Source organism: Uloborus diversus, chromosome 4 (assembly GCF_026930045.1).
Source record: "Uloborus diversus isolate 005 chromosome 4, Udiv.v.3.1, whole genome shotgun sequence".
Taxonomy (NCBI): Eukaryota; Metazoa; Arthropoda; class Arachnida; order Araneae; family Uloboridae; genus Uloborus; species Uloborus diversus.
The window spans coordinates 82,118,506-82,386,319 of record NC_072734.1 but is presented as its reverse complement, the minus strand read 5'-3'; the positions used below and the strand labels follow the sequence as shown (position 1 = coordinate 82,386,319).

The following is a 267,814-nucleotide window of genomic DNA, read 5'->3' as shown; positions in this document are numbered from 1 at the left end:
ATGACCTTGTTTAATTGTCGGGTGAATTGAGCGTTCAAACGTTAGATTAAATGATCATCGGGAGGGGGGGGGGGATTTACAAATCACATAATTGAATGGATTCATTTACGTATTGCCGTTACTTGCAGGGGCACACCGTACTCAAACTTTTGGGAGAACGGAAAATTCTACATTTGCCGAATAGAACTCCAAATTTTGCCGAATGGAACTCCGAATTTCGCCACATGATGATAATTTTGCCAAATCGTCAGACAAAATTTGCCGAATGAGGACATTTTTCGAAACTTGCTGGGAGGTCTCCCTTACCCTCTTATCGGGGATCCCCTGGTCACATACTTTACATCACTGGAATCACGTGTGATAATGTCCACCTCTCTTAATTTTACACTTGCTATTAATATTTCATCTATAAAAGTCATTCCTTAGGGCAGGAGTCTCCAATTTTTTTTTAATTAAACGGCCACATAGTAAAATTCGGGGTGATGAAACGGACCAAAAATCCAACAATATTTCAGGTTATATGGTCAAGTTGGCGTCAGCTTCACCTCTCTCATACAACCATGATTTTTTATACATTTTTAAATCTGCACTAAGTGGTGGTTTTTGAGAGATTTCCGCGACCCGAACAAAATTTGTTCGCGCTTCAGAAGCTTCCCTCGGGCCGTAGCCTGGAGAACCTTGCTTAAGGAATTGAAAGAAATATCTTATTTAGGTCCCCCCCTCCTAGATCTATACTTTGCATCCTTTCATAATTTTACACAGTGGATTTATAAGTTAAAAAATAACCAGCTGTTATCCTCAAAAACTTCATCATATATTATCAACAAAAACTTCGAAATGAAACCAAATAAAAGTGAATGTAATAAATTCCTTTTTTCCCCCCTTATTCCTACGAGTATTATTCATTAACTTTCTAAAATATTTAAGTCGCATTATTATTTTTTTTTTTTCATGAAACATGTTTACCCAGCATAATGTTAACTGCGTGAAAACTTCATTATTTAACAGCCTATTACGGTCACAGTTAATTTTTCGATTTTTCTAAAACTTGCATTACATTCCTGTATTTATACCAAGTAAGCACGAATTCATTTATTTTGCCTTTTCTTATTTCAAAGTAGGGGAACATGGGACAAAGTGAAATGGTGAAATATTTACTCTACTTTTAGATCTACTTTTTAGAAATACTGCCGAAGATTAAAGCATTTGGTAACACAGGCAACTTTAAAAAAATGATACACATATTGTAATACTTTGTTGTCAGTCAAAAATTATTTTTGTTCCTATAAAATGATAAAGTTCATGCTATTAACATTTCAAATACTAATTGATACTTCTTAATATTCAACGCAGTATTAATTTATTTAAAATTAAGATTATTTGTATTTTTAAAAATTTGTTCAATTATTCAAGTAAAGTGAAATAGTTTATTTGATTTACTTACTCAATCACTTAATATAAATCACTTACGTTTTCATTTATTAATTAATTCATTTACATTCCTTCTTTTAGTAATTCACTTATTTTCTTATTCATTCTTTCTTTTACTCGCTCATTTATTTTTCTTCATATATTAATTGATTTATTGACTTAATTATTCGTTTATTGTAGCATTATCTTTTTTCATTCAGCGTTTTATTTACTGATTCTTTTGATCAAAAATATGTTTTATAATCGAATAGAAAATTTTTCATTATAAAAATATTTTATTTTTTACTTTGTCCCATGAAAAAAGAAAAGAAAAATGTCCACTTTTTTTTTTTTTTTTTTTTGAAGACTCAAATTTACTGCCAAAAATAAAAAATACTGTTTCAACTTAAGTTTTACTATAAAATACAATGTTCTTTTTTTATGTACTGTAATTTTCAAAACGCATTTCCGATTCGTTAATTTTGAAAAAACTTAGTCATCTTAACCATTTTACTTTGTTCCACATTCCTCTATATGTCAAATACTGAAAATTAAGAACGTCAACTGCTGTAGTTGGGGCAAACCTAACTCGACAGTGTTGTAATGCTGTGATTAGAATTTGCGTAGCCTTTAAAATGCTACCAGGTTAGGTTTGCCGCAACTAGAGTCATTCACGTTTTTGCTAGTTTTCAACTACAAAGCCAAAGTATTTTTTTAAATAAATTTATTTATCACTTTCATTCTTGAAACTTTATGATATTGGAATAATTCGTGCAGCTTTAACTAGTTGTTTCTACTGTCAGTTAACTCCAAACTATGTTAACAAGCAGGGAAATGAACTCTTAAAGTATAAACTACTACTAAAGTGGTTGTTTTACCTTAAGTCATTGAAAAATTAAAAAAAAAATGACTGGTAATGTGTTTTGTTGAATACATTCAAAAATTTTCAATACAGAATTGCAATACACTAGCCTACATCATTTGATTTAACTTCTGATCCTTTCATAGTCTTACCCTGAAATGTTTACGATCTATTCACAAAATATATTAAAAGTCACATACTTTTCCCGAAATTTAAAAGTACACTATCTCAAAAATGCTCTAATTTTCAAATTTTGTGAAAAATATTTTTTTCAACGAGAAATATTTATATTTTGAATCACATTAAAGTGCATGAAATTGTCTGTAAACTGATACAGCTCTGTAGCTCCAATAGAACTTGAGTTTAAGAACTGCCGTTAAGTAAAAAAAGTGCTTTCCTACGAATTTCAAAAATTAGTTACTCAGCATTATATATATATATATATATATATATATATATATATATATATATATATATATATATATATATATATATATATATATATATATATATATATATATATATATATATATATATATATATATATATATATAATCTGGACAAGTCAACCAAAATGAACTTCACTACTCAGTTCAATAAAAGTATAGAGGACCTAAAAAATAGTTTTATTATAACTACAGTTGATAATGCGGCAAATAATTTTGCCATCATGTGCAAATTTTTTTATTAACTTGTGCTTCAGAAGGAATATACAAATATTAATAAATACAAAAAAGTCACAGAAGCTGAGTCCAGTTTAAAGAAAAGAATCCTAGCCTTCGACAAAATTCTAAACACACGACATTTCAATTTTCCTTTCCTTTTTATAACGGTTAAGTTTCATAAAAATCCAATAAACTTCAGATTCGTTACAAGTGGAACATACTTCCTACAATAATCAAGCAAGTTACATTTTTTTTCGAAAAACTTAAAAATATCTTGGCCAAAATTGCAGAAGAAAAAAGTTTTATAATTCTGAATAACCAGAAAGTTCTGGGTTTCATAAACAGTGGTAAATACCATATTCATAGTATTAATACTTTTGACTTTGAAAATCTTTTCACTAACATTCCCCACAAACTCATAATCGATGTTTCAAATAGAATTTTCGACAGATATGAAAAACACATCAATTTAGAAAAGCACTCTTGGATTAACCTTGTTAAATTTTGTATTTTTGAGAATTACTTATACAATGGTTCCAATTTCTACAGACAGAGCAATGGAATACCGATGGACACATATTTTTTGCTAGTGCATTTGCAAACCTATTTTTGCATTTTTATGAATCTATTTTTTTAAATGAAGAACAGTCTAGAAGTATTTAGATATATTGATGACATTATTATTTTTAATAAGGTCAGTTGGGGTAAGTGCGGTCTTGGGGCAAGTGCGGCTTAAGTTAATAATCAGAAACCGGGAATATCTGCAAGGCTGCTTGCCATCTGGGTAGCTTAGTAAACGTTATTACTTTGCACTGCGTGCGTTAGATCGCGCTACTTGAATGGTAACTCTACTCCCTCCCTCGTTTCCCAAATTTTCTCATTCCCACTACAGTGCCATGTTGTTATGGTTCGAGAAATCATCGTTTCTTCTGTTGTTGTTCTCACTTTTTTGTGCTTCCTAAGTATAACTATTTCATGTCTACTTTTCGTATTTTTAAAGCTGAGATTCATTATTTTTTACTTTAAAATCAATTAATTTTAGGGCTGCACTTGCCCCAGAAAATTATACGACTGGGAAAGTGCGGCCCGAAAAAAAAGGAGCAAGTGCAGCCTCGCATTTCTTGGGACTGCACTTTCCCATTAATCTGGCAATGTTCTTTTATGACAGATATAATTTGCTTGCAACGATTTAATGAAGCAATGTAATTAATTTTTAATCTCTGCATCTTTGTCTAACTAACAATAAGTGTCACTAGTCTATATTGCTCCAATATAACTGCTTATATATACTGCTCCATAATATAAATTGAATTGTTAATTACTATATTAAGTGTACTTATACAAAAAAATATGTTCAAGTTCGTCAAAGACATGTTACCTTTTGTCAGTTGTATTGTTACCTTTTGTATTATTAAGTTAATATTATATAAGTTCGTTGATATTCAAGTTTTAAAGATTATTCCTTCATATGCATCTTTTGGTTTTGTTTTTTATAACCACATTAGCATAATAAAACTTATCTTTCATGTTCTTTATTTAATTTAAAGTAAAAACTTCATAATTTTGTTTAATAATCCATTGTTACTTGAACGTTCTTCATTTTACATTGACAGGTTTAGTTAGGAAAAATGTAATAACTTCCCAATGAATAGGTGAAAATAAAAATAAAAAAATCGTTTTTAATCAGGAAAAAATACTCCATTGATTGCATTTGCCCCTTATTTTCTCAAACAGTTTTTAAAAAAAATTCAGATAGGTGATGCTCTTGCCCCACTTTTATTGAGAAAGTGGGCCCTAGAGCACAATAGTTTAAAACAATTTTTTTCATTTTTTTTACCTGCAATGATTTTAACAGGCTCATGTCTTGGGAAACAACACTAAAACAGGTAACATACGAAATAAAAATTAATTTTTTTTTATCAAGTCTTGTAATGTCTAGACCTTAATAAAGACGAACTATACAATATAAGGGCTGCACTTCCCCCAACTCACCTTAACAATGATTTTCACAATTTACATAAAGAAATTTACCCAAATGAACTACTGCTGAAACAAACAAATAAGGATGAATATACATGAAATACACCACCAACTCAGTCTTTTCCAGCCGAGGACTGCAATTTCGTGCTTATTAGCATTCAACTGTCCAGTCCTCGGCTGGAAATGACTGAGCTGGCGGTGTGTTTCGTGTATTTCTGATTTAGCCCCTGCTATTGGGCGGTAATTTACTGAATAAATAAGGACGAGTCAGTTAATTTCCTTGATCTCAATATTCAACTGAATAATAAAGTTCCCAGTATAGCTTAGTATGATAAACGTAAGGATTTTGATTTTAAAGTGCATTCTTTAATTCATTTTCACTGTTGTGTCAGTAGAAAAGTGTTCAAAAATATAATAATTTCACAAATTATTAGATATAAAAAAATATGCAATAATAAAACAAATCTGAAAACAGCGATTCGAGTTTTAACTGCAACCCTAACTGAAAACCAATATCCATATATATATATATATATATATATATATATATATATATATATATATATATATTAGGGTGGTCCTTATTTATGTGGGGAAAAAAAATTTCGGAATTCAACAAGTGACGCCCCCTTGTTTTGTGACACTATAATAAAAAGTAACGTGTGCAAAATTTGAATTCGATCGGTCAATAATAACACGTGCCCCTAGGCCGTTGAACTTTAACACTTTTGATAATTTTCCCACAAATCTTCGAGTTTTTACTTCAGACCCAGTACATAGTTTCTCCTAGGTTAGCAAAATATTTTTACAGTGGGGTAGTACTAAAATATTAATCTTTTTAATTACTTTATACCATCTAAAGATTTTACGTTGAATAAGAATGAAATAATGCTTTAGAAACGTTCCTTAATCGTACGCTTTTCTCAATATCTCGATAGTGTGTATTTTTTCCGATAGTCTCGGATGGTCTGGAAAATCAATAGTTTTTGTGACTCATATTTGTTAAATTAGTTGTGAAATTCTTCGATTAATATTGTGCTCCTCTTTCAATTGTATCTTTCACAATTTTCAGTAATTTAACAATCTCTCTTCCCTTTAGATAGTTTCCTTCATTTTGCCGTGAATCAGGATCAAATAGGAAAAAATCTTTTAATATTTTTAACTTATCAAACAGTTTTATTGACTCGTAATTGATTCTATAAAGAGGAAGATCTTTCCTGAAAAAGTATTCCAAATCATCTACTGTTATCTGAAATATGTTAAACAGTAATCAGACTCGTCTTCCTTATCACAAGAATTTTTTGGACTAGTCATTTCCTATCTTCAAAGTTAATTCCTTCATCTATTACCGACTAAGCTACTAGTTTTTCCCCTAAATACCATAAGTGATTTATGAATTTTTCAATCACTGCTTCTGCTGCATGTTTGTCATCGTTTTGTACGCTGTTAGTTTTTCAGACATATTATATTATTCAAAGGATCCTCGATTGGGTTGCTGCGAAAAACCAGATCTTCATACAGCATTTAATTGTAAAACAGCACTGGAGGGCTTTCTTTTCATGTAAGGTCAATTTAAATTGTTTCCTAAATATAAAAAGTTTCAAACCAAAATTCCTTTTGCCACCCATGTGGCTCAGGGATAAGCTCCAGGTTGCCGAAAACATATCCCTGTAGGAGAAAATTCACCAGGAAATATTATTACAAGTTACGAGAATTCTCTGTAATCTTTCTCAATTCCGCTTTTTACGAACAATAATATGTCGTCTTTTAGAATTTAAGTGGCATGTGTACTTGATTGAAATAAGTTCTGAATGATGGAGATCCTTCCACAAAGTTTTGAAGCGCTTAAATAATTGAACATCTGATCTAGAACTAAGAAAGGCAAGAACTTCTTTAAGGACACACTCTGCAGTACGATTTCAAGTGCATGATGATGGCAATCCAAATGTAATATACCACCGTTCAGATTTTGCTCTAAAAACTGCATGCACAATTTATACGTTTGGTATTGCAAGTCGTTGTATTAAACACTACAGCTAGAACAGTTAGCAATAAAGAGATATCATCTAAGATATCATATACAACTGAAGAAATATCTAAGGAATTTCGAGTATCTGTTCAATATTAGGACCTGAAGCTATCACGGTAATCCTGTCGGCGTTCTTTTTCCAGTTACATCTGGATGTAGCTTTGTATCCCAGTGAATAACTACAAAATCTAAATTTAAATTCATTAAATTTAATTTTACTTCTCGAAGATTTTATCTTGCTATCTTATGGAATGTACGATTGATCACTAGGTCATTTGGATTTAAATTTACTGCATCTACATAGGCTGTAAATAAATGAACAACATCTTTATCCCTAATATGGCATTTGTCTAACAATGATGAAACGCGAGATGATATCAATAGTTGGCAAGCTTTTTTGCAATGTGCAGTAGACCAGCTGTAGAAAACAAATTTTCAACAGGTTTGAATAGATATCCATTTCGGTTTCTAAATTTTGTGAATCGCAAGAATTTGATGATAATAAAGGACTATGTACTGAAATAGAAGAAAATTAATTTATAGATTTCTACATTGTTCCAATCTGTATTATATATATATTTTTTAATTTATATCTTAGCTATGTAAAATACAGTATATTTTTATGTTAGGAGTAATCGGGGATTTTTTGAAATTTATATTTTAAAAATTAAAAATTGCATAAAAATTTAGGTATGTTATAACTAAAGAACAGCGAATTAAAATATAATTGCAATTTCTTATATTTATAGCATTGAAACCTTGCGACTCTATTTGCCACCCTATTACATATACAGGGAATTCTGTAAATCAACACCCCCAAAGCCTGGAGGATGCAATTTGTTGTTGTCAAAAATCATTCATTAATGGCCTATAGAAACCCTTGTGTCCATCTTGGTGGGACGAAACGTTCCCCTGCCGCTTCGTTGGAACAAGCGCAGAAAAGCAGTACGCTTGACCCAAGGCCATTGGTGTACATGTACCCTCTGTAACATGTTAAATTTTACAGAATGAAAGTGAGAGAATGGTTAGTCTGGAAGTAGCAGCACCTATTGAGGTTAAAATATACTTTAAATATAAAACGTTAGAATATTTTTATATAAAAGTGAGAAAATCCGCAATTTTTTCTTCGAATCTCAAAGAAGGGGACCCTAGGGGCACGTGTTAATGTTCATGGATTGACTTAAAATTTTGCAAGGATCATTTATTTGTATAATGGAACAAAATGAGGGGGCGTCGCGTAAAATATCTGCAACTTCAAAAATAAGGACCACCCTAATATATATATATATATATATATATATATATGATAGCAATATAAGGATTGAACAAGAAAGAAAAAAATTTCAGCAAAATATAAAATGGTCAGGTTGATAACACTGCTCTTTTTTTTTAAGTTGACATGGGGTGACCCGGCTTGGAACACCACTGTTATTCCTGTTTGCATTTTGTGTCCATTAGCTTACGTTAAAATGCGCAAGCACATTTTTAAAATAGTGAACACATATATTAAAAAGCGTTTTACTCAGAGGGATCCGAAAAGAAGTACGCGGAATAATCTTTTATTTAATGTCTTTTTCAGGTGCATACTTCATTCGATGTAGATATAACGTCTGCATGAAAAATGACTCCAGTGAGTTGTTTAAACACATGCTTGTATCTCACGCTTTCCATACATACTGTCATGAATGTATCAATCCTCTTGTTCCATTTTCATTCTTCAAATAGAATTCTACCAGCGAATAATTAATTCAATCTGGTCAGAAAATTATTATATCTCATATTCTTTTTTTGTTTGAGCAACACGCAACCCAAGTCCCAGGCGAATTTCTTTTTTGAATATTCTGCTCTGATTCTACAAGCTGTGTGATATATTCTGCCCTCTTTGCGTCGTTGTTGATAATGTGCCAAATTTCCGAAATTTTTCTACTTATTCACGACATTTGGCCTTCTGTGTCAATAACCTTGGAAACGTCTCATCCATATATCACTAGTATTAGGTTTTCATTGAATTCTTAAAATTAAAGTAAATGAACGATTTTGGGTAATTTGCATACAGATTCGTTAAAAGCCATTTTCGAAAAAACACACGCAGAGTTCGATCAAGAAATCCATCCTACCTCAAGTTCAACTTCTTATATTCTGCTCAATACTTTTACGAATTTTTCAGAAAAAAAAATTTTGATTTTCATATTCCATTGTCAAATAATAAATTCAGAGAAAAAATATTTTAACATTAGGATGTTTTAAAACATGCTAATTTGTACTCTAAACAATTCATGTCTAAACTTTTATTTGTTTACTTTTCTGAGCAATTTTTTTTCCTGGTGGATCTTGTTCTGCTTGATTTACATTGTTTTAATTGAAAGAAATGAAATAATAATAGTTTAAAAAAACAAAATCGTTCGATACATATTTTCAACGAAAGAATATTATAACGACAAAGCATTGTTGAGGGAAAATTTACTGTTTTTTTTTTTATTTATTTATTTTTTTTTTTAATTTCTTTTTAAGGAAGACAACAGTAAAAGTTTAGTAACAAAATTGGAACAATAATATTTCATTAATCTGAACTGAATTTAATCGGTTAGTGCCAAGGGACCTTTGTGGTTATAAGGTTCTGTTTCGAAGATGCAAATTAAAAAGAATATTCAGTTCATAGAAAGTGAAAGCAGGGGAAGAATCATGGCCAACTAGACTTGTTGGCAATGGAAGAATCTACCATCACATCTCCCGCGCTGTTTGGCAACCCTGAGGCTTTATGCTTAAATACAGAAAAATGCTGTAAAGAGACCGTTGTGGCCTGATCGGTAAGGCATTGGACTTGGGGCCAGAGGGTCTCGGGTTCGATTTCGCTGGTCGAAGATCCACCGTCGTCATTAATGGAGACTGGGCGACGTTAAATATGCTCGTGGTCACTATATCCTCCATGTGAAACGATACCTTTGGGGGTGCCAGATCTGAAAGTTATTCGTTCCTGGCCTGGCTCTAAATTCTCGAACTGTCCATAGATGGCACCACCATATATTGTGTCTTCTTCTGAAGACAAGGCGCCTGGCACGCAGTCCTTCATTGTTTGATGGCCAGAGGTCCCGTTGATAGTTAAATGTTGTAAAACCGTTCCTAAAGTCCCGCGATCTTTCAGTCAAACACCACGAGCTCGATCTCCGACATAGAAAAAACCTGCCACTTTTCTCATACTGAGTGGCTTCATACCAAAAGGTAGGGAAATGTTGTAAAAGCGTTCCTAGAAATTTCCGCTATATATCAGTCAGACACTCCGGCATGGTAAAAACCTACCACTGCTCTCGTACTGTGTGGCAATTCTAATCAATCAACTAGTCAACCTAGTTGGAAGAAAGACAAACAGAAAGAAAAATAAAATAGAAAGAGAAAAACGATTCTTTAAGATAACTCTGCAGTTTCTGCACCTATATTGTTTGTGTAGCAATGTAGTGTTACGTGCGTAATATCAATAGATAGGGTAGACCGGGGCACGTTTACGTAGCGCCTTTTTTACTTTCTTCTATATCTAATATATAGAAGAAAGTATTGGATTCGTGCAAATTTTCAAATTTCGAACTTTGACGGATTCGAACGTTTTGAGGTATGCTGAGTCCATTTCGAACATTTTTGGAAAATGTGTGTGTGTCTGTGTCTGTGTGTGTGTTTCACGTATGTGTGTGACCAGCTTTTTGTGGCCGCTTTACGGCAAAACCTACTGCATGAAATCGAACGAAATTTGGTACACATATGGGCTCCTATGTGAACTTGTACCCATTGGTTTTTGGCGAGAATTCCTTCAAGAAGGGTGGAGCAATGGGATGTTTCTTGAGTTATGCGTGCCTGCTATTCCCCAGGAAGTAACTGGCGAAATCAAACAAAATTTGCTCCGTATGTCGCCCCTAACAGGCACAGGTGCTGATTTGATTTTGGTGTCAATAGCTCAAACGTGGGTTGAGCTATAGAATGCTTTTTTTGTCGTCGATTGTGACTACTGTATCTCAAGAAATAATGAGCGGAATCAAACAAAAATGCATTAACAAGTAGCACTTAGAGGGCAAAAGAGCTGATTCTGTTTTAGCGTCAGCAGCTGAAAAGGGGGTGGCGCAATCGAGCGTTCTTTTTTTTTTTTTTTCATTTTGAGTGCCATATCTCAAGAAGTAATGCTTCGTTATGGATGAAATTTTGAATAAATGTGAATCCATATGTAAACAGGTGTTGGTTAATTTTGGCGCTAATCGCTCCATGGGGGTTGATTTTTTTTTTGTGAATAAAAATAGCTTGATAATTGCAACAATAAGATGCTACTCCTTAGTAAATATACTCACAAGTTTTTGAGCATTAGTCGAGCTTCGGTCTAGCACGCAGAAAGAATAATCTGTTTTCTACCAAGTCGAGTAAATTTTGTGTTGAACGTTTTGAAGCTTATTGTGAATAAATAATACTTAGTTAAGAAAATATATATATATGTACATATATATAAATTAGCAGAATTTTATCCTTTTTTGAGAATTGTATTTGTATGAACTGAAATGTTATTAAACTTATATGCACGTTAAAAATAAATCCAAACTTGGCAACGGGGCAAGTTTACGCGTTGAACGTCGGAGCACCTTTACGATCGTTTTTACTGTGTCTTACTTAAACGTGCCCCTCACACTTTTTTTTTAGCTCCAAGCTGTCCAAACATTTTTAGTATTTTTCGGCTATTTAGTTTTGAAAATGACCATTTAATTTTTAATTAAGTTACATATTCGTATTTTATAGCTTACAATCATATAGTGCCGTCTTCATGCCACCTCAGCTTCAACTTTATACTCTCTTATGCCCTCTAAGTGCTACTTGTCGATAAATTTTTGTTTGATTCCGCTCATTATTTCTTGAGATACAGCAGTCGACAAAAAAAAAACGTCCTATAGCTCAACCCACGTTTGTATATTTTAGCGATGGTAAGACAGTGGTATGCTCAGAACCCTAACATAACCACGTTAGGGGTCAAAATAAATATGCGTAAACGTGCCCCCTGTCCGGAGCAAGTTTATGCAACCGACTTGGACTAAAAAAAAAATTTTTTAACGGTTAAAACACAAGCTGAGCAATAACTGAATACACCAATTTTGACTCCATTAACTGTTTTATACAGACGTAAAGTGCAAAATTTCCTAAGTTGAAACATAAAAATCAGAAAAAACATTGAAAATAAACCGCGTAAACGTACCCCGGTCTATCCTAATGAATAATTAAGAATATTTTTTTACGCCTAAGCACTTCACTTAAATCGGAAAAATAGATTTTTAAAACTTAATGCTCTTTATTTCGTACAATTGGCAAAATCATCAAAGTATCAAAAATAAGTAACTAAGAATGAGAGCATTGAAAAAAAAAAAAAAAAATACTATTTCAGGTCATCTTTCCATTGATCTGCTAATTCTGTTCCAGCTGTCTTCGCCCTAAACTTTCTCTCCAGCCTTTCATTTTGCTCAGGGGATAAGTAATTTCGCCAGTCCCCCACAATGCCTGTAATATGAGAAAACAATTGTCACCAAAATCAATGCTATTCAAAAAAAAAGAAGTTTGTCCAGCACATAAGTGAAACTACTTTACTTTATAAAAACATAGATTTTTCAACAGTAATATAGCTGGATTTCAAATCAAAACTTTTAAATAATTCTTTACTACTTCCTTCTGAAGAAAGATGAGAGGCGGTCACGTACCCTGTACTAGGGAAACTCCGCTTTACCCTATGGAATTGGTACGGTGGGTGTGGTCGTCACGTTGTGTATGAATGTGTTTTTATAGCTAAAAGACTCGTCCTTCATTTATACGAATGCAGAGTGACGCGAAGAACTGAGACTTTTATTAGCTAGCGGTTTAAAGTTCGTTTTGTCACGATGTTCTCAAAACAGGAACAAAAAACATGGATAAAGATTGAATTTACCAGATATTGTACAGTACGGCAATGTCTTTAAGGTTTGCAACAGCAGGCATGTGAAGACTCTGCATTGCCTTACCGAACAAAGGCAAGGTGAAGAAGGTCCTCAACGAAGAACGCCAAAATGTGGCAGACATGCTTCGGCCTGCTCATTCCCCACTGTCAAAAGGTTATATCTGTGCACATTTTCGGAACACTATCTCACAGCAGCTTTGAGAACATTACCACTGACCACACTTATAATTTTGCATGTCAATGCTCGGTCGTATGCTGCGCGAGCTATGGCTGATTTACTCTGCCGATAGAGCTGGAAAGGGCTGCCACATCCACCATAATTCCCAGACAAAAGCCCTCGCTGCTTTGACTTAATTCCTAACATGGAGGAACCACTAGTGCTATTTGCTTCAGAACTGCTCCAGATATTGCCGAGACTGTAGACCACCCCATTCGAACTATTAACAGAACAGACGCTGTTGCAGATGTCTTGGGACTGCTACATCGTTGAAAGCTTGTTGTACATAATGCTTGCGACTGTATGGAAGGACTGTAAAAATTGGTGGCATGTATCATTTTTGTATTAGATGTAAATAACTTGTTGCTACTATTAAAGTTCACCCCTTATATTGTTTCAGATCGAACCTTTTTAAAAGAGAAAACGATAAGTTAGTTCAAAAACAAAATGAAATTCATTCTCTCAAACTCTATGGCGCTAGGACTTTTGCAGTTAAAAAAATGTTTATCAAGGAAATAATGTGATATTCAAGCAGAGTACTTCAAAAAGCAAGCGCATAAACGTAGAGAAAGTGAAGTACATAAATTAATTACAATAAATGCTCCCCAATTAAAAAGTCTGTGAATCTTCCTGACCTTTTCTGATGAAGTGCACACTCTGTTTGCGTTTGTCTTCATCAATTTCTTCTCTGCTCCAAATATCTGTCTCAGGTGCGAGGGAATGTCGGGGTTGTTGAGGATGACATCCCTCGGAAGGCTGCAGAGCTCTGCCAAGTGTCTGTTGAAGTGTTCTTTCATAAAACCAAAACTGCTGTAGTAGATGACATCCTGGAGAAGCTTAGGGTCTTTTTCGAAGGCCTCCTTAAAGAGAAATAAAATTTTTTAGCGAAATTCCTGAACGGAAAACTTTTTTTAAAATGAAAGGTTTGTCTACTGTGGTACTGGAAATACTAAACATGTAATTGACAGGAAATACTGAAATTATTCTGAATTTTGTATTGAAATATTGATATAAATAATTTGAAAGGAATGCATATGTGAATTGTTTGGTTTATATTTGGAAAAGGTGAAATCATATTCTGTAGACTTTAGAATAGTGGTTCTCAATCTTTTCACTACTGAAGACCACTTGTACCTTTTCGTTTCCTAAGCGAAACACATACGATAGAAATAGTATTTTCACCACAATTATGTTAGGTGAAATGGGATTAATACAAAAGTTCTTCAATAAATTTAATTATGGCAGTAAAAATGATGTAGATAAATTTTCATTTAGATGTAGATAAATTTGATTCAGGTTGAATTTTAAAGCAAAATTGCTCATGGATAGATTTTGTAGTTTAGGTTGACCAAATTAAAATTATATTAGCAATTACTTTAATCAAGGATCTGAAAAATTCAGTGTCATTGTAATTTATGCATGCAGTTCTTGTTTTCCATTTTCTTAATACGAATAAAACAAAACATTGACTGGACTGACAAGCTGTAAGGTATGATGAGGGCTCTTAAGTATAAAATGAACTGCCAATTAAAGCTTGCATCAGTTTGTAGCTCTTAAAAAACTAATAATATAAGCCGTCGAATGCAAAAGTGGTGTAAGTATTTTTTTTCTTTTATGATTTGTATTTTCACCATCAGAAATTAGTTTTAACGTTATTCTACTTCATGTAAAAGTGGTGTTAGTTTAGGTTCAACCATTTGCCGGTAAACAGTGATCAGAAAATGAAACAGCGGTAGTGTTTTGTGCAAAAGTGGCTACTAAAGCATTCAATTACTCAAAATCTTGTTCGATTCGACTTAACCACTTCTACTCTCGACGGCTCGTATGATGGTTGAACTAAAAGTTCATAGATTAATTTTATACTCATTTGCTCATTTTGCCATGAAAATGAGGAGTGTACTTTTTTAATTTGGCCTTTTTTTGTGACATTATACTGGAAATTATCTAATGTTATGCTATAAATAATCTTCTCCACCTCACCCCACTCTCAACCGAAAACCTTAGGCTGTGCCATGCGAAGGGTCCGGGAATTGCACTTAAAATGTTGACCAGCAGGCACCCCGAATCAACGCAATTATAGTGGTAATAAAGAAGTACCCACAGTAAAAAAGTACTGTCCTGCGAGGTCCTGCGTCGACACATTATTACTGACTCGTTGCAGTTATAAAACAGTTAGTTTCAATTTGGTAGTAATTTCGACTTCTTTAGAGCAGGGCTTCCTAAGCTGTGGTCCGCAAACCGCTAGAATTTTCGCAAGGCAAAACACGCTATAAAAGAAATGGCTTACGTTTCCGGGAATAACCTATCAACCCCCCCCCCCCCCCCATTTTTTGCATGAGCTGTATAGAATTAAGGATGTTCGTTTTTCTCATTCCCACTCAGCAGTTCTTTCATTCTAGAGTCATCTCATATGCAGACTTTTTACGTTAAGACCTCTTTCACACGAGTCGGTTAGTTGATTCAACTTTTCGCATTAGTTGACTCGCAACAAGTTGACTGGTGTGAACATCAAAATGCTTCGTAAAATCGTTTTTAAATTCAGTGGCTCATGTACCTGACTGAATGCACCGGTCACGTTGACTGTTCGTGAAAGGGTTTGTGATTAATTTTTCTCGAGCTAACTGGCATCCCTCCCTGACAATTGCCCGTTCAACAAGTGTCTTCAACTAACTACCTCGTATGAAAGAGGCGTAAGTGTTTTAATCGTTAACATTTTTCTGCAAACAAGACAAGAATAATTTTTTTTACAAACCTTAGGATTCCTGGCCACAAAGATATATTTTGCTTCAGCGGACATCGGCGTCATATGATAAGCCAAATGAAATTTGATGGCCTCCGGACTCTTCATCGTCTCCGCGGCTTCTGCTCCGGTCATTTCGAGGAATGGCGTCTGAGTAAAGAATTCCAGAGCTGACTGAAAGGGTTTCCCATCTCTGTAGATGCAGGCCACAATGTTCTGGACCCAGGTGGTTCCGCATTTTGGAAAAGTCACGATGAAAAGGTCATCGGGCCGAGGCGTGTAAGCTAAGGCAGATCGGAAGGCTTCAGCAGGAAACATACCTGGTAAGCGGAATCCGTCAGCAATGACATAAGTTGGCAATTTTTTTTTGTTCACTCTTTCCTACAGGACGCGACATTTTGTTTTTATCCTGAAATAATGCAAATAGTGAATTTTTCTTGGAAAAAAAGATACAGCTTTTTATCCTCATTCAGGAATACCTTGGAGTTTTTAAAAGCTCCTAAAAATACCGCTCGGATTGCTTACACAATTTAATACGCAGAAAAAATACAATAATAAAGATCACCGACTCAAATTTAAACGTTTCAACAGTGATAAATCCAAAAATTGAACAGGAAGCCAAACAAATCCTAAACGCTAAACAAGATACATTTTGCTATAAAAAATTAAACGTTTCCATTATTTCCATGAAAATTTCTAGACACGAAAAATACATACATTTAAAAAAAAGTCGCTAAACTTCAATTTTTATTTTTAATCTTCTGGTGGTTATCGATCGCGCGAAAGAAGTAAATCGTCCACTCCCCACATTTGAAAAAAGAAAGTAAATAAATTAATTAGTTATGTGAGTTTCCAACTGAGCAAATTATTTTTCAAAACGCAGGAAGAAAGCAATGAGCGATAATTTTCGCAACCGTATAGTATCCACTCTGTGCTCAAAACAGTTTGTGACGGAAACAATCACTAATTCTGTTCAGCCTAACTTTTGAAAGAAGTTAAAATTTACAATCGTTTCATGTGCATTATTATTACTACTTACCTTAAATCACAAATTTTAATACAACTTCACTTTAATAGAGTTACAACGAGAATTCAATTCACAGCGCACAAACTAAAAATCCTTTTCAAATATTAAAGAGAAAAAATAAATCACGAAAACAGTTCTCCGTGATGAAAAGGAGTTCCTGATCGCGTGTGCTGCAAGACATCATTCTCTTCCAAGAGCAATAAATTTTGTTCCTTAAAATAAAAATAATATAATAAAAACTCATTCAAGCTTCGCCGATAAAGTTAATCAGTTGTTTTTCTTTCGAAAAATTAAGTTAGTACCCAAAGCGAACTTTTAACTTAATCACAGAAAACAATGACATTTGAAGTCGTACATAATTTAAGGCCAAGTCTTTCTTTGTCACACAACATAAGCTGAGCTTGCCAAATCGAAAAATGTTGCAATTGGAAACAAATCGTTCAAAAACAGAATTCAAATTACCTTTACAATATTGTCTTTTGGATTGTAGGTTTTTCATGTCCACTATTTTTTTGTTAGTTAAGATCTTCAGGAATTAATGTTTTCAAAATATGAATAAATAAATAAATAAATAAATAAAATTAGAATTTGTTTCAATTACGCTTTCTAGTTTTGTTTGAATTATCTACGAATGCATCTTGTGTAAGGAGACGATCTTCACTAAATCTCAAAAAAATTTATATGCACTTAAATATTTTGTACCTTCCTTTGAAGGAGGAAAGTATGGAAATTCCACACACTTGAGGGAAAACATGAATAGCTAGTCAAATTTGTACAAAAAATCAATATCTTTAAACGAAATGCAACTGCGAAACCTTAAGAACAGTTACTATCAACTAATTTTCATTCAAGTTTCAGAATTATTTTTCAATCGTTTATTTAATTACAGCACTGATTAAGCCGTATTGCCCGACATGGTATTTTAGTTGTGTTCAAGGTTTCGATACCCACATTAAGCACTACAAAAGTCGCGTGTGAAGTTGTGTGGGTTGTTTACACCCCTACATATGTGTTTTACCAATACATATAATTAAATGCATGTTAAGTGCTTTCGCAGCAAACGTGCGACCACTTTCTTCATATTGTAACCAGTGCTGTAGAGTCGGAGTCGGACTGATTTTGTGGTAAAAGGGTCGGAGTTGGGAGTTGAAGGTTTAAAATTTCAAGAGTCGGAGTCTTTCATTTCCTACCCCCTAGTCCGTAACTCTGCCAGTGCTTACGGAGTCGGAGTCATCATCTAGATCAACATCATCATCATCAGACAGCTGAGACTCATCAGACGCCATGTTGGAATTGAATGCATTATAATTGCCATATGAAAGCACCGCAAATATAAATAACAGCATGGACGTACAGCTAAATGTATATGTTTAGTAACCGTAATGAATATTAAAGTTTGAAAATAAGAGTATGCACTTACTGACAAGTTAGACATGACTTTTTTCATTGGGAAATAAGATCAAAACAAATGTCTAAAAAAGCCCTATTTGTTTCAAACAAAGCTATTACAATTTGTTATTCACCATGTTACCACCTTAGTGTGCTGTTTTTTCAATATTTATCCAAAGACTTTATTTTTTATTTTATTTCAATACAAACTTTGAAATTAAAAATTCTCTGTCTTGTTTATTCATTTATTTTCAAAGCCAACTTTCAACATCAATGTATCGAAATTGCTGAAATGTACCACCTAACACTTAGTGAGAATAAAGTTGACTTCCTTATCTTAGCAGCTGTCTTTTTAACTGACTTCAAAAAAGGAGGTTATGATTTCGTGTGCAGCTTTTTATGTATGTTTCTCCAAGAATTCTCGACCGATTTGAAAAATTATTATTATTATTATTTTTTTTTTTTTTTTTGTTTGGAAGGGTATACTTTCCAGGTGGTCCTTGGTAATTTGGTCTGGATCTGATGAGAGGTCTCGGAGAAATCTAAGATAATTTAAATTCCATACTTTGTGGTTACATGGACCAGCTTTCGTCAGCTGCGCGATACGTCACAGGTCATGTAGTGTTGGCGTGAACGGTGCATTTTTTCAACGGAGGAATCTTGTCTTGAAAAATATTTAATTCACACACATAATGATGTTTTATTTTTACTGCACCGCCTGTTAATTTTAATTATAGTCTTACCGATGTATTTATAACTCACGTAGCAAATCAGTAAACTAAATGTACTTTGATACGAAAATAGTTGAGTTAATTAATTTAATATAATTTTTTTTTGTTAATAAATAACTTCATTTTGCCATTAAAGTTTTTTTTAATATTTCAGTTTTGAAATATATTTAAAGAGTTTAATATATTCAAAGGGAATTGAAAACAAAAAACATTCCCTCCGACGATTAAATTTATATTCCATAATAAATATATCGTAACTGGTGTCCGATTTCTGGTGTTTGACAAGTATTCTAGATTTAATATTTCTTGACGCCGTCAGTTTAATTTACAGTTATGGCAATACTAATTAACAGACTTCGTTGGAATCTTTTTATATACTATGCTCTCCGATTACTAGAAGACGCCTGGACCGATTAAGCAAACTCTTTTTTTTGTTTGAAACGGTATACTTCTCCCGGACGTTAAACGTTCTTCAAGTCCGGGTATAAGGGATCCTGGAGAAATTGAGGGAACTCTTCAAATTTCATCCTCGCGCTTTGTCGTTTGTAAATTCATAGCGTCTCACTTAGTGAAATGATTTTTATGGTTTTATTGTTTAATGGATAGGAGTGATCTGACTTAGGTCCCAAACCTTTGCTTCACCATATTTGTTCTTTAGAAAAAAAAATATGGGCAAAAAAAACAATAAACTCCATTGAATTTCAATATTAAACGGTAAAATATAAAATCCAGTGTTAAAGAAAGTGCCATAAAACAAAGGTACTTTCTTTACTCATGTTAAAGAAAGTACCATAAAACATTAATATTAATCAGGGGTGCCCCCTTACGGTTGGGGGGGGGTGTTTTGAGGGGTTATTTTTCTCTCTTAGCGGGGCTCTTGCTTTGAGTACTCCCCAAAATGTTTCCCCTGTAACAATCATTAGTAGTCATATTGCAAATTTTGAATAAAGACTCCTCTGAAGAAAACAGGAAATTCATTTAGTATCATTACTATAGCAGGCCGAGGAGCCAGTCACCTTTCTCACCTTTAGTCACCTTTTGAAAATTTGGTTACTTTTAGTCACCTTTTGCAACTTTTGTCACCTTTCTCACCTTTTTTGAAATGCGTCTTAGGAATTTTTTTTTAAATAATTAAACCTTTGAAAAGCATCTGAATGGTAGCTTTAACAGTGAAATTAATTTAAAAAATAGCCTTTAATATGCCCCCCCCCCACCTTGTTGTTGTTTAAGAAAAATAGCTATGCTATCGGGAAATTGAGGAATTTTTTTATCGCTTGCAACTGCACCCTATGAGCAGAACCAGTCTTTCTATCCCTTCTACAGATGGATTTGCTCCTTATTTTCGGGAATGTATGTTAAAAGAAGCATGTTTATCCTATTATACTTTGAGCTTTGATGAAACTACCAATGTCAAAGACAAAAAAGAACTGCAACGAACAACAAAATATGGGTCTGAAAGCCAATGTCGCATCATAACAAGGCATCTCAAAACTTTCTTCTTGGGCAAGGCAGTTGGTGAAATTTCGATTGAGAAGCTATGTGAAGCACTTACCGAGAGTAATTATCCATGAATAAATGTCTCATGCTTCCCTTTGGATGGTCCTTATGTTAATAAAAAGGTTTTTAGGTTGTTTGACACTATTATCCTTGAGACACGAGAAAAAAGCCTGATAAATATTGGTACTTGCAGTATTCATACAATGCATAATGCGTGTTTCAAAGCATTGCAGTATTTAGGTGAAGAAGCATCTGAACTTCTTCTTAGTACTTATAGCTATTTTGATGGTTGGCCTTCCCATTAGGAGGACTTCGAAGAAGTGCAAGCTCAACTAAATACACCTCATCACAAGTTCCTGAAACACACAACTTCCCATTGGTTTACTCTTGAACCTGCAGCAAACAGACTACTGGAACAGTGGGATGCTCTTCAGTATTATTTTTTTAAACATGTGCCTTTGAAAAAGAATTCAGCTATGTAATGCAGGTCATATAAAGCTGTTGCAAATGTTTTAAAAAGACCTTCTATAAAAGCTGAGCTGCATTTTATCTTTTCATCTCCTCATTTCTTTATACAGTTCACGAAACGCTTTCAATGCCAAGCGCCTATGATACACAAATTGTACCAAGAAATAGAGACCATTGTTCAAACTTTTATGGCTCGAGTTATAAAAGCCTCTGTCATAAAGAAAGTTGATTTTTCAAACGTAGACACGGATAAACTGTTTGCAGTTGGTAACAGACTACCTCTTGAAGATCTTGTTGTTAGTGGATAGTTGACATATGAACTGTCAAAACTGAAAGAAAATGAAAAGGTTATGTTTTTAAGAGGTGTTAAAAAGCATTGTGTCACTGCATGCAAGTATGTAATAGAAAAAAGTTGCATATTAAACGGGTTACTGAAAAGTTTCAAATTTTTGGATCCAAAAGAGAGAAGTAAATCTAGAAGCTGTAAGGATTTGATAAAGATTACCAAAATCATGCCTTTTAATGTTCCGTTCGATAGGTTGCAAGATGAATGGAAACTTTTGCAGCTGGACAAAGATGATGAAGCATCCAAAAACAAAACCATTGATATCTACTGACTTTTTTTTTTTTTTTCATTTTTTACAGACTTCAAAAAAGACGTTCTCAAATCGTCGGAATCTTTTAATGTATGTCCACTGTAAACTCAAAAACCTATAGACCAATTTGGAAAGTTCTTTTTTTTCTCGTTTGAAAAGGTACATACTTCCCAGATGATCCCATAGTCATCAGGTCAGTTTCTGAGAATGGAATACTTGAAAAATCAAGAAAACTCTTCAAATTCTATGGGCAAAGTTAAAGCGATTTCTGTCGTTTTTTAGTGACTGGTGAATTTTTTTCGGAAAGCATACTTTGAAAAGTCAAATTGATTAATGGAGACAATTTTATTTGTAAATAATTGCGCATTCGAAAAAAATCTTTCTTCAGTCTTCGGAAGTCTCCGAGATGCTGTACTCTATTTCTTTCTCTATTTTGCTCATCTTAGCTGTTTTCAGACTCCTGTACTCGACGCTTTCTCACTCGAGATATACGTAAGAAGTGTACCACATACTCTACCCTACGTATTTATTTCATATTTACACCATTAAAAAGCAAAAAATAAATTATTTTCAAATGAAAAAAGAACCGACTTCAAAAAACAAAGAGGAACTAAAAAGTAAAAAAATAATTGGTCATACCTACATACGATTTCCTACCCGAACGTATAAATCAAATTTATTTTACAATTCCAGTACAAAAATCAACTAAACTAAACACCCTATTATAAAATGAACACTGATTTTAATTGCTATACGATGAATTATTTTAGTACCTAACTAATTTTATACGGTCTCTTAATTTTTAATAAACATTTGAAGTCGGGGCCTCCTATAAAATACTACCTAATGTAATTGACAACCCATTAAATCCTGAGTTAAACACTAATTTCACAAAACGCGAAAGTCTTCAAAACTAAACCTACTCAGTTACGTTAGGGACCTACTATAAACTACTACCTAACGTAACTGAGACAGTGTTGCCATCAAGTTACAGTTGAGACTATAGGACTTTGAAATTGCATATCACTTTCATATTGCTTATGACCGAGAATTTTCATTGTAGGTAAATCGAAAATAACTTGTAGCAGAAATTTTTTTATAATGTGATTGATTGTAATCTAAATTAATTTTAGATTGATAAAATTTCCAAGTTTTGAAAGCAATCCGGGGAAAGTAAAGAGTTAAAATAAACTTGAAAGAAAAATTATCATTTATTTATTACATTGAGTGTATTGCCTTCTCAATTCACAGTCAACTTCAACATAAATTTAATCGTTCTGTATTTGGTCTTCCTCAATGTAACACCACTAAGCATAATTTACTCATACTTTTTTTTTCTTTAAGAGTAGACGTTTCTCAATTATTTAACCAATTTGTTTGTTTGAAAACAAGTAATTAAATCACTTAATGATTCCAGCTAAATCATATGGTGATATTTTCGAAGTCTTTACAAATTAGTTCCAGCTGCATTGTCCTTGAACTTTTAGCTTCTGTGTTTTGGTTTTACTACAATGAAAGAGTTGCTTGATTAGCCGCTAGAGGTGAGGGGAGGCACAGTTGGACCTTTTTCACTTGTTTTATAATTTTTTCTTCCATTTCGGTTTAAAAAACAACTTATAAATAACACAAGCAATGGGGTAGTTTCCGAAATTTTAAAAGTATTTTTTTTTCTGAAAGAGCATGCTTAAAAACATAGGATTTGACCATTTTTTTAAAAAGTTGACAAAGTTTACAATTTTTAAAAAAATATTTAAATCGTTGCGCAGACTCAATTTTATTTTTTACGCTTCTGCGCATGACATCACAAATGATGAACTGTCATTCACTGTTGCCATTAACGTAGAGCGCAGTAATTAATTCGCTTCTGAATTACCATAACCTAGAAACGTGGCAGACATCCAAGCGTAAACATTCAGCGCGCCAGTGGACTAGCGCCAAAATACATCATTTGTGACGTCATAAAAACCACGCCTTGTTTGAAAAATCGGACATTTAAAAAAAAGTAATTAAAAAATAAATGTTGGGAAAATAAAAGAATTTTCTGGATCCATGTTTTTTTTTTTTTTTTCTTTTGCTCATTCTATCAACATCAGTGCCTAAAAGCAGTACTTTTCACTGAAGGAAACAATCCCATTTGTAAGCCCTTTTCTTCGTGCAGGATTAAGATTATACATTTGTTTCATAAGAGAAAAAAAACTTTCTGATTTTATGAAATATTTTGGTGAAAATAATCGCACATTTTGCTTGATGGTCCACATCAGTTTTTGCAGTGCGTGGTCACGCCACCATACTCGCCTTCGTACTTTAATTGAAGCTACGCTACGGTCAATGGCGTAGCTACACTTTCTGCCGCCCGGGGTGGTTCCTCAATTTGCAGCTTTTATTTATGGGAAATAGTTGAAACATTAAAGACTCAAAAGTATTTTAATAAGATTTTAAAAAACAAAAAAAGAAACTTATTTTTTCCCCCTTTTTTTTTTTTTTTTTTTGCAGAAGGAAAAAAAAAGGAATTCAGAGCACCACCGAAAAATTCCAAAAGTTAAGTCAAAATTTAGAATTTTAAGCAAGATTTTTTTTTAATTAAAAATAGTTTTATTCATTCTTTGGTGACATTAGGAGGTCGGGTCTTCTCAAGTAAATTTTCCGAAACTGAAGTGTTAAAAAAGCAATTTTAGGCTATCTTGGGACACGTAAAGAAGTTGGGGAAGGTTCGGGGGCGCTGTCCGGCCGGAAAGCTTTTCAACAAAACTGAAAAAAAAGTAAATGCAGGCTATATCTTAGTGGTGTAAGGGTCTCCCCTAATTCCAACAAAGACTGGATTTTACTCCCGAAATATTTTCAAACTTGAAATCAATTTTAGTGTATCTTTGATGACGTCAAAGAGAATAGGGAACGTTCAGGAGCTCTCTGGAAATTTTTCGATGCCGAAGTTTCAAAAACGCAATTGTAAGCTATCTTTGACGGCATAAGTTTCCAAATGTTTCCAAAAATGTTGGGAAGTAAGATAGTTTTTCCAAGACTGTGGAGTCGGAGTCGGGCTGATTTTAGGGTAAAGGAGTCGGAGTCGCTGTTGCCCGAAAACAGGCCGACTCCGGGCTTCTTTTTTTCATTAATATTCATTCACTCTCCTTGCATTGAAAAAAAAAATGGCTACCAATGGGTTCGATTACATGTATAAAGGCCTGCTATTCAGAAAATAACTGTCATTGGCAACCCAGCTGGCTTGATTGTTTATCAAACTTTCTGTAATTGCTACTTAAGCCTTAAGTCTAACTAAACGCGACTTCTGCCGTTGTTTGACGGACAACGTTATTAGAGAGAGTTTGGGAGGGGGGTGGAAATCTTTTTCGAAACTGTTGCTCATTTTAAACTCTTCACCACCGAAAAAAAAAATGTTTTTGCGGACTTCCCTCAGAAATTTCTAAAACCGAAATTTGGAGCCAACTGTGATCACGTCAGGTGATTTTGTGCACATCTGGGGTCCCTACCTCAGAGTTTTTCTGAAGTTTAAGTTTCAAAAACCCAACTTTAAGCTATTTTTGGAGACATTGGGATGATTTTTGACATAGGGATTTCAATGTTCGAAGTTGATATCCAAAACTTCTTTAGACTATCTTTAAACATTATACGGGAAGGGTCAGGGCTTGGCCGCCCATAGGAAATTGTTGGTATTGTAGTTATAAAAACTCAATAATTCATATTAGGCTAAAAGACGAGATGTGAAGGGATGGGGTGGGCGTTATCCCTTGGAAATGTGTCGAGACTCAAGGCCTAAAACTGCACTTTCGGAATTTATGGTGAAGTTAAGGGATCGTAAGATTCGGTTGCTCTTTCCGAAAAATATGACATTTATTGAGGGTTTTAACAACTCAATTTTAAGCTGTCTTCGGTGGATCAAAATTCTTCGACTTCAAAACACATTTTAAAGCTATCTTTGGCACACTTTAGACAGCGAAAAGAGGGGGGGGAGTAAAATAGAGCCCTCCAAAACGCTGTTTTAGGCTATGTTTGGTCAAAAAGAGAAGAAGGGATGGTAAGTGGCTCTCCCCTCCGGAAATGTTTCAAAATTAGAGGTCGAAATGCGAAAAGCTTTGCCTAGAGATCATTTTACTAATTAAAAACCTTTCCTTAAAATGAATGACTAAATATGAAACTCATTGTATAAAGAAATTAGTTGATATAATACTGTAGTACAAGCAATTATTATTTCAGTTGTGAGCATTTTTTTTATGAAATGAACATAAAATTCATTCTGTCTTAGTGAAAATTTTGTAGTCAATGAACAATCAAAGCAATTGTTGAAAAGTATAATACTATCCTGAAAATGAGCAAGAAATCGCCCACCATTTGAGATCTCTCCCCCTTTACTCTTGTTGTCACTTTCCTTTAATTATTATTATTTTTTTTTTTAATACGGTGGTTTCCCAGGAAAATCAAGTGGTGCATTCATCATATAACGAAAGGTTATGAAATTTATTGTTTCCTCCGTAATAGTTAACCTTAACAAGTAAAAGAAAGACTTCTTACCTTTTTTGCCTCCTGTAATAGATCAATTGCATGATTTCCTCATTGGGAAAACGCGGTAAATTTTTTCGCATCAAAAGTGTGAAATTGCTGCCCCCCAAATAGTGCCGTCCGGGGCGGGACCGCCCCTCCGCCCCTCCCTAGCTACGCCACTGCCTACGGTAATTACCGAGCTACAAATGGATGAGCTTACACATTCATTATCTGCATCTGGCAAATGTTTAAAGGAAATTTAAAACAATTTGAGAAACTCTTTCAACGGATCCTACATACCCGTGTCGTTTGAGGCACTAACTAGGATGAGATGAAATATATATGATAAAAACATACAACATGATTTTCAAATGTACTTTATTTGTTTACAAAATGCTTTCTTCGTAAAAATCCGCTAAAACTACAAAGCTAAAAAATATATATATCACTTCAAAATGTTGCTAATCGTATTCACATAATATCCTTCCATAAGTCAGCTATATCTGTTCCAGCTGTTCTTTCTCTAAATTTTTTCTCCAATCTTTCATTTTGTTCTTTCGAAAAATAATTACGCCAGTCTCCCACGACGCCTATAACGAAAGAAAACAAAAGATAATATCAAACTAGAAATTGTAAAAATTCCCGACTCAAATGAATCGTAGCTAAGAACACTCTAGCTCAAGCCACTGTTCAGGAAAAGAAAACTAAATCGAAATATATATTCATCCGCCCATTTTAGAAACTTACCCTTTCTCACAAAACTCACTGCTGCTGAATCGGGGTGAAACACTTTCTTTTCTCCACCAAAAAGCTCTCTCAGATCCGCCGGTAAGTCGGGATTGTTGAGGATCATATCCTTGGGAAGGCTACTTATTTCAGCCAAGTGTCTGTTGAAATGCTCCTTCATGAATGAGAAACTGCTGTGGTAGATGACATCTTCAAGAAGTTTTTCATCTTTCTCCAGAGCTTCCTTAAAAAATCAATTCATATGTATTCTGTTATATATAGAAGCATATGTATTCTGTTTATCCTTTTACTAAAGGCATTCTCATCATTTGCATGACGTGAATGAAACGATTTACACACATATGATTTGCAGATGATTAAAAAAAATAATTTCAATAGCAGCTAAAACAACCTTCAAAACAACTACTTAACCGATACTGTTATATAAAATCAATCTTTAACAATAATCGTTTTCCTTTCGTCTACCCTAATGTCATGTACTATGACATAATCAAAAATCATTTCATGACAATCTTTTCTTTTCATGAGTTATGGTCATATAGAATTTAGAGACAAAATATTTAAATAAAGTTTTGAATATCTTTACAAGCATTCAAATCATGCTTCTAGTTTTGAAAACACGTTTAGTGTTCAGCTGAAACATATTTCTCTATTTATATGTGAAGCGCATTACTTTTCAAGTGTTTAAACGAAAGAAAACCTTGTTTTAGGTACCGTCACCAAGGAGAATAAAAATAATTTTGCCGTTTTTACTAAAATTAAGTTTATACTTAACTTTGCATCAAGATTAACTATTATAAAAAAGGATGAATAAAATTTTGTTTTTATTCTTATTTATTTATTTTCAAAAACATTCTTGCTTACATGAAATACACCGTCAGCTCAGTCATTTCCAGCCGAAGACTGCAGTTTCGTGCTTATTAGCACTCATCAGTCCGGCGTAGGAAAGTGACTGAGCTGGAGATGGAAAAACCTCTAAAGGAAGTCAAGAGTGCAAAACAAACTGGTTGCTAATATAGAATTAGCACAGACCCAGACGAGTGACCGAAGCAATGGTTCGGTTCAACTCGAAGATTGAAGGCAAGGCATGGTATATTCATGGAATATACCATGCTTCGGCCACTCGTCTGGTCTGTGCTAATTCTATATTTGCTACCAATTTGTTTGGCACTCTTGGCTTCCTTAAGAGGTTTTTTTATCTCCAGCTCAGTCACTTTCCTATGCCGGGCTGTGAGTGCTAATAAGCACGAAACTGCAGTCCTCGGCTGTTAATGACTGAGCTGGCGATGTATTTCTGCTTTAGCCCTGGCTAATGGACGGTAATTTACTGAATATAAACATTCTTGCTTGTTTAATATTTCTATGTAGATATAAACTAGAACAACAGTAATTAATAGAAACAAATTATGATTATGGAATTACTTTAAAATCTGAACGTAGCATTTGTATTGTTAGCAGGACCTGGTTAAGATATCGGGAGGCAAAAAGTTCGTCGGAGTCCCCCTGTCGACAAACCTTACAAGTTTTGTCTCAGATGCTGTATCTAATGCCTTTTTGGCGGAAGAATGCGCAATGAACGATAAAAATACACTAGAACGCAATTAGCAAGTTCCTCTTAGCTAAAACATTTAAAATGTGTACTGCATGATTAACCTTTTTTGCAAGTATTTTGTGGAAATGAACATTTTTAGAGAACATACTTTGTATTGGGGATCCATGAACTCGGCGATTCTGAATACATTGGTTTTTGTATCCTTCTTCAATTCTTCATAAGTAATGAATAGCACATTGGGGTCATTTCTGTGCTCATACCAAGACAGCAAGTAATCAAAGTAGTCTCCAAAATCAGTTTTCCCTTCAACGAACAGCTCGAAAAATACATCAAATTCGCCTTCTTGGAATTCATATCCTATGACATTTTCTGTAAAGTGGTAAAAAGAGACGCAGCAATCCTATAAAAAATATTTTCTTTTAAAATTAAAAATACTTTTATAATCAACAGGATCAGTTTTTATGATTTTCGTGACTATAAATTATCGCTTCTTCTTTTGACAGTGCGTCGTTTAAAATTTTAAATTTTTACAAACGGCCTCCAACGTTTAACTTTATGTTAACAAGCAAGTTTTCAAAAAGCTTTATTGAGAATCTGACAGTGCAACTTTAGCAATGCTGTACTAAAGAATAAATTGGAAATCAAGAAAAAAGTTAGAAAGTGGGGGGGGGATTAGTATTTTTTCACTTATGTATGAAACTAGATTTCACGTTGATGTCAAATCATTAAGAATAATATTTGTCATATATACCAAAGGAAATGGATTTCCTTTTATTCTTGATTTCCCGGTATACTTCAAAACTTCCTTAACACGTTGCAGAACTTAAAATATAAAACATCTCATACATCATACTCTGTCAAAGAATTGAAAAGTGACAAGTTACAAAAAAAAGTAATAAAAATTAAGCTGCATTAAGCTGATTCAGTCTATCTCAGAGTGTATTGTAGTTAGCCATCTCTGAAAAACACTGAAATGAAGTTGTCTACAGTCATTCATTCAGTTACATATCATGACTGTTTAATGTTTATGTGTACTCCAATTTGTTCAATGTTAAGAGACTTTAGGACAACTATAGAAGTGGAGTCTGAAACTGAAGGAAGGGCTCAAGGGGGGCAAGGGGGCTCAAGCCCCCCCTCCCCCAGAAATGAGAACTTCCTTGCTTTTAATGCTTTTTTCTTTGCAAAAATGTATAAAAATTTCTTTTTCAGCCATTCATTAATAAGTTATTAAAAATGTCAAATTTTAATTTCTCTAAAATGTACTGAAATCAGTTTCCGTGGGGAAAATATTCTGTAAACCATGGGGAAATTTTTTGAGCCTCTTTCTTTCCTTAACATTTTGCTAATGGGCGCCCTTGGAAGGGCTGAAACTTATAGAGAACAGTTAACATGATATTCTGAAGCATGTCGGACAACGTAACAATAATAAATAACGTATATCAAGAGCAAATAAAGAAATTAGATTAATAGAAGAATAGCAGACACGTGCTTCGGGGTTTCTACGAACCCTTTCTTTAATGCAATGAACAGTGAGCTTTCACACTTCTTTGCGTTGAAAAAAGGGTTTCTTGAGCAAGTGACTGCAATCAGTTTCTTTATTTGTGCTTGATATTGCGTTGTTTCCTATTGTTTCTTTTGAATTGTGCTTAATATTACGTTATTTCGCACGTCATTCTTTCTCTCACTACAAAGGCTTGCACGTCAGATCAAGAAAAACCCTTTTCATATTAGAAACACTGCAAAGGTTTCATATTAGAAACACTGCAGAAGATAAAAACATCTCCATTGCTGTCACATACTAAACACAGGTCTAAACTAAATCATTTTCCGAGTTATTAACCAGAAGAAGAAAGAAAAAAAAACTATACGGTCAGAAACTGATAATTAAATAAGGATCTCGAACCTTAAAAAAGTTTTTAAAACAGGAGAGCACAACAAAAAATATCTCAGAAGATAGATTTTTGCAACCATCTCTGCTATGATTGTAAAAGTAAAAATACATCTATCGTTTCTAGAATTTTAGAAATGAAGTTGATTTATAAAAATAACAAATGTGATTTCTTACTTTAGGATTTCTTGCTATGAATATATACTTAGCTTCGGAAGACATCGGCATCATATGGTAGGGCAAATGATACTTGATTGCACCAGGCCTCTTCATCTTCTCTACAGCTTCGACTCCGACTATTTGCGGGCAAGGTGTTAGAGTGAAGAACTCCTGTGCGGACTGAAAAGGTTGCCCATCTCTGTGGATACAGGCTATTATATTCTGGAGCCAGGTGGTTCCGCATTTCGGATACGAGACAACAAAAAGGTCATCAGGCCTGGGTCTGTAAGCCAGGGCAGATCGGTGCGATTCGGCGGAGAATATACCAGGTAAGCGAAATCCGTCAACATCTTGGTAAAAGGGTAGTTTTTTACCCTTGAACTTTTCTGGGACTTCTTCTGCCAGTTTTTTTTTTTTTTATTATTATTATTATTATTTCCTGCATCAAAATAAATAAATAAATAAATAAATAAATAAATAAAATAAAATTAAATTAAAAACGTATATTTATGCAAAACTGCTTTAAAATAGCGGTAAGAAATGAATTTAAATTTATAACACCAGGTTTGAATGTTCAATTTTCCTTTTAGAAGTTGACATGTTTGCGTACAATCATAGACGGCTGGTGCACCAAAAAAGAGGGGAGTCAAAAGAAATGTGTAGTGTTAGGGGGCGCGGCCCAGAACCTTTCTCCCTCTCTCTCTCTTTTTGGTAGAATTGGGTTATATTAAAGGCTTTTAACATTTATGATTCAATGGTTCCCCAAAAGTGTTTACTAAGGCCTCAAAAAGTGCGGAATATGGCCTCAAAAATCGGGACGGATGACCACCTCGGACTCTCCGTCCGAAAATCGTTTTTCAATCGATTATCCATTTTTAACTCTGAAAGGTGAGGGGGCAAGACACTTTTACTTTTGAAAGTAAGAGGCAGTTGCCCCCTTGCCCCCTCCCCCCGTGAGAGCCGTCTATGTTGGTTCTGCCTCGCAATGTTTTTATTATTATTATTTTTTTTTTTTTTTCAAACCGAGAAACAACCATGCTCGATAGCAGGATCAGCGCGACGTCAGTTGCAGATTCTTGCGAAAGTTTGAAGGTTATTTCTTAGTTGGGGGAGAGAAGAACAATACAATTTAAAAAAAAAATAATATTCCATCAAGTGAAAAATTGTATCGCATTTTCAAGGAAATAATCCGCTGGTAACAAGTACTTATTTTAGCATCTCATTTTTAAACCTTTCTAAGTGCCGATTTAAATTTCACCATTAATCTAATGTTGGCTAATCTTTCAGACCACTTTTGATTTTTAATCAGCTTCGCAGACTACTTGAAACATATCTGCTACCGATCTGCTAAGTAGTTTGGAAAATGTAAAACCTATGCTTTGCTTAGGTCATTACCACTTGCTCGACTAATGATTACTATGATGCCCAGCTTCCGTACAGCAGTTTAAACTTTATGTCGTTTATGTTGACTTGAACTGAAACTTGTATGTTGGACAAGGAGTCCATGAGTTCTTGAAGACAGATCCTGCCATTACAATGTTCATGAACATAACAAAATTAAGTTTGTCCTACAACCTTATAATGATATAGCCTTATGCAGATGTTTACAAATTAAAAGATAAAAACTATAACAAGAAAATTTGCTAAAGTATAACTTTGTTCTCAAAATCTTAGAAGAGCATACAGTGTTCAGAGTTCAGTCGTATTTAATAGTAAAACATAGCTCGCAAAATGGCAAAAACATCGAAACCAAAAAGGAAACAACGAGTAACAGCTAGTGGTTAGTTTGTTGTTTAGAATCATAAGTAAATTACAATTCAGATGTGAATTTTAAAGTAGTTTAGTTGAAGTAGACGAGCGCGAACCAAAAGGTTCTTAAATCGGCCTGGCCAAAAAATAAGCCCCTATTTGACTACTGTTGTTGTAAATAGCGATGTTTACAATGGACAAGTCCAAAATCTGTCACCAAAATTGCATATTTTTTAATAGACGAGGGTCATTCCATAGTGACTAACGTAACATTCGCAGCTGATTTTCAAACTCTTTTTACTTACACCGGGTGTAAAAATAAATGTGTTTTGGTTTAATATGCAGATTTAAAATGTACAAGGTGACTATTTTTCATTTCTACCAAGAATTTGAAGCAAAATAAGCGCTGGCAGGTGTTTTTTCTCCAAAAAAGGCATCGTGACTAACGTAACATTTTTGCAACCCTGAGAAACAATGCTTATGTTACGAGGCAAATTTTTCTGAAATTTACGCAGGCATTTAAAATTGGCCGATATATTTGTAAGAGGTAAACAATCTATTTTTAAAAATGTACTACAGATTTGTTACATATGAATCTTTTTTTGCCCTAAATGGTACTTTTCTGAAAAACTGTGTGTGACTAACGTAACGTGACTAACGTAACCATCGAATAACAAGCAATGAATGCATATAAAATTTTTTTTATAATTAATTTCTTGCTCTTATATTACTTTTACACTTTTTAGGAACCTTCTTTGTGTTGTATTATGGTTCATTCTTTACTTTTTTTCTATATAAGTGTAAGAAATTGAATGGAAGGATTCAGTTCAATTAACTCAATTTGAATGTGCGAAAAAAAAAAAAAACTGCTTTTACAAACTGAATAACATCATTCTTGGGCTAATTAAATCCTAAATATCTCTCTTGTAAAAATTAACTTTATGCACGTTGATAGTTTCACCGAAATCTAGTATTCTGCTGATATACTAGTTATCGTTACAGGAAACTCCGTAGTACTTTTCAATGGCATATTATTTTTTAAGGTTTACTGATTCATCGAACGAATAGTGTTGTGCATCCTTTTGAATTAAAATGTAAGATTGAAAAAAAAAATATATTCGGACGTTTTTGCAGAATGCATTTTAATTCCAGATATCACCGCAAATGTTTGAATTTCTAAATGATCATTCTTGCATTTTCTGAAATGTATGGCAGCAGCGCTTATTGTCACTGTATCATGTAACATCTTCAAATGTTTTCCAACGAGCAGCCATTACTTCATTTTAATAATAGGTGGAGATGTATTTTCTAAAAAATAGAGACGTTCTCCTTTGTTAAGATTGTATTTCTATTATCTTAATTCTTAAGCTTGGATTCTTGTGTTGAATGCACATTCAGCAGAGTACTCACTTTGCTTGACTCATCTTTTTTTTTTTAAATAATTCTTTAAATTAGAAGTATCTTTATAAAGACCTTTAAAAAAGGATTTTTCTAAGTAAACAGAAGGTCTACAATGTAATATTACTGGTATTTTTTACCCTTTATATTTTCAGTCAATATAGAATGCCTACATATTCAAAATTGTTCATGAAAATGTACATTGAATTAAATAAGTTTTAAATATATGCAGTCATTTTTAAAATGTTACATTAGTCACATGCAAACTGTTACGTTAGTCACACCTCAAATGTTACGTTAGTCACACTAATTATTTTATATCTACTGATACTAAAATAAATATTTTGCACTTTTTAAGTAGATATGACACAGATGTAAGAAAATAAAAAGTGCTGTTTGGTGCAATCATCTGGTTTAGGTTTTAAGCAGAAAATAGTACATTTTCGTGACTAACGTAACGCAAATATTTTCAGTGAAATAACCAAACTAATTAAAATACTTATCTTACAATGTATGCAAAAAGAACAGTCAATTTTGTCGGGCCAACATCTAATCATTAAGAATAAACATAGTTCTCTTAAAATTTTGCAAAAAATTTTACATTACACAAAAAAACGTAGACGCATGTTTTTTGCACATGCTAAGCCTTTTCTACAACCTCGCACGTTTAGAGCCAGAAGAAAAACACCGAATGAAATTTTTGCAAACTATTACTGGATTTATGTACTAGAAAGTATGCTTAATGAAATGATAGGTCACAATTAAGGCTTTGTGGAAAAAAATTTTCTGAGGTTGAGGTTGACATTTCTATGGAATGACCCACGAGTATTTTAAAATATTTTATTATGACCACATAATCCATTCGGATAGTTTCTAGGTATACGTTTCGTTTGACTCTAATTCATGCTTCAAAACACGTATGAATTCAAAGGAGAAGTCAAGTCATGAAGTTATATGCGGTTCCTGAACTTAATTCTCATAAAATATGGCACAAATCTCAGGTTAGATGGCGTTGCTTCTGAATGGTTTAACCTGTTTTTGAAAGACACTTGATAAGTGTTATCTGAAGCACTGATATCCATAGTATAAAGCTCTAAGCTAGGAATTTTTTAACGTAGTCACTGGCTACCGAAGTTACAAAAAATGGTAGCCACTTTTGCACTCTTGGTAGCCATTTTTAAAAAAAGTGTGTGAGTAGCGCAAAAAATAAGTAACAACTTTTTCGCTATTAGCAATATTAACAACAAAAAGATTATGATATTCTATCAAAACAAAAAACAAAATTTCACTGGATATATTTTTAATATAAAAATACAAGCATAACTATGGTCGTTTTTGTTGGTAATACAATAACCACAACTAGTATCAATATTAGAACAAAAGAACATGAGGAGACGCTGTCACCTGAAACATTTTTAGAAGTTAACAAACGCTAAGCATTCTGCTATCTTATCGACAAACCATGAGTACAGAAAGACATGCTTAGAAAAAAAATTAAATTGCTATGTGAAGTTTGTTATGCACTTGTTTGAAGAAGAAATAGAAAATGTCAATTTCTATTCATTTTTACCTAAGAAAATAATACTCGTATTGTGATTGCGAAACAAAACGCTAATTCTATAACAAAACATCCAACAATCACCTAAAGAAGTAACTTTATTGCTCACCTTATTTAGAATGAAAAGATGCAAAATAGTCTTAATCCATTGAACTTTTGTGCCGAAGAACACATTTTATTAAAAAGGTGAGGGAAAGAAAGCTCCTTATCTTTGTTTTTAAAAGTTGGCATTGCAGATTCTGATTGTTTATAAGCTCTTTTTAAATTGAGATAACAGTACAGTTGCATAAAGGTATTCTTATCTCTTAATAAAAACTTTATCTTATCCATTTCCCTTACCTAGTTCATACCTTGAGAGTAGTTTCATTCCGGAACCATCTACATTCGTTTAATACAATGCTGGCCACACAAAATGTAACACCAAGAATCACAGCTACATTTATATTTGGCAGATAACATGTTGTTCAAACAACAAACGATTAAAATTGCAGCCTCTTGTGACGTGTTGATTTGATTTAATTTGATAATACAAATTGAGGTGGACAATACCAATGAAAGATTTACAATACATGAGAGAATGAAAGAATACCCAGGACTACAGACGGGAATCGAACCCGCGTCTCTCTTCTTACAAAGTGGTTGGCGAAACTACACGGCCACTGAGGCCCCGACGTCCCGACGTGTTGATGATAACAAAAATCAGTAGTTAGTGTAGCCGCCATTGTTGGCTATAACCGCTGCCACATGCCTCGACATAGAATCGAAGAGGCTTTGGATCTATCCTTATGCGACTTCCACATATTTCCAAAGGTAATTTTGTGTAGCAGCAGATGATGTATCACGGGACAGTCATATTGCAAGCATGAACTACATGTTTTGTATTGGCGATCGATTGGGAGAACGAGGAAGCAATTCAATCTGATGGGTAAAGAAGAACTCTTGAACATTGCGTGCCACGTGAGGTATTGCATTATTCTGTTACAATATGGCTGATGGTAAGCGCTGAGTGTATAGAAGGACCACAGCCTCCAGCAACTTAGAGTAGTAGCGCTGACAGTTCAATGTACCGGCAATGTATACTGAAAGGGTGCAGCAGTGAAATCCAGCCTCACCCCAAACCATGATGTACGGGACAGGATTAATGTGGCGATGCATTACGCAACAGTTCAGAAAACTCTCACTGCGGTGTCTCTAAACTCGAATATGATCATCGTAATGTTGCAGGCAGAAGCGGGACTCGTCATTAAACACAATGTCGTGGCGTTCTGTTGTCCATGCCCGCCGTTCATCGCATAGGCGGATTTAAGCCGAAATATTTGGGGGTGCAACAATAACAGGGATCTGAGGAGGGGGGGGTCTATTTCCGGAATAACAAGGCAGTGGCGAAATCAGAAAATAATTTTATGGCGGGCCACACTTTTAAGTCTAAAAAACGCGATGTAAACCATATTTAGTAAGATTAGGGGATGGGCAATTCTTAACATTTCAAACTGCAGAAAAAGTCTTAAACGAAAGTCGATATTAGAAGCAATGGGTGAATCTAGCTACTGGTTTGGAATGGGATTCACGCCCCAGAAAAAATTTGAAATAGTTGTTTTGAAAATGCAGTTTTACAGTTCTTGGTGATATTTTAGAGGCAAGAAAGGTACGTGTGGCTCCAAGGCTATTTTTAGAAATTTTAGTCTTATAAATGTGGTTATAGTCCATATTTATAGTTTGGGTTATGAATGAGACTCGTAGACTGCCTCCAATCGATTTTTTGAAAAGCAGATAGAAATACGTAACCCCCTCCCCCACGCTACCTCTTTAACTTTTCATAATTGAAGTTCCAAAAATACTACGGAGGACAATTTTTGATGCTGTTACCGGACGGGGTGTTCTGGAGCTCTCCCCTGGAAAATTTTCGAAATTGAAGTCTTAAAAATGAAGTTCTTCTGCAATAATCCATGGTATTAAAAAAAAGGATTCTCCCACTTAAATGTTTCGAAATAGTAGTTTTCAAAACCAAAATATTAACATTCTTTGATGATAATAGAGAAAGGGGGGTCAGAGGCCCTTGTTCGAATATTTTCCAAAATTAAAGTCTTAAACACATGAGTGTAAGAACATATTTGGTAACGTTAGGGACACTGCAGTTTTTCAAAACTGAAGCTCCAAAAACGAAATTTTAAACGATTTTCGATGTATTTAGGTGCTTAGAAGATCTTCCTTGGAAATTTTACGAAAGTGAAGCCCAAGATTTGGAGAAGAAACATTTTGAGGACCAATAGATAAAATGAAAACGAAATAGAAAAAAATAAAAAAAAAAGGGAGGGGGAGATATGAAAGAAAGAGGATTGTGCGAGAAGGCACACAATTCGCCGCCAATAATCTAAAGCTGTTGAAAAATTTATATGTCAATATTTCTTTTTGAAAGAGAAATTAAGATTTTTTCCCAACGTTCTTTTTTTTCCGTAAAATAACTGCGTTTTCCCAAAATGAGATCTTTTCTTCTCTTCAATAATACAGAACATTTTTGTAAAAACTTCTACTCAGCATTTTGTGGGGAGGGTAACCAGTTTTGTGTCCCTTCCCCCCTGGATGCACAACTGCAGTAAATTGTCCGGTAGTTCTCCTTCAAAAAATTTTGATATTTTACCTTAAAATTTTTGATTTTCGGTTGACTTCGGTGTAGATTTTATTGATCAAGTTTTTGCAATAGCCATGTTTTTTTTTTTTTTTTTTTTTTGGACTATTTATTTTGGACCCAATTACAGAACATGCAATTATTCTACACAATAACATGGCACTGAACAATAAATTCTTTCAGAAGTTTCCTTATTTGCATGAAATTATTTATTCGGTTTTTTTTCCTCCAAATGAATAAATTTACTTTAATTCTTAATATGAGCACAGTTATGTTTTTCTTTCACTAGCGACGTGTGATGATACACTGGATTTAAGTAAATTTACTAGTATAGCAGCTATGAATTTTTTCCCCCAACTGCGTTTGTGAGTGATATACTAAACAAATTTTTTTCAAAACCCAACCAAAAATTTTGGGGGTGCGGCGCACCCCCTGGCACCCCCGTAAATCCGCCTATGGTTCATCGCATCATTGGTGGTGCAAGCGTCTGTGGTTTCCAGTCTAGGGTAAACGAAGCAATGGATGACGTGTAAACATTCCACTCTGCTGCAAACTGCGTTGAATAACGTTGCGTTGAGGGGACGTTAATAAGCAAGAATCATACAAGAACATATGGTCGCAAGCTCAATGCTGACACGCTACATGCACACTAAGCCAGAAGCTGATGGATACAAAACAGATCACAAATTTACTACACAAAGGCAATTTTAAACAACATTTCAGTTTTTAAGAGATGTTTATCGCAGTCGTTCCAAGTTACGGCCTGTAGTAGCTCTAATACACGTGACGCGACAAAGGTGCAGTGATCGATGAAAGTTTGTCAAAATGGCTAGTTAGTGCGGCAGTGAGTGCTTTGTCGTTGCGACGTATGTACTAGTATTACAGCTGAAGGTCGCAAATTTAAACAACCACTTTAAATATTTTATTAAAAACTAAAATGCTGTTTAAGATCGTCTTTTTGTAATGAACTTGTGACCTGTTTTGCATCCATCCGTTTCTGACTTTCTGTGCATGTAGTACGTCAGCTTTTACGGCCATATGGTCCTCTATGATTCTTGCTTCTTATCGTCCATTCGAACAGCCCTTAAAGTTTTGCCCAAAAGTTTAGACTCACCCTGTATGGCACTTGCAGAGGTCCTACGGTCACCCATGTGCGTCTGGACTGCAATACTGATGAATTACGCATTTCATGGTTTTCTATGATGTATTTTTCACATGGTTTGTTTACTTCCTTCAGGAAGTTGCGTTTTGTGTGGCCAACAGAGTAGTTTACAATAATTTAACTGTCTTTAACCTAGAAATTGAAGAACAGCATCACTTAATTTTGAAATCGTGCTGTAGGGCATATTTGTAGTTTAAGCACTGTTGATGAAAATATGATTTAACCCTGTACTGCTCACCGTGACTCTGGGGTCACATTGAATTCCATCATTATACGTTCCCTATAAAAGCATTAAATCCTTGATAGTCAGTGTGAGTTCAGTGGGACAATATGGCTGTTTCATATTTAGGCAGCTGGTTACTGACACAAGTCAATATTTCAGCCACATCCTATTTTTAAACACACTACTTAATTTTTTCAATATAAAATAAATCAAAATAAAAAACCACCTTTTTGTGCCAAGCACATTATTCTTTAACATTTGCTAGATACGCATATTTTTTTCAACTATAAATAATAATCTGCGGTTACTGTACAGTAAGTACAGTGTTAAGTCATTATTTTTACTGCATGACTGTTGTTCAGATTTTGAAAGTTAAATGCAGCTGCATTTTTTGGAAGTTAGATGTAATGTACAAAAAAATATGTATATGATGCTGTCAGTGCTTAGTGTTAATATGCTAAGCAAAATCATATGCATTTAATTTTAGAAAAGGATCCTCTTTATGCTGAAATAAATGCTCTCTTTTTAGCATGAAGTACAAAATTTTTTCTCTCTCTCTCTTTTTATTTTGTTAAATTTGAAAAACGGTATTTAAAATATTTTCTTACATGTTATAATTATTCTTAGTTGTAAAATTTTCCATTTCTCTATTTGAAGAAGATGATTAACAATTAAACACTCGAATATGTTGTTGAAACTTACTAATTGCGATAGGTTTTGTGAGTAGAAAAAAATATCAATGACCAAATATAAGCATTATTGGTCAAATTGCTCCATCAAAACATATTCTGGTATAAATGACAACAGAAACAAGTTGTCCTAAATCACTCACATGTGGTCAGAATTACCCTTCATTTTCAACTTTTTGATATTTTTCTTGACGTAATAATAACCACCTCCTTAAAAATCAAATTACTTAGAAGATCAATTCCTTTCTTCTGCTATCTTAAAGAGTCAAAAAATCACCTTAGATCATTAAAATATATATAACTTTATATTTTTAAGGTGAAATAAAACAGTTAAATCATTTTCATAGTCCAATGAATTAATACATAATCTTACTAAAGATCGATATTAATGTTTTCCCAAACTGTATCGTTACCAGGGGTGTGCACATGGGGGGGGGGAGAAGGGACACCTGCTGGCTCGGGCCCGAGACTGAAGGGGGGCTCAAAATTTTTAAAACTATGGGTAAAATATAGGGCTAAACAATATGGAGGGGACACGGAAAAGTCACTTGTGACGAACCCCAAAATTTCTGTGCACTCCCCTGATCGTTAGAGTAAAGCTAGTGCTATAAAAAAAAACTGCTTTGTACTAAGATTACGCTAAATGAAACCAACAGTATTACATACAAAAATAATTTATTCATAAAACTCATGCATAATTTTTATATTTTTCTGACGGATTCACATAACATCCTTCCATAAGTCCGGCAAGTCTGTTCCAGCTGTTCTTTCTTTAAACTTCTTCTCCATTCTTTCATTTTGTTCTTTGGAAAAATAATTATGCCAATCACCAACAATACCTATAACGAAAGGAAGGCATTTACATAGGAATATGGAAACAGGGACAAATTAAAACTAAGTTCATAAGCGAACCCTCCCCCCCCCCCTTTTATAGAACACTTAAAACTACTTCTTCTTCACTCTTAAAATTACTTCTGAAAGTAATGTCTCGTTTGTGAATCTCAGATTAAACAATATCAAATTAAATCTCAGATAATTGCATTTTAGTCTCATCATTTTATAATTATGCAATTCCAAATCAAAAACCAAAGCAAACCCGAAATCAACTCAATTCATTCAAAAACTCGGGAAAGCTTAGTTCTTTTAATTTTGCTATAATTTGACTCGCAATTGTAATTATTCCACAGGTGATCATTTCCAACTGATACTTTTTAAACAAAACAGTATGTATTTTGATATGTTCAAATCAAAATATACATTATACAAAAAATATTTACTCCTAAATTATTGCATTTTTTAAGCTTTGTTTAATGGTATAATTGCATTCTTTTGGATGGTTTTTAAAAAAATGCTAAAAGCATGATAACTAACCGACATGCTACTTTTTAAAATGTCAGCCAGTTACCATGTTTTTAACTTTTTAAGAAAAAAATCATCCAAACTAGATTTCGGGAATTCAGATATACTATTAAGTTCAGCTCAAAAAATAAATAAATAAATAAATAAATAATATAGGGGAAAAGATTGTTTGCACAAAAGTATATTTTGCGTTAAATGTTACAGAATACTTCCTATTTTGCTTAATAATGTCAGTCAGTAACCCGTGAAATTGCCCTACTAATATCCCTCTAAATGTACCGTCAAAGAATTTGTGTGTATGTATGTGCTTGTGCGCGCAATGTCCGGACGAATTTATAGCACGTAGATCGAAATAATTTGACATTTGGTACAAAATTATTTGAGCCCTGGGTGACTGCACCCTCAAAGAGCTTTATTTTTCTTAACATTACTATTTTCTCAACTTTAATTGTTTATTTACTTATTTTAATAACAAATTGTTTGCTTGTTTGTTTCTTGTAATTATTTTTTATGCTAAATTTTCGCAAAAATTTTTTATGAAGGCCAAAATTCTTGCATACCTTAACATTGTGTATGATTTTTAAGAACCTTTTTGAACAAAATGAAGTTTATTTCAAGTTACTAAGATAGGTGGAAAAGGATGCATGAGCGTTTCTAATTTAGCGAACATCCTAGGAAAAACTCAGTTAACATTTGCATTTCTTAACGCTAATTAGCTTAGCAAACGATTTTTTTCTTTACTAACCAAATAAAGTTGCGTAGCTATCTTCTACGATTGTCGAACGTAAGCGAGCAGGTAGAAAAGCCCTCTAAATTTTAAAAAGATGAAAATAATAGAATCAAAATGAAAAATTCCCCTTCTTTCCTTCTAGAATTTTAAGATCTTTTCTTTGTAGTCAAAAAACCCTGTAAGTAAAAATAAAACAAAAGCGGAATCCTGTGGAATCCTTGCCGCTCTCCCTCCGCTCCCTCTCATTAATTTACATTTAAATGAAAATAGCAATTACGATGTTAATCTTGTTGTTATTGTTCTCTTGTATGGCAAAGTGCAAGGAGAAAAAAGAAAGGAATAAAAATTGCCGAAGGCGTGAATCACAGCCTTGGCAATGCCAATGGCTCTATCTGAGTACAAAGTGTAGTGCCTGCCTAGACACAGTCTAGTAGACAGTGCTTGCAACCCTCATATGTCCTGGAATCATTGGGAAAGATCTTCATGACCTTAAAATGTCTTAAGTCTTGTTATTGTTGTTGTAATTTCTCGACAGTAATTTAATTCTGGCAGCAAGATTTTTTTTTTTTTTTTTTTTTTTTTTCGGGTTTGGGCAGAGCTTTTGTTTTTCAACTGCGTTGACATCAAAAACCGTAGTAGATGAAGTGACAGACTCGAGTGTTCTGGCTTCATTGGCAATAAGTTAATAGGCCAACTCATTCCCTTCGATGTTGACATGGGCCAGGATCCACTGAAGGGTACATGATTTGCCCATTGTAGCAATGGAGAACAGAAGAGAATTGATTTCCAGAGTGAGCCTAATTTTTACTTCTTTGATGGTTTCGAGAGCAGATCTGATATCTGAGAACACAACAATGCTGTGATGTTAATCGACGCGAATTTTAATCTTAATCAACGTGAAAGAAAATGCTTTCTTTTGCTCTTTCTTAGTAATACAAAACAAGAAATATTCTTAATTTGTACTGAAATTGTTACTTAAAAACCTATAATTGGATTCCTTTTCGAGCAGAGATCAAACAAAATTTTAATAATCATTGTATCACTAAAAAGTGCTGGCATTTCTGTTGGCAGTACTTTTTTCCTCAAAAACCCTTTTTACGGTTTAAAAAAACGAGAATGTTGTAGCTGAACTGAATAAAAAGAACGAGGTACAGCTACTGAGCTTCAAACCGATGTAAGTCACGTGGCATACTAACTGCCACTGTAATAATTTACTTTTTACGAAAAAATGTTCTTTCTACTGCAAGCAGTCCACTTTACCGTACTGTATTTACCTTAAAATTTTCATGAGCTTCTAAGTGTAGTAAAATGATGTATGTGTTGCCTAAAAGAACGTACCTTTTCTCACAAAAGTGACTGATGTTTGATCAGAATTGAACAACTTCTTATCGCCGCCAAAGAGTTTCCTTAGATTCTCGGGTACATCGGGGTTGTTGATGATCATTTCTTTGGGGAGGGTGCACATTTCTGCTAAGTGTCTGTTCAAGTGCTCTTTCATGAAAGCGAAACTACTGTGGTGGATGACGTCCGCAAGAAGTTTCTCATCCTTCTCCAGAGCTTCCTTAGAAAAATAAAAAAACAGAATACCGTCAAGGTTTTGAATTTACGCTCTCTAAAAGAAACCTTTGTATTTTTTTCTGCAATTAAAAGAGTTCAAGCTTTGATTAAGCTATCTAAGCACCATTTCTCTCAATTTTGGGTTCAAATGCCCCTTTGTATGACTTAAAAATTTAATAAATGAGAGAGAATGTCTGAAAATATTGTAATCATAATTCAACATAACGAGGATCTGACAATATAACAAAAAAAAGGAACTATTTGGAAACTTTCTTGTCTATCTTTAAAAGTTCATCTCCATTTGCTTCTTTATAGGTTTGTATTTGATGAAATGATTATATAAACACTTCGAATAGGTAGTCTTTATATGTTTCTAAATACAAATATTTTTAATTCTACGCTTGTTTCGGGCTTCTTTCCCCTTAGTGGTTGATGAGCTGTCCAACAGAAGTAGAAAGTGATGAAGAGCTCCAAAAATACACTTTTAGAGTTCTTCATCATTCAACAGAGAAACAATACATTTCAAGTTTCGTTTGAAATAATATGAAATGAAGAATAGTTGGACTGTTCTTGGAATGGTTCATGCTGTTCTGTTGGCGAATATATAAGGGTGATTTTATAAAAGGAGGAAAGTTTGGAATTATTTTTTTTTTAAATAAATTTTATTTAAAAAATCTGAAAGAATTAAGGAAATACTTTAAAAATTATGTAACTAAAACAAGATATCGGATATCAGCAGAGTATAGATCTCATTCACAGCACTAGAATGGTGATGTCAGTGTTCAAAATTATTGTTTATATTTAAAATATTAATAAAAAAACTTTATCATTTTATAATACAAATAATAGTGTATGACTTACAACAAATATTAGAAAATGAGTATCAACTTCTAAATTGTGCTTGTATTATCACATGCTTTGATCTTCAGATAAAACTTTTTCCTGACTGGAACTACATGCATTATTATAAAGTTAAAATGTTACCATATAATTTGGCGCTGAAATCAGAGTAAATATTTCCCCATTTCGCTTTGCCCGCCCCTGTAGTTCGCTTTTCCCCACATTTCCCTACATCTCCTTGTTTCTCACTGCCCCCATGTCTCAAACGCTTGGATTCAATGCGGGTGTGTTTAAATTAAGCAGGCAAGTTACGTACTCTGTATTGCGAACCCATGAACTCGGCGATTCTGAGAACATTGGTTTTCGTGTCCTTCTTGAGTTCTTCGTACGTGATGAACAGCACATTGGGGTCGTTCCTGTGTTCGTACCAAGACAGCAAGCAGTCAAAGTAGTCTCCGAAATCGACCTTCCCTTCCATGAACAATTCGAAATATACATCGAAGTCGCCTCCTTGGAACTCATAGCCCAAAATGTTTTCCGTGTGATGGTAAAAAGAAACACAGCAATCCTACATGAGAAGAAAAATCGTTTTTTAAATGAACCTTTGTACACAAACAAATAAAATCACAGTTTAAAGTGGATTTTAGTATAAAATTATTTTACTTTTTTATAAATTTTTTTTTCTAATTTCTTTGCAATTAATTAAGTAAAATCCTAACATCGATTTTATACTACACAATACTCAGAACAGTAGCTTGCTTTCTTAACTGCTACCCGTGAAAAAGATTCTATCCTTGTCTTATCTGACAGCCTAATTAGTAAACATTTGTTTTCAAAGTAGCATCTACTACATAACTCTATTTCTTTGCTCAAAAGAATTGAAACAGCAATGAGCCTATTAAGCACAAAAAAATATTTTTGCATTATGACATTTTTTAATATATAAACGGGAGTCTAACTATAACATCAATGGCAGTTTCTACAAACAGAAAATCTCTGTACTCCATCTCAAGAAAAATTATCAAATATATATGAGGCGGTGCAAACAACAGTGGTGAAACTTAATTGTATAAAAATTATCAAGTTACGTTCATATCTAAACTCTCGACATGTGAATCTCGACGATTTAATACAAGTTAAAGTAACTAATTATGAAGCAGTTTTGACTAAACAAATTGCTTTTATCGTGCCATGGATTTTCGATAGTACTTTTAGTAAAACACTTAGTTTCTCAAAATGAGGTAAAATCGACTTACACCACTTTTCCTTTCACTACCTTATGTTGTCAAAAAAAGTCGAGCATTTTCAAAATTAGCATTTTTCGAAGTTTTACAGATACATGACGAATTTCTCCAACTTTTACCACATGAAAGGTACACTTGAGCTCCCCCTCTTTAGTAAAATTTAACCATGCATGCGTGTAGGGGACCAGCTACAAATTGAAAAAGGAAAAAAACATGTTTGTTTTTATCATCTTGTATCGTAAAATCTGGGAATAATCTGTAAATAATTTTTACTCAAATCGTTTCTCCATAAGAACAATGACGTATCAGTAAATTTTTGAATAATTAAGTTTTAATGTTTAATGTCATCACAAAACCTTAAAGTTTTCGCAGTTTGAATGAAGAATGACATAATTGATTAAGGGTTGGAAATTAGGGTTAAAATAATTGTGTTTTAATTCCAGGTTTGTTAATGTAAAAATCAAGAATCTGTGCTCTGCATACACCTTTGTTGTTATTTTCAATCACTTAATTTACTTTCACAGTTAATATTTCAAATATATTTTTGAATTCTTTTTTTTTTCTCGCCCGTTAAATTTGTTTTATCAGTTGGGTCATTGTTCTTTTAAAACTTTCACAAGTTTTAGGTTCATGACAGGCAGCGTTTTCTAAGGAACTTCACCAAACTTTCAGAAAACTTGACAACATATCACAAAACTGGAATCCAAAATAAAAATGTTCAATATTTGTTAAAAAAGGGATATTAAAAGCAATTGATTTTTCGCTGCGCATGCGCGAAAGACAGTTCGTTTTAATCTTTTTAATTTTGTAGCCAAGTATATGTGGCAACTTATAATTGAATATCGTAAATATGTTTTAAAATGATCTTGTGAGTTGTTTCGGACAAGGAATAAATGTTAAGGGATTGCTCACAAATCAGTTACTTTCAAGCAGTCTTTCAGCGTTGGTATGTCGTGATTTCTAATAAAAACATATTATTTGTGGATAGTCTCTTATCATCCATCTGCTACCTATCTTTTTGCATTTTAAGTAGTGTTACAAAGAAAAGGTTTACTACTCCATTGCATGTGAGATCTTTTAATGCTATGTTAAAATAGTTTTTAGAAACACTGGCATTGATAGCGTCATGGGAAAATCAATTTTTGAAACGACTTTGAAATGAATTAACAATTTTAAAGCGCTTTGTTTTCGAAATGTTACTTCAAATGCCACAATATACTTATTTCCAGTATTAAAACTAATGGTATGTTTGACAAATATGTTTCACCTATTACCTTAGGATTCCTGGCCACAAAGATATATTTTGCTTCAGCGGACATCGGCGTCATATGATAAGGCAAATGAAATTTGATGGCCCCCGGTCTCTTCATCGTCTCCGCGGCTTCTGCTCCGGTCATTTCGAGGAATGGCGTCTGAGTAAAGAATTCCAGAGCTGACTGAAAGGGTTTCCCATCTCTGTAGATGCATGCCACAATGTTCTGGACCCAGGTAGTTCCGCATTTTGGATAAGTCACGATGAAAAGGTCATCGGGTCGAGGTTTATAAGCTAAGGCAGATCGAAATGCTTCTACAGAAAACATGCCAGGTAAGCGGAATCCGTCAATGTCTCGATAAAAGGGTATTTTCTTTCCCTTGATCGTTTCTGGGATGTCTTCTGCCATTGCTTGATATATTTCTAAAATATGATTCAAAAACAAAACAACTACTAGAGTTTAGGCTACCATATGTGAAGAACAAAGTATATTTATTTATACAGTACCAAAAAAAAAACAGTATGCTGTTACAAAATAGTATAAAAACCTATGTGAAATATGTGGATTAACATTGTTACAACATTAAAGTGCATTTTAATTATCTTTTTTACATTAATGCTTCTCCGATTTCCTTGTACATACATTAAAGCCTGTCACAAAAAACGAACTTAAATAAATCGATTAAAATTCTTATCCTACTAACCAGCCAATGAAAAAACGAGCATATTAAAAGCATCGTAATTAATGAAATAATTAATCAAGCATTGAAAAGAAAATTGGAATGTATGTACTGAGGTAAGGAAAGAATGAATGGAGTATGGGAATATTGTACGAAAAGAAACTTATGGCCTAACCCTAACTTGAAACCAAATTTTAAAAAATTGCACAAGAAGCGCTAAACATATCTCCTCCGTAAAAGTTTTTTCCCCTGTGTGTGTGTCCTTACTAATATTATAGTTGCGAAAGTGAGTTTGTTTGCTTGTTTCTTACATTTTCAAGTCTTAACTAGTCAGTCAACCAAATCATGAAGTTTTCTGTACACGTTGTCGGGGGTGCAGAATAGAACATAGGATAACTTTTATCTAGAACGAAGTATTCCAAGAATTTTAAACCAATTTTGAAGAAAGTCATAAATTTGTGAAGATATCATCGAAAAAAAATCGTATTTGTTCGATTTTAACTTCAGGTCAAAGCCCTTAAAAAGCTGCTGTCATAGAGAGGTTTTCTAAGACTAAACGAGCTGATGTGTGCATCACATGACTTCCTTTTACACCAATTGAACGTTATTTCCCCATTATTGCAATTTTAATGTGATTCAATAGTTAACTCTCTAAATATGACCAATTTAGAACCATATGTAAAAAAAAAACCGCCAAATTTGTCGCCAAGTTGGCGACAAAATTTGGCGACCAAAAGACTGGCGATATATCGCCAAGTGTCCGCCAAATTATAACACCACTTGAGTTTGCATCGAAATTAACAATATTTCCCCCCAAAAAGTACAAAAGACCCCCTTAGAAACACCCGAATGCAATCAAAAAGTAAGGTGCACAACTAGACCCACCAGGAGTCTACGTAAAAAATTTCAATTTTCTAGGACATACCGTTCTTGAGTTATAGCGACATACACACGCACATACGCACATACGTACATACGCACATACAAATGTCACGAGAAAACTCGTTGCAATTAACTCGGGAAACGTCGAAATGGAATTTTTCGGGTGTCTATATGTTCTTAGGCATATATCACGTGTGGTCGGGTCGGGGGAAAAAAAAACTCAATATTCATTTGGGGGGTGAGCAAAATAGAAATTAAGGTCGATTCTTGAGTGAAAACTTTTTTGCGAGTACAATACTTCCTTTTTTGTAAAAGGAAGTAAAAAAGTACAGAACCGTTCGAATATTAATTTCAGGAATAAAAATTTGCAAAAAACGTCTCTTTCCACTCGAAATGTTTATCGGATCGTCTCGATTTTAGTTTCATTTTAAAGCCCGTGATAAATAGCCTAAATTAGTCATTTAAACAGTTATAAGAGTTTTAAATAAGTGAAAATCAATTTTAAACAAGACAGTTAAATTTCATAGTCGGCGCCAGCTCTGTTTTAATTAGTAGTCCTGTCGAGTATGAAGAACTCGTCGAGAAGAAATGTTTGTTGCCATTTTCTGCTTGAGTGTGAACAAATAAAGTTTTTAATTTTGCTTTGAAGTTTTTTTTTTTTTTCTTTTGTATGAGGGGGTGGTGGGGCAGTTAAAATTTAACCCTTTTAATTTCTTTTTTCGCGATTTATTTATTTTCTTGTACTCCTGGCAGAAGAGAATCAAAGATTTTAATATTGTTAATAGAAACGTTTACCATTGACTTGAATCTAATCGGAACTGCTAGACATACTCTTAACTTTATTTCATAGTAGTTGGTGCTGATGTGAATTTTGAAGGGCTGACGTCGTTATTCCAATGGGAATTTTCAGAGAACTTATTCAAATGGGAATACTTTGAAGCTATTGTTCCAATCCTGATGAGGGTTAAAAAAGATAGTGTTGATGTTATATTGAATTTTTCTCATTCTGAAAAGGGGTTTTGGAACTATTTTCCTTATCCAGGTAGATATTTTTAAAGGGATTGTTGTTAATTGAAAACTGTAACTCTTATTCTAACAGGGATTTTCAAAAACAGATGCCCTTATCACAATAGGGAATATTAAAGAATGTTTTTTTTTTTTTTGTTATAAAGAGTTTGGTTGACTATTGTCTTCATTCTGAAGGACATTTTTAGGGGCTGTTCAAATCCTAAAGAAGATTTGAATGATCCGTTGTCTTTGTTGTGGGAATATTGCCTTAATTATAATGGCCCATCTAGCTAAATTTCCTCTTATTTATTCAGGATAAAAAGACATACCACACGACTCACTTGTCCTCAGTTCTTTTTCTTGGCAAGGATCGATGCAACAATCTAGATTGCTCATGCAACGTCGGACGCAATCTGACGGGAATTGGAATTTTTAGAGAATTGATAACTTTATTTACGAAGTTTCCTTTTCCGAAAGGGAAATTTTTGAGACTAATGTCTGAATTTAAATATAGGTTTTATTGGACTGTTTTCATTATTGTGGCGGGAAATTTAACACTTTTTTTTGAGCAATCACGATAGCTAATTATTTTTATTTGATCGTCCTTGATGTTTGGTTCCTTTTTCAACCCCACCGTCCTCTGCAGGCGCGACTCCTCCCGGAAGCGGCTACTCCTGGTTGGTGGCGTCCATGTCCTACACACACGCACGCTCATACACACTCATAGACACGCGCCTTTACACACATACACACACGCCAAACATGCATACACACAGGTTTACGCACACACTCAAGCCTACACATACACAACTGTACACACGTAACCACCCAAGAGGAGGGACAGGAGCCATTTTTAGAAACAAGTGAGTAGGGTAGTAACCAAGTAGAGTTCTGTCGCAACTCGTGATTGCGAAAAACATAATCTGAATTCAAAATTTCAGAACCCAAATTAATCATAAACTTAATTAATTTTGATTTTGATTTCATTTAAGCTCTATCATTGAGCATGCATCACTTAACGTAACTTTTACTTTCGAAGTAGAAACCGGGCGGCACAGCTAATCATTAGAATGTCACTAAGGTATCATTTCGTTCCGTTTTAACTAACATCGACTTAAGGTACACAATGAAAACTTAGCATTTTTTATCTAGACATTTTTCACTCGTCTATGAACCTTACCAAAGAGAGAAGTCAAAATGTGTTTTTAACTGATAAATTTTGAAAATTCAATAGTATGGCATCATTTTAAAACCCCGAGTATGCATCTTTACTTTGTCAAGTAATATTCTCACTTGCCATTTTATACATTTTGCTTTAACTTGAGTGTTTTGCGTTTACTTCCTTTTTAGTAGTTCAGTGAAAAGAGGACATTATTGGCCTCAAATTTGAGGTGAACTACTTTCGCAAAACCCTACGATAGTAACCCAACTCAACTCAGCGCCTATCACTCTTCTCTAATGCCCCCGAAAGAAGTAAACATTGTTAACATTAAGCTTTAACCTGTCGAAGCCGCTCTATACAAACCTCAATAAGTTGATAACAACACAATATTCACTCGCGAAACCAACATTAATTATTTATTTTTATTAGACGCTTTCTGAAATTTGATTTCTTTCTCTCATCATGTATTTCATCAAACTCCAGGAATGGATTGAATTTAAAACACAATATGTGTTTCATCCGACCCTATTTGTGAAATTACCTTAATTTTCATAATTTAAATTTTTATTTAAAAAAAAGGACATTTCGAGAGATTTTTAAAATGTTCCACGGTTATTTTTCAAAATAATCTAAAAAGCATTTTTATAACTCACCTTTACGTAGAATAAAAAGATGAAAAACACAGTGTCAATCGATGGAATTTTGTGACACAAAAAGAGTGCTTGACAAAGGAGTGAGAAAAATTATTGCCTTATCATAGCACTTAAAGATCAATGTTGTTTCTTCTGATAGTTTATTTGACGTTTGATTTAAGATAGTGTAAAATTTGAATCAAAGCAATTGAATCTGTAAATGTCGCTGGTGAAACTTTTATCTGTACTATTTGTTTTACGTAAATCAAACAAAAGAGTAGCTTGACAATAGAGAGTGTTATCAGATGAAGTGTATAAGATTTTGAAATGTTCTGTATTAATGAAAATTTAAAATTTAGAGCACTAACTGGTAACAAATACCGGTATAGGATTTCGGCCACTTTTATTCACACTACAAATTTTCCCAGTACACATTGGAAACACATTTGAGGCAGTGAGAAGCAAAGGCATGCAAGTGAACTATTTTAAGTTTCAAATAAAACGCATTCAAAGATCAGATCCTAGTTAGGCTTTCATTGAATTTTTTTTCTAAATCATGCTATACAACAGCACCTACAGGGACTACTAGTACAATCTCTTGCCCCAAGACAGAGGAGAGGTTCACCTACCATTTGTACTGGTTATCTCCCAATTTTTAATTTTGACATTTGCATCTCTTTGCTTCTCACTGCCTCATTTGTAACACTTTAATTCAAAACGAGCTCATGTGTGCATCACATGACTTGCTTTTACACCAATTTCATGTTATTTCCCCATTATTGGCAATTTTAATGTGATTCAATATAAAACTCTCTAAATATCACCAACAGTGGCCAAATTGAAACCAGATTTAAAAAAAAATCGCCAAACTTGTCGCCAAGTTGATGATAAAACTTGGCGACCGAAAGGCTGGCTATATATCGCCAAGTGTCCGCAAAATTATAACACCACTTGAGTTTGCATCGAAACTAACAATGATTTCCCCCCAAAAAACGCCAAAAAACCCCTTTAGAAACACCCGAATGCAACCAAAAGGGGAGGTGCACAACTAGACCCCACTAGGAGTCTACGTACCAAATTTCAACTTTCTAGGACGCACTGTTCTTGAGTTATGCGACATACATACGCATATAAGCACATACATACATACGTACATACGGACATCACGAGAAAACTCGCTGTAATTAACTCGGGAATCGCCAAAATGGATATTTCGGGTGTCTATACGTTCTTAGGCACTTATCCACGTGTGGTCGAGTTGAAAAAAAAAAACTCACCATTCATTTGGGGGTGAGCAAAATGGAAATTAGGGCCGACTTTTGGGTGAAATTTTTTTCGCGAATACAATACTTCCTTTTTTGTGAAATGAAGTAAAAAAGGGTCCCAGTTGCCTAAATGTGTGCTAAGATATGTTTTAAATGTGCTTCGTTAAAAGGAAAGTCCACTGAAATGCACGAGGAATCTGTTCCGAATGTATCGCGCTCCAGATATTTGTCAACATTACTCAAGCAGCAAAAATTTCACTTTTTTGTTTGCTTTCCGCTTGCAGCAGCACAAAAATCTTTAAAATAATGTCTTACTTTTAAATTTTAATGAAGTATGTTAAAAAAGTTATGGCATATCATCGAAAAGCACTTTTTTAAAATAATATGTATGCAATTTACAAGTTAAACTTACTTTTTCTGATTTCAATGCAACAACACACCTGCAGTTTTGAAACCTGCCCCCAATGAGTTAAAATTACCTATTTGAGGAAATTTGGATTAGAATTCAGTTGAGGGAGACTAGTCTTTCAAAAACTAACATTTTCTGACGTATGGGAGGGAGTCTGAGGATTAATGAGAGAAAGAGAGAGAGAGAGAAGTTCTAAAACATCATCCTTTCCATCCTTGTCAACCAACAGTGTCATCGCAACCAATCGCGCAAAAATAAAGCTTAAATTGTGTTTGAAATCTGCTAAAAAGGGCTATGATTCGAGTTCTATGTAACTTGGAAGTTCCACATAACCCTTTCTTCAGAGCTTTCTTGGTGCAGTGTTTCAGCAGGACAATGCACGTCCACATGTCGCACGTAACGTACAAGTGTTCTTCGGTGCACGACAGGTTGCGCTACTTCCTTGGTCTGCCCATTCTCCGGATATGACGCCCGTCAAGCATGTCTCGGATTGCGTTGGTCTGAGACTCACCCATGTGTCTCGTCCGGCAGTTGGTACGGAAAAACTTTGGCTTCAGATTGAAGGCATGTGGGATGCTATTCCCAATTATGACATTCAAGACCTCTATGATTCGATATTAAACGTGTATGGGCTCGCATAGCTGCGCAGGGTAGCTACATTCGACATTAATTTACGCCAGTTATTTTTATTTCAGTGATCTGTAATTCTGATAGTTTATTTGTATCACTATGAGTAATATGTGCGATACATTTTATCCTTTTCCAATGAGTCCTTCATGTTGTTGCAACTTTCACAAACATAAGTGTAGTTAGAAATAACTTATCTGACGTTATTCTACTCTTATTAAAACAATAACCCATTTAGTCTTTCTAACAAACATTTTTGAATAACCAGAAAGTCACACTTTTGGCATGTCCCCATCCGCTTTTCAAATGGACTTAAATTATTTAAAAAAATTTTATCAACATTCCGCAAATTCAATTTGTAGTAAAAAATTAAGCATACTTAAATGTGTAAAATAGCATCCTTTAAATAAATTTAATTATTTAAATCATCAAGGTACATCGTTTTAAACTTCGTCCCTAGATTTTCATGTTATTCTCCTGTCCTAGGAATGAATTCAATTATTATACAGTGGCTCCCAAAAGTGTTCGTACACTTTGAAATTTTTTAGTAAAACAAAAATAACGCGAAAGCGAATTCGAATATGAAGTCAAATATTTTTCCACATCATTCCTATGTCATTCTAAATGAAACCTTGTAGTTTTTTCAAAATATTGACGGATCTTCTTTTTGAAATGGGTCAAAAAACGAAGTGACAGAAATAATACGCCACAAAAGTCATCGTACACTCAAATATTTTCGAATAAATTCATGATTAAAATTATCATGTGTGTTTTTTTATTATTTTTGCATTGTGTTGACCCTTAAAGTCATTTGGCTTTAATTTTTTTGTTTATTTATTCCATAATATTATGTTTAATACTTTAAAATGGCTGGTATTCGTAAAAAACCACAAACACCATTTGAAATTTGAATTTTTTCCTTACAGTAGCGGTAAATTGGTTCGAAATGTCTCAAAATTAGTTAATTTATTCCATTCTATAGCAAAGTGTTTGATAAAATGCTTTAAAGAAAAGAATCGGACCTTTTTTTCCTTTCAGAATAATTTTTTTCTTCGATGGTGTTCTTTCGAATAAGGAATAGAAAAATGAGTTTGAAATTCTGTCTGTCGTAACGAATTGCCATGTTTAAGTTCATCAGATTACGGGAAATTTTATCACACTGGAAGCCTGGAATTTTAGGAGCTCAAAGTACTTTTGGTTGTCAATACGTTCTAGTATTTTTATGAATTTGAGTTCATTAACTGTTGTGTAGCACGCATGTAAAGTTGCAAAAAAACGCAGGTGAAGAAATTTTTTCTTGGATTGTAGAATGTCAACAATTCTGAATAAAAATGATTCAAAAGCTCTGACTTTGTAATTCTATTGTCAATACACATGCTTTTATTTGGTTATAGTTGCAGAGTGTAACTACTGATTTTCTAAAAGATATTGGCATCCAAAGTGGCTGTCAAAATCGTTCACATGAAAAATAGCCTACTTTTAATGCGCTGTAGCTCAAGTTTGTCCCATTCCATCTTCTTTTCGTTGGAAGCATTAAAAAGAAGATATTTTCTCGCAATATTTTACGGCCCCTTAACTTCAAAATATTTTAGCGGCCCTGTGCGGCCGCACTGTTTGCCACTCCCTAAGCACGGCCCTGTATATCAAAAGCACGAAGTATTAAATTCAAGTTTCGTACCGTGTAATATCGAAACCGTTTTGTACAAGTGCCGAGTTATATTGAGAGACGCCTGTATATGCTTTCACTGAAGGCTCCTGAATTATTTCAAAAATATGACTGGCTTTGATTGGGAAGATTTCGCGTTAATGTCTGGGAGGTTACTGACATTTAGCTAGAAACTTTTCTGTTTTTGTCAGATATTTTACTGGTAGACTATCTGGAAGATCTATACTTTTCCTGGAGAATTTTTGAGGGTTACTACCTCACATATTCACATTGAATGAAAGAAAAGAGGGAAACTTCTATCATGCATCTCGATGTGGGTTTAGACAATGTGTCACAACAATCACTTAACCTCCTCAAACCTTAGGACACTGAACTTACCTGATCAGTCTGGCTTTATAACAAATGCCTTACCTTACATCAGAGCAACGAAAGATCGATCATCTTCTCAGTATTTTCACACAACTCTACAAATTCCGCCCTCCTTTACTCCACGATTCTAGATAGCACTATCAGAATGTCAGAAAACCGAAATTTAATATGTACTAAAATCAACAAAGTTTTCACGTTGTTTCTGCTCTGCCAGATAAGCAGCAGATATCCAGAATATCGTCTACAATCATTCATATTTCGTAAGCAACTTCTATTAAAAATAGTTGCTGTATATATGTTACCGTTAAAGTATATAATGCAGTTATTTTATAGAATACCTAGTTATTCCATGAAATAACTGATCGTGTCCGTTAAAGTGTGTAATATGTTATTAATTTGACATTTTAACTAGTTATTCTATAAGTTAAATAATGAGAGACAGTTAAAGTTTAAAATAAACAATTTATCTAAAGTGAAATAACTAGGTTTTCTATAAATAAACTAATGATAAACAAATAAAATGAATAAGAAGCAATTTATCTTATTTGTACAGCGTATAAATGGTATTTATGGAAACGTACCATAAATCATTTGTTACAACAAGGATTACTAAAATGACACTTGGAATTACAAAGAACATTATTTCTAAAGCAAAAACATTTTTTTGTTGACACACTGAGTTTTGGAATAGTTCATAAATGCAGTAGGGATGGAAGGTAAATCTATTTGTCGCGTAAGATATATGGTATAGATTATTTTACACTTTAACGGGCTGCAGATCGTTATTCTATGAAATAACTAGTTAAACCATGAAATACAAGAGAATTTTACACTCTAATGGACACAATCAATTATTCCATGTAATAACATAGGTATTCTATTAAATAACGGATTTAATACTTTAACGGTAACATATATAAATATATAACAACCATTTTTGTATTTTTTTTCCTCTCTCCTCTACGGGGACATTTTAAGTACACTTTACTATGTTATTGACTTTACACTTTCCTGAAACTCTCACAAATTTTCAAAACCAACAACATCCCCGGTGGCAGTGCAAGAGCATCCTAAAAAGTCATGCAAAAATGTTAAAAATTCAGGATATTGTTGCTCTTTTTTGTCCCTTCACTCGTTTTAAAATGTCAGTTTTTCTCAGTTGAATTTTTAAATTCTAATACAAACGAAGAAGAAACATACAATCAATCAAACAATTTCTGCCATCTCCAGATGTTATTTTCTTCATTCTGTGGTAAATTTTGAGGACGAAATAAGCTATGTTTTCTTGGTAATACATTACTACTAAACGCCAGTTGTGCAATAAATTTTTTTTATGATTTCTCTGTAATTTATTTATTTCCCTAATTTTTTCAGGTGTCGTTGGTGACTGACGCAATTATTTCACGAGAAAACAAAACAACAAAAAGGATAAAAAAATTTCAAGAAAAGATGGGTCAAACAGATTTACCAAATATATGGAAAGATGCTATGTAACTTTGACTGTGAATACAGTCTTTGCACATATACTCTGACAAGTTTGAAACTATTTTATGAATCTGAAAGTTTAATTTAGAGCTTTCTGAAAGTCTTACGTGGTTTCTCGAAGAGATAATGGTGGACGCGCGTGATATTTTTTCCCAAAAATCTCATTAAAATAATATAAATAATTCTTTGAAATTGGTTTCTGACTTTGAAAAAAAAAAAAAACATGCACATTCCCATGATAGAGTCAAATGAGAACTAACTTTTCTCAGAAATCCAATCAACATAACGTGCAAAACATTAAACGTAACGTACAGTGTTAAAGGAAACTACTATGTGTATTTGTTTTCTTTTTAAATCTGCACAGCGATGCATTGCATTTGCAGGATTAATTAGTTTTGCCACTTCAAAACTGAATTGAGAAAATTAAACCCTCAAGTTCCTCCCTAAGGAATCCATAAACTCTTAAAAACAAAATAATGAGCTTCTAACGTTAGACTGTTTTAATTTTCCGAAAGCTTTATTTACAACCTATATTTCATGACCTGTCACAACGATATTATTTTTAGGTCAAGTCATCTGAACATTGTGAATGGAATCTTAATTTAAATCCCATTTGTTACGAAATTGTTCTTTAGAAATCATAGTGCGCACGTGAGGTTGTCAATGGAGAGGGCACGTTATGTCCAAGTTCGGTCGTTCTTAATATTAAATACTTTACTAACCCAGTTATGTCATGTCGGAACTTTTGTATTTAAAACAAATATGTTTACGAATGTACAACAACATTCGTTCATGGTTCAATAGGTAGCTTTAACTAAATCTTACATAATTGATTTTAGTTGAATAAATTAAGTTAAACAACGAATTTTCTCAAAGCAAGTACCTGCCATTTTTCTGAGTCATACACACGTATATACGTGCAGAAGTTTGATAGTCACACGTCATAGCATGACTATGACTGGGGAAAATCAACTCTTTCTTCCAAAGATTTTTGTCAAATTTCATGTGTATAAATAAACATGCTAAGTGCAAGAAAAAGATTTAACATTGATCGGAAACAAATAAAATATTTATGTTTTACGACGGGAAGCATCTTTTATAAGCATAATTTAGTGGTTATGGAAGCTTGATTTTTGACCTTGGAGGAGCTCATTTATTCAGATTGAAGGAATAGAAATACTTAGATTTGCACAATATCAACAATCGTTATCGGTAGCTCATACCGCTTCTTCTCGCCCCTATTGTAACAAATGGAATCGTTTAACCATCAGCGAATTCAAAGTTAACCTTACAGAGTAAGTCTATGTTTACGGATTCCTTTATTCAGGAAAAAAAGGGGAAAAAACCTCTTGGTAAATAATATTCAGTATGAAGTACCATAATCATTCCATACACGTAACTTAATAACCATTCTATGTTCGATGAATGCGCAGACTAATTCAGTGACCATAAAATTTCAAGTTTGTCTTACCTTACCTAAGTTAAAATTTCAAAGGAATTCTTTTTTAAAATCACATTCAAAAGAAAGAGCTTCTTTGCTTGTCAAATGTGACCGATCAAGTCATTGAAAGCCCGAAGCAGAATGGAAAATATTAAATTTTATTAAAGACTCGCATCTTTTCTCAGTGCGTCTCAGGGTGCATCTTCTCTTTCCACTTCTGTTCAATTGCTGTAATTGCTCTTAATTCTCCAGATAACACTACCATCTGGTGGCAGAAAAATTCCCCAGAGCAATTCTAGCTGTCTTAAAAACCAATGAAATGATTTAAATTTCCTTTCTGTTGAACTCCTTTATCTCATTTCTTATCACAGCTGTTATTATAGGAATTGATGTGTCACTAAAAGATAGTTCTTTCTTATCGAAAAGTATAATATTCTTGAAGTATATGTTCGTGTCGGCTCTTTTTTGTGCTTTAGTATGTACGCAACATCAATTGTTGCTGAGAAACACGCTCGGTCTTTCGAAGTGTGTGGTTGCAAGTGCTGCCAAAATCGAGCAATGTAAGTAGGTTTAATTAATTACAAATTTATCATCGGGAATTGGTTGAAAATACTCTTTTAAATAGTTATTTCAACTTGGTAAGATAAGGTACATGTTTCCTCATTTAAAAAACTATCTATGTTCTTTCATTTAATGAGGAGACATAGATAGCTTAATTACTCAATTTCTAAAGAAGAAAATTAAGTACAGAAGTCCTATCTAGTCTGGAATTCCATCTAATCTTCAAAAGATAACCGTGAATGAAAAGAAATGCAGGATCTGAGTTTCTAAGAGCTCTTATGCAAAAAATCAAGACTTTGATACGAATCTAAATACAGTTTTGACTGCATTGAAAATGTCTGTGCTCCTAGATTTAATGATATCCTTGATTTAACTAAATCTTTTCCGATAACTTTTCCCAGTCCCTTGACAGTTAATAGAAATCGGGATGATACCAGGGTTGGCCGGATTGGACCCAATTGGGTTGGACCCAATGGGTTTTTTTTTTTTTTTTGAAAAAACCCATTTAAAAAAAACCATTATTTTGCCCACTTTTGGGTTTTTTAAAATTTTCTGAGAATTTTTTTTTTTAATTAATTAATTTAAATACTTTCACAATTTAAACTCCTTTTTTATTTGTTCTTCACCGCAGACAAAGGACATAAAAATGAATTTTGAACTTTAATAGCATTTCTTGACTCTTAACGGCATTAAAAAAATACTTCAAAGATTTTAAATAAATATATTTAACTTTTTTCTTTAACTGGTCAAAAATAATCAAATTATCTTGACTAAGTCCTGTCACGTCTGATTTTCTCAATATTTGTAGATTGTACCTACTCGAGCTAAAAGCTAAAAAGCTTTCATGTGAATTATTTTCTGCAAACCAACACGTCACAAATCTTGAATAAACAAGGTATATTTTTTAGAAATTAACAGGTTTTACAAACGGTCAGACAGAAAACAGAATAGAATATACAGTATTTTCATTATCTTACGAAAAAGTTTAATATTTCTTACTCTGTACATAGAAATAGAAAAACGGGCAACATAAAATTCAAAGAAATGTCTTGATTAAGCTGGAATTCAGTAAAAAGGGATTTAAACTACTTGAGGTTCTACAGTAGTTTTGCATTATAAAATGAAATACATTAAAGTAAATTGCAAAAAAAAAAAAAAAATGTAGTAATTAAAAGCGAACAAACGAACAATAGATTTATCACTCGAAAAGTAACTTTGCCTTAACTGTTGGTAATCATGGAAACTAAAAAATCTGAAACTTCACTATATTTGGGCTTTGTAGTCCTTTTTACTTTTCTTCATAAAACTCTGAATTTTCCAGCTTTTTTTACCCCAAGACATTTTTGTTCTTTGCCCATATACTTACGCTACAATATGCTACAAGTACCCTACATTTTCTCTAAAAAAAGACAAAAAACCCACATTTCTTTTAAAAAACCCAGCTTTAGTTGGGTTTTTTTTGGGTTTTATTTAAAAAAACCCAAAAAACCCTGGGTCCATGGGCTTTTTTGAAAAAACCCGGGTTTTTGCCAACCCTGGATGATACTCTTGTAATTATTGCCATATTATCTGTTCGTCTCTTACAGGGGTGCCCGGAACTTTGAGAGGGGTAAACTCACAATGTACCGAATGAAATTCCGAATTTCACGGGATGATTGTCAGCAAAATTTCCGAATAAAAATTTTCTTATGAGGTCACAGTGACCTTCCATGGGGCACCCCTGGTCTCTTATTTATATTGGCATTTATTAGGGAAGAGTAATATTTTTTATTTATTCCAGTATGCTTAGTTTTCAGTATTTTTCATGTTTTAATGTGTCACCGTTTTCTTAAAAACCTAAAGGTGTTTATTGGAATATTTTTCTTTCTTTTTTCTTCTAGATTATAATGACACATTCTGAGGGCAGAAAATTAGTCTGTTTAAAAAAAACTATTATTTTAATCTCTTATAAAAAAATATTACAATTAGGCATTTTTTTATCATTTCAAGAGTTGCCTATTTTTTAAATTATTGGGTCCAAGAGTTATTATAGAAAGATCTGATCTTTTCCTGAATTTCAATATTCCTTTCTCTAGAAAACGGTGAATTAAAAAGCGAGAAAACCTTCACGTTTTGTTTAAAAAAAAAAAAAAAAAAACTGCAAAGCTGTGACCTGCACCCGTACAATTTAGCTAAGGTATCAATCCCCTCAGAGCAACCTACCCCCTCCCCTCCCCCAATACCACGTAGATCTCTCTCTCTCTCCAATAGTCTTCGTAGTGCACGAAAGGATTTAGGGAAACAGAGTCCAGCGAAGGCTTGCCAGACGTCCCGATTTGACCAGGACAGTCCCGGATTTCAGACAAAACTCCGGTATCCCGGCCTGTTCACTTCATGTCCCGGAAAATGATAAATTCGATAAAATATGACCGAAAGAGTCTAAAAATAAGAAACTGAAGGAGTATTTAGGATATTTAATTTGTCATTTGTAACATTAACATAAAAATTAATATTGGATTAGCTTGTGAAGATTTTTACAACAAGATTAAAAGCGAAAAATGTTCTGGCCAAAAGAAATTACTTGAAAATACATTTCAAATTTTATTTCTCATTCAAACAGTTTCTATTTACTTAAGTAAGAAATGAAATGTTTAAATTTATTATGCTTGTTTCACTTCCCACTGAAATAATAATCTAAAAACCGCTAAAAAAAAATGCACCCTTCTGAATACCTGCGACACTGGAAAGGGGGGGGGGGTCCCTCTTCTGATGTCTCGGTTGAACATTTCAGAAATCTGGTAAGCCTAGTCCAGTGACAACATCTGCTTCACCTTGAACAGAGAAAAATCCTGAGAGAGAGAGAAAAAAAAACTTTCATCGGAAAATGATAAGTCCGAGAAAATATATTTAAAGATCGTAATATCCGGAAACCAACACTAATAAAAATGCTTCCGGCTCGCTGATTTTTCCTTCAGTAAAACTAAAACGTTACGTATTTCAAGTTAGTGAAGCACCGTTTATACGTTTATCTTTTATACGTTTTTAAAATTAGTCCCTGCAAAGTCTAATGAACATTAACCTATACCTATTATACGTTTTTTCGTTTGTACGCTTTTTTCATATAGTCCCTTCAAAAACGTATAATCGGTGCTTATATATTTTTTTTTTACCTCTTTGCACAATATCGATAACTATGGTGTTATTCAATTTGATATATAAATCCGCAATGGATTACATAATATAACTAAAGCTCCGGGACCAGATAATATTTATCCAAAAATTTTAGTAGAATGTGCAGAGGAATTAGTGGATGTTATTTTGATTATTTTCAATGCTTCTTATAACTCGGGGACGGTGCCAGAGGACTGGAAGCTGGCTAACATAACGCCACTCTTCAAGAAGGGGTCTAAAGGTATTGCTGGGAATTATAGACCTGTAAGTTTGACTTCGGTGATTTGTAAGATTTTCGAAACTTTGATCAAAACTAAGATCATGATGTTCTTAGAGACTAATAGTCTGTTGACTAGTTTGCAGTATGGTTTCAGGAAAGGTAAATCCTGTACTACTAATCTATTGCATTTCTACGACAAGGTTACCTCAGCTTTAGATAACAAAAAATGTGTGGATGTTGTTTATATTGATTTTCAAAAAGCTTTTGACAAGGTACCGCATGTTGCTCTTCTCAGCAAGTTAGCTGACATTGGAATAGGAGGAAAAACTTTACTTTGGGTAAGAAATTGGCTTACTGGTAGGAAGCAAAGAGTAGTTGTGAGAGGAAATCACTCTAATTGGAGTGATGTTTTAAGTGGGGTTCCTCAGGGATCAGTTTTAGGGCCTCTTTTGTTTATTATATTTATGAATGACATCAATGAAAATATTTCTGGAAGCATGAATTGTTTTGCTGACGATGTAAAAGTTATGGGGATTGTCGAAAATGAAGAACAAGTAAAACAGCTGCAAGAGGATTTAGATCATATTACTAAGTGGGCAGATAAATGGGGTATGGCAGTTAATGAAGGGAAATGTCAAGTGCTACACTTAGGTCATGGAAATAAGCGTATGAGATATCGTTTACAGGGTTCAGTCATAAATCAGGCAGAAAATGTTATGGATCTGGGTGTCTTTATAAATCAGGACTTCAAGTTTAGTCAACAGTGCAGTATTGCTAGTAACAAAGCCAACAAAATGCTTGGGTTCATCAATAGATCTATTTCAAACAAATCTAAGAAAGTTCTTCTGCCTTTATATAGGAGTTTAGTAAGACCTCATTTGGAGTATGCTGTGCAATTCTGGTCGCCTTATCTGAAGAAAGATATTTTTGTATTGGAAAGGGTTCAAAGAAGGGTAACTAAATTAGTAAGGGGACTCTCAGATTTAGATTATGATACCAGACTTAATAGGCTTAACATGTATAGCCTAGAGCAAAGGAGAGTCAGAGGGGACATGATTCAGTTATTTAAATTTATCAAAATGAAAGATGTAAATGGATTAAATTTTTGCGGGGAAAGCAGGACAAGGGGTCATTGTTTTAAGCTATTTAAATCTCAGGCTAACTTGGAAATCAGGAAAAACTACTACTTTAGCAGGGTCGTGGGCACTTGGAATAGCTTACCGGAAGAGGCGGTAATGAGCAAGGGAGTGGATAGCATTAAGAGGGCCATTGATCTTCATTGGGGACTAATTAATTGACCAGGACCAGCCTAGCTGGGCCCAGAGCCTGTTGCTGGTCGTCACATTTGTATTTGTATTTGTATTTGTATAATTGGATGCCCAAACATTCAACTGTAAGCTTCGACGAATGAGAAACTTTCTATGAAAACAAAAAAATGGTCTCAAAATACATCTTTTTCAGTAAAAGCTAGATTGCTGGACAAGCATAAAAGTTTATAAAAGAACCCTAAACGAAAACATTCAAACAAATATTTCAGAAGTAAAACTTGAAAACATTGATTGTTTCTGCAAACGAATTGATTAAACCAAAAATACTTTTAATTAATTAATTTTGATAACGGAAAATGCTTCATAGTGAAAACAAAAATACGATAAAAATTTTCAGCAGTCAAATATTTTGATTCACTAAATGGAAAAACCTTCAAATTGCTTGAAAATTAACTGAGTATCAGATTTAAAATTTGGATCTACTATATCCCCCCCCCCTTTTTTTTTTCTTGTAGCCCTTTCATTTGAAATGCAATGAATTTTTTGCTGAAATTAATGTTGTAATTTTTTTATAAGTTTTGTGAATGTGTCAGTCTGTTAAACTTCGATAAACCCTATCGTTAAAACCTTCCAACGCATATTTCATTTTTGAAGTAGAGTCATTCCATTTCAAATCAGGCAGGCAGATATAAAAAGTGTCATATGACCATCCCCGATTTTTTTGAAAAAACTACAGTAGTTGCAACTAAGGGACGTATGAAATATCCCAATAGGATTTTGCAATTAAAAAAAAAACTTCAGTTACAGCCTACTCAAATTCTGCACAAAATCCGCCATTTTGGAAAAAACCAGCAAGACACTCCATTTGAAATGGACACTATTTCAAAAGTATTTAACCTATTTGAATAATTCCTTTTTCTAAAAATAAATAAGGACCCATATATCCTCTAGACATTGTTTTTGAAAATTTAGTTAGATTTTTTGATAAAGAAAAAAAAATATTTTTGTGGCGAAAAAACTGCATTTTTACCGATTTTATTATTTTTTTCACCATGAAAAAAAAGGTATTTTTACTAAACGGAGATGGAAGTCTAAAGCCCTTATATAATAGTCTCAAAACATATTTTATTATAATCCTTAGATGCATACAAACTTGGAAATAAAATTTGAAATTTTCAAAATTTTTAAAAATTAGCGATTTTTGAAGTGAGATTACTCAAAACCCCCATTTTTTGTAAATCTAAAAATTGGCTCATTTGAACCCCATCTAATGCTTAACAAGTGGATATAGACCGAATCCTGTATTTTTTCCCATAAAATGTTTTATGGTTTTTTGAAAGTGACATGGCATGCATGTAAAATAAAAATATCTAATCATTTCAGTCACTGAAATTTTGATAATATTAATGCCTAATAGCTACAATAATGGTGCACTTTATCAGCAACAACTAAAATCTTACTGACTTTTAATTACATATTACATACCTGTAACAAACCGCTTTTGATGACTCGGATGATTCGTCTTTTTGTATGACTCGGTGTGTAATTATAGAAGAGTCTTGGGTGACCATCTGACTTCGTTATATAAATATATTTTTCTGCTGATCAACGCCAAATTGTTATGGGAGATGAACTCCGATACCTCCTTATTCGTTTCACTCAAATTTTTGTATTTTTGACCGAATTCAGGCCACTTAAGGATTAAAATAAGTTCTGAAGACCATAGGGCTCCGGCACTTCTTTTATTAGAAGTTAGATCCCTGACTATAATAGCTACCTTTGGTGATCTGTTTGGTTACCTTAACTTACAACTATGTTCAATTGATTACTTCTCTCATAAAACAGGTAGGCTTTTTAATGGGAAAAAATACAGGATGCAATGTGTACATCCACTTGTTAAGCATTAGATGGGGTTCAAATGAGCCAATTTTGAGATTTTTAAAAAATGAGTTTTTTGAGTAATATCATTTCAAAAATCGATAATTTTTGAAAATTTTCACATTTTCAAAAAAAAAAAAAAAAATTCCAAGGCTTAATGCATTTAGGGATTATAAAAAAAAAATATATTATGAAACTATCAAAAAAGGGCTTTACACTGCCATCTCCGTTTATTAAAAAAAAAACTTTTTTTTTCATGGAGAAAAAAAATCACAAAATCGGTAAAAATGCAGTTTTTTTCTCCTTCTTCTTCAAGGATTAGGCATATAACCTGTTCCGGCTTCTTGGTTGCCCCACCGCTTCCTGGGCCCTACCACGGTCTCGTTTGCCCCTTGGTCTGTAATAAAAGGCAGCTCTTGGAAGTCTCCCTCGTGCCATACGTCGAACATGGTTTTTCCAATCGTTGCGATATCCCGTGGTTTTTTCATTTAGGCTGAATATCTGTAATTCTCATCGAATGGATTCGTTCCTTATTTTGTCTAGGATAGTGCAGTTCTTCAGTGGTCGCAAATACTTCATCTCTGCTGCTTGAATTCTACTAGTTTCTTGACTGTTCAAAGTCCATGTTTCAGAGCCGCAGTTTTTTCGCCACAAAAATTTTTTTTCTTTATCAAAAAACCTAAACTAAATTTTCAAAAACTACGTCTAGAGGATACATCGGTCCTTATTTATTTTTAGAAAAACAAAATATTCAAATAGGTATACTTTTGAAATAGTGTCCATTTCAAATGGAGTGTCTTTCTGGTTTTTTTTCCAAAATGGCGGATTATGTGCAGAATTTTAGTAGGCTGTAACAGAAGAATTTTTTTTACTACAAAATCCTTTTGAGATATTTCATATATCCCTTAGTTGTAACTACTGTAATTTTTTCAAAAAAATCGGTGATAGTCATGTGACAGGCCCTGCCTGATCTGAAATGGAATGGCTCAATACTAAATGAGTTAGCATCAATAGCGCAACCAGAATTATCTTCTGCGAGGGAGTATTTTGTTCAAAAAAGTTGCAACATATGTATAACTTACTATATTAGAATTAACAATCATGTAAAAACTAAGGTCTCTGGGGGGTATTTTTACTCCCACCCTTCGTTGTTCTACCGATCAAGAGGACCTTTTGACACAAAAAATGTGACACACACAAGACACAATGACCTTTTTTTTTTCTTTTTTGATAAAGTATAGAATATCTCCAATTTCAGGTGGTCCGGGGTTTTTCCCTCGGGAAAAGTTTGAAAATACATATAAAATTCTGCATTTTAAGTCCTTTTGAAGGAAATTGAGACTGCATAAAAATCAGGAAAAAAATTAAGATCAATCAAAATAAAATTGCTACAAATCGTTGACATCAATGGACAAAGAAGAACGAGAGGGAGAAGAAAAGATAACACGTCGCATGTAAAAACTAAGGTCTCGGGGGGGGGGGTTACACACCTTTGAAGCTCCAATGCTATAAATGTATCTGCTTGTATTTCTTCACATCCACAAGCTCACTTTTTTCCTCGTCTCTTTCAGGGCTCTAGTAGCTTCCAAAGAGAAACGGGAGAAGAAGATTCTGCCCGAATACCAGGACACTCGCTGCGGATTCCCAATTGCGAAAATGTTCTCCATCGACGCGTTCGAATCTGCCCTCAACTACAGGCCTCGCCCTGACGACTTATTCATAGTGACTTACCCCAAATGTGGCACCACATGGGTGCAGAATATCGTCGCCTGCATCTTCAGGGAAGGTAAACCGTTCGAAAGTGCTCTGGAATTCCTGAGCAATACTCCTTTTCTAGAAATGGCAGGAGCAGAGGCGGCTGAAACCATGCAGAGGCCAGGAGCCATCAAGTTGCATTTGCCATTTCAGTACACTCCTTGGTCTGACCAAGCCAAGTACATCTTCGTAGCCCGAAATCCAAAGGTAGTCCTTAGTCACTCTAGTTCTGTATACTGTGTACTGCAAAAAGAAAAAGAATCAAACAGAAACGGTCCTTTAAAATAATATGCAGCTAATGCGCTTAATTTCTGCTTCTAACATACCTGGAAAAAAACAAGAAAGTTTCCCGCTGAAAGTCAGTATGTTTCCTGAAATTTACCTAGAGTCTGTCTGAAGAATTCAGAAACCTTCCCAATAAAAGCCAGTCACGTTTTCGGAATAAATCAAAGATTTTCTAAGTAAACTGAAATATGTTTATAGTAATAGTGTGATACTTTCTTATGAGGGTTTTCAGTCCCGATCCCGAATTCCGCGGGATCCTGCATGATATTTAGCGGGATTAATCCAGCGGGATCAAGAGCCAAATTCCGCGGGATTTTCAATCCCTCAATTTTTTTCGATGCAAAGTTTTTCGAATTTTTGCAGCTCATAAAACGACAATTTTCATGAGCATCATCTGAAATTCGAACCACCTCGGATATCTTCGCGTGATATATTATGAACGGTGGATTTACCATTTAAGAGCACAATAAAAAGCGAGTGTATTTTTTGAGATTAAATTGGTATTCTCGGAGGTCTCAGTTTTCATAAGTTTAGCAATTAAGAAAGATGTAAAATTTATAAACATTTTCAAAACCATTACTTAAATTTATAATCCAAAAAATTACGCTTTAAACGAGCTGATGTGTGCCTCACATGACTTCCTTTTACTCCAATTTAATGTCATTTTACCATTATTGGTAATTTTAATGTGATTCAATAGTTTATTCTCTAAATATCACCAACAATGGCCAAATTGAAACAGGATTTTTCTTTTTTAAATCGCCAAATTTGTCGCCAAGTTGGCGGCAAAACTTGACAACCAAAAGATTGGCGATATATCGCCAAGTATCCGCCAAATTGTTACACCACTTGAGTTTACATCGAAGTTAACAATGTTTTTCCCCAAAAAGGTGCAAAAGACCCGTTTAGAAACACTCGAATGCAACCACAAGGGGAGGTGCACAGGAGTCTACGTACCGAATTTCAACTTTCTAGGACATACCGTTCTTGAGTTATGCGACAATCATACGCACATACATACATACGTACATACAGACGTCACGAGAAAACTCGTTGTAACTAACTCAGGACAGGAATCATCAAAATGGATATTTCGCGTGTCTATACGTTCTTAGGCCGCGTGTGGTCGAGTCGAAAAAAAAAAACTCAACATTCATTCGGGGGTGAGCAAAATTGAAATTAAGGTCGATTTTTGAGTGAAATTTTTTTCGCGAATACAATACTTCCTTTTTTGTAAAAGGAAGTAAAAATAGATAAATTGTAATTCCGATTGCAACACCCTCTAGAGTTGCCAGAAAGCAATAATGGAGCACATCTGTAAATTTAAGGAAGGCATTCAAACAGGGGCCGGCTAACTAAAAGAGAGGCCCTAGGCCCACAATAGTTTGAAGACCCCCTGAAAACTCTTTAGCGGAATGCAACGGTTGTTTTACTGGTTTGGGGACCGCCTAAACGCATTGTTGTCTTTGGGGTCGCTTTGTTTATTACAGAACTATGTAAATCATGTGCATTAATGAATCCTTTTTCGTGCTCCACTTAACGACATTAAATTTGCTACTGGCAGAATGAATAAAAAGTATCCTTCAAGAATGTTTTTTTTTCAATTAAAAAGTCATATTTTATTATTATTTTGAAAATGCGTGTATTTTTTGTATAGCTCTAATGCTATACATAACTCTTAGGCACCCTGAGGAAGATAAGGCCACAGGCCTAGTAGGTCTGTACTGTAGTTAGGTCCTGCATTCAAAACCTTAAACTTAATAAAAGTTCACAATATCTTTCTTCAAAGAAGAAAGCAATGAAAAGCCCGACATTGTTTATGTATTTGTCATGACTCTAAATGAGGTGACGAAAACTTGTATGAAACACAGGATGACTCGTATGAATGTGTAGTAAGTTAAACTGCTCAAGAAGCTCAAGTTTTTGAATGTCTCTTTAAAGTGAGAGGTGAAATCAACGAAGTTATCCAAAACCTTTTACTGAGACTGTGACCTGGTATAACTAACCAGCATTTACCCTTTCTTGTAATAAACAAATGCATTGATATTACGACCAACGTTAATGCAGGAACAAGGGTATCCTAAATGCAAGTTAAATTGGATAGAGCAAACACATATCCAATTGACATCGTTTTTTCTCAAAATTTGCCTTTCTTGATCAAAAACCCAGCTTAAGAAAAGCAAAGTCTATTTGAAAAGGTGATGAAGTTAATGGGAATATTTTTATTCATAATAATTTGATTTCAGTAAAACCAACTGCTGTGGAGCAACAGCACGTGTTTTCATCAATCGCATCATTTTTTGAGCAAAAATTCCTTTCCCATTCCATGCGAGCATTGTTAAGATACATTGAACATTTTAGGGCACACATATGCGTACTAAATGATAATTGCTAACTAGGAATTGAATTTGTAGCACGAAACAATTGATGTACGGGATTCGAGAAAACTAGCAGTAACAAAAGTAGTTCGAGTAACAAAAGCAGTCTTTTCTAAACAGCACAACTTTTTCTATTAGACATTAAAATTTAATTAATCAAGTTAATCCCGCAGGATTGGTACTTTACGATCCCGAAATCCCGCGCGACTGAATTCCGCGCGGGATTGTAAACCCTACTCCTTATTTACTAGGAAAACTCCTAAAACTTTACTTTAAACATGGCCAAAGCTAAGACAAAATTGAAAAGAAGTACCGAACATCTTAATTATCTTGCAAAACTGCAGTATCCAGAAACAGAATTTCGCCGTGATTTGGAGCTCTGCCAGTCTGGACGGACCGAAACTGAGTTGAAAGCCAAGCACTCAATAAAGACGCTGGTTTATCTTTACACTGGTAGATATATAATATTTTTCAGAACAGTGAGAAACTCGCATTTATGAAACTTGCAGCAGTTCAGGAAACTTTCACAAACACTCTTGTTTTTCGCAGGACACTCGTAAAAACCCGTGAAATCCCGGAACGTTGCTGCAAAATAACTTACGACACTTCGAAATTTTCTTAAACTAGTTTTTGAAAGCAGCAGATTTTTTTTTCTGACTTGTATTATTCTTATTCCAGTCAACACAATCAATGCGTCTTTATTTTACAGAATAGCGCTTTTTTACGTTACTTTATATTTATTGTTTTTTTTTTTTTTTTTTAAACAGGACTGCTGCGTGTCTTTTTACCATCACACAAGGAACATGGTAGGATACAAGTTTAAGAACGGAAGCTTCGACGATTATTTCGAACTCTTCATGCAGGGAAAAGTGGATTTCGGAGATTATTTTGACTGTTTGCTGTCCTGGTACGAACACAGGAACGATCCGAATGTACTGTTCATCACTTACGAGCAACTCAAAAAAGACACCAGAGCCAATATATTGAGAATCGCTTCATTCATGGGAGGCAAATATAAGGTATGTTAAGACACAAGGGTGAAAGTATTGAAATAGTGTGAGGTTATCTTGTTTAAAATGCAGTCAACTCTCGATAACTCGAAGTCCCAAGGAACCGGCTAAAACCTTCGAGTCAGAGACCGACTAGAGGCCATGTCAGCCTAGTCGGTTTCACAAGTTTTATGTGAAGAGGGAGGCCGGTGGCTATATTAACAGCAGGCCCGCCTTGGTTCTCGGCAACCCTACTTTTAGCTACGGGAAGTTCCCACAACCTTTTTAACAGTTTAGGAACCAATAAAAACTTCGAGGTGTAGAAATATTCTTGAACGCTTCGAGTTATCGAGAGTTGATTGTATAAAACATGGAAGTTTTCAGTCAAACTTCTTTTTTTCCTTCAGATAAAGCACCTTATTTGTTATTTTTATACTGTTGTAACAGAAGCACGGCGCGAGAAAGGGTAAAAGAAAAACTCCCCCCCCCCTTTCCCTACATACAATATACCAGACTGCGCGGTAAGTTGAACACTTGCGATGCACTATTTTAGTGGTCAACTTAAACAGGTGGTCAACTTATAGAGGTTGAATTACATGGTATAGATCTAATTCTGCGCCTAAAAATAACAGTCAACTTAGAGAGGTGGTCAACTTACAAGGGTGGTCAACTATATAGGTTTTACTGTAGTTCTGCCTTGGATCTGGCTTAGAGGTGGTAACTTACTGCTCCATTACCATAATTTGAATCATACTACTAAATGCCAACCACAGTAAGATAACATGCATACATGTAAGAATTGTTATGACCAGTGGTGCCCAACCTATGTCCCGTGGGCCACACGTGGTCCGCGAAACTGATCTATGTGGGCCGTCGTTATGTTCAATTTTATGAAACGAAAAACATATTCTGAAACATTCCAAACGTACTGATCATCTTCATTCGGTCTTATGAAATGGTTACAAGATTTTAGTGAAGTAATCATATATTGGTTTCTAAAAAACATCCAAAGTTTGCTTCGATGAAATAAGCATGTAGTAAAGATGAAAGCGGTTTTTGGTTCCAAATTGTCTTTCATTTTGCTTATTTTCCCATTCTGTCCAGAAATTTTTTTTAATAACATTTTATATTTGTTTCGGCCGCGATTCCAAATTCCCCACCTTCAGAAAAAAATTCTGACTTATTATGACCATAACTCCCCTACCCCTCTTCCCAGGAGAAAACTCGATCAACTAAATTTTCTACTGTTGTAATCTTGACGTTTATCATTTATTTTTTCTTCAAAAAAATATTCCATTCCCTTAAACCTTTATTTTCCAATATTTTTGAAAAGTATTAAAAATCTTCAATGAATTTTAAAATGCTTAATTTAGGCATTAATCAATATTTCTCTAGCACAATTTTCACTGCGTGGAAAGTTATTGGTACTTTGAAGTACCAACAGCACCTTATGGTGTCAATATATTTTGAAAAAATAACGGGATTACGAGGAATAGCGTCAATGTTCCCATCTCGTATTTTTTATCAATTCAGCGAAAGGGCAAAATCAACATTTTCACTGATTGCCGATTGCTTAGCGTAACTCTCTAAATTTATACTTCCAGGATATGCTAGAAAATGATGAAAAAATGCTTGAAGCAGTGTTAAAATACAGCAGCTTTGATTTCATGAAGGAAACTCTGAATAAGCAAGTAGCAGAGCTGGCTACCTTGCCTCGCGATTACGTGCAGAACCACCCGGATATACCCCAGGGGCTGAAGACAATCCTAGGAGCTGGTGACAACTTCTTTGATTCGGATCCCAATGCCGTTTCATTCGTCAGACGAGGTAAGTATCAAAATTCAACATAAGTGTGTAAGTTGATAGTGTAATATTAACTCAAATTCTTCAAACTACATTGAATTACGTAATTAATAACTTTTTTCCCCATTGTCATTAATATTTTTACTAATCCTCATATAAATAATAGCCGATGACCCGCGTGTTTCAACAATGAAACTCGCACCACGGCATGATCAATATATGATGATGTGTTTTGGTAATGCTTAGTATGCAGGGAAAGGCTTTATTGTGACAAGGTTGAACTCGTTCCAGTAACTTAACTGTTTTGCTGGAAAGACTTTCATTTTAGGAAAACGAAAAAACCAAAACAATTAACGCTATCTACTGGAGTTTAGGGTTAATTGACTGGTGTTAGGGTTACAATTTCAACTATCAAAATATCACCAAGCAGGCAATGGCTTCGTTAAAATGTAGAAAAAATTTTTACCCTCCATACCATTACGGGCGATTTTCTAGATTTATAAATAGTGATTATTTTTATGTTTATACATGACTAGCAGTACCCGCACAGCGATGCCCCTGCCTTTTAATGGAAATCCGTTGAATAAAAAAACAAGACGCCCCCTCCCCCTCTGATGTGAAATGATCATTTTTCTTTGGACAAAATGCGTACACACCTTTTCAAAAAAAAAAAAACTATTAAAGTTTCTTTGGAATTTAAAACTTTTCGCCAAATCATTAAATTAGATTTACAGTTGTTTTAAAACTCTATTGAGCGAGTGAAGCGGTTTTTACTGCAATTAAAAATTTTTTCGTCAAATTAACAAAAAAAAGACATCAAATAATATCTTTCAAATGTAAAAATAGTTCCGCAACTCTATTGTTTATCGCCAAACTCGCCCAGCAACCACGCTATCATAATCCATCCGTCTAACGAAAAAAAAAACATCCAGTGGAACATTCATGAATCATCTTCAGAAAAAAGAAAACGTCGTACATTTCACTCGGATTAAAAGTAAATAAATAAATAAATAAAGTTTCTTTTCTTTCAAAACAAATCGCCAGAACAATGAAATACATTTACGGTTGCTTTAAAACAATAATTCTAGACTGAACTGCTCAGCGCCTAACGTGCCAAGCGACCACGTTACCGGAACCCAGCCCTGTTTGCGAGTGAAGCGGATGTTTTTTTTCTTTGGCAATAATAAATGTTTCGCCAAACAAACGAAAAAGTATAAAATCACATTAACAGTAGCTTTCAAATCTTTACATATTAAGTATTACGTTTCCTGGCTTTGCCCAGTCTACCTTGAGAATACAAAATGTGTCAAGTGACATATATTCAACAATCAGGCTTAAATAAAAGAAAAAAAAACACCATGCAAAATTACCCTTCTAAACAATGACGACAGTAAAATACTTTTAAGAAATTAAAATGCGAAAGATGGATTTTAAAAGCGTATCCTTGGAAACACGAAATAAAATAAGTGTAAGAAATTAAATTCAAAATAAGGAAAGAAACAATGGATTCAAAAAGCGTAACCGTGGAAACGCGAAAATAAAATGGTTGACAACCTGAACATATTACTTTGAAAATTTGAGATGCATTTGAATAAAAGTTTGTTCAACAATGGTCTGATCAGCAATGAATTTCCAATTGAAGGCTCACCTAAATTTTGGCATGAAATTAGTTAAAAACAATTATATTTCATGTTCTAATTACCTTGGAACATTGGAACAAATTTTGTCTGATGCAGAAAAATTAAAGGTTTTTGTGGATATTTTGAAATAATTTTTGCGAGCATTTTTTAATGTATTTTTAAAATTTTTTCCTTTTTTACATTGTTGGATTTATGCCAAAATATTGCTTAAAATTGGAGGAAACTAGCAATTAAAAGAGTTAATTAATTAATTTGATTATAGAATATTGCATTGTCATCGGGTCTGAGGTCGCGTGCCAAATTTCAAAAGAATCCGATCGCAGGAAGTGGACGAAATTTGAGCTGCAAGATTCCATTACAAGATACATACATACATACATACATACATACATACAGGTGAAGCTAATAAAAACGTGTTAAAAAGAACTATTTATCGGATTTTTTTCGAATTATAGCTTATGTCACTCAGTAAGAAAGCACCTTTCATATAGTGAAGGAATTTTTCAAATAGGTACAGTAGTTCCGGAGATTACCTCGAACATATAAACACACAAAAATCCACCCTTTCTCTTTATAATATTAGTATAGATTAATTCTGGCTAAGCTAAGTACTAAGGTGGCTGGTTGTAATCTGGCTAAATTTGGTGTTTATTCCATTAATTTTTGTCTCTTGAAACTTTACCTGTATGTTGACTTAGCCTGCCGTGCACCATTTAACATTGTGTGAATGTCATTGGCGAGCAATTTAAGAAACATTGCCAGGTTTGCATCATTTTTGGCGACTTATTTTAATTGCCAAATTTACCAAGAAATCGCCAAATTTCGCAAAGCTTGGTGACATTTCGAACCTAACATGTGAATTGTATCTCCAGCCTTTGTCTATATATATCTTTGTTTGTACCCGATGGCGAAAAAACCCCATAGCACCTACAGCCCTGAAGCTTGGCACACAATTCGAACGTACCCCGCGGGTCTTCACCTCGAAGCCCGAATTCTAACTTTCGTATCAGTTTTTTTCTAATTAATTAAGCTAAATTTCGGCTAATTAGAGGGGTAAAAAATCCCCCCACCCCCAAACATTATATATCGCCGGAAAGGGTTTTCCTTCCCAAACAAGATGATGTTTGTTCCATTTTTCTCAATTAATTAGAACAGGAGAGATAAGCGATTCTAATTGAATCAATTTTCAAGGCTTCTCTTTCGAGAAATTGCTATAACACTAGGTCCACTTTCCAGACAATTTTCAACTATAACACTAGGTCCATTTTCCAGACAATTCTTCAAATACTTTCTTTTTAAACATTTTGGAGGAAGTTGCCTTTGTTGGTTATGAATATTTTACTGTTATTACTTTATTTTAAATTCATTGTGCGTATGTTAATTAATTTTCTTTTTAATCAGAAAGTCGCTTGGCGAATTTGGCGATGAATTATGGAGTTTTTACATTTGAAAGCTACTGCAAATGTAATTTTGATGTAATTTGTTTTTCTTTAATTCAACGGATTTTCTTTAAGTTTTTAGTACAGGCATCGCTGTGCGGGTACTGCTAGTAACTTAATAAATAACTCCGTCAACCTCCAGAGTCTAGTATATTTAAATATTCTTGAATAGAAAATGCTTGAAATTCATTCAACGCTATATAAGGAAGCTTAACTCTGTGTGCTGGCTGTTAGAGCTGTGAGGTATTAAAGGCTCAGTGGCTCCAATTAAATAAGTCTAAAAATAACGAAAATAAATCATGAATTATCATTATCATTACACTGAACAAAAAATATTCAAAGTTCTTCAGAGTTGAAATAAGTCAATGACTACTGAATTAAGTGTGCTGAGCAAGAATATGACAAAGAAGCAGCTGGCAACTTTTTTTTTTTTCTTTTTGCTATTCATACGCAATGTATAAAAAAGTATTTGTAACCCATGGTAGGAGCAATTTAATTTGTTGTATTTTCATTTATTTCGGCCCGCAGCTTCTAATGGACGTGGGGAGCATCTCTAATGAGCGCTCAACAGTAATTATCGAGAATTTTTGTGAGCGAATTTCCCTAGGAGTAATTTAATTTGTTGTATTTTCATTTATTTCGGCCCGCAGCTTCTAATGGACGTGAGGAGCATCTCTAATGAGCGCTCAACAGTAATTATCGAGAATTTTTGTGAGCGAATTTCCCTGATACGGTAATTCCACGTTCGCAATGTCTTGATCAGGACCCGACAATGAGTCTTAGAAGACCTAGGAAATCCTTTTTATTTCATCCTCCCTGTACTGTCGAAACGTACAGTACGCGAAACACCAAAACACATACCCAAGATCACATTAATTACAATTCTTTAAAGAAAGAAACAGCTTTATTCTTACTAGGTGGCATGGTTAAGATGCAGCATTATAACACAAATACAATTGCAAGAATAGTGCTTTTAAAAGAATTTAAAACTACTCCTTGATCAAATACTAACTCTAAAAATAACCCCTAATAAAAGTTAAAATACATTAGTTATCACACGGCCAGAGTTTCCGCCTATATATATTTACAAAAGCACCAAGCCCAAAAAACTCTCTGCTTAAAATTAACTAATATGAAATTTGCATTTCACACACATTAAAATAACATCAGCCTATGACAACATAATACCACAATTTGCACAAATTTAAAAGTTCTTATGTAATACATTAAAACATTACTTCACAGGGGTTGAATTCTACGACGAGGCATCAAACACTAAAAATCTCACACGCTGTACAAAAGGCACCAATTCGACCTTGCTTCAAAGATCTAGCGTAGGCTGAATGATTTTAGGATTTGCCCGCTGCCGGTAGCTCCGAACTCCGATTCCTGCTACTATTTTCACGGGCCACAAGACTTATAATTTCCAACCATCCGATGCGTTCATTAGCTCCCAGGTCTGGTCCATGAGGCCTCTACTTCCGACACAGCGATGAATTTAGTCTGGTAGAAGATTCTGATAGTTTCTTGGTTCACTTATGTGATGCCGAGACTTCACATCTTAGCGAGGAACATTTATCTGCACTTAACCTTCCAAAGGGCCATCTTTACATTCACTATTTGAACGAAACTCGAGAGGCTGTTTCAGCCACGCACGCAAGGCGAGATGATATGCGTAAAAAAAGGAAGGTTTAGCTCTTTCGTACTGCCTTATATCCATTGCGTCATTTCCAACTGTTGCCATTACGCTTTTGGGCAGTACAAATGCCCTCCCCCTCAAAAAAAATATACACAAGTATATTTTTACTGAACAACTCTTCCATTCACTCTAGGCCGCAAATTATAAGGATGCACAACATGTGGGACAAAACGACCTAAGAGACCAGGCATCATTTGGACATCAAGAGGCAAACTCCCAGTTGAATTTCCCTCCTCTTTTGTATTTTCTTGTTGTGTTTGACAACCTTGTTGTGTTCTTGTTTGACCCAGATACTACTACCACAGATCCCCTTTAGCCACAGATCTATTTCAAACAAATCTGAAGAAGTTCTTCTGCCCTTATATAGAAGTTTGGTAAGACCTCATTTGGAGTAAGCTGTTAAGTTTTGGTCTCCTTATCTTAAGAAAGACATTAATGTATTGGAAAGGGTGTAAAGGCGGGCTACAAGGCTAATAAGTGGACTTTCCCACTTAGATTATGATTCCAGGCTTAGAAGGCTAAAAATGTACAGTCTTGAGCAAAGAAGAGACCAAGGGGACATGATTCAGCTGTTTAAATTTATTAAAATGAAAGATGTTATGGGGCTGAAGTTTAGCACTGAAAACAGGACAAGGGGTCATTGTTTTAAGCTATTTAAATCTCAGGCTAGCATGGATATTGGGAAAAACTATTATTTTAGCAGGGTAGTGGAACCTTGGAACAGCTTACCTTGGTAATGAGCAAGGGAGTAGACAGTTTTAAGAGGGCCATTGATCTTCACTGGGGATTGTAAATTGAGTAGGAGCAGCCTAGCTGGGCCCAAAGCCTGTTGCTGGTCGTCACTTTTGTATTTGTAGTTGTATTTATTTGGTGCCCTCGAACCGTGCCACTTGTGCTCATGCCTTAATCTTGCCCTGTCCTAATAAAAGCGTTCGTCGAGTATTGATTTAATCCTGACCTTACCGTTATTTTCAGAGCAAAAAATTCGAATGAGAATACAGAATGTGGATTTTTAAGAACATAAGCTACGAAAGATTGAAACAAAGCCAACAAATTTTCAACCAGATTTTTGCAATGGCACTTGCATTCCGTGAAGAAGATTTGTCGACACTTGACAGAACACATCCCAAACTTTTTTCAATTTACACTGGTGTGCAAAAATTAAGGACGAGACGGTTTTTTCAATATAACTTTGTACAAAAGCTTTCCAAATCAACACATTTAATACCGTAAGATCCCCAATACCTAAGAACACGTGTAATGTAAGCAACACTTACTAAAAGAGAAATTAGAGGGATAAAAAGAAGCTTTATTGAAAAAGTAGCATGGAGCGCAATGCGACTGAAGGCCGAAACATCCCTGTGATGGGTGTCCAGCAAGAAACATCCGGTCTTTAGTAGGGGATATGATCTCCCCCGACTGCTAGGCAGGTTTCACAGCGTCTGCCCATGCTGAGAACGAGGGTGTCAATGAGTTGTTGAGGCATTGCTGCCCATTCGTCTTGCAGCGCCAATCGAAGCTCCCGAATCGTTACTGGTGGTAAGGTACGAGCTGCCAAGCGTCTGCCTAGAAAATCCCATACATGCTCGATGGGATTGAGATCCGGAGATCGTGCCGGCCAATCCATACGTTCAATATCCTCACTCTCTAAGAGCTGTTCAGCAGCTACTGTGCGATGACATGGTGCATTGTCGTCCATGAAAAGGAACTGCGGACCCATAGCGCCTCTAAAAAGACGCACATATGGAAGAAGAATCTCGTTACAATAACGGGTCCCATTGACTGAACCTGCGTCGAAGATGTGAAGGTCTGTACGACTACCAAGCATGATGCCTCCCCAAACGAGAACGCCGCGACCTCCATACCTGTCCCTTTCAATGATGTTCGAGGGATGATTGCGGCTTCCCCGCTCTCTCCAGATGAGTATGCGATAAGAATCGCTACTCAGACTGAATCTGCTCTCATCTGTAAAGAGTACTCGTCCCCATTTATTGTCTCTCCAATTCCGGTGTTCCCGGCACCACAGAGAACGCCTTCTCCGATGGGCAGGCGTTAGAGGTACACACCGTATAGGGCGTCGTGCAAACAGACCACCACCGTGCAGTCTTCTGGCCACGGTAAAACGCGATATCAGTCGTCCAGTCGCCTGTGTCGTGTGTCTAGCGATTTCTCCCGTTGTCTGCTGCCTTTTTCTTCTGGCCTGTAAGACAATATACCGGTCATCTGCGGGTGTGGTTCCTCGTGGACGACCACTACTGAACCCCCGGATAGCTGTTCCAGTAGTTTGAAGTTGTCTCCAAAGTCGTGAAACGATGCTGTGAGCAATTCCGAACTCTGCAGCCACACTTGTCACACTGCGGCCTTCCTCCAACTTCCCAATGATTCGACCTCGGGTAAAAGCATCCAGATGTCGTCTAACAGATTGATTATTCGCCATTTCTCGCTGAGGCAGCAACTCGGTGTGATTTTAACTGCTATACGGCGTGCAATCGCTTTGCCAGAAATACTGATCTTGATCTTACACCGACAACATGCTTTATACTACTCAGACACTCCCCCATTACGTCTGCCTGCATATCTGCGCATGTGCTACCGTACATCACCTTACTTAATCTCCTGGTTTTTCTTTCTGTCCGCTCTGTCTCTTCGTTCAGCTGATATGCTAATTTTTCGACTTCGTCCTTAATTTTTGCACACCAGCGTAATTTAAAGAAGTTTTTCAATCTTAGGGTCTCTGAAGAACCTTAAATTTTTGCTGCACATCCTAAGAATAATTTGGCACAAGATGACAGGATATGATCAAAATGACAGGAAATGTCTCGTATTTTCACTCTCGCTTGATATTACTGGCGAATGCAACGTGACGTACGTCTTTCTTAAGCATAGATTTATGCTATCGATAGAGCACGTTTGTAATACAAACGAGCTGATGTGTGCATCACATGACTTCCTTTTACTCCAATTTAATGGCATTTCTCCATTACTGGCAACTTTAATGTGACTTAATAGTTTACTCTGTAAAAATCACCAACAGTGGCCAAATTGAAATCAGATTTTTAAAAAAAAATCGCTAAATTTGTCGCCAAGTTAGCGACAAAACTTGGCGACCAAAAGACTGGCTATATATCGCCAAGTGTCCGCCAAATTATAACACCACTTGAGTTTACATCGAAATTAACAATGATTTCCCCGCAGAAAGGGGAAAAAGATCCCTTGAAAAACACCCGAATGCAACCAAAAGTAGAGGTGCACAACTAGACCCCACTAGGAGTCTACGTACCAAATTTCAACTCTCTAAGACATACTGTTCTTGAGTTATGCGACATACATACGCACATGCATATATACATACGTAAATACAGACGTCACGAGAAAACTCGTTGTAATTAACTCGGGAATTTTCAAAAGGTATATTTCGCTTGTCTATATGTTCTTAGGCACTTATCCGCGTGTGGTCGAGCCGGAAAAAAAAAAACTCAACATTCATTCAGGGGTGAGTAAAATGGAAATTAAGGTCGATTTTTGAGTGAAAATTTTTTCGCGAATACAATACTTCCTTTTTTGTAAAAGGAAGTAAAAATGAAAGTAAATCTAACAAAAGCCAATTTTTTTTTTTTTTTTTTTTTTTTTTTTTAATTTAATGCTATCTTCATGCTCATTAAGAAAAATTCATTCAGACTTGGAGGCTTTCACTTAGGCAGCAGTTTTATTGTTTATCCAGAGTTATTCTTGCTTGTGCAAATTTTGCCATTACAAAATTCACGTAAAGAGAGAGTATCTGAAAGAACAAATAAATAATGCGAGTAGTGGAGCAAAGTAGAATGCTATAGACGGAGTTTTAAATAGTCTATTGTATTTTTCAGAAAAGTTAGTTCATACTACGCTAATTAGTGAAAGTCAGAAAGTTATTGAAAACGGGATTATAGCCTTATTATCTCAATGCCTCAATTCAAAAATTAGACAGATATTGTAAACAAATTGAAATTTCTAATTTCAAACATGAGTAAAACGGCAACAAAACAAGTACTTATTTTTTGTTCTCTCCACAGGGATTGTAGGCGACTGGAAAAATCACTTTTCAGCAGATCAAAACAGAAGATTAGAAGAAAAATTTAAAGAAAGAACTAGAGGCACCGATATACCGGAGCTGTGGAAAGATGATATGTAAAAAGTGTATGCATGTGTACTAGGGTGGTTCAAAAAAACTTTTTTTCAGCTAGAGTCCAGGACAAGCCCTATTTTTTTTAAAGACTTACTAATAGTATTATGCTGTATAAAATTTAGCTTCCTACTCAAATTTTAAGAGGGTGCTCAATGACCCCTCAATTTAACATAAGCTGTAGAATAGAAAATGTCACAAATTTAGAATTATTTAATTTCCCCAGCTGTTTTTGTGAATAATTTTTTATTGCAAAGTATATGCATATTAATCGTGTATATTATAATATACAGTGGCTCTCCAAAGTGTTCGTACACCTTGAAATTCTGCAGTAAAACTAAAATAACGCGAAATGAAATTCGAATATGAAGTCCTTTTTTTTTTCCACGCCATTCCTATGCCTTTCTAAGTAAAACCCAGTAGTTTTGTTCAAAATATTGCCTGATTTTATTTTTGAAATTTGTCAAAAAACGAAGAGACAGAGAAATAATACGCCACAAAAGTTATCGTGCACTGAAATATTTTCGAATAATTCATGATTAAAATTATCACATGTCGTTTTTTTTATTATTATTTTTGCATTGTGTTGACACTGTAAAGTCATTTGTCTTTAATATTTTGATTATTTATTCCCTAATATTCTGCTAATTATTTTAGTATGGCTGGTACTTGCAAAAAACAAGAAACTTCATTCGAAATTTGATTTTTCTTCCTTTTAGGAGAGTTAAATTGGTTTGAAATGTCTCTAAATTAGTTAATTTATACGATTCTATAGTGAAGTGCTTGATAAAATGCTTTAAAGACAAGATTCGGATCGAAACCAAGGTACACTAGAAAAAATCCGGAAACGTTTCTGAGTATATCGGGTAGCTTTGGTTGTATTCCTTCCGCGAGAATGCGTCGAGAAGTCGCACTTCGCTCTTAAAAATAAGTAAAAACCAATACATAGCTTCAGCTTCAATCTCATGGCGATAAATTAGCAAAAAAATACAAGACTTTATAATTATCTTTCAGTGAATTCATGCGAGGAACAAAAATTCTACTAATCGCCTTGGTGAGTGTTACTTCGCGCAAGCGTCAGCACTCCCTTACTTTTCTAGAGAGAAGAAAAAACTTATTGCTTTAGATCAGAAAAATGCATTTGTTGGGAGGATTGAGCAGAAAACTGCTGATGGCGCTAGGATTCTGAATATACAAAAAAAGCTTTTCGTAATAAACAAAAAGCTTTCCGAGATTTTTTACAGTGTAAGAAAAGGTCAACCGGCAAAGTTAACAAAGCGCAATCGGAGTTTTACAGTTAAAAAAAATCATGAAAAATACACATTTGAGTGCTGTAAAAGTTTCTGCAGAATGTAATGAAACATATTGCATTTAATTTTCACCCAAAATTGTTCGCCAAGTTCTTTGATTAGCTGGATTAAGTGGAACCTCTTCCCGCAGAACTTTTCTTGTTCGTGCGAAAAACAGAAATCTTACGCTTTCCGTCGCAAAACCATTGATGAATAAGCTCAAAACGTTTTGGAATAACGTCTTATTTACAGATAAAATTAATTCAGCATGTTTGGTTAAATTGCTGTATAATTTTAAATAGAAAAAAAAGAGGAATGTAATCTTTAGAACTTAGTTGGATCAGTTAATCAGGACGGTGAAGGTGTTCTTGTGCGAGGGTACATATCAGCATCAGAACTTGGTAGGTTGGAATTTTTTGATGAAATAATGAATCATGCTGTTCATTTAAATGTTTTAAAAAACTATTTTAAACTATTAGCCCAAAATTTGGTTATCGGAAACAACTTTGTTTTTTACCAAGATAACGATGAGAAACACGCGGTTTTCAACGTTTGTGTCTGGTCCCTCCAAAAATGTCCTTAAGCTCAGAAATATCTCCTCAATATCGCTCGATTTAAACTTAACGTAACATATTTAGAGAAATCTGGAGGCTAGATTACGAAAATACAGCATTGAAACGAAAAGCGAACTCGAAAAAGTATGACTCGAAGTGCAGTTGAACACTTACTCAGAAATTGAGCAAAAAAAGAAAGAAAAAGCAATGAAATCTATTCTCAGACGTTTAAAAGCTGTTGTTGATACTGTATGATATTCTACTAAAAATTAACTTTGTAAAAAGTTAGATTATTTACTAATATATAGATATTTTTTCAAAGTGTACGAAGACTTTTGTGAGATTAAGTTTCTGGCACTTTTTGTTTATCGATTTCTTAAGAATCAAGTTTTGTTATGTTATTGAAAATTTTCATGTAGTTTTGTTGAAAATAGATCATAGATCTTATAATTAAATACCTATTCCAAAATATTAATTTTAACCAATGGTTTGGGGCATATTTCGTTGAAAAACGTAAGTGTATGAACACTTTTGGGAGCCATGTATAGCATTGTTTTTTCAGCTCAATGTATTTTTTAACTCCACCTCCCCATACTAGGATATTTGGGGGAGGGGGATGAGCACCCTCTTTCAGTTGAAATAGGAAACCAAAATTCTTCCAGTATATTGCTATCCACTAATCTAAAAATACTGAGGGATGTCTTGTTATCTAGGAGAAACCTTTTTTTACATGTATTTTTGAACCACCTTAATGTGTACCTACCTAGTTGTTTCATTTAAAAGAAAACTGAAAAGAGAAATTCCTTAGTAAATATCATGTTCTTTTTAATGTCTATTACCTAATAAAGTACTAAAATTAAGGACACAAAAGTTTTTTTTTTTTTAATTTTTTGATGTTACTGAAGGAGAAAATTTAAAAACAGCCTTAATTTCAATTTCATCAGCAATTGAACTGGAAATGAAATTACTCATTATTGTTACGCAAAGGAGACAAATTAATTTGAAATATTTTGAATACAGAACTGGTTCTTAATTACTAAAGGAATTTGGTTTACTATTTTAAGTAATTACTTATTTGTATTTCGATAAATTAAGTGAATTGAATTTCTCACTGTAAACTTTTTTTAGGTTTAATTTTATTTATTAATATTTTTTACGTTAAATAAGATATAACGCGAGAAAACTCTACACTGAAAAATTTTCTTTCCTCATGTGCTCTCTTTTTTATTAACATGCTTTTATTAGCTTCACCTATATGTATGTATGTATGTATATATGTATGTATGTACGTATCTTGTAACGGAATCTTGCAGCTCAAATTTCGCCAACTTCCTGCGATCGGATTCTTTTGAAATTTGGCAAGCGTCCTCAGACCCGATGACAATGCAATATTCTACAATCAAATTAATTAATTAACTCTTTTAATTGTTAGTTTCCTCCAATTTTAATCAATATTTTGGCATAAACCCAACAATGTGAAAAAGGAAAAATTTTAAAAAATACATTAAAAAATGCTCGCAAAAATTATTTAAAAATATTTACAAAAACCTTTAATTTTTCTGCATCAGACAAAATTTGTTCCAATGTTCCAAGGTAATTAGAACACGAAATATAATTGTTTATAACTAATTCCATGCCAAAATTTAGGTGAGCCTTCAATTGGAAATTCATTGCTGATCAGATCATTGATGAACAAAACTTTTATTCAAATGCATCTCAAATTTTCTCCCAATCTGATTCAAATTTTCATATACCGCACAAAAAAAAAAAAAAAAAAAAAAACTTTGCCTGATAATTCTCCAACATGAGACTAAAAAACAGAAAAATAAAATAATAGTTTAAAAAACTAAAAAAACACGCTTTCGTAGCAAAATGAACTAAAAAGTGAAAAATAATCTTTGAATGATAGTAGTTGACCAATCACTTAATTTTAATGTAATACAGAAAAGCGTAGGGGGCTTCTTATCAGTTGTCTTGAATTTCTTCCATTTGTTGTCCAAGCAAAAATGTAAATAGACAGCACCCCACGCTTTTTTGTATTACATTAAAATTAAGTGATCGGCCAACTACTATCATCAAAAGATTGTTTTTCCCTTTTTAGTTCATTTTGCTACGAAAGTGTTTTTTTTTTAGTTTTTTAAACTATTATATATTTTTTCTTTCTTCGTGTACCTTTGATTACGAATTTTCAAAATGTTTCATTTTTCAAATGACCCCATTTATTGAATGGATAATATTTGAAATTCAAAAATAAATCAAGTTCAACGTCACATTTTTTTTATTATTATTATTTCAACGATTTTCAATCTCTACAGGCTGCAACAAATATATCCTTGTCGGAGTTAATGATGAGCTCCGTTGAGAGTTTAGCCCGGCCGGTACCAATCGACCTACTACAATTTCACATGGTGTTTTGTAAAACTTTATTCACAACCGTCTTCTGGATGGAAATTTCAAAAATCGCTTTGTTTTCCTTCCAACGGAATTGGAGGAAATATACCTGTAGAAAAGATTATTCTCTTTTGGAATCACGAGAAAAGGCAAGGTCGGCGAAGACCTGTCCTTTTCTTCATTATCACGTAATAGATCCTCGCGTTCCTTTTGACATGATAACTCGATGGTCATTACTGGTTGTTACTTAAGTTATGAAACACATTTCGCGATAAACTATTGTTTAACTATCATTCTAACTCCATTAAAATTGAAATGCGACGCGCAACGGATTGTCACGAGAAGATTAAAAGAAAAAGAAAAAAAATTGTTTACCGCAGAGAAACATCTCTGTGGTTTTTCTACTTAGAGTTTTATTGCTCGTGATGTATGACTCGTTGCTTGCCAGATGGTTAACTGACTGAGAAAACTTCAATCAAATATTTTTTCAAGTTTTATTTTAGTGACCACTAAGCTCTACCTCAAGCAATACGATAGAAATAAAAATAGAAATTACCAAGGGGAAAAAAAAGCAGTTTAGTTCAAATAAGATGATTTCCGATGAACGTTAGATAAAACGGTTCTATCTGATTAAATAAGAGCGAGGTGTTGGCCAGTTTACCTCGTCATGCGTTATACCACTGTTAGTAGTCTCGTGCCAATGTAATAATTATTCCTCTTCCTCTCCGGGCAGACATTATGTATTTCATTTTTTTTCCAAAATTAAGAAGGACCTCTTAAGAAGAGCTTCTTCAAGTCCAGACGTCCTGCTAAGAGCCAAACTTTATATCTTTTCCCCCATAATCTCATGAGATTAAACAGGTTCTTAAAGTCATTAACATATTGTCAAATTTTTAAATAGTCAAGTTCATGGCTCCTCGAAAAACACCATGTAGGGATATGTGGGGCAAATTGAAGTAGCGGGGCAAAGTGAAATGGTTAAATATTTACTGTGCTTTTAGCGCCACCTGTCAGGTAAAAATTTAAATTTATAGTTACAGATCTCATCTATTCCAGTCAAAAGAAAAATACAACAAAAGATTAAGCATGTGATAATACGAGCAGTTTTTAAAAATTAATAATCATGTTGTAATATTTTGTTGCAAGTCAAAAAAATTTTTTACTATAAAATGATAAAAGTTCTTATTATTAACACTTTAAATGTTAATTAAGACCTTCTAATACTCTGTGAAATATTTATTTAGTTAATATTAAGCTTATTAGTATTTTAAATATTTTCTACAATCAGTCAAGTACATGCAGGGCAAAAGGAAAAGTTTACTTTGTTTACTCGTTTTATCATGTACCAAATCACATATGTATTCATTTATTAATTCATGCATTTACGTTCCTCCATTTAGTGATTCACTTATATTTACTTATTCATTCACTTGTTTTCTTATTCATTCACTCTTTCACTTGTTCATTTATTTTTCTTCATATATATTCATTATTTAACTAATTTAATTTTCAGTTTATTGTTTCAGCATCTTTCCAATTCGCAACTCTAGAGCTCGAATACGCTATCTTACGGTGATTAACAATACTACCGAAAAAGGTAAAACATTCCATTCCACGTGTTTCCTTCGAGGTAAATCACAGACTTCAGACAGTTTATAGTGTAATGTAATTTCAGAAGAATAAAAAAGAAGGCTTCCCACAAATACGATGGAAAATTACTGTCATTCACTAAGCGTCAAAGCAAGTTATAAGTTAGGGCATTTGTTTGTTTTACCTTTTTCATCCGCCATTATACAGTGGCTGAAGCGCCCCCTATAGTTTATTGGAGTTGCGAATTATTTCTTAAACCCTTTTTTTTTTGCTGATTAATTTAGTCAAAAATATTTTCGATAATTGAATAGAAAATATTTCATTAGAAAAATATTTCATTTTTACTTTCTTCTATTCTTCTATATCTAATATACAAGGTGTTCCGTTTTCAACTGCAAGACCTTTATTTTCGCAAAAGTCATTTTTAACTAATATGTTGTGGCCATCACGAAACTTTCTTCTATATTTTTCCTTTTTCTGATCCCTCCCCATGCTTGACGAGGAAGCAATATTCCTTACAAAAACAAAATTACACATGCAAAAACTTGACGACCATCCCAATTCGCAACTCCAACGAACTATAGGGGGCACTGCAGTCACTGTCTAATGGCCGACTTAAAAACTAAAACAAACGCATGTGGTAACGAAAAAAATGCTAAAAGTGTTGTGATTTTTGTTCGTATGTATGATATTTTTCGCTTTATTCTTTTTAAATTAATTTTCAAAGTCTTGTGGATATTCTGGCCCACGTAGAAAGAAATGAGAATTCAAGAAGCATTACTAAACGTCAAAGATTAATGCAAACTACGTAGTTCGTAGTTCTAAGCAGCTATTTCCACGATGTTGAATTAGATATTTATCAATTCTTGATAAAACTAAATAATAATTGTGGCCTGACAAGAACAACAATTAATGCTAGAAAATTCAATATGACATTACAAATTGTTATCGAAAGAAGATGATACTTCTTTGCCTTGCTTGGCTAGCGCTTATTGTTTTGCATTTGTAGCTGAGTTATTTCTCTCGAATTCCCGAATCGGTTAATTTAAAATTTTTCTGTTTCGATTTTTCTAATTTCTGAGTTACGATTTAATTATGTCAAGTTATGCAAATCATCTACAGAATTCTCACGGATATATGGTGGTAGTTTTCTTTTCAGTTGATTGACCATTATTTCTTTTTACTTATCGAATTCTGTAATCTTACTACCATTTTATTCCACTCATGATAAAAATTAAAAATGGTTTAACTAAAAACGCGAAATCTCGCCAAGGCTACTTTGTTCGCACAATACTAAAACTATAAACCTAAACAAATTTGGCGAAACCTTTCAGCTGAGAATAAAAGCAATAAAGTAAATTCTTTCTCGGTTATTCATTTTGTTCTACGATAATATATTCAAGAAAATATTTTGCATACCGTCCATTCCAACTAAATACTGCTGTAAAAGATGGTTAGTTAAATTAATTTAAGATTAAAAAAAACTCATATTCTTACAAATTCATACAAAACAATAAAAATGTTTACCTTGTATAACGTTATCCAAATTTTTTAATCCAGTTTTCGCTTTCACCATTTTCAATCAACTCATATTTTAGAAAGAAATAAGGAAAACTAACATTATTTTGAGATGCTCGAGAATACTACTAAGGGACAAATTAATTTCTGTAGCTGAAAGCAAACTAAGACTCATCGATTGCGTTAATAAATACTCAGAACAAACAGCCTCTGTTTACGTTAACAGACACACGTGGAACGCAACGTGGCAATGTTTTAGTTTCATCGGCAGTTTTGTAAATCACCGGAAGGTAGCGTATTCGAGCGCTGGAGTTCCGAATGTCTGAATTATTGTAAAAACAAAACAAAGAGCGAAAATTCGCAACTCCAACGAACTATAGGGGGCACTGAAGTCACTGTCTAATGGCGGAATTGAAAACTAAAACAAACGCACATGGTAACGAAGAAAATGCTAAAAGTGTTGGGATTTTTGTTCGTACGTATGATTTTTTCGCTTTATTCTTTTTAAATTAATTTTCAAAGTCTTGTGGATATTCTGGCCCGCGTAGAAAGAAATGAGAGTTCAAGAAGCATTACTAAACGTCAAAGATTAATGCAAACTACGTAGTTCTTAGTTCTAAGTAAGCAGCTATTTCCACGATGTTGAATTCGATATTTATCAATTCTTGATAAAACTAAATAATAACTAGGGGGCTATCGCCCCCTGCTCGCTATCGCTCGCCAACCCCCGGAACTGCTTACGCAGTTCCCTGTGGATCGCTTCGCGATCCATGCTCGCTTCGCTCGCTCGCTGTATGCCAATACATTAGCCTAGCTAAAATTTTCCGTAAAAATTAAAGTTGGTAATTGCATTTAGGTCACCATCCATTTAACCAATATGAAAATTACGTTCATAATGTTAATTTGTCTGCTTTAGCCAGATTTTCGACAGTTTAACTTTGCTGTATGTAAGATGACTGCCTTGGCAATGTGCACAACTTTACCATTATAGATACAAAAGTGTTTGTCATTGCTTTGGAGAGATTGCACTTCTACCTGTTGGTCCGCGGAAGGTATTTTATTTCCCTTCTACCACCCATTGGAAAACCAATGAAGGCATTCCCCTATCCGCCACCTGGGGACGCGCCCTCTAGGGGTTACAGGCTCCCCCGAGGGATGTATTTACATTATTTACACTCTTATATATTTACATATTTACACTCTTATATATTTACATATTTACACTCTTATATATTCTAATCTGAGAAAACTTCCTCATATACACAATTAAAAATGTCCCGTTTGGGAGCCACAACTGACACTGCTTCAAAAGATCTTGTTCTTGATAATGCCACATAGAGCTGGCCATGACTAAAAACAGGCTCAGAGAGCACCAAACATATTTTCTCAAACGTTTGTCCTTCTTGTTGTTATTCTGAATCCTTGCCACGTCACGAACAAAAAATGGTTTAACTAAAAACGCGAAAACTCGCCAAGGCTACTTTGCTTGCACAATACTAAAACTACTATAACCCTAAACAAATTTGGCGAAACCTTTCAGCTGAGAATAAAAGGAATAAAGTAAATTCTTTCTCGGTTATTCATTTTGAACTGAACTGTCGTACTGAAGCAGAGAATAGACGACGCTCAAAGCGCCTACGCGTTCAAAACAACATTGCCGATGAACATGATTGTGGAGCAATGTGTGAAGAATGCGAATTTGTGGTGCTCTTTATTGGCAGAAAGAGCGTAATACTGCAAATAAATACACTAAATGTTGCCATGACGGAAAGGTGCGGTTACCGGCATTGTGTGACGCACCTGATCTGTTGAAGGAACTGCTGACTGAAAATTCCCCAGCCGCTAAAAATTATCGGCAGCGAATCAGAGAATACAACTCTGGAAATGGCTCGTCTTAAATTGGATTCAAGAACGGTTTCCTGCCTTCTTTGAGCTTTTCTTTGCTGATTAAGGTTGAAATGGGAAACAGCCCGACTCAAACTCATCTCAAAAAAAAAAAAAGTTCGTTGAGTATTCTATGATTCAAGATTTCAAAACAACGTAGAAGTTTGTTTACATGATTTATCGGCGAAGTGTTGCCAACAGAGGTTTAGAAATTCACCCCTTCATTTGCCGGCACGTAAGAGAATTATATATATAGATTGTGGCCTGACAAGAATAACAATTAACGCTAGAAAATTCAGTCTGACATTACAAATTGTTATCGAAAGAAGATGATACTTTTTTTGCCTTGCTTGGCTAGCGCTTATTTTTTTTCCATTTGTAGCTGAGTTATTTCTCTCGAATTCCCGAATCGGTTCATTTAAAAATTTTCTGTTTCGATTTTTCTAATTTCTGAGTTACGATTTAATTGTGTCATGTTATGCAAATCATCAACAAAATTCTCACGGATATATGGTGGTAGTTTTCTTTTCAGTTGATTGACCATTATTTCCTTTCACTTATCGAATTCTGTAATCTTACTACCATTTTATTCCACTCATGATAAAAATTAACTAGTATGTTGTGGCTATCACGAAACTTTCTTCTATATTTTTCTTTTTTTTTTTCTGATCCCTCCCCATGCTTGACGAGGAAGCAATATTCCCAACAAAAACGAAATTACACATGCAAAAACTTGACGACCATCCCAATGTCTGAATTATTGCAAAAGCAAAGCAAAGAGCGAAAATTGAAAGTTATTTTAAAAGCCTTGCTTGAATTAATTACAAATATTTTATTTGTTAACAAACATAAGATGGCAACAGTTAAAAATTTTAAATCATTGAGATAATATTTCCGATCATTTCCATACAATTAAAATCACGAGAAATACGCAGACGACAATCTATTACGATTTATCTTTCTTATTGTCGCATTAATAAAGCTATTTTTATTCGCTAAAAAATAATGATGATAAAAATAAATCAGCACCTCTTGGCGCGATTGGCGCAAAAATTGAACCAAAGCCTGTTTACATATGGATTCACATATATTCCAAATTTCAACCAGAACGTAGCATTACTTCTTGAGATAGGGCACTCACAATGGAAAAAAAAAACGGACGATTGCGCTACCCCTTTTTTAGCTGTTAACACCAAAATAAAATCAGCTCTTATACCCACTAAGGGCTACTTGGCGATAAATTTTTCTTTCATTCCGTTCATTATTTCTTGAGATACAGCAGTCACAATTGACGACAAAAAACGTTCTATAGCTCAACCCCCGTTTGAGTTATTGACACCAAAATTGAATCAGCACCTGTTCCTGTTAATGGCAACATATGGACCAAATTTTGTTTGATTCCGCCAGTTACTTCCTGAGGAATAGCAATCACGCGTAACTCAAAAAACGCCCCACTGCTCCACCCCCCTTGGAGGAATTCGCGCCAAAAACCAATGGGCACAAGTTCACAGAGGGGCACATATGTGTACTAAATTTCGTTCGATTTCATGCGGTAGTTTTTGCTGTAGAGCGCCCACAAAAAACTGGTCACACAGACGTGACACACATACATACACACACACACACACACATACACACACACACACACACATACACACACACATACACACAGACAGACAGACATTTTCCAAAAATAGTCGAAATGGACTCAGCACACCTCAAAACGTTCGAATCCGTCAAAATTCGAAATTCGAAAATTTGCACGAATCCAATACTTTCTTCTATATAGAAGAAAGTAAAAATGGTTTAACTTAAAACGCGAAATCTTGCCAAGGCTACTTTGCTCGTACTATACTAAAATTATAACCCTAAACAAATTTGGCGAAACCTTTCAGCTGAAAATAAAAGGAATAAAGTAAATTCTTTCTCGGTTATTCATTTTGTTCTACGATAATATATTCAAGAAAATATTTTGCATACTGTCCATTCCAACTAAATGCTGCTGTAAAATATGGTAAGTTTAATTAATTTAAGATTAAAAAGCCCCCCCCCCCCCATATTCTTACAAATTCATACAAAACAATAAAAATTTTTACCTTGTATAACGTTATCCAAGTTTGTTAATCCAGAATTTTCGCTTTCACCAATTATTAAGGAAATAATGAAAACTAACATTATTTTGAGAAGCTCGAGAATACTACTAAGGGACGAATTAATTTCTGTAGCTGAAAGCAAACTAAGACACATCGATTGCGTTAATAAATACTCAGAACAAACTGCCTGTGTTTACGTCAACAGACAAACGTGGAACGCAACGTGGCAATGTTTTAGTTTCATTTGCAGTTTTGTAAATCACCGCAAGGTAGCGTATTCGAGCGCTGGAGTTCCGAATTGAAAGTTACTTTAAAAGCCTTACTTGAATTAATTACAAATATTTTATTTATTAACAAACATAAGATGGCAACAGTTGAAAATTTTAAATCATTGAGATAATATTTCCGATCATTTCCATACAATTAAAATCACGAGAAATACGCAGACGACAATCTATTACGATTTATCTTTCTTATTGTTGCATTAATAAAACTATTTTTATTCGCAAAAAAAAAAAAAGAAAAAAAAATTCAACACCTCTTGGAGCGATTGGAGTCAAAATTGAACCAAAGCCTGTTTACGTATGGATTCACATTTATTCCAAATTTCAACCAGAACGTAGCATTACTTCTTGAGATAGGGCACTCACAATGGAAAAAAAGAACGGGCGATTGCGCTACCCCCTTTTTAGCTGTTGACACCAAAATAAAATCGGCTCTTATACCCACTAAGGGCTACTTGTCAAAAATTTTTTGTTTGATTCCGTTCGTTATTTCTTGAGACCAAAATTGAATCAGCACCTGCTCCTGTTAGGGGCAACATATGGACCAAATTTTGTTTGATTCCGCCAGTTACTTCCTGAGGAATAGCAAGCACGCGTAACTCAAAAAAACGTCCCATTGCTCCACCCCCCTTGGAGGAATTCGCGCCAAAAACCAATGGACACAAGTTCACGTAGGGGCACATATGTGTATCCAACTTCGTTCAATTTCATGCGGTAGTTTTTGCTGTAGAGCGGCCACAAAAAACTGGTCACACACAGACGTGACACACATACACACATACACACACACACACACAGACAGACAGACATTTTCCAAAAATAGTCGAAATGGACTCAGCACACCTCAAAACGTACGAATCCTTCGAAATTCGAAAATTTGCACGAATCCAATACTTTCTTCTATATATTAGATATAGAAGAAAGTAAAAATTCAATATTTTCTCTAAATTTGCCGAATAAAGGAAATTTTTGAGAGGTCACACAATGACCTCCTATTGGGACACTATTGCTTGCGCTTAGTTGAGCATAAAAAAAAAACAAACCGCGACCACGGTTTTTGCGTCTTTGTGTAAATTTTGACAGCGATTCATTTATGTCCCATCCTTCGGACGATGTTTATGGGCAGGTATAGAGCAGTAATACTGCTGATTACTAGGGCTCGACCGATGGCATTTTTTGACCGATGGGCCGATGCCGATTGTTGGCCGATTGTTTTCCTCCTAACGGCCGATTTCCGATGGCCGATGGCCGATGCCGTTGGCCGATGCCAAAAAAAAAAAAAAATCAAACAGAAATAAATTGATAAAATTGTCAGGGATTTAAAGGATCATTGATTCATTTCACTTTACTTCCCTTCTACGAATAAGGAATTGTAATCACAAAAAAAATCTGATTTTGACCTAAATATCTATTTTACGATCACCCAATTTAAACTTCACAAGTTTTTTCGGCACATCTGCACATGCATATGCACCTAAGAACATGTAGATGACCGAAATATCCATTTTGAACGCCTCCTCAGTTAATTATCGCAAATTCTCTTCTGATGTCTTCACGCGCGGAACTTACGTCACTCAAAAACGTTATGAAATAGTAAGTTGAAAACTTATACGTACGTAGTATGATCTAAAAGTTAGAGGACAAGTTGTATAAAACCTTACCCTCAATAGTTCACATTACCGAAGCTCATCTATCTACAGAATAGTCACCTTGAACGACTATGCACTTCTGCCAACGTTTGTATAGCTTTTAGAAGCGCTCCTGGAAGACATTTTTCGCAACCTCCTGTAAGGCCTCTTGCGCTACTGCTTAAACTTCATCGTGGGGAACAAGGTGACATACATATTGAGGATGCACTGTTCGATTGGTCAATACTCTGATATGACAAACAAATAACATAACGTTTCGTCGAACTTAGCTCCGTGTGACTTTTACCTGTTCCCAGCAAAAAAAAAAAAACATTTGCACGGACGCCGCTTTCTTCCGTCAGGAGAAGATAAAGCTGCATCATAGAAGGTAGCGAAAAATGGCTTCCATGAGTGTTTCCAAAAGTTATATGAACACTGGCAGAAGTACCTCAAGGTAACCTTTTGAAGGTGGATGTGCTTCTGTAATATGAACTGTTCTGGGTAAGGTTTTATACATCTTGTCCCCGAACTTTTGGATCGTACTACGTACAATCTGTATAGGGTGTAGTTATGCTTCTCCTTTTTTGACTGCTGTATGATGAAAGAGAAAGAACAACAGCCAAAATAAAGAAAGAAAGAAAGAAAATGGAAGAAAAACAAAGAGACTGTTTAATAACCAATTGATTTTTTTTATTATTATTATTGAACATATAACTAAGATTTCAGTAATATTGTAATGATGTATGGATTTAGGTACACTAAATATAGTTAAAAAACATTAAATTGTGTTGTTAAATCATTCAAAAAAAAAAAAAAGAATAAAACTATGAAACCGTCAACAAAAATTATGCAATTAAAGTGAAAAGATTGCACGTAGACATTTTTTAGTCATCAAATTAAACAAAAAAGGAAACGGATAAATTACAATACTAAATCAAAATAGGAATATTTTTATACTTATTTAAAATTTATGAATAGAAAATTTTGCATTTTTCAAAAAACTAAAACAGTGACATAAATTTTGCTGGAAAAAAAATAGCCGTGAAAAGAGCGACGTTCTTAAAATGCAGGTACAATAAACAAACTCAATACTTACACCAAGTTAATAAATGAATACACATATACTATTTGATCTGATGTTTGCACACATAATATTGAACAATTTCATTGTTTAATCTTTTATGAAGTTTTACAAACAAGTTTAAATTAAATTCTTGAATTTAAAAATGATTTTCTGAAATTTAAAAAATTGCATAATAGAAAATGCTTGAAACTTTTCTATAAAAAACGAAAATAACTTATTCATTGATTTTATATAAATACATAAAATAGTTAGTTACAATTAAAAAAAAATCGATCGCAATTAATGATACAAAAAAGATGGGGGGGGGGGTACCCTCTGATTTTGCAGTAACTCACACTTCGGCCCCAACCTCGGCCTATTTTTTTTAGTACAGAACCGCTAAAACCAACGCCTCGGAAGAGTTTCTGAATCTATTTCAGCACTTAGGAAGAAAAAATTCAAAAGTCCCTTCGATTTCCGAATTATGTCACCATTCAAAACGTCTTTAATCAATTTCTTACATTAATGCTCTAATTTCTTTCTAAACAATAGATAAAGTCAGAAAAAAATTCTCATAATATTATGAATGGTGTTAGTTTTAAACAAGTCAGAAGTACAACTAGAGTTTAATTTCAGAAATTAAGGGAGTGGGAGGAGGGGCACGCACGCAAGTGTTCTCGGAAATTCAAAAAATAGTCGTAAAAAATAGAGTTCAAAATAATCATAAACATTGAGCAGAAAAACCTTTTCAAAACTTGCACCCGAGTTTGTTTTCACGTGCAGTGGCGGATTTAAAATATAGCAAATGTTGCAATTGCGCGAGAGGTCCCATAACCATAGAGGCACCGTAGGAGTTACAAAAATGCTTATGATAAATGTTTTACAACTTCTGGGATAAAGAAATAGGGCCCCAAAATGTATTTCGATGGGCCCCAAACTTGTAACTCCGCCGAAGCGATACAGAAAAGACTGCATTACTGTGATTTATATTACAAATATCGAAAAATTAAAAATAACCGTCGGCTCAACAGGAATCTAACAAAATGACACAAAAACCGGTTTCGCCATCTCATGTTAGTTTCCATGGTCTCCAATGCGGCAATATATCACCAAATGATCGTCAGTCTGAGACGCTATATTAGTTTTGCATTGAATAAGTAATTAATAGCCACAAAAAATGAGTAAACAGGCTTTTCAGAACACCCAATCGAAAACAAAAAAGGGAAGTGCACAACTGGAACGTACGCATATCCAACATGCGAAAACTTATTCTTCTACAGTTTACCATTTTAGAGTTATGACTTATGAGAGTACATCCAACAGCAAGAAACAACGCAATAATTAACTTATTTGGTACCTGAATGCAGTATCAAAAACTCTTTCAGGGGTGACTAAAACAGAAATTCATACTGAAATTTAGTAAACAATTTTATATGAAAACAACCTTTACTTTGTATTAAAAGGTAAAACATCAAAGGTTCTTTTTAAAAAAAAAAACATCGGCCAATTCCATCGGCTTTTCATTGTTTTTAAGGCCGATGGGCCGATGTTTCCTGCAATTTAACATCGGCCGCCGATGCCGATGCCGATGGCTAAATTGTTGAACCATCGGCGCCGATGCATCGGCCAGGCCGATGCATCGGTCGAGTCCTACTGATTACCGGCACAATGTAGCGATAATATCAGTTATGCTGCAAATCACCACTCATATTTAAAAAATGATTTTATTTAGCGGCAGCCAAATAAACATGTTTGCATCATAAAACTAAAGTATTATAGATTTTATAAAAGCAAAAAAAGATGAAAATGCAAATTTTTGCAGTTACTGCCGTTTACCCTCTCATAGCAAAGCGGTTATGGGCACAAAATTTCAAAGATAAAAAAAAAAAAGAAAAAAAAATGCAGTTACCGCCGTATGCCTGCCCACGGGAGAAAGTTTCTGCTCTTCCGTGGACAGATAAAGAGCAGTAAGTACATACTGCCGCCTTCCCGCACAATGTTGTCAAAAAGCAGTTACTGCTAATTACCACTGATAAAAAAAAAAAAGCTTTCTTTTCGGTGGCAACCAAATAAATATTTTTGTACTATCAAACTACAGTAATATAAAATGCAAAAAAAAAAAAAAAAAAAATGAAAATCGAAAAATCTGCAGTTACTGCCGTTTACTTGCACACGGCAGAATAAATAAGTCTGTTTCTTTAATCTTACTTTTTGTGAAACTTCTTGACTTCATTCGGATGTGCGCCTGCCGTACAGTATGGCAGCTCTAAAGTAATTTTGGATATTGGGCGAAAAATTAAACCATTTAATATTGCCTTTTTACTGTAGTATTGACAAAGAAGACATTCAAACTAAACTAACTATTTCTTGGCATTATTTTAACCAAAGAAAATACCTTTTATTCGAAGAACTAACTTGCTACTTCGTGAGTAGACAATTTAGTAAACAGTAGGTAACATGTTTAAAAACTCAACAAATTTTATTTTGTGACGTGATGTGATTTTTGTGCGTCTAATAAATAACAAAACAAAAAAAAAAGAAATATCTTAGAAAATAAGAAATTTTTGGAAATAATTTTCAAAATATTTTGAATATATTTTTGAATTACGAAAATCGCTAACAAACGCTAAAAAAAATCTATTACATCCCACACATTGAAGAGAGTTTCAGCTTTTTTAATCCGGTTTAGAGTTCTTGTCTAAACCTGCCTATTCAAAAGGTATTGGAAAGTGAAGCCAAGTAATCATTTTACATTTTTCAGTTTGTTTACTTTTTACTGCAACCATTTCAATTTAATTCCTTCGGAGAATCAGTTTCATTTTATCCTTTGTGGGGTGTGAGAGGAAAGCATGGTTTCATTTGCCAATTTCGGGGACTACAAAAAGTTGTATTTTTCGGAGATCTTAGTAAAAACAAATGAAACTAGTATGTTGTGGCCATCACGAAACTTTCTTATATTTCTTTCTTATGAATTCTGATTTCTCTTCATGCTTGACGAAGAAGCAATATTCCCAACAAAAACAAAATTACACACGGAAAAAATTGACGACCATAACAATTTTCGAATGATCACAAAAGCAAAGCAAAAAAGCAAAAATGGACAATGATTTCAAAAGCCTTGTTTGAATTAATTACAAATATTTTATTTGTTAGCAAAAAAAGATCACAACAGTTAAAAATTTTAAACCATTGAGCATGGCCCCACTAGATGGGGCTGACGCTTAACGGACCTTGGCAATTTATGACTTTCCTGTGTTAATCCGATGCAGCTCATGCATCCACCAATCAATGTCAACGTTTCAAAGTTTTTATTTTTGATTGGTCGTCGCTCTCTTGACCGCAAGAGGCACTGAACGGAACCCCTGCATCCACCAATCAATGGCAACGTAATGGAAACAGAGGTTCTCTGTTGCACCCTCTTTGTTGTAAATCTCTATATTTTAGTTGAATTAGACAAAAAATGTCCCCCCCCCCAAACATGTGTAAATAAGTTACGTGGTAGAAAAAAATCAACCGCCCCCTCCTTGAGCAGTTTCTGGATCCGCCCATGGCAGGCGGGCGTCATTAAGAGTAGAGGGAGTCCCCACTTTTACCTGGTCTAAATTTTATATCTTAAGAACTAACTTTATAACACTAGACTTGCGGCCTAGTATTTAATTAGCATCAACATCACAGATTAAGCATGATGGAAAGTATTTTTAAACTAGAAAGTCGACTGTCAGGATATGAGGGGTGAAAATTGCTTCTACGTTTCAACGAAGCCATTGCCTGTTTGGTAATATTTTGATAGTTGAAATTGTAACCCTAACTCCAGTGGATTAACTCTAAACTCCAGTAGGTAGCGTTCAGTGTTGACCATTTTTTCGTGTCTTCATTCCTCTGAAATGACACAGTCTTACCAGTAAAACAGTTAAGTTACCGGATCGAGTTCAGCCTTGTCACAATAAAGCCTTTCCCTGCATGTTAAACATTACCAAAACATATAATCAAATTATCATGCCGTAGCGCGAGTTTCATTGTTGAAACACACGGGTTACTCGATCATCGGCTATTATATATAGGAGGATGTCTTTTTATTCCTCTTATCTATTATACGGAAGAAATAGGGGCGGCAAATAGGGGGGTCAAGAGGGGGCGGTCGCACCCCCAAATTTTTTGAGAGGGAAGATAAACATTGAGTAAATTCAATTTACGTAAATCGCAAACCAATGTTCATGAAAAAAGAATCTTGCTGGTTCTCCGTAATGATTGATGAAACTTGACACATTTCCAAACATGAGCAAGTGTTTTCCGTTTTTTGAATGAGTTATAAAACCGGCCTTTTCAGAACACTTTTATTGCCGGAATTTTCAGACCAGAAAAAACGGATGAAGAATCATGGTTAATTTTAACTAAAGACGTAATTTCCTCATATGAGCTAAATATTTCATTCTTGTGTGCTCTGTGTAACTATTGTTATGAGGCCCGTGCAGTGATGTGGCTCCATGATTTTCACAAGAGAACGCGTTGGTATTTTTTACATTCATTGTTACACTCATATTTTAAGTGTATCTATTTAATGAGTGTTCACCACTATTTTCTTTTTCCAGAAACACATTTCAGCTACTCAATGCATAGTATGATTTTATATATGCTTCTTAAAAATACGTACTTTTTCTTGAAAAAAATATCTCACATCAACAAATATCTATCCTGGGGGCTCTTTAACTATGCACTCTTGGAGTGACACAAGAGGGTCTTCAAGAGACATCACAAGATGTTAAACCATCAAGACCCTGCTCGATAATTTCAAAGCAGTGATTTTGGAAAACGACTCTTTCAATAATGAAAAAGCTAATATCCTTTCACATGCCTTCGTTTGATTGCTTATTCGCTTTGTTTGTATTGTGGAGAGTTTTTGAACAATGCCTTACTCTATCAAAACATCTTCAATCAGCTAACCTTATTTTTTGGACTCTTCAAGCTTTAGTTCAAGCTACAGTAGGAACTATTGATAAATTTCACGTAGATGTATATTTCAATCAAGTGTGGATCATTTCAAAAAAATTCTTACTCTAAGATAATTTTAAAAAAGCACAAAGAATATTCAAATGACTTTAGAAGAGGTGAACAAAATGCATATGATGATGTAAAATCAAACATTGATTTAACATACTGTATAAATTGAAAAGCGATAGCTTTGTGCAAGGTAAATTGGATAAAAATGGAACAACGTTTTTTATTCAACTGTATAAATAATAGAATCAGTTTCTAATAAAATTAGTACAAGATTTGGTGATGAATATTTTCCTGTATTGTTGGCCCTCTATTATCTGGATTGGATATTGAAAACAAAAAATTAAATGTTTTAATTATGAGTAAAATTTATAGTATGAGGCAAGAAGAATTGTTTAGGGACTAGACTGTTCAATGATCAAAAAGAAGATCATAGCAATTTTTAAAGTTATGTGTTTTGTTCTATACTGAGGTAATTCAGATTTACGAAACTCGACCCCCCCCCCCCCCAAATGAAATGCTGAAATGCCGCCCCTGGGAAGAAAGTATTGGATCAGTGAAACATTTTCAACTTGGACGAATTGCACACTCTGGCGTGCACTGATTTCTTTTTGACCGTTTTTAAAAGAAAATGTTTGTGCGTGACTGATTTTTTTGAGCAATCACGATTGCTTATTGTTCTCATTTGACCGTTTTTGGCGTCCGTGCCTTTTTCAGCTTGGACCAGAAGCCTTTGCAGCACCACCACCCACCGTCCTCTGCAGGCGGCGCGGCGCGGCTGCTCCGGTCCTGAGCTATCCGCTTCTCCTTGTCGGAAGCGTCCATGTCCTACACACACGCACACTCACACACACACACGCCTACGTGCATACGCACAGGTCTACGCACACACACAAGCCTACACACTTACACACACAACTATGCACACGTAATCGCCCAGGAGGAGAGGCAGGCTTGGGGGGGGGGGGGGGAGCCATTTCTAGAAACAATAATTCCAATGGGTAGGGTCCTGTCTCAGTTCGTGATTGCGAAAAACATAATTTGAATTCAAAATTTCAGAATTCAAATTAATTTTCTTTTTTTACTTTTTTGTGTGTGTGTGTGTGTGACCACTCTACCTCAAAACCTACTGCATGAACTCAAACGAACTATGGTAGACGCGTGTACCAACACGGATTTAGAGCGGATTGGTTTTTTGCGACAATTTCTCCAAAAGGGTGGAGCGAAAAGCTTCTTGGTCATGCGGAACTGCTTTGTCTGAAATAGTGTTGGACGGATTCAGACAAGGGAGCCCATATACGGGGCCATATATGGGGGCTCAAGCACCCCCCCCCCCTTTAAAATTAGAACTTCCTTGCTTTAGTGCTTTTTTCTTTGCAAAAATGGAAAAAAAAAATATTTCTTCTCCAGCCTATAGTGAATAGGTTATTTATTAAAAATATCAAATTTTAATAACTCTAATTTGTACTGAAATCGGTCTGTATGGGGAAAATGTATGAGCCCCCCCCCCCCCTTCAAATTTTGCATATGGGAGCCCATGGATTCAGACAAATGGTACAGATGCTGATTTGATTTTTTCGCCAATAGCTTCAAGAGAGCGGAACAGTCAAACATTTTTCTCCATCATTTGTGACTGCTAGCTATATCACGAGAAATAATGCAAGGGATTAGACAAAATTTGGTGTGCAGTTATATCGTAAAAGGCGAGGTGCTGATTCATTTTTGGCGTTAATCTTCTCAAAGGGATAGCACGACCAAATACTCTTTCTCATTGATTATGGCTGCCATTATCTCATAAAGTAATGCAAGGATTCAAACAAAATAGAAAGCAATATTTCCCGGAATATTTTCTTTGTTGGCTAATTTTAGCTGATTTTCTTCAAAAGAATAGTAAAAATGACAGAATGAACCATTTTTAATTCACGCGAGTAACTCTCGCTGAGATATCGCCACTTTTTCAAATGATCGACGTCGCTCAAATGAATGAATCAAACGAACGGGTAAAAAAAAAAGAAAGAGAAGAACGATCCTCTGCTGAACGTGAACGGGTCATTAAAAAAAAGGCATTCCACATTTCTATTGAGCATCTCATTTCTAGTTGCATTTTCATTCTTTGTCAGCATTTCGATAACTTATCTTTGTATCTAATTTTTTTTTGACCTTGACAGCTAATCGTGCTGAAAACAACGACGATTTGAGGCATAAAAAACACAACTCGAGGGAATGGCATTATATTGCGAAACAATGCATCGATGCATATAAAAAGAAGTATGATTGCTATCAAAGTGACTAAAAAGGATGTCTAAACAATTTTAAAAATACTTTAGATTTGCAGTGAGGTAAGTGCACTCAAGTCATTTTAATGTAATTATAAATTTTTAGGTAAAGTAAGAAATTTTCCGCTCTATCTCGCTATTAGCGTTTACCCCGACTGAAAAAGAGGCAGCGTGCTTTCAGATGAAAGGGCAGTTTAATGGGGTTGTTTCCATCAGTCAAAAGTACTACTTTTAGTCACTGAAGTTAAAAGAATAAGCAAAAATAAATAAATAAAATAACATGGAGTCAAAAAAAAAACTTTTATTTTCCCAGCAGTTATTTTTTATTCAATTTTTTAAATGTTCGGTTTCGGAAATAAGGCGTGGTCTTTATGACGTCACAAGTGATGTACTTTGGCGTTTTCCTCCATTGGTGAGCTAAATGTTTTCGCTTTGCTGTCAACCGCGTTGTCAGGACATGATAATTTGCGCTGTGAGCTAATGGCATCAGTGAATGGTATTTCATCACTTGCGATGTCATGGGCAGAAGAGTAAATAATGAATTTCAATTTGTGCACCGATTAAAATAATTGTTAAAAAATATTAAACTTTGTTAAATAATTTTTTAATTGTTAAATCTTAGTTTTTTAAGCATGCTTTTTCATAAAAAAAAATACTTTTAAAATTTCGAAACAACTCAATTTAACCAAAAAGGCACGTTTTAGTTTAAAAAAAATGTAGTAAAACAAGCTTTTTAAACTTATTTTGTGCAGTATTGCATACAAAACCAAGTATTTTTCAATAGTATTTTTTTATTATATGAATCTTTTTAATATTTAGTTTAAAAAATTCTGCAAAAAACTACAAAAGTCACATTTTTGTTCAAATCAAATTCTAGAGAATAAGGGAAACGAGGAAGTTACGGAGCGTCATTACCGCTCAATACATGGGGTAGTTAAATAAGCGATGAAAACCAGTTCCAAACTTTTGTGCAAATTTGTGATTGAAAACTTTTTTTCTTAATATTCGAAGGTATACCTCGTTAAAAAAATATTTTGTGCCTAAATTTGATTAATTAATCATATTTTCTTTCTCGTGAGCGTCATTCCCCTTCTTTCTCCTAGTAGTGGGTAGAATAATTCCGCTCAAAGTTAGGATACGACATTTAAGTACGACGAAAGTCACATACAGTGGCTCCCAAAAGTCTTCGTACACCTACGACTTTCAGCGAAATAGGCCCCATTCCATTGGTTAGTATTAATATTTCGGAATAGGTATTTAATTATAAGATCTATGATCCATTTTTAACAAAACTACATGAAAAGTTTTTAAAAAATATTAAAACTTAATTTTTTAAAAATCAAAAACCAAAAAGTGCCGGAAATTTTATCTCACAAAAGTCTTCGTACACTTTATAAAATATCTATATATTATTGAATAATCTAACTTTTGATTAAGTTATAATTTAGTAGAATATCATACAGTATTCATAACACCTTTTAAACGTCTGGGAATAGATTTCATTCTTTTTCTTTCTTTTTTTTGCGTAATTTCTGAGTAAGTGTTTAACCACAATTCGAGTCTTACTGTTTCCAGCTCTATTTTCGTTTTAAAGCCATATTTTTGTAATCTAGCCTCCAAATATCTCTAAATACGTTACATTAAGTTAAAATTTGGAGATTGAGGGGGTATTTTCTAAACTTTAGGACAATTTTTGAGGTACTAAACGCAAACGTTGAAAACCGTGTGCTCTTTATCGTTATCTTGATAAAAAACAAAGTTGTTTCCAATAACCAAATTTTTGGCTAAGAGTTAAAAATGGTTTTTAAAATATTTAAAGGAACAGCATGATTCATTATGTCATCAAAAAATTACAAACTACCATGTCCTGATGCTGATATGCACCCTCACACTAAAACATCTTCACCGTCCCGATTAACGGATCCAACTAAGTTCTTAAGATTAAGTTCCTAATTTTTTCATCTACTTACAGTTATACAACAATTTAACCAAAAACGTTGAATTAATTTTTATCTGTAAGTAAGACATGATTCTAAACTGTTTTTAGTTTATTTATCATTGATTTTGGGGCAAAAAGCGTAAGTTTTCTGTTTTTCGAACGACCAAGAAAATTTCTGCGGGAAGACGCCCCATTTAATCCAGCTAATCAGAGAACTTGGCGAAAAATTTTAGGTGAAAATTAAACGTAAAATTTTTCTTTTAACTCTGTAGAAACTTTTACAGAACTCAAATGTGTGTTTTTCATGAATTTTTTAACTTTCAATCTCCGATCACGTTTTGTCAACTTTGCTGGTTGACCTTTTCTTACCTTGTTTTCGGTCCGATTCCTTTCTTTAAAACATTTTATCAAGCACTTTCCTATACAAACAAATAAATTAACTAATTTAGAGACATTTTAAACCAATTTACCACTACTGTGGGAAAAAAATTCAAATTTTGAATGGTGTTTGCGGTTTTTTTACGAATACCAGCCATTTTACAGTAATAAGCACAATATTAAGGAATAAATAAACAAAAAATTAAAGCCAAATGACTTGTAAGGGTCAACACAATGTAAAAATATTAATAAAATGGTATATGATAATTTTAATCATGAATTTATTCGAAAATATTTGAGTGTACGATGACTTTTGTGGCGTGTCATTTCTCTGTCTCTTCTTTTTCTGACCATACAGTGGCTCCCAAAAGTGTTCGTACACTTTGAAATTTTTTAGTAAAACCAAAATAACTCGAAACTGAATTCGAATATGAAGTCCAATATTTTTTCACATCATTCCTATGTCATTCTAAATACAATCCATTGGTTTTTTTTTAAATATTGACGAAACTTCTTTTTGAAATGGGTCAGAAAAAGAAGAGACAGAGAAATGACACGCCACAAAAGTCATCGTACACTCAAATATTTTCGAATAAATTCATGATTAAAATTATCATATACCATTTTATTAATATTTTTACATTGTGTTGACCCTTATAAGTCATTTGGCTTTAATTTTTTGTTTATTTATTCCTTAATATTGTGCTTATTACTGTAAAATGGCTGGTATTCGTAAAAAACCGCAAGCACCATTCAAAATTTGAATTTTTTTTCCCACAGTAGTGGTAAATTGGTTTGAAATGTCTCTAAATTAGTTAATTTATTTGTTTGTATAGTAAAGTGCTTGATAAAATGCTTTAAAGAAAGGAATCGGACCGAAAAGAAGGTAAGAAAAGGTCAACCGACAAAGTTGACGAAACGTGATCGGAGATTTAAAGTTAAAAAAATTATGAAAAATACACATTTGAGTGCTGTAAAAGTTTCTGCAGAGTTAAATGAAACATTTTACATTTAATTTTCACCTAAAATTGTTCGCCAAGTTCTCTGATTAGCTGGATTAAATGGGACCTCTTCCCGCAGAAATTTTCTTGATCGTGCGAAAAACAGAAAGCTTACGCTTTTCGTCGCAAAATCAATGATAAATAAGCTAAAAAAGTTTTAGAATCACGTCTTACTTACATATAAAAATAAATTCAACATTTTTGGTTAAATTGTTGTGTAACTGTAAGTAGAAGAAAAAATTAGGAACTTAATCTTAAGAACTTATTTGGATCAGTTAATCAGGACGGTGGAGGTGTTCTAGTGTGAGGGTGCATATCAGGATCAGGACTTGGTAGTTTGTAATTTTTTGATGAAATAATGAATCATGCTGTTCCTTTAAATATTTTAAAAACCAATTTTGAACTATTAGCCGAAAATTTGGTTATTGGAAACAACTTTGTTTTTCATCAAGATAACGATAAGAAGCACACGGTTTTCAACGTTTGCGTCTAGTGCCTCGAAAATTGTCCTAAAGTTTAGAAAATACCTCCTCAATCTCCAGATTTTAACTTAATGTAATGTATTTAGAGATATCTGGAGGCTAGATTACAAAAATAGGACTTTAAAACGAAAATAGAGCTAGAAACAGTAAGACTCGAAGTGTGGTTGAACACTAACCCAGAAATTGCACAAAAAAAAAAGAAAGAAAAAGAATGAAATCTATTCCCAGACGTTTAAAAGGTGTTATGAATACTGTATGATATTCTACAAATTAATAACTTAATCAAAAGTTAAATTATTCAATAATATATAGACATTTTATAAAGTGTACAAAGACTTTTGTGAAATAAAATTTCCGGCACTTTTTGGTTTTTGATTTTTTTAAAAATTAAGTTTTAATATTTTTTAAAAACTTTTCATGCAGTTTTGTTAAAAATTGATCATTGATCTTATAATTAAATACCCATTCCGAAATGTTAGTTCTAACCAATGGATTGGGGCCCATTTCGTTGAAAGTCGTAGGTGTACGAAGACTTTTGGGAGTCGCTGTATATATTTGTGTAGGCTGTTCACGCCCCTACATTTGCCTGTCGTACGACCAGTGCATGAGGTTTCAGACTACTTTCACACATATTGTAACCACACATTAGGTATAACGAAATTACGTTTCGTTATCTATCCCGAAGTCTCCGCAAAAACTGCAGATTTCTGACCACCTTATTAGATTGGAAGCAAATCATCTGGATCATCATAATCATCATCACAGCTGAGACTCATCAATATGAGCATGTTTCAATCACTGAGCTTCTGTGAAAGCCATCACCTTTCATCGCCATGTCGGACTTGAAAGCATAACAATTGGCAATACAGAAGTAAATAAAAGCTCGAAGTACAGCTAAACCTATACTGACTACTGACTCATAATAGCTGTAATGAATAAATTAAAATTGGAAATAAGAGACGTAATTTTAGAAACAATGAGATAATGGGAAATTAACGCACTTGCCTGCAAGTGAGATGTTATAGAACGTTATAACAAAACAACTGCACACTAATTACGTGTGTGTGTGTGTGTGAGGTCACAAAGACACCCTTTCCTTCCGACAAAGGCTTTATAAATTTACCTTGATGTTAGGTTTTGTCGTATACCAATCGCGATTTTTTAATTTCAGAATTATTTAGAGATATTTGGGGTGAGCGGAAATTCCCGCTGAGCGATATTACCCTACATTCTCCTAAATGCTTTTTAAACTCATCGTAGCAATACTTTCGTTTATACCAGTGAAAAATACAAGCCATGCTAATAAAAGTAAAAAGAAACCTTCAAATAGTGTTATTTTAGTGGATGCAAACCTTTTAGCTTGTAAACAGTGGAGAGTAGTGGGAATGCCTTTTTGCTTCCGACAGCTTATTTTCATCTCGAAAGTCTTTTAAAGTATGAGAGTGCTCCTTTTTTTTCTTTAAACTTTGCCCCATTTAATTTTTTGGATTTGTTTCTGAGAAGTAAGAAGCCATTCTTCATCTGTCCAAGGCTTTTACAAAATGAAGAGCACCCGGGGAAGAAAGACAAATTGTCAATATTTCCAGAATTTGAGAAAATTACGTTAGTTTCAAAGTTCAAACCCCCATCGTTTCTTCATTGTAAGTAATTATGTCTTGTAATTTTTCACTTTATTCCTTCTTCTGTTTTATCTGTTCAAATGTTATTTGTTTACTAGCCACCTGGTCGGCTAGATCAGCTGCCTACAGCCAGAGGCGTAGCTAGACCCGACTTTCGGGGGGGTTACTTCTTTTATTATATATATATATGTGTGTGTGTGTGTGTGTGTGTGTGTGTGTGTATGTGTGTGTGTGTGTGAACTTTTATACTTTGGAATGGGGTGCCTCAAGTTCGATACTTGTGTCAAACAAAACAAAATCAAAGATTTTTTTTTAATTTATTTTTTGTAATGTTTTGGAAAATTTAACTTTTTTTTCCTTTTTCTCCATTTAATTTAAAGTGAAACTTTCTAGCAACAGGTCTAGTCAAAACCAGTCTATCCAAATCAGGTGGAAAATCAAATATCTGATGAGCGTGTTCCGTTCATTTCAGTGTGACTGCTTAATTTAGAGGCTAACACACATCTACAAAAGCTGGCATCCCTGAAAGCTAATAGATACTTCCATTTCCGCCTGTGAACTGGATGTTTGACTTTCAATCTCATCGGTGGTCAGACTATTTTTACTAACTTGGTTCGCACTAAAAGCATGAAATAAAATAAAAAAAGACTTCTTGATTATAACCTGCAAAAAATGAAATGACTTTTCATATCGTTATATTTATATGTTGCTTTTTATATGTATTTACATTTATGCTAGTTCTAAAGCAGTTAATAAAATTTGAATTAAAAAAGAGGGAAGAAATATAGGCGGTAGAAAGTTATTTGCACAAAGCTGCATACCATCTGTTCTCCTTTCAAGTTTTTATTTTTAATTTTATTACCTGCTTTAGAATTTATATAAATATCTATTTGAGAGAGCAACAGCAATTTTCGAGTGTTATAAACAGAAGTCTTGTTTATTTTCTACTTTTTAATGCGAACCAAGCTAACAGAAATAGTACAGAACAGTCTAGATTCATTTCGTTTTTTAAACATTTTATTCCTGTAATGCTATGCAGTTTTTCTTTTAAATTAAAATAAAATTTCCTTCAGAAGGGTTCGATGGAATTAATGCTGCTTCAGCAGACTGTACTTCGTTTTCTTCAGAGGACGTTAACTTTCTCTTTTTAGAGCAACCATTTTCGTCATTTACATTTTTGGGGGGGGGGGGGTTAAAAAGCTTGTTATCGGTTTTGCTCTCTTCATTATACAACAACGTTCACTTAGAATATACTATTCTAAATAGTTCAGACTAAACGTTTTTAAAAGAATACGCAGTAAATACTGGCTGACATTTTCGACAAATCGATGTGATTGCGGTGGATTTTCTGGTTAGCAAAGGCCGTTTTGACTATCACAGCACAACGCCAACAAAAACCTTATGTCTCGAATTCCGGCTATGCTATCATTTTCGGATTCGAAGCCCAATGATCTTCAAAGCAGCAAGCAAAAAGCATTTTCTTCAACTCGAAACAGAAAGGGCTGAGGGGGCAAAAAAAGGAGAAATGCGTTCCACGAATAGGTTTTTTAGGAAAATTAACGAAAGGACAGTCGTTTCGAGCACTTTCTTGGAAGAAGAGTAAAGGGGTGAAATTCACAGGTTGAGTATTAGTTGCATTATGGATGAGTATTTCAAGTTCATGGTTAAAGGTCATTCAAGTTAAAAGCCATTTTGCTCTGTTATCTGGTTTAGTAATGTTCTGTGATCGCTCTCTTTCTTAAAATTATGATTCCTTAAAGAAAACCAAGATGATAGGAGGGAAGTTTAAGATTTTTTCAAGTAAAGAAAAAAGGAAAATCCTAGAATATTGGCCAGGTTAGATTTGCAGCAATTGCTAACTCTCAAGAGGATAAATAATTAATCAAAAAAACAAGAAAAAAGAAAAAATCAGACACCAAAAAGCAATAAATGACGTTTTTTTCAAAAAGATATGCTCAAAGTTTCTTTAAACTGGCAATAAAGCACATAATAATGTAATAATAGAACCAAGACCTAACAAAACTAATACAGAGAAATTTTGATCAAGAGGCCATGTTCTCTATAGTATCGATTTCAAATTTTCACCATCATATTCCAAATTTCTATAAAGTTTCTTAAAGCCCCCGTATCTTAAAACCTCTTTATCTCGATTTTTTTTCCTTCCTGTGAAATTCAAAACATAGCAGATTCAACTGTATGTAATATTCCCACTGCACCGCTCATAAAAATAAACATACTTAACAATTTTCAGAATCTATGACAAAAAAAGGCTACATATTCTTAGATTTAACAAATCAATCTCATTTCTAAAGAGAAGTGTAAAATTTCACTCAATTATCAAAAAAAATGTTGCAGCACAGTGAGGAATGAGGCGTCTTTACGCTTGAGGGTCACTCATTGAGCTGATTTTTCAATGGCACTGGGGGGGGGGGGGAGAGCGAAGTGAATTTTTGACCACTGTTATTCATAAAAAAAATTTTGATTTTTTTTTTCTTTTCTTTTTCTTTTCTCTTCTCTTTTTTTCTCTTCTCTTTTTTTTCTCTTCTCTTTTCTTTCTCTTCTCTTTTCTTTCTTTCTCTCTCTCTCTCCTTTTTTTTGGGACAAACATTTTGTCCCCCAAACCCCCCCCCTTAGCTACGCCCCTGCCTACAGCAGCTCCTGCTTCTCGTCTGTGGCGAATTGTACACTGCCTTCAGCAATGTATTTTGGGGGCTTCGTCCCTCCTCTGCCGCCTGCGGCGGTGCAATAATTTATGGGCAGTGCATAAGTTTTCGGCGCGGCGTGCATCTATCTTGATTTACTTTCGCTGTGGCCATTCCAAGGTCTTTCTTCCGACAGAAAAGATTAGACACTTAAAAAAACGCAACTTAGTTCTTTTATTCCGTCGAAACAGATATTCTGCCAGCTTCTGTACTGCTCAGAACGACTTAAACGGCAATACGGTCTTGAAACCGAGTGAAGGGAGAAGTAAAATATAAATAAGATGAGAGCAGTGTATGAGATTTTGATAAGAAAAATGGAGAAAGAAAAAAAAAGTACTTTAAATTAAAATCACCAGCTAATTAAAGTCGTATAATTATGCAGCTTAGCAAAACACGTAGCCTGAAAAATTGCGAATCTATCAATACTTGGATCGATTCGTCAATTCTCTGGCGTTTGGAAGAAGTTACAGTGACAGAGATAGATAGATGCATTCATAGATAGATGCATTCGCTTTATAACGGCATAAGATACCAGAAGCTAATCAGCTTCACATACATAGAGGACTGCGAGGAAAAAACGCTTTTGCCTCCGGACAAACACTGGAAAGATTTACAGCACAAAGATTGAAAGGTATGGAAATAACATTCAGGGCATCGGTAAGAATCAAACCCACGGCCTCCGGCATACAAAACGAAGCTTCTTCCACAGCCCCTCTTATCTTTTCAAATAAAATAAAATAAAAATAAAATAAAATAAAATAAAATAAAATAAAATAAAACAAAAATAAAATAAAATAAAAAAGAAAACGAAGTCTACTCTAGAAACAGTCTATGTTTCCGTATTAAATTCAACTCGAACAAAAAAAAAATGACATTCCGCCTTTCTTCCTCTTCAAATATTTTCATTGAACGAGTTTAATGTGACATGATGGACAAAACGCAGATTGCAAATTTCCCAATGAGTCATGTCCTATGTTTTGGGGGCTGGGAGTGATGTTTATTCTTGAAGGACGCTATAAAATTTTATTTTATTTCAAGCCAAAAATATACTAGATACTACTTTTCACCAAAGCAGACGTTCCTTAATTTCTTTTATAAATGAGACCCATTTTAGGGTCAATCCCTGGTGTATATTATGGTTTGAATGCATACATTTCAGAAATGGTTTTACTTGTAATAAAAGTGATTTTTTCTTTCCAAATATTTGACATTTTAAAGCATTTTATTTGTACAAAATTTCTTTAAATATTTTTTAACAACATATTCAAACAAAACATTAAAGTTTTTTGCTTCAAATGAGTGATATTTATTTTTAGTATGGTACTAAAAATAAGGCTTTATGGATTTGAGTTCTTGTATCAGCTGAGCAGAAGCCTGTAGCGACATTTATTTTTTATCGAAACATGAGTTGAGAGCCCCGTTTCGCTTACATTTAACTACAAATGATAAAAATGCTAACAGGGCATTTAGTAACAATTGAAAATTGAATCTTTTAAACTTCTCCAGGATTCCAGTGGGCGGCACAGTGGCGGATCCAGAGGCCTGTTTGGGGGGGGGGGCGATTTTATCCATGGGCGATTGGTCCACAAAAAATTTGGGGGGGGGGGTCAGAGAAGTCACGGGAGGGGGGATGTGGGCAGCGCCCTTATTTATTTATTTATTATTTTATTTTAAATTTTATAAAATTGGGCTATGGTATTTTTGTTTGTTGGTTAAATGATCGTCTCAAAAAAAAAAAAAAAAAAAAACCTAGGGACACGACCTGAAATCTCGAGACAAATATCAACAGTAGACTTCCTTCTTTCGATTCAAAGCTCCAATTTAATCTTCATCAAAAAACGTGACAAACATTTAAAGTACCCTTATTAAGTCAATTCTTCTTTCTTTAAACACGTGAATCGATCAGCACCAGCATTTTCCAGTCGATCTATAACTTTGAAGTTAGAAAAACGGAGGGGGCAGTGCCCCTTTGTTTTTGAAAAGGAGGGGCAGTTGCCCCCACGAGCCGCCTATGATTCCAGCCCATCCGTTCTCACATGCGGCTCAAAAGTATCGGACGCACAAAAGCTATTTCGTTGCGAAGATCATTCATGACCTTTTAAATTGAGTCTTACAAATAAAGGAAATTACATTCCCTTATATCGCCATTTTTTATATATTTTCTCTCATCCTATTACGGAATGAAAAAAAATACCATTCTAATGTAACGTGGGATTTTCAGAGATCGATATGACATGGATTTATGAGGCATTTCTATGAATCTCCTCGGTAATACACTTTTGAATAAAAATAATGTCTAATGATTGCAGAAAAAATGAAAGCAAGCAACTACCAAAGTTCACTATAACTACAAATAGCGGCAGTAAAAACCGTGAAACAAAAGTTTAAATAAAGATATATCGAAATAAATCTTGTAACAAAAATTGCTTTTATTATAGAACCAGAAGCAAATAAAGCGGTTAATTTTCGTTATACAAAACATAATTTTCCACTATTTTAACCAGTATTAAAATAAATTTAGGATCAAAATAAAACGTTTTAAGTGTAGTTTACTTTTGTTTGAATAAGATTTTTACTAGGAAATGCGAAATACAAGAGACAGAAAAGATCTTTTAACTAATTAAAAAAAAAAATTGATCTGTTAAAAAACCATATTCTGTTACAGCATTGTTTAAATTACACTTAATCAGTGGCGTAGCAAACTTGGATGTCAACCGGGGTGGTAATCTGGGCTATCACCCCTCACCCCTCCCCATCAACCGAAGGCGAAAAAAAAAACCTTATTCAATGTTCGATGAAAGAAACGAAGTTCATACAATATTCATAAACTAAAACGAAATTGGTGTCCCCCCCCCCCCGAGGAGGGATATCATCCGAAATAAACGTTTCCCTCGTATTGATACCAATGCATTTGAGAGATTATAAAACATATGCGAATTTCTGTTGGTATTTACATTTTTCCGGAACTCTTACATGCGTTTTGGGTGTCTCCGCCCCCCCCCCCCGCCCCACTCCATATGAGTACCCAGCCGCCTCAAATGCCCTTCTAGTGAGACCAATATGTTTGATAGAAAAAAAAAATATTTTTTTTTCATGTTGGAAATAAAATTCAGAATTGAAACATCGAAATTTCTCATATTCATTTTAGTGTCACACTCTAGGGGGGTGTCACCCGGCTTAGCCCCGCCCTGCAAAATAATTTTTAATATAAATTGAAATGTTGGGGAATTTTTTTTTAGAATTGAAGCATTTAAATTTTTCAAAAAAAGTTGAAGATCAATTTCGGGTGCCACCTGGGGCAAACCCATCCGCGCCACCGTAGCATTGCTACTGACTTCATCAACTCACATTTATATATAATATAATTAAATTTATCAAATAGATAAAGGAGAAAAAAAAACCCGTATTTTCATATCAATCAACTAAAAAACCGCAAATTAAGGGAATATGTAATACCCCCCCCCCCCCCCCTGGAGCAAAAATAAAACTTATGTATGGCACCAGTTATAAATATGCAGGAATGATTACACCTTCGAACGATATAAAACAAACGCTGAGAAGGAAATACGCTTTCAATTTTTAACATTTATCATTTAAATTTTGAGCATAAATGAAAAAAATTTAATGTATAAATTTTGAATTTGAAAAAAAATTAGATTATTCTTCAGAAAGTGTTCAAACAAAAACGATTTATTTTGGTATGCAACCTAATAGTAAAAAAAAAAAAAAAACCACGAAGTCTGTTGGGGGGGGGGGCGATCGCCCCAATCCCCCCCCCCCCCTGTGGATCCGCCACTGGGGCGGCATCATTGAGAAGGAATACTAATGGAGGGAGCCATAGCAAATATCTCAGTAAAATAAGTTTGGGACCCAATGTTTCCTAGGTCAGGTGACTTGTTTGGCTGGGAAGTTGTCGCGTTTTGGCACGCAATCGCTCTTTTGGCATTAAATATTTTTCAGACGGCGCGACGGCGCTTATTATGAAGTCGGGGCGACAAATCAGAGCAACTCTGGCTCCAACTCCTTTACCGCATAAGAATAAATAAATAAATAAATAACGGATACAAATAGAGGCCTATCATTCAAATTCCCTCTCCCCACTTCTTTCCGAATTTTAAAATATAATGTAATTGCATTTTTCATGTATTTTGATGTTTATTCCCTGAAATGACGGGCATGTACAAATAGTTTAAAGTGTTCTGTTATTGACTGAAAATTTATGGATTCATAATCAATGTTTTGAAATGATTTCATACGCAGGCATACTAGTATTTAAATTGAAGCATAAAAATAGCAAATCTTTATTCTTGCGCATCTGCTGTTCACAGGGGCTTGGCGAGAAGATACTCGCCAACAAAGCAAATGTGCACAAAAATGCTTAAGAGCCGTTAAAATAATTACTAGTTAAGTAAAAAGTGTTTTTATGGAACTAAAACGTTATTGGCACTCAAGATATACAATGTTTTATAACTTTTATAGATAAAATAAGTACAAAAATTTAAAAATTATAGGCAACTGTGGAATATGTACTCGTTGAATGCATATAAATGTTATTTTTTCTTTATTTAGAAGTAAAAAAGATTCGTACATGCTAGGGAAAAGTTACTGGACCTCCTGGTGGGGCTTTTTCCTCACAGTTTACAATGCTAGAATACTGTATTTTTACTATAAATCTAATTTTTCCCTTCTACAGTTAAAGGTTGTTATTATGCATGGCTTCAGCTAATGAAAACTTCTTCAACGGTTACGGTCAACTCGAAATTGCTCCCCAAGTCACATGGTACTGTTGCCGTATCGGGATAGTAGGGTTGCACTCTCTCCATCTATTCCTTCTCAATGGGCGGCATTAGTTTAAATTTGTGACGCAGGGAAGAATCAAATGTCATTTCAATAAAAGTGTCGTGTTGTTGTACTCACATAATTGTAGGTCGTATGTTTACAATAAATGTAGTTTTATTCCACAATTTGTTTTGATGATTTCTTTGCGGTTCATTTGGAAATTTCTATCTAAAAACTTCACCCAAACTTCAGTTTTTAAATGAATAATTTGAACGTTATGAAAAAGAAGAATTCAAGTTTAATGGAACTCTTGAGTGATCTCCATGGTATCCCAGGGGTCCTCGCAACGTAATTTAAGAAACGCTGATTTAAAGGACACGTTTCATGCTGTGCAGTTTGATTTTAAACATAACGATGTTGCTTACAGGACACTAAAATGCTGAACATGGAAAGATGTACCATAAAAAGGACGCAGATAGTTGATGGCTTAAGAATACCTTCCGCTTTCTCACCTGAGACATTTCGATCTGCACTAAAATATCAGCCCAGAGACGATGACGTGTTCATCGTGACTTTTCCGAAGTGTGGAACAACATGGGCCCAGCAGATTATCACTCTCATCTTTCGACAAGGTGTTCCAGCATCTGCAGAAGAGATGGGAGAAATTACTCCATTTTTAGAATTAAAAGGTAATTTTAAAAACTATTTTAGTACTTTTACAACGAATATGAAAAATTCGAAGGGAAAAGGAAAATTTTCCATTCGAACGTAGTGAATTTCCGAAAATTAAAATTATCTGAATAAACTTTAACAAAAATTTACATTATCCGAGAAAGCACTACTGTTTTATTCATTTTGAGCTTAGTAGGTATGACGAATTTGAAGGGAAAAGAAAACTTTCTATTCGTACTTAGTAAATTTACCGAAACATAAAACTAACGTAACATACATTAAGAAAAACTTACATTGACTGAGAAAGAAATTCATTTTTTGTTCTGATTATTGTTAAGATAAAATAATTAATACGGTTAAAGAAGCAGTAGGTTCAGAAAAAGATTTTTTTTTTTTTTTTGTCATTCAATGAATTAATGGCACAATAAATATTTTAGAACAATATTTAATCATAAATTAAGTTTTTAAACAAAAATCCGTGTGTGTGTCAGTTAAATTTGAAATTGTGAAAGTGATTACTAATTTTAAGTGTTTACAAATGAATTTGCTTGATCCTCTTTAAAAACTTTCAATGAAATGTTCTTTTACACAGTAATTCGATCCTGTGTTATTTAATCCGAGTCCTAGTCATCCGACTATCCACTTATCCGAACGCTACCGAGATGAAATACATGACATGTATTGTACAGTTCATTGTACTGTAAGGAAAATTAAGTGAGCATGACATGAAAATTAAGTGAGCTCTGCGAGGACATTTAATAAATTAAATTTTCAAAAGTTTTATTGCAATGCATTTCCGTCTTTTCTGTAACACTTAAGATCCATTTTAACCACGTTCTAGATTTTTTTTATGAATAGGACATGTAAAAAGTATAATATGTTCTGTAATGCGAACCGTTTGATATTCCTCTCCCCCCCCCCCTCTCCTTTCCCAATTAGTTGGGATTATGGGGGTTCTACTACACTCTAATGGGGTTACTATTTTCTGTTTAAATGGGATTAACGTGCGAAGTTAGTTTCTAAAATGTTGTTATTTTTTTCTTAATTCGTATGACTTAGTTTAATGAAATTTCCGATGTTATTTTTGAAAGAGAAATGTATGTTACTTCCCTTTCCCGAGAGACTCGCATCTGGTTTGTCGCTGAAGTGATAGGAAGAGGGGGCACTTGGGGGTGATGTATGTTATTTCTCACAAGTCGAAATTAGTTCTAAGCGAATCCCTTTTTTACGAGGTTCCAGCTCATTATTATTACCACTGTTGTTTGTGTGAATATTAGAGGTGTATTTTTGGAACAAAACCGTGCCCCAATTGTAACTTAATCATTTATTTTTGATTAAATTCTTCCTTTCAGAGCAGATTATGTGATATCCCGATCGATTTTCTAAGAGTGCTGTCTAATTAAAAACCTGACTTTTACAAATTGTCTCAAAACGCTGTTACGTACTCGGGGATGCAATCCAGTATGTTTAGTATCGTGTTACCCCACATTAACCGGCATGCCGGAAAAAAACGAGGTTGACCAGCATGCCGGGAAATTCGAATTTTTCGGCATGCCGGATAATTCGAGGATTATTTTGCTACAAAACCAAAGTAAATTTCCCCATTCAGTTCCAATCAGAAAGCAAATCACCGAAAAGAAAAAAATTAATAAATCCCGAAAGTAATCTTCATTCAAAAAAAAAAGTGTATTGCATATAATATGTGCTTGGTTTTTATGGTATGCCATTATTAATGCATTTAATTACATATATGCCAATAAAGTAATCAATTCAGAAGCAATAATCGTTACTACGATTTGTTCATAGCTTTTTTAAATAAATTATTTTAGGTTCCTTTTAGATAGGTAAGTTTAATTTTTATTTATTGAATAGCAATGATAAATTCTTAAGCACTGGTTTAGGGGCAGTAACTTACTGCTTAAATGCTTGCTTACTTAGTTTTAATTTAATTTTTGTTAAATTATTCGTTTTTAAACAATATTTTTCACTTGTTAAAATAACAAATGACATCGTTAGTAAATATTTTTCAAAATTAAACTGTTAATACTAATAAGATATATATAGAACTTATATTCATTTTTAAGCTGAACTTACATTTTTTATAATTTTAATTTTTTTTCCTAACCTTGATTTTTTCGGCATGCCGAAAAGGACCATTCAAGTGTTATTGAAAATCTGGTGACCCCCAAATTTTGCGGCATGCCGGATAATGCGGAGTAATACGGTATATATAAGCAAAAAAAATTGAATAAGACAGAAAAGATACGAAGAAATAATACCAGCTGAAAAATGCGTATTAAAATGAATTCATTCATATTTTCTACACACACAGTCACATACCTTTCCCCCTTTCATGAAAAATGCATGGAATGATTTCACAAGAAAAGACGCTTACTAGTTGCTTGCAATTTATTTATTTTTAATGCAATGTTTTTTTTTTTTTTTTTGTTTTTTTTTTTTTGTTTTGTTTTTTTTTCCAGGTGCAAAAGCTGCGGAAGACATGCCGAGACCAGGAGCCATTAAAACTCACTTGCTCTACCATTTATGCCCATGGTCATCGAAAGCAAAATATATTTTCATCGCCAGGAACCCGAAGGATTGTTGCGTTTCTTTCTATCATCATATGAGAAGTCACCGCTTCGAAGGCTCATTCGACGATTTTTTTGAAATATTTCTGTCCGGAGAGACCTTGTTTGGAGATTATTTTGATCATCTTCTTAGTTGGTATCAGCACAGGTACGAGTTGGTGATTACAAATTACAATTTTGATTCAGTAAGAGGGGGAACATGCTCTAACATTAAAAAATAATGCCTTTATATATATATATATATATATATATATATATATATATATATATATATATATATTGTTACAAATTCTGTAAATAGTAATTATTTTTGTGATTAATTTGTCGTGGTCTAGCTAAATTAGGGCGTTTACTAAATTATCTTTCATCTAAAATTATTGTAGCAACGTAACCTGTAAATAGTTTCTTGTACTGAATATACAGCCCCTGTACATTCGGCTGCAGTATACGGGCCCCTCATTTCTGAATGATAAAATTTGTGAATGTGAAGAAATAAGGTAGAGGTAGAACCGTCTACGATTTTCGGGAATCTTGTGGAATATTTGAGAGTTCTCTTTCGATGTGTATAAAAAGCCGTTACGCATGATAAAAAGTTAGTTTCGATTGAGAATTTGTACTGAGAGCGTATTAGCTCTGTTTATTGCGAGGCATTTTCGCTGTGTTGTTTTTCGTATTTGGAATTAAATACATGTGTAACCATTGAGTTTACGGTGTTGTGTGATATTTGCTTAATTGCGGATGATTAATTTAGCAGTTGTTGACGATCTTTCCTGTACATAGTGTAAATAAATTTCCTGTCTTTTTCTCAAGAACTGTGTCGTCCTTTCAAGAAAGTTGGAAGTCGCACCGGATCCGTTACAATATATATATATATATATATATATATATATATATTTTACGTGAAAGATCGAAATTGGAGAATATCAAAATTCACCCGTGATTCACCAGTCAAAATTTACAGCTTCACTCGCCGATATCTTTGCTATGCGTATGTTGCTATTCACCGGCGAATGTTGACATTTACAAGGCTTTGGTCTTCAACAGTAACATATATATACTGTGTATTTTCAACGAACTGTTTTTATTATTCATTTTACCATTATATTTGATTTTGTTTCGCAATTTTATCCTATCACCCCCTTTAGAGGTTGTCTGACGCCTTACACGCCCGCCCCCCCCCCCCCCATATCACACCTTTCTTGAAAAAAAAACTAAGTTGGCGCTAGTGAACATCGATAGTATTGAAAACCATAAATCCCTAATTTTAATTCAAAGTAAAGTGTACATAATAAAGCAATTTTCCACAAACCCTCTTATACTAAAAAAATAAATAAAAAAATAAAAGTCCGAAGCAAACTGATAGGTATTTCAAGAGAAATAATTAAGATCATTGACGGGCTTTTTCAAGGCAGAAGTACAACTTTCGGTGAAAATTTTCTTTTCAAAATCTGTCGGTATTAAAAACAATGGCACTTAAAATTTTTAAAAAAAAAATGAACGTTTGAAAATTCATAGACAGAAAGATGAATAGTGAAAATCTCCCTTAAGCTTCAACTGGGGAGTGAAGAGAAAGTTCCTGAACTTTAATTCGGTTCTTTCTTAAATTGTGATTCCTGAGCTCTGAACAATCGGTTTCATGTGCGTTTTCAATTTCGATATTTTTATCTTTTAAAAACACATCTCCCAACCTATCGCGCCTCAAAAATTCAGCACATTCTTGAAGAGCCAAACCGCTAGTATGGGGGTGATCACCCCCCCCCCCCTCCCAGATTGGGAACCACTGATCTAGACAGTACATAAGTTACATAACCTTTAGCATTTCGTATTAGACATTAAAAAGTTTTAAATGTTGAAAGCAGTGTATTATTAAAAATAAGCTCAGAACACATATTTTTAGTCACAGCATCTTATTTCTGTTTCTTTCTCAGGAATGATCCGAATGTTTTCTTCACAACCTATGAATACATGAAAGTCGATGTAAAAAGAGCCATTCTCGAGATGGCATCGTTCCTTGACGATAAACTATACGCAGAGCCTTTGCGATCTGGTGCTGAAAAACTTGAAAAAGTGGTTAAATATAGTAGTTTTGAATACATGAGCAGCATCTACAACCAAACTGAGACTCAATCCACAGACATCCCGCAACAATCCAAAACGAAAGTCAGTGATGGGGAACAAAAATGTAACAGCGAAAGTAATACTAATGGAGCAGACGACACAGAAAGGATGAGGCCAAGAAATTTCATTCGCAAGGGAGTAACAGGTGATTGGAAAAACTATTTTTTCTGACGAACAGAGTCGACGATTAGACGAAAAAGCTGCTATGCGACTGAACGACACTGAACTTCTATTGCAGTGGAAGGAACATGTTTAAAACTTGAGAAACTCTCTTTGTGGTACCAGTTGAATATTTGCAAACAAATAAAATTCTAACCACATTTTATTTTTATTTTTTTACTTCTACTTTTTATTTATTCATTTATTTATTTTTTATAGCTACTAGATTATTCAAATGAAAATTCACTTTTAAAAGATAATAACATTGATACAATCTATTCCCTACAGAATGTTCAAAAATACAACTCTCGCTTCCACCTAAAAAGTTGTGAGATCTCATGTAAAACCAAATCAGTAATTATTATTATTATTATTTAATATTTTTTCTTACTTTTTATTTTTTAATTTTTTTGTTACTAAATGTTTGGTAAACAATTTAGTAAATACTTACGAGATATGACACTTTTCCTGCATTTTTTTTATTTGTGTTCATATGTGCCCCAGTCTTGTTCATATGTGCCCCAAAAGAGCACATGTGAACAACAACTGAAAACATTTCTTTCAAATACCATAAAATAAAGGAATAATTTTCTTTAAATAATCTCAAAAAATACAGTGTCACAAAAAAGATTAGTAATGCATGGGTACATTTGTGCTCTGGGAAATCCATAATATTTTTAGAAAAATAAAGAAATGAAGTATATATACAGGAGCGGACTGGACAGGTCGGCTAGTTGGGGATCCCCGACTGGGCCAACTGCTTAGGGGGCAAACTTAAAATAGTTGACTCTTTTTTGGTGAAGCAAATTTTCTTTAAAAAATAAATTGATTTCTTGCCTTTCAAATTCAAGTCGAAATTGTGCATCAAGTAAAAAATTGGAAAAGTTCTACAGAACTGAGATTGATGCTATGCATCAGTGGTGCCCAACCTTTTTTATTTTTACCTCGGGCCAAACCTCATATTAAGAGGGGTATATATATATATATATATATATATATATATATATATATATATATATATATATATATATATATATATATATATATATATATATATATATATATATATTAGGGTGGTCCTTATTTATATGGAAAAATATTTTTTTCGGAATTCAACAAGTGACGCCCCCTAGTTTTGTGACACTATAATAAAAAATAATCTGTGCAAAATTTGAGCTCGATCGGTTAATAATAACACGTGCCCCTAGGGCGTTGAACTTTAACCCTTTTAATAATTTTCTCACAAATCGAGTTTTACTCTAGACCCCTTACATCGTTTCTCCTAGGTTTGCAAAATATTTTTACAGCCAGGTAGCACTAAAACTAATCTTTTTAATTACTTCATATCATCTAAAGATTTTACATGGAATAAGAATGAAATAGTGCTTTAGAAACTTTACCTTAATCATACGCTTTTCTCAATGTATTTCAATCATGTGCATTTTCTTCCGAATCTTGGACTGTCTGTAAACTAAATTGCTTTTGTGACTCAAATTTGGTAAATTGATTGTGAAATTCTTCGATTAATTGTGCTCATCTTTCAGTTGTATCATTCACAACTTTCAGTATTTTAACGAAACCTCTTCCCTTTAAATAGCTTCCTTCATTTTGCCTCGAATCAGGATCAAATAGGAAAGCATCTTTTGGTGTTTGTAACTTATCAAACAGTTTTATTGACTTGTAATTGATTCTATAAAGAGGAAGATCTTTACTAAGGAAGTATTCCAAATCATGTACTGTTATCTGAAAATTTTTATACAGTCATCAGACACGTCTTCCTTATCGGCAAGCATTTTTTGGAGTAGTCTTTTCCTATCTTCAAAGTTAATTCCTTCACCCAATACGGACAAAGCTACTAATTCATCCTCTAAGTACCATAAGTGTTTTATGAATTTTCCAATCACTGCTTCTGCTGCATGTTTGTCATCATTTTGTACGCTGCTAGTTTTTTAGACACATTATATTATTTAAAGGAGCCTAAATTGGGTTGCTGCGATAAATCATATCTTCATATAGAGTCTAACTGTAAAACAGGATTTATGGGCTTTATCTTCATGTAAGGTCAATTTTAATTGTTTCCAGTTTATTGCCTTTTTTCAGTTACATCTGGATGTAGCTTTTTGTATCCCAGTGAATAACTAAAAAATCTAAATTTAAATTCATGAAATTTGATTTTACCTCTCGAAGATTTTCTCTTGCTCTCTTAAGGGATGTCCAATTGATCACAAGGTCATTTGGATTTAAATTTACTGCATCTACATAGGCTGTCAATAAATGAACAGCATCTTTGTCCCTAATACGGCATTTTTCTAACAGTGATGAAAGGCGACCCGATATCAATAGTTATTAAGCCTTTTTTTTTTTCGTTGTAGTAGAACAGATATAGAAAAAAGTTTCAACAAGTTAGGATAGATACCCATTTCGGTTTCTAAATCTTGTGAATTGCAAGAAGAATTTGATGATAACAAATATATATATATGTACTGAAATAAAAGAAAATTAATTTAAAGTATAAATTTTTACATTATTTCGATCTGGACATTTTTTAAATTTATATTTTAGATATGGAAAATACAGTATATTTTTATGTTACAGTAATCGAGTATTTTTCTTAAAATTTATGCTTTAAGAATTAAGAATTGCATAAACATTTAAATATATTTATAACTAAAGAACAGCGAATTAAAATTCAATTGCCAGTATTATATTTATAGCGCTGAAATCTAGCGACCCTATTTGCCATACCTATAACATACACAGGAATTTTTTTAAAGCAACACCCCCAAAGCCTGAAGAAGGCAATTTGTTATTGTCAAAGATCATTAATGACCTAGGCCATTCGTTAATGGCCTTTAGAATCCCTTGTGTCTATATTGGTTGAAAGAAATGTTACCCTGCCGCTTGGTTTGAACCGAGCGGAAAATTGCGGTATGGCTGACCCAAGGCCATTGGCGTACATGAAGCCTCAGTAACATGTAACATTTTACACAATGAAAGTGAGAGAATGGTCAGTCTGGAAGTAGCAACATCTATTCACGTTCAAAATTACTTTAAATATGAAACTAAAGAAAACTTTCACATAAAAATGAGAAAATCCGCAATTTTTTCTTCGAAACTCAAAAAAGGGGGCCCTAGGGACACGGGTTAATATTCATGGATTGACTTAAAATTTTGCAAGGATCATTTATTTGTATAATGGAACAAATTGAGGGGGCGTCGCGTAAAATATGTACAACTTCAAAAAGAAGGACCACCCTAATATATATATATATATATATATATATATATATATATAGCAAGTGTTGTAATGCGCAAGTGTTGTAATGCGGAGTATATATATATATATATATATATATTGCTTTTACATTACAAACGTTTACTTTAATTTTTATTGAATTGAAACATTTATTTTTAATAGTTTTCATGCAATTCAAACATTAAGAATTTAAAACATGGTGCAATTTGGGTAGACATTACCGTATTACCCCGCAATAACCGGCCTGCCGGAAAAAAGCGAGGTTGACCAGCATGCCAGGAAATTCGAATCGTCCGGCATGCCTAATAATTTAAGGTTTATTTTGCAACAAAACAAAAGTAAATTTCCCCATTCAGTTTCAATCAAAAAGCAAACCATTGTAAAGAAAAAAATAAATAAATAAATCCAGAAAGTAACCATTTTTCAAAAAAATGTGTAATGCATAAATGTGTGCTTGTGATTTATTGTAGGTCATTATTAACGGATTAATTATCTGCCAATAAAGTAATCAATTCAGAAGCAATCATTGTTACGGCGATCTTTCATAATTTTTTAAAATAAATTATTTTAGGTTCTTTTTAAAGAGGTAAGTTTTGTTTTTATTTATTGTATAGCTATGGTAAATTCTTTATCACTGGTTTAGGGGCGGTAACTTACTGCTTAAATGTTTGCTTAGTTTTAATTTAATTTTTATAAAATTATTCGTTATTAAACAATATTTTGTTATTTAAATAACAAATTACAATGTTAATAAATATTTTTACAAAATAAAACTGTTTATTAAAACTAATAGTATGTGTATCGAACTCATATTCATTTTTAAACTGAACACATATTTTTATAGTATTAATTTTTTTCCCTCTAACCTCGATTTTTGCTGATCGATGCCGGAAAGTAAAGGACCAGGCAAGTGTTGTAATGCGGAGTAATAGGTACATTTTATAAGTTAAAATGGAAAAAAATCATACTTCAAAACAACAAAAAATAAGCATTTATGTGCAATAGGGAGGTTTGAAAAAATCGATTTCTTTCGTTAGTGGTTTTTGTTTACATTGCCATCCTTAGAAAAGATAGTTTTTACCGATATTAGAGTTCCCAACATATTTTTAGTACATATAATCTTAGGTAATGACGATGCACGATGTGAAACTCTTATGTCGGTAAAAGTTTTCTTTTCTAAGGATGGCAATGTAAACAAAAATCATCGCTAACGAAATATCCACTAAAACTGCCAAGACATGACTATTCGAAAGCACACAGATAAAAAATAAAGATGGCCTTTCTTGGCCATCCACAAGCCATTAGAATAGAGAATCATAGGTCCACTGTAAGAAAAAAGGGGGGACGAATCAGGGCCGCGCCGTCCCTATGTGCAAGGTCGTGCGAAGCACGACGGCGCCAGAATCAAAAAGGCGCCAAGCTCTACGAATGAAAAATGTTCCAAATGGGAGGAAAAAGTTTCCAAACCAAAAAATAAATAAATAAATAAAATTGAACTTTTCATTATATCTATAAAAGTAGCGATGAAATTATACTGCTCATTAAAACAAGCACTCCTCCTTGCTGCCTATCTATAAGAGAAAATTATTGCTTTTTTCCGTCTAAATATGCTATTCAAAACAGTAATATTTTACACTGACAACACATGATGCTAATTAATTCATACATTAGCATTTTTCTTCATATGTGAAGCCATAAATGCTATTTCGGTATTTCAATAATTTCACAAGGTTGAGCATACGAAGTAGCGCAAGAAATTTGCTATTCTCTATTTTGGTTCTTGCGGTGAATATGCTATATTATAATTCGTGGAATATGTCTTTTTGTGATTTTTAACTATTGTTCGTGGTAATTTCACTGCAGTATGTTATCATACATTAAAAACTACGGTAAGCACATTTACATATTATTTACTTGTGCGTAATATGCAAATATTGTAGACAATAATTTAGATTATGTTTTTAGTTCCGAAAAGTAACGACTTGACATTATAAACTCAATTCCTCCACCCCCTTTTTCTTCAGCTATTTCTGTATGGTACCCGCACGGCTTTGCCCATAGTAGAAAATTAAAAGGTCATTTGGTTCGCCTGTATATTTATAAATAATGGATGTTGAATTTCTCTTCTATTTGCTATATTCATTTGTATGCCCCTGTTACGATTCCACGTTATGATAATTTCGTAATTTATTCGTCCACATGGTGATAATTTTCTCGGTAAAATATTCTTAAAATTGGAAGAGAAAAAAAAAAAACAAAATCGAATTTTCAAAAAATCACTTGGAGGTGCACCCTCATGCGACAAACTAATTTTGTACCAAATTTCATAAAAATCGGCCGAACGGTCTAGGCGCTATGCGCCTCACAGAGATCCTGACAGAGAGAGATCCAGACATCCAGATTAAATTGAAGCAGTGGTTGGAAAAACTACTTTTTTTTGTAGCGAACTACAACTACAACTACTTTATTACAAATGTAGTTAACTACAACTACAACTGCTTTTTTCAAACTGTAGCAACTACAAACTACTTTTGAAAAGTAGTCGCTACTTCGCTACTTTTAAAAAAATAAATAAAAATCATACACATCGTTTGAGGATTGAAAGAAAAAATTAAAAAACTGCTTTAGATTAATCAATTGGCTCATTTCAAAGTGGAATATTCCTAAGAATTACTTATAATTTCATTCCTTTACCGAGCCAATTTGTCATTCCAAACATTTTTTACGAATATTTGCTGCAAAAAAGTATTTAAAAAGTTGAAGGAATTCATCCTTCAATTTATTAATTCTTGACAGTGAATATTTCATTCAAGAAGTGCAACTCGGCTACTTGAAAATGTAAATATTTTGATTCAGTCTTAATTTGATTAAAATTTTATATAGAAATACATATATGTACACATAAAATTGATTTAGTTGGTGAAAAACACCTTTTAAACAAAAGAGAAAATCTTCAACTTTCATTTTAGGAGTTTATTTTACAGGTACTTATATTTTGTAAGAACTAGTTAATTGATTTTGAGTTTCAAGCTGGGGTCAGGACTTGGATACGATCTCCTTTCTTACGTTACTGATAAAATGAAATAAGAGCATTTTTCAATTTTTCCTAATAACCTCAAAAATTTACAATATTTAATAATGACATTTATTTTGTTGATATATCGACACTCAATCAGTAAAAAAAAAGAAAGAAAAGAGAAATTTTAAATATATCCGAAACGGTACGAGTGCTTATGATCAAATGTTAATAAATATCCGAAATGTAACTAAAAGTGCTTACTTTACTTCAATGTGCAAGTGTCGACTCGCACGAAATGGCTAAATAGCGAGTTTTTCTCGAGTAACGGTTTTGGAGCTAACGCGAATCCCTTACCCGTAACACGAAAATTTTCGGAAGGGAATCACAAGGATTAAGTATCACCTTCTTTATTGAGTACTAGATATTAGTTCCGTGAATGGACTTTCTTTTAGCATCACGGAAAGCAAAAGTATACCACACTGTACTAGTCGAAATATCGCTTTGTTAACTTACAAATTGCCACTCCGCATCTTTTTAATTCTAAATATGAAAGTTGATGAAACATTATTTCACATAAGCGGGCTGTTTATCTAAAGTTTTAAAAGGAATGATTGAAAGTTTCTGACAACTAATGAAATTTAAAGATTTTCAATATTCTTGAACTACTAAAAAGTGCGTTGAATATAATTACTGTATCTTGTACAGTACTTTGCAGTGCTGCGTTTTATTTTTGCTACATACTATACGTACCGTACTGTTTCATTTTATGCCATTCTCTCCCATTGATTTTGTGCACCCTAACCGTATTTTTATTCAATAACAAAGCTTCTTTTCAAATACAGTAAAATTCCAGTTCTCTACGTTTAAGTTCGGAAAAATGAAGTTAAGAAATGGGTTAAAATAGTTTGTGTGTGTGTGAGGGGTGTTTACAAATTTCTAAAATAATTGGTACGGTCACAAAAAAAAAAAAAAAAATTGTATAGATACTCTTTTCCTCAACGCGAAATTTCAACCTAAGTGGGGAGTCTTGGAACGCATCCCTCGCGTAAATTGAGATTCGACTGTAAATGCCGATGACATTCATACCTTTTTGCTGAACAGGCATATTTTGCACGAAATGGAAACATTTCTGTTATCATACGTTTCTGACACTAATATTTATTGTTAGCCGACCAGGGCAGTTTAGTGTCATCCTCTACAGTAACTTCCACATTAGGAGGATATTTTGGAACAATAATCTCATTGACATCTAAAATGTTCATCCACAGGACATTCTCTGCTGACAGAAAACACAAACGGAGTACTACTTGGCAGTTATAGCTTATTCTTTTCTTTCTAAGTCATACTTTACTGAAGGAAAATATTGGGCAAATGTGAACATTTCGATGCCAAAGGGGTCTAACAGATAGAACATATGGCGTCAAAATATGTCTGATGTCAGCTCGTATTTTTCAGATTTTTTTTTTTTCGAAACTTTATTTAAAAGTAGTTTTCAGAAATCGCTACAAACTACTTTCTTTTGTAGCGAACTACTCGCTACTCTACTTTTTTTCAAAAGTAGTGCGCTACACTACAAACTACTAAAAAATGTTGCTACTACAGTAGCGTCGCTACTTGTAGCGCGCTACTTCCAACCACTGAATTGAAGAAATAGCTTTGAACAATGTGTTTGTTTTAGATGTTTATGGAAGTTCAATTTCGAAAAATTGAAGAGGAGAAAAAGAAAATTGATTTCTATTTATTTAAAAAAAAAAAAAAAAGATCGAGTAGAATCCCCGAGTTCCATCCCTCATTCTAACGTCAATAAATATATCCTATAATCACATTTTAAGGCTTCAACTTCTATAAGTTCCCGCGGGCCCCTTGTACCATTTTTTCCAATAACACCATCAAAGACCGTCTAAAATTGCGTTTTTCGAACTAAAAGTTTCAAATATTTTCCGGGGAGAACCCCCGGACCCCTCTTATTAAAAGAGATTTTTTTTTCTCAAATTGTGCCCATTAAAACTGTTTTCTAGTTGCGCCACTGCTCCTGTCGTTATGTTTTGACATTCATAAAAGTTTTATTAACTGTTCATCACTTAGAGATTAATTACATAGATATTCAAAGCGGCTTTATATAACTCAGATATTAAAATATTTTCTTCTTCCAAAACGCATTATTAGCATATCAGAGGAGCTGCTGAACTCGGAATAACTTCGAGATATGAAGTAAAAACATACACCATATTGCAAAATTAAGTATTCACACATTATATTTTTTTGTATAAATTGAATGCCAAACTTTTTTTTTTTTATATTTGTCTACAAAATCTTCTTAAAAGTATTAACTATATTTTCCTCGAACGCCAGAGCATAAAGGCGCTCAAAGGACATTTGTGCGACGGCGCCGATCAGGCTTGGCGCGGCCCTGGGACGGATAAAAGAACTGTAGAGGTAAATAATTGTTCAGGGTTCTCAAAATCCAGTACGTTTTGCATCAAGTTTTTAAATAAAGGTAAAGATGAAGGTGGATGTTAGATTTTCCCAGACAACGATACAATGGACACATTAATATGAAAGAGATTTTTTATGTCATTCCTGTTCCTGATTTCAATGGAAGGTTTTTCAAATTGTTAAATGTTTTGTTATAAAAAGCTAGTTATTTTCAATAGACGATTGTTTTGTGCTACTTTTGTGTCGTTTTAAGCCTGAAAGTTATCTTAATATTCAAAATTATGATTCTTATTAATCATTATTTCTATTATACCTACATTCAACATAAACTTGACAAAACTGAGTAACATGGTTATTAATAGCACAATTCGCTCTCTTTTTCTTTACCCAACCTCCTCATCCACGGGGTAATATGGGTACAGTGAAAATTATGTTTGTAACTTTTATGCAAACGAGCCTATAAACATGGTACTTGTAAAAAACAATTTTAGAAAGTCACAATGCGTGCAAAGACAATAAAAAAGACTGTAAAAAGAACTCGTTTTCGCGATGCTTTAATTTTCCTATTTTCGTGAGCCCGTCGCGATCGCGAAAATTTAAGCCCTGCGAAATATTTTTTTCTATCGACTTTCTGTTATGTTCATATAAAATTCACGAAATTTTAAAGTTGCCGATATCTTCATTTTCGTGAAAATTACAGCTCGCAAAAATAGGTGCTTATACAACAGTAAATTTATTACTGGACTTCAAAGTTCAAAATGGGTCATTAATATATCAAACTTTCCCTGATAGTCCCTGTCAAGGGGATTTTTATGCTCGTGTTTCGTTCCTTTCGATATGACTGTTTCAAAAGCAGCAAACTGGCATTCGTGATTCGTGCTAACTTATAGATGCTTCAGTTTCTCCAGCAAACTGGATGTTCGCCATTGCACCTAACCGGTGGTCAACCATTATTTTTGTTTTTAAAAATACTGATTTAAATTTAATCCATCTTTGTGGATGCACTAAATTTTACGGTCATATTCAATATTGTCCCACGAAAACATTGGCACATTAAAATTATTATAAAATACTATTTAACTTTCAGAACTATTTACCGCAAACAGCAGTCCAGATAAAATAGCTGAAGCAAAAATAAACTTTGAAATCCTTAATCATTGGTAGGAAACACATGAAATAAAGCCCTGAAAGTTTTAATCATAGCTTTGTATCAGAGATATTTTTGATTTTTATCTACTAAGATAAGAAAAGAAATATATAAAAGGAGGAACACACTGATAAAAATTTGCTTTCACTCCTTCATTCCACGTTGCATCACTAGCTGACATACATTGCTGAAATAAAGGTATTTGTTTTTCTTTAGAGTAATAACATGTTTCCAAAATGAAAGACCTTTTCTTTTGATATTTAGGGTACTATTTTAAGCTTTAAATCAAAGACCAATATTTATTTATTTATGTATATATACATTAGGGATCAGGGTCGGACTGTCCAGCCGACCCACGGTCCGGTGCACCATGCACCATCGAACCTGTGCATTTTTTCCCCACTCTCAAACCTGTGCGCTTTTTTTTTTTTTTTTTTTTTTTTTTTTTTTTTTTTTTTTTTTTTTTTTTTTTGCGCTTTTGAACCTGAGCGAACCTTTGGAGCCAAGGTTGGCAGACCCTACAGTTGTGACTAAACAAATAGATTAGGGTTGTGACTTAACAATTTTTTTTATTGTTTCCTGTGGTTGATGAAATTTTAAGCCTTGATTGCAAAAAAACTATTATTGTTATTAATTGTAAAAAAAAAATCTTCTCCAACACGTTCTAACTTTAGTTCACTAAATGTACTGTACAGCAACTAAAAAAAAAGACACTTCCCATTGTCATTTGTGATAAAATAGCCAATAAAATGTGCTGATAATTTTGGCAAAAAACTGCTTTAAATTATGCGTGTGAATTAGAGATTAATAGCTCAAAGAAAAAATTCCTCTTCCCCTTGCTTGAGACCTTGACGGTGTGGCTACTGATGATTTCTTAACCTTTAAAAATACACGGGAATAAAGAATATCGGACAGAGATACAAAAAAACCCAGATTTCGGACAATGGAAATAAAAACCGGGACTTTGGTGAATAAAACAGGAACTTAGAGGAACATCGGGAAGAGAATAAACCTCCATCTGTGTGCTGTACAAATTAATGTTTGTCCTAAAATATAATTATGTAGGATTTTCTTCAGGCGATATCGTTTCTATAAAAATTCTTGTTTGCCTTCAGTAACAAGGTTTTACTTGAGCAAAACTGTGAACAAAGGCTGAAAATGTACTTGTTTTTATGTATATTTTTTTTCTGCATTAAAATTCAAATTTGTCTTTGGATGTTCGCAAGCCCGGATTCGCCGATAGATCAACCTAGGCCCTGGCCCTGGCCTAGGGGCTCAAGCCGAAAAGAGTGCACGTCGTAGAGGGAGAGAAAATAAACAGCTTGCTGGGGAAAGAAAGCGACGCGTTAGTATATGGAAAAGCAAAATGTATCTAGAAAAGATTTCAACCAGCGCGATAGGCATAAAAACAGCAATTGGAGGGGGGGGGGGCGTGGTGCTTGAGTCGAGGTCCTTTTCCGGTTAAAGCATATAATTTTCAATATCTTTGATTTGAACAATAATTTCTTAGAAATACAGCTTTGACCAGAGGCGGACGGAGTCATTCAAGAGGGCGTCAACCTTGACTCTCAAAAGACGCACAAGTTTGAGGACGAAAAAAAAATGTAATCGCACGCGTTCTTGGGCGAAATGAAAAAAAAGAAAAAACAAAAAGCAAAGTTGCACAGGTTCAAGGGCGCTAAAAGAAAAAAAAAGAAAAAAAAATCCCCGGAGTCGCACAGGTTTGAGGGCAAACAAAAAAAAAACTGAAGGTGGACAGGTTCGAGGGGCGCACCGCCCCTCGGGCCGATGCGCTGGCGGCGGGCTAGTTCACCCCTGACTTTGCCTAAGTAAAAAACTTATTGGAGGTAAGTCACACCCAAGAAAATTAGTAAAAATCACAACCCAAAATGGTTCAGTTATAAAACCTTGTTACTAAAGCTATTTTTCTCTTGATTCTTTAAATTGAGTCAGTAAATATGTGTTTAGCAATTAATAATTTATTAATTCATATTTATTTATGACTGCCAATCATCAGGGGCACCGGAAGTTTTTTTTTTTTTTTTTTTTGAGGGGGGGGGGGGGAATTGTCAATTTTTCGAATGAAACTTCAAATCTTACCGAATGACAAAATACGAGCATGAACATCACGTACCAACATCTAACGAAAAGAGGAATCAGAAATTAGACATCCTTACAAACAAAAATATTATTACGTTGTCTCCGAATTTTCGCAAGTCTGTCAATTTCCTAATTCTGTTAAATAAGGAAAGGTTGGATGGAAAAGTTACCTCCCGCGGCATCCCATCGAGGCGCCTCTGGCAATATATCACCTATTTTGCACAAAATTTTCACATTAGATTGCTTTAATTCTCTACACGTACAATGCATTCCATGCAAGTTCCTAATAAATATTTTATTATACATAATTTTAGATATTTTTATTTATAATTATATCGTTTATCGATGTTTGCTTCCAACATATTATTTCGTGAGTATTTTTATTCAAAATATCATCACGAAGATTACAAAAAAATGGATAAAAATTCATGGGATGCTTCGAAACACGTTTTAAATAGAAGAAAAACTAAGGTATAGAAAGAGGCACCAGTAGTTCTAAATCTTTCTAAGGTAAAAATGAATGAAACAGATAGGTGTATCAAGAAATTTAAGAGCCATGATATTTAAATTTAAATAAAACGGAAAAAATATCACTGCTAAAGATCACCTCATTCAAAAGCGTCGAAAGTTTTTTTTTTTTTCCCTGCAGCTGAAAACGTTTGTTTTTCAAACAGACAAGAATTTAAGGGAGAAATTTGAAGATTACATTATGGAAAAACAGAAACATTGAAATACTTTTGGAAAAGAAAAAGTGGGGACAGGATGTTTTACCACATATTTTTTTAAATAAAAAAGATTGCGAACAAAGCAAGATAAAGGGAGGGAGGTGTTTTCTGAGCAAAACACCATCTTTTTACTTCACCAAAGGTAGCCTAATATTGTTTTTTTATAACTTTAATTTCATAAAAATTTCAGAGGAAATTCCATGAACCCGCTCCCATTATTATTTTCAAAAATTACCTAAACTTGTTTTTTTTTTTTTTTTTTTTTTTGAGTGCTCTTACCGATCCCCGTCTCTTCCCAGCACTTTGAAGATTATCTAAAATTTCAAAAATTTTCCTTTTTCAAAAATTTTGATGCATCATGTATCCCAGGGATCAAGTATCCCCAGTCTCCCCTATCATGTGCATTTTTGTAACATTTACGGGATGCTTATGGTGACGCGGGCCTCTCGCAATCGCGACACAAAATTTAGCATTCAACTCAAAAGTGAAAAACAGAAAATAAAGAAAACAAAAGCAACTGATCAAACTTTAGTTCGATTACCGGGAGTTCTCTTCTTTCGTTTTTAGCCAATGCCTAAAAACCAGAAAAGCTGATCTGGGCTGATTGAGGCAGCTAAGTTTTTCTCAAACAGCTGCAACGCCGAAGAACCGGGAGAGTATATCTATAATATTCATATTTATTGCGCTATCTTTTTTTTTTTCTTAAATTCCAGTGTCTGCATTCTTTTTATGCTTGTTTTAGTTCTCTTAAATTGTTCATGCATTTGTTCTTTGTAAATTAGGTGCATTATATGTTATCTGATTTAATTTAGTTTATTTGATTGCACATACAGATATTACTTTACTTTTATGTATGTATGTATGTATACACTTGCGTGTTTGTATAAAGCTTAAAAAAAAGCAAAATAAACAAAAATAATTGAAATACCAAAAGAAAAATGATGTAAGGCAACAGCGAGTAAACAGCTGTCTATATTTGGAGGATTGTAATTGAGTTCAAAACAAATAAGTAATTGAGACTAATTTGTAACAGTTATTGCTATGATTTCATGTGGAAAAAGTGGAAAGATGGAAGTGGTAATGTTTTGCCGGGTTTTGCATTTCCCTCTATTTCATCTTCTTGTACTTTCTCTTTAAAAGCTTAATTTGCCATTTAATTGATCTTACGTACTCATTTAATTGACATGTTGTATTCATAAGCAATCCGAAATGAGCATTTCCCCCCTTTTTTAATGGCATTACACTGTTCTTGCATTGATAGTTTTTGTTCTGCCGTATCCGGTAGTGACAAATTAGGATCTTTTATGATGCTTTTCGCGTTTATTTACTTCTTCATTCGATTGCGACTTGAAAACCAGTAGTTTATGTGATTTATCCCAATTTACAGTGCCATATCTTTGAGAAGTTTTTATTTTTTATTTTATTTTCTTAGCAATTTCTTCCTTTTGTCGAATGTGGATTCATTGTTATGGCTTTCACCATTGTAGCAAACGTTGCTCATTATTTTAACACCGAATACATGATAAAAATGAAATAAATGCCGAATGCATGATAAATTATCAGAAGTTTTAATTGAGTGTATTTCAAGACGTGAAAATACTCCTTGAGATCTTTTGGAGGGATGAAATTCATTTTGCAGGAATGAAATATACGAAAACAGTGAAGACCGTTACAGAAATACATTCTATAAAAAAACTAACTTTCTAAAAATGAAATGGGGGATGTCAGAAAAGAGATGTGTGAACCATTTTATTTTTTAGCAACTAGAAGATTGGATTATTCAAGCTGTAAAAATCAAATAAAAAAAGATCAAGTTTTAAAAATCTCAGCCGCTTTTTCTCCTATCTTCCATGATATTAAATTTTCATTTAAAAAAAACCAAACGTGAGAATAGTTTTGACTCAATTTTTGAGGCTTGTTTCTGATTTTCATTGGGTGAAATTGGGTGTGTTGAATTGAAAACAAGTGGGGTCACTTGTAGCGGCCTTGAATATATTGGCACCGTTATTGCACATTGGGCGACCAATATGTACCTCTTGACCAGGTTTGTGAGAGTACTAGTTGCCAGAGCGGCTAGATTAGCCGCCTTAGGCAACCGCCTGCGGCGGCTTATGAAAATTGATGCATACCGTCTTTGGCGGTGTACTGGGATTTATTGAACACTGCCTTCGACGGTGTACTTTTGGGGCTTCGCCCTTTCTCTCCAAATGCGGCGGTTCATTAACTAGTGAACAGCACAATTATTTTTGGCGCAGTGCGTCTCTAAAACCATTCCATTCAAAATCTTTGGCTTTACCATTTACTTGAATCATTCAATAAGTTCCGCTTTAAACAGAAGAAGAGGAAGGAAATACAAGCCGCACAAAAAGAGACCCTAGTTTGTCTGAAGCAAGAAAGACATAACTTTGGAAAAAGAAGAATTGAAGGAAGGATTTGGCAAAGTGCCAGCTTTCGTATCTTGTACTTTCCTTCGGGCTGTAGAAACGTCGTACACACGCTGTAGAATTTACGTTCCAATTACTATCCCCTCGAATTATAGTCGTAGAAAAACGAAAACTGCCTAATGATGTCTAAAAAATTATGAATCAATCGATACCTGGTTCGATGCTCAATTTTCTGTCGTTCACCAGTAGTACAGTGCAATTAGACATAAACCTCAACATCCAAAGTTAAAGTTTCCCTTCAACTCCAAATTGTTGTATACTGTCCACATATTGATCGGTAAAAAGTTACACCGTTTTCAGCGTCGGGTTTTGGGGGGAGGGGGGAAGAAGTTTGTAAATTAGTAGTTTTATCAGTTTTTCGGAAATATTTAGACAACTATGGGGTTTAGTGCAAAAAGTGCAATATACAAAATAATCTACACTAAATTACGAACAAAATGATCCTAAGCATTATTTTGTTAAGTGAACGGTTCCAGAGTTACAGTGGGTGTAAAAGTAGAAAATTTTCGCATTTTTAAGAATTTTTAGGAAAAATGAAATTACAACTACTACGTTGACAGAAATAACTAAACAATTTTAATAAAAAGTGATATTGTACAGTCGTATTGTAGTCTAAAAGAAGCTGAGAGGCACCACATGGGGTTAGTCTTAGATCCCACTAGGTTTGACCTACCCTCATCGAGTTTCCTAAAATTGTTGCCTTATACGAAGAGTAAAAGTTGTAAATAAAACGTGAAAGTAAGAATTTCTACCTCTTTCACGTGAACTAATCAGGATTGCCAGGGGTTTGAAAGGTGTCTGAAAATGAGTAATTTACCCTCATCGAGTTTCAGAAAATCGCTACCATGAATGAAGAGTAAAAAATGGAAATAAAACGCTAAACTAAGGTTGTCTACGTTTTTCGGTTCCCCAATCAAGATTGTCAGGGGATAAAAGGTTTCCAATGAGGTAGATAATTTACCCCTCATCGAGTTTCCGGAAATTGTTATCATAAATGAAGAGTAAAAGCTGTAAATAAAACTCTAAAGTAAGGTTGCCTATCTTTTTCCTGTCCCTAAGCAGGGCTACCAGAGACTAAAAAGTGCCCAAAAATGAGTAATTTACCTTCATCGATTTTCCAAAAATTGTTGTCATAAATGAAGAATAAAAGCTGTAAAGAAAACGGGAAAGTAAGGTAGCGTGTGTGAACTAATTAGGGTTGCCAGAGTCTAAGAGGTGCCCAAAAATGGGAAATTTACCCTCATCGAGTTTCCACATAAAATATATAAAACAAATGTAAGTAAAAATATTACAAAACCGATGGTATAGGGTTGCCTAAGCAAAAGTACTCCAATCATAGGGTTGCCGCTATTCAAAGTTTCAATATTGAAACTTCGATTCAATCAAACAATTGACTAAATCGATGTAACTATCAACTTAAGTGAATTTGTAGCTAACGCTAAGAACAAAATGGGCCTTATTTCTGTCCTTACAATGCACTTGAGAAGAGGCGGTTGCGCAGTTCATCAAGCATCAGGTAACGTTGACTTATTAATAGTTTTAAAAGTTATTGGTGAAGCTAAGAATGGAGTTGAAGTTTGTGTGATTGGTGATGATACGGATTTAGTAGTCTTGTTGACTGTTCACACACCATCAGAAAACAAATTGAAAATGGTGGTACCAAAGAAAGGCAATCATCAGGAAAAGGTGTACACTACTTCGGACATTCAGCGAGACATTGGAGATATGAAAGGTGTACTCTTAGCAATGTATGCCTTCACAAGATGTGACACTGTATCATCTATCTACATGGGAAAAATTTCACCGTATAGAAAAGTGCAAGCCAACAACGCTCTTCGTACGAAGCATCTAGTCTTTAACGATCCCAGTGCAGTGGCTGACGGATGGAGAAGAAATAAAATGGAGGGAGTGAAGACTTTCATTCCTGAAACCAAGGCCCCAAGTCACGTGATGGATTTTAAAGCAAAGTATTGGAATAAATCTGTTCTCTTTCGCTTGTTTCACGCAAAATGTGCCAACCATTTGTCATTGTTGACTCACATGACTTGGGGTCTTCGAGTCAGATTTTGCTAAGCCTATGATTGGACTTGTTTTCTCCATTTTAATTCCTGATTTAAGGGCTGACGCAAGAAAGTATTTCCTTCTTGCGATGTTTGGAGCCAAGAATACTGAATATCTACATAGTTTTCGCTACCAGTGTTACTTGCAGGCTATTGCAAAGCAGCCCATATATTCATTGTTCAAGTTGACTGCACTACCCATCACTTCAGCAGCTTCCAAGCAGCATTCATATAGAACATAACACCAGGTCCATTAGTGGCTGGATGAGAAAAAGAATGCTCCAGTGGGGGAGGAAGAAGATTAGTGAACACCTGAAACCACAATTACAGCAATGCGTTCTGCAGCTCCCCAGGAATTACTTTCTTTCATAGTGTACGTTTGCAAAGACGAATGCGTCCGTAACTGCGAGTGCAGAAATAGTGGTCTAATCTGCTCAAGCATAAGCAGTAATTGCTCAGGTTTAGGATGTATTCACAGGGACACTAATATCATAGACGAAGATGTAGAAGAGGACGGTGCTATGTTTGAAGAGGATTGAATGCTGGTGAATACCTTTTATTACACACAGTATGTCGCATTTAACGTTCTACATTTTAATTAAATATTAGTACTGAACTCAGTTTATGAACTTCAAAAAGTTTAATAGAATATTGTTGTAATATACAGACAAATATGCCTATTTTCCAAAGAAAAAACTTCAAAAGCTGCACTTATAAAAATGTTATCATTAAAAATGATATAATTATAAACCATAATTGTTATGCACATTTTTATATCTTAAAATCATCTATGTTGAAAATATATTCATTCTTACTGCGACATTGTCTAGAGAAAGTTCGAGTTTCTCCGTGTCGCTGATTTATATAGTCACGCGGCCAATGAAATACTCTTTTCCCTTAAAAGTAGAGCCCCTTGAGTCGGTGGTGAGGTTGTCGTTCCCTCAAGGGCTTATCACAAACACACCGGCCCCAAAAATCGTAATTTGCTTTTACAAAACACAATTCATACAAAAAATTAGTTTCCTTAGTGATAATGAATATTTTTTTCGAAAAATCTAAAAAAATACCAAATTTTTTTATTTTTACACCCTCTGTAACTCTGGAACCGTTCACTTAACAAAATAATGCTAAAGACCATTTTGTTCGTAATTTAGTGTAGATTATTTTGTATATTGCACTTTTTGCGCTAAACCCCATAGTTGTCTAAATATTTCCGAAAAACTGATAAAATTACTAATTTACCTGCTTCTCCCCCCCCCTCCCCCCAAAACCCGACGCTGAAAACGGTGTAACTTTTTACCAAACAATATGTGGACTGTATAGAACAATTTGGAGTTGAAGGGAAACTTTTACTTTGGATGTTGAGGTTAGGCCTTTTTTTGGTCTATTTGCACCGTACTACAGGAGTAGCAATGAAATAGATAGATACATAGATACCACAACTTTTAATAATATATTAGATACTCGTCAGAAATGGCATCCTCTTCAAAGACGTTTCAAACGTTCTAATAAATCCATCGTACTTTGGAATGAATCACCTTTCTGCTTCTGGACATAAACCGAGAAAAATATGCTATTCAAAAACAGAAAGCGTTAGCGTACTCGAAGAAAAATGCCACCAGCATACTTACTCAATTAAAAAATAGAAAGTAAAATTTCCCGACAAATAACATTCTGCGATGATAACTGAACGCTGTATTTAAAAAAAGCAATCCAGCACTTGCAACTTTTTCTTCTCAATAAAGAAATGAACTCCATTACCTTCAGGTCTTATCTTATCTGATCTCGACTATATGCATCATACTTTTTTATTCCAGACGCTGACAATGGCAGAAACTCCAGGCGCTCCACTTTCACAAATTGTGGAAGGTTTGCGGATACCCGCAATGTTTTCGGCGGATGCCTTTCGTTCCGGTATGCATTACAAGCCCCGCAACGACGACGTCATCATCGTTACCTACCCAAAGTGCGGAACCACCTGGACTCAGCACATAGTCGACCTGATTTATCGTCATGGCGAGAAACCGACTTCTTCACTTGTCACACACGTGACACCTTTTCTGGATGTTGCAGGTATAATTTCATTCATTACTTTTGAGTGTGGTCAGCTGGGGTAAATTAAAACCAGGGGTGGATGAAGGAAACAAACTGTATTGCCATACTTGTGGTGGTTTTTGAAATTAAATTTTTATGTATGAAGAAAGGCTGGGCAACATGCGGAAGAAATTCTCACCAAAAAAAACCATACGATAGTGTAATCAGGAGTGTCCATCTGAGGGGTCCAAGTTTAGCGAGTTTTCGTGAGAAATGGAAGGCATCTTCTCACAAGCTTTTCAGATGCAGACGGTGAAGTCACGTAGTACCTTCAATTTCTCGAGAAGTCTTAAATTCGACAACTTTTCTGAAAATTTCCACAGACATTAAGATCCTGTAACGGGAGGACTAGTGCAAATAAATTTGTAACTCAGAGCCAGAATGACGGCAAGTCTAAAAATTCCGATTTCCCGTTTATTAGTGCATTGTATGTAAAAGCCTATTCCACATCGAACCATGTGAACGTCATTCTTGAAAAAAAAAATATTTTCAATTTTTTTTACAGGGTTAAAAGAGCGCGCATCCCATTCTTTGCATACGCCAGAAAAAAAGTTCTTCTTCTCTTCTGTAAAATTACCATAGTGTGACTTAACGTCCTTCTGGCTCTGAGGTATAGAATTTATGCGTCGAAACATGTCTCAAACTGCTCTTTTGATTGCAACCTTTTTGAGTTTGTTTTTTTTTTTTTTTGTTTCATTGTTGCACTATTCGTATGGTTCTCTGGTGGACGTTCGACGGATTTCTGAACAGTTTGTGTAGGCGTCATCATTATTTGAAGATGACATTGTGGAAAAAGTTGTTTACCTAAGTTGAGTGATCTAACAGTTTCCTCTCAAGCAGATCTAAGAAACGGACTTCAACTGTTTTAATTTTCATGTGGAATGTTACAAAAAACACTTACAAATAACCCTACCCAAGTGTGAATCACCGATTAAAATAAAACTTTGCGCATCGATAAAACACTTAAAAATATTGAACCCGTATTTTTTTTTCTATCAGCATTCAGATAGTAGAGGGTACAATACGTTCTTTTATTTTAAACTTTTGATAACATGCCCTGAACAGAGTTCAAACTATGCATAACCAAGCACTCCGCCTAATAACAGGAGCCGTGAAATCAACACCACTGGATGCATTGTTTTTATTTACTAATTTCAGATCAATAAAATCATACATAGAGGAGAAAACTCTACTTTTATTTGAAAAAATGCAAAGAATACCATTTAGAAACGAATGGAACCGGAGTTGCACTCGAGATCTCTCAAAACGCAAAAGGGGTTTGTGCAGTTTGCGCTTGAGACAAACCGAACGTATGACATCAATTCTAACCTACAGTCGCTCCCTTTACCAACAAACCCATGCGAATATGAACCAGTGAATTATGATTTAAATTTGATACAGGCTGTTTTAAAGAGTGAGACCGATCAAATAGTTCTCAGGGCCATTGCTCTGGAGACGATCTATACTAACCCGAAAGTGAATGGATACATATCTATACCGATGGGTCAAGAGGAGCAGACCATATAAATGCAGGTGCAGGCGTCTACAGTGAGCACTTTTCTTTTTCTATTCCTGTTGGTAAATATGCCTCTGCATTCGATGGAGAGGTAAAAGCTATACACCTGGCTCTAGATCAGTTGAAATACCGTGATTTTAAACTTAAGAAATGTGTCGTCCTATCGGATTCTCAAGCGCTATGGAGGCGATAGCATCGATAAAGAGCTGCAAATCGCAGGAAATTTCTGAATGTTGCAGTTTCATTAACGATCTGGTGAAGAAGAATATAAAAGTGGTGTTGCAGTGGATCCCTGCACATTGTGGGATTAGAGGAAACGAGATAGCTGATGCTCTGGCCAAGAGGGGGTCTGCGGTTCAACTACCAAATGAGCCAGTCCCATACAATGCAATAAAGTTATATATGAGGAAAAAATCAAGAGTTTTTTTTGGCAAGACCTAAAAGCTAGAAGTAACCACTAAGTTTGGTTTATAAACCGTGATTTTGTCCCTTCAGCACCAAGAGCAGAGTCAGTAGCTTTGTTTCGACTTTTAACTGGCCATGACTGCTTACCAAAACACTTTCACCGCTTGAGGATTGTCAAGAGTCCCAATTGTCCCCTTTGCAATTCAAGCGAAGAAATGGACATTCATCACCTGCACACTTGCACCCAGCTTTTCAGACTTAGCCTGTGTGACCGTTATTGGGAAGCAAGAGAGCGTATCGGCAGCTAAATATTTCACTCCATTGTTCCTGTATTGTTCCTTGTTCTGTGTATTGTGTTTGCTTTTGCTATTTTGTTATTTGTAAACTTTTCTTGCTGCCAGCCATTGGAAATTTTAAAAAAATTTAAATTTTAAATACAAAAATTCAAATAATGATTGACAATTTGAAAAAATTAAACAAACTTAAGTTGACGTGTTTCAGGATTTTTCTGAAAATACAATTTGTAGTGGTAAACCTTTGGGTGAATGGAAACAACTAAGCTTGTAGTTATTTCCATATTTTCGGAAAATTAGCATTTCTTGTAAATTATACTCGATGTACTTATGATGAAAAGATAACATTAAAGGTTTCTTTCAAAGTCTTGCATGGGAAGAATATGGTGATCTTTTCAGGAGCATGCTGCTTCTCTAAGTCTTGGAGTCTAAGAACTACTTTGAGCATTTTGAAAGTGTTATTTGAGTCTTTAGAATGGAATAATATCTGTGTTAAAGCACGCCGGTATGGAAGATTTCTGCTGAGCCGTTTACGTCTCATTTAGTATTTTATGCTTTATCGAACAAAACAGTAATTTGAAAATTTAGGGACGAAATTTCATCTATTTGCTTTATGTTTTTGCTACTGTTGCACCCTTATATACGTCACTTCAAAAATATTAATAATTAGTTTTCTCAATCAATAAAATTCCGGAAAATTTTCAACTATCGAAGCATTTCTTAAGATAAACCAGCACGTTGTTTGGACTAGCACTTGATGTCTCGAGTTCGACAGAACTGGGCTGATAACTCAGAGCCTTAGGCTACATACATATGTATATAATAAGGCTCTGATAACAGAACGAATTCATTTACGTTTGAATTAAAAGGAGAAAAACTCTTCTTTGGGCTAAATACTAATAACTATTACTGAGTAAGCAAACCGAGTTTCCTCATCCACATTTTTTTTTACCAAATGAAATAGTTTGATCTTTTGATATCGGTATCATCCAATCAGAGCCATATTTTGTTCAGAATAGCAAATAAGATGCAACTGCATTAAGGTTTATTTTCTCTGACATCACGTTCTGTGCATTTGTCTAGGTGCCGAAGGAGCCGAGAAAGTGCCACGCCCGGGACCATTGAAGTGCCACTACCCTTTCCACATGGTTCCATGGTCTGATGACGCCAAGTACATCTACGTCACTAGGAACCCTAAAGATGCCTGCGTCTCTTTCTATCATCACACGAAGAATATTCCTGGGCATGCATTTGCTGAAGATTTCAACACCTTCTTCGAAATTTTCATTGCTGGAAAGGCTGACTATGGAGATTATTTTGATCATCTTCTTGAGTGGTATAAGCACAGGTAAAGATTATTTTACTCCAAGTCAAAAATGCATGTGAATTTTTTTTTTTTTATTGCTTATCATTCTTACTTGAACAAAAATGATGTTCTGACTTTTCAAATTACCAAGACAAGATTAAGTTTAGCTCGTTGTTTTAATATTAATTAAAAGGACAAATTTTTGTCCCCATGGTTACAAATCGCTTGCGTGTATTTAACGATTAGCTTAAGAATAAAACTTAACTCTGTGAACAGTCCATCGGCCTCAGCAAGCGGGACCACGCTTGGAAGGTGACGTCTAGTATGTCCTACACACACACACACATGCCTAAACACACATGCCTACACTACCCACGTACACACACGCGCGCCTGTACACACACACATATGGTTATTCACCTACCTGCTTGCACACACACGCACACGCACTTTTGCACAGTGCACACGCGCCTCACACGCCTAAACACACAACACCACACACCTACACACACACACACACATGCCTGCACAACGTGACTGACTGATTATGTTGTTCGTGACTGCGAACAACATAATCTAAAATTAAAATTTTCTTTTTGTTTCTTTTTTTAGTCATTCTGTAGTAATCTGCTCAGAAATATGTTATGAAATGATTTCTTTGTCCAAAACACCGAACATATTTGACCGCTGCGTTGAGAGGTACAACTTCTCCCCCTCCCCCCAGTTTCTCTTGTCATTTCCACAAAGTGAGCTGTTCAAAATGCCTTTGATTTGGAAAGGAGGTCTTAGTGTCTTCACAGTTTTTTAATCATAGAGTAACATAGAAGCTAATTTTAAAGAGCTTTAGATAGTAAAAAATTAACTTACGAGTTGAAATGAAACCCAAAAATGGGAAAAGTAAGTACAATAATTCAGTTTTCTAGTGCTGATCTTATCGTTTATGTGTTAAATATATAGGGGAATGTAAAAAAAATGCACGCAGGCGTTTGATCCCCATCCTATCGCAATTCTGGATTGCGAAAAACATGCAATTTGAATTTAAAACGTTAAAATTCAAATAAATGCTGAATGTGATAAACCTTTTCCTTTAACTTAATTCATTCAAGAGTAAAACCAGTTTTAAAATATTTTAGCGTGGTTGTATGAAATGAACGTTTTGGAACTTTTTAGAAAAAGAAAAACATTTTTATACATTAATTCTTCTTACTTTTTTCAGGGACCTTCCGAACGTACTTTTTATGACGTACGAAGAGATGAAACAAGACATTAAAGCAGCAATTTTAAAAATTGCTTCTTTTATGGACGATAAACTATACGCCGAGCCCCTCCGTAATGATCCGGAAAAACTAGAAAATGTTGTTAAGTACAGTAGCGTAAAGCACATGAAGGAAACGGTGAATAAAGCAATGGATGAAATGTTTAACATGCCAAAGGAAGAAATATTGAAATCGAACATGCCAGAGCCAATGAAAAAGCTGATAGCATCTCAGAAGACCGACGAGAAACGAAAGCCTAATCCAAGTAACTTTGTTCGTAAAGGAATTGTGGGCGATTGGCGCAACCACTTTTCCGAAGAACAAAGTAAACGCATGGATGAAAAATTTGCTGAAAGAACAAAAGGCACTGAGATTGCAAATTGGTGGAAGGAATATATGTAAGGTAGTCAAAGTTTTGCTGAGTGTAATTAATAATTTTTATTTAACGAAAATCTCCATACTCTTTCTAACAATAAAGATTAAAACTTTTTCTATATTATTTACTAGTTTTTACCCGCGATTTCGCTCGCGTTGATGTTGATTTTGTCAATCGATTCAAGTTAATGGATAACACAGGCAGAGGTTAAATAGCTACAAAAGCACACACATACACACTATCATGAAAAAGTATAAGAGTGAAGTTGACACGAACAATTCTTTAAAATTTCCATACGAACAAGGTCAATTGTTCTCAAATAAACTCGGCATTTCCCTTCCACCCCTATCCCCATCAGATGGTGCCCGCTACGCCGGCTATCTAAATTATAGCTTCTTTCCGGAGAAAGGAACAGAGATCACATGACATAAGTCCATCCTGAATGCAGTTGAATGAAGATCTCCGTCAGGAATAAATCCGAAAATCCTCATCGCAAAAGATCCAATAGTATGAATAAAACATCCTTTAAAATGAGAACAATATTCTCCATTGTCGCTATTAAATTAAGCATATTTGTCCCAAAAAATTCTACTTAGCTTTATCAATCCTTAAAAACACAAAAAACCATTAAACGTCAGATAAAAATTCATTCATCTCTTACGAGCTTTGAAACCTTGGATGAGCTTGCGAGCGTTTGTGTTTGCTTGTGTGTATAGGGTAAACGGTATAGTTGTTGGTCTTCATGTAGTTATTAGCAATTTATCTTTGATGCTGAGAAACAAGCAACCCTCTGGTCAATATCTAAGTAAAAATATGAAACAACAGCATGTAAAGTAAGTGTTGAAAACATTGCAATAGAATTTCGCTTGGGAGATTGGTTTCTTTGTGATTTCTTGGCATTAGAACAGAAATAAATCATTTTCTTACGTAAACGTTTACTGCAGATCTTTCATATGATATTTTGGAAAGAATGTAATCTATATATACCTTCACAGTTACTAAAATCCTGTATAATGCACTGCTTGCTGGGATGCCTAATAAGCAGATTTGAAGTGCAATGTAGTAACATCTTCGTATAACCAAAACATTTAGTTGCGACCATTGACTGTGTCAGTGATTTCGAAAAAGTATAGTAACTGCCCCCACTTACAGTTTTAACGTTGATTCGACGGAAATCTCACTAAATATTGCCCGTTTTCCAAACTGACACTGGATTTGGCATCTCCTATTTGTCACCGAAAGTGTCTCCAACTTGGCGATATATCGCCAGCTGGTTAAGAAAAATTTGAAACCAAAAGCTTGGCATCATATCGCTATGTTGTCAGAAAAAAATGGCAAGAAAAAGCTTGGTGATATCTCGCCAACTGTTTCCAATTTATGACATTACCTCTTTCTGCATTGACAGAGCTGCGGGTAGGGTAGCCTTGATAAACAGAGGACTCGGATTCGAAAGGTTCATGAAGAGCTATACGTTGCTAAACACCTACCGAGATCGCGCGGTGTCGGCCTTTGTGAAATCCGAGGGTACGAAAGCCCAGGGGTCAGTAGCTAGCAATTACCTCTGGTGCTGGGTACTAGAAACTTTCTTTCGCTTTCAGTGCTATGGCAAAGTTATGAGGGCTCAGTGACGCACGTTCGCCGTTGAATTTAAACATGAGGGTCAGTCAATAAATAACAAGGCAGATGCAATAAAACAGACTCATTCGACATTCTTCAAAATTACTGACCGAAATTCTTTAAACACTTATCCCTCTGGGAAATTAGTCGCATAATTGCGTGCTCATAAAAGTCTTTTGGCTGCTGCTGAGTCAATTACGCACGCACTCCTTTACTTCATGGTCCGAATGAAACCGTTCTCCCCAAAGTCCAAAGTGCCTTCTCGAGTTTCCCAAAGATGTGGGATCATATAGGAATAGGGGTGTGGTTCAAGACTTCTGACTTAAATTTCAGCAAAAGTTCCTCAGTAGCATTCTCTGTCTGTAGTCTAGCGTTATCATGCAACAGGATGACAGCATGTGAAAGTTTACCGGAACCACACACAAGCAATGCAAGAAGGAACTTTTGCGGAAATTTAAGTGGGAAAACTTGAACCACACCCTTTATAGTCCAGAGCTATCCCCATATGTTCCCACATCTTTGAGGAACTCAAGAAGGTACTTCGAGGACAGCGATTTCATTCAGACGATGAAGTAAAGGTTTGCGTGCGTAATTGGTTCCAGCAGCCGCCAAAAGACTTTTATGAGCACGGAATTATGAGACTTACTTCCGAGAGGGATAAGTGTTTAAGCAATTTCGGTCAGTATTTTTGAAAAAAGTCGAATAAAATCTGTTTTATAGCCTCTGCTTCTTTGTTTATTGACTGATCCTAATCCTATAAAATAAATTAATTAAATTAGAAGGTGCAGGGATTGCTGGGGTGCCAAGTCTGCATTGACATCGACGTCTATTTTTCAAAAAAGCATGTTAAAACCCCTCTTAGAACATCAGAATGCAACCAAAATTTTAGGTGCATAACTCAACTCTATGAAGACCTTACATTCGAAATTTCAACTTTCTTCTGCATTTCGTTCTTGATTTATGCGAGGTACATACAAACGAACGTACAGAAGTCACGAGCTAACTTGTGATTATGAACTCGGAGATGCAGAAAATGGAAATTTCGGTTGGGGGAGGGGGACCATACGTTCGAAGGTTTCTATGCAAATAGAATATGACGAAAAACTAAAATAGCATTCTAGTTACGTTCTCAGAGTTTATTTTACTTCATATTTTTTAGTATGGGCAATAACTATACAATCTCATGAACAACTAATGAAGAGGTTAAGTAAAGTGTATTTGACATTTTTATTTTTGTGTCAAATTTTATGAAGAATACATAAACAAAAGTGTTTTAAAACAATAATAGTTCATTAATACACAAATGAGTCAATGAGAAAAAAAAAAGGATGTACGTCGACATTTTCAAGTTTTAAATAAAACACGTTTAAAGTTCCGGTCCTAATTAGACTTTCCTTGAAAATCATTTCGAGATCATACTGTGTAGCAGCACATACCAGGACTACTAGTACTACTATCTCTTGCCCCGAAACAGAGGGGAGGTTCACCAACTACCATTTGTACTGGTTAACGCCAAATTTAAATTTTGGCACTTACTTTCCTTTGCTTCTCACTGCCTCAAACATGCTATATATTTTTTGTTTATGTGAAACTTTTATTCATTTTTAATTCAAACATACAGTCATGGAGTCGCTTAAGTTGCAAATAGCTAGACGATTTCCTCTATTTGTGTTCAGGAGTGTTTATCTACCTGCCTATCTATATATTAGCCATTTAATATCTCCCTCTCTCTCTCATATAAGTGTATGTATGAACCTCCCTCACCCCCAAAATAAAAAGATTCACACTAGACCACTTTTTACGAGTGAAAAATCTAATTTCTTTAATATTCCTTACGTATAGCAATTAGACCATTATGTAATTTTAAGGGGTGCTCGCCCCCTAAAAACATGGCGAACCCGCCTAAATATCGCAAAGACTTTCTCACCAAGAGCAAGATCCCCCTCCCCAGAAAGTGAAAAATACCCCTAAACCCCCCCCCCCCTACTAAAAACTTCAATGACTCAATCTGCACCATGACCCCTCTAGGCGGGCACCCCAGTAATTATTAATCAGGTAATTGCTCTGTAAAACAAGCACATTCCTGCAAAAATCATGAATATAATTTTTAAAATTTCCCAAAAACTTGCTAAAAATGCTGTTAAAATGGAAAATTCTCTAACAACTGAACAAGAGTACGAATTCGAAACAATTTCTCGTTCAAGTCTATGGACCAAACATCGATTATCGTTCAAGTTCGTTTACGAATCTCTGGGACTACGTGAACTAGCTTGAAATCTATCATTATTGATCTCAATAGGAAAATGCAATGTTCCCACACTAGAACTGTCTCATTAAGCTTTAATTAATGACTGAAATAGTAACTATATTCCTTGGCCTGTTGGCACTTTCACCACAGTCCACGGTATTACAAACAATATTTGTAATTTCAAAATTAAAATTAAAAAAAACAGCATTTCAAACCATTATTTTTCTTTTTCACTGAATTTTTAGTTGTAAAATTAGGTTTTAAAATACTCACTTTATTTGTTTTGAAATGTACAAAAAGGAAATCGAAAAGTCTATCAATCCAATCCGCAGTTCAGCGTGCTCTTGATCTGAAAGTTTTTATTATAAAGCCAGCGTCGCCCCAAAGAAGAATACTTTAGGATGTTCTGAAACGTAAAATCGTTTGAACAAAATTGTTCTGAAAGTACTTCAAGCATTGTACGCGAAAGAAGAAACGACATTTTCCACAAATTGGGAGCCAAAAATCAAAATCGTTCCATATAGGAGTTTGTTTTTCTTGTTTAGCTGGACTGTTGTTATAGGCTCCCAAAAGTATTCGTACACCTACGATTTTCAATGAAATAGGCCATTATCCAGTGGTTAGAATTAATATTTCGGAATAGGTATTTTATTATAAGATCTATGATCTATATTTAACAAAACTACATGAAAATTTTTAATAAAACATTAAAACATAATTTTTAAAAAATCAAAAACCAAAAATTGCCGGAAATTTTACCTCCCAAAAGTCTTCGTCCACTTTGAAAAAATGTCAAAAAATTAGTAAATAATCTAACTTTTTACAAAGTTATTATTTAGTAGAACATCATGCAGTATCAACAAGAGCTTTTAAACGTCTGGGAATAGATTTCATTGTTTTTTCTTTCTTTTTTTGCGTAATTTCTGAGTAAGTGTTCAACCCCAGTTTGAGTCTTACTGTTTCTAGCTCTATTTTCATTTCAAAGCTGTATTTTCGTAATCTAGCCCCCAGATATCTCTAAATATGTTACATTAAGTTCAAATCTGGAGATTGAGGGGTTATTTCTAAGCTTAAGGACAATTTTTGAGGCACCAAACGCAAACGTGTGCTTCTTATCGTTATCTCGATAAAAAACAAAGTTGTTTCCGATTACCAAATTTTGGGCTAATAGTTTAAAATTGCTTTTTTAAATATTTAAATGAACAGCATGATTCGTTATTTAATCAAAAAATACCAAATTTCCAAGTCCTGATGCTGTAATGCACCCTCACACTAAAACACTTTCACCGTCCTGATTAACTGATCCAACTAAGTTCTTCAGATTAAATTCCTCATTTTTTCTTTGATTTACAATTAAACAACAATTTAATCCAAAATGTTAAAATCTTTTTTATCTATAAGTAAGACGTTGTTCCAAAACGTTTTGAGCTTATTTATCATTGATTTTGCGACGGAAAGCGTAAGCTTACTGTTATTCGCACGAACAAGAAAATTTCTGCAGGAAGAGGTCCCATTTAATCCAGTTAATCAGAGAACTTGGCGAACAATTTTAGGTGAAAATTAAACGTAAAATTTTTCATTCAATGCTGCAGAAATTTTTTCAGCACTCAAATGTGTATTTTTCATAATTTTTTTAACTGTAAACCTCCGATCACGCATTGTTAACTTTGCCAGTTGACCTTTTCTTACCGTGTTTTCGATCCTATTCTTGTCTTTAAAGCATTTTATCAAGCACTTCACTATAGAATGGTATAAATTACCTAATTTAGAGACATTTCAAACCAATTTACCGCTACTGTGAGTAAACAATTCAAATTTCGAATGGTGTTTGTGGTGTTTTTCAAATACCAGTCATTTTAAAGTAATAAGCACAATATTAAGGAATAAATAAACAAAAAATTAAAGCCAAATGACTTTTAAGGGTCAACACAATGCAAAAATAATAAAAAAATAACATATTATAGTTTTAATCATGAATTTATTCGAAAAAATTTGAGTGTACGACGACTTTTGTGGCGTATTATTTCTCCGTCTCTTCATTTTTTAACAAATTTCAAAAATAAAATCTGGCAATATTTTGAAAAAAACTACTGAGTTTTATTCAGAATGGCATAAGAATGGTGTGAAAAAAATTGAACTTCATATTCAAATTCAGTTTTGCGTTATTTTGGTTTTACTACAAAATTTCAAGGTGTACGAACACTTTTGGGAGCCACTGCATATTTCTGCGGAAATGAGATATTTCCGGAAACACCACAGCTTTCAACCAATTACTAATTAATGAGCACTGAATTCGGAAAATTAGTTAATCATGAAAACTATAAAATAAAAAGAACATTAACAAAATGTCAAAAATGTCAAACCTAAAAGACTCTTGAAAAAAATTTTACATGGCATGAAGGAGCAATTAAAATAATGTTACTAAATAAATAAATTATTAAAATAAATGAAATGAGTCGAGTTTGGGTTGCATATAATAAAACACTTCAAAACTTTCTAAGTAATTGAAATATTTCTGGATGCAAAGAAATTGAAATCTCAAACAAGACACGCAATTTCCAAAGATGGACGAGTTTCAATGTTGGCATATTTCCAAAACATACTTGAAAGGCCAAAATTGCAGTGGATGAAGATCGATTGGGAAAGTCCTACAAAGGGCTTATCGAATTCAACATCGCGAGCTTTCCGTCAAATTATCGTAATTTACGAGAACAAGGATTACTTACTATTACGAGCAAAGTTAGTTTGTAGCATGGAGGTGTGCACCTCGAAGCGATTTTTCGAAAATTCGATTTTGTTCTTTTTCTATTTCAATTTTAAGAACATTTTCCGGAGCAAAATTATCATAAGATGGACGAGTAGATTACGAAATTATCATGACGTGGAATGGAAGAGCGAATGAACGAAGCCAATAAGCGAGAAATTTTGTAATTGTTCGTAAATATACAGGCGAACCAAATGACCTTTTAATTTTCGACTACGGGCAAAGCCGTGCGTTTACCACTAGTTTACTATAAAGAGATTTCAACGCTGTAGGTGCTATGGGATCTCCTGGACGCACGTCCGCCAAAAACTTCCTTTCAGAATTTCTTTGAAACCTTACTTTTATTTACTATAAAGAGATAAATATTTATGTCTTTTTACAGTAGAGGAAACATACAGTGGCTCCCAAAAGTGTTCGTACACTTTGAAATTTTTTAGTAAAACCAAAATAACTCGAAACTGAATTCGAATATAAAGTCCAATATTTTTTCGCATCATTTCTATGTCATTCTAAATACAACCCATTGGTTTTTTCAAAATATTGACGGATCTTCTTTTTGAACTGGGTCAGAAAACGAAGAGACAGAAATAACACGCCACAAAAGTCATCGTACACTCAAATATTTTCGAATAAATTCATGATTAAAATTATCATATGCCGTTTTATTGATATTTTTGCATTATGTTGACATTTATAAGTCATTTGGCTTTAATTTTTTGTTTATTTATTCCTTAATATTGTGCTTATTACTGTAAAATGGCTGGTATTCGTACAAAACCGCAAATACCATTCAAATTTTGAATTTTTTTTCCCACAGTAGTTTTAAATTGGTTTGAAATGTCTCTAAATTAGTTAATTTATTTGTTTGTATAGTAAAGTGCTTGATAAAATGCTTTAAAGAAAGGAATCGGACCGAAAACAAGGTAAGAAAAGGTCAACCTGCAAAGTTGACAAAACGTGATCGTAGATTTAAAGTTAAAAAATTTATGAAAAATACACATTTGAGTACTATAAAAGTTTCTGCCGAGTTAAATGAAACATTTTACATTCAATTTTCACCTAAAATTGTTCGCCAAGTTCTCTGATTAGCTGGATTAAATGGGATCTCTTCCCGCAGAAATTTTCTTGGTCGTGCGAAAAACAGAAAGCTTACGCTTTTCGTCGCAAAATCAATGATAAATAAGCTAAAAACGTTTTGGAATCACGTCTTACTTACAGATAAAAGTTAATTCAACATTTTTGGTTAAATTGTTGCATAACTGTAAGTAGAAGAAAAAAATAGGAACTTAATCTTAAGAACTTAGTTGAATCAGTTAATCAGGACGATGGAGGTGTTATAGTGTGAGGGTGCATATCAGCATTAGGACTTGGTAGTTTGGAATTTTTTGGTGAAATAATGAATCATGCCGTTCCTTTAAATATTTTAAAACCCAATTTTGAACTCTTAGCCAAAAATTTGGTTATTGGAAACAACTTTGTTTTTTATCTAGATAACGATAAGAAGCACTCGGTTTTCAACGTTTGCGTCTAGTGCCTCGAAAATTGTCCTAAAGTTTAGAAAATACCCCCTCAAACTCCAGATTTTAACTTAATGTAATGTATTTAGAGATATCTGGAGGCTAGATTACAAAAATAGGGCTTTAAAACAAAAATAGAGCTAGAAACAGTAAGACTCGAAGTGTGGTAGAACACTTACTCAGAAATTACGCAAAAAAATGAAAGAAAAAGAATGAAATCTATTCCCAGACGTTTAAAAGGTGTTATGAATACTGTATGATATTCTATTAATTAATAACTTAATCAAAACTTAAATTATTCAATAATATAAAGACATTTTATAAAGTGTACGAAGATTTTTGTGAGATAAAATTTCCGGCACTTTTTGGTTTTTGATTTTTAAAAAATTAAGTTTTAATATTTTTTAAAAAAATTTCATGTAATTTTGTTAAAAATTGTTCACAGATCTTATAATTAAATACCTATTCCGAAATATTAATTCTAACCAATTGATTGGGGCCTATTTCATTGAAAGTCGTAGGTGTACGAAGACTTTTGGGAGCCACGGTATTTATTGATCATCGAATAGAAATAAACGACCTACAAAATCTTTAGAACATAAACAACTCTAACTGATGCCAAGACATGTTTTCAAATTATCATAAAGTTATACATTTGCAGACGATTTAAAAGTTGAAAAGTTTTTTTTTCATATTCTTACTATTATGCTTTATCTTTACTGTTTCAAATATGCTTGCGTTCGTTTATCCACCGGTAGCAAGCGGTCGAGGTCGGCGAACGTAGGCTATATTATTTTTTGCTAACAGAAGATATTTTAAATTAATTTGTAGCCTACTTTCCCGGAAAATTAAAAAAGAAAGGGGAAAAAATGAAAGAAAGTTTAATCTTTAAAAAATATCGCTAGAAAAAAAATCTCAAAAAAATAATTAGATAAATTATTATATATATATATATATATATATATATATATATATATATATATATAGTCCAGTAATGAACACGCTATTCGCAACTCCAGCACTCGAATACGCTACCTTGCGGAGACTTACAAAACTGCCGACAAAACTAAAACATTACGTTCCATGTGTTCATTTTGGGCAAAACAAATAGTTTGTTATGTGTATTTTTTTATTTGCGTAATTCATCATTTGGAATCGTCATCCGCAACAGCGTAACATCAAAAATATCTGATATAAACTGTGAGTACACATTTTATTTATCTTGTTTTGAGTGAATTTTAATAAATATCAGTTTTTCAATTCGATGAAAAAAAAAAGAACTTAACAAGATTGACTGGACACTTTTCCTTAACCTTATTCTACATAAATGATGTAAATAACCTTTGTTACTACAGTATCCTACTGAAATAGACAGTATGCAAATAAATTTTCTTGAAAATATTTATCGCAGAACAGATAGAAAAATCCAGAAAGAACGTTAAGAATTTGAAAAATAAAAAATAAAAGTTCGCCAAAAATCTGTTTATAGGGTTATGGTTTTAAAATTGTGTGAAAGAATAATGTATCTTGACAAGATTTCGCATATCAGTTAAATCATTTCCATGACGAATGAATTAAATGCATGATGATTTCTTTTGATATCCAATCATATAGTCATAGAAATAAATTATCTAGTGTTAAACGTTACTCTTGACAGTCTGTCACGTATGTGCACTATGTGACAAAAATGTCAACAAATGCCGGAAATGCCACGAAACTGAACTTAATTTGTACTAATGTATAGAAAAAACGGTACAAAATGAAAATGCCGTTCGAAGCGAACCAAAAATTTATGAATTCCGAATTCAACATCGTGAAAATGGCTGCTTCAGAACAACTTACTGTGTGTTCTGCATAATTTTTTACTTTCGTAATACTTTTTGATTTCTAATCTCTTTCTACATGGGTCAGAATAACCAAAAGACTTTGAAAAATCTTTTCAAATGAATAAAGAACAAAAAATCATACATGCGAACAAAAATATCTATCATTTCCTAAGTTTAGAAGCAATTTATATGTTACAGCGTGCGTTTGTTTTAGTTTTTTCATCGGCCATTAGACAGTGGCTGCAGCGCCCCCTATAGTTTGTTGGAGTTGCGAATAGCGTGCATGGAATATGCGATAATTTTTGACTTCAGAATATTGTTAGGAGTAGTTAGTAATTAAACATACTAAAAGTCCCCGCCCCTAAAGGGTGAATTAAAGGTGAGAGGGAGGGGGGAAAGAAAATTCTGGGTTTTTCGAGAAAATGTCGGAAACGGTGGAAAAAATGCGTTTGAAATAAAAATTCAAACTAAATAAACTTCCTATGAAACTGTTTCTACACATATGTGTCAAATTTCTAATAATTTTGGAACAACGTCTTATTTATAGATAAAAAAAAATTAACATTTTGGATTAAATTGTTGTATAATTGTAAAAAAATGTTATGAAAAATTGATGATTTTCGAAAAAATTCTCCCTTTTTGTCAAACATTTGCTAGTAGAGCCTCCCAAGATCAGTATTAATAAAAGTTGTCAAAAAGTTGTAGAGCTTTAAATTTCCTTCAATTTGATATGCTATTTTGTTATATTTTATTCAACCAATCAAAAGTTATAGGATTTCAAACACGCACTTTCATGTTAAAACATAGAATACTTGCCATTCACAAATTTCAAACTGACTCGAAAGGATCGCGCACTTTCTCTTTCCTCAATGAATTCGACAATCCTGATAGACAATACAGAAGCATTTGTGGATTACTACAACACAAATGATGTTTAAGGGGGGGGGGCGGGGAATTGTGACAAGGGGGAAGGCGGGAGGAAAAAAGTAAGAAATGCGACATCAAGCATTTTTTAATACGAATATGTTTTATGAAAAGTAGCTTGCAAAACGAACTTTGTGACAAGAGGGCGGGGAAAGGAGTTGAAAATGTTGAAAAAAAGTGACATTGTTTATGGACAGCCCTTTACCGAGGAATCGGACGCAGATTTTCAAAATTTCGTATATGCAGTAGGAATTGGCGGACTGAGGACGTGCAGAGTCAGTACTATACATACTGTTTAAGAAAATTGATAGCGACATTGATTAAATTAAATTTGAATTTGTTGTTACTGAGAATATCTAGTCTACAAAACTGTTAAGCAAAAAGAGACGACTGTATAAGCCATATGGACATCAATTTCAATTAGAAAATTGAAACGACGGTCAAACAAGAAGGTTTATGTCCAACTGTCATAATAACAGACAACTGGCAAATCCGCTAATGATGAAGCTATTGAAGAACGAGACAAATACGCTCCGAGCTTTAGGTGAGGTTGACGTTGATATTGCGAAGACGGCTATCATCAGGTGGCAAAATTCTTCGGTAGCTATCATTTGAAAGAAAATCCTCCTGGTTGTTCTCTTGATAGCCAAATCCCTAACTGATCACAACATTCGCCTGTCAAAATGTACCAGAAATCTAAAATCATACACAACATGTATCTAAGGTACATATGAACAGTTCTCCTTCCCCTGAATCCATTGAGGCTGCTGGGGTCATATGTATCTCTCATGGTATGGTCGGTAATCTAGCCACAGAAAAGTCCCTCAACGAGTTCCGTTACAGATCGTTTATCAAAGTAGCTGCAAACATCGAGACTGATCTCTAACTCTGCCTTACCACCAGGTACACCTGTATTTAGGAACTTAATGGTGAAGTATCGGATTGGGGGTTTGGGAAAGGAGGAATGTCCAACTCGTGCTGAAACTATCGGAATCTGATGTTGCTCCTGACGGAATCTTGAAGATGATTTTGACCGATTGCATTTCTACAAGTGACCGGAAGGTCACTTGTAGAAATCATGTATAGCGTAACATATTCATTTCAATAAGAATAACGAAATTGAGTACATGCTAGAATTTCGTAGTTTTTGATTGCTTGTCAGCTGGGTGTCGTGGTGATTGGACGTAAGCTTCGTATTTCTTTAGTATCAGGTGTGAATTTGCAGTTCAAGTGTTCAGCCGGTGGATTTTCAAGACACAGAAAACCGTCAGGGTCCTTGTCACATGATTGCTGCACAAGATCCCTTTAAGCGCCTGCTTGGCACAGACACTCTGAGACAAAAATGAACAATTTTTTTTTTCTTTTTTTTTTTAAGTATTGGTTTTAAGAACGCATACTTAAAAAAGCACTGGAAATGTGACATATATGTATGGAAACAATTTCACAATAAATTTAATTAACTTTCACTTTTATTCCGAACACCTTTTCCTGCCGTTTCCGAGACATAATCGAAAATCACAAAATTTGCCCCCCCCCCTCCTCCCTTCCCATCTTTAACTCCCCTCCCCCTAGGGTCAGGGACTTTTAGTATGCTTACTTATTAATTACTTCTAACATTTCTTACTGAGAAGGTGCTGGCTTTCTACACTTATTCACTTCACTTTCGTTAAATATTAATGCTATATGTATGGAGCTAATTCATACTGCATATCCGTAGTTCTGCAAATCTTCGTTCAATTTCTTGGTAAAGGTTGTCCATATAAATGATGTTACACTTTTTTTTCAACATTTTTGACCCCCTCCCCATTTGTTACAAAGTTCGTTTTACAAGTTACTTTTTATAAACATATTCGTAATAAAAAATGCTTGATGTCACATTACTTACTCTTCTCTCCCCCGTTGTCACACAGTAACAACTTCACGACCCCCCCCCCCTCCCCTCCTTTAAACATCATTTGTGTTGTAGTAATCCACAAATACTTCTTTATTGTTCATCAGGATTGTCGAATTCATTGGGGAAAGAGGAAGTGCGCGATCCTTTCGAGTCAGTTTGAAATTTGTGATTGGCAAGTGTTCCATATTTTGCCATTAAAGTGCGTGTTTGAAATTCTGTAACTTTTGATTGGTTGACTAAAATACAACAAAGTAGCATATCAAACTGAAGGAAATTTAAAGCTCTACAATTTTGTTACTGACAACTTTCATGAATACTGATCCTGGGAGGCTCTAGTAGCAAATGTTTGACAAAAAGGGAGAATTTTGCCGCAAATCATCGATTTTGCATAACATATAGCTGGAAAATTATTGGACATTTGACACATATGTATAGAAACAGTTTTATAGGAAGTTTATTTAGCTTGAATTTTTATTTTAAACACATTTTTTCCACCGTTTCCAACATTTTCTCGAAAAACCAAGAATTTTCTTCCACCCTCCCTCCCATCTTTAGCTCACCCCCTAGGGGCGGGGACTTTTAGTATGTTTACTTACTAACTACCCTGAACAATATTCTGAAGTCAAAAATTATCGATTGTTCCATGTACGCTACACCCCTATTTTGAATACTCATTGACTGGACTAGATGGCGAAAATGTGTCGATGTGTCTGTTTTGTAACTTTCGAAAGAATAGTCCGATTCGAACAAACGTTTTTTGTTCGGAGAAACTCGGCGAGAACACCTCATTTCTATTTTTCACTTTTTGATTTGAACATCTCAAAAAAAAAAAAAAAAAAAAACAACATTAGGGCCTACGGCGAAACTTAAGGCAGCTAGAAAACCTGACATCTTGGAACAGTACTAGTTGCTAGGGACAGCCAAACAATATGTTTGGATGTCTCAAATTACAATCAACATGTGGTTTAAGAAAAACCAAAATGGTGGTCAATTTAGATGCACTATCATTATTTTCTCATAACCAAAATATTTAAAGTACTTCTCTTTTATAACTAAATGAAATTCAGTTGATTAGGTTTGCAAGTACAAAGACAGAAAATAAAATCAAAATACAGAAAATATTTACATTGGAGTCATGAAATTTTCTTTCTCTCACAAAATCGTCAGTTTTACTCATTTGATGCTGATTTTTACTATGGCATCATTTAGTGGTGAAGGTTACTATTAGAGATAACAAAAACATGGCTGCTAAAAATAGATTCTTAGAAATTAGCAGTGTCCCAAGGTACAACACTTTCCCCTAGCCTTTGAGTATTACTAGTTCAAAAGATTCTTTCCTATCTGTTTCAGAAGATCTCCAAAATACCTTATCTGACTTCCTTTTTTCTAGGCATGGTGAAATTTTGAAAGGTAAATGAATATTATTTAGCATATTAAATTAAACAATAAAAATAATTTCAACAAAAAAGTACGAATTGAAATATTTACCTGATATTATACTGTTATAAAAGTCATAATTTCATTCAAGCAACCTTATTTTGTTGGTGCAGGGCTTTCCAGCTTATAGTATTATTATTTGCATCAACAGGTCAGCTGTTAGTGAATTTAATTCAAAGTATAATTTGTCCACTTTTATATAAAAGTGCCATAGAAGCAGTGAGCAACGAATTAATGGTTTCTCACTTTTCCCTCATTGCAAGATATACGGGGTGTTCCATTTTAACTTGCAAGACCTCTATTTTCGCAACCGTTAATCCTAGATGTATACTTCCAATTGCAAAAATGTTCAAAATCAGATGCAGAGTTAAGATATTGAAAGTTTGAAGCAAAAATAAAAATGAGTCAAAAAATACAAATTTAACTTTTTAAACGGGCCCCAGGTCTCATAACCGGGTAGGGAAATAATCTCCATTGAAAAATAATTCCAACACAAAAAGATTGAAATTAGTACAACCAATATTCACCGAGATATGAAACTCAGCGTTTTGTGACTTACGCCACTTTTCACTCGCCGTCAATAACACCTTTTGGGGGAAAATATAGTGGTTAAAAGTGTTTAAAATTACATGTGTGCATAGTGTGATTTTTCAAATTATTCGAGGTTTTGTCGAGTGTTTTGCGTATTACGGCATAACATTTGCATTTATTTTTGAATAGCAATAAAAAATATAAGTACCTAGTTTTTTTTTTTTTTTTTTTTTTTTTTTTTTTTTTTTTTTACTTCGACGACCTGTCATTCTTCTGAAAGAGCGATAAGTTCCAATCTAATCTTCTGTATGATCCCTTAAAACTTTAAACTGGAATATCTCCTTTAGTTTTGCTCGCACAAATGTCACGTTTTTTGTGTTAGTATTAGTTTTCATGGAGATTCTTTTTTTAAATATTAGTTGGTGGACCTAGGGTCCGTATAAAAAGTTAAATTTCGTATTTTTTGACTCATTTTTATTTTTGCTTCAAACTTTCTATATCTAAACTCTGCATCTGATTTCGAACAGGAAGTATACATCTAGGACTAACGGTTGCGAAAATAAAGGTCTTGCAGGTTAAAACGTAACACTCTGTATACTCAATAGCTGTCATTCTCAGACGAAGAGAATTAATAACGTGATTCTGCTGCTAAAATGAACGTTAGTTAATGGGCTAATGTAAAAACAATATCACCGGTTTGCAAAGTTACTTTTCTTACATGATACCTGAAAGCAACCTTTTTTCTATAACATTGTTCACAGTATGTTGACTTGACTTTAGAGAAGTTTTACCAGGCTGGAAATGTTTAAACAGAAAATATTGTTTTTGTCTCACTATAGGCACTTCTCCCCTATCTATTTGATCAGGTAAGCGAAGAATATTTTGTTTCTAGAAATCAGCTTAAAATGTTAAAATGCTATGTTTGAGATAATTTGCAAGTTTAATTTTAGAGAACATTGAGTAGATATTAAAAAGCCGCTGTTGGAAAAAGCGAAGGTAGGCTAGTTTTGTTGAGAACGGAACCTCTTTTTAGTTTTACGCGTCAGTGTTTTTTATTCCCCCCAATTCTAACTTGAAAAAAATTTGAAATGTACTTATGTTTCTGCAATCTGCAAAGTACGTCATTGATCATTAGTTAAGTATTTCCTATCAAATAGTACTTATCAGTCTGTTATGAAAATGAAAAAAAAATTCAAAAGAGATACCTTTCTCTTTTTTTTTTTTTTTTTTTTTTAAAGTTTCCTAGGGATTGGATAATATTATATGCATTTGGATTTTATTATATGCATTTTAGTTCAAATTAAATTTAGGCATTTGTTTTTTCCTTTATATCGATGCTCACTAGCGCCAAGTTATGGTTTTTGTCAAGGAAGAAAACAAAGGTTGGCGATATGTGTCAGTTAACCTCCAGAGGGAGCGTTGGGCCGGAACTGCCGCGAATCTTAAAATTCACGACGGTCCTGTATGGCCCAAAAAAGTTAGAAATCGCTGGACTAGAGCAATCCCGCGCTCAAAAGAGGCATGAATAACCCCGAAATTATTATATGAGGCAGTGAGAAGCAAAGGGATGTAAGTAGACATTTTCTAGTTTTGAGTAAAACGGGTTTAAAGTCCTTAGTAGACTTTCATTGAAAAGTTTTTCTAAATCATGCTGTATAACTGAAGCAACCAGGACTACTATAGTACTATCTCTTGTCCCAATACTGAAGAGAGTTTCACCTACCATTTGAAATGGTTATCCCCGAATTTTTAATTTCGCCACTTACATCCCTTTGCTTCTCACTGCCTCATATGACCTTTTTTTTTTTTGTTTTTTTTTTTTTTTGTTTTTTTTTTTTTTTTTGCTTCAAGAAATAGAAGGAGCAAAAGCCAGGCCAGATTTGATGAAATAGAAAATCTTTTCAACGCAGAAATAAACCTGTTCTTTTCTTTTAATTTTTTGCATATTATTCCATTTTTCGAGTAATGGAAGAAAATTAACTTAAAAACATCACATGAATTAGTACCGATTTTCTGGCCGTCAAATTCTCAACATCAAGAGCCTTTCGTTTTAAATTTGACACAGATGACAATTTTGGTAGGGTAGTTTATTGTACACAGAGTTGGGCAAATTTTAATTGCATTGACAATTAAAGATTAACAATTGATTAGTTGGTAAACGTAACCACAACAACTAACAATTGATCAATTGTAATTGTGGAAAATTACAATTAACAATTAATTAATTGTTGATTGTAGTTTACTACAATTGACAATTAATTAATTGTTAGTTGTAGTTTACCACAGTTAACAATTAATTAACTGTTAATTATAGATTACTACAATTAACAATTGTCGATTGTTCTGTGAATTTTAATTGAAACTAACTCATAAAAAATTACTGGTTTTGAACAATATATTCTACAGACGACAGTTCTACCTGGGACGTGGACGCTAAACGGGTACCATATTACTATCTATTTAAATACACATGTTAGCAACAAATAAAATGTTAATAAAATATCCGTAACTTTCAGTAAATTACCACCCAATAGCCAGGGCTAAAGCAGAAATATATGAAATACTCGAGTTGAAGCGAACCATTGCTTCGGTCACTCGTCTGGTCTGCGCTAATTCTTATATTAGCTCCCAGTTTGTTTGGCTTCTTGGCTTCCTTAAGAGGTTTTCCACCTCCAGCTCAGTCTCTTTCTTGTGCTGGGCTAATGCGTGCTTGCACGGAACTGACTAATCTGGCGGTGAATTTCATGTATCAGTAACTTAATTACGAGCAATAAATTATTTACTGCAGCCTATGACTTTGCTCAAAAAACCTTATGGCTCCAGCAAAATATCCTCAAAAAAGGTATATTTCAATTAAAAATTAAATTTTTTTTCCGTACTAGTAAAAGTCCGAAGAACATCTGAGGGAAATTACAGAAATGCATCTTAATTACACGATTTAAAATAAAAAAAAAATAAACAGAGCGATCTCTGAGATCTTACGTCCCCTGTTATGTCCTTCTTTCTGATTTCCCCTGTTGCAGGTTAAACTATAAAACAATGATTTGCACAATTTTAAAACACTTAATTAAAACACAAACATTTACGTGTGGAAACAACTTGCCAAGACGAGAATAGTTCACGCGACGAGCGAGCAATCAACACACAGCGAAAATACGAATTCGAATAATACTTTGAACTCAGTACGCTGCGCTGAACTAATTGATACATTAAGTTAATTGTTAGTTTTAATTGTTTCATAAAACAGTTTAAAAAATTGATTGCAATTATTTTAATTGTGAAAAGTGGTTAACGTACATTAATCTAATTAAATTAATTGCAAAGTATAATTAACAGTTTAATTGCAATTGATTTAATTGCAATTAATTTAATTGCAATTACTTTTTTAATCAGTTAACAAGGCAATTGAAAAAATAATTGATTAATGCCCAACACTGATTGTACACTTGCAGTACGTAGTAGAAAATTAAAAGTCATTTGTTTCGCCTGCCTATTTACAAATATTGGATAATGAATTTCTTGCCTGTTTGCTATGTTAATTTGCTTGCCCATGTTATGGCAATTTGCTCGTCCATGTCATGATAATTTGCTCTATAAAATGTTCTTAAAATTGGAATAGAAAAAAAACAAAATCGAATTTTCGAAAAATAGCTTCAAGGTGCTCACCCCTTACCCCTATGCTACGAACTAATTTTGTGCCAAATTTCATGAAAATCGGTCGAACGGTCTAGGCGCTATGCGCGTAACAGACATCCAGAGATCCAGACAAACTATTAGTTTTCTTATTAGTAAAGATATAAAGACAGTTGTCATTCCTCCCCCCTCCCTCGAGTCCAGAAAGTAAACCCTAGCTACGCTTGTGGGTGACACAATGCTTAAAGAATGCTTAAAGAATTTTTGAAATATTGATAATATTAATATTTATACCGTGTCCAAAGGGGGGAGGGGTTAAGGGTTAAACCCCTCTCATTGAAAAAAAAAATCAATGAATCATTAAACGATTTTCCAAAACGTATTTTAAGTTTTAATTAATTTTAGAGTTAAACTCTGATACAGTATTCACCCTCTTTAATATTGCCCAATCTTTAACAATTAACATTTTCCTCAATTGTAGGATTCCCAAGCACCTTCGCTTCTAAGTGCTTGAAAAAATTAACGATGGATGAATGGTTGAAGAGTCTGGCAATGCTGTAAGCATGCATGAGAAAATTATCTAAAAGAATATTAAACAATGATGTAGCCCCCCCCCCCCCAAAAAAAAAAAGAAAAAAAACTTAGGGGCGGGGAAAATGGTTACTTTGCTTACTATTAGGTTTTTTTATGGTACGCCTTTAGTGTTGGATGAATTAGCCGTTTCACACATTAGAAAAATGTTTCTATGCGAAATAGCATTTTTTTTTTTTCATAAAATTTGTATTTTCATTAAATTTCTGTTCAATGTTATTTGCTGGAAATACAAAAAAAAAAAAAAAAAACTAGCATTAAGTGGCATAAAAGGAATATGTGTGTCTTTTTTTTCCCCTTTTACAAAATGTTCAACTGTACAAATAAGATTTCATTAAAAAAAAAACACACACACACACACACACACACAAAACGTATTAAAAAAAAACCTAGTCATCAAACTAAAATGAAATGAACTATTCAACACGCGTAGTTAGTTTTCCTTTGACAACGTAAGTTACGAATGAAAAAGTTTCAACCCCTTCCTTTATGAAATCCTGGACACGGACCTGTTAATATTATCAATATTTCAAAAATATTAACTGGTCGCTGCCGCGCATCAAGTCTTTCACCAATCAGTCCAGATAACTGCAACAAAAGTAAAATTTGAATAATTTCTATAATCATTGATTGAAAACAGATGAAATAAAGCCCTGAAAATTGCAAGTATAGCCTTGTAACAGAGATAATTTAAATTTATATCTCAACTAAGATAAGAAAAGTAATCTATAAAAGAAGGTAAAAACAGACAAAACTTTCTTTCATTCTTTGATTGTATGTTACATCACCAGTTGACAGTGCTGAACTAAAGGTATTTTTTACTTGCGTTAATAATATTTTTGCTCCCGAAGAGAAGGCGTTTCTCTTTTAAAGATTGGATATAATTTTAAATTTTAAATCAAGGGTACGATCGATTTAACTTTCCATAACTTTTGTGATCTATGTTTAGTTGAGTATTATTTGAAAGCTGGACATAAAATCAGAAATATAGCAAATATAAATCACTAAAATGCAAGATAGAAATTTTATGAAGGGTCCACTTACATACCTACGTTATTTTTGTTGATTGTCCGTTTTTGCCAATAGCTATTTTTGTGAATGTCCGTTTTTGCAATAGCTATTTTTGTGAATATCCGTTTTTGCAATAGCTATTTTTGTTAATGACCGTTTTCGCAATAGGAAATTTTCTAAACTGTCCGCTTTTGTACAATGTTTTGCTGCTCACTCTTCTGGATCTTAAACCGACTGATGACATTTTTTTGAGGTAACATTTTGAATTTTGTTGAGTCTGTAGAAATAATTGCAGAAGAATTTGTTTCCTGTTAAAAATGTCACACTGTTGTTTGTTGCATGTAAATAGAGTAGCTTCTGAACAGAATGTAGTCAACTCTTAGACTTAATCAATTGTACTCACTTTAATCATTTGGTTATATAGTTCTAACGTCTTTAATGTAATTGCAAGCTGGTGGTTTGGCAAAAAAATGTAAATATGCTTTTAGTTGGAAAAGTTAAGTGTGCTGTACATTATGTTTTCTGTTGAAATTTTCACACTTTATTAAAATTAAAAACAATTTGGACCTTTTTTTTAAGTTAGCTGTGGACAAGTTTGCTTCTGTTTACCCTAAACTGCTTGGAGAACCAGTTTTAGAAAGAGAATGCATGTATACATTGTTGGCATTGGCACTTTATTGCATAGTTAGCCTTATTTGAGATCGATATGGTCCTGGACCTGTTTGATTAGAATTGTTGTCAGGAGTCACTTTCTTTTCAAAAACGTTTAGAAGGCTAAAATTTATCTTTCGTTGTTTCGAAGTAATCATCTTTTTGCGTCTAATGAACTGATCAGATAAAAAAGAGCAAAAACATTTTTACTCGAGAATATAAGTTATGAATTCCGGTAAATATTTGATTGATTGAGATGAAATTAACTCCCTCAAGATCAGAACTTATTTTAGCACAGTCAGACTGAACGCGTATCATCCTTTTAGTTTACTTATTTACTTTCTACAGGCATTGAAAATGGCAGAAACTCCATCAGACATGCCACATTCTCAAATCGTGGAAGGTTTGCGGATCCCCACACTGTTTTCGGCTGATGCCTTTCGCTCAGGCATGCGTTACAAACCCCGCAAAGATGACGTCATCATCGCCACCTTCCCAAAGTGCGGAACCACTTGGACTCAGCACGTGGTCGACCTTATTTTTCGGCATGGCGAAAAACCGGCTTCTTCAATAGACGCCATCATGACACCTTTCCTGGACGCTGCTGGTAATCTCATTCATTTTCTTTACTTTTGTTATTTTTGAAATTAAATATCATCAGCCCTTACAGACCAGTGAGTGAATGTACGTTGTCTTTTTCTGGCTGTATGTGGTATGTTTAGACCAGGGTTCGGCAACTTGCGGTTCGCAATTCACATCCGGATCAGTAAAACCATGCTTGTGACTCTTAAATAATAAGTGGCTAGTTATTTTTTTGTATTATATACATGCATTTTTTTTTTTAAACTTTTATCCCCTTCCCCGCTCCCTAGTCCTCCCCCAACCTTTTCCCCACCTCACCTCTCCCGACTGAAATTGCAAAAAAAAAAAAAAAACTTTCAGTATAACATTATTGATTTTTTGTTAAAATAAATTACTTTTAAATAAAAAAAAAACCGCCTTCAAAAAACACCCAGGAAAAGCAAAAAATAACTGATTACACTTACATTCTATTTCCTACCCAAACATAGAAATGAATTTTTTTTTACAATTCCAGTACAAAAATCAACTACACTAAACGCCGAATTATAAAATAAACACTTAGTTAAATTACTATGCTATGAATTATTTTAAATGCCTAACTAATTATATACGATCTCTTAATTTTTAATAACTTTTGAGGTCGGGGCCTCCTATAAACAACTATAAACTTATTTAAAAGTAATTTATTTTTTGCTTTTTAGTGGTGTAAATAACACGGCGAGCGTCTCTGAGACTTCCGACGACTGTGAAGAAAGGCTTTTTCAAATGTGTAACTATGTACAAAAAAAATTGTCTTCATCATTTGTTCAACTTTATCAAAGTTTGCTTTCCTAAAGCAAATGCACGAGTCACTAAAAAAAAAAAGAAAACAAAATCGCTTTAAGTTTAAATTTGTAAAATTGTAAATTTTAGAATTGTAATATTGTAAATTGTAATTTATGTTTAACGATTAGTGTCATGTAACTCGTGATAAAAGTCGCATGTTTCTTCACATGGCCCCACTATAGATGAAGATTAAAAATTCCACTAGAATGAATTTTATGTATGCTTCAGAGAATCCTTAATTCAAAATTTTCATTATCATTACTCTTAATAATATATATTTTTAGTACTTTCTTTAACTATAGGTAAAGAAAGTATAAACCTTTGTTTTATGGCCTTTGTTTATCAATGGGTTTTATATTTAATCGTCTGTGAGGGAAATTGCATGTAATTTATTGTTTTACCCTTAACTTTTCCCCAAAGAACAACTAGGGTAAATCAAAGATTTGGAACCTAAGTTAGACCACGTCTAAGCAAAACCACCACTAAAAAAAAAAAAAAAAGCATTAAAACCGGTTCACTAAGTGAGACAATATACAAAGTTAATAAAGTACAAATCGATTTAAATTTGAATGATATTTGAAGAGTTCCCTCAATTTCATCAAACCTGAACTTGATTAACATTAGACCGCCGAGGAACTATGCTGTTTCAAACAAAAAAAGACTTTTCCTTATCTGTACAGGCAGGGGCGTGCACAGAAATTTTGGAGCTCATCAGAAATGACTTTTCCGGGCCCCTCTCCATATTGTTTACCCCTATATTTCACTGTTCGTTACAAAAATATTGGGCCCCCTCCAGGCTCGGGACCGAGTCAACAGGTGTCCCTCCCCCCTCCCTGTGCACGCCTTTGTGTACAGGTGTCTTCAAGTATTTATGGAACATTGGCAAAGAAAAAACAAATCCGACGAGTTCAGAACCTCTTCTTTTTTTTTTTTTTTTTTTTTGAAACCTGCTAATTAATATAACCCTAATTTTAAATTGAATTGGCGGCATGATGAAATAGTAAATCCAGAATATTGGTCAAACTCCAGAAATCATACACAGTTATAATGTATAATATTAAAGAACATAAATTTAATCGTGGGGGAGGTGTGTTCTGTATTCAATTCCCCCTCAATTGAACACTATTTATATTTAAAAATTGGAATATTAAATAAAGAACTTTATATTTTAGTGCCTAAATAAAGTTATTTATTAGTAAATAAAATATTAAGGTAATTGATTCAACTATTAAAGTAGCAAAATATATTTAATTTACTGCTTTTCTACGCAGTAATAAATACATTAGTAACACAGGTAATAAAAAAATCACCATGCGGCGCAGCGTTGAGAAAATTAAACATCCATTTGCCACGAGAATTAAATATCGTTCAAGAGAAAGCCAAAAGCTTAGGTGTGAAAATACAGCGATCACAGCAACACCACGTGATCATGACGTATGAAATTTAAAGTTTCTTGGATTCCTCCGGGACCCCTTATCAGATCTAGATCAAATTACAATGGGACCATCTGGGAAGTATGCCCTTCCAAACAAAGAAAAAAATTTTTTTTTCAAATCGGTCCAGTAGTGTTGGAATAATTCGAAAACACACATAAAAAGCCGCAGTACGAAATCATAACCTCCTCTTTTGAAGTCGGTAAAAAAAAAAAAACTGCCTAGCTTCTGCTAGTAATATATATGGCGGAAAACCAGAAAAAATTACCCTGAAAGTTTGTAAGCCACCTGAAATTAACCTGGATTCTTTCTGAAATTTTCAGAATTCCCAATAAAAGACCGACTTGTTTCTGAAGTTACTGAGGAATTTTTCAAGGAAAACTCTTATATGTTTATAGTAGCAGTTTTGTTTCTCATTCACCAACAAAGTGCCTAAAGCAAATATGGCCGAAGCTAAAGCAAATCTGCAAGAAAATACCGAACGACTTATTTTCCTGCATTTTCTGAAAAACTGCAATACCCAGAGACGGCTTTCAGCCCTCGTTTACGGATCAGTCAATCCGGAAGGGCCGTAGTTGAGATGAAGGCGAAAAACCTAATTAAGAAGCTGAGTATATCATCATGGGTAGCTAATAATCTTTTCACAAGTTAGAAATCTGCATTCATGAGACATGTATTAAACTTTTTCCCAAAAACTTGTTTTTTACAGGAAACTGGTGGAAACCTTGAAAATCCTAGAACGTTGCTCAGATTTAATAATTTTCGTTTCAGAATTTTCTTACAGTGTAGGTGAAAAATTCCTTCCTGGCTTTGCATTTAGGAGTTATCATAATCCTTTTTTTTTTTTTTTTTCCCAATATTGTTTGTGACACGAAATGTCTTAAGCATTGAGAAGAGATAAAATGGTGGGAGTGAAGACATTCTTTCGTGAACCAACGACCCCAAAGTCACGTGATAGATATTAAAGCAAAGCACTGGAAGAAAGCAGGTTTCTTTCGCTAGTTTCAAGCAAAACGTGTCAACCATGAGTCGTTTTTGTGTCACATGACTTGGAGTCTTAGCCTCTGCTTTTGCTGAGCCAATAATTGGGCTTGCTCTCTCCGTTTACGAATTCCAGCTCTCAAGTCTGAAACTAACAACCCCCAAAGGCTAAATCTAAAAACTTCAGCAACAGCTGTAGTTCAGGCTCTAGCAAGTTGAGGACAGATCTTGAGAGCGTTTGTTTCTTCATGCGGGGGGAGGGAGGGGTTGTTTCTTGATTTTTCACTGTGAGGGGTTGATTTTTCACTGTTGATTTTTCACTTTCACTTCACGGGGGAAAATATTTAATTCGCATCTTTACACACGTGTATTGGCAACGACATGGTTGTTACTATGCGTAGAGCGCAATTTTAATTCGCTTCTTGATTATCATAACGTGGAATCGCGGTAGAAAGATGCGGCAAAGTGCATCATTTGTGACGTCATCAAGATCACGCCTTGTTTCAAAAATCGGACATTTTAAAAAAATAATTAAAAAATGACTGTTGGGAAAATGAAAGTATTTTCTGAGTCCATGTTATTTTTTTTACCCATTCTATCAATTTCAGAGACTAAAAGTAGTACTTTGTCTGAAGGAAACAACCCCATTGAACGAAAAATAGTTCAACTCAAAAAGTGAAACATAGGAATGAGGTTCGCCGAAATATTTCGAACAAAAAAAAAATTGAATCGGACTACTCACCCAAAAGTTATTATGGGAGAGAGGGGACAGACAGACAGACCGACACATTTTTCCCCATCTCAATACCCTACTTTCCAATTTTTAATTTTTCGACATTTAGTTAATCTTTTTTTTTTTTTTTTTTTTTTTTTTTTTTTCCGCGATATTTTCAAGATGCATTAAGCCTTCTTTCATTCTTTTTTCTTCTTTCTCTCACTTTTACTTGGAAAGTAGGCTAAAAAAGGGGAATGGCACAAAAAAAGAGACCGTAAAAAAAAAAAAAAAAAAAAAAAACAGGTTTGAATGTAGTTGAAATAAATTTCTGATTCAAATATTTATTTTGCGATAAGTTACCGCCCTAAGCCAGGGATAAGGCAGAAATACATAAAATACACACCGCCATCAAATATTTGTGTTTTACATTAATTTCACCCCTGGAACGGAAAGAAAATTCTTGCACAATATATCAACAACAGATTTGTCAATAGGAGTTGATTGTAATTTAATTTGAACATTTCATTCTTCAAAGTCAAGCTTCCTATCTGTCATATATTTAGACAAAATCCTGTCATATATTTAGACAAAAGCACACAGATTTTATTGTGATATCTTCCATTCAAGTACACATTGCGCATTGTGGACAAAAAATAATAATAACTTTACGTGTTTAATTTCGGGGTACGCACCAGTTCTTCCAGCAAATCGATTGCTGTGCTTAACTTGTACAGGAACATAAAATCATCTCGGCAGAAACATATCACATCATTCATAATTATCTTCGATTATACGAGCAAGCATTGCTTTTAAACTTCTCTTCGGACACCCACCACACATTTGAATCATATTTTAATACATAGAAAGAAGTTTCTGAACCACATTTTCAGCCTTTGTTCTGTTTTTCTCAAGCAAAATATTGTTATTGAAGTCAAACAAGAGTTTTTAGAAATGATATCGTCTGAAGAAAATCTAAGATAGTTATATTTTACTAATGGTACCCGCACGGCTTTGCCCGTAATAGAAAAATTAAAAGGTCTTTTGGTCCGCCTGTATATTTACAAATAATGTGTGGTGAATTTTCTCGCCAATTGGCTTGTACCCATGTTACGATTCCACGTTATGATAATTTCGTAATTTACTCGTCCATTTTATGATAATTTTGTTCTTAAAATTGGAATAGAAAAAGAACCATATCGAATTTTCGAAAAATCGCTTCGAGGTGCACACCCCCAAGCTACAAATGAACTTTATGCCAAATTTAATGAAAATCGGCCAAACGGTCTAGGCGCTATGCGCGTCACAGAGATCCAGACATCCTCCAGACAGAAAGACTTTCAGCTTTATTGTTAGTAAAGATAAAGACAACTAACATTAACAAGTAAATATTAATATTAACTGTAAAATGATAGAGTTCCGAGCTTTTTTTTTTTTTTTTCAAAAAATTAGTGGGATTATTTCTATTCTTCAAAAACTGGAATCTTTGCATCACTAATGGTATTATTTTCCACGGTGCAGTCCTGAAATTACTGAGATAGTTTATCGTTTCTCCAGGACTCCATAATGATGCTAAGTGTCTCAAAGAACTTCGAATGGAAGATTTCTTTTCTGGGTCATGACTGATTCTCACATTCTAAGAGTGAAAAGCAAAACTGCTTTGCAAAATCAATAATTAGTTTTTTTTTAATTGAAATAAGTAAGTCGGTTGTCATAAATTCAAAACATAGAAAACCTCCACTCATCAGCAGGGGCGGATTCAGGGGAATGTCAAAGGGTCAGCTGACCCACCTGTGACAAGAATTTCATCACGATTATTCTTTATTAAACTTAATTTTTTAGGTTCGAAAAAGTATCAATGGATCAATGTTAGCCCTTTTTTGGCTTGGTTTTGGTTTTGTAAGGTATTTCTTCTCATCTCGTCATAATTCAAAGGATTGACTGAGTTCGTTTACTGGGCTAGGGTTGTTTGGAGTTTTTTGTTTATTTTCAAAAAAACAGTAATCTCTGTGGAGCTTAACGTTTTTTCAGAGCACCCTTCCATCCCAAACTACATGTGTGCCTGGGCTATTTCCAACTACACTTGAACTTTCTTAATTACGATCACGTTTAATACGAAATCATGGCCAAAACGAACATTTTGTTCGTTAAGTTTGGTTTTCTATCTTATTACATCAAAAATTTCACGCATAACACGTACATTAAATTGAGAGTCTCGGCTATAAGACGAACAAACATTTCTGACCATACTTAAAATGTTCGTTTTTAGAAACTATTCATCATTTTTTTAAGTAGTAGAAGTGTAAAAAGAAGAAAATATTAAATATTTTACATCTTTACTAATAATGAAGCTGAAAGTCTCTCTGTCCGGAGGATGTCTGGATCTCTGTGACGCGCATAGCGCCTAGACCGTTCGGCCTATTTCCATGAAATTTGGCACAAACTTAGTTTGTAGCATGGGGGTGTGCACCTCGAAGCGATTTTTTGAAAATTCGATGTGGTTCTGTTTCTATTCCAATTTTAAGAACAAAAATATCGTAAGATGGACGAGTAAATTACGAAATTATCATAACGTAGAACCGTAACATAGGCACAAGTCAATTGACGAGATACGAAATTATCATAACGTGGAACCGTAACATGGGTACAAGCCAATTGACGAGAAAATTCACCATACATTATTTGTAAATATACAGGCGAACCAAAAACCTTTTAATTTTTCTATTACGGGCAAAGCCGTGCAGGTACCACGAGTAGAAAATAAAGCCCGAACATTTGTTTACCTGTGCACATTTTAATTTACTCGGAGCTAAAACTGTTATCTTCCATTGTAGATTGCAACCTATTCCGCGATTGTTGATTATTATCTTCCTTTTTTAATATTTCCCAAACACATTCATTTATAAAAAATAAATGATTTTTTCTGAATGCACTCATTGTTAGTGCACAATGTGTGTATTGGTAGTGATGTTTTTTAAATATTGGTAAGCATTTCTTCGTTTTTTCACAGTATCACTCATTCACGGTTGTTATGAATAACGGCTAATAAATAATTCATAGATTTTTGACATTTCGTATTAACTGAGTTCAACTGTATTTTATTCCTGTAATATCATATTTCAAAGCTTACGGTAATGTGACCAGCCTGTCTGCAAAGAGAAATATATTTTTTGAAAAAAATTTGTGAATATGATCCATGGCACAGACTTTGGTGTGAACAATTTAAGGGGGGACGGAATTTGAATGAATTTTGATCTTCTTTGGGTGGGATGATGCTCCGTAATGAAGGGGTGCGCCATCACTCTTGGGGAATGGGCGGCGTTGCTTACCTGATACTTTTTAATGTGCGAAATATAACGCTGACCATTGGAACTTGACCCCCTTAATAAAAATTTCTGGATCCGCCCCTGCTCATCAGGTAATAACACCAATCACAGTTTCATCCTCCATCCATCAGAAGTTGTTGCATCATAGCCAGACCGTACTCAAAATAGCAAACAAGATTCAACTGTATTAAAATTGTTTTTCTTTGATACCACAATTTGTTCATTTGTCTAGGTGCCGAAGGGGCCGAGAATGTGCCACGACCTGGGTCTTTGAAGTGCCACTACCCCTTCCACATGGTTCCATGGTCAGATGACGCTAAGTACATTTACGTCACCAGGAACCCTAAAGATGCCTGCGTCTCTTTCTATCATCACATGAAGAACATTTCTGGAATTGGAGTTTCTGAAAGTTTCGACTCTTTCTTCGACCGTTTCATTGCTGGAAATGTTGACTACGGAGATTATTTTGATCATCTCCTCGGGTGGTATAAGCACAGGTCAGCAGTTTTCCCGCAGTTCCATCGTTTCAAGTATCTTTTAAAATCAAGTCGCAAATAATTTGAGTTTTCTTTATTCTTATTTTTGCATATAACTTTATATCCTTCTGCACTTTGGATCAATTGATAGTGTTTAGTATCATCTTATTTTCGGAGCTATAGTTTTTATTCTTAATTACTTCTAGTAACTATTATGATCTGAGCCGCTCTTAATGGATATACCTAAAATGCCCCACTTGCCAGCGTTTGAAATGTAGCAATGTCAGATGTGGTCGATGTCTTGCAAAATGTGAAGTTTCGTAAGCAGAAATATGTATATTATTCAATGATTTCTTTGTCCTGTACAACAAACATATTAGATCACTGCTGTATTCACGAGCGTATCCAATGGAGATCGAGAGATATATATTCCCCTTTGAAACAAAAAATGTTCCCGTTTTGACTAAAAGACTAAAACTAACCATAAAGTGTCCGTTTACCACGAGAACACACTTGGCTCCGCCTTCGTCACGTGGAATCCCACGCAAAAGCAGCAGTTTTTAAAATTTAAGAACAATAAAAGTAACAGTAGTTAAGAGAAGTAAGGGGCGTAATAAAGGACTTGTGTCCTCATAGAGCAAGCAACCGGTTGCACCAGTTGTTTGATTTGATGAAGTCAGTGGTTGATTTGATAATGTCGCGTCGCGGCGTGGGTCCACGGGATGTTTTCATTAGCTTTTATTAACTGGTAGCTCTGTTAGAGCACGCTGGTTAGTCACCGGTTAACCATGGTTGACCGGTTGCTCTATGCGAATATAAGCTACGATTTTTTTCCATACGTTTAAATGCGGCCAAAGTTAAGGTTGTCTGGTTGTCTTATTATTTACAAGCGCGGTGTGTTTACCGGTCAGCCACGGCGCTAAACTGAACTCTGCGTTCGAGAAGGCTGGACCAAGTGCCATTTAGCGGTGAACGCACAAAAAACCTCTTCGATTTCTTTTTTTTTTTTTTTTTTTTTCTGGCTATGCCGTTGGTATCTATCGACACAGTTGAGAGGTTCAGTTAAATTTGAATTTCAACTCCTCACTCAATGAACTAAAACTCTTTGAAATCTATTTCGAAACAATAAAACATTTTAGTATATTAACTCTTTTTGCTTTTTCAGGAACGATCCGAACGTGCTTTTTATGACGTACGAAGAGATGAAAAAAGACATTAAAGCAGCAATTTTAAAAATTGCTTCTTTTATGGATGATAAATTATACGCCGAGCCGTTACGCAGTGATCCGGAAAAACTCGAAAATATTGTTAAGTATAGTAGTGTAAAGCATATGAAAGAATCGGTGAATAAGGCAATGGAGGACATGTTTAACACTCCAAAGGAAGAAGCCCTGAAATCTAATATGCCAGAACCAATGAAAAAGCTGATAGCCACTCGAAACACGAGCGAGAAACATAATCCTAATACAGGTAACTTCGTTCGTAAAGGAATTGTGGGCGATTGGCGCAACCACTTTTCCGAAGAACAAAGTAAACGCATGGATGAAAAATTCGCTGAAAGAACAAAAGGCACTGAGATTGCAAATTGGTGGAAGGAATATATGTAAGTCAGGCATTCAATAAAAGTAATACTGAGTGAAATTAACTATCTTCAATCAACAAAATTCTCCATATTTTTTCTAAAAATAAAAATACAAACTTTTTCTGAATGTTTGTTTGTTTTATTGTTTAATATAAACGCGATTTGAAGCCTTGGGTGAGCTTTCATACGTTTGTACTTACATTTGTGTTTAAACGTAATTTAGTCAAATGAAAATTTAGTCAAACCTATATTCATGGTTTTTATTTTACATAAAAAATTTTATCATCATGGACAAAGGAGGGGGGGAGAGCAATTGCATTTTTAAAAGCTTAGAATTGAATGTTTTGCTTTTTTTTTTTTTTTTTTTAAATAAAATTTCAAACACTCGAAATGCTAAAAATCAAAGTTGTACGCATCTCTTCTTTCCTTGAACAATCTTCCATTTACTACTAAAAAGGTAATTTTTTGCGGGATCGATCATTGTACCAGAAGGACGTAAGTCACATTAAGATAATTTTACAGGAGAGGGGAAAAACTTTTTTTTTCTGGAGCATGAAAAGACTAAAAAACGCGCGGTTCTTTTAACCCTAGTAAAATATTGGCGTCATTAGCTCAACCCCTGTTTGAGCTATTGAAACCAAAATTGAATCAGCACCTGTACCTGTTAGGGGCAACATATGGACCAAATTTTGTTTGATTCCGCCAGTTACTTCCTGGGGAAAGCAGGTAAGCATAACTCAAAAAACACCCCATTGCTCCACCCTCCTTGGAGAAATTCGAGCGAAAAACCAATGAACACAAGTTCACATAGGGGCACATATGTGTGCCGAATTTCGTTCGATTTCATGCGGTAGTTTTTGCTGTAGAGCGGTCACAAAAAACTGGTCACACACATGTGTGACACACACACACACACACACACACACACACACACACACATACGCACACACACACACACACACATTTTCCAAAAATGGTCGAAATGTTCTCAACACACCTCAAAACGTTCAAATCTTTCAAAATTCGAAAATTTGCACAAATTCAATACTTTATTCTACATATTAGATATAGAAGAAAGTAATAAAAATCTTTGATGGACGTCAAACAGGAAGTTTCAGTGTAACTGACCCTTTTCTAACAACATTTTTTGTTTTGAAATTTTACGTAAGAATAGCGGGAGAGTTTTGAAAAATCTAACGTACCCTTACATGGAGTAGAGTGTGGAGGGAGGTCGAAAATTGCCAGAATCATCCTTACGTAATTCATGAATGGCCTTCAACGTATAAACAGTCTGTGACAGGCATAATCCAGGAACGGCAAAGGGGAAAATAAATTTTCCACTTGTTCCAAATTAGTTTCTAAAAGTTTCAAAAAATTGCAATGAATGCTTATGTATTTATCAGAAAGCATTCATAATGTCTTATGCAAATAATACAACAGAATATTGAGAGAGTATTTCATTTAAAATAAAACACACGATTGCAATATTTACTGTCTAAATTTTATTTAGAACAAAAAACCAGAAACAAGGACTTCCTGTTTATCAGAAATAAACTATACAAATTATTCGTTTTTAATTATTTGAGTACACAAACCAGAATCATAAATCCATAATCACGGATCTGCCCATCCCTCCAAGAGCACCGCCTCAAATGATACGTAGTCCCCCCCCCCCCCTCTCGTGGACACCTCGAATAACTGATGATAATTCATACAAAAAAAAAGTCACCAATAGATACAATTTTGCTTACAGTTTCACTGACCCTTAAATAGTAAACTGAATTGTATTTCCCTACGAATAGCATTCATCCGACGATGTAATATTATTAGTATGAAGCTTAATTCAAGTGAGAAAGAAATTCCAACATGAATTGAGGTAGTGAAAAGCAAAGAGATGTAAGTGGACATTTTCAAGTTTTGAGTAAAATGTGTTAAAAGATAACGTCCTAGATAGGCTTTCATTGAATTTTTTTATAAATCACACTGTACAGCATTACCTACCAGGGCTACTAATTCTATCTCTTGCCCGTAAACAAACGAGAGGTTCACTTTCTATTTGTACTGGTTATCTCCAAATTTTTAATTTTGCCACTTACATACTTTTGCTTTTCACTGCTTCTCAATTAGCTTTTTGGAAAAAAAACTTAATGAGATCACAAGGATCTGTAAAGATACGAACATCTATATTAAGTATTTTATGAGGTCAAATCATCAAATGAAAATAGTGATAATGATAATTGGTTGCTACAATTAAAAAATTACTTTTCAGAGAAAACGAAAACACAATTTGTGCAAAGTCATCTGACTATACCATTTTTCTTTTGTCAATTATTATTCGTTTCAGCAAACAAATTGTTCTAATATTGTATGCGTTTGCATACTGGTTTTATTCGTATCCAATTTTATAAATATTTCTTTCCAATAACAGTATAGAACATGATTAATCTGGACCAGTGGTTGGAAGTAGCGCGCTACAAGTAGCGACGCTACTGTAGTAGCTACATTTTTTAGTAGTTTGTAGTGTAGCGTACTACTTTTTTAAAAAAGTAGAGTAGCGAGTAGTTCGCTACAAAAAAAAGTAGTTTGTAGCGATTTCTGGAAACTACTTTTGAATCAAGTTTTAAAAAAACGCATTTTCAAACGAATCTGACTGATGCAAGTCTTACGCGAGTAAAAAGTTGCACCAATCAGATTCGTAAGACTGAAAAATTCGAGCTGACCTCTAACATATAATTTTGACGTCATGTGTTGTATCTGTATGACGTCATTACTTTGTTTGGCATAAAAACTTTCACATTTTCCCAATATTCGCCTTGAATAGAGCATGGCTTAAAAAGAAAGAAACGAGTTTTTTCCCATTTCCTGCAAACTTTGACCGTTAAGCAAAAAGCTTTCGGTATTAATGCCATTTGCACATGCAGTCGAACTTAATATTTAGTACCCAAGAAAGAAGGTGATATAAGCCCTGCGCTTCCGTTAAGAAAATTTTCGTGTAGCCGGTGAGGAATTCGTGTCAGCTGCAAAATTCGTTCCTCGAGTAAAACTCGCTCTATATAGACATTTCGCGTTAGTCGAATTGCGTTGTAGCCCTAGTCCACTGTTGTTAAAAATTGCACATTGAAGTAAAGTAATCATTTTTAGTTATGTTTCATGTTTCGGATAATTAGTAGTACCGATTGGGATATTTTTCATTTTTCTTTATTTTGTCTTTTTTACTGATTGAGTGTTGATATATTAACATATTAAAAGTCAATTATTAAATGTTGTGAGTTTTTGAGGTTATTGGCAAAATAGAAAAATGCTGTTATTTCATTTTATCAGGGGCGTAAGAAAAGAGATGGTGTCCAGGTCTGGAACCCTAGCTTGAAGCTCAAAAGCAATCAATTCCTATGAAATAACTAATGCTATCCTATGAATCCAAAACTATGAAATATAAGTTCCTTTAAAATTAACTCATATAATGAAAATTTAAGTTTTTCTCTTTGTTGATGCACTTCATCATCTAAATCAATTTTATGTATATGTATGTCTAGTCTATGTAAAATTTAAATTAAATTACGATTGGATTTATCTCAATATCAAGTAGCCGAGTTGCTCTTCTTGAATGAAATACTATTTACTGTCAGGAAAGGATTAAAAATTTGAAGGTTGAACTCCTTCCACATTTAAATCCTTTCTTGCAGGGAATATTCGTGCAATTGGTTAAAAATGTTTCGATTGACGAATCGTTTCAGTAAAGGAAGAAAGAATAAATAATTTATAGCAATATTCCATGTTCAAATGAGCCAATATATCAATCTGAAAATTTTGTTAATTTTTTCATTCAATCTCAAACGGTGTGTATGTGTATGTTATTTATTTATTTAATTTCTAAAAAGTAGCGAAGTAGCGACTACATTTCAAAAGTAGTTTGTAGTTGCTACATTTTGAAAAAAGTAGTTGTAGTTGTAGTTAACTACATTTGTGTTAAAGTAGTTGTAGTTGTAGTTCGCTACAAGAAAAATGTAGTTTTTCCAACCACTGATCTGGACTAATAGGGAATCCAAGTCTTTCGAATTAAGAAAGAGGCAGGCTTTATGCATGCATCGCAGAAAGCACAAATCAGCAACGAGCTATACAAATTTGGGCGGAATCTAGAACAGGTTTGTTCGTTGGAAATCGGTTGGAAATGCGTTTAGTTAGAATGTGGGTTTTTTAAACACCTCCGATCATTCAAATGATCGGATGACAGGGTTGGTAAAAAAGCCGTTTTTTTTTTTTTCAAAAAAAAACCAAAAAACCGGTTTTTTTTTTGTTTAATCCAGATTTTTTGGTTTAAACCGGGTTTTTTGGTTTAAATACTATTCGCGAGAAAAACAATTAATTTTCGGAAGGTAATTAAGGTTCCATGTAATTAACAGTTATTCAATAGTCACATTATACCTAATTTCTTGATTAATTAAAGAGATAAGAACCAAATCTTGTAACTAAATTAAATAATTAAAATAACTTTCTGCGGGGAAACATTGATTGAAATGTTTGGCTTGATTAACATATTAGTATGCATGTATATATAGACCCTTTATGATACGAAATACTTCAAGAAGTGGTTGTGATGCGGGTTAAGATAAAATATAATGAAGATCCAAGAAAAAAACTTTATAAAACCAACATAATATGAATAATTATCGAATAAAGGTAAAAGCTATATTTTTAAGCATAATCTTTTCAAAAGAGCAATTTTCATGTTTTTTCTTTCTGATCTTACATAATGCTGATTTTTATATATGATCTTTCATCCTTTTAACTTGCCCTTCCATCTCACGACCACAGTTTTTACACTTAGCTCTTAATCCTTTTCTGGCTTCATTTTTGATTTCATCAAATGAAAGCCAGATTAGGTCTTTTTTTCTACCAGAATTAGACATTCTTTTTAAAACAATATGAGTAAGTAACTTTTGTAAACTGCACAGGTTAGCTAAGGCAAAGCAAATACCAAAATCCCAATTCCAATGAACAAAAGGGGGGGGGGATACTAAGAATTATCTGCACCCAATAGTCATAAAGCAGCATAAGTGTATAGCCAATCAAAATCTTTTGAGCACACAGAATCCAAAAAAAAAAAAACACCAATGGAGAGTGTAGTTTATATATGTGAAGATTTATATATTTCTCAATCAATTTTTACACATACATTTGCATTTTGTTCTGGGAATTTAAAAATTCGTCTTTTAATCTTCCTACATTATAATATAAGGAACTATTATGTATCATAATATGAAATATAAACTTTTTTTTTTAAATTTGATTCAAAAAATATTATTTGTGTTCACCTGCAGAGCAAATCTTAATTTTTAGGTGCAAACAATTAAGTTAGACTGTTGATTACCGTACAAGTCAAAGTTAAAATTCCAAGAAAGTGCAAATAAATGGGCAAAAATGTCACACCCCTGCAACAAGAGTGAGCAATATAATGGATTACATCTACAATAAAAGATTCAATCCTTAGTTAATCTTAACTAATCATGCAAATTAAGCATAATGATGGAAGTTGACTGAAATCTGCTTTATGGCACATATATAAAATAAAAAATATATCAATATTTTTTTTTCGATTAAAGCTTATAATACATTTTGAAGAAGCAACTTTGCAATTTTAGTATTTATCTCTGCAACTTAGCTAGGAACTTAGCATAAATGGAATTTCACATTTTTCATTATGTGTGGGGAAATCAATGTAAACCTGTAAAATGGATTTTTTTTTTTTGGCTTTTTTTTTAAACCATTTTTTTAAAAAACCGCATGTTTTTTTTTTTTTAAAAACCTATTGGTTTAAACCAACGTGGTTTAAACCAAACAACCCTGTCGGATGAGAGTATGAAAAGAACCAAAATCTAACCGAGCGCTTTTCCAACCATTGCGATGCATTTTCAACCTTTCACCAATGCAAATGCGATGGTTTGTGCTACCTAGGCTGTAGCAAAACTAGTATTTAGGCCGAAAGTATAGACACCGCCCCCTTTGTTTATGGGTGCACATTTTAATAATGAGCCCCCCCCCCCCCCCCCCCCCCCCCCCATCGAACCAGAGCCAGGATCCGCTCCGAGTCTACTGTATTTGCTTTTCTTGTAGCAAATTTTAGAAGCATATCCATACTAGTGCAGGGCAGGGAAGGAGGAGATAAATTTTTCCTATTTAGAAGTGGCAACATGTGTTTACTTTTTCTACAAGGAGCTGTCTTCGAACGGCTTCCAACAATCGCAGCAAACCAATGTTGATGCTAATTTTCTCATTTTTTTAGAGGCAGCTATTAAAACAAAAAAAGAAAAAACTCTAATTTGAATTCCGAAACTTTGAATTCAAATTATGTTTTTCGCAATCACGAGTTGCGACAAGACTCTACTGGTTAGAGTTATTGTTTCTAGAAATGGCTCCCCCGCCCAAGCATGTCCCTCCTCCTGGGTGCTTACGTGCATACAGTTGTGTGCGTGTGTGTGTAGGCTTACGTGTGTGCACGTAGGCGTGTGTATGTGTGTAAAGGCGTGCGCGCGTAGGCGACTGTGTATGAGCATGCATGTGTAGGACATGGACGCCACCGCCCAGCAAAAGTGGATTCCGGGGGACAGTGGTCAGGACCAGCCGCGCCGCCGCCGGTGGACGGTGGTGCTGCAGCCCTGGTCCAAGCTGAAAAAGGAACCGGAACATCAAGGACGGTCAAGTGAGAACAATAAGCAATCGTGATTGCTCAAAAAAACTACTGAAAATTGATTGTAATGAGGGGCTAATATAGTGGAAGATGTATGGCTCTCATCTACAGGTAGTTAGCGCAGTATTTTGATGGAAAAATTAATTTTAATTTTCATTTGCCGAATTCGTCTTGGCTATTAATATTGCTCTCAGGGGCGCAATGGGTCTCCCAAGACCCAAGATGGCGCCAACCTTGACACCCAAAAAGCACCAAAAAAAAAATCCCCGAAGGTACAAAAAATAAATAAATAAAGTTAGATAAAAAAATAAATAATAAAAAAAACCGAAGGCGCAAAAAAAAAAAAAAAAGAAGAAGAAGAAGAAGAAGCAAAAAGTTGACTGACATAAAGACGCACAAGTTCGAAAGCGCAGTAAAAAAAAAAAAAAAAAAAAACGAAAGCACACAGGTTTACGGGAAAATACACAAACAAAAAAACAAGGCGCACACGCTCGAGGGCACAAAATAAAAACCGAGGGAACTCAGGTTTGAATGTAAAAGAAAAAAAGATCGCAAAAATGTGCCGGATACAAAAAAAAGAAAAAAAAAACGAAGACGCTTAGGTTTAAGGGTCACTGTCAAAAATGAAAATCTCAATTTTGACGATTTGGCAATCCTCGAGCACTATTTCGTTATTTTCGACGATCCTTTCGTCACCAAATCACGTGATATTTGACAAAATAAGAAATCTCAACTTTTTGACGAAATTATTTCGTCCCGATTTCGTCTTATATCGCAACTCCAGCGCTCAAATACGCTACCTTGCGTTGATTTACAAAACTGCCGAAGAAACTAAAACATTGCCACGTTGCGTTCCACGTGTGTCTGTTGACGTAAACACAGGCAGTTTGTTTTGAGTATTTATTAACGCAATCGAAGTGTCTTAGTTTGCTTTCAGCTACAGAAATTAATTCGTCCCTTAGTAGTATTCTCGAGCTTCTCAAAATAATGTTAGTTTTCCTTATTTCCTTCTAAAATGGTGAAAGCAAAAACTCTGGATTAACAAACTTGGATAACGTTATACAAAGTAAAAATTTTTATTGTTTTGTATGAATTTGTAAGAATATGAATTTTTTTAATCTTAAATTAATTTAACTAACAATATTTTGCAGCAGCATTTAGTTGGAATGGACAGTATGCAAAATATTTTCTTGAATATATTATCGTAGAACAAAATGAAAAATGTTTAACCGAGAAAGAATTTACTTTATTCCTTTTATTCTCAGCTGAAAGGTTTGCCAAATTTTTTTAGGGTTATAGTTTTGGTATTGTGCGAGCAATCTAACCTTGGCGAGATTTCGCGTTTTTAGTTAAACCATTTTTAATTTTTATCATGAGTGGAATAAAATGGTAGTAAGATTACAGAATTCGATAAGTAAAAAGAAATAATGGTCAATCAACTGAAAAGAAAACTACCGCCAAATATCCGTAAGAATTTTGTAGATGATTTGCATAACATGACATAATTAAATCGTAACTCAGAAATTAGAAACATCGAAACAGAAAAATTTTAAATTAACCGATTCGGGAATTCGAGAGAAATAACTCAACTACAAATGCAAAACAATAAGCGCTAGCCAAGCAAAGCAAAGAAGTATCATTTTTTTTTTTTTTTTTGGTAATAATTTGTAATGTCACATTAAATTTTCTAGCATTAATTGTTATTCTTGTCAGGCCACAATTATTATTTAGTTTTATCAAGAATTGATAAATATCGAATTCAACATAGTGAAAATAGCTGCTTAGAACTACGAACTACGTAGTTTGCATTAATGTTTGACGTTTAGTAATGCTTCTTGAATTCTAATCTCTTTCTACGTGGGCCAAAATATCCTCAGGACTTAAAATATTGATTTAAATAGGATAAAACAAAAAAATCATACATACGAACAAAAATCACAACACTTTTAGCATTTTCTTCGTTACCACGTGCATTTGTTTTAGTTTTTTCGTCCGCCATTAGACAGTGACTGCAGTGCCCCCTATAGTTCGTTGGAGTTGCGAATTGCAGTGTATTCTGGGAGTTTTCGTTTTAGTCTTGTACTCGCTCGTTAAATTATCCTAAAGGATTTATAAAAAAAGGTTAGTATTTATTGAAATTTGTATGTGCAATGTGCTTTTTCTTTTATTTATTGTTACATTTTTGTTTAGTGTTTGTTTGTTTTGTGTTTAAAACACATTAAAATTGAAAACGAACCGTTCGATTAGGTTTAGAACTCTGTGTGTTTTTTGAACTAACTTTGAGTCACGTCCACGTTAGGCTTAACTAGCGTTGTTTTTTTTTATTTGCAGAAGAAAATGTTGGTTTATTGACATTAGTTTCCAAAAACGTACTTCCTTTATTTCGTTAAAAAAATGTCAAACATGACCACAGAATTTGTACAAATTTAAACATACAAAAAAATTCCACCGTAGCTAAACTAACGCAGATGATAAATACAGCGCTTTTTAGAACTTTGAAGCTTTTAATTTCAACGTTGAATATCATGCATTGTTATGTGTTTTCATTCTCCTCCATGAATTTTACAAAAATAATTCTGTAAAACAAAGTGTATTTTTTAGTTTAATAGTTCAAATTTTTTTCACTGTGCATTTTTATTTTCTTAAACAAATATGTACCCATCCCCCAATAAGTATTGATATTTTTTCTTCTTCCACTCAACATGTAATGTTTTATTCAATGTTATAATTTTTACAGTTGCTCCCAAGAGTGTTCGTACACTTATCATTTTCAATGAAATATTACTCTACCCATTAGTAAGAAATAATATTTTGGAATGGGTAAACAACATTACAAAACTACTTGAAATATTTTAATAGCAAAATAAGATATGATTTTGAAGAAATAACTAATCAAAAAGAATTAAGAACCTTATAGCACAAAAGTATTCATACAAAATATTTTTAAATAATTGTTTAGTAACCTTTTAAACAAACCGATGAAACTCGAGAAAAAAAAAGCGCTTGATGCAATAAAAAATAAATGCAAACCGCTTATAGCAGCTTTTGATTCCGAAACGATGACCTCTTTTTTTTTTTTTTTTTGTTATGCTCGCTGATGGCAGGACTTATAAAGGCGTACCTCATGTTGTTTATATAATATCTTTCCCTTCTGCAGATGTTTCTAGTAAGTGTATATGTCGTATCAATATTTCATTATTTGTGGAGTCTGTTTTTTTTTTTTTTTTTTTGATGTTTTTAATTGCATGAAGCATGAGGTAAAGTACATATCAATTTAATACAATCATTTTAAGTTAGAGAAAATATTAATCTCCGTAAAGAACTCGATCTTTGTGCTTGATATTTCAGCAGAATATTTTCAATATTTCTTTTTAATTTTTCCGCAAATTAAATCAATTAATGAAAATAGAGTTTTAATGTTTAACCTCGATTTAAAAAAAAAATGCATATATAGTTGTATGTTTTGAAAATAATAATGATAAGCATTTTTTGTTGTTTATTTCCACACTTAATACACTAAATTTATGAGTTTTTCTATTATACATAGTTTCTACGGCTAAAATAGGGAAGTTGCAACCTATTAAATGTTCATATTTTGGCTATTGGATATTGTTAATTGACCCTCAAAACTGAAAAATTCACCATCGCCGAATTTTAAAACACCGTGGTTGATTTTTAATGAATTTTTAAAAATCCACGCGCGAAAGTGCGCGCTTCTGAAACGTCACGAGCCTACGTCACAGGGCGCGAATGGGCAGCCTTCCGCCGAAGATCCCTTGTTTTCGCTAGGAACATTTTAAGCGCGCTGATATTTTTATTTTTTAGAAATTCAATAATCCTTTTGAACACACTATGGAGATCGGATTCATTAAAGCACAATCTAAATAATCTTCCTCATAAAACATCAATGAGGATATTCGAATATTTCCGAGAGGATGAGAGGTTTAATGTTCCAGAAACGCCAGGAGTTAAATGCGAGGAGATAGCCTTTTACGTTTCGTCTTCGAAGTCGAATGAGTGACCTTCAGCTTTTCCCCTACCGGAAGGCGCATGACGTCACTTCCTATGCCATCTGACGTCACAGGCGCTTGAACTTTAAAAATTAATTTTAAAAAAACTACTTATCGTATCGCAAATTTTTTTTCACCTATGATGTTCATACATGTTACTTTATCATATAAAAATAAAATTGAAAAATCGAAAACTTCCCTATTAATGCAGCATTGATTTTATTGCCATATTTGCCGTTTCAAGGTACAGTGAAACCTGTGTAAGTTGACCACTCACGGTGCAGTACTTTGGCGGTCAACTTAGGTGGTCAACTTATAAAGGGCGGTAATGTTTTTTTTTTTTTTTTTTTTTGTCATTTCTTGCACCATGTATTTATTTTTTGAGGAATTCACCCTTACTCTTTCTGTTCAGCTCCACTTTCATTTTTTAACATTATTGAAAGTAAAACAATAATTAAAAATACTATTCTAATACTTTTGTTATTTTCAACTTGTTTTTAACTATATTAGACACTGTAGTTTTAGAAATTCCATATATGCCAGCTATTTTTCTCTGGCTTTCTCCATTTTCAGTTACTTTTAATATTTCATACTTTTTGTTAATCTCAAGCTCCACTAACTTTCTTTTTGAAGCCTTTTTATGTAAAACTTATAGCACGAAGAGCAACAAGCTCGACTCTCCCAGTTCATAAAGGCAAAATTAAAATGTCCTATCTCTTAATCCCTTGCACCAGAAACATGTAACTTTACTCATTCCTCATTAGCAGGCCCAGATCTGCGTACCCGCAGTGCGAGGGGCCCGCTTCCTTAATGGGGCTAACAGCCCTCGAAATTGATGAAAGAATAGGAAAAAAAAAACTAGCACTAAGGCTTATTCGCTTTTCAAATAGACACTGCTCGCCACTAGGGAGAGGCCCTACATATTTTGTTGCAGTGGGCCCAAAATGTATAGATCCGGGACTGCTCTTTTTAGCAGAATTCCTGTGTTGCCACAACATATTGCAACTGAAAGAAAGGATTTTAAACTTTTCTACTGACAACTATTTTCATTGAACAGAGTACAAAATGCTGTCTCAAATAGAACAACAAATGAAAAACAAGTTTGGAGAATAAAGGGCAGCATAAGCTTTATTCTGCTGTTAAGTTCGTAAAATGCTATAGTATGTCAAAGCTTTTTTCTTTGAAAGCTATCCAAAAAAAAAAAAAGATATTATTATTATTATTATTATAAATAAATAAATAATAAAATAAAATAATATTCTGAAGAAAATTTTAAAAAATAAACCAAGTGGTCAACTTACAAAGGGTTTTGTATCACAATACTCCAGACCAAATTTGGCGTACATTAGTGGTCAAGATAGACAGGTGGTCAAGTTACAGAGGTTTTCCTTCATTATATGAGATAGGGCTAATTCCGTTCCTGACAAAAGCGGTCAACATAGACAGGTGGTCAACTTACAAGGGTGGTCAACTTTACAGGTTTTATTGTATTGTCAACAAAAAATGAGAAATCCGGGTCTACATGAAACCAGACTAAGAAGCATTTTATAGATGAACTACCAATCAATCCAAATGTAAATTACAGCTGTGATTTTTGCTGGATGCAAAGTAAAATACCTGAAATTTTAACCGAACAGCTATACTTTAATTGAAAAATTAAAAGGATAATAAAAAAAAATCCATCGATATCGGTCAATTAGTTCTCAAGACACAAACAAGGAAAAGCACTATGTTATTGGGTTTCCCCTGTCTTTGGCAACTCTTCTCCCTTGGCGTGTTTTTTATTTACTGCGTGAAAATTGCATATTTCAGAAATCAAATATGCTTGGGGAAAAGGTAATACTTCTTTGGTAATACTCCCTCCGTCTCAAACTAGTAGAGCGACGTTTGAATATTTTTGTACCAGTGATTAATTCTGACGATTTTATGATTTTGTTTGAATATTTTTTAAAGATTTCAAGGTACTATACTATCAATTAATCGAGTGTTGGAGCCCTGGGTTTTTGACTTTAATTTGGTAGTGGTTTAAGGAGGTAAGGCTCGGTAAGTAAATGTTACTTATTGATCACATAACACAATAAAATTTCTGAAAAAAGTAAAAATAAATCATAATCATCAGTTTCAGTACTACTTAATTTGTTAGTATCTTAATAGAACTAATTTGTGGTAGAGGGAGTTCTTCAGAAAACATTCGTCAGGAAAACTGCAAATCTGAAAACGAAAGTCGGGAGAAAACGGTGTATTTTGGCTGTCGGCTGAAATAAAAAATAAGTTTAAAAAAATCACAGATCAACAATAGTCGCACTAATTCCAGAACGCTATTCAGAAATTAATTTCAGATACCAACTGAGAGAAATCATTGTCTGTCTGCCTAAATAAAAATTTTGCCCATCCGCCTGCAATCTGCTTGGAAAAATAGCTGTCACCGTCGAAATAATCATATTTTGAAAAAAAAAGAAAATGAAATCAGATGCTCTTTAAAGTCGCAAGAGAATCGTAGCTTTTTTAACTAAAGGTTAACAATTTTGAAAGAAATTGTGGAAAAGTGCTTTATTTCAGAAATAAGCTGCTGCATTTAATCGTAAAACTTGCCTCGAAATAGAAAAAAGATCAATGTGCATGAGGGCATACACCCATAGACTTACACATTTACTTATTATGCATATATTTTCTTTTTAAAACTCTTTTAGGATGGATCCAACGTCATGGAGATAATCAGAACCAAGACAGACGAAGATTTTTTCCATAATTATAACAATTTTCAGAGTGTTCGTATATTATACATTGATTTCATGCTACACATGTTTAGAAATAATAATAAAAACTTAGGGATAAAAAGCAAATGTATATTTTATAATTATTTAACAAACATTACACTAAATCAATTTTACCAAAAGATTTATTTCACATCTCCATTTTTTTTCTGATTTATATTTTCAAATACCTTTTGCAATTTTGGCACAGAATTGTTTTCAAAGTAGGAAGTACGAAATGCATGCAATAATAAAGCTCCTGTATTAAACATAAATTTGACCGAATAAACATTCTATACATACAAGCAAAATTAATAAAACAAATAATTGATTGGAAAAAGAAAAAGGTAAGCTTTTTCTTAAGATTATCTAATTTTATTTTCTGTATCTAATTTTAGAACAAAGATATACTAACAGGGCTCCCAAATGGTCCGCTTTTCCCGCCTAAGTCCGTTTTTTAAGGTTAACGCTTTAGACCGCTTTTTAACATTTTGGTCCGATTAGTCCGCTTTTATATTGTTTTTACTTAAAAATCAGATTTTAAAAGTTTCCATTGTGTTCAAAGATACTGTACACCCAAACACGCGGCCGTGGCCCCTTAATCTGACTTTCCCGTATTATTTCGCTTCAGATTGATGTCATTACTCCTTCACCCGCTGCAGCATGGAAATCCATAAAAAAAGGTTTGGGGGGAAGAGTTATGACGTCGAATTGCGGAGCAGGGTGCTACCGATATTTCTCGGAATTGCAGCCGCACGTTTGCAACAACGAATGAACTTTCCGATCTCGGATCTCGATAACTCGAATATTCATCTCAAAGTTTTCATTGGATCCCAAGCTCTTGAAACTGTTGTGTCGTGCGTTGACTGTAATAGTAACGCTGCTATGAACCACCTCTTTTGCAAATAAATTCGGAAGTAATCTCGTGGCGCATGCGCCATTTTTTTTACAGGCGCATATATGTTCGTAAATTTTACGCCCTTGAAAAACCTTGAAAAGTCCCTGAAAAATATAGTTTTTTTTCCCAAGTGCTTGAAAGCCTTGAAAAAGTATGGAAAGTTTCTTTATTGCTTGATTCTTTCAAAAATCATTACAAGCAATCTAAAGCATACTTTAGATTGCTTGTAATTCTTTTAAAAATATTTCATCAGTGCAATTTTCTGAACATAGGTTCGATATGCAGTATCGCGAAAAATTGATTTCGTGTTTGAGGTTTCAATCCTTTTGCATCTTGTAAATATTTTGATGTTTTTTACAATCGGAAGTTATTTTGACATGTGCTACCTTAGATTAACTTATTTTTCGTTTAATTTCAATAACTAACGAAGGAATTAGTTTGGAAACAATGACAACATTGAACTTACTCAAACTTTGCGGAAAACTGCTTCTCGCGTTAGAAATTTCAATCCTTTTGCATCTTGTAAATATTTTGATGTTTTTGACAGCAGGAAGTTATTTTGACATATACTACTTTAGATTAGCTTATTTTTCGTTTAATTTTGATAATTAACGTAGGAATTAGTTTTGAAACCATCACAACTTTGAACTTACTCGCACTTCGCGGAAAACTGATTCTCGCGTTTGTAATTTCAATCCTTTTACATCTTGTAAATAATTTGATATTTATGACAATAGGAAGTTATTTTGACATATACTACTTTAGATTAACTTACTTTTCACTTAATTTCAATAATTAACGAAGTAATTATTTTGGAAATCATGGCAATATTGAACTTACTTGGACTTCGCGGAAAATGGGTTTTAGTGTTTGAAATTTCAATTTTTTGCATCATGAAAATATTAAAATATTTTTGCCCAATCGAATGTTATTTTCCCAAATGCTACCTAAGATTAGCATGTTTTGTGTTTAACTTAGTAGAAAATAAATAAATTTATTTTATGGAAAGTATGCCATAATTGAACTTGGTTCGTGAAAATTTGCTTATCTGAGCTTTCAATCGTTTTGCATCTAATAAATATTTTTATATTTTTGGCAATTTGAAGTTGTTTTGACATGCTGCATTAGATTAACTCGTTTTAATTTTTATTTAAATAACTAAAAAATTAATTTTTTTTTAAAATTCAAATTTCTAGTTTTGCAACCTTAACTTGCAAACTTAAATTTAATTATTATTAGCTTATTTTCGGTTATTACTGTTTTTATAGGGGGGGGGGATATTAAATGTAAACAATTGAGTGCATAACATTTTAACTTAGTTTTTGTATTTAAAACAAAGTTGAAATATAAAATTTTATAAAGGTGAATTTTTGTACATTTTTTTCATTGTCATGATGCCTGCTAAAGAGGGGAATCAGTCCCCTCCCCCACCCGCATAAAAGTTCAAAGCACTCATGGTCTTGCAATCATGGAGTTTTTTTAAATCTAAGTTGATCTGCTTCTCTTTGTGATTAAGCATTTCAGACATTTTTAGGAAAACTTTCAATACAGTAAATCTTTTATTAAAGTGTCTCTTGTAGAAAAAGCAGTTTGTTTTCTTATACTTTTTATATTACTTTCTTTTATTTATATGTTAGCACTAGCCGCCTGCGGCGACCAGCCGGTCCGCTTTCTCACGCCATTCGCCTTTCTATGCAAGCAGCCACCTACGGCGGCTGGTTGGCTAACTTGTCATTTAAATTTTTACTTCAAGTTTGCCGCCTACGGTGGCTGTTTAAATAAATTTGGCAGCAGTATTAATCATATATCTCTATCTTTTGTTGTGCAATTCACATTTTTACGCCAAGATTGCTGCCTTCGGCGGCTATCTACCTTTACGATCTTTCTCTAAATTTTCTTATCCATCTCTATTTATTTTAACCTCCCCTCCCATTTCCTAATAAAAACAAAGATCACTTAAAAAAAACCCATCTTTTTTTTATTTAAGTAGAGCAAAAAAAAAAGTTATCTTCAAAATTCCCCCTAGTGTGCAAAAAGTAGCGTTTGACAAAGGAAAAAAAAAATCTGTTATTATTGAATTAAATGTGCATAACTATGAAATGTAACGTAATATAGATGCAGCAAAACGTTCCAGCTTGGGGGGGGGGGAATGGAAAAAGAAATAAATGCAATCCCTAAATAAAACAAAAAAAAAAAAAGGAAAGAAAAAAGCAAGCTCTGCCGGAAAACACGTGGTCATCACGTCATAAAATGTGGAAGTAAGCTGTTTAGTAAAAACAAAAGATAAACATTGTTTGCGATTAAGATTCCATCGTAAATACCGAATCGAAATCCAAGTAGTGACGTCAGAGGCATGAGAGATTGAAGAACGCTTTTTTCGACCGATGCGTGGAAAGACATAATGTGTTCAGCATTAAAAAATTGTTTAAAAAAAACTATTGCGTATTTTTAAGAACTTTTTACTTCTGAAGAGGGCGAAATGGTTTTACTATTACCAACTTAAATTTTAGAAATGGGGCTTTGATACTTCTCGCAGGATGATATTTAAAAAAAACAAAACCCAGAAAAAATGCAAATTAAAGGTTTTTTGAAAAATTCATAAAAAATACAAAAAATGCTCTATTTTCAAAATTTTTTCATTCATCATATTTAAAATTAAATCTTCTACTTTATACTGCAAAAAATATTTGTGTGGCGCGATTGGTTCGGGGTCTGTGAGGTAAAAAGTGCAAAAAAAACACATAAAACATTAAATAACTTTTTTTCTAATTAAAATATCAAAAATCGAAGCCCGAGGTGCACATCTTCTGCAAAAACTGCACCTGTATATCAAATTTCATCTTTCTAGGTCTTACCGTTTTCTCGGGATGCGCGCCACAAACATCTTATTTTATTATATGTATAGATTAAATGAAATCTGCATGTAATATTTATAGTGCGAATTTAGGGTAGTAACTTGAAAAACATTTTTTTACACTTGAAAAGTGCTTAATTTTTTTTTCTCCCTAAAAAGGGTATGAACCGTGTGATAAAGAGATTAAATTTAAAATTCAAATATAAAATAATTTTATTATAAACTCAGTTGTAGCTTGGTTGAAAATCAAAACAATATTTTTTAGGTTTCAGTGTGAGTCATGAGGAAGTGCAAATTTCTCAGCAAATAGTTAGATGAAACTGATGAGTATGGGAACAAAATTAGAGACTGGGGAAAACAAGAGAATAAAGTTTTTTTTTTTCGTTTGGTTTGTTTGTTTTGTTTGGATAACGCTATATTAAGAAGCATTAAAAGACAGAAAAACATAAAAATAATTTTAAACTAAATAAAGATGAAGTGCAACTTCACCTATCCTTTAGTGAGACGTCAAAATGTATCATTATGCCTATTTAGTTCTAAAGAGGCTGCCTTAAATGCTGAACTAAGTGTCCACCCCCCCCCCCCCCAATGTTATGCACTTTTATCAATGGATAAAAAAAGAAATCAATTTCACTGGTGATAAAAGAATTGTACCTCGTTATTATAGTTAATTAACGAATTATCTTCACAAATTTAGCAGCTGGCAACCTTTTGGTGCTTCATGGGTTTAACTATGAGTGGTCCTCCCAAGGTCCTCTTTTTGATCCTAACCCAAGTAACATAAATCACGTTACATCACGTTGCTCTGAATCGTTGACATCACGTTACTGGTAACGTTGATAGAGCGAAAATATGTCTCGTTGCAAAACGCAAAAGCAACGGTTTTAGTAACGTTACATCAACGATTTTTGAAGCGTTACATCAACCTTTATTTATCACGTTACATCACGTTGCTTTTAAACTTTGTATTAAGATTTTATTTTATTTTTTCAAAGCATGAATAAAGTTTTTTTTTTTCCTTGGTGAGAATGGAGGTGGGTTCATTGAACCCTTAATTTTTGATACAGTAAGTATTCTGTATTTTTTGTTAATGCAATTAGTGTTAATATACTTTTATAAAATCTTTGTTTTTTTTTTTTTCTTTTTTTTTAATTTATAAAATGTCTCATTCCGTTTAAAGGCGTTCGAGTATTCTCACACTGTTGCTTCATTCACAATATTTTGTAAGAGCATTCCTGACATTTAAAAATAAACAGAGCATAACATAGCATAGCCGAATTTACATCAATTAGTGTTTTATAAATAGTCAAAATTAACGATATTACTGAAAATTAAATAAAAACTTTTTTCATAAATAAATCCTTGAAAAAAATAATTATTATTATTACTAAAGAACTCCAGAAATATTTTTCGAAAGGCATGAACGTTTTGAAAAAATCCTCTTACATCAGTGCTTTAACAAAAATTTGAAGTATTATTACTAAAGATAATTTCAGTTATATGACAAAAATTTTTTCAAAAAATTGCTACAATTATTTCGTCAAAATCATTCTGCAAAAAGCCGATTAAAGAGTAAAAAATGGTATCATTTATCGCTTTTATAGCTTATTAAGGAACATACCCCCAAGCTTCAGCATCTTTTTAAGAAATCAATGAATAAATACTCAAATAAAAACATCTAACATTATTCTTTCAAACAATATTATAAATAAAAGTACGGTGGGAAAAATACTCAAACTCCGACCAACGGCGGTTCATTAACTTCATAAAAATATGTAATAACACTTTTTTTAAAATTAAATAAGTATATCAACAATAATATACTAACAATAATACAAAGTACTTACCGTTAAAAGTGATGAGAGATCGCGATTGCGAAGCTGCAAACAATGGCGGCATAGCAAGCCAGAAGTTGTTTACTGAAAATGGCCACTAGGATTCGGAGGTTTCCGAAGACGATGCAAGGTGCAAAGAAAAGTAACGATAAGTAACGTTTCTTTTGCAACTGTTTGTCAACGTTACAAATTTAAGAAATTTGCAACGTGATGTAACGTTTCAAAATTACGCTTTTTGTAACGAATCGATAAAGCAACGTGATATCACGTTGTGTGGGAAACGGTAACGATGTTTCAACTAATTGCAACGTGATGTAACGATGACGTAACGTTTCAGTGTTACTTGGGAACTGGTCCTCTTTAGTCCCCTTTTTGATTGAAAATGGTCATCTTTTACCCTTTTCTGAAGCTAAAATGTGTTGGGAGCCCTGACTAACTTAAAGTTGTCCATTTTATTGTACTTTTTCTTTGAAATTTGTGGTATAAGTTGGATAAAAATCCTTTTTTTTTTTCTGGAATTTTTTCATGCGTTGCAATGAAGAAGAAAAATCTCCTGCAAAATTTCTCCCGAGCATGTACCGATGTAACTGTGCATAAAAGTGGCACATGATTTATTTTTTCGGAACCCAATGTCTGCTGAGGAAGTAGCACTTTTATATTCCCAGTAGGGCAGGACGATGTGGGAATTTCTACATCGTGATGCATCGCCATCCTTACATCGCAATGTCGCGATACATCGTGATGCATCGCCATCCTTACATCGCAATGTCGCGATGCATTGCGATGTAGTTCAAACAGTTTGAAATATTCTTCCCGCTTTAGAGGCACCCCCCCCCCCTCCCTCATTAAGGGAGTCTTCCTTACAAAAATCCAGGCTTTTGTCAGATCTTTTTCTAATTTGGCACATAGGTCCTTTAATCACATGGGGGTAGAACCCCATATGAATACTACCCCATGGGAAACTATCCTATGTGGATTTCCGGCATCAAAGGACATCTGGGCCGAATCTGGAAAAGATCCGACGAAAACTGGTTTTTTATAAGGAAAAGTCCTGTGGGGTTTGGCACACATAGCGGGACGAAAACTACAATATGGGAATTCTCAAGCATCAAAAGACAAATGTACCAAATTTGGAACAGATCAGACGAAAACTGGGTTCTTATAAGACCCCCCCCCCCCCCGACACACACATGGTTTCCCACTCCATAGCGGAACGAAAACGGGAATTCCCGAGCGTCAAAGGACATCTCTGACAATTTTGGAAAATACTTGATAAAACTGGTTTTTTTATAAGACCCCCCCCCCCCCCCATTTGGTGGTTGTCCCCCATAGCGGCGCGGAAAACTACTTTATGAGAATTCCTGAGCATCAATAAAGGAACCTCTATGCCAAATTTTGGAAAGATCTGACAAAAAATGAATTTTTTTCAAGGAAAACCCCCATGGGGGTTGCCCCCCCCCCCCCACAGAGTGACGAAAGCTAACCTCCGTAAATTTCTGAGCATCAAAGAGCCTCTATGGCAAATTTAGAAAAGATCGGACAAAAACATTTTTTATGTAAGGAGAACCCCCAATGCGGGGTTGCTCCCCCCCTCCCATCATAGAGGGTTGAAAACTACCATGTTGTGAATTCCCGAGCATCAGAGGACCTCTGTTCCAAATTTGGAAAAGATATGATAAAAACTTTTTTCATAAGAACCCTCCCCCGTATGGGGGTTGCCCCCCATAGTGGAACGAAAACCACCCTATGAGAATTCCTTAGCATCAAATAACGAAACTCTGTGCCAAATTCGGAAAGATCCAGCAAAAACTGGATTTTTTTTGTAGGAAAATTACCATAGGGGTTCCCCCCCCCCATAAAGGGACGAAAACTACCCTGCGTGAATCCCCGGGCATAAAAGAACCTCTGTGCCAAATTTTGGAAGAATCCGACAAAAACTAGATTTTTTCAAGGACCCCCCCCCCCTTATAAAGTGATGAAAACTACCCTGCGTGATTCTTGAGCGTCTAAAAACCTCTGTGGCAAATTAAAAAAAGATCGGACAAAAACTTTTTTTTTAATACGGAGAACCCCCCAATGCGGGATTGTCTGCCCCCCCCCCACATAGAGGGACATAAACGACCGTGTATGAATTCCCGAGCCTCCAATAACGAACCTCTGTGCCAAATTTGGAAAATATCCGACAGAAATTAGATTTTTTGAAGGTTTAATTATTTAACATGAGGAGTTAAATCTGCAATGATTTGTTTTACCTTTTTTAAGAAGTTGTTTGTTTGCATTTTTACACAAATAAAAATTTGCTTGACATATTTTATGTGTCCTCTTCTTTCAACAATTACTTGTCTTTTTTTTGATGGGGGGGGGGGGGGCTGCAGGCCCGTTATTTCAATTTTTTCCCAAATATGGCAAAAAATCTGTACTCAATAAAAAAATTACAGAAAACCAACTAAAACGACGACCAGTCATGTGTAAAAACATGAATGTTCGAAAATCAAGACGGGAGGGGGGGGAGGGCGTCAATTGACCCCCTGACCCCATAATGACGGGCCTGTGAAAGTGACTATACGCATTAAAGTGGGAAACTACGGTGGTAAGATTCTGAAGTTACGATTTGATCACACGCACACAAATCTTGTTATAACGAACTTAAAGGGACCATTAAAATAGATTAAAAACGTGGCTCGCTTTATCCGAAGAACAATAAACAATAAGACAAGGAATGCAAAAAAGTTCGTTTCAGCAGTTATTTGTTTTAAGCGTGTTCGAAGTAACGAGATTCAACTGTATTCTCAAAAAAAAAAGAAAGAAGGAAAGAAACTAATGTGCTCCAAGATAAAAGAAAAAAGGAAAAAAATTTTCTTAAAAATTTACGAAATTAATGTCCTCATATATCACGAAATTAATTTGTCGAAACTAATGCTCTCAAAACTACGAAAGTGATTGTTAATTTGACAAAACTAGAATGAAGAAATATTTTGTTACATTTGACGAGATTCGCATCCTCAAACTACTAACAAAAGCAGTTTCTTCAATTTGACGAAATGTTCGCTCGGAGCATATCCCTGGAAGTGGTTTCGTCAAAAACGATGAAAATTTTGTCAAATTTGAAAGTCAACTTTTGAGAGTGTAAAAAGAAGAAAAAATGAAGTCGTACAGGTTTAAAGGAGAAAAAAAAAAGAAGAAGAAGGAAGAAAGAAAAAAGGGGGGAAAAGGCGTGCAGGTTTGAGTGGGCCAAAAAAAAAAAAAAAAAAAAAACCGCGTACTGGTTTTTGAGGGTTGAAAAAACCCAAGAAGGCGTAAAAGCAAAGTCGCACAGGCTTGAGGACGCAAAACAAAACCGAAGGCGCTCAGGATCAAAGGTGGAAAAAAAAACCCGAGGGCGCATAGGTTTGCGGGCGAAAAAAAAAAAAAAAAACTAAAGCACACATTTTGGTAAGCAGGAAAAGGAAGGCGCTCAGGTTTAATAGAGCAAAAAAAAAAAAAAAAACGAAAGAAAGGAAGATAAAGACAAAGTTGTACTAGTTTTGAGGATGCAAAAAAAAAAAAAAAAGTGAAGCGCAAAAAGAAATAGAAAAGAAAACGAAGGTGCTCAGCGGGTGTTCGAGGGCGCATGCGGGAGAGCGCATCGCCCGCGGGCCGATGGGCCATTCCGCCCTTTATTGCGCTATGCGCTGTTTTATTTATTACGAGTTAGAATTTTTCTATTCATGTAAATAATTGACGGATTGAGAATGCAGTAGAATTAATTGCGTCTACACTTTTTTTTATTAATGGTAAATTTCGTGACATATTTCGAGAACTAGTTAAAACGAAATAATTTCAAGCTGATATTGATTATAATAATTTTATTCATGTATACATTCACTGCTTAGACATAATTGTTATCATTATTTTTATTATTATTGCATTTTTTTTTCGACAACCAAATCGAAAAAAATTCGAGAAAGATCATTTATTTAAAAAAAACTCATGAATATAAAAAAGACAAATTGTGATTATCGAAAACCTGATTTATTTCAGCAGAAAACCCTGCAACTTGCGATAAGTTTTTAGAAAAATAAAACGAGTTTTACCCGAAATATCTTTGGAAGATTCGTCCGTCGCACTCCATGATGCAAAAGGTTCAATTAAAACTACGTTTTCATATAGGGCTTCCATAGGGACTCTAATTCATCCCAATTTCCCTTCAGCCCAAGATGTCACGTGGTTTTGTTTACGATCGCCAGCACTTCTCGTTGTGATCTCTTCTTTTACGTTTGAAGCTGATCCAGCTGCTAGCAATGAATACGATATTAATGTGAGTTTAGCCTTGTTCTGCAGACCTTAACACTGACCGAGCTGTAACTCAAAGGTAAACAAAATTATGGCGGTAAAGAAGCAAAGACATCAATTTGTGTCTACTATCGCAAAAGTGAATGGAGGTGAAAACTGGTGGAAATAGAAAGAAATCAATTAAACATATAAAAATTTATCCTCCAGCAATATTGAATATGTTACCTAGGGAGTGTACAAAATTAGCATTTTCGGAATTGGAACCAGAAAGAAATTACGAGCATTCTGCTATAATTGTAAGTCAGAAAGTTTATAATTTTAAGTAATGAATCGGAGTCAGTGATCATGTGCTCTTTATCACATTTTTGAAATTTAAACTGATTATCATATTGAATCCATTTCTTCGTCATGAAAATTTATTAACATAAAATTTCTTGATTTTTCATTTCTGTTCTTTTTCTTTTGTAATCTTTATTCCTTACCAAATTAAATTAATGAAAACTGAATCTAATAGCATTGTTACAAAACCTAAACTTTGTATTGTTGCATACTTTCTGTTAAATTTTTGATTCGTTCTAGGGTAAAATATGTAGTTTGTATCCAGTAGGAAGGAGATTAGGAGGATTTGTTCGAAAACTGCTCGTCAGTGATGGTAATATTTTTTGTGGTGTTATTAATTGTTTCATTGGATCTTTTCATGCATATCATCATCATCCTATTAATACAGCATGGGACCCCAATTTCGGAATCCCAAAATCTGGAAGACTAGGAACTTTTTCCTTAAATTAAGAAAGAATTAAAAACAAATCTCCTCCCCCCCTGCCCCCCTAAAAAAAAAGTCAACAGTCGGATATTGCATATGCCATGTCTGAATTAGCAAATTGCTGTAATTGTGCTGCAATCTTCTAGCATAGGCTTGCCAGATTTCTGAAATGTTCAACATACACACAGGGTCACTCCCCCCCCCCCCCCCCAGCGTAGTGAGTATTCAATAGAGTACAGAACTCCCAATTTGTTTTTAGAGTATTTTAGAGGGTAGTTCATCCTCAATGCTATGAATAAATGGTTACTAATTGTAATCCTAAAACAGATTATTTGCATTGCTAGGACTTGTTTAGAAAATCTTTTTTGTTTTTAATCCTGTTGTAAAAATCCTTACATGCTAATCTAATGTTAATTTTGCAAGTCAATGTTACAATTCTGCACCTCAGAGCCAGAGGAACGTAAGTCACATAATTGCTATTTTACAGAAGAAAGGATAAACATTTGTTTGGCTAATGCAAAGTAGGTCGCTCCTTCTTTTAGCCTTGGTAAATAATTAGAGTTTTGTTTTTGTTTAGAATTATGTTTGCATGGCTCGATCTGTACTAGGATTCTAGATAATACAGTGCACCAATAAACAGTAAATCCCAATTTTTAAACTATGTCAGTCTGACTCTGTTGACTGCAAAGTTAATATTTTAAATAATCCTTCACAGTTAATTATTTTTAGACTTTTATGTTCATCTGTAATCAAATTTGTCTTTTTTCGGGGTGTGAAGTAAACCAGCCAGGACATCAGGATTTTGTCTGAAAACCGTTACACCTGGCAAGTCTATTCTAGCATCCGTTTTGAGTTAACGATAATAGGTGTTGTTTTCTTATAAGTTTTAAGTACCAAGCCTATTGAATAAAAAATTCGAAGCTATTTTAAGTATAAATCTGCTTTATTTATTGTATCCATCATCAGATTGTACAGTAATAAAAAGCAACATCCAACAATTATACACCACTGAGAGTTATCTCCAATTTTACATTAACATTAATTAACATACTAAAGCAGATTTTCATTGAGATTAATCAAGAAATGAAAGAAATTTGGCACAAACATTAGCAAAACCTGGAAAAAGTTTCCAATATAGCTCTATAGGATGAATTAATTTTCCCCCTTTTTTTTTTTGCATCACAGTCTATATAAAATTTGAAAAATTCTGAAATCTTGAATGGTCACATCCCCGAGCGTTCTAAATTTAGAGTATCATTCTGTAAATTGAAATTTCCATAAAAGTTTTAAATATATAACTAAGTTAGTACTCATTTTTGTCTGACAAAATATTTAGAACAAATCTGATATACCCCCCTCTTGGCGACTTTTTCCTGTTGGCGCCAAAAAAGCGTCGCCAAGAAAACTATGTATGACGTCATATGTCATACATCGTTCTTAGCGATGCTTTTTTAGCGCCAACAGGAAAAATTCAAATTATGTCATTAATTATGTAATGAAATTAATGCATTAATTTTTTTTCCGTTGTTTCTCCGGGATACGAGCCCTCGGTCTCATAGTACTTTCGTAATGAGACCTCGGCTCGCCGGCCCTGCCTCGGTCTCATTACGAAAGTACTATGAGACCTCGGGCTCGCCAGGACCTCGCTGCCGCTCGGTCCGTTATCCCTCCGACTTTTAATATACATCACAGTCGGATATAAGTCACAGATCTCCTCCGTTCAGTATACAATAAAGTCACAGATTTTATGTGAAATTAACACCATTTTTGTGCTACAAAAATGCCAACCAGACCAAAATACAAACTACCAGAAACACACTAAAAACACAATAATTCAAAATATGTTCACTTACCTAACCTCTTTATTTTCAATTAGTTTAAATATAAAAAATCTATTTAGGACTCCGGTACGTCCAAACGTTGGACGACCTGACGAAAAAGAAAAAGAAGATTCATTCAAAAATTTCAATTGATACATTTTGGACAACATCACAAACCGAACTCATAATTAAAATAGAAAATTCAACTAAATTAACATTAAAAAACAACAAGAAAAAGAATACTCTAAAATAAAGTTTGAATTGAAACTTTATTTAGAGTATTCAACTTAAAATCTCCCTAAGAGCGAAACATATGAGCACCTACCTCCTAAAACACATACACGTGCAAAAACAGACTTAGAGAAACTACTTTCCAGCGTTCAAGTTGCAAAACCAGGGTTGCCAAGTTATTGCCTTATTGGCGATTTTCGTATCGAGCGAAAAATTAAAATCTCGCCAAGAGGGGGGCATATCAGAGGAGAGCCAAATATTTTATTGATCTTAAATTGTAACTTAAAAAAAAACATTAATCAAGCACAAAAATCATAAATTCAAAATCATGCTAATTTATCTGCTTGTTGTTTGTTTTCTTATTTAGCTCTTGATGATAGGCATGAAAACAAAATGAAATTAACAATTTTTCTACTTGATACTTTTGCGCAAGACTCCGAAGCAGCAGAGCCAGAGGTTTGTTCAATTAAGTATTGTCTACTCAGTTTTTCATTTATTTGTAATTCAAGAGGTTTTTTTTCTTAGTATGCGAGTCAATAAATTATCCTCATGCTATATTGAAAACAAATTTATTAAACGTGTGATATAGTGTTTCAGCTGTTTTTATTCTTACAATAAAATCTATTTTGCATCTTTATGTTTGATAAAAAAAATAGATGCTAACTTTTCCAAAAAATCATTATGACGTTTTGAGCCTTGAGTTTTTTTAGAATTTTTTCACTATGTTTTAAATTATTTTAATCTATGCATATTTTAAAATATGTTATTTTAGATGATTCTGTTTCTTGAATTAAATGTTTATTTTAATCTTATGTACTTCTTGTAAGAAGAAAATACTTTATTGTGTACTCATGTGATTTTTGTCTCATCAGGGTTTTATTATTGTCAACAATTTTATTGTTGAAAAATCTACATGCCAAAATTCTGTTGATCTATTCCCAATTCAAGTTTTGGTGAAAAATGAAAATTCACATGTTTGGGTATGTTTTTATTTGTTTTTCACTCTTTTATGATCCCGGTAGCAGAAACTGCGAGACGCGAGACGTACGTTGCAGATTTGTCGGTGTCCTGCAGATAATTTTACCAAAGAACAAAAAGAAAGAAAGAAAAAATAAATAAATAAAAGAAAAAAAAAGAATACAACTTGGCAAAGATCGTTTTGAGATCGCTTTTGAGCGATGGATGCTTCAGCATTTCAGCTAGAAACATAGTCGCCATATTTGGTCATTCACAAAATCGAAGTAGAAAGTTGCAAAAGTTTTCAAAAACAAAGATGAATTGGATGTTTTATTTTTCTGCCAGGAAATGAAAATAACTTAAAATGTGCAGCAAATCGTTTTTTTATTTTTATTTTTTAAAATAATTTTCTTGAGAAATGAAAAATTTTATTTGAAAATTTCACCTTATCCTCTTGCTTTGGACGCAAAAGCGCTAAAACTTTTCAACTGAAGTTTAGTCTCATGAGGATTTTTATTTTTAAAATATTTTTTTGAAACAAATTCAATTATGCAAAATTTGCCTTTTTTTTCAGATAATTCTTAATTGTCTTTAAAAATGCAAATTTTATGTTCAGAATATTATCTTCATTTCTTTAGAGGCTAATGTGCTAAGAACTGACTATTTCGCCTAAATTGTATGTTTTTAAGAATTTTGAATTTATTACTACTTTTATGTAATAAATTCAAACATCTATTTATAGCCATGAATTTTTGCCATGTTTGGTCATTTGCAAAGTGGAAATAAAAGATACTATTACTTCCCTAAGTTTCCAAAAACAGAATTGGATGTTTACCTCAACACAAACTATTGAAGATAACATAAAGTGTTCAATAAATCATGTTTTTTTTTTCTTTTTACAAAATATTTTTTTGGAAAATGCGAATTATTATCTGCACAGTTGTATTTGATCCTCATTGATTTAAAGGCTTTGCTATAAGCTAAATATTTCATCTAAAATGCAGTTTCCTGCCAACTTCTCATTTACTAATTTTAAAAATTAAAAACCTATTTCAACGCAAATTTTCTATATGAAAATTAATGTGTCTTGAATAATTGTTTTCCATAGTGTGTAGAGTTCTATTTATTTTTATGAAAGTAGTGAAAGCTGCTGCCTCCCCCTTCCCTAATGCTTTAAAAGTCAGCGACAGTGATGGCCACTAAGTTTATCGGGTCTAGTGGCCACTGGCCAGTTGGAAAATGGGGTGGTTTCCTTCAGTCAAAAGTACTACTTTTAGTCATTGAAATGGATAGAAAAAGAAAAAAAAAATACATGGACTCAGAAAATACTTTCATTTTCCCAACTGTTTTTTTTTTTAAATTAATTTTTTAAAATGTCCGATTCTTCATACAAGGCGTGGTCTTTATGACGTCACAAATGATGCGATTTGATGCATCTTTCTACTACGTTTAGACGTTATGATAATCAAGCAGCGAATTAAAATTGCGCTCTACGCTTGCTATCAACCATATCGTTGCCAATACACGTGAGTAAAGATGTGAATTAAATATTTTGTTCTATGAATGGCAACATTGAATGGCATTTCATCATTTGTGATGTCACACGACAGAAGTGTAAACAATGACAGGGCACAGATTTAAATAAGTCTTTAAAAATATTAAACTTAAATAAATTATTTAAAAAAATGGTCAGATCCTATGTTTTTAAGCATGCTCTTTCAGAAAAAAAATACTTTTAAAATTTTGGAAACGACTCCATTGTCCAAGTCTTGACCTTCGCAGAGGACTTGTGTATTTTATGAAAACTTAAAATAAAACTGATAATAATGCTGCAGATTATTTTCAACTTCCGAAAATAGTGTCGCAGACTGGCTAGAAAGTTTCTGCTACTGGGTTTATGATATAAATGTGTTATTATCTTAATAATATTTATAACTACAGCAGAGTCTTGGAAATCCCAGGTACTTGGAGCTCATGCCACCTCGGGTTACTGTAAACTCAGATTATCCAGAAAATTCTTCCAGATTAATTTTTTACACATTTCCGATGACATAAGGAGTAGCCCATTTTACTTCCTTATACAAAAAAAAGCAGTATTGTTGTCGTGAGAAATCATCACTGAAATTTCAACTTAAATTTCATTTTTAATTACCTCTAAACAAATTTGGACTTTTTTCCATGAAGTCTGTATGTACTTATTTACCCGTCCAAATTTGTAGGCAATTAAACACATATTTTGACCAAACCGTTGCCCAAATGCATTTCGATGAGTTTTGTCATAACGTTTGTATCAATGTGCATGCGAGCATATGTATCTTGCATACCACAAAAACTGTTAGTTCTAGGTTTCTGTTTCGTCTTTCGTATACATTACTCGTGAGGCGTCAAGTTTTGAACCTTCCTTTTTGACTATCATTAGGTATTCCAATATTCCAAAAAGGCATGTTTACACGTTCTTTACGGCAAATCAATGTTACTTTCATGCATCAAGTTACCATCTTCATGGCATTTCGTAGTTCATACTGTGCAGTCGATGACTACACAGTAGGGTCGTTCCATGTCAAATCAACGAAAAAAAAATGGCATTTTCAACCTGACCTTCTCAAATTTTTTTGATATTTGGCTCAATTGTTAGGTTTGCATAAAAAGGAATAAATACACAATAATAAGTCTCTATCTATTTTAGTTTCTGAGATAATTCGATCCAAAGATAAGCAAAAAATGTAAAATTTTGCATTTTGCTAATCATATAATGAGTCATTATTTGTTCCCGTATTGTCGCAGAACATTGCTTTTGGTGTTTTTAGAAAGTGCTTGAATTGACCTTTTATTTGATATGTGACATGCTTATATTTCTTGATTTTTTAATTTCAAGGTCAAACACTTTGACCTTTGACCTTCTATATTTCAGAAAGTGTATTTTAATTTTTCTTTAAAAAAAAATATGTTATTCCTACATCTATTTTTTACAATATACGAGCATATAAACATGGGATTGCCATGGGATGCTAAGTTATAAAATAAAATGTAACTTACCATTTCAGTATAAAATCGGCATTTAAGTTTTATTTTATATACATATTTTTTAAAAAAATCAACCATACTGCAGCAAACATTTATTTAATAATATATTGATATTAACACATTATTAAGGGGTATTATATACTATACATATGTACTGAACATAAATTAAAATTAATATCAATATTAAAAAAATAGTTTTATTTTATGAATTTTAAAGAAAAAAAATTTTTGCTGGCATATTTATTTTTGAAATGGCATAACATTTTTTTTTTTTTTTTTGAATGAAAAATATTTTTTAGTATCATATGTATATCTACTAAAAATAAAATAAATTACATGACTTTTTTATTCTAAATTTTTCACCCCTCCAGTTCCTTTTCGTTTTAAATATTCCTTTACTCTTTTTAAAATCATGCACTAAACAAGAACAACACTGTGATCAAATAAATATGTTGTTGGTTTTTGAAGTATACTAGAGTTTCCCAGTCAACCACATGGCCCTACAGGGCCATGTGGTTCACTCAGCCATGTGGTAGGTTTCTTCTAAGAAGTCAATAAATCTGACAGGAGTCCCTCCCCTTAAGAAATGGACTTGTAAACAGAGAGAAGAGAATTCAGTCTATGGTCAGCTCTTGAAGCAGAAGTTTCAGTGATCCACTGCTCAACAGGATTTATCTTTCTTTACTTTTTTCTACTTAAAATTTTTAAACTTTTGCAATTTATCACAGCTTTCAGTCAGAATTTAGAGATGGAACCCTCAACTTCTACAGCTTCAAGTAAAACATATTGTTGCAACCCATTTGAAAAATTAGGCCATAACTGTTACAAGAAAAGCTTGAGAACTATAAGCAAAAACTTGGTGCAAACATTTACTTTTCTCAAAGAAGGCTACAAGATTTGTGATTCTTGCCGCAAGGAAATTCAACTATCTGCTAAGGAGCAGTTGCCTAAGAAGAGGGAGTTGGAATCTAGTTCTGATGATGAATCTGAACAAATAGATCCTTTATGTACCCCAGAAAAAGATGAAGCTTTTAATGCTTTGAACAAAAGTTTGATAGCATTAAATGAGTCACCTCTTCAGAAAAAACGGTTAGGTGAGAAGAAATATCCCCAAGAAAAGTTTTAAAAAGCAGCAACAGCATTCAAAAGCAAAGTATTAAATATACACCCAGATCCTGAACAAGATGATATTCCTATGTCCCCTGACCGTGAAATTATTAACCAGTTGAAAGAAAAATATAAAAGTACAGATGATAAGAGCATCAGAATGCAAATATTAACAACAATGCCAAAAAGTTGGACTTTGAAAGATTACCAAGATGAATTTGATGTAACAGATTACACTGCAAGAAAGGCTAAAAATCTGGTTAAAGAAAAAGGTGTTATGTCATGCCCTGATCCTAAACCTGGTAAAACTTTAGATTATGAAACAGCAAAAAAAGTAACTGATCTGTATGAGAGTGAGGAAATAAGTCGAATGATGCCGGGAAAAAAAGATTTCATCTCTCTTAAGGTAAATGGAAAACGAGAACATATTCAAAAAAAATTGATTTTGTGTAACTTGCGTGAAGCTTTTGCATTATTTAAACAAAAATACCCTCTGTTGAAAATAGGATTTTCAAAGTTTTGTGAACTCAGGCCGAAACACTGTATTCTTGCAGGTGCAAGTGGAACTCACAGTGTGTGTGTGTGTACAACACACCAAAATGCAAAATTGATGTTTAGTCAATGCAGAATGAAAGAACTGATGGAAGGTGATAAACCAATTAACTCTTACAAAGATGTTATGAAATATGCAGTTTGCGAAAATCCTACTGAAGCATGTTACTTTGGAAACTGTATAAATTGTCCTGGGTTTGAAAGAGTCAAAGAAAGAATTGAAGAAGCTTTTGAATTCAACTGCGTTGAAAATATCACGTATAAACAGTGGATACAAGTTGAAAAAAGAACATCTCTCGAGACATTAGTGAAAACTACTGAAGAATTCATCAATATATTTTTTGAAAATCTCCCAAAACTTCTTCTTCACTCATTTCTTGCAAGTCAACAATCGAGCTATCTCACTCATCTAAAACAATCGTTAAAAGAAGGTGAATACCTTGTAATCTGCGACTTTGCAGAGAATTATTCTTTTATCCTCCAGGATGCTGCCCAAGGTTTCCATTGGAACAATGCTCAAGCTACAATTCACCCCTTCACCATTTATTTTCAGGACACTTCCACAAAAGCAGTAATGAATACATCTCTAGTAATAATTTCTGACTGCCTTGTACATGACGCAACAGCAGTCCATCTTTTTCAAAAACATCTAATTTCTTTCATGCAATCTCATTATAACACAAAACTAAACTTAATTTATTACTATAGTGATGGTGCTGCTTCTCAGTACACAAATCGATTTAATTTTCTGAATCTCTGCTACCATGAGTCAGACTTTGGTATCAAAGCACAATGGCACTTTTTGCAACATCACACGGCAAAAGTGCATGCGATGGTGTAGGAGGCACTGTGAAAAGACTAGCAGCGAGAGCTAGTCTTCAAATGATACATAATGACCAAATTATGACTCCTCGACAGCTGTATGAATGGGCAAAAGATCACATTAAGACAATACATTTTCAATATAGCACAACTGAAGAACATAAACAAGAAGAGGAGGCTTTGAAAAACAGGTTAATGACCGCAAGAAGAATACCAGGTACTCAGAAACTCCATTCTTTTATTCCACTGAACATGAATCACATGGAAGTCAAAATATTTTCATTTTCAAAAAATTCAAGAATAGAATATGTAAGAGCTGCTCGCGATTATATTGAATTCGCAGAAATGGTCGGGTTTTTAATCTGCAGGTATGATGGACATTGGTGGTTAGGTTGCGTTTTAGACTCTGATGAAGAAAATCAAACACTTAAGATAAAATTCTTGCATCCACATGGACCTTCATATTCTTTTTACTATCCAGATGTAGAGGATATTCTGAATGTACCTGTAGACGATATAATATCAAAAGTGGATCCCAGGATAAATCCCACAGGAAGAGTTTATAACTTGTCGAAGGAAGAAATGGACAATGCTAACCAAAAGTTGTAAAAATAACTTGTGTCCATCTGTAAATATTTTCGGAAACGCTACAAATTGCATTTAAGTAGTAAGTAGATATATGTTCACTATTTTACTTTACCATGATCCCATTGCAATCCCATTATGAAATTTTTTCCACATATACAGGGCATTAGTAGGTACAAAATAAATTTTTTTCAGATTTTTAAACGATACACTTTTTGAAATATTCAAGGTCAAATTATATTTTTCATGACCTTGAAATATTAATGACCCCAAACCTTATAATGTGACATATCCTATAAAAGCCCATTTTAAAAGCTTTAAAATAAAACCAAAATTAACTCTTTAGCTCCAATAGAAGCTGAGAAAATTAACTTTTTGTAATAACCAAAACCACGTTTTTTGTATTTTCCCCCCTTTTTTACATAGCCCTACACAAAAAACCGGGCAACTTAAAAATCTGAAAAAAATATTTTTCTGTATCATTTTATATATATAATTAATCCCCTGAAATTTGTTGGAATTCGTGATGGTCAAGTTGTGAGGCTCGTTGATTTGACATGGAATGACCCAGTATATCGTGCCGCTTAAGGAATGTTGTTGAAAACAACCTCTCAGTGCCTTTTTTATTAATTACTGTATCTAGTTAAATAAGTGTAATGGTAGAAAAAAATATATTTTCAGATTTTTAAGAAAATCATTTTTTTGGAACTAAAAATGTAAATGAAAATATAAAGTAAGCACCTCGAAATAAGCGGAACCTCAAACTTTCAAGGCTCGGATTATTGATACCCTACTGTAGTTAAAATATTGGATGTAGTAATCTGTTTGTTTTATTGTCATTATATTAAGACAGTTATATTTAATACTCAACAAAACATCAAATAAGAACTAAATCTTGGGGAAATATTTTTCCTTAGAAAGTTCCTAGCTCATTTTCAGAATTAGTAGATGGGCTTGAAATGTATGTTTCTGATATGCAATTTTCTTGTCCAACCTCATTAAAACCGTTTACCTGCCAATGTTCCAAAAATGGAACATCATATTTAACTGAAAATTTTCCCAAGAAATAACGTTAAATTAAACAAGTTTTTTTTAACACAGTTTAGTTTTATTTCAAAGTATTTTTTGATTTCCTGCTTGATTGTTTATATATTTTCAATTATTTATTGCGATTTTTCAAAGATGAGTTTTTTTTTTAGCTTTTTGCAACTTTTTCTTATAAAATTTATCGAAAATTGGATTTTTCAGAAAATGTGATTATATTTATTATAGTTGTGAAAAATATTTCAATGTATGATTTTAAAATGCTTGTAGAAATGTACAATGATATTTCCAAAAGGTGTACCCCTTCAAAATAGCATGTTCCAATTTTGGAACATTGGCGCTTTTATGGAGTCAAATTTCAAAGAAGTAAATCGTTCGACTTCAAAGGGGAAATTTCATTTTTTGTAAAATATGTTTTTTTTTTTCTTCTATTTTGAATGTACTATGATGTAGATGTTGGCAAAACCAAGTAAGTTTATATTTTGAAAGGATATGACGTTTCGTTAGCAAAGAGAATAATAATAGTCTGCTATTTGACGGACTATATGGCTCCGAATCCACACCAGCTGGGACAGCTGCATTGTCACGTGATAATAAAAAATAATATTTGTGAGCGTTTTATTTTTCATATTTTAAATGCAGTTCAATAATTCGCTAGCTTTGTTTTCGAGTGAAACGAAATTCTGTTTGACGTATACCAACTGTTCATAAATGTTAAAAAATGTCTACAAGATTTCTTACTGTAGAACAAACTGTAGCTTATTTAGAGACATTGTCAGATTCGGATTTGTCAGATGTAGATATATGCCAATTACCCGCTGATGAACCAGGCAATATCACTGAGGAAGAAGACATTCTAGAAGACGAGTTACAACCTATTACACCAATTGATGTATGTGGACAGGTGGACATTTTTTTCTGCCAACTCTCGTGAAAATTTAACAAAAAAATTAGAGGAAGAACAAAGTCTGAAATCATTAGATAATAAAAGTTAAAAGTAGGACTCGACCAATGCATCGGCGCCGATGGTTCAACAATTTAGCCATCGGCGGCCGATGCTAAATTGCAGGAAACATCGGCCCATCGGCCTTACAAACATCGAAAAGCCGATGGAATTGGCCGATGTTTTTTTTTTTAAAAAGGACCTTTGATGTTTTACCTTTTAATACAAAGTAAAGGTTGTTTTCATATAAAATTGTTTACTAAATTTCAGTATGAATTTCTGTTTTAGTCACCCCTGAAAGAGTTTTTGATACTGCATTCAGGTACCAAATTAGTTAATTATTGCGTTGTTTCTTGCTGCTGGATGTACGTATGTATCTCTCATAAGTCATAACTCCAAAATGGTAAACTGTAGAGGAATAAGTTTTCGCATGTTGGATATGGGTACGTTCCAGTTGTGCACTTCCCTTTTTTTTGTTTTCGATTGGGTGTTCTGAAAAGCCTGTTTACTCATTTTTTGTGGCTATTAATTACTTATTCAATGCAAAACTAATATAGCGTCTCAGACTGACGATCATTTGGTGATATATTGCCGAATTAGAGACCATGGAAACTAATATGAGATGGCGAAACCGGTTTTTGTGTCATTTTGTTAAATTCCTGTTGAGCCGACGCTAATTTTTAATTTTTCGATATTTGTAATATAAATTACAGTAATGCAGTCTTTTCTGTATCGCTTCGGCAAAGTTACAAGTTTGGGGCCCGTCGAAATACATTTTGGGGCCCTATTTCTCTATCACAGAAGTTGTAAAACATTTATCATAAGCATTTTTGTAACTCCTACGGTGCCCCTATGGTTATGGGACCTCTCACGCAATTGCAACATTTGCTATATTTTAAATCTGCCACTGCACGTGAAAACAAACTCGGGTGCAAGTTTTGAAAAGGTTTTTCTGCTCAATGTTTATGATTATTTTGAACTCTATTTTTTACGACTATTTTTTGAATTTCCGAGAACACTTGCATGCCCCTCCTCCCACTCCCTCAATTTCTGAAATTAAACTCTAGTTGTGCTTCTGAGTTGTTTAAAACCAACACCATTCATAATATTATGAGATTTTTTTTTTTTTTTCAAACTTTATCTATTGTTTAGAAAGAAATTAGAGCATTAATGTAAGGAATTGATTAAAAACGTTTTGAATGGTGACATAATTCAGAAATCGAAGGGACTTTTGAATTTTTTCTTCCTAAGTGCTGAAATAGATTCAGAAACTCTTCCGAGGAGTTGGTTTTAGCGGTTCTATACTAAAAAAAATAGGCCAAGGTTAGGGCCGAAGTGTGAGTTACTGCAAAATCAGAGGGTGACCCCCCCCCCCCCCATTTAGTAATGCGCCATCTTTTTTGTATCATTAATAGCGATCGATTTTTTTTAAAATTGTAACTAACTATTTTATGTATTTATATAAAATCAATGAATAAGTTATTTTCGTTTTTTATAGAAAAGTTTCAAGCATTTTCTATTATGCAATTTTTTAAATTTCAGAAAAGAATTTTTAAATTGAACAATTTAGTTTAAACTTGTTTGTAAAGCTTCATAAAAGATTAACAATCAAATTGTTCAATATTATGTGTGCAAACATCAGATCAAGTAGTATATGTGTATTTATTTATTAACTTGGTGTAAATATTGAGTTTGTTTATTGTAGCTGCATTTTAAGAACGTCGCTCTTTTCACGGCTATTTTTTTTCAGCAAAATTTATGTCACTGTTTTAGTTTTTTGAAAAATGCAAAATTTTCTATTCATAAATTTTAAATAAGTATAAAAATATTCCTATTTTGATTTAGTATTGTAATTTATCCGTTTCCTTTTTTGTTTAATTTGATGACTAAAAAATGTCTACGTGCAATATTTTCACTTTAATTGCATAATTTTTGTTGACGGTTTCATATTTTTATTCTTTTTTTTTTTTTTGAATGATTTAACAACACAATTTAATGTTTTTTTAACTATGTTTAGTGTACCTGAATCCATACATCATTACAATATTACTGAAATCTTAGTTATATGTTCAATAATAATAAATAAGAAATCAATTGGTTATTAAACAGTCTCTTTGTTTTTCTTCCTTTTTCTTTCTTTCTTTATTTTGGTTGTTGTTCTTTCTCTTTCATCATACAGCAGTCAAAAAAGGAGAAGCATAACTACACCCTATACAGATTGTACGTAGTACGATCCAAAAGTTCGGGGACAAGCTGTATAAAACCTTACCCAGAACAGTTCACATTACAGAAGCACATCCACCTTCAAAAGGTTACCTTGAGGGACTATGTACTTCTGCCAGTGTTCATATAACTTTTGGAAACACTCCTGGAAGCCATTTTTCGCTACCTTCTATGATGCAGCTTTATCTTCTCCTGATGGAAGAAAGCGGCGTCCGTGCAAATGTTTTTCTTTTTTTGCTGGGAACGGGTAAAAGTCACACGGAGCTAAGTTCGACGAAACGTTATGTTATTTGTTTGTCATATCAGAGTATTGACCAATTGAACTGTGCATCCTCAACATGTATGTCGCCTTGTTCCCCACGATGAAGTTTAAGCAGCGCATGAAGACATCAGAAGAGAATTTGCGATAATTAACTGAGGAGGCGTTCAAAATGGATATTTCGGTCATCTACATGTTCTTAGGTGCATATGCATGTACGGATGTGCCGAAAAAACTTGTGAAGTTTAAATTGGGTGATCGTAAAATAGATATTTAGGTCATAATCAGATTTTTTTTTTTGTGATTACAATTCCTTATTCGTAGAAGGGAAGTAAAGTGAAATGAATCAATGAGCTTTTAAATCCCTGACAATTTTATCAATTTATTTCTGTTTGATTTTTTATTTTTTTTTTGCCAACAGCATCGGCCATTAGCCATCGGCAATCGGCCGTTTGGAGGAAAACAATCGGCCATCTTTGAACAATCGGGATCGGCCCATCGGCCAAAAAATGCCATCGGTCGAGCCCTAGTTAAAAGCGAATGAAAACGGAAAAAAGAAAAAGTTTTAATTATCAGGAAATAAAAGTAGTAAAGGAAAAAGAATGAAAATGGATTTAACCTTTTAGAAGAAAGCTAATTTTCAGAAACTGATTTCGTCAGAAAGTATTGAACCGCTTCGACACGCATTTCCGAATATAGTGGATTTATCTCCAATTGATTTATTTTTTAAAATTTTACCTTTGCAGTATGTTGAACATTTAGCAAATATGACAAACTTGTATGCATTGCAAAAAGGGGAATCAATAGATGTTGACAGAGATGAAATCCTACAATGTTTTGGTTTGCTGCTATTGAGTGGGTACCATTCCGTTCCTTCTGAAGATATGTATTGGAGCAGTGCAGAAGATACATCTGTGCCAATTGTACCAACAGTTATGCCTCGAAATCGTTTTCGAAAAATAAAAATCAACTTTCATTTGATGGACAACCATGAATTAAAACAAAATGACAAACTTGGAAAAGTATACCTTATTTACGAAGAATTGTGTAAAAACCTTCAACAATTTGGTGTATTTCATGAAAAATTGAGCATAGATGAATCTATGGTTTCCTACTACGGTCGGCATTCATGTAAAATGTTTATTAGAGGAAAACCAATAAGATTCGGCTGCAAAATTTGGATGCTGTGCTCTTTAAGTGGATACCCATATTCCATGGAGATTTATTCAGGCAAAAAAGAAGGATCCTCTGATGTGCAATTAGGATCCAGAGTTGTAAGTGATCTATTATCAGTTTTGACTGACACGTCTAAGCATGAAGTATACTTTGATAACTTTTTTACATCATATGACTTAATTTCTCTGCTATCAAAAAAAGGTGTACGAGCAACAGGAACAATTTGTGAAAACCGAACTGACCATTGTCCACTGAAATCCAAAAAAGCCCTTTCTAAAGAAGATCGAGGAAATTTCGACTATCAATCTGATGGATCAGTGTACATGTGCAGCTGGAATGATAATGCATTGGTTACAGTAGCATCTAATTGTTATACACATGAGCCACTTGCATCTGTAAAACGTTACTCAAATGCGCAGAATTGCAAAATAGATGTGCCACAACCTCATCTTATCAAAAGATACAATGAAGGAATGGGGGGTGTGGACGTCTTGGATAAATTTTTAGGGAGCTACAGACCTCATTTGAGGAGTAAAAAATGGTGGTGGAATCTTTTTAGTAATGCTCTGAATATTTCAGTTGTAGCTAGTTGGTTACTTCATTGTGAGTTACACGAAGTCAAGATGAAGCATTTAGAGTTTTGAAGAGAAATAACAACCCACCTCTTAAGAAGAAAAGTACAAGTGGAAAGTCATCCAGGACCTCGTTGTCATTTACATAAACAATCAAGAATGTCTGACGGACATTATATTGTATCTGCATCCCAAGAACGTTGTGCGGTGTGCAAAAAAAAAAAAAATGAATAAAAATGTTTCCATTGCGACAAACGACTTCACCAGCAATGCTTCCTTTCATATCATAGGCATTAGATATTTCTGTGTTGGATTTTCTGAATTCTGGTATGTACATAAATGCAATTGAAAATATTATTTTTTCCGTAATAAAGTATGCTAAGATAAAAATCGCATTCAAAACCTCTTAGTTTAAAAAAAATTCTCTGAAAAAAAAAAAAAAAAACTTCATGCAAAGCGCCAATCTTCCAAAAATGGAACACACTGAAAAACATAGTAAAAAAAATTTTTCTGGAAATTTTATTTTATTTCTGTATTTACTAGACATAAATAGACATAATTTCAAAAAATTACTCAAATTTGATCTTCCGTCAATAATTCGGCGGTTAAACGGTTAAGAAGTAGAAAGCTCAATAAACCGTTTGACTATCAGATGTTAGTGCTTTTAATTCTGAATAAAATTATTTCATAGTTCTTTTTAATGTCCTTGTTCACCTAACCATCCATCAACTGAGTATTTTTTCAGCAGCTAAAAATTTTAACGGAAAATTGTTATTCTCAAATGATATAATTTTGTTAATTATGTTTTTTTAATTCTTAGTTCTTTTTCTAGTTTGGAAAGAAAATTTCAAGGTCTTCTGAAAACAATGTGAATGGCAATAAAGAGGTAAAATATTTAACTTTTTAAACTGGATTATAATGTTGCCTTATAAAACTAACTTTTTAGCTTGTCGTTTTATTTTGACTTTGATGTTTTGAAAGTTTAAATAACACTGTTCGTTGATTTAAATCAGCTTGAATTCAATCATGATGAAAATCAAATAATTAAAATTTAAAAAAAAATCATTAATTTGAATCAAGTGGGGTTATTTTAATCAAAATTATTAATAAAAATCAGTGCATTTTATTTTTATAAATTAATTTTGCATTTTTAGAATGTGTTGCTCTAAATTTAAGTACACTGCATTTACTATCTTAACTTCAACACGCATAAATACATTGAACCCTCTTTCTATATGTGAAACAGATTTTCACTCTTGCAACATTGCTTTCACTCCAAAATTACAGTTCAATTCAGTACAGAACCAAATAAAAATTTGCTGCTTTTCTTATACACCATCACTTGTATAGTTAAGAAAAGTAATTGCTCAACATATTCTTTTATACAAAAACATACATGATGATGAAAACCTTATTTTTAAGCAAAGCATAAAACAAAATCACTTCTTATCTAAGTATTATAACATTTTTATAAATCTTTAAAATGTACTGAGTAGAAAGAGAACTGATCTTAGTTTTAAAAGTAAGCTGAATGAATTCATCTACTGTATGAAATATATCACGTTTATAAATGTAAAGTAATTAATAATTACACATTTTGGAAGATTTAAAAAACAATATTAAAAAATTCTGATTTAAATTTTAAAAAAATCCGATTTAAATAAAGAAAAAATCATGAACCCTGTTAGATAGTAATATGTAGGAGTAATATGTAAATTAATTTGAAAATTTATTAGTTATTTTTTAAACTGATTATCTGTTCTGAGAATGAAATAACGCTTTTTTTTCATCACTTGTTGATGCAATACTGAGCATAATGTTTATGAATGTTTAATTGCTCTTAATTGATGCATTTAACTTAAATTTCTTTGTCTGAATAAATATTTTTAGAGCATTAACAATTAAGGTAAAACACCAGTAGTGGCCATGCTTCGCTAGTGGCCACTTCAAGGTTTAAAACACACTAGTAGTAGCCACAGTGAAGTATATTTAAACAATGGGTCTGCAATATTAATTACCTCTCTTGAAACTCAATGAGCGTATTATAGACCGACTCATCCTTAATCGTCCCATGATTTAAAAATGCCAAAATTTCAATTTGTTCAATTTTTTATCCATTTTTATTACAACTCTAAATTTGATCCATTAGTGACCACTCCAAAATCTGAAAATTTCAGTTGTGGCTGTCTGCCATTTTCCCATCGGAAGAATTTGCATTACTTACTATAAATTCAAATAACTGGTGAATAAAATTGATTCAATAGAATAGTTGCCCCATAGAAAAAGTATCACTTATGGATCATTCTTCAAAAAGTAACTTTTATGTCACGCACCTTTTACAGCAAAAACTTTAAGGAACAATTCATTTAACAATGCTTTTTTATTTCATCAAAAATGTATCTATTTAAACCTGCCAACAATTTTTTAATAATAATTTTTATTTTAGTATATTTTTGGTTCACAACAAGTGAAATTTTCACCTCCATGGTACGTCACACACCCGGTGTGACTGTTTATGCTGCTTAATAACTTGTTTAATTAAAAGTATATAATTATTTATTTATTATTCCTTTCACAAGTGTCTCAAATACTAATTGTTTAAGTATATTTAATTTTTTAATATTGTGTTTTAGTAGGATAAGGAGTCATGTCACACAATAAATTCTCACCTCCGTTACCTAAACACAAAATGCCATTCCTCAATAACACTTGGCAGTAATGACATTAAATTTTATTTTCCTTGATACAAGGGAGCCCGCTTGTTTATTTTCAGCCATAAAGAAGTTGTAAGATTTTTGTTGAAAAAGAAGAAGATAGATTTTACTTTAAATTTAAGTGTGGTTATTCTGACTTCTCACCTCCGTGAACTTGAATTTCAGGGATGTTAATTAATGTAATAAAAGAAGTAAACATGTTTTCATATGCTTAACATGCAAATTGTAACAACGAAGAAAAAAAAATTTCCCTGAAAAATGTATTCATTAGGCTATATTAATGGAAAATTCCCCACCTCCGTGAATCTCATCTTCATGACAGATCTTATGAATCATTGTTTCTGAGGTGAAAATAAATGATAGAGGGGAAATATATCAATTTTAAGCAGTCTACCAAAACTATAAATGGCCAGTAAGCCTCAAATTTACTCAATACTATTTTTAACACACATTTGGACAAAAGGGATAACTACTAAATAAGCCGTATGTTAATTAAGAAAGCAAAATATAAGATTCCCACTAATCAATTAAAATACCTCATTGTTGGCACAATTAACAAAAATACTATTTTGATATTAAATTGACCTCGATGTTTAAACATTAAAAGCTCCCTCCCCCCCCCCCCCTTTTTTCCATGAACAAGCATTTTTTTTATTTATGAGTAAAACAATTGGAACTTAGCTGGGCCATTGTTTCTGGTTACTTCTAGTTGGTTCACACTTTCATGTAAGAATAAAGAAAACATAAGGTTTCGAAATTTAAAATATTTGCGTTCAAAAGTTACATTTTCTGATGAATGACCCTTATATTCTTATTCACAAAGATGTAAGCATTTCTTTCAAAAATATGAAATTTGTTCACATGTTTTTCACTCATAGCACACAGAATTTTGTCTCCTAGCTTACTAAACTTTCAGGAAACTTGACAGCTTAGAGGAAAATCATCATACTAAAATTTGAAAATGAAATTTTGAAAATTTGTTAAAAATATGGACATTTAAAGCAATTAATTTATCACTGCAAAAGCAAAAGATAGAAATTTATAATTATTAAAATTTCATAGCTAAACAGTTTAGCATCTTATAGGGAAATTCAAGTGGAATAAAATAAAACCTTAAAGAGATATCGAAGACTTAATAAGCCTCATTTTAATTCTCGCATTGGTGGGGTGTCATACAGGATCAATTGAAAATTTGCAACAATTACCTACAATCACTCAGTGTGATTTGTGATGAAAACAAATTATTTATGAATGATTCTTCAGAATTTGTTGCCTGTCCGAGAATGATTGAAATGTTGCTCATTTGCTCATATCTTTTTGAGTTTTTATGATGTTCAACTGGAATTCTTTTTATGAAATGCAAAACTTGCAAAAAGAATGAAGGGATATGAAACTTTGAAAGTTAAAAATTACCATCTTTCGTGCATGCACAGCGAGAAGTTAATTGCTTTAAATGTTCATATTTCATCAAATTTTCAAAATTATTATTTTAAATTTTAGTACAATGATTCTCTTGCTGGAACAAAAAAACTGTGTTATGAGCCAAATTAATATTTTAAAGATAAGTTTATATCTTTGAGAATATAAGTGATACCTTCACAAAAATCTACAAAATTATTGTAGTAAACTAATTGCTGAAATTACCAATTATTTCCACTTAGTTGCAATTAAGAATGATCATAAAACTTTTTTGGTTTCTTTGATTTATTGCTGGTCCCCCAAATGCATGGGGGATACAATTGTTATTGAAGCTTGGCAACTGAAGCTTACCTGTTATGTAGCAAAAGTTACAGAAAAGTTGGTCTCTTTTTTTCCCAAGTAATTTGTGAAAATGTGAGCTCCTGCAAGTGGTGCAGTTTTTTTGCCCACTACTGTATATTGAAAAGGTTATTAAATTTTAATTAAAGCTTCAACCTAATATTGTCTCAACCATTAAAATTTCAAAAAAAATTTTAAGTGGATAAATTGAAAAATAACATACTTTTTATGTCAAATTTATAAACATCAAAAGAGCATTGCAATGCATAAAAATTCAATTGAATTGGAAAAAGTTAAATTTTACATGAATCGTAATCGTTACTATACTTTTCATATGAATGCAACTTAGTATTCATGTTTATCAAAATACTGGCTGCATCGTTCAGCCTTCTTTGGTCTACCTCAAAAATCATTTCCCCCTATCAAAAGTCTTAGTTAGGTAGAACTAAGCAGTAAAAGACTCCATCAATACAACTAAAATCCTACCGCTAGCCTTATTGCGGCAGTAAAAAAAAATAAATAAATAGTTGAAAAATAACCAAAAATGAAAATTTTTAATTCCCCCGAACAGGAAAAGCCTCAAAGTAAAACAAGAATTTTATTTTTCTCAAGAAAAAAATGGCAACAAATCTTTTTTCTCTATGATTTTATTCAAGCTAATTAAAATTGAACTTGTGCAGACAATAAATTTTTGATTCAAAATTTATTTTTAATTACTAAAAAATGCTTAACTATTTTCCTGGTGAATTTAGGCCCTTGGTAATTCCGAATCCAAGGAAAAATATCTTTTAAAGCAGTATTTTTCGCCTGCTTTCAAATTAAACTAAAATTGAGACAATACAGTAAGCACCAGTAACAGACATGCTTGAGGCATCGCTCTGAGGTTAACTCCATTTTCTGAGACTTTTAATGTATTTACACTTTTTAAACTGTTTTTCCCTTGTGCAACTACAACTCATCTAATGTTTGGCTGCTTCTAGATCCTCTGAATTAGTTAATTCTTTTTTTTTTTTTTTTTTGCTCAATTTCGAAAAAAAGGTCCCACTCCCAGTAACAGACACCCAGTAATATATAGGATGAGAAAAGGATGAGTAACAGACAAAATTCCCCTTTTCTCTTCAAAATGTGCAAAAGTTCTTTATTCTAAAAGCTAAAGCCTTATTAAATTCAAATAAACATAAAACACCAGCTGACCTTATGGTCGGTGTTTATAATCTTCCATCACAGCCTTGTAAATACCAACTGGCTCATAAAATTCAGATAACACTATATGGTTGCACAGTATTCATGGGCCACGACAACACCAGTTTTATCTGCCTAAAATTCGTATTATTTAAGTCCAAACTTATGAGTGTCTGCTAATGGAACCCTTGTCTGTTACTGGTGCTGTTACCCTAATTAAATCAAGCAGAAAGAGCCAATAGTCAGTTTTGGGTCCTAATATTAAAATTCAAATGGGTTTTTTTTTTTTTTTTTTTCTGCATGAAAGGTACCCTATGTTCTATTCTGCGGCCATTACAACGTGTGTATAAAATTTCATGATGATCGGTTGAGTAGTTAAGGCATGAAAACTTTACAAACAAACTTACTTTCACATTTATAATATTAGTAAAGAGAAATGATTTCTACTTTTTCTTGTAAGGGAAAAGTAGATATATTTTTTGTAATGTTTACCGTCTTAAAGCTTAAGAACAAATAAATAATAAAAACTTTGTTTATATACTCGTGTATAGCCTGGTCAGTTTTTTCCCTTTTGCTCAACTCTTTATATGCTTTGTCTGATTAATGAGCTTTTTAAGAAAAGATAAAAGCATTAATTTTAAATTATAAATTTATAATTGTGATACTGTGTATTGTTTTAAGTTTAAACAAAATAGTGAAAAAGTAAGACATTCATTTCTTAGTGCATATGATTTCTAACCAAAATTTTTATTGTTGTTGTTTTTGTTTTCTAGATATCAAATAAGAAAGTTAGGCATTCTAATGAAGGTTCTGAAACAGAAGTAAGTTTTTTTTTTTTTATGTACAGTGAATAAAATTATTGTTGTTTAACTGCCCCAATTGACACCTCTGACCTGTGAAAATCTTTAAAACTATGCTTATTATATATACACAGCTGAATCTCAATTAGTCCAAATTTATAACTCGATTGTTTTAGCCCATCAATTGGGACGTCGAGTTATCGAGAGTTGGCTGTATTCATAATCATGTGCCGACATCTACAAATTGAAAAAAAATCTAGAATCTGAAAGACTTTTTTTTTTTTTTAATTCTAGTACTTTAGTTAAACTTGAATCTCCCTATAACTGAATAATAAAAGTTAATATTCCTTCTAAATTAGCTGAATTCAAATCAAAATATTTTCTCATGAAAAACAAAAACCCTTCAGATGTGTGCGTTTTTGGGTAATGAAATTTCAAGTATTGTGTTGCTAGATGTTTTTAACTGCAAAATATTTATCATCATTATTATTTTCTAGGCCTCAAAAGTGAAAGATAATGTTTCTAATGAAGATTCTGAAACAGATGTAAGTGATTGTTTCCCCCTTTCTGTGATTTGTGATTCCTCTCCTTAAATCTATAACATAACTACTATCTGTACTTGTAAGTCTTGGTTGGTCTTGGATGTTCCTGGCTGATGTTTCACTTTGTATGTATTGCCGATTGAATTAAAAAAAGAAGCCTTGACACATATTCCATTGTAGCCTAAAAGCATAGGAAGTGATTACAGCAGGGTTGCTATGCACCTTAAAAAGTCTTTAAAAGAACCTTTTTTGCTTTGAAAAGATAGTCTTTGGTTTACTCAATTGTGTGTTTATTTTGAGCATTATATATTGAACTATAGATAAGCAACATTTTTGTGTTTCAGGAAAAATAAAGTGTGCTTTGTACAATTTAAAAAAAAAAAAAATCTGAAAACTGCTTGAAATAAATAGCTTCATACTCAAGTGCTTGAAAACATTGAAAAACATTAAAATATATCTTTATCATTACTTTTGTGATTTATTTTTATAAAGGCATCTTAAAAGCACTCATAAATAATATTATCCTGGAGTTTTTAGCAGATAACTCTGATTTTATTTGCATTGTCTGAAAATCCAATTTTTTATGCAGAAAATCGGATTGTGTTGAGGAAACCTTTTTCACTTTTATTCTTACTCTAGGTCAGTGGTATTATATCTGATTCTTACTTCTCATCTGTTAAAAATTGGTTTTGAACTTGTTATAATGGGGTGTAAAAAGTCTTATCTACTGTTGGGGCTTTTATATGATGCTTTTATATGAACTGGAACCAAATCATCAGTTATTATTATATAAAAGTTATGCTTTTAAACAGCTCAAGCCTTGAATATGCTCATCTTTTCCTTGAATATTATTTCCAATTTTGTGTATGAACCATGCAAAGGGGAAATCTATCTTTCCTCTCTATTATTAGATAATCAGAATGAGATCAAGATCAGGTTTATTATTCTTTGTATTTTTTCAACACTTTTCATAAAAGAAATCTCCTAACTTATTTGCAACTTAAGCATTATATGTTCAGGCTAATCCCACGAATTTTTCATAGATACCCTCCTTATAAACAGAGTGGTTGTAAAAGTCTCCTCTGCAGAAAAATGTCCTATACAGAAAGTACTACTTGTTTTTTACATTCATTCGTTCTAGTGCTTAATTTGATCAACCCTGAAAAGGTGTCCACATTTTCTGTCAAAGAGCAAACTGCAAGAGAATCCATCAAAGCTACTTACTTTTCTTTCTGTTATCAACAAAGAACTACCATCATTTATGTCTAAATCTGTGCACACTTTTATGTCTACAAATATTTCGAAAAGTTCTGAAGTATGTGCTTCAACATCATCTCTTAAGTGAGGTTTATAAGATGCTCTGTGACTTTCTGTTGTGCATTGTTGTGTAGATTTCGGAAAATACCAACCAAAAAAATAATTTCTTCAACTGAATAGCCTGTATGTATGTATGATTTGTATTTACGAAGTATGGAAATGGGCATATATTTGCTGCACAAGAGTGTTTCAAAGCTAGTATTCAGTGTAAAAGTATTACATACATAGACTTAAATTCCTACTTATTAGATTTACTTCTTCTGTAATTATTCAACTTCAATAATGTGCATCTTTTTTTTTTTTCTAAGTCACCTAAAAGGAAAAAGAGGAAATCCATTGCTGACGAAGCTCCGGTATGTACTTTGATGCTCTTATTTCTACTTTAAAAAACCTTCAAACTTACTGCCCTTTCTTTACTTTCTTGTACCTTGAACCTCTTGTATCCGTTTTCCAATGCTAATAGATTCTTCCATTAAGCACACATTATTATTTTTTTTTTAATGTCTCTGACCTGTGTCAAGGTAATTGTTGGTTAAAGGTATGATTGTGTTTTCATGTCTCATATTAAGTTCAGAATCATTGCTCAATAATGAAGAAAGAAAGAATACAATCATTGATAAGAAGATATGAGCTAAATGTTACAAAAATCTCTGGTATAACCCATGTGCTCCTATGGCTGTAGATATTGTTATAATATCTGAAAATATAGACAGTATTAAAATGAAAGAACTACAGGAAGTGCTAAAAATAACTAAAAATTGAAAAGCTGTTGGCACAGATAATATAACCTCTGGGGGGGGGGGGGAGGAATTGATTTCAAAATATTTTTTTAACAAAATCAATCAGGGACAGTCCCTGAGCTCCTTCCTTTACCCTAAAGTCAATAATCATGCCCTATAATAGCGTTTTAAGGCTTCAATTTCTAGAAATTTCTACTGAGACCCTTATACTTTTTTTTTTGCTGTAGCATCTGCAAAGAAAGTCTAAATTTGCACTTTTGAAACTAGAAGTTTTAAAATTTTAACTGGACCCCGCTTTCCTATCAGATTAAAGATTTTCTCTTTTTTTCTTTTTTCAATGTGCTCCCCCCCCCCCTCTCTCCCCCTTCTTCCTAAAACTTTTTTCTGGTTAAGTCACTGAGAGCAGGGGAAGAATTCTAAGAAATTTGAGGGGAACTAAGCAAAGGAGAAGTGCCTTTTGTTTAATTCTAAACAGTTGTATTCTCGGAATTTGTATCTGCTTCAATGATACAAAATAAACAAATGTTTCGGATGCAGGGAGATAGGAATATTTTCGTGTACTAGGAAAAGTTGAGAATCGTTTCAATGATCCTCTATTTTGTGTGTCTATGACTGTGCATCTACGTATTTTTCTGCATATTATCCAAGGGCGGCATCTGCATATCCTAAAATCGGTCTGAAGAAAAAAAGTTTCGTATAATCCGCGAATATTATGATGTAAAAAAAAGAGTTTAGATTTAACATATTAATTGAGCAACTAAACAAAAACATGAAAAAGTAATTACTTTGAAGGTATAATCAAAATTAATCTGAAGTCTAAAAAAATAATGATTTCTTGAAATCATGATTATAGTTGCTAATTACTAGAAAAACAAAGAGTCAAAACAAAGGAGCAAATGGTCTAATCTAGTTCAAATGAAGGATTCCTCCTTCACTGTATGGTTGCTTATTATTTTTTACTTGACCTGAATTGCATAAGAGGAACATTCAAGCAATGCTAAATAAGCAGCATACAAGCAGCGAAAGAACGCTCCAGCTATGTAAAGTAAACGACATTTAGCCAGCTTACAGTCTCGGTCTCTATCGTGATTCCTACTGTAAATATTGAGGTTCAATGCGTTGGTGTTGAAAAAAAAAATCACAGATAATCCAGGACAGCGTATAACCTACACCTCATTTACTTTGCACTTTTTTAACTGATAATCCGTGGGTTATATGCAGGAAAATACTGTATTACAGGGCATGAGGTGCCCTTGCAGTGCCCCCTCATTTTGTGCCGCCGGGTGCAATTGCCCTACTTGCCCCCCCGGGTGGCCCTGACTGCGATCTTCTGATCTTGGACCACAAAAACATTGATTGGACCAGCAACTATGAATTTTAGTGATCCACGGGACCAATAAAGTTTTATTCCAAGTTTCCTTTCAAAAATTTTAAGCATCTTCATTTTTACTTTCTTCTATATCTAATACATAGAAAAAAGTATTGGATTTGTGCAAATTTTCGAATTTTGACGGATTTGAATGTTTTGAAGTGTGCTGAGTTCATTTTGACCATTTTTTGAAAATATCTCTGTGTGTGTGTGTGTGTGTGTGTGTCATGTATGTGTGTTACCAGTTTTTTTGGCCGCTCTACAGCAAAAACTACCCTATGAAATCAAACAAAATTTGGTACACATATGTGCCCCTATGTGAACTTGTGCCCATTGGTTTTTGACGAGAATTCCTCCAAGGGGGGTGGAGCAATGGAACATTTCTTGAGTTATATGCGTTCCTGCTATTTTCCAGGAAGTAACTAGCGGAATCAAACAAAATTTGGTCCATATGTTGCCCCTAACAGGTACAGGTACTTATTTAATTTTAATGTCAAGAGCTGAAACAGGGGTTGAGCTATAGAATGTTTTTTGTCGTCAACTGTGAATGCTGTATCTGAAGAAATGATGAAGGAATCAAACAAAAATTTATCGACAAGTAGCCCTTGCAGGGTGTAAGAGGTGATTCTATTTTGGCGTCAACAGCTGAAAAGGGGGTGGCGCAATCGAACGTTCTTTTTTTTTTCCATTGTGAGTGCCATATCTTTGCTACGTTCTGGTTGAAATTTGGAATAAATGTGAATCCATATGTAAACAGGCGTTGGTTCAATTTTGGCGCCAATTGCTCCAAGAGGGGCTTTTTTTTTTTTTTTTAGAATAAAAATAGTTTTATTAATGCAACTACAAGAAAGATCAATCCTTATAGTCTGTTGTCTGCATAGTTTACGTGATTTTAATTATTGGAAAATGACCAGAAATTTTTAACTGTTGCCATCTTGTGTTTGTTAACAAATAAATGCTTGTAATTATTTTAAGTAAGGCTTTTAAAATAATTTTCTATTTTCATTCTTTGCTTTGCTTTTGAGATAAATTAGGATGGTCATCAAGTTTTGGCTTGTGTAATTTTGTTTTAGTTGGGAGTATTGCTTCCTCGTCAAGCATGGGGAGGGATCAGAATTATAAGAAAGATATAGAAGAAAATTTCGTGTATTTTTGTAGTGAAGCAAATAATTGAAAATCACCGCAAGTTTGACCTTCAAACGCATATTATCTTCAAAGATCATAAAAAGGCTTTTAATCGTGTAAATCAAGAAATACTGTGTCTTATAATGCAAAAGAGAGCATGCATGGAAAGATCATATCCATCATATGAAATGAGGGAGACTTCCTAGAGCTGCCTTTTAAAAAAACAAGTGAGACCGTGGCAGGCCTGGATTTTGGTGATTGAACCAAGAAGCCAGAACAGGCTTTTAGCTTAGTCCTTGAAGGAGATGATAATTATAACATGATGTGAGTGCACACATACTCGACTTCAAATACAAAGCCATCTGAGATTCAACTCTAGTTGAGACTGGAATTGATTGAGCCATTTTCAGCATAATTGCTCCTTGTGAACATATTTTGACAAATACATATCCTTAAAAATATGCAGAAAAGTAATTTACTGAGAGACATTTTTATAATTGAAAAAATCAATTTTATGAACTCATGAACATCAACAGAATTACAGACATATTTGAACTAACAAAAAAAAAAAAAAAAAAAAACTTTGCTCAGAGCCTAATATAGAAAGTTTAGGTCAGCTGTTCAAAATTTAATATTTGTGATTTAAACAAAGAAAAAAATCTTTCATAGCTTTAGAACTATTCTAAAGTTGATGTAAGTGTAAAATAAATATTTATGATGTAATTAAAGCAATCTAAATTTATTTTTTAATCTGTTTTGATCAAATATCATCAAATTTATCTTGCTATATATTAGTCCAGGCCTTCTGGAGCATCGAGCATCTATGCTTTTCCTCTCCCCACCTCCACCCCACCCCCCCCCCCCCCCCCCCCAAATTTTGACTCTGTCTTCGTTTTGATCAGTGTTCAGTTGTCAAGTTTGGTGTGCCATAAATGTGAAAATTGAAGAAATGATAGAATGAAAGCATTTTATACAAACCCCGGATCAAACAAAAGCCAATCATGTGTGCCAATAAATACACTAACCGCAAGCCAGGAAATGGTTTTAAGAATTGAACAAGTAGGAAATAAATACAAGTAGTTGTAATACATTGAATGTAACAATCAAAATGTCCAAAAATAATAAAGAGAAACATAGAGCCTAAAAATTTCACGAACACTTAATAAATTCATTTGACCAAATTCTCCACCTTGAACCTTGACTTTAATTTAATAAAATGCCACAGTTCTACTATTTTATCACTCTTATTACATTATTTTTCAAAATTTCAAAGATCACAACTATTTGTATTGATTAAATAATTCCTTACTAACCTGTAAAAGCATCACATACAGTGAAACTTCGATAACTCAAAGTTGCAGGGAACGCGAAAAAATTCGATTTATCAAAAATTCGACTAATCGAAAACAAAACCAAAACTATAGAAGAAAAAGAAAATGATACCACTAAAACTCAAAAACTATATAACATGCTCAAAAAAATGATAAAATAATGTACCAGTGATACTCTATACATACATGACATAATTAACATATAATTGTAAAAATTAAAGAATTTATGTAGGTTGAAAAACAAATTTAAATTTGTATGCATAATGAACAACTTTTTAACTTACCAAAAATGACATAGGTATCATTTTTTTTAAAAATCTGTAATCAAACATTGCTTTTTCGCGGATATTTGTTCTTTCACTAAATAATCTTCGGATACTTTTAATGCGTCAAAGAGAGAGTCTGGAACATTCGGACGCGATTCTACAAAAACGCGCAATATATCTGCTGCTCGTTTTGCATCTTGAATCGAAGGTAATTTTATCACTGGCTCAAATACTTCTACCTCTTCATCACCAGAATCTTTTTCGCTTTTTTCCGTTATGCTTGATAAAATTTCTTCATCTGTCGGGTATTCAGTCACTAAAACTCCGTCATCAACTGACACAAAATCCATAAAATCTCTGTCGGTAGGAATGTTCATTTTATTTTGTAAAACGCTCCACTCACTTTGAAAATTTATATCGACCATATTTTCGTCTTCTTCGGATTCATTATCTAGCTCCAAACAAGATGTATCTTTTACAAAACCAGCATTTTTAAAACAGTTAACAATTGTCTATTGTGTAACATCACTCCATGCTTTCCGCAGTTCCCGGAGACTGTCGAGCAGAGTAATGCAAGGAACCGAATTCTCTTCCAGACACTGTAGAATTTTTAATACAACACGTTTTCTGTAGTGAACCTTTAAATTTTTTATGATGCCCTGATCCATAGGCTGCATGATAGAAGTTGTGTTCGGAGGAAGAAATTCCAATTTAATTGCAGTTAAGTTATTTGCCGCTGCCTTGGGATGTGCAGGGCAATTATCAATAAACAGTACAATTTTTCTTCCAGCTGAGATAAATTTATTATCTATTTTTTTAAGCCAAGAATTGAACACCTCTGAAGACATCCAGGCTTTACTATTGCTTGTGTAATCGACTGGCAAAGACTTGACGCTGTTAAAGCATCTCGGCTTCTTAGCCTTACCGATAACAAGCAAAGGCAGCTTCTCCGTGCCTGACATATTGCTTGCTACCATAACAGTTATGCGTTCTTTGCTCCGCTTTCCACCCGAACATGTGTCACCTTTTATAGTAAAAGTTTTGTCAGGGAGACATTTGAAAAAAAGTCCCGTCTCATCTGCATTAAAAATATCATTTTCATTGTACTCCATTAGAATAGTTTTTAATACTTTTTCTTTCCATTCTTCGCAAATTTTTTCATCCACTACTGCGCTTTCGCCACAAATGGTTCGGTACACAATGTTGTGTCGAGTTTTAAATTTGTCTAGCCAACCTGCGCTAGCTTCAAAATTTGAAATGCCGATATTTTTTGCGAAAGTTTCTGCTTTTTCACGTATGATTAGTCCAGATAACGGAACATTTTTCTCTCTCGCTACTAGCATCCACTTTACTAAGGCCTCTTCAAGCTCTGGATACCTTCCATCCTTAAGGCGTTTTCTTTTTGCATTAAATTTTTCGTCAGCAACCGCTTGGAGGTTGACATTTCGGTTTTTTAAAAATGTTGAAAGCGTACTTGGAGGCACACCGAACTTCAATGCAATGTCCTTCTTTTTTGCTATGCCCAAATCGACTTCTTTGATCAGCTCAACTTTTTCTTGCAAATTTAAAATTTTAAGTTTTCTCTTAGCCATTTTTTTAAGGTCTAAACTTTGAGAGATAAGCGAGACAGCCCCTCAATCACACGCTTTCTTTAACACATAAAGAAAAACAGCAAATTTAGAACGACCTTACAGCTTTGTAGAACAAAACACTAATTCGAGAAAGAACCCCTTCTGTCGAGACAACAGTCCCCGCCCGACCTTTTTTCCAAAAGTGGATATTTCAGTCCTAAATATACCGCCCCCCCCCCCCCCCCTTCTCTATTTTTTTCTGTCCCGGGCTCCGCAAAGTCAGAGCTTTGGTTTCCCCATGTGCAGGTTTTTCTTTTTAAGAAAAAAAAATGAAGCAAACAATACCTTTAGGGAAAAAAAAGATAAAACATTTACAAGGTTACCTACAAAATATTGAATTCCTATTTATTAGATCTACTTGGTCTAGACGCCTTTTGATGCAATGCAGTGGCGCCAGCTTTTTTCTTTTTGTTCATACTAGAAGAAAAAAAACGATTTCGACTTATAGAATTACATTAGCATGGAAAATTTGACAAGGTCAGGGAGAAAAATTCGGCTCATCGAATATTTCGACTCAACGAAATTCGGTTTATCGAAAATAATTAACATGCATTCTTCGTTCAGTTGGACTGGAATTAATAACCACTTCGGCTTGTCGAAGTTTTCGACTCATCGAAGTTCGACTTATCGAAGTTTCACTGTATTTTTATTGCTATTTGTATTAAACTATGACATTGATTTTCACCCAAAAAGTAAACTTTTATGTCTTAAAATTCTTTTTACATTTTAATTTTAAGCATAATTTAGCATAATGTGTGAAATTTTGATTCTAAAACATTAATGATTTGTATAATTTTTCAGGTCATCCTATCTAATCATTATGAGTACACAAATCTTACCAATTTACATGAATCAGAAGAGAAAGAGTCATTTAATATCTATGGAATTGTGGACAAATGCGATTTGAAAGTTACCCATGGTATATCTTGATTTATATTTATTTCTCATATGTCATTGTGTCTTTTTTATTTTAAATCTCATTTTTATCAAAACATGAATGAGTTTTGTTTTCCCAAATACGTATCATAATTTATTCAGTTGGATGTTTAATTTAAAAAGACTTCTCAATAAAAATAGCAGGCTGACCACCATACTGTCTTGTTTTCTTTACTTCTCTCTTAGGTAAAAAATCCCAAATTTTAGACCTTTGTTTAACTGATGAAACTGAAGTAGGCTTTACTTGTTCTGTGTTCGCTGCCAAAGATGAAAATTTTCCTGATGTTTATCCGGGTGATATCATTCGGGTTCATCGTATGCAAGTATGAAACTAATTACTTTGTACATGTAACAATTTGAAGTTTTTTCTTCTTTTTTATAACCTTTACATTTAATAGTGTCATGGTTTGCTGTGAAGTGACTTTGATATTAATTAGATTTTGTGTGCACTGTAATTTGCTTCTTGTCAATAATGTGGGTTTGCATTATAGCTGATTTCATTTTGTGTGAGTATTGAGAGATTTTTAAGTTCATCAAGGGACTTGGCATGAAGTATTTTGTCAAGCAAATTGACTTTCCACAAAGTATGTTAACAAAAAATGAACTTTTAATATATTTTATTTAAAAAATGAACCCTCCATGTTGTTTTTCATTTTAATATGAGCTCTGCATAAAGTTCTTCCTCTGAAAAACAAGTTTTTCAGTCTCAGAAATTAACATGATGTCTTTTGTAACCCTTCTTAAAAAGGGTTCTAATGAGAACATACTAAATGTTTTGCTTTTACTGGGTCTTCTGTCAAAAAGCTCATAAGGTTTTTTTTTCAAATCAACTGAGAGTACAGGCATTGCTATTCCCACTTTTAAATAACCACTTGGAGGTTTCCAAAAAAGACCACTTCAGATATCATTAAAACTGTCCTCTTGGGTTATTTTCACTATTAAGTGCACCTATGGTCATAAACTTATTTCAAAACATGATTGAATCGTGTACATAGGAACCTCTTAACACAAGAATACATTGACTGAATAGTTCTGTGAACAGTAGCATAACTATGTAGTCTAGCTCCCCTGACGAACTAAAAAAATTGCGCCCTCCCAGGGCGCAATTTCCACAGGGGGCCACATGGGAAGTCACCGGAGAGCATTGTGACCTCTGGTGAAAAAAATGTATACATATAGATATTTCTTTTTGGAACATTTTGATTAATTGATTCGCCAAATAGGAAGCAGCAATGAATTTTTTTTTCTTATTTTCTTTTAAAGAATTATCTTCAATGATGCCCAATGTTCCTTCTCAGTAGATGTTATGTATGTATATACGTATATATATATGTATATATTTACCCTCTAGCTCTTTTTCCTGCGAGTTTTTTTTTTTTTTAATTTTTTTAAAAAATGTTTTTCAAATTCTATAATCCAAAAAAAAAAACTCTCAAAAAAAAAATTGTTTTCAATCAGTTGAAATTCTGCCCTCTGGCTGCTGCGCCCCTGGCGAGAGCCATTCCTGCCAACCCCTAGTTACGCTACTGGCTGTGAATATTAAAAATAAGTCTTTGTGTCCCTATCAGTGTGCATGAAGAGTCATGGTATGCTAACAAAAGTGGTATCAAGATGTTATGGTAAGATTAGTGTACAATATCTAGGTATAACTGTTTGGAAGGTTTTAAATACTAAACTGCTACACTGAAAATGTATGGGTTTTCTAGCAAGGGTAGTGCCAACTTTTACCAGGACCTAGGCATCACTTTGGCTTGATTGGATTTTGGGTGTTACAATGCCATTACATTTTACATTTTTCTTTGAAATAAACCATCAAATATTTCTAAATTAGAACTTCTTACTGTTAAACAATAAATTTGTATGCAATTATCCTTAGCCATGTCTTAAAAGTGGTAACTTACTGCTTAGTAATTTATATTTCTTATTTTCTAGGTCTACAAATTCCGAGGAAAATTGAAAGGGAAATGTTTATCTTCCAAGTTTATTTTAGTATTTAGTAAAAGCAATAATGGTACTAAACCAAAAACTGTTGCAAAATCATTTACATTTACACCTCACGATGAAGAAAGGGTAAGGCATATTTCATACATTACTTTTAAATAGAAAGTTTTTAATTATTATTTTTATTTTTTTCGTAAAAAAAAATACTATTTTTAGGTCAAAGAATTGTTTGAATGGAATCAAAAGCAAAGCGACCCGAAGCTTATCAGTGAAATAAATAAGGATGATTTTGTGAATATCATATGCCAAGTAAGCTTTATTTAGACTTCTGTTATTCTTTTGGCTTATTTTTGATTTGTTATTTAATACAAATCTTTTAGTAGTTTTTTTTTTTTCCTTTTGCTTATGTTGAAAAAATGGAATTCAAGTCCAAAATTTCTTTTTCTAGAAAATAATAGATTTAACTCATTACTCATATTAAACATATTTTTTCCTTTAGTTTGGAATTTATGTGCAGGATTGATTAATATTTATCAACTAAAATTGAAAAATAAAGTGTCATGCTTTGAAACAATTAAACTTTTTTATATTTTTAAATGCTTGTAATAATTCCAAAACGCAAGAAAATCAGCTATAGTGATCCTAAAATGTCTATAATTTCTAGTTTTTCATAGCCCTTGTCCCAGCTGTGCTCCTTACCTTTTTTTTTTTTCTAGAGGCAAACACTATCTTCTGTAATAGTTACCCTTTTTGCCCCAGAGTACCCGATTCAAACATATTCATATTATTATGAAGTTCACATTGACCATGGTTAATTTAGGCAAACAAAAAGCTTTTTTCGTAGGGACGCGGGTGAGGGTTAAGCAGTGGTGTTCCCATAGAGTATGCTCTATATACGCTGTGTACTCTTAAACATTTTTTAGACATATAGCTTATACCCTCAAGCTTCAAAAATTTTCATATTATGTATATGATCGCATACACATATTTTGCATGATGGATTATTGGGAGTATACCCTCAGAAAAATTGATGGGAACATCACTGGGGTTAAGTTACTAAGCCAGACCACAGCTATTCAGTAAAGAAGCTATTACAAAATTGTTGATGTAGATTTTAGTTGTGCACAGATGCTCTTTATGTTTTTATTATCTCTTTGTTAATTCAAAAAAAATTATTCAATTTTAATCTGCTGTTTTGAATTGTGTTTAGGTGATAGGAGTATATATTGCTAAAACTACAGATGCTGTAATCTTGAAAATATGGGATGGAACAAAAACTAATTTGTAAGTTCTTATCTATTTTTTTAGGTAGTACACTTTTTTAATTTTAGTACTTAAAAGTTTAATTGTACAATTTAAAGTTCTTACAATTTAAAATTTATTCCATTGATTTCTTTCATACAAAAATTAAAGAATCCATATCACATTGCATGCAAGCATACTTAACCTATTTACTTTTGATAGATTTCCTGGGTCTCATTTTGGGTTTCGAGAAGAAAAACTCGATCAGAGACTTTTCAACATTGCAAGAAATTATTATGTTATTTTGTCAGTTTATGGTAATTATATTGGAATAGCTGCCGAGTTACAAGTGAGTTAATTATTTTGTTTGTCTAAAATGGTAATTTGTGCTTTTCAGAATAATTGCAAAAGTTATCATTTAATCATAACTAAATTAAGTAACATATTGCTTTCTGCTTAAATTTCTATGACTTTTGTAAACAGCAAGGTTACAAAAAGGTTGTTGGAATTTTAAATAATTATAGTAAACTCCTAATTATCCGTCAGTGACTTATCCGCGGGGCGGATTATCCACTACCTTTCACGCATTCAAAAAAAAAATCTAGCGATGATTAACTGAAGGTAGATAAATGCACACATTTTAACCTAACAAGAGCAAAATTTATTTTTAGACATTCCTATTGTTTTCTTCCTCCCTTCCAATGACATTCAACCTTTTAAGGTCAACAAAGCCTGACTAATTAAAACCTGGTTTTTAGCCTACTTTCCCAGTAAAAGTCAGAAAAAGAAGAAAAAAGCATGAAAAAAGGCTTAATGCATCTTAAAAATATTGCGAAGAACAAAAAAAAAGTCAAAAATAAATAAAATAATTAAATAAAATGCCTGTCGGTCTGTCTGTCTCTCTGTCCTCCCACCTAATAACTTTTGAATGAATAATCTGATTCGAACAAACTTTTTTTTGTTCGAAAGAGCTCGGCAAGGACACCTCATTCCCATATTTCACTTTTTGATTTAACTATTTTTTGTTCAATTTTGAACTGTTCAAAAAACTTAACATTAGCGCCTACGGGGAAATTCAAGGCAATTCCGAACTGTGAGGCGAATTTGCTTCAAACAAACTTTGTAAGAAAAAGCTTTTGATGAAAAACTTGTATATAAAATATCTTTTTGATTTGAACAATTTTCCGTTCAATTTTGAACAGTTCAAATCCCTTAACATTAGCTCCTATGGGGAAACTGAAGTCAATGTAGATTCCATACTTGAAGGCGGATTTATTTCAAACAGATTTTGTTGGAAATAGCTCTTGACGCCAGACTCCGACTCCTGTGCCCGACAATTAATCGGACTCCGACTCCCAGACTTTGACTCTGACTTCCTAGCTTTGGCAAAAAATTATGCACGGAGGACAAATGACTGACTCCGATTCTTAGATATTCGTCTCCAACTCCTTTATCCCTAAATGAGATTGACTCCGACTCCACAGCTATGGTGTTAACTGTGAAATAATTATTGTTGATATGATTTGTTTTTATTTTCACGCTAAAGTTTTGATTTAGATATTCAGTTTTCGGCGAATAAACTCAAAGCCATTTATGTTTCTACATAAAGATATGCGTAGACGATTTTTTTTTTTTTTGACAATGAAAAGTATTTCTTTAAGTTGACATTTTATTGTTTTTATTTATTTTCGTAAGTGCATTAATTCATTAAAAAAATTTTTTTTGAAAAAGAAACAATTTTTTTTTGATATGTATTTATTTTAATGAGCTTATTAATTTCAATTATTATTATTTTTTTGTTTTGAAAGCTGTTAAAGAATTTTTTTTAATGGAAAAAGTATATTAGCTGCTTTGTTTAAAAGGTGCTGCTAATTTATTTATTTTTTTAACGCATTTAATTTTTTTTAGATGAGTAAGGAATATTTTATTCCTAGAAATTAGCTTAAAATATTTAAAAAATATGTTTGAAACAATTTGCGATTTTAGCTATTTTTGAAAATATTCGTCAGGTACTAGAAAGTAGTATGGGTATATGGGAAAGTAGGCTCGTATAGTTCTAGACGGAACTTCTTGTTAAATTAGTACTACTTACTACTTTGCATCTTCACTACTTACTGACTTATAGACAGGCCCTACTTGCTGATCTACGCTGCTTACAAGCTTGATCTGTTGCAGCTAATTTGCTTGCACAAATTGCTTACAATCTTTTTTCAGTTTTTATGTATGCTGTTACCGGTTTAGCTAGAGCCTAAATGTATGCTACTGTTATTGATCTTTTTTAGGCACTATTTGCATACACTAACATCTTTTCCACCTTAATTTGTGAATTATTCGCGAATTTGCTTATCCAGGGTTACCGTCCCACCCTATTCCACTGATAATCGAGAGTTTAATTCTATTCAAATTTTCATTATATGTGGTTTCAGATGATATTCCTTACAAAGTTTAATTTGCCTAACCAGGTTCTGTTATGAGATAAAAAAGATTAAATTAGATCATATTTCAACAGTTAAACTAGTAAACATTAAAAAAATATATATTTATTATTATTTTAAATCCTTCCTTTTAAAATGATACATTATGCTGGTGTTTTTCTGTGTCCTTTTAGGTTTTGGAAGTAGGCCCCAGTGCAAGCATAAGGAGATCCTAAAATAAAAAGGAAAAATGTTTGCTAGAAAATGAATACTGTTACGCCAATTTCTCAATGTACAGTTTTGAGTTCTTTTGTCTGGAAAATCCTGAAAAAATTTCATCGATCTATCCTTAACAAATAACTTCTATAGAGTTGAGAATTCATCTACCTCTCATCTTTTTTTTTTTTTTAATTAATTTATTTATTTTCTGGGAAAAGAAAGTGAAATATTTTTACCGATATTTTATGCAAATGTACCAAAAACTGGATTCTTCACTTGCCATTTGAATTTATTAATGAAAAAAAAATCCTTTTACAAGAAATCCACTTTTATTGCAATTTTCACACACTAAATGAATTGATTTTCTAATGAACTTTTACTGTAATAGCATTATATGTTGTAAAATATAGTTTTCTCTGTTTCAAATTTTGATGTTTTGTCATGTTAGCCTGGCCAATATATTGAAGTTCTTGATGCTCATTTATACAGTCCTAAAGATAATCCAGACGAGTGCAAGCTTTGCTTACATGCTGGGAATAAAGGTAGACGAGGAATTAGTGTCCTTGATGATGAAGATGAGAAATTAGTGAATTTAAAAGAGTAGGTTCAATTAATTGTTATATCCACTTTCTTTCAATACCAATAGATTGCTTTTTCCTTTTGTGATGTATTATTTTCCAAAACAAGCAAGTTTTTCCTAATTTTTCTTTCACACTATTAATCTCCCCCCCCCCCCCCCACACACATGAAATTAGTTTGTTGCTGCAAACATTTCTAAGTTAATTTGAACAAATTTAGTTTACATCTATCCACATTGGTAATTAGACTTTTTTTTTTTCAAACATTATAATGATATTTACCTTTTTTCATTAGTCAACATCTATTTTTCTGAAAATAATAGTTCTTTTTGCATTTTATTATTTCCCCCCACCCCTGCAAATGTTATTCTTACATGTTGCACTGGAGTACACAGTAAATTCTTTGTTAGTAAGAGTTTTTGTTGTATAAATTCATTTGTTTTCAGTGGGATTTTTCAGAGAGTTGTCTTTTTTTATAGGATTTTTTAGTGTCTGCTGTCCTTTATTCTAATGAATATTTTAGCTGACTGCAGACTCTATAGCTCAGTGGTTGGGGATTTGAATTCGGAAGTTATTGGTGGAAAGCTGGAAATGGTTTTATACCATTCAGTATAGTCCTGGAATGAACATACAAGGGCCATCCCGAAAGTAGTACTCGTTTCCGCCGCATGAGGCGCTGACGATGCCAGTAGCCGCCGGGCAAGGTCAGATCGCTTCAGTGGCTTGTCTGCCTTCTCTGTTGCAAGTTCCGCGACGCTAGCATTGACTGTGTTGTTTCTGTGACCATTCATAATGTTAAAAAAAAAAAAAATTGAGAACGCCGTCAATTGTGAAGTGAGGGCTGTGATAAAATTTCTCAATGCAAGAAATGTTCGGCCTTGTCTATTGTCTGATGCCGTTATTCTCCTCCATGACAATGCCAGGCCTCATGCAGCTGGGATAACACAACAATTTCTGCAGCAATTCAATTAGGAAATATTCGACCATCCACCATATAACCCGGACTTGGCCCCTTCAGGTTTTCCTCTCTTTACAAAACTTAAAGAGTTTTTGGCGGGAAAAAGGTTTGACAGCGATGAAGAACTTAGAAGACGTGACTACGTATTTCAATCGGCTGGCGGCGGAGGAATATGATGCTGGAATACAAAAAGTCTCACGTTATGACAAATGCTTTAATTTGCTTGAAGATTATGTGGAGAAGTAGTTTAAGGTATGCTCTTTTCAATAAAAATGTTTACATTTGTTAATATTTACTTCTGTGTCTTTATTTCACAAACAGGTACTACTTTTCGGATGGCCCTTGTACTAAGTTTTACTCCTCTTGCTTGAAAGACCTTTTGAAGCTTATCAAGTGGTATGGCAAATGTCTAAATGTCCTTGGTACATATGTGGAAAATAAAGTTATGTCTTATTCGAATTTTTGACTTTCATACACAGCTCTGATTACAGTCTCAACTGAGGAAACTTACTTCCCAATTCTGCCTTGTAAAAGATCAGATTTTGAACAGAAAATGGTTCCTCCTCTAGTTTTGATATCATATTGAACAATAACGATTTTCCATCAGCAAGTACAAATGGCCAGCCAAGCTAACATTTCTTTTTTTCGATATTATAATGAAAGATGATGCAACAGTTTTCCTTCAGTGGAAACTTCACCTATTTTCCAAGCTAGCAAAATACCAATATTACAGGCCCTTAACCAGAAAATAATTTCGGGGAGGGTTTAAAAACTTTCATGCGGAACTTTGTGCTATTTGTGCTAATGTTCAAGTCGTTGGGTTTTCTATTATGAGAGTGTTTTATGCAATTAATATACATATGAAAGACATTTGAGTTTTGGAACAATATTTTTTGCAAATTTTTAAATATAGTCGAACATTCAAATGTTAAACCAAACTTTTCAGGGAGGGGGTTGAACCCTAAGAACCCCCCTCCCCCCTTGTATCCGGCCCTGCAATATTATATCAGTATTTTGCAGATCAGTTTTACTCACCCAATCCAAGCGAAGCTTTCTTGGATTCCATTTCGTGACATATTAATCTGCTGGCTCTTCCACTGAGTGAATTCTCCTACACCAACCCTATTTTTAATGCGGTGTTGCATTCCACAAATGTCTTGTCAGTGCAAAAATTGGCGAGATGCAATGTTTTCTTTTCTGCAAAACATGAAAATACATGAAGATTTTACTCGTAAAAATGGGAAAAGAGATGAAAATCCTTAAAACTTTGGAGAAATCTGGAAGAGCTGGACGGTTTGATACACTCATTTAAGCTTACAGAATTATGAATAATTATGCATTTTTAAGTCATTATTTCAATTAGTTCAATGTTAAGTCCAGTCCAGCAATATATCGGCTGGATTGAAATATTGAATATTGCTTTTGCAGTAGTAAATATACATCTATATATGACCATATATCAGTATATCACCCAGGCCTAGTCATGACTCCCCCCCCCCCCCCCCCCCCCCGGATGCATCTCTGAGTGTTTCGTTCATAAAAACCATTCAAGAAGTCATATTTTTAAAGTTGGATTTTTGTACTATTGCGGATCTTTGTGTAAACTAACATTCACTATTATTGTTTTTAAATGGAAGTATTATAAATTGTGATGATGACTTATGATTGTTTTTTTTTTTTTTTAATATTAAATCTGCTGGTAATGGTTATTTTGTTTGCATGTGTTTATAAAAGTTCTTTAATGTTTTCAATTTGTATTACATACTTTAAAAGTAAATTTTTGAACTTTCAGCTTATTAATTTTGTTTTAATTTATCTATTCAGCTGCTAAGGGTTTTTTTTTTTTTTTTTTTTTTTTTTTTTTGGTGAGTCTTGGTAAAATAAATTTAAATCTTTGGGAAAAAAATACATCTTTTTTTTTTTCCAGACGTCTGGGGAAAATTATATCTGATTCAGAATTTTCAAAGCAAACAGACGATTTACTTAGTGAAAACAATAGTATTTTCCTAAACTGTGGTAAGTTGTTGTGATTTTTTTACATTATAATCAAAATCTGCTTCCATATGCTTCTGTAAAATTGGTCTGTTTTTTGTATAATTTGTTATTCTACCTTTTGAGCATCAATACTTTTGTGTTTGTCATTATTTTTAACCTTTTCTATATTTCATATTCTGTAATAGAGAACTCACAAACTTATCACTTTGCCTAGATGCCGGAAAGTTTCAAACCGGTTGCATCAAAGTTGATTTTAGCTAATATCACTTTTAAAAATAACAATCAATTTTTAGGGCAATTTATCTTAAATCAATGAATATTTTTAAAAATATAAATTTGTCTAAAAAGTTGGTTAAGAACTTTAAAGACAGGGAGAAATTGTCAGTAGATTTTTGTTTTCATTTTTATATACCCTATTGTATAGGGGTTTTTTTATGCAATGCACTGTAGATTTCATAAGTTTTTCTCTAGATATTTTAGTTTGTTGGGTTGGCAAGTCTGTATTTAGCTTTTATATGCTGAGACGTTTGTACTTATAGCTTATTTTGAAGCTTTTTTGATGCCAGATGTTGTGCATATTTTTAGTTCCTGTAATTGTGCTGTGATTTTTTTAACATTCATTTTCAGTTTAAAATATCTTATAACTTTGTCAATGAACCACAATATAAAACATATTTAGTAAAACTTGGATCATATTTTTTAGTATAAGTATTACATTTTTATTATGTTGGTTTTCATATGAAATATTAAGCAATATCATATCTGTGGCTTTGGATTATATGTATGCCAATATGCATCATTGGCTGATGTTGTTCTCCACATTCTAAAATATATCGCCGCCTCAGAGCTACAGTAGGATATCTTACTGTTCTTTCTGGGATAAGATGTCTTACTGTTGCTCTGAGGCAACGATATCTACTAGGTCTGTCCACAGTGACGGACGTTGAAATTTCTCTCAATTTTTAACTTATAAATTCAGCACTGTCTTGAAATTAAATTTCGTTTCTGCTGAAATTTATCAAAAATATCATGATATAGTACATCACTGGCCCGTACTTAGTTTCAGATTTGAGGATTTTTTTTTTTTTTTTGTATGAAATTAAGGGGAAAAAAAAATGTGACTGATGTTACGCAGAAGAGATATTGAAAAAAAATGACTTATATATATTTTGAAATTCTCTTCAAACTAATAACTGAAATCGAATAGAGATTTTAAACTTAATGAAAACATTTTGTTTTATTGAAAAAACTAAAAAACTGAAAATATAAAAATTATTTAACACCCGTGACTGATGGTACAAAGATTTTGTGACTGACGTTACATTACGCAATTATAAATTATTTCTCCTTGAAAACAAAATTAGCATATGTTTTGTTTAAAATTGTAAAATTTATTTAAATTGCAAGAAAAGTACATTTATAAAATTTTAAAAGTTATATTTTTGATGTATTTCATAAAATAAAAAGTCCTCTTTTATTTACTACATCTAGTTCGCTAAATATTTTATTCCTTTCTCATGTGAATATTAAATTTCATCCACATTGACAGGCTATTTCCAATGTTTTACTGCTTGAATCTTGACAGTTACTAAGTACTCCTAGTTTTCAATTTCAATGCATCTAACTTCTTGTGATACAATTGTGTGTCATATTCTTCAAGAACCTGTTCTCCATTTGCAGTCAACAATTTTGGAACAATTTCTGCTGGAAGTGATTCCCTTCTTTACTGTAAAAAGAATGGGGGGGGGGGGTGCTAAACAACTGCTACAGCTTCTGAATTTAAAAAAAAGCATTACTTAAATATAACTCTTTATACTTTACTGTAAGTCGGATGGCGATAGCTCTGAAATTTGCATGAAGCTGGGTGACATTTGGAAATATTTCTGATCGATGATGTAGCACTTTTATTCAAATGTAATGCAAGAACTATAGGAGTATCTGTTTGTCAAATTTCATGCTGGATTTTTTTTTTTTATTTTTTTATATAGCTGCAGTTTTTTTTTTTTTTTTTTTTTTTGGTGAAGATATAAAGAAGAGTGCTTTGAAAGTCTAGCAGACTCTACCAAGGTTTTATTGTTTTAAAGAGTGATAATGTAGTTGCTAATTTAAGCCTTGGACTTCAATATTTTAATTTTGTTCTACTTGTTCTATTTCTGCACCTAATTTCTCTTTTTTATTTTATTCTGAACTAACTTGGGTAATTATGCTAGGTTTTATAAAATTATTTTATTTATTATTATCTGCGTTTTTTTAGCTTCAGCTTTATTTTACTTTTTTCTAATGTTCATGTTTTCCTTTATTTCTTAATTTATCTCGCCTCTTTTTTTTTTTTTTTGCCTTTCTGCTGCAGTCAATGCCATTTGTGCAATTTGTTTGAGGTTTATTAACAAAAAGAGAAATGTAACTGATGTTACATATTTTAAATAATTAAATTCAACTATTTCTAACTATTTATGTGGAATAATATTAAAGATATCATCATAAATGAAGAGAATATGACTTTTTATAAACTTGGGTTTGTTTTTGTTAAGGCAATGCAAATTTTTATACAATTTTGTGACTGATGTTACATTAGTATAAAATTTAGTATAAAAACAATTGTTACAAGACAATTAACAGTTTAAAGTTTCTTTGTTGGTCTAATCTCTTCCTATATAAACTAAATTTCAATAAAGAAATAAGATAGTAGAAATAACAATTTATTTCTTAAGTGAAAAAAAAAGATTAACTTTAAGAACCGCTTTTACTACAACACATGGGCACTGAGTAGTGTTGTCAAAATTCACCTATAAAACTTACAAAAAATGTATTTTATATAACTTTTTTATTTTATATTATTTTGTCAACATGCACTATGTTAATGCTCAATGTTTTACTTAATTCCACATTTGTTGCAAATCAAACGCTTGCCTTCTTTCTGACAAAAGGGAAAATGCTCTAACACATTTTGAAGTTTATGCATTATTGCTGTGGTTTTATTTCTAGCTTAACCCTTTCTGGTTCAGTGGTCGCAAAAAAAGACATCAATTAAAAAGTTATTTAAAAAATTTATTCTTTTTAAAACCACAAAAATTGCTGCAGTTTTAGCATTTTGTTCTATTATCTCCCCAATTTTTTGAACCCAAAAATGGGAATTTTCATAATTTTTTAATTTGTTCTGAAACAGTCCACCATGTTTCTTCATTTTTTCCCTGATGTGCACAATTACATCATTGTAAAAGATTTGATTTCATTTTTTAAATGGATAAACACAATTTTTTTCTGCCCTAGGTGAGCCGTGTCCCCACTCGAGGCACCACCCACTGTGAAAAAAAAATTTAAAGTGTAAAAACTATGTCTAGAAAATCAATTACACCCCACTCTTAGTGTGTTTTCCCTATGTTTCTAAAATTTTAATGACCCATTCTGGAAAGCGTTAAAACTATGAATTTATGCTAATAAGATTTTAAATATGTTGCTTAGATGAAGTGTGAAATGTATCAATTTGAGGCGCTCTTTACATCTGTCTCAATGCCAAAGCTTAGTTTTTGATTTTCTCTTGTATTATTTCTTCCCCCATTACTATTTTAGTTGTATAATTTATAAATGTTTTTTTTTTTTCATCAACAGACATTTCAGCTTTTACTCCATCTCAAAAAAGCAGTAAATTAACACAAGATGCCATTCCTTGTAAGTTATGAAAATTGTTATGTTTATTCTTTATTTTATTAATGGTTTCTCATTTTGTTATTTTATTTTGTGTGTTTGTTTTTGAGTCTTCATCTCAGATATTCATAATTTTTCATTCTTCTAGCTTCTCAAAATGAAAATGCAAATGATCCAAGCACATCAAACCAAAATGAGGAGAATTTAAATGAAGGCAAGTTGAAGAATTTTTCAGATTTAGTTTTTGTTTTGATTTATACCACTGTATGATTTTTTCCTTCTGTTATTATTATTATTTTTTTAATAATTTGTAATAATAGTGTTCAATTTTCTGTAGATATTGAGTTATTAAATAAACCTTTGGTTTCAAAACATGAAAAGATGGAATCTTCTCAAAGCATAGGTAATTAACTTCTTTTGTTTTTATTCTTGCTATCATTTAAGTTTAAATATTTTATTTCATAATTTCATGAAAATCTTTAGTTTATGTTAAAAGTTCTAATTCAAAGAATGGGGGGCTTTTCCAACCACATATGAGCTTTTTACAAATCCGTAGATTTTAATGGAAGAATTTGTTGTATTTTTTAAACAGGCACCAATCTGCATCATTTCAATGTTGGATGGAGCTTAATTTTATAAAAGAAGCAAAAACTATTATTACTCCATATTAATATAACTTCATAAGAATTGAATTTAAAAGGAAAAAAAATCTTAATTTTATAAAAGAAGAAGCAAAAACTGTTATTACTCCATTTTAATAAAACTTCATAACAATTGAATTTAAAAGAAAAAAAATCCTATTTATAAGTTATTTTTAGGAACCTTCTTTTCTTTACTAGCTGCTACATTTTAGAATAAAGCTTTAGGACTTCCAAGTGACATGCCACAGGATAGGACACTGTTTAAAACTTCTGTATCTGTAAGTGGTGAAAACATTATTAAAGTACAAAATTCGTAAATAAATCTTAATGTACAAAAGTTGCAAATAGCATGTTTCGATGTTACCAGGAACCTTTTTTTTTTTTCAATGCAGAAGACTTGAACTTATGGATAACTTAGTTCAATAAAACATTCAATGAAAAACTTCATTGAACATTAAATGTTTTGAGACCTTACAATAGGAAAGTTAAAAATTGATGTTTTCTATTCCAGAAAACTCCCGATTTTCACTTTGTGAGATAGGCAACTCTGGTTATGACCCACCAAACAAACCATTAGAGTGATGAAATGTGGCCTAACTCCTTACAGGGTTGCCACGCACCGGGAAAACCGGGAAAACCTGGAATTGTCAGGGAAAATGAAAATGGCCGAAAATCAGGGAAATGTCAGGGAAAATGAAAAATTGTATATTTCGATCGTTCTTAGCGCTGCCCGCGGTCTATGACGTCAAAAAAAAAAAATTCGCCTTGTTTTTTTCGCCGCCATTCCCTTCCCATTCGTCGTTTTGTCATTCCCCTCTTTCTTCTTCCCCCTGCAGTTCTTTTTATCAACTCTCTGCCATTGGCGTGCGCCATAGCAGTCTGCGGCGGACATGCACAGAAGGTACTTTTCTTCCTCGTTTGAGCAGGCTCTGTTTAAACGCTGCTTGTTTACGTCAGCAGTTCTGAAGTTGTTATGATGCACAGCACATTGTTTTGTCTGCGAGTGGACTGAAGTTTTTAATGAGCTGCAATAATCTTTTCATATTTTATATTATTTCTTTAAATTAATTAATGAAATCGTATTATTCTAAACAATTTTGTTCTGTAAATTTAGTTCATTGGAAAATTTTAAACTTAGAAAGTTTCTTTTTTACAGAAGTATCGCTAATCTTTTAGTATTTTGGTAGTGATCTTTAAAGACTTCCAGTGCGCTTCTTTCTTTCAAAATAAAAGTAATCCGATTTAAAAAAAAACCTGCGCATCAGAGAAGTTTCTGATCAATGCTCAAAATTTAACTTTATGACAGGGTGCCCACAGGAGTGATTATGGCGCAAGTTGCGCCATCAAAATTTTTGGGGGGGATTTTTTAATTACTTATTTTACTTTATTTTTATTCAAATTATTTACTCATATTATTTTACTTTATTATTTTCATCTGTGTGTGTATTTTATTGGGGAGCGAGCACACTTTTCTTTCAAAACAATAATAATTAAAAATAAATAGGTAAACAAATAAAAAAAGAGGGTTAAAAATAAAAGCGCTAAGGCGTTCAGAAATATTGGGGGGGGGGGTTGTGCCATTGAACTTGGGGGGGGGAGCACCCCTGTTTTATGAGCAACAAACAGGGAAAATATGTGAAGCTAAAAGATGCATGATTTTTTTACAGGCCAAAGTATAAAAGCGCTTTGAGTTCAATGGATTGGAGGGGTAGAAGGCAATAATTGAAAAAGTTTAGGTTTCATAAGTTTTTAGTTCAGATTATTTTAGCAATTAACTTTATTTTTGTGATACAGATGTCACAATTGTTAATTTTGCAGTTCTTTCACTTGATGTAAGGCAGTGGCTCCTCGCTATTGAAAATAAGATATGCTACATTTACATTAATTGTTTATTACAGTGATTTGCTTCACTTGTGTCAGTACATTAGGGTAGTTCAAAAATACACTTTAAAAAAAAGGTTTCTCCTAGAAAACAGGACACCACTCAATGTTTTTAGACTTGTGGATAGTAAAATACTGGAAGAATTTTAACTTCCTATTCCAACTGAAAGAGGGTGCTCGACCCCCTCCCTCAAAACTTCATAAGTATGAGGAGTAGCGTTCCCGTTATGCGTTTTTCAAAGGGCGCGGCGCCCTGCCCCTTTTCTTTAAAGAGCTGATGCGCCCTGCCCTCTTTAGACCCGAAGAAACGCGCCCTGCCCCTGCAGTAGAATTTTAATCATGCGCCCTGCCCTTTTACTGGTGTACAAACAATTTATATTTACGATATCCAAAGGGGAGAAAGGAGGAAACGATGTCCGAAAGGAAGATTCAAAATCATGACGTCAGCGCTTTCGCTCCCCATCGAACGTTGATGGAAGGAGGGAGGGGGAGGGGCGGGAACTGACCGACCCAGCACCTCACATCTTGCACCTTTATTTTTTTTTAAATTCCATGCGGTGAACTGGACAAAGCACGTGCGAATTTGCGGTCCGATCTCTGCCTACGTTTCTATGAGACCGCTTTTCTGTTTTTTCCGTCATGCCTTCTATGAATCGCAAACGGGAAGATGCAAGAACAAAGGAAGGAGCATTCTGTAAGAAAATAGTAGATATGGTCAAAGTAAGTGCAAGAATTTTATTTTTACATTAATTTTTAATACTATCTTAGGATCGACATCGCTTCAATTAGTGTCGAAAATCGGAGCAGCCACGTGCTGTTATAAAGTAGAAATTGAATTACAATATTTCCTCTTTAACATACCTGAAATTATCATTCTACAAAATAAAATAAAGAAAGGGGAAAAAAATGTTTCATAAATGAACTTAAGATTTAAAAAGTAAAATAGAAAAAGGAACTAGTTTGCGCAAGAAGTGCGAACCTTGGTGATGCGAAAGTATTTTATTGCAATTTGTTGTGATCATCATTTTTTAAAATTTTAATTGTGTCCCAAACGAAACAAATAGTATGAGTAATTTCTTTTTTTTTTCTTTTCATTATAATCGTGAATGAAAGTTGATTTTTGCTTTCTTCGTTTGTTGAGCACATTTGCTGCAACAATCTTTCAACATCTGCTTTTGGACAATTTTCCATATTCCAAATTAGTGAACAAAATTAAAGGTATTTATCGAGAATTCAGAGTTAAATTTAATTTTTAAAGGATGAGTTTCATTTACACGATACTTAGTGCGCAGCAATCTTTGAACACGTGCTTTTGATTGCATGTGGCAAAAACGCGTGCAGTATTTTAGCACTCTGTATTCAGTTGCTTTTCCTTAGGCGTTGACCAATGGCGTAGCCGGGGTTTAATTTAGGAGGAGCTACAAGCGGTTCGCACATCGGGACAACTCAATCTCACTTCTCAAAACTCCTTGCCCCTCCACTTTTTTAATTTCAAAACTACAGATCGATCGAAAGATAATACTGTTGAGGAATTCATATGTTTAACAAAAGTAAAATTGACTTAATAAGTGTGTATTTTATATTTCTCATTAAAAGGGTACATCGCGGCGATTTTTTTTAAATTTATTGCTTTATAATATTGCACTGTTTCTTTCCCCACAATCGTTTTCAGGAAAATATTTATTAAATGAAATATTTGCAACCATTCGCATTTATATCGTAATATCATTCATGTCGTGAATAAAGGGCGTGAATCAGTGATGGGAGATCGCCAAGATCTCCCCAAAAGATCCTTATTCATCAAATCTAAATCGTAACATTTGATTTTTCTTTTCCTTTTTTGGATGATTTTCTTCTAATTAAGTATAATGTAAGTATGGTATAAGTGCATCGCTCAAGAAATTTCATTCGGTTAAATTAGAATCCCCACCCTCTCCTGAAAATGTAAGTTTCAGCCCCCTTTCTATAACCATTTGATTTATTTATTTATGCTTTCATTTTTAATTACACATGCATAATTCTAGCACAGCGCTGTAAGCCACGGGGAAGCTCTTTATACTATCGCTATTTTTAAAAATTAGTCTCTTTATGTCTCTATTTGAAAATTTCGTGTATTTTCGATCTTTTCCCTATTTCTTAATCACATGTGACTATCTTTTTTTTCTCTCTCTCCTTTTTATTTTTCTGCAATCTTTACGCGCACGCCGAAGTTCATCGGCAACGGAGTGTACGCATGACGTCATCTTCGTGGAATGGTGGAATCTGGTGATATGGTTTTCCCTTATTCAAGCTGAAGACGCTATTTTTGGGCTACGGAGACAGTCTCCCGAACAATAATCGAAATGCTAATTGCGACGATCTTTGATGAGTGTAGGAGAAGGTGTTAAGTCCAACCGTTCCCGTTTTTTTTTTTTTTTTTAATAAAGCTGAATACAGCCTTTTTTTTTTCTGATACAATTGTGCGACTTAGTTGTCCTGAAAGGTTATTAGCCCAAAGTGGAAGAATTTGGGGGATTGTTAGTATCGAAAATGGGGCGGGGGGGGGGGATTTTTGGGATACAAATATGCAAGGAGGAGTGGATGCAATTTTGTGATACAATTATGAGAATTAGTTTTTCTAGATGGTATTGGCCTAAAGAGAAAGAATTCGGAAGTTGCCAGTCTCAAAAGTGATCCTGGGGGGAGTGGGGGAAATTTTTGTAATACAATAATGGGAGAGGGGGGATATTTGTTGTACAATTATGGGAGTTATTTTCTTCTGAAAGATATTGGCCCAAGGAGAAAGAATTTGGATGTTACCAGTCTTAAAAATGGTGCATGGGGGGGGGGGTTGTGATGCAATTATGCAGGGAGGAGTGGGGGTGATTTTTGTGATGCAATTATGGGAGTTAAGTTTTTCTGAAAGTCATTGGCCCAAAGAGAAAGAATTGGATGTCGCCAGTCTCAGAAATGGTGGTGGGGAAGAGGAGGAGGTTGCGATACAACAATACAGAGGCGGGAGGCAATTTTCGTGATACATTTATGGAAGCTAGTTTTTCTGAAAGGTATTGACACAAAGAGTTGTTGAACTATGCACGATTTTTGCAGACAGATTATGTAGTTGTCGATGAAAGCTTTTCGCAGACAGCTACAAAACTTTCTGCCACTGGGGCGGTTGGAGATACTCCCAAAATGTTTTTGAAACAGCTGTCTTAAAAAATCTCTTTAGCAAAAGCATTCACTGTGAACAAAATTTATATTTCAGTTTGCAATGATATCATGATGTAAACCAAAGCATGGAGACCTCAATTATTTTCATTCATTTGTTCAAAACCGTTAACATTCAGCAATAACTTTCTGAAAACACGGTAATAGTGCATAATTCCTTAATGCTGCATGTGTCGCATGTCATGCTTAACATTACCATGTTAGTGTAATCGTATAGCCATCTTTTAATCTCCGCTTTGGGTTTACGAACCTTTTTATTTTCGCACTTTAGTGTACAATACTATGCATATTGAACTAAAATACAAAAATATTTTTCGCATATTTATTTTTGTTTCTTTTATTGATTGGCTATTTGTATAAAGCACAGTAATAAAAGGTGAACTTTAGCAGGATGCCCCCTGGGGGGGGGGTTCATAGCGCAGATTGAGCCACGCCATTGAAATTTTTTAAGTGGGGTTGTTTGAGGGCATTTTTCTTTTTTTTTGGGGGGGGGGGGACTGTTTATTTTGAGTGGAAGGTCTTTGCGATAATTAGGGACTGGTGAGCCCTTGCTGGGGGGGGGGGGACGATTTGGAAAACGAGGGATGTAGTAAGTATCTTGTAAATAAATTTGTTTATTTTGGAACAGTTTATATTTGGTAAATAGAATTAAAACTGAGAAATTTTTCTTCATTTTTTACGTCCGACACCATAGAATTGCCCAGAACGTCCTTTTAAAGAAGATGTAACAATCTCTGCTTACATCTTGAGAGTTACTTAGTGTCATAAAAATGAATTATTGATGGTTGTACCACATCTATAAAACAACTTTCATAAAACTTAAGTGATGTTCCTATTGATGTGATGCATAAGGGAATCAGCTATCAATATTTTCCAAGACAATTTGATTAGACCAGATCACTAGATATATAATTTTAATCTAAATTTGAAAATTATGAGTATATTCCTGTGAGTTTCTTCCTTTTAATTTCATGACTGTAATACACATAGTTAGTACATGGTTTAATATGTCACAAAAGTGTCTTCAGGATCACTCCAAACCCGATTGTTTAGGAAGAAGAAATTTGCAATTTACTCAACTTAAATTTGACCCAATTATTAAATACGACCATGCACTCATACCTAGATCTAATAGGGGGGTCATTAAGTGTTGTTTAAAAAGAAAAAAAAAAGTATGTAGCATTATTGTCAACAAATTTGCAGAATCGAAAATTTTTAGAAGCTCGCGTTCTTCTTTTTTGGCCGAGCGGGGGGGGGGGGGGTCTTCCTGATTTTGGAGGGGTATGCATCCTTGCTCTTGGGGGGGGGGCACCCCTTGTGTTGACTTCCTACTGGTTCATCCCCGAGTGCCTTTTTACTTCCTAAAAAGTGCCCCTTTTTAAATCGAAAATGCCCTCTCTGAGAAATTTACCCTGCCCCTTTTTGAAAAAAATGTGAACACTGGGGGTTAAAAAAATACATTGAACTGAAAAAACAATGTTACATACTATAATCTACACGAGTTGTATGCATATTCATTGCAATAAAATAATTACTTACATAAAAAAAACAGCTGGGGAAATTAAATGTTTCTAAATTTGTGACTTTTTCTATGCTAAAGCTAATGTTTAATTAAGGGGTCATTGAGCACCCTCTTAAAATTTGAGTAAGAAGCTAAAACTTTTACTGCATAATACTATTAGTAAGTCTAAAAAAAATAAGGGGTGTCTTGGACTCGAGCTGAGAGGAAAAAAAAAATGAACCACCATTAGTACATATTTTTGATTACTTCAGCTTGAGTAAATTAAATTTGGTAACCATTGTTTGTAAAGTTTGAAAATGAGGTAAGTTTTATCAAAATTTGAGATGTATATATTAATGTTGCAAAATGAAGGTGGAGATCGATAACCTGGAATTTTTCTCAAAACCACCTGGAAATGTCAAGGAATTTCATTCTTGAACTTCCGTGGCAACCCTGCCTTATTAATTCAATTTTTAAAAATATCAGCTGTAGAGGCCTCTGGGAAAGATATTTTGTTCATACTGTTGCACTTAGGATCAGAGTTATTGCACTAATTAAATTTTTCTTTGTAAGGGAAACTTTTCTTTTGGAAAGAAAATTTCTTATTGAAAAAAAAACCTAACGCACGTGCGCGCAATGCACGAGACTACGAAGCAAGGAATTCTTTTGTCCGGTACTGAGAGAGTTTACTTGGCGCTGTCAAAACTTTATTTTTATAGTTTATCAAGCATAATACATCAGGGTAAATTAACTTATTTAAATGTTTTTCTTTTCCAGTTGTTTCTGTTGTTGATGCTGCTATTCAGCCTGGACAGTCAACTCAAGAATTTGGAGGTAAAAACATTTCATTACTTGAGTAAATAACAGATTGTTTTGCATTTCTTATGCCTGCATAGACTTTATCTCTGAATATACTTCAATGATCGTAAGATTGTAGTTATAATCTTAAGTTTGTAGTACTGTCACTAGCCTTGCTTAATCAAGTAACAGATAACAGTTTCCCAATAGAGCAATGTTAAGGATCCCAAACCCGCCTAATCAAATTTTCCTCAGATAGTCGAATAATATTGATTAGCTTTCATAAATATTTTTACGGAGAAAAATTCTAAATAAATTAAGTAAGAGCAAATATTGACGTAAAAATATACAGTATAACCCTGATTTAACGATTGTCAAGGGACTGGAAAAAGGTATCACGGATATCAAGGTTAAATCAAGGATGTCACTAAATCGTGGAGCGTCTACATTCAATGCAGTTAAATTCAGACCAGATCTAAAATTATTTTGAGATTGATTTAAATTAACTATTAAGATCGCTGTCTGCATTATTAACGTTTTTAGAATAAATATTTTTTTGTGCCTTTCAGGCCCTAATTCGGTCTTTGACTATCAATATATTTTCTGATACGTTTTGTTATCATCAGCAAGCTAAATTTTCAACTGAAGTGATTTTCTAGTTTTTGGATAATAGATAAAGTCATTGGAAGTTCGGATGCAATCACAAATAAATTTGTTAGAGATTTACATTTTGAATTGAAAAACAAATTTGAAAACAATTGTTACAGAAAATAGTAAAAATTTAAGTCTGAAATTTTACCCTTTCTTTGAAATATGTAAACAATAAATTAAATTAAAGTACTATTTCCTCTTTAGAAAAATCTGAAACTTCATTTATGTGCTAGACTTGCTTATATTATGTATTATAGAAATTATATTGCCACTGAAGCAAAAACCCTTTAAAATGGCCACCCCCTCTAAATGGCCAAAATTTTACTGAACGGAGGGGTGGCCGCTCAGTGAGATTTCACTGTAGCTGTAAACTTAGTTGTATGTAGTGAAAATTCTTTCACATTTTATGTGATGCTCAATCTTATTTTATTTTCTTCAAACTAAAATTTAGTTAAACCAGTTGCACTGCATTTGATGTGTTTATATTTTAGCTGGAATGCAAAGAGAATCTCAAAGAGTGAAGTATAGTGATAGCAGTAGAGCGTCTGCAGCTAGTGAACCTGGTAAAATAAATGTTACTTTCAAATTGTTCATCTTTGTTCTAAACTTTCATAAATGTGTCAAAAGCTAATGTAATGTGTCCAAGTAAGAGCTTAATAAATGTACAAATGCCAAAGTGAGGACCAAGCAACAGGAACTGAATCCAGTTGGGACAAACTTACCTTTCAAATTTGTGAAGGCTACACATATCCTAATGACAGCATTACGATGCTACCAGGTTAGGTTTGCCCTAACTGTAAACTGATCATAGTAATAACAAAAACTGGCTTTTTTTTACTGCCCATAGGAAAAATGGAATAGAAATGTTTTCTCTTAAAATTTTAAAAGATCTAGTACAAGTCAAGTGCATTAATAATAAATTTTCCCCTTATATTTTCCTCACAATTATTATCCATTCTAAAACGTGTTGTATTGTTTGACTAAAAAAATTATCTTCACCAGTGAAATTGTAAAAACCAAGTTAGAGGTGAGAGTTGTAGATCTTCTATTTATGATTTTCATTATTTTTTTAATGACTTATATTTTTATTACACCTTAGTTTAAAAAAAACTATAAAATATCTGATATAACTCACTGTTTTTTGGACATTCCTCGTGAATTCTATTGTTGGTACTATTGTTGGTGCACAATCATTTTGATTGTGCAGATAAAGAACCATTACAGGCATATATCTGAATACAGAGACGAGACTGCAGTATCTAAATGTCATAATCCGGCTATCAGTATGTGATTGTAGTTCTGCCTTTGCCTCTTCTTGGGACTCTAACTTAGAGTTTATTACCCGAGCTTTTACCTTCACATTACCAGAGGAGCCATACCAAGCTTGCAGAATCTTGCTGGTGGGCTAAATTAATTCCAGCTAACAATGTGAAAATAATCTCAACTGCAATGAGAGGACACATACCTCTAGCTCAATTATGGCTATGGCTATTCCAGACTGCTAATCCCCAGTAAGAGTGAAACTGCAATATCTGGATATCATAATCAGCCAATTAATATATGCTTGTAGGTCTGACTCAGCTCTGTTAGCTCACAGCCTATTAAAGAACCACTGTTGATTGGACTAAATCAAGACGAAAATTGAAATAACTTTTTTTTTAATTCAAAAATAATGAAAGTAACATTTAGTAAACTTATTATTGCGTAAATTCTGTAATTTAAATGTTTTCTAAATGTGAGTGAATTTTTTTAATATTCATAAGTTCACAGTGAAACTCTATTATAAGGTATTTTACGGGACTGGAATATTTGTGATTCAAAGTGTGCTTCAAGAATGTGTACAAAAGGATTCCTTCGAAATGAAAACAGTTTAAACATACTTAACCTGTAGAGTTTTCAGGACAAAAGAAACTAACTTATCTGTTTTTATATAGAGCTATTAAATTTATCTATCCGTTATTTTTTACATGAATTATTTCTTGAATAGTAATTTTTGTTTTTTGGTTTTAAATTTGTGCACAACTAGAATTTGGTGTTGTTTTCTATATATGCTGAGCAATTAAAAAATTTGCCTATTATTTTTAGTTTCCTCAAAGTGTGACAACAAGATAATAGCCTACTTGGCATTGTTTATTATTGGAAATATTTCAATATATTTTTCTTCATTTTTATTAATTGTTTCCTTTATCTTTTGAATTTTTCAAGTTATTTCTAAGTTTGGTCTAATTTTGAAAGTTTTATTCTTCATAAAGAGTACCGAATTTACCTATATTTTTAAAGGTAAATCACTTGAATATTCGTGGTAGAAAATATTTGTTTAAAAGTAACTCATCTTTTGATCTTTCATCAACCTCTGCTTTAGCTGAAATGAAACATGCATATTGAAATTAATTTTGAATCTATTAATCTTCTTCATTTTGACAATGCTTTGTACTTGAATTGGTAATATTGCATACTCTATTATTCCCCTTTGTCTCCATGTTTGCTTCCATTCTAAATTACTTGGCCATTTTATACTGAGTTTCTCAGAACAATGCATTGATCCACCCCTTTTTTAAGACATTCTTCATCTTAATCACCAAGTAGATTGTGTAAGTATTGTGTCCCATTTGTATGTGTTGTCCCTTAATTTCTATGTTCTCATTAAATTGTGACTTACACCTGAACAAATGAAATTCAAACTGGACTAAGAATTGTATCTTTCCATACCTCTATAAGACAATGCCTTCAGCATTAATGTTTACTGGTAAGTGGAGGAATGAAATTCTTAAACATAATAACAGAGTTGTCACTGCAACTAAGCTCAACTGTTGTATTGTAATTCTGTATCATATCTCACAAAAAAATTTGTACTTAAGATGTTTAAAGCAAATCTTTTTTTTATTATAGATGTATTAATCAATATGACGCCTGTTGAAAGAAGATATTTTTTCCATGATCCATGTAAGTGCAAATTTTAATGTTCAATATCAGGGGTTTCTAAAGTGGATGCCACGCGACATTCTTGAGTACCTCAAGAAAAGGTAAAAAGTGCAGGAAGTATCGACGATGTCAATATGTCATATATATAAAGACAGATAAAAGTGTATGAGAAAATTCTAATTTTTCAAATAGTGCTATGAATAATTGAAAAACTTTAGGAACCCCTGTTCTATATCATAAAAGTAGAACATAGGAAACTGGAATAAAATGCAAACGCTTCTCAAAATTATCTCAATTGTTGACTTGTTGAATTTTCATCTTAATTGTTTGAGAAATATCTTGAGAATCTTTTAAAAACTTAAGAGGCAAACAAAATTTGTTATTTTTATGCTTTGATGTTTAATCAGATGTATTTTAACTGTTCTCCTGAATCATAACATACTTCTAAAGCAAATCATGACCTAATTTTATGTTATATCACAGGAAAAATATTAACATTTAATATGTTCAGTCATATTCAGCCAAGAATCTTTCTCCATAAATTGAAAATTGTCAGCCAAATAATTACATTTAAGCAACACCTTTTATTTTCCTTTTTTATGCTGATTTCTGTTCCTTAAATCCTGATTTCCAAATATGTATTTTAATACAGTCAAAGCTCAAGTATCGAATATATCATTACATATTTTTGTCTCTTTACTATCTTATAAAAAAAAAGTATTTTCAAGTAAAGTGACTTAAGAGAAAATAATATTTTCAAAATTAGAATAACAAATGTTTACTATGCATCATCGTAATCTTTACCTTTTTTTTACTTATGTTTTCAGTGAACTTAGGAAGCCAACCAGTGAGTCCGACCTTTCATCCACTTATTGATGGCACTCAAGAAGAATGGTGGAAATCAAAATCCACTTTATCAGGTATGTCTTTGTGTCGACCTAAATACAATTTTTTTGCAAAAAAGAGAAGTATGAACATTATGTAAATTGCCGTTAATAAAAGTTGATGAAAATGACAAAAAAAAGAGAAAAAAAACTTAAATGTTTTAATAATAACAATAAACGGAATGAAAGTTAATTGACATGAATAGAAGTATACATGTTGAGTCACATATTTAACTCTCACTTAACGTGATACATAGCTGTGCACCAAAGTATTATATGCTACTTTTCTCACTAAAACTAATGCATACTCAGGACAAAATTATACCAGTAATATCATTTAGTCGAAATGTTTCAGTTAAAGTTTTAACCTATTTTCATTGTGTGATATTTATAATGTGTGCACGCATGTATGCAAATGCATGTACCAAACTTTTTATAGAGAACAAAAAATAACTTGTTTAAAATCTCAATTTACAAATTTAAAAAAGTCAAAAAATTTGTTAAGCAATCTATAAAAATCACACCCTACCCAAAATTAACTATAACCCAAGCTTTGCCTTCAATTTATGATTTGCATCGCACCATGTATGTGGAATCTTCACTGGTAAGATAAATTTGCTTTATCTACCCGTTCGTTGGCATTCTCAGCTTCTGTGAGATAACATCTGCCTCCAACTCTGTTATTCTAGATTGATGAGTCCATAGCAAGGACAAAACTGCAGTCTCTGGATGTGATAACTGGTCTGTTGGTATAGTGCTTGTAGTTCTGACTTAGTCTTAGCTTAATGGTAGAAACATGGTGCTTAGTTAAAGGAATATTTTACATGCAAAATCAAAATTTGCGTTGGAAAAAAAATATTATGTGCTGTTTAACACTAGAAAGATGGAAGCAGTCATTTTGACCACAAACGATTTCAAATGCTCATATTTGCTGCATTTAATTTTCAAACTCTTTTTTCTTTATTGGCTTTTCCTAACTATTTATTAAGATCTTACAACATTAAATTTTATTTTTTTGGGCCTATCATTATAGACGCTATAAATGTGTACACCTAGAAAGAAAGAGTACAGTCATTTTGACCACTGAATGAACCTTTCTTTATGCATCCATTTTCTTCTTTTTTCTCTTATCAAATGTTTTTACTATGGACTATTGTTAATTGTAAGGGTGAGTAATGTTCTTTAGGACCTGCTAGTCAAGTTTAATTCTTTGAACTGTTAGGAAAAAGCAAAACACCTACTGGTCACATGGTTTCATTTTTCTGCTATTTGCACAGGGGGGAAATGTTGATATAGGTAAATTTGAAAAGCATGTGACTTTACACGTGTGTATTTTGGGTCTAAAAAGAAGTATTTATAAACAGGGGGATTCCAAAAATTTATGCTGGAATTCTTTTGTGCACCAAAACATGTGATTTGCTTGAAACACTGACCTTTTTTTCCTTCAGTTATATTGAAGTGCTCAGTCACTTCATATTAACAAACATTTTTTAGCAGTAGCACTTGAATATAGGATTCATTGACAAGCTTATCAGTACATGAATTCCTGAAGCTGTTGCAGATTTATCTAAAACATATTCTGATTTGGATGAACAGTCTGACCTATCTGAAGAGGAATATATTCCTAGCGATGAAAATAATTTGCTTTCGTCAGATTGTTGCAAACATTTTTCGGAACCTTAATTTGCAAAATAAAAGACTTCTTCAGAGTTAGAATCAGAAGAAACCTTGCTAATAAAAATTGATGCACAAGATATAGAAACCAATTAAAGAAAAAGGAAAAAGGGTCCGACGCCGAAAAAAAAAAGAGAAAAATTCAAAAACAGAACTTTTTATTTTCTCCAAGTCGCCTTCACTGAAATTCTGTACCTCAAGAAAAAGATCAAAATAGTGTTAAATGGAACAATGTGGAAATAAATCAAAGAACATTTGTTCTGATTGCAAAAAAAAAAACCGCTTATGGCTCATATACAGGCAAAGTGATAATGATGGGTATTTCTAAATACAGTAAAAGATAGTAATATACGATATATTGCAATATTTAGGGAATTTTGAAAAGAAACACATGCATGGTTGAAAATACTTGTTAGTTATTACATGATAGGAAAAGTTCCTCTTTTTTGTACAAATTTTAAAAAACTGCCTGAGACTGATTTGCAGCCTTTATTATGATTTAAATATTAAATCAATTTCTGACACATTAAAAAAAATCTTTTCTAGGATTAAAAATCCCCAAAAGATGAAACTTCCAATCTTTTAAGTATGGCAATCAAAATGACCACTACTAGTCTTTCTAGGTATACGGAAAACACGTCTTTGTAGTGTTAAATAGATTTTACTCTTTAGTACTCTTACCCTTCTAATTTGTTTCAAGCTATCTTTTAAGAATCTAAAATTGTGATGATAAATGGTATAGTAATAATTGTGTTGTATATGCTGTTAGATTTTAATGTACAATAAATTGAAAAAACATTCTTCTCTATGTAAGTTTATGGTTTTTGTCAAGGGCACAGTCCTGAAAACATTTTGGTGGATATACAGTAATATGTACAGTATTTTTTTTGTTAAAAATAGTATGTTAAATTACTTACTACTTACTTCTAAGATTTTGCTCAAAGTCTTTTGCCCAACTTCCAAATTTAGTGTAGCATTTCATGGAGGGGGAGGGAGGGCGCAGTTTCCTGACCTCTGATTTTATATGTTGGCTAGCTAATATTTAAAATGCATTTGTTTTGTAGAAAAAAAAAATATTCATATCCTAACTCCAAAAAAAAAAAGCCATGTGCCGAGTTAGCGAAAAAAATTTCAGAAATGGGATTTCTAAAATTTAATGTCCTTTTGAAAACCAGTTAAGAAAATGTCTGTTGGTTGAAATTAAATATTATTATTGATGATACAGGTCATTAGTATTTAAAGCATAAGGTTTTCTTTCTTTCTTTCTTTTCAATTTTGGGGAAAAAAATTGTTTGGAAAGCATTTTGTTTTTAACCAAAACTGAAAAACATGTCTTAAAATTTTTTCTTGTGACTGATATTTTTTTTAATGACCACTTTATTACCAAAAGCAATTGATTCTTATTTGATTATTTTCCTGTTAATGTTTAAAATTAGAACTATTATGAAATTTCTAGCAACAGTTTTTTTTTTTTTTTTTACTTGTACCAGTGTTTCCTTTAACATGGGCCCATTGTATACATATAATTGCATATAATTTTTTTCAGGTGTGATATTTTTTAAAAAACATCCCTTGTATAAGATAAAACCTTGTATATCTTTATGAGAGTTTATAGACTTTATTAGCTTTATAATCATAATACTTCTATTATTTACTGAAATATGAATCTGTGATAATATTTATGGGTTCTCTGCTTAGTTACAGATGGACATGGAGACATCAAGCCAAGCTCATTGCAAGAAATAATTCAACATTCTGTGCCTTTTAAATTTCGCACACTTGCTGCTGTTTTAGATTTTAAGCCCGAAGCTAGAAATATATGCAAATTAATCCATTTATATTGTCCAAAATGCTTCTATCTGTAAGATATTTACTATATTTGAATTTATTAATTCTGAACCTTGGAAGGATACAACACTATGCCCATTTTTTTCAAAAATGACATTACATAGTTAAAATCAGCTTTTCTCATATTTCCTAGATGCATAGAGCACTACACAGTCAAGTCCCGATTTACGCAACGGATACGTTCCAAGACCCCCTCGCTTAAGTTGAAATTTCGCGTTGTGAAAAAGGGTATTCGTAAAACTTTTATAAACATATCCAATTATTTTAGATACTTGTAAACACCACCTCAAACTGTTTTAAAACATTCCTTAACTATACATTACCATTTCATACATAAAAAACTGAATTTTATTTGTATTTCAAAATAAAATAAAATTACGATGCACAAAATCAATGAGAAAGACATAAAATATACCAGTACAATACATACAGTATGTAATAATAATAAAATAACGCACTATAATAGTACTGAACAGTAGATCCAGTAATAATATTTCTGTAATTAAAAAAAAAAGTTGATGATGATTTCTGCTGTGTAATCAAACCACTATTCCAATTTATTTTTAAATACAGTTGCTTCACTAGTTCTTTTATTACGTTTCTATCTCTCTCTATGGCAAAACCCGTATTCCTGGTTTCTTTAATTCGCAATACAAGAGAGATCCATTTTCATGATTTTAGCATTGTGCTTATAAACTACTCGGCGAACTTTTCGGATTTCCTTTCGGTGACTTAATTGTGCATATGGAAGATTCACTCATACTTAATTGTTGTGCTACCTTCGACAAATTTTTTATTTGTTCAAACACATTAAGAACAGTTAGCTCTTCTTTAATTCTCAGAAGCTTTCTCTTTTTCTTTCTGTCTTCAGATTAAACAACGCTCTTAGATATCATTATCTGAAAGAAAAAAAGGAAAATGAGGAGTAGTCATTTGTATACACAGACAAAGTGGTGTTCAGACTAGTACAATGTCAGAACTTCGGCTCTCAGTGATGCTAAAGGATGGAAAAGATGAAGGTCTATTTACGGAAAAAAAATTTTTTAGTATCCAAAACCAAAGCTGTTACTTATACAACACGATTCACTTCCAAAAACTTTCGTGTTGTGGGCGAGAAATTCGCCTTTGGTCTGAAACTCTTTACTGGGGTAAAACTCGTGTTGTAGCCATTTCACTTAAGTCAAATCGCGCTGTAGTGGGAGTTGACTGTATGTCCAAAACCAGTTATTAATTAATGGATATAGCTATTTTAAAAGAACACCAAATTCACTTTCACTTAGAGTAATAGAACACCATGTGGTTAAAACTAATCTCCTGTAAAGTTATGAAAATAGGCATAGTGTTGTATCCCTCCAAGGTACAGAATTGTAATGTATTTTGTTTTGCTAAAACGGTATTGTCCTGAAAACTCAGCTTTACATAGATTGAAGTGTGGCCGAGTATGAAGATGCCAGATTATTGGGAAAATGCGTGCAACTAAATTTTCCCACAGTTTTTTTTTTTTTACTGTGGCATGGTTTGACCAAGTCCTCCAGACTTGACCAGCTTATTGAGTGCTGAGTTTCCAGGACAACTAGTTCAAAATAAAATTAGCTTAGTGAAATATTTTTTGTATAGATTTTTATTTTTTATCATGATCAGTTTTCAACATTAATTTTATTCGTTAACACTCCCAAATTGGCAAATTGTGCTGTGCAAATAGGGCTAACTAGAATATAAAAGCCGCCAGAAAGAATTCTGAAGAGAACACTCTTGAATTGTGCTCAAAAAAGATCTATTTTAAGTTGGTGTGCAGTTTTCCAATAACAACAAAGCAAAACAGAGACTGGTTTCATGCATATTGGTATTGAAATAGTACTCTTTAGAAAAATTTTAATTTTAGAGTTAATAATATTTTGCAAATTCTAATCAACAATCCATTGTATAATTAATATTTACAAGCCTTTTTTTTTTTTTGCAAACTTAATTTTAATAAATTATGTTGAATGAAAAATGTTTTCATGTGGTTTAATTTCTAATCTCAGAAACGTATAATATTGATTAAATTATCTTTAAAAATAAATCACTATTTAATCGTGTTTTTAGCCTACTTTCCCAGTAAAAGTCAGAAAAAGAAGAAAAATGCATGAAAGAAGGCTTAATGCATCTTAAAAATATCGCGAAAAACAAAAAAAAAGTCAAAAATAAATAAAATAATCAAATAAATATCGAAAAATTAAAAATTGGAAAGTAGGGTATTGAGATGGGGAAAAATGTCTGTCGGTCTGTCCGCCGGTCTGTCTGTCTGCCCCCCTAATAACTTTTGAATGAATAGTCCGATTCGAACAATCTTTTTTTTGTTTGAAAGATCTCGGTGAGGACACCTCATTCCCACATTTCACTTTTTGATTTGAACTATTTTTTGTTCAATTTTGAACAGTTCAAAAAAAATTAACATTAGCGCCTACGGGGAAATTCAAGGCAATTCCGAACTGTGAGGCGAATTTGCTTCAAACAAACTTTGTAGGAAAAAGCTTTTGATGAAAAACTTGTATATAAAATATCTTTTTGATTTGAACACGTTTCCGTTCAATTTTGAACAGTTCAAATCCCTTAACATGAGCGCCTACGGGGAAACTGAAAGTCAATGTAGATTCCATACTTGAAGGCGGATTTACTTCAAACAAATTTTGTTGGAAATAGCTCTTGACGCTAAATTCCAGACTCCGACTCCGAGAATTTAGAGGCTCCTGACTCCGACTCCTGTGCCGACAATTAATCGAACTCCGACTCCCCGACTTCGTAGCTTTGGTCAAGCTATGAAGTCGGAGCTAGTTGAGGGGGGGAGAGAAGACAATAATGAAGTCTCCAGAAATACTTTGACATTATGCGAATAAATTAGAACAATTAAAGGGAAGGAGGAACTTAGAGGGAAGTTTATTTAGCAGAAAGTTGCATTCAGTGAATGAAAAGATTTTATTAAGACCCATTGTTTCGTAAGCTGTTTTTTTCCTTTCTAAATATGTCACCCACTGAACGTGGCATTGTTTCAATGGACTCTGGGAGACATGTAAACAAAAGCTGATGGCCGCCGGGCACAAATAGGATATGAAAAGGACGTTGAGAGACTAGTTTTTATTTTATTTTTAGCAGCAGCACTTGAACATATGAATTCATTGATTAGCAGAATGTAATGTAGTGGGCCTCCTGTTGCTGCACCTTGGTTAACACTAAATCCACTACAGTGCAGAGGATTACATGAATGTTGAGAGAAATGCCCTGCCAAACCGGGTTAAAGTCAGCACTACCAAATTTAAATTGAAATTATTTTATTGCAAATGTCAACTAATGTTAATCTTTCCAACTGCTAAAGATACTAAGCCAGATGCTTTTTTTCCTCTTTGCTTTTTTGCATTGTTCTTATCTTTTGAATAAGTACTAACTGATAAACCTATTTTTAAATAGTACAGAAGATGCTGAACCTGATTTAAGACCATTTGAAACTAAAGATGGAATTCCATATTTTTACTGTCCTGAATGCTTAGTAAAAAGTAAGAACTGTTTTAACGTTTTAAAAAAAATATCTATCCATATCTTTAGAATTATGAATGCAGAACACTTTCTGAACTGTACTGACCTCGCCCACAACCCAACTGATGAACATGCAGAACGAAAACTCTGTCTTAGATGGCAGAACAGACAAGGGTGGGTGTTGTCTAGCAAGCAAGCATTTATAATTGCATTGAAAAAGCTATACTTTTTTTAACTAAAAAGGCAGTAAGCATTTTCTAGCACTCTAACATCACTTATTCTGTTGTGAAACTTCTGGGACTACCCCAGAAGTCGAAGTTTTTTCGGTCCAATCCTTGAATTCCGGGGAAAGGAAGAGGACTAGTTAATTTTTTGAAGAAATTTTTAAAAATTTCTCTCTAATTTGTTGGTAGGCATCTAACATTTCCTGTAGGCATAATTTTATACTTTAAATTAGAGTTTCTAACAGTCTAGGCTACCACAGATCCTCATCTTAGAACATACAAACTTTGCAGAACCAAACCTCCGCCTAAAAAGAAAAAATTATGTCATTCATTAATTTAATATTATTTTCTGTTATTTCATTTAAATATTATGGTATAAAATTTACTGGATTCAGGGAACTGAACTATTTAAGTTTTTTCCTTAACTGAATTTTTATAATAACTTGCTCCTTTAATAAAAATTTTACCGTCATCTAGAATGTGCTTTGCGAAAAGTTGCATGCAGTGTTTGAAATTTCTATCCTTTTGCATCTTGTATAAATATTTCAAAAGTTTAAAGCTATTTTAACATATACTATCTTGAATCAGCTTATTTTATATTTTATTTTAAAAATTTATTCATTTATTTTTTAAACACTACTTTAATTCTTTTGTTATGGTAATTATTTTTTTTTTGGGGGGGGGGGGAATTTTCTAAATATTTAGCAAAGGAACTCTTAATTGCTCAATTTTTCATTTACCATAGTTTATTTTTCCTTTTAAACCTTAACCAGCTCCTTATATGAGGTAGTGAGAAGCAAGGGGGTGCAATTGGCAAAATTAAAAATTTGGAGATAACCAGGACAAATGGTAGGTGAACCTCTCCTCTGTCTTGGGACAAGAGATTTTACTAGTAGCCCTGGTAGGTGTTGCTGTACAGCATGATTTAGAAAAAAAATTCAATGAAAGCCTACTTAGGATCTGATCTTTAAACGTGTTTTACTTGAAACTTAAAATAGTCCACTTGTATCCCTTTGCTTCTCACTGCCTCATATATAAATTTGTAATCTTTTTTGCATTTGCGCATTCATTTGTTATCCATCAACACAAATGATGTAGACTTTTAAAAACTATCATTTTCAACTTCACAATTTATTTATTTCTTCGTATGAATGCTAACCAATTTACTTTTTTAGCTTCTCAGGCTCCTTTTTTTTTGCAACTTTAAAAAAAGTTTTAGGCTACTTTTTTATTGCCTTTTCCTTATGACAACCCAAATTAAATTTATCTTCAGTGTAATTTTTTCTTGAAATCACAGAATCACTATTTCATTCTTAAAATCACTATTTCACAGAATCTTTAAGATTTAAAGGACTAAACATGTTAGTGGTCTCAGATATTAAAGTTGAAAAATGTATTACATTGGAACCCCATTTTTACATTTTCTGTTGGATGTATAATAAGAAACATACCAAGCGGGAAAATATAAAATTGGATGTGGAGTTAAAAAACCTAAGAATATTGTTAAAAGAACTGAACTCTTAGCCCATGAACTAGTTGAAAAAAATGTGTAATCTTTACTTGTTTTTAGATACAATTTCATTCATAGCAAATTCTATGCTAACATTTTTTTTTTTTTTTTGTAAACTTGCTTCCTGGTTTGCATTCACAAAAAGAAGAAAAGAAAATGGTTTCAATTTTTTTTTGCTTTGAATCCCTTGATCAGTTGTGGGGACATCCTGCATTATTTTTTCTCTGATTTCATCACTATCATCTACAGCAGGTAATTCACCTGATAACGAATTCGTGATGTAATGAGGTGAAACATGTATTGTCAACTTCTGGAAGATTTTGAAGAAGTGTGTCATCAGTTCGGAGCCTCAATTGTCCTGAAGGAAGATTGGGTGATCAGAGGAAACTCTCTCACAGACAAGCAATAAGACAAAACAAAAAGAATGACAGAGCAACTTCAGACATCTACAAAACAAATTTATTGTGAGCAAAAAAAATCTTTTAAAAGTCTGAATCTAGTGGATGAAAAGATATTTTGACCTGTTTGTAGAAAAAGGTATAAAGCTGAGTTTCTGAATAAGTGTAACATAAAATCTGAAATATTTAATATTATCCCTATAGCTTTTTGTAGGAACTTGCAGAAAATGACGTTGAAAGCAGGATAAAATATAAAATGAACAACATAAAGCAGGGTTCCATTATATAATGAATGTTATGATTTCTCTCATAATTTTTTATACAAAGCTGTATATCTTGTTTATTTTAAGACTTATTTTTAAAAATATTGTATTTTACAGCTAATGATTTTCAAGTGCCAAGTAAATTAGAATATACATTTTTAGTTTCACTATTTCTTGATGATGGTTCTGGCTCAGCTTCTATAGAAGTTTATTTATGGCAACAAAATGCAGTAAGTATCTTTTTAATGTTAAATTAAGATTTTTGCCTTTCAATCCAGGGTGATACCATATATGTACCAGAAACATTTTACACTCAGAAGGGTCTGAAGATTATTTTTTTTTCTCTTGGAAATTCTTTGATTTATATCATGATAAGTATTGCAAGTATGAGTATTTTTGTTCAAAAGGTTAAGAAACAACTGGAGCATGAGTTTCACCTAAGATTTGAAGTGCTTTTGCACAAATGCCGCAAAACCTTGGACCCTAAATATTAGGTTATAAAATATTTAAAACTTATATAGAAACTTTTGAAGGTTGTATTTAGTGTCAATTAAAAATCACCACTCATAATTTTGTGAAAATTTCAAGCATCAGACAAAAAAAAAAGGACTTCAGCTTTTACTACTAACAAATAGAAACCAAAATCCATCTTGTTCCTTTGTATTTAAATTCCTAGTTTACAGAATTTCATACTGACCAAAATTCTCTCCTGAGCAATAACACATGAGATCTCTGTCAGCTGTAGCTGCAGAAAATGTGTTAGCTATGTAAATATTGTTAAGCAATGACAATCTTTGCTAGTAATTGATACAGAATGCTCCTAACATTGAGTAAGTAGATATAACTTCAAATTCGCCATTAGGTCCCCTATAATTTTATAGAACACTTAAATCCAGAGCATGCAAGAATTCATAAATAGGAAAGTTGGTAAATTGTCTGAAAGAGCATGAAAATTATGTTTAACATCAAGAACTTGCATGTTATTTTACTGTTCAGCATTGTTGGATTTCTAGCAACTGTTTTGACTTTTCACCTGCTAAAGTTTAACTGTAGATTTTCTTCGGTTTATGACCTTAATTTTTGGGAAACTTTCTATATTTCCAAAAATTCTTCTGGTTTGTTCCTTACACTCTTTTGCTTCCTAGTTTCTGATTGGTTGCCCCCGCCCCCATCCCAGGTG

The 267,814-nt window shown here is 33.5% G+C and overlaps 8 protein-coding genes across 11 annotated transcripts; 5 read left to right on the top strand and 3 right to left on the bottom strand.

Annotated features, from left to right (window-relative positions):
• Positions 1–12,341: 12,341 nt before the first annotated feature.
• On the bottom strand, positions 12,342–18,163 carry LOC129220672 (sulfotransferase 1C4-like). The gene is made up of 4 exons (XM_054855100.1): positions 18,098–18,163; positions 15,863–16,231; positions 13,691–13,970; positions 12,342–12,463 (listed from the first exon to the last, which is right to left on the bottom strand). The coding sequence occupies exons 1-4, from the start codon at positions 18,161–18,163 to the stop codon at positions 12,342–12,344; spliced, it is 837 nt and encodes a 278-aa protein (XP_054711075.1).
• Positions 18,164–26,416: 8,253 nt separating this feature from the next.
• On the bottom strand, positions 26,417–30,809 carry LOC129220671 (sulfotransferase 1C2-like; the record flags this gene model as incomplete). Its single annotated transcript, XM_054855099.1, has 4 exons — positions 26,417–26,645; positions 26,803–27,025; positions 28,503–28,754; positions 30,420–30,809. Coding segments are annotated over 4 exons (984 nt in total), but the record flags the coding sequence as incomplete, so codon positions are not given.
• A 9,655-nt stretch (positions 30,810–40,464) lies between these two features.
• On the bottom strand, positions 40,465–58,587 carry LOC129220537 (sulfotransferase ssu-1-like). Of its 3 annotated transcripts, none has more exons than XM_054854967.1 (5): positions 58,450–58,587; positions 46,811–47,211; positions 44,609–44,860; positions 43,234–43,456; positions 40,465–40,645 (listed from the first exon to the last, which is right to left on the bottom strand). In XM_054854967.1, the coding sequence occupies exons 2-5, from the start codon at positions 47,195–47,197 to the stop codon at positions 40,527–40,529; spliced, it is 981 nt and encodes a 326-aa protein (XP_054710942.1). In that variant the 5' UTR covers positions 47,198–47,211; positions 58,450–58,587; the 3' UTR covers positions 40,465–40,526. The 3 variants fall into 3 exon arrangements, with proteins under 3 accessions (XP_054710942.1, XP_054710943.1, XP_054710941.1); XM_054854968.1 differs by lacking the exon at positions 58,450–58,587 and adding an exon at positions 55,531–55,597; XM_054854966.1 differs by lacking the exon at positions 58,450–58,587 and adding an exon at positions 51,174–51,306.
• A 293-nt stretch (positions 58,588–58,880) lies between these two features.
• Positions 58,881–116,686, top strand: LOC129219731 (sulfotransferase 1C2-like). 2 transcript variants are annotated; one of them, XM_054854019.1, is made up of 6 exons: positions 58,881–58,974; positions 67,063–67,453; positions 70,677–70,928; positions 72,503–72,725; positions 81,529–81,652; positions 116,531–116,686. In XM_054854019.1, the coding sequence occupies exons 1-5, from the start codon at positions 58,892–58,894 to the stop codon at positions 81,645–81,647; spliced, it is 1,068 nt and encodes a 355-aa protein (XP_054709994.1). In that variant the 5' UTR covers positions 58,881–58,891; the 3' UTR covers positions 81,648–81,652; positions 116,531–116,686. The 2 variants fall into 2 exon arrangements, with proteins under 2 accessions (XP_054709994.1, XP_054709993.1); XM_054854018.1 differs by lacking the exon at positions 116,531–116,686 and having other exon boundaries at positions 81,529–84,404.
• LOC129220670 (uncharacterized) lies at positions 116,537–146,196 on the top strand. The gene is given in 7 exon segments (XM_054855098.1): positions 116,537–116,792; positions 119,256–119,511; positions 121,292–121,643; positions 121,645–121,731; positions 140,645–140,900; positions 144,219–144,483; positions 145,658–146,196. Coding segments are annotated over 7 exon segments (1,911 nt in total). The 5' UTR covers positions 116,537–116,539; the 3' UTR covers positions 146,100–146,196.
• Positions 146,197–165,813: 19,617 nt separating this feature from the next.
• Positions 165,814–176,755, top strand: LOC129220480 (amine sulfotransferase-like). Its single transcript, XM_054854900.1, has 4 exons — positions 165,814–165,866; positions 167,066–167,324; positions 174,809–175,073; positions 176,218–176,755. The coding sequence occupies exons 2-4, from the start codon at positions 167,075–167,077 to the stop codon at positions 176,657–176,659; spliced, it is 957 nt and encodes a 318-aa protein (XP_054710875.1). The 5' UTR covers positions 165,814–165,866; positions 167,066–167,074; the 3' UTR covers positions 176,660–176,755.
• Positions 176,756–207,246: 30,491 nt separating this feature from the next.
• Positions 207,247–245,945, top strand: LOC129220668 (uncharacterized). The gene is made up of 16 exons (XM_054855097.1): positions 207,247–207,268; positions 207,624–207,830; positions 207,909–208,249; positions 222,447–222,494; positions 222,971–223,018; positions 231,596–231,713; positions 231,917–232,053; positions 233,663–233,800; positions 233,888–233,980; positions 234,882–234,955; positions 235,136–235,262; positions 237,995–238,146; positions 241,010–241,098; positions 244,871–244,936; positions 245,060–245,125; positions 245,875–245,945. The coding sequence occupies exons 1-16, from the start codon at positions 207,247–207,249 to the stop codon at positions 245,943–245,945; spliced, it is 1,797 nt and encodes a 598-aa protein (XP_054711072.1).
• A 1,938-nt stretch (positions 245,946–247,883) lies between these two features.
• On the top strand, positions 247,884–260,746 carry LOC129220667 (uncharacterized). The gene is made up of 6 exons (XM_054855096.1): positions 247,884–247,938; positions 252,730–252,786; positions 253,893–253,964; positions 256,291–256,344; positions 257,151–257,243; positions 260,580–260,746. The coding sequence occupies exons 1-6, from the start codon at positions 247,884–247,886 to the stop codon at positions 260,744–260,746; spliced, it is 498 nt and encodes a 165-aa protein (XP_054711071.1).
• Positions 260,747–267,814: the final 7,068 nt, after the last annotated feature.

What these genes read in the sequence shown, in the direction of transcription:
- LOC129220667 (XM_054855096.1), top strand. Translation starts at nt 247,884, where the DNA reads ATGCCTTCTATGAATCGCAAACGGGAAGATGCAAGAACAAAGGAAGGA. An exon ending in ATATTTTTTCCATGATCCAT is followed by an intron (nt 256,345 to 257,150) that starts GTAAGTGCAAAT and finishes TTATGTTTTCAG; the next exon opens with TGAACTTAGGAAGCCAACCA. An exon ending in ATCAAAATCCACTTTATCAG is followed by an intron (nt 257,244 to 260,579) that starts GTATGTCTTTGT and finishes TTCTCTGCTTAG; the next exon opens with TTACAGATGGACATGGAGAC.
- LOC129220537 (XM_054854967.1), bottom strand. Translation starts at nt 47,197, where the DNA reads ATGGCAGAAGACATCCCAGAAACGATCAAGGGAAAGAAAATACCCTTT. An exon ending in TTGTGGCCAGGAATCCTAAG is followed by an intron (nt 44,861 to 46,810) that starts GTAATAGGTGAA and finishes CTTCTCATGTAG; the next exon opens with GATTGCTGTGTTTCTTTTTA. An exon ending in AGTCACTTTTGTGAGAAAAG is followed by an intron (nt 40,646 to 43,233) that starts GTACGTTCTTTT and finishes CTTTCGTTATAG; the next exon opens with GTATTGTTGGTGATTGGCAT.
- LOC129220480 (XM_054854900.1), top strand. Translation starts at nt 167,075, where the DNA reads ATGGCAGAAACTCCATCAGACATGCCACATTCTCAAATCGTGGAAGGT. An exon ending in ACCTTTCCTGGACGCTGCTG is followed by an intron (nt 167,325 to 174,808) that starts GTAATCTCATTC and finishes TCATTTGTCTAG; the next exon opens with GTGCCGAAGGGGCCGAGAAT. An exon ending in CTCGGGTGGTATAAGCACAG is followed by an intron (nt 175,074 to 176,217) that starts GTCAGCAGTTTT and finishes TTGCTTTTTCAG; the next exon opens with GAACGATCCGAACGTGCTTT.
- LOC129219731 (XM_054854019.1), top strand. Translation starts at nt 58,892, where the DNA reads ATGTACGCAACATCAATTGTTGCTGAGAAACACGCTCGGTCTTTCGAA. An exon ending in TCGTAGCCCGAAATCCAAAG is followed by an intron (nt 67,454 to 70,676) that starts GTAGTCCTTAGT and finishes TTTTTTAAACAG; the next exon opens with GACTGCTGCGTGTCTTTTTA. An exon ending in CGTTTCATTCGTCAGACGAG is followed by an intron (nt 72,726 to 81,528) that starts GTAAGTATCAAA and finishes TTCTCTCCACAG; the next exon opens with GGATTGTAGGCGACTGGAAA.
- LOC129220668 (XM_054855097.1), top strand. Translation starts at nt 207,247, where the DNA reads ATGTGGTTCACTCAGCCATGTG. An exon ending in GAATAGCTGCCGAGTTACAA is followed by an intron (nt 235,263 to 237,994) that starts GTGAGTTAATTA and finishes TTGTCATGTTAG; the next exon opens with CCTGGCCAATATATTGAAGT. An exon ending in TGAGGAGAATTTAAATGAAG is followed by an intron (nt 244,937 to 245,059) that starts GCAAGTTGAAGA and finishes AATTTTCTGTAG; the next exon opens with ATATTGAGTTATTAAATAAA.
- LOC129220672 (XM_054855100.1), bottom strand. Translation starts at nt 18,163, where the DNA reads ATGGCGTCTGATGAGTCTCAGCTGTCTGATGATGATGATGTTGATCTA. An exon ending in TTGTGGCCAGGAATCCTAAG is followed by an intron (nt 13,971 to 15,862) that starts GTTTGTAAAAAA and finishes TTTCTCTTTAAG; the next exon opens with GAGGCCTTCGAAAAAGACCC. An exon ending in ATTTATTGTAATTAATTTAT is followed by an intron (nt 12,464 to 13,690) that starts GTACTTCACTTT and finishes CTCATATTACAG; the next exon opens with GCATTGTGGGGGACTGGCGA.